Raw genomic sequence first — 288,358 nt, 5'->3', positions numbered from 1 at the left:
TATGTGTTATGGAGAGGGTATTCTTATAGTGTTACTGGGTTATTCTTTCTTTTAGTGTAATGGTTGAATTTTCAAGTTTTATTGGATGTTATTGCTTATCATAGAGGTTTAAATTCACCTTCAAATCGAATCATTTTTCCCTCAATAGCTGTGAATGATTGTTTGTGCAGGGTCATCGTTCATGGTGGGCCGCTTTCTATTTTCAGTGGTATGGGGAGTTGCTGCAGATCGATATGGCCGCAAGCCCGTTATAGTCATTGGTGCCATCTCCATGTCAGTACAATGATATACACCATTACTCCTATTAGTAAAAGTAACAAATTAGTGCCTCTTTAAAGTTTAATCTATTGGTTTGAACTTTGTACATCGATGATTGTCTTTGAGACTAAAAGTATTAACATGATTAATTATACTTTCTATAGTGCGTCATGTTTAAGAGCTTTCTTGACTAATTATGATTTGGTGATTATGAATGCAGAATAGTATTCAATACCTTGTTTGGGATAAGTGTGAACTATTGGATGGCCATTTCGACCAGATTTTTGCTTGGTTCTTTTAATGGATTGATTGGTACGATTAAAGTAAGTGGGCATTTTGTGTCTCTTATATTCTAATCTTTGATATACACTTGACATATCTATCTCTCTACACTGATCAATTGTTACAAGCGTACCAAGTTTGAAAGCTATTTTCCTTGTGTAATGTAATTTTATTTATGAATTTAACTGTATAATTTTTTTAATATTAATTTCCCAATGAATAAATATCTGAATATGACTGAACTGCAGGCATATGCGACGGAAGTCTCTAGACCGGAACATCATGCCATAGGCTTGTCAATTGTATGTACAGCGAACTACTGCCTTGTCACTTCAACTCATTTTAGGTCCTTAATTATATTCTAATTGTTATTATTTATGAGTTAGACTGTTTAATAGTTTCTTCTATTTTTATTATTATTCTATGATAAATGGTAGAGTATGATGAGAAATGGTAGATAGAGTTTTTCTAAAACTAATTTTAAAACAAATAAAATATTTGCTGCAAATAGCAGAAGTCAGATATCATTAACTTTGGCTGAAATGTATTCATTGCCCTGTGGTCAAATTGAATTTTAATTTTGATTCAAAATATGATGCGCTTGCATTCAAAGTAAAGTACTGAATAGACAATAGACAATCAATTACTGACAGTACTGGCGATTCAAGCTCTGCAAATAAATACTGTTCAAAAAACTTGCGCCCTGTAAAATAATAAAACATTGTGCTGGCTGACTGGATTTATTTTCATTTATCAGGTGACAACTACATGGGGAATTGGTTTGATTATTGGTCCGGCAATTGGAGGATTTTTGGCACAGGTAATTTTTTTTTTTTAACTGTTCTCTTAATATCTGAAATAACATTTTCTTATCACTTAATTTTCAATCTATTTATTATTATTTTTCTATTTTGACGATTGAATTGGGCATATTCGACATATTTTCAAGTTTTGATGATTGAATTGGACATATTTGACATATTTTCAAGCTTTCATTTCATTTCGTGAGATGATTGAATATGACATTAAAAAGAATATATAATTAGAATAGAAAACAATTCACTTCTTAATAGCCCCTCACCAAAAAAAATACTTTCAATAATCAAATAAGTTAAAAAATGACAACTCTTTAGTATTAGTACATGTGTAACTAGCATTTTTTTAAGCTTCTTGTAAACAATAATTGAGGATCTATAATAGTAAAATATAATGGTCATTGGAAGGTCAGGCATAAGGATTTTAGTGATTGACTAAAAACTATGTTTTAAAATAAATCATGGACCCAACCCAAAAAAATGTTTTTAATAATAAAAGCAATCAAAACAAGGGGCTGACCCTTACAAAAGACAAACTGGTCAACAACCAAAGGAGCATAATAATAAAGTCTACTAGACATGCTACTAAGATTGTGCACTACATAAAAATAAAGTTTTTAAACAAAGGCACAACAGCTAAAGTAGCCTATGGGACCCACGATAACCCCTTCAATGCAGGAACATAACTAATCTAGTTGCAAAGTTTTTGTTAATTTGTCTCTCCTTCTCTGAAGTTCGATAATTAGAGATTCGCTGTTCTCTTCACTTGATCTTCATCGAATAAGTAGTTGAAGTCTTTGTTCCGTACTGGATATGATGTCATTGTATGCCAAGCAATCCTTCACAAAGTGCTGCTCCGTCTCTGTTGCTCCCATATTACAGAATATACACATTCTGTCCGCCTGCTAGTCCTTTAGAACTTGCTATCTACCAGTTTCACATCGCAGCAAGTATGAACTAAGTCCATCTACCAGTTTTAAACCAACCAAGTCTTTAAACCAACAAACCATTAAACACAGAACCATAGAGTAGCAAACCCTAATTGTTGCCCTGAGAAAGGCGCGTAACAGAAACCTTCCATTTCTGTTAAGAAATGAGTATAACAAAAGAGGACAAATGGGGAGCCAGTCCAAATGATGGGTGTGTGTAAATGAGGGACATGCCCGGTTTAAAAGTAATAATGGGCACCTCCAACCCCACACTCCACTAGACGTACACAGCGTTATGAATTGACAACCGGCTAAATGTAATGTGATGTATGACAAATTACAAACATGTCCTTTTAAACATTTGGTCCTTATGTCCGACTCCGCTCCACGTGTCTAATTTTAGCCTATTTCTTATGTAAGTGGTACGTCTCTATATACTTATATGTATTTATTGCAATTGTAGTGTAATATAGATCTCCGTGCATAGGAATTAATGTTCAACGGCCTATCTTTAAATATAACATTTCCAAGTGTTCATTTTGAAGCATTTGTTAGGAAAGTTAATAAATAATTAATAAAAATTAATTATGCATTAAATAATATGAATTGTAAAGAAATTATATATGTTGTCTTATTGATAGTTTAATTTTAATTATAAATATGGGTCAAAATAAAAAAATTGAAGTGTGGCTTAGTATCTTATATGATATATTGAGGTTAATTAAATATAAGTCTTTTTATTTAGATAAACTAGCCTTTGCACTCTTTTGTGTGTCATAAAGATAAGCGTAAATAATTATTTCTAAAAATAAAAATTCCAAAAATTTTAAAGCTTAAAAATTAAATCATTTAAAAAAAAAATTAGAATCAAGTTTCCATTTCTAAAAAGAACATATACTAACTTCTTATTTTTGAAAATATAAAAAATACTTTAATGTATTGTTCGAAAAACACAACTTTTCAGAAGAGGGCTCACAATTTGGAATAAAAAGTTATTTCTAGGAATGGAGTTATATGTGTGTGTGTGTGTGTGTGTGTGTGTGTGTGTGTGTGTGTGTACACACACATATATGTATGTATGTATGCACTTGCATCTCTTTTATGGAGAATGTTAGAAGGTTCACCCATTTTGACTTGTCAACTATGAAGATAATATAAGATTCTAACATTTTATCAATCTCCTCTTAAATTCTTGAGTGATGATTTGGATTCAATATATAAAGGATATTTTTTTAATTGAAATGATGCTAACTTTAGTTTGATTACATGTTCCTCATTCAACCCTTTTATTTCACATTCGATTCATCCTTGGGAAAATTAACTTATATAGCTGCACAAATTGCATTATCTTTTTACTAACACATCAGTTCTCTAATAATCATCAACATGCACCATAATGAAGGATTCTTCTATTATGATATTGAATAAAATATACTTAAGGGTCTCATTATATAAGTTAAGTTCTCTTTTTAGCTTAAGTGCCCTTAAACAATGTTCTCGTATAGTTGTAGGGACTTATATTTTATATAATATGAATTATCTTCAAAAGATTGTGTTGAGCTCTCTTCTGGAAATGGACGCTCTCATGGATTTCTTCCCACAAAATAATTACACTTGGGACAATAGTTTTCTCAAGCTACCAACTTTTAATAATGTTCATATACTTAGTTAATAAACAATTCCTCTTGTATGTTCTCAAATGTCTAGTTCACTTGTGGCTACAATTAATAAAATTCAAAGTATGCTTAAAGTTTCTCTTTAATTGACCCCAAGAAAATATCTCCTTAAACAATTTTTTTTGGTACAAAAGAATGCAAGATTAATCAAGATATTAAAAAAATGCACACCCAAGTATTACATGAAGAGTTTGTGATTACAAAACCCCAAGTACCTTCACACATTGCAGCATATATTCTAGAAAGCTTATAACTAGTAAAACATAAAGGTTGTGGCTCTCTAAGTATAAAAAAATAACACAAAAGGATTATGCAACCTTATAATCAAATTGGGATGATTGATCATCATCTTACTTGGATAAGCTATAGAGTGTAGGGAATGGTGGAAACATTCAAGCTTCATAGAAATTCCCATTGCTTTGAGTCATAAAACTCAACAAGATATCTAGCTCCATCAAAGAGCTATACAACCTTAATATGATAAGAGTGTATAGATATGTAGAACTTTTAAGTTAGTCACAATATTATTGCTTGAATACTCAATACTTTATTTTATTATGAATATGTTAGATTCATGAGTAGATTCCAAGTGCACATTATGTCAAACTTTCATGTAGGACATTCCCTTCATCTCCTTGTTAGTCAACTTAAAAGATCGAATAAAGAACCTCCATTAGAGTTAATCAAGACTTGATTAAGTAAGTTGATTTTTATATGAAACAAAACACTTGTGCTTTAACTATGAATCTAAAATAGAACAAATATCTAATATTTAAAAATGAATATATATTTTATGATATCAATTTTTATGTAAATATATTTTATTTTATAAAATAATGTAAATAAAGATGAGAGTTTCATTTTATTATTATTTGGTCTATACAAATCTCATTATTTTAGTTTTTAAATAAAATTCAAATTATCTTTATTCTTTCTATATGAAAATTATTTAAATTGATATTATGTATTAATTTTCTTATTATTATTTTTAAACAATGTTCTATTTGTCTTTGTTTCCTTCTATATATAAAAGTTATAAATTTAAATTGATATAATAATTTTTATTATTTCATCTTAATATTTCTTATTAATGGTTATTTTTTCATGTTGAATGTAGCCTGCACAAAAATATCCATATATTTTCTCATTGGATTCAATTTGGGGAAGGTAATTTTTCTCTTTTGTATTTTAATAATTATTTAGTTTTGATTGAGATTTGTGTATATGATTTGACAATCATTTTTATAAAGTTTACTTTGTTAATTGTGATTTTGTAGATTTCCATATCTTTTGCCATGTGTTGTCATATCAATATTTGCAGTGCCAGTTCTAGTACTTTCATTTTTACTTCCGGTGAGTTTATTTCATCTACATGTTTTATTTATTTAGAATGGCTTATATGTCTAATTCAAGTTTAATTCAAGTTTGTTTTCAACTAACAATTATGGCTAGATATGTATTTAGAATTCAAAAAATGGTAATACAAATACATGTAGAGTGCAAGAATTGTTTATATGGGAAATGTTTTAGTTTTATTGTGATGATATTAAAATCTTGAAGGAGACATGATTATATCTAATTGATTTTGGTAGACTAAATAAAATGTTAATTGACTAATTTGCTAAGAAAGAAGTGTGTTGAATTTTAGCTAAACTTACATTACGTAACAACTTCAAATCCAAAAACATAAAAATGTCCATGTAATTGAAGTGATTTACTATTTGATGGAACTTTTTACTCATTTATTACATATAATAAGTGTACCATGTTTTAAAAATTCATCTTGTAAGTATATGTGACTTGGCAAATAAATTTTGAATATCCCTTCAGTAGGTGAGTTCATATAGATGCTCTTTAAGGACTTCTCAATTCCTCATCTTCATCTAAAATATTTTCTTGCTAATATGTGCATACTTTCTTTGACCTTATAAAACAACAATGTTAACATCACACCATTGCATTTTTCTTCGAGTAATAAATGTGTTGATCTCATTTCGTATATTGTCATATAATAATCAGTTTGAAAAATAAGATTGTTCTTGAAGTATTTATTTTAATAAATAGGAGATATTTTTCATAGCAAGTCCAATTTTGACATTACTATTAGGATGCAACTTCGTAGTTTTTAAGTCAAACTCATTAACCTATGTTTGATGAGTGGTAGTTCACATGAATCCATCTGTCATGAGAACGAATGAAATACTTAATACTCATTGCATCTCACAAATATTTATTTTAAACATAGAAAAATGTCATACAAACTCATTTTTCTTAAGGGAGACATCAAAAGCCATTTCTTTAATTTGCAAAAGAAAACATGATTAACAAATTTGGTCTCACTTTCCCATGTATAATTTGTACCTAACTATATACGTATTTATGCAACTTTGAAGTTAAAAATGAACATTAGTGAACAGATTGTATATGATTTTTTATCATCAATGTTTCATATCACACTCTGTGATCCATCATCTGGATGCTAGAAAGAGATGCATGAAATCATATGAGTTGTAGACAAGCCATTCTCCAAGGATATAAGAAGGAGAAGGGAAAGAGCACACAATTTGAGAAAGAACAAGACTGTAGGTTTGGAATGGATGAATTATAATCTAAAACAAAAAAATAGCCTTAACTTTCTTATGAATATTTGATTTTAAACTCTTTGTTATGCATTGTGAATTTATCATTAAAATCAATTTTTAATATATTTAAATATCTTTAAATAATATCAGTAGACATATTTTAAATAACTTTTGTACACACACAATGATTATATGAATAAAAAAGATGTTATCATGGGGATCATCACTTAGCATGTTGGTTAAGCAGTGGTGGTGTTATTGTTGTCGTCCTTGTCTAGTCTCAAACTTCCGTTGGGTCATTGTAGTTGTAATGAACGAGATGGAGCCTCCCATCTGTGGCTCATTGGTTCATAGCTCTAGTTAGATTGTCTTGCATAGGATTTTGATGCTACAAACCATGAATTTGCTAGATCAACTTGTCCTCTTCAAATAAAAACACCTTTGGTATAAATATAGAACTTAAACCAATAAATCAATCATTCGTCTAATATGTTTTCATAAAATAGTTTAAATTTTAATTAAATTATTATTTTTGATTTGAGATTTTAAGAAAAATAACATAAATTAGAAATTAGAAATTATGATTCATGTTCTAGAAGGGCATAAATTTTGATTGTGAGATAAGCAGTTCATCTCGTAGTCCATCACACACAATTACCTGCTAGTTGGAGAGTTGACTAAAATGGTCGAATTGTCTAGTAGTGCTACTTTTTTCTCACTACAAAGTGTCAATCTACTAGATCAACTTGTCTTCTTCAAATAAAGAATGCCTTCAATGTTAATATAAAACTTGAACTAATAAATCAACCATTATTCTAATATGCTATTCACAAAATAGTTTAGATTTTTTATTAAATTATTAAACAAAAATTGTTTAAATTTTTATTAAATTATTAAATTAAGATTATATGGTTCAGAAGAAGATAGGTCATTCTACATGAAGGGCCTTAGCATTATGATAAACATACACTACTGGCAAGACCCAGCTAAGCCCAGGCAGAATCATTCTTTGTAATGCCAATTTGGGTGAACCTCCCAAACTTGCCTCTGCAATATTTTCTAGATGCTTATTTTCATAGCAAATGAAAATATGTTAGGGAGGTTTGTGTCTTTAGATCTTGAAATTGATGGCCTTATGCATCCTAATTCAAGAATAATTTTAAGTTCAATGATAGGCTGATATTTTACTGTGTTTAAGAAGATTGATTTATATATATATAGTTTACGAAGATTGATTTATGCAAGTATTTGGTCCTATTAAATTGATATAAGATATTGTTAATAGGAAACATTACATAAACACCGTCATGAGGAAGAGGAAAAATGTGATCCCAATGGAGTTGACATTGATGTTGAGAAAGAAGAGCCACAAAATGATAAGGCCTGCACAAAAGAAAAGAAGGAAGGAAAGATGACAACTTTGAAGTCAATCCTAAACAGCTGGCCAGTGATGTCAACAATTATAATAAACTGCATTTATTCTCTTCATGACATTGCATATTCAGAGGTAAAGTTGATAGAATTGTCTTTGAAATTATTATCTTTAAATAATACTTTTGTCTTTGTTTTATATAATGGAACGAGTTTAAATCTTGTAGATATTTTCTCTTTGGGCTGTAAGTCCGAAAAGACAAGGAGGATTGGGTTTTACTACGAGTCAGGTTGGTGCGGTCCTTGCAATCTCTGGTATGTTACATTATCCAGTTCAACCATCTACAAAATAAATTGAAGGTTATCTTGAAAGATAGTTTAGGTACTTTTCAGTGTTTAAGAATGATTTTGTAATCAATTATTTTCTTAGCTAATGAGAAATCTCAATTAATGAGAATAATGAGAACAATCTTTTTGTGGAAATGTGAAGGTTTTGGACTATTAATATTCCAACTTACAACCTTCTCACCATTGGCTAAGCTCTTTGGACCTATCCATGTTACTCGTACATCAGCGGTATGTCAAAAGAGTTCCATCAAGATTTCAGTATAACAGGGTTCAATACTGCATATTATATTTTGAGTTAGGATTGATTCTATGCGTTAATTTTGATGTCTTTCTTAAAAAGAAAGATTGGCTTTACAATGGGTCTTATGATGCTGTTTTGTCTATTTCAGATATTATCTATACCATTACTGGCAGCATACCCATTTATAGCTCTACTAAGAGATCAAGCATTATGGATTATCATTAATTGTGCATCATTACTGAAAAACATCTTATCTGTAAGTATTTTATTGTTTTCTATTTGTCTTCGGTTCAATATGATACAATAGATTGTTTATTAGCAATTGTAATATTTATCTATAATTGGTAAGAAATATTTCCTGGTAAAAGATATCATATAATGTATAAAATGTGTTTAGTAGTTAAAAGAGCACTCAAATTTTATATCTCAGTATGACTATATTGATGGGAATTTTATCACTGTATTGATGAATTGTATACTTTAAGGCTTAAAGTTCAGAACTTTGTTTCCCTATTTCTGAGGGTACTGATAGGCTTTTCAAAGCTCAAGTAAATTGCTTGTTTGGAAATTCTTTCCTGGTGACATTTTTATGGTCAATAATAACAGACAAGAATTTTTTTTTCTCAAAATTAATTTTAGATATTCTACAGGTGATGACTATTACAGGGACTTTCCTCCTCCTAAACAATGCTGCGGTATGATCACTCTTCTAATGTGCTATACATTCAGACAGCTTTTGATTTATTTCTTTACCTGAACCTGTATAGTTCTTCACTTTTACAGGCTCAAGAACAAAGAGCAGCAGCAAATGGTCTCCAAATGAGTGGAATGTCACTTTTTAAAGCAATAGGACCAGCAGCAGCGGGCATTCTGTAAGTACCTGAGAGAGCTGGCACTGCTTTTCATTTCCAGTTATCAACAAATGTCCTGAAGTTCTACCATAAGTTTATTATGTCATATGTATAATTTGCTATTAATTTCTACGAAAATTTGTCATTGATTTGAATTTGTGATTATAACCTGAAAACCAGAAAACAACTTTTATATCTTAAGCTTTGATTTGAATTTGATATTCTATTGTTCAATAATATTTCATACATTTATAAAAGAACTCACAATGGATCCTACCTGATCTAACCTTAGCTTCTTCAAGGCTGTAATTATGTGAATTCGTTTGTGTTAGATTTTTCCATTTTAAAAGATTGAATCAGTCTTTAATACTAATTAGATTGTAAAAATTGAATTGAGTAAGAAGATTCTTCTAAATAGAAATTAAAGCAATTTTCTTAGGGTCAGTTTGGTTCCTGGAATTTTAAAAACCCGGATTTCTACAAATCTTGGTTTAGCCAAATCAAGGTTTTGCATATCTTCATTCCGATTTTTGGAATTTTACTGAAAGTGTTTGTTTCACTCGGAAGATGTGTGTGAAGTGCGTAAGCTTGGAGTTGAAGGCAAATTAAAAAAAGTAGTCCAATCTATTGTTTCTACACTCCTTAAAAAACAAAATCAGGTTTTGATTTTCAATTCCTGCTTGCTGGGAGGAATTTGGAAAACCTGGTTTTGAGGCAAAATTGAAAGTCACCTATGCTAATTCCATTTTGCAAATTTTGAAACAAACCCACTAATTTTCAAATCCGAATTTTGTAAAAGCCAATTCCTATCATCTTCCACGAACCAAACGGACCCTTAGTGAATAGAGATATCTATGAAAAGTTGACTTTCTCTGATTCTTTTCACTTATACTTAATTTATTCTTCGTGTTGAAATGCAATTTATGTATTTTTTGATGTATCTGCAGATTTTCATGGGGACAGAGGAGTCAAAATGCGGATTTCCTTCCAGGTATGCATGTGAATCTACGCTATGCTGTCGAATTTTAAATGGGGATTTATACGACCATTTATTTTGGCAAGACCTCAACTATATATAAGTTATCTTTACACAAAGTGAACATTTGCATGAATTATTGAAAAAGGGAATGGATCTGAGAATCCGATGCATGAAACAAGTTCTCAGTCAACAAAGAGCACTGCTCAAAATGCTTAATTAAAATGCCACCAGCTTCATCTAGGTGTACAGGTTTTTGGATTGGCCATTTTGCATAATACAATGTAATTTCTTGATATGCTTATAATAATTAATTAAATAAATTTAAATTAGAAAAAAATTGTGAACATCGAGCATGTAAGTGTAAAAAATGATAGTAAACAACTAAAAATAGATCCGTAAACTTTTTATTTTTTTACCAAAAAAAGACTCAAAAAAATTCTTTACAAAGTTGAAAATATTTCAAGGGTTTTTCAAATTTGCCGATTCATGGGCGATTCGATTCGGATCCACAGCCAATTCATGATTCGATTCGGCCTTGCCAATTCATGGGCGATTCGATTCCGATTCATGATTCAATTCGGCCTTACCGATTCCAACCCGATTCCAATTCTTGTTACTTTGATTATAATGCATCATTAGCAGTTGACTAACATGAAATATGTTAGTTGCAAGTTTAGAATTAGCAGGGGCCAAGACGAGTAGTGGCCTGCTTATCTAGAGTAAGCTGTAGGGGTGTGGCAAGGGCTAAAAGCACCTTCCCTGTCTTACCAGTTCTAAATAATTCAAAAAAATAAATTGAAGTATAGCTATATCCAGGTATATGATATGTTATTTTACATTAGTTTCGACCACAAGGAAGAAATATTCTTTATTGCAATTTTCCTATAAGGACAGTCATGTGCATGAATGCTTCATAGAATCTGATCTCAATGATTGATATGCCATGCGATATGCAATTTTTCTTTTCCTTGCTTTATCAGGTCAAGAGAACAAAATGGATTATGGTACATGGTTCTAAGTAAATTGCGGTTTTATGTCCACTACATTTTTTTTCATGGCAGTCTAACCGAATGTTTCATCTTTTCCCTTGTTGGTTGCAGGATTCAACAGGGTCTGTCTGATTTTAAATGTTGTTGTTATTATTTTCGTTATTATGACATTTGATCCCATCTTACCTCATTCAACCAACAGACCTCTAGCAGAGGATGGTAGTGACTCCGTTCCTGAAAAGAAAGGACACATTGATCAAGAACATGATTCATTATCATGATTTTCACTTATACTTCTCAATACTGTATGTAGATTATTCCAAGAAATCTTCTACCCTTAGAAGCTCCTTGAATGACCATGGTGAAAAAATTCCATGAGGTGCCATGCTAGATCAGTCTGATAATCTTTTCATACTTTTATCAAATTCTCAATTGTAGGTTTTGGTGAGCCAACCTGTAGAAATGGGAGGCAATTGTTGTCTAAAAGATTGAACAATGTATCCACTGCCAAGGTTCTATTTTCCTTATATTGGCACGCCATATATATTTTTTGTAGGCTGGAATATTGGATTTTGATTTGTATTTCATGGTACAGCAGGATAGTATGCAAGGCTACATAACTTGTATTTCATTCAAGTTAATGCCAAATATTCTGAGAAGATAAATCTCAACGAATAATACATGAAAAATTGTTCACGCGAGAAAGAAGGATCTACAAATTTGTCTTTGTATCCTTGTCAACATATTATAAACATTTACAAAAATTCCATTTGTTATCTTTGCCTCCTATATAATTTTCTACCATGGTGTACTCTGCCATAGGTGTCCATGTTGATGTTGATGTTGCCGAGAATCCTTGAGAGAGACGTTTCAAATCTATCAAACTGGTCAGTACTGTTATCTACAATTTTTAAGAGGTAAACAGAGTGGCATTTTAAGATGTTAATGCTAGTAGTTGATGTAAACAACAAAGGCTCCAGCAGCAGATTTTGCAACATTTTGAAGAGCAGCACTGGCAAAAACAACTTCACGACAATATCGTCAAAAAATACTTCAATGACAACTTTCCCAAGAATTGGGATTTAAAGAGATTTGGTGAGATAAACTAAAAAGGCTCCAACTTTTTGTATAATGGATCACACGTGTATGGGCATGTGAGGAAGAGTTTGGGATAGATTCATAATTATGCCTGTAATTAGGAAAATATAAGGTGTCATGACAATTATCTTTTTATTACTAGACGTAAAAGTTCCTCTATTATTTTTTGGTATATCTTTTTCTGCCTTCTAAAGAATTTCACCATGGGAGGTGGTAAACTTAGGATTGAACCCAACAAAATTGAGGAAGGGTTACAAAATAAACTTGTAGTTATGCAGGTCTACGAGGAGGGATACATTTTACTCTTAATGGAAAGTATGTTGGGAGGGCATGACGAAATTGTGTCTTGTCAGTTGGTCTCTACTTGGAATGACATATAGTGACTATCAATGACATCAACATTGAAATCAATGAGGACTTCATTGCCAAAGCTATGGGTATATCTTTTTATTACTATACATAAGGTGTCATGACAATTATCTTTTTATTACTATACATAAGGTGTCATGACAATTATCTTTTTATATAAGGTGTCATGACAGTTATCTTTTTATTACTAGACATACAAGTTCCTCTATTATTTTTTGGTATATCTTTTTCTGCCTTCTAAAGAATTTCACCATGGGAGGTGGTAAACTTAGGATTGAACCCAACAAAATTGAGGAAGGATTACAAAATAAACTTGTAGTTATGCAGGTCTACGAGGAGGGATACATTTTACTCTTAATGGGAAGTATGGTGGGAGGGCATGACGAAATTGTGTCTTGTCAGTTGGTCTCTACTTGGAATGACATAATAGTGACTATCAATGACATCAACATTGAAATCAATGAGGACTTCATTGCCAAAGCTATGGGTATTTCCATCGAGGGTTGGAAATGGAGAAAATGAGCAAGACCTCCAACCACCAGGACATCAACCAATTTTTCAAAGGACCCAAAGAGCAGCTGGTGCAAAAACAAGGTGGCTATAACTGAGAGGATCTCCAGGGAATTTGGAAGTATGTTTGCTACATTATTATGAAGTATTTCACATTGGAGGGTAAATTTACTATCATTTACTTCTACCACCTTTCATTTGTGATTCACTTAAGGAACAATCACTTCATTTTCATTCCTTTCTTTCTTCTGCATTCATTTGAGAGTAATGTTGAGTTTGTTAGGGAATGTAAAGAAATTGAAAAATACTATGTCTTTTTACACCAAGGTTTAATTACATGCTTTACAATTTCTATCTTTCTTTATGCCCTCTTGTCAATGTGTTCAATCAACTTTTGCCCTAGATTGAGGCCTCCCTGACTGAGTCTATCGATGATACTAGCATTCCCCAAAGACTAGTAAGAAAAAACACCCTATAAGCCTCTATAAAGGTGAGACCTCCTCCCCTCCTAAGTCCATGGATAACAAGAAAAAGTGTGCTAAGAGCTCCCTTACTGTGTTCAGGACTCCAAAAAGGGAAAACCCATGTGTTCAATGTTGACTTTGATGATTGCATAGAACCCTTGGTTCCTGTAGTTCTAACAAGTTGACCAAGGAAAGATGTAAACATACTTTTAAAATTGACAATTCTTCTCGCACTGAAGACTCTAGGGGTCACTCCATGAAGGATTCCTCCCAACACTCTTCTGACCAAAAGGATGACCCCCCCACCTCCCCTCTTGTTATTAAAGATCTCCCCCTTCCCTACCCCTATCCCCTACTATCAACCCCTCCCAAACCTCGACCCCAAATCCCACCCCCAACCCTTCCCAATAGGTTGATGACAAGAGATGCCTAAACTAGACATTGTTGAGTTGAAGTATGGGGGCTTGGTGGGAAATTTCAGCAAACATCTGGCGGAATTGCATGCTAGTGTGGGAAGTCTAAAAAAGGATGTTGTTCCAGGGTTAACAACCATAAGCATGACAATAGAAAATTTTCCATCAAGGTGATTTATGCTTGCTCGGTGGCTCTACTTGTTGTAGAAGCAGATTCTTGGAGGAAGGCTTGACACATAGGAAGGTTACAAGGAACTCTTCAAGTTCTTAAACAAAGAATGGGCCTCCACTCTCCTCTCTAAAAGGTTGGGTGGGAATGTAAAAGTTTAGTTGCTTGGGCATCTCATTTTTGTGGTTAAGGTTCCATGTTGGCCCTTGGGGTTTTGAAAACTACTTATTTCTTAATATTGGTCATGACCCTACACAACCTAGTTGCTATCTGAACAATGCTATTAAGTACCTTGACTTAGCTAGTTTTTATGCTTTAAAATACTCTTGCTTGTATTATGTTTTTGATAGAGGCAAGCAATGGTGTATTTATATCCAATGACCATGTCCAAGTTGCTCTTGATGTACACTCATTGTGCCATTAATACTCTAGTTCCTTATGTTCCGTGAGCCATCACCCTCTTGTTTTTATCTAAAACAAACATAAAAGTGATTAATTTGGTTGGTGATATCTATCTCAATATACAAAAAATGCAATATGATTATTTAATAATATTGAAATATTAAGTATGTAGGTCACTTCATTGGTCTTACAATAACCAAGGTGCAAACCTAATTGGGCTATTGTGCTTGCTAGACCAATGTACTTACGGGTTTGAACAAGTGATGTGACTATTGTGGTTTCACAACACACACCCCATTTCAAGCACTTGCTTGAAATAGGGACCCCCTTTTTGCTTTTGGAGTCCATTAGCTTTCTTCAAGTTTGGTTGCCTTTACTTCCTTGATAAGTCATATTGTATTCATTTTTGAGTGGTCCCAATAGTTGTGTATAGTCTCAAGTGACAACTATCAGTCCTTTTGGATATTTTAGTCTCTTGGGTTTCATATTATGTCTTTTTCTTCTTAAATGCTTTGTCTAATTTTGTTTATTTTTGAGACTTTTAGAGTTATCAACTTACAAAGATTTGAATGTTTGATAATCCCCAATTAGTCTTTTGGTTTCTAGTCAGAGTTTAGACTTTTCAGACTTGTTAGACGTTCGACATTTGACATATAAAAAAGTCCAAAAAGTCCTTTAGTCTTCAAAGTATTTAGACTTGTCAAACTTCAACAAGTCTGATATCTTTGGAATTTTGATAGCCTTACAAGTTCAGTCTTTAATCTAGGTTTTAGGTTTTGTCTACTTCAGTCTAGGTTATGGAGTGTTTGGAAGACTCTGACATACCTGCCATCTTTGGAATTTTGGTCCTCCCTTGTCTTTGTATCTAGGTTTTGGAGTTTGTGGACCTCGCATCTCCAATTTTAGGGTTTGTGTATGTTGTTGACATCTTCTCCATTTTTTACCCTATTTAAGAGTGATTTGGGCCTTTTTGTGTTCACTTGAAATGCTTTTATGTTTTGGTGTTTCTCACATTTTTTAGCCTTTGAGCTTTGTGACTTTGTCTTCGAGCTTCCACATTAAGAGTATTTGTGCCTTATTACATAACGTTGGTCTTTCTCCATTGTTGCAAGGTACTAAATTCGTTCTACTGTCTACTCGTGAGTCTTTCTTCGTGTCAATAGGGTTTAGTAGGATTACGAGTAGGGAAATTGTGGCCTAGTGTGCTTTTGGCTTCCATCACTTTGTGGTTAGCTGTAGGTTGCATTTTGGTGCCTAGTTGGATTTTTCCTAGTGTGTTGTATGTTCTAGTCCACTTAAGTGGTGTTGTAACACCCCACTTAGGAACCCAAGAGAAATAAACCTAACATGTTATAATGTGTACTGAACTATTATTTTTAAAAGTTTGTACAACATAAGATAATAATGTGGAAGAAATATACACACACACATCAAACACATACGTGCAAATACAATATGAATTTGATTCCTCAAGGGTTCCTTTATGTTGAATCACATTTTAAGAAGTCATATTAATTGGTTTAAGTCTCCAGTACAATGTTCATGCACATATAGGCACAACAGATACATCATATCATAAGAAAAAACATGAATACAACATATACAATGAAATACATCTAATACACATCCACTAAACATGTTGCATGATATGTGAGAATAAGTACAAGTACATCAAAATATGAGATACACGATCATAACATATATATACATCAATTGAATAGAAATCTCCATGATAGGAATACACGTGATAATGGTACAATGACATAAACGAGCATCTAACATCTACAAATCTGAGGGGTACCCAAGTGGTAAGAAGTCATTACTGTTAGAAAGAATAAATACTAAGAGAGAGGAGGGGTGTGAATCAACATTTCACAAACTTTTTCCCAAAACTAGATATCTTTAACAAGTTATAACTTGCATATGAAAGTAAACTAATTATGTTGAACAGTAAAGACAACCATAAAGTAAGGCAACTCATAACACCATATTTGTTAACTAGGGAAAACCCTAGTGGGGATGGCACCCAATCTCACATCCCCCTTTTATTAAATATAGCATTTAATAATTCTATCCTAAACCCCTTAGTATCCCTAAACCTTATCATTACCTTAATACAACCCATTCACTCATACTAACCTCACTTAGCCAAATAACTAACCTACCTCATTAAGCCCAACCCACTTGCCTCCTAATCCCCTCCTAAGTCAAGTCTAATCCCCCTCCTAAACGTGTGCACAACTTTAAGCAAGGGTTAAGACTTTCTAACCCAAGCCAAAGTCAAAAATCTCCCCTATCCTCTCACATTCCTATCCAAGAGTATTAATGGCTCTTACATGCCATAAATTCTCTTAAATACCTCTTACATCCTCCTTCCACACTCCTCCCTCATAATTCCCTTTGATCCTCTATTTTGACCACCCAATCCCCTTGTGACACTTGTCAGAAGGCTAGGGCTTTGAAGAAGCATAATCCATGTGCTCTCCCTTCCTTGCATCCTAGCTCTTCCTCACCTTTTCTCCATCCTCACATCCCAACCCTCCATGTCATCACCCATTAGACTATAAATTGAGCCCTTCCCCTCTCACAATTCATTCAATTTTCATGCAAACTTATAATGCCCCATTAACCATCATAGCACAACTATTTTACATCCTCACCATGTCAAAATCCATACACCTCCAATGTTGAGTCCTTCATCCACCTCCATGCCTAACCACAAACTCACCACTTGAAGCTTAAAGCATGCTTGAGCACACATCCATCCATATTTAGACACATCAACGTCATCATAGGTTACACGTTGGTTTTCTTGCCTCAACAATTTTTCCTTCTTTTCATCATAAGTGTAGCTAATAGTTTGTGAATGTTAATCTAATTAGTAATGTTCTTTGCACACTAGTTTAATAGCTCTACAATTCCTTAATATAAAATATTTGATTCCATATCATTCACCCTGTTCCATCGACTCAACACTATCATTGTAAAACTAAAATATCTCTGTCTGTACTAATTGTATAGTCCTACTCTCATGCATAGGTCATCCTTACATGTACTACTTCCATGTAAGTGTGCACATGTTGATCTTCTCTTAGTGAAGCTTGTCAATCAAATCTATACCTCTATTAACAAGATAATTGTGTAACACTTAGACAATTTTCTAAGTTTATCTGCTAGAACTGTATCCTCACATCTTGCTCACTTTATACTAAATATATGTTGTCATAAATGACAACATCACACTATCTAACTTAGCCAAATTCTCAAAAATCTCCTTGTTGGCCTAAATTTTCACTTTCCTTCAATCTTGTTAGAATTTGTGAAAATCAGGAAGAACAGTGTCTAAAATGCTTAGTGTTTTTGAAAGTTATGTTATCCCTCATGAAAAAACCCTAGGTCAATTTTTTGTCTTGTTATGTCATTTGAGTTCATTCAAAATACATTTACCTTTTAAAAGGAGATATGTGGAAAATCTTATTATACCTTTATATCCCAAAGTTTTAAGCTAATGTTTTATGTTTGTATTTCATGATCTCTTATCCTTTTAAGTCATGATGTTGCGAAGTCTCTATAATCACAACATTGCTCTACTTTTCTTACTAACCATTTTCATGGTGGAGAAAGGGCGAAATGATCTATTCTAAGCTTAGCATAGCTTCACAGCGGTAAGTGATAACATCAAGGTTTGAGATGTGAATGAGAAAAACAAGGAAGAGTGCATGATCACAAGTCATTTTGGCTTAAGTCAATTCAAGTTGCGATTGTGCAAACAAAAAGATGTAGTTAGCAGAGATGTTAGCACAACATCGCAGGGGATCAAATAAAATGTTAAGGTTAAGCTACAAGGATGTGAAAAGGCATTGATGGTTAAGAATTATAAGCAAGCACACCTTCACAAGTGGGTTAGAGAAACCTTGGGTTAATGGAGTGAGGCTATGAAAGCTTATGATTGTGCATTTGCAAGGTTTAACTGTAGTTGCCAAATTGATGTTGCAAATGTTCGATGATAAGTTTAGAATGGATAAGGTTAAAGACTAGCACAAGTTCAAAGTTAAAATTCAAGTCGCAAAGTTGTGAGAAGAAGATAACAATCAAACAAAATAGTGAGTGCATCTTTGCAAGTCAAGAGTAAAGGTAAACAAATAATGATGCAAAGTTGTGAAAAAAGGAATTGTCATAGCTAAGAATTGTCATGCCCAAACTATGAGGGCAAGAACACAACAATTTTTTTTTGATTTAAAATTAAACATGCTCTAAGTTTGATATGATAGAGATAGAAGCTTTAGTACAGGTTCTTTACATTTCAATCCTAAGGTTTTAAACATGAGGATGATAACATCATTAAAATTTTAAAACTTTCGTTATTAGGTTAATCTCTATAAAATTATGATATTATATTAACTTATAATGATATGCAATAAAACTTACATAGATAACAATGTGCATGAATTCGGATCTCAAATTTCTTGCAATAACAAATGAGTCAAACCTACATTAAGACTTATTTAAATAGCTAGTTAATCGATAAATTTAAACTATTTAATGGTTAAAACAGTAAGAGTGCATTTAAAATTAAAACTAACTAAATTAGTACTTATAAAATTAACCCATAACTAAGTAACTAAAAATTATTAACGATTGACACAAGGAGTCTTTAATCAAACATAGAATAACCTTAAAACTTTATTAAATAACTAATTATACTTTAACAATTTAAAGTTTTATTGAAACTAACTATTAAAATAACAACATATAGAAAAGAAACTAGACTAAACTAATAAGTTAAAACAAAATTCAAATAACAAAAAAAAAACAAGGGTAACTATACTAATTAAACAACCAACTAAAAAAAATACTAAACTATCTAAATTAATACTAATCATATTCTAATTTCTAACTACACTTAAACTGAAAAACAATTAAATCAAACACTACTAACTAAGCCTACCTACTTACTAGCACCTAACCACTAACCCTCCTGCCCTAAGATCTTACCTACACCCTAGCCCCTAACATCCACTTGGCTACAAGCCAAGTGGATCTGACCCATCCCTACATCTCTCCCTAGGCCCCACGCAATCCCAAACCTGCACATCAAGGGGAAGGTACATAGGGGAGGGGTAAAAGCATAGATCTGTGTCACCATTTGTGATACAAAAACCTGTTTTGGTCAAATCTCATTTCTCTATCAAAACTCAATTTAAAAAAAAAATTAAAAATACCCTTTTATAGATTTCAGATTCAATATCATCATTATATAAATTTTTGAGTGTTTTGATTAGTTATAATATGTTATAATCTCAAAATATTATAAGTCGATATTTCAACATTTCAGAAGATGCTCTCTCAAAAAATGAAAAAAAATAGTAAATCATATCAAAAAAATAAAAAAATATATATTTATCACTAGAGGAGAGAATCCTCTTCACGAATATGTAATTTATTTTCAAGAAGGTATAGATTTGATAGGGAAGTTTTTACGGGAGGAAAAAATTGTTGGACTTTGACATACCTGCCATCTCTGGAATTTTGGTCCTCCCTTGTCTTTGTATCTAGGTTTTGGAGTTTGTGGACCTCACATCTCCAACTTTAGGGTTTGTGTATCTTGTTGACGTCTTCTCCATTTTTTACCCTATTTAAGAGTGATTTGGGCCTTTTTGTGTTCACTTGAAATGCTTTTATGTTTAGGTGTTTCTCACATTTTTTAGCCTTTGAGCTTTGTGACTTTGTCTTCGAGCTTCCACATTAAGAGTATTTGTGCCTTATTACATAACGTTGGTCTTTCTCCATTGTTGCAAGGTACTAAATTCGTTCTACTGTCTACTCGTGAGTCTTTCTTCGTGTCAATAGGGTTTAGTAGGATTACGAGTAGGGAAATTGTGGCCTAGTGTGCTTTTGGCTTCCATCACTTTGTGGTTAGCTGTAGGTTGCATTTTGGTGCCTAGTTGGATTTTTCCTAGTGTGTTGTATGTTCTAGTCCACTTAAGTGGTGTTGTAACACCCCACTTAGGAACCCAAGAGAAATAAACCTAACATGTTATAATGTTTACTGAACTATTATTTTTAAAAGTTTGTACAACATAAGATAATAATGTGGAAGAAATATACACACACACATCAAACACATATGTGCAAATACAATATGAATTTGATTCCTCAAGGGTTCCTTTATGTTGAATCACATTTTAAGAAGTCATATTAATTGGTTTAAGTCTCCAGTACAATGTTCATGAACATATAGGCACAACAGATACATCATATCATAAGAAAAAACATGAATACAACATATACAATGAAATACATCTAATACACATCCACTAAACATGTTGCATGATATGTGAGAATAAGTACAAGTACATCAAAATATGAGATACACGATCATAACATATATATACATCAATTGAATAGAAATCTCCAAGATAGGAATACATGTGATAATGGTACAATGACATAAACGAGCATCTAACATCTACAAATCTGAGGGGGACCCAAATGGTAAGAAGTCATTACTGTTAGAAAGAATAAATACTAAGAGAGAGGAGGGGTGCGAATCAACATTTCACAAACTTTTTCCCAAAACTAGATATCGTTTACAAGTTATAACTTGCATATGAAAGTAAACTAATTATGTTGAACAGTAAACACAACCACAAAGTAAGGTAACTCATAACACCATATTTGTTAACTAGGGAAACCTTGGCCAAGGGAAAGCCCTAGTGGGGATGGCACCCAATCTCACATCCCCCTTTTATTAAATTATATCATTTAATAATTCTATCCTAAACCCCTTAGTATCCCTAAACCTTATCATTACCTTAATACAACCCATTCACTCATACTAACCTCACTTAGCCAACTAACTAACCTACCTCATTAAGCCCAACCCACTTGCCTCCTAATCCCCTCTTAAGTCAAGTCTAATCCCCCTCCTAAACATGTGCACAACTTTAAGCAAGGGTTAAGACTTTCTAACCCAAGCCAAAGTCAAAAATCTCCCCTATCGTCTCACATTCCTATGCAAAAGTATTAATGGCTCTTACATGCCATAAATTCCCTTAAATACCTCTTACATCCTCCTTCCACACTCCTCCTCCCTCATAATTCCCTTTGATCCTCTATTTTGACCACCCAATCCCCTTGTGACACTTGTCAGAAGGCTAGGGCTTTGAAGAAGCATAATCCATGTGCTCTCCCTTCCTTGCATCCTAGCCCTTCCTCACCTTTTCTCCATCCTCACATCCCAACCCTCCATGTCATCACCCCTTAGACTATAAATTGAGCCCTTCCCCTCTCACAATTCATTCAACTTTCATGCAAACTTATAATGCCCCATTAACCATCATAGCACAACTATTTTACATCCTCACCATGTCAAAATCCATACACCTCCAATGTTGAGTCCTTCATCCACCTCCATGCCTAACCACAAACTCACCACTTGAAGCTTAAAGCATGCTTGAGCACACATCCATCCATATTTAGACACATCAACGTCATCACAGGTTACACGTGAGGAGTTTACCATTCTTGGTTTTCTTGCCTCAACAATTTTTCCTTCTTTTCATCATAAGTGTAGCTAATAGTTTGTGAATGTTAATCTAATTAGTAATGTTCTTTGCACACTAGTTTAATAGCTCTACAATTCCTTAATATAAAATATTTGATTCCATATCATTCACCCTGTTCCATCGGCTCAACACTATCACTGTAAAACTAAAATATCTCTGTCTGTACTAATTGTATAGTCCTACTCTCATGCATAGGTCATCCTTACATGTACTACTTCCATGTAAGTGTGCACATGTTGATCTTCTCTTAGTGAAGCTTGTCAATCAAATCTATACCTCTATTGACAAGATAATTATGTAACACTTAGACAATTTTCTAAGTTTATTTGCTAGAATTGTATCCTCACATCTTGCTCACTTTATACTAAATATATGTTGCCATAAATGACAACATCACACTATCTAACTTAGCCAAATTCTCAACAATCTCCCTATTGGCCTGAATTTTCACTTTCCTTCAGTCTTGTTAGAATTTGTGAAAATCAGGAAGAACTGTGTCTAAAATGCTTAGGGTTTTTGAAAGTTATGTTATCCCTCATGAAAAAACCCTAGGTCAATTTTTTGTCTTGTTATGTCATTTGAGTTCATTCAAAATACATTTACCTTTTAAAAGGAGATATGTGGAAAATCTTATTATACCTTTATATCCCAAAGTTTTAAGCTAATGTTTTATGTTTGTATTTCATGATCTCTTATCCTTTTAAGTCATGATGTTGCAAAGTCTCTATAATCGCAACATTGCTCTACTTTTCTTACTAACCATTTTCATGGTGGAGAAAGGGCGAAATGATCTATTTTAAGCTTAGCATAGCTTCACAACAGTCAATGATAACATCAAGGTTTGAGATGTGAATGAGCAAAACAAGGAAGAGAGCATGATCACAAGTCATTTTGGCTTAAGGCAATTCAAGTTGCGATTGTGCAAACAAAAAGATGTAGTTAGCAGAGATGTTAGCACAACATTGCAGGGGATCAAATAAAATGTTAAGGTTAAGCTACAAGGATGTGAAAAGGCATTGATGGTTAAGAATTATAAGGAAGCACACCTTCACAAGTGGGTTAGAGAAACCTTGGGTTAATGGAGTGAGGCTATGAAAGCTTATAATTGTGCCTTTGCAAGGTTTAACTGTAGTTGCCAAATTGATGTTGCAAATGTTTGATGATAAGTTTAGAATGGATAAGGTTAAAGCCTAGCACAAGTTCACAGTTAAAATTCAAGTCGCAAAGTTGTGAGAAGAAGATAACAGTCAAACAAAATAGTGAGTGCATCTTTGGAAGTCAAGAGTAAAGGTACACAAATAATGATGCAAAGTTGTGAAAAAAGGAATTGTCATAGCTAAGAATGTTTTTGCACTCTTGCACGGTTCCACATATAGTCAAGATATTAAGTTGTGATGTTGTGAGATAAGAAACGTGTTAAATAAAAATGCGTAGCGCAACATCACATGGTTATAATGAACATCTTGTTTGATGATTGCAAGGGAGAGATAAGGTAATAATATAAAGTAGTGCATCATCACAAAGATACAAGATGTTAGTGTATAAACAACCACGAAAGTATGAAATGGTAAATAAAGTATTCATCGTCAGATCTTAGCAGTCTAAAGGGTAAAGTAAAATAGAGTTGTGAAGGAGTGAACAAAGGAATTCACAACATCACAAGCTAGATTCAATAGTTGAAGAAATAAGGTGTGAGGTTGCGAAGCATAAAAAAGGTAACCTTGTTCACATAGGCGTAGCTGTCAGTTTTAAGGCATGAAAGTAGTTTTAACGACCATGTTTGAGTTGGATAAAAAGAACATGAGATGGAAGTATGAAAAGTGAAAAAGTGTAGATTTTTCCAGCTTTTCGAGAATTGATAGGTTTTCTGATCTTAAATACCATTAATGCCATGCTCCCATTGCAGAGACAAATAAAGTCTAAAAGATAGGGAATTTTTCATTACCATTTTCATAATTGCTTAAGTTTCCTGAGTGAATTTTCAATTGTAGATTGATTTTTAGTGACTCTTCAACATCTAGTATACAAATTTGATAGAATTCCTTATAGAAATGGCTCAGAGAGAAGGAGAACTAATTGAACAAGTAGTGATTGAAGACCCAACTACACTGCGAAAAGTTCCCAACACATTTGTAGAAGAATGGATACATATTTTGCCTGGTTCCACCAATTCCCAAAATGCAAATAATCTTTCTTTCAAAGACCCATATGCATTATGTAGAGACATAGAGCCCCTTGATAGAAATGGGTATGAGTTGTTCTAGTATTTCTCAAGAATAGAGCAGCAAAGGTTCCAATATGTAACCCTTGGGTAAGAAACTTGGGCAAGTTAATTATCCCAGAAGTATTTATAGACGTGGACTTGGTGAAAGCATTGATCAAATGCTACAATCCTATTAACAAGTAACTCCACAGAAAGGATATAATTATTTTCTTATCTCTGGATTAAAAAACATTTATAGAAGCATTCGACTTGGTAGGACCTATGTCACAACCAATTGAGATAGAGAAATTGAATGAAAATTTTAAGAATCATAAGAGTTTCTACATGGGTAGGAATATTACCAAACACATTCCTTCATTAAAGAAGAATGTGGGAGACATTCCAAAGAAGAAAGATACTAAAAAGATTATGCCCTTGGAATTTCTAAAGATACTTTCAAAATGCTATGTTTGGAATCAATGAAGCCCTAGGTTCATATGGAACCATGAATGCTTGCTTTAGGAGCACATTATGTCATGGATTTAAATATCCAATACCCAAATCATAATGTTGGGTATGATTTTCTGGAATATATCATTGATAGTATCCATAAGGATATCACCACTACCTAGCGAGGATAATTGAAGGATTTTGATTTCCATCACTATTCCCTAATCATGCATCTAATTCTGTTCAAAATTTTTGATACATTTGATTAGAGTTTCTTCAAATCTACACAAGAATGGGGAGAAAGGATGCTAGTACAAAGATGGACAAGGGTATGGAAAATGTTCTACCCATATTCTAATGTCATTTCTTTTTATAATGATATTGTTTATCCAGTTTTGGAAATGATAGGATTGTTCATTGAGAGAATCCTTAGTAGTGTCAGAAAGGTTGTTAAACCTAAAATGTGCTTTGATGCTGGAAATCAATTAACACATGATTGGGGAAGTGTTTTCTTGTTTGAAGAGTATACTATTATCAGGATCTTTGGATACCCTTAGCCACTCTATATCCTACCCAAGTATGTCCTTGAAAGATTAGGGTTTGTATAAGTATTTTGGCAACTAATTTCTTTGAATAGAGAATACATGGGCAAAGGTGTCAAGAAAGGAACCTTTTTGTGTAGATGCACTAAGGTAGGAGATTTTGAAATAGGTAAAAATTCCATTGAGGAAATCAATGCATTTTTGAGAAATTTTAAGCTGCCAACTGGGCCAGCTAGAACTTATGATCCATTCAATGTAGTCAGATATACCCCGAAGAACATGAGAGGGAACAATTTGCCTCACACAAAACTTATGTGGGAAGAAGATGTTATTGTTGATAGGTTAAATGAGGATATTTCAAGGAAAAGATGGTGAATTATAGGGACATTATTAGTTTTGTATATGAAATGAGAAAAGCAAATCCATTATTCAAAGGTTGTTATCCTGATGAAGACTACTAGTCCAAATTGGAGAAATGTGTGGTGAATTTTGTTGAATTAGTATCTCAAGTCCTTGAGGTAATTAGAAAAAAGATCGACCCTGAGTATTTAGATGATGAAATTATGGTTGAGGTCTCTAATGATGAGGACCAAACTAAAGAAAATCAACCTGAAGAGGATATCCTTGAGAGTTCTGAGTGGGCAAAACAAAGAAACATAAGGGAAAAAATGGTAGAATTGCCCAAAAAGGTTCAACAAAAGGCCCTCTAGATTCTGCCAAGGGGCCCAGTAAATACTTTAATGACATTAGAAGGAGGTTCCTGATATCTCAAGCATCAGAAGATGAGTAGAGAATGAAGAAACTATAGCTGGAGGCTCAAATGGTTGATGCTAGGATTATTTAAGCTCATGATTTTATGAGTAATGATAATTTCATCAAATTTGACAAAAATAAAAAATTTCTTGTTTAAAATAAAGAAAAATGAACTAGCTCTGCAAATGAAGCCAGTAGATTTCATTGAAGTAGTTGTTGGATTAGTGCAGAACTTACAAGAATATGACCCTGCCAGTGAAACCCTCACTATTGAAGAGGCAAGATATTTGGTGACAAGGAGTGGTACGATTATTTTCCTAGGATGGGATATCAAATCATATTTTTTGTTGGATCGAATGAGGAGCCATGAGAGATCAATTTCATTCAAAGATGAAAATTCGTGTGGAGAGCTAAGAGGGTCAGGATATAACATAGATGCTCAAATGATGGCAATATGGAGTTTAGATCCAAAGCATGATAAGCCTACCCTCATGGAGATGAAAGAATCCCATAGGGGGAATGCTATTTTCTAGCATGCACAATCTACCTCTAGTGATCAAATATATGGGATGCAAACTTCAATAGCATTAATGGGCAAGAATAAGATGGATACTCTTCAGGCTTAACTAGAAAGAACATATGAAAGATTTATCAAGGCAAAAAGAAGCTATGAAAAGGAAATAAAGAAAACATATGTCTTACAACAAAAGACTATTAAGTTGGAAATGCAAGTGGCATCATTAAAGAAAATTGTTAGAATTGCTACATAACTCTATGACAAAGGTGTGCAGATAGAAGGCCAAACACCTAAAACAGGGGAGACATCAGACCATGCATTGGAAGTTGATGAAGGAGTCTTAGAAGCAAGCAAGGATACAAAAATTAGAACAATGAAAAACTTGCTGATTCATAAGATAAATGCACTAAAGACAATCTCTCAAAATGTGCATAGCAGTTACCTTTCATTAGAGGGAGCATAATATAGGCATTTAGAGGCTATTGCTTTGTTATCTCCACTTTTTAGTACATGGGGCCCTTACATACATTTTTTTGATTGTTTAGTTCCTTTTCTACCTTAGAAGAAAGACTTGCCAAAAGTGACCATTGTAAACACCAGGAAAATGATCCATTAATTAAAAGATTTGAATGGTTTGTTTGGTGGCAAGATGCAACTGATCCAAAATAAGATGAAGACACTTGTTGTAGGTACACCTAATTTTATACCCACAATTTTGGATAGTGAGGGCAAGATGAAAGATTGGATAGAATGGTCATCTTCTCTTGATGAAATTATTGACCATCCCAGATTTTTGTCTTATTGCAATAATGAAGCAAGTGCTACAATAGTATATGATATGATCGATATGATTTACAAAATAGAAGCTGAAATGTCTAAAGTAGCTATTGAAGTCAAAGCAATAACAAATGCCAAGCAGACCAAATGCTTAGATGATTTGGGGATAGTCAGAGATGCCACTTGGTTGGATGTGGATACAAATATTAATATATGGGAACTTATTGCAGACATCAAAGCCCTACCATCTGGTGATAGTGACTAATGTAGCAAAATGGCACAGTTAGGATGCAGTTAAAGGCACAGATGGTGGTAAGAGCTGAAGACAAACCAAATTTGCTAAGGAGATATCTACTGACAAATGCCACTTGCCAATTTTTGCAACTACATCCAAAGTTTTGATCTAAGTATAGAGAATATTTTGTATTGTAACAAAATAGAAATATCTTTGCATTTGTTTTCAAATATTTTTTTGACAAGTGTCCTCCCATCTGAAGCTTGCAATCCTTTCATAAAAGGATTTCCAAGATGTGGAGTTAGGGTCTAAAATCTATGTAATTTTCAGTGTTATGCTATTTGCATTTAGTCTAGTTAGTCTTTGTGCCAATTTTTTGATGTATTCATTTGCATATATAAGAATGCAAGTGAACATTGAATGAGAAGTTGTCATGTTTTTAAAGTATTTCTAAGTTTACATCAGTATTGTATAATTTTATGAGAAAAATTAATAAAAAATAGTGTTCTGCCATTTTTTTTCCAAATTTTGTCTCCATTGTTATGTGTTGGTTATGTTGGGATTGTATGAGCAAGGTTTATAAAATTTAATGTAACTAGGATAGGCTATATATTAGTTTTCTATTGCTTTTAGTTCAAGGAATTAAGTAAATGCTTCAATAAATTGGTAGGATTTCCATTCATGTAGCAAGGATATTCATAAGAATGGGGTTTAGGGTTAATTGTTGATATAATTGATTATAAGGCAATTAATTAGGTCAATTTTTTTTAGGTAGACTTTGAATGCCAATGGATAGGGCACTGATCATTTATTCAGTTGCATGTTAAAGAAATCATAGGGCTGCATGAAGCACAATTTTAAAATCAATTCAAATTTTACTTTGTTGTATGAAGAATTTAATTGCTAGTCAACACTTGTTTGCAATAAATCTCTGTCTGCTATAATTAGCTGTTGTAACCAAGAATTATCTATAAAACCAAGAAGAAATGTGACGAATATCTGCTATAAGGGATGAGCATGATGAAATAATATCAATGAATGAATGGTGTTTGGAGATAATTGTTGGAATTAAAAAATGAGTAACCGAAGGGGGGGGGGTTGAATCAGTTACTAACAAAATTAATTCCATTTCCCTTAGATGTCTTAAAAATCTAGTTACTGCTTTTACTTGGTAAACAAATGCTGTAACTCGGTAAGATTAAACTATTGCTTTTTCAAGCTTTCATGCATGTAACTGAAAATAAAGTGAACACAAGAGACACCGGATTTAACGTGGAAACCCAATATGGGAAAAACCACCAAGTAACTAGTCACCAATTTTTCACTCTTCTGAAGTGAGCCCTGTTAGGAGCCAACCCTGTTAAAGGTTACAATACACACTGTTAGGTGTGACCCTGTTAGAGGATTTAATCACCTTGTTAGGAGTGGCCTTGCTAGAGGTCTTTAGAACAATTAAATTAAATTGTCACCTTGTTAGAGGATTTACAAAATGGCTGTTAAACCAACTTTGTTAAGAGATTTGAAATTACTGTTACAATGGTTAGAAAGCAACAATGAATTGACCTGAACAAGATGCAATTGAATTTGCTGGTTACAGGTCTCTGTTTAGCATTATTAGATCCTCCTTGATCAAATATGGCTCTACTGCTCCTCAATGATATCTAATCATCCTTCAAATTCGCTTCCACAATAATCAGTTTTCATATCATATTAACTTTTCATACCTCCACACCATACCATTTTGAATTCGCAACTTGACCTCTTACTTATACCATTTAGATTGTCAAGTCGGCCCATTTACATGTTACATTTACCAATAAACCATTCATCAGTTAGCTACAGATATTACTCTTAAACAAATAAACATTATTTCATAAGACAATGAAATCCTTTACTGGCTGACCCTGCTCGGTAAATACTGCTTCCAAGAATTTCCTGAGTTAACCATCTTGACTTAGTTAACATTGCAATATCCTTAAAATCCTTTGGCTGCCGAGTTTTCTCGGTAAGAACCGCTTCGTCCAAATTACCTTAGATGACCGAGTGAGCTCGGTAAGAACTACTTCTTCCAAATTACCTTTGATGACCGAGTGAACTCGATACGAATTGTTTCTTCCAAATTACCTTTGGTGACCGAGTGAACTCGGTAAGAACTGTTTCTGTCACATTTTTTTTGATTACTGAGTGAACTCGGTAAGAACTAAATTTCTTTGATTACCTTGAAATCTCGATAAACATTGTCCTTTGTCTAGCCGACCTTCTGAGCTCAGTAGACACTATCCTTTGCTTTGCTGACCTTCTGAGCTCGGTAGACACTATCCTTTGCCTTGCTGACCTTTTGAGCTCGGTAGACACTGTCCGATGACTGATATGACATTTGTGTGATATCAAAGACAACACATAATTGAACAATTGTATCCAACAGATAATATCAAATATCATAGCCCTGTTATCCCTAAGGTGTACCCGCCTAAGCCCTATAGAGCTTAAAGAGTAGAGAATCCTTGAGATTCTGTTCATGTTGGGTCTAGATCTAAAGAAGTGCATTCTGATCATAGGAAGTAGCTAACACTTAGGCTTGAATTTTTCTTTTGAACCCTAGTGTCATGTATTGTATTGCCTAGTAGTTTTGAAACACCAACACTCCCCCTTTGGCATTGATGATAACATATGGGAAAATTGGCCAAGTCCCAAAAATAAAACTTCAAAACTTGTAACATTAGTTACATGGCCATTACAATTTTTTCAAAATTTGTGGATCATCATTTATTTATACTCTCTTTTTCTTATATTTCCTAGTTACAATATAATTCCTCTTTTGATTATAATCCTTCGCTCTATTACAATTTCTACACTACTTTCCCTTACATGTATATACATACAATTTTCCTCGCTTACTCCCCCTTTGATATCAATGACAAAGGTGTCAAAAAATATATACAAGTCAAAATTGTATTGACGCTTTTACTTTCATGGATGTTGACTAGATATCTATGAGATGTAATCAACAAATTTGGTCTTCAAAATGGAAAAATCCATATCCCAAATATGTCCTTTATTGCATTTGAAGTGCTAAGTACTACACTTAGTGCATATGAAGCAATCTCTACTGCCTCGAAGTTAGTATAAGAAAACTTCTCATAAGATGCCTTAGCTAATAGGAATTCCTCTAGCTATCTCTGTACAAGGACAATTTTCAAAGTAAGGTGCTCCCTTAATGATGAAAATGTTTTCAAAGTCCTTTCCATCTATAGCTCTAAACTCCCAATTTCATCATGTGTCTTTCTTATTCTGTTCTCCAAGTCCGCAATAGGATTTTTCTTATTCTATTCTCCAAGTCCGCATTAGGATTTTTCAAATTATTTGCAAGAGTCTTTAACTCTTTCAACATTAAGTTTATCTGAAATATCCTTGATAAATGTGCGTAAAAGGTCACATTTACCATATACTTCCTTTCCTTCTGCCAAACATTTCCTCAACTTGATCTTTTCATCAAGATTTTTTCATATCTCCTTTGATGTTATCACAGACTTTTCTAAACGTTTTTGCATCATGCAAGGTTTGTGCCTTAGTAGTTGCCACTTTTGATAAATGGGTAAATTCAATGTCAAAAGCCTTGATCACTACTTTTATTCTATCCTGGAGTTCATATTCAGTCAATTTCTCTTATGATGCTCTGTAACTTCTCTTCCACTTCTATCAATGAGGTTTGAAGTTTCTTCACCTTTTTGTTTTTCTTAGTGATCTTACTCAGTGATGAGATCAAGTCAACCCGATCATCATCATCTGACTCATTTCCTAACAAGATTTCTAATGTAGACTTACATGGTGACCTAGAAGAACTAGGCTCACTTGCCTTTGTTTACTCACTAGCCTTTCCTTCAGTTTCTTTATTTTCTTTTATTCTTCTTCCTTGTTTCTCTTCTTTTCTTCCTCTTCTTTCTCCTTTCTTTCTTCTTTTCTTCTTCTTCTTTCTTCTTCATTCCTCTTTTCTCTTCTATTTTCCTTCTTTCTTCTTCCTTTTTCTTCTCTTCTATTATTTTTATTCTTTCTTCTTCCCTCTTTTATTCTTCCCCTTCATTCTACTCCACCTCTTCTTCTTCATCAGAGATTGCGTATTGTACCAAATTGTCAACAATGATAGGACCATAGGCCTTGAATAGGTCTTCAGTTGTATCCATTGTTATGCTGATGTTGTTCACTTGCATAGAAGTCATGCCAACTATTCTTTGTGGCATATCTTTCATTTTTGTATCTACTGTAGATGGTATTATTGCTGATGGTATGGGGATTGGTGTTGCTGATAATTCTATTGCTGATTTAAGTTTCATCATCACTTTTAGAATTTTTGTTTATGTTTCTTTGTTCACCTCCTCATAGTTTCCTCCCATGATTAGAATATCCCTTGTCTTTTTCCTTAGGTAGGGTTCACGAATTCTTACTAAACTTTTCAAGTGCTCTTCACTACTAACTTTGCAAATCTTCCTTATTTGATTTTCTCTTATTTTTTGGTCTTCTCATGCTACTCTTTTCTTCTTGTTAATAAGCCTCTCATACAAATCTTTTGGAATAATACTTTGTATATCCAAAAGCTTCTTGCCACTTAGTATTAAGTGCCTTACTACTGTATTCTCAATCTCAAACTTCTCAAAATTACAATACAAATCATAGAACTTGTTTAATTGCATAAAGTTACTATTGTTTATAATTGCGCTATTTAATGTCTCAACCTTTGGCTTCCATGGTTTTCTTCCTCTACTTGCACAAAATTATTTTCTCTTTTCTTTCTTTTCCTATAATATGACCTTAGGGATGTCAACTTGTCCTTTCATTTTCTTCTTTCCTTCAAAAATCACCAACACTTTAGGTCTCTTACCAAATCTACCCATCATTTCTTTTATTCTCTTTTTCCTTAGAGCCTGTGCAAGTTCTTGTTTTACTTCTGCCAAACTTGCAGACTTTCTTTTCACCTCTACTACCTAAACTTCTTCTTCTTCCTCATTGGATCGAGAAGGTGAATAATTGGGTCACACTTGTGCAACTATTGTATATGGTGCCATAGGAGTTTGCACATATGACACTGCTACAACCACTCTTTCTGCTAATGCTAGGGGTGATGGTGATGGTTTTTCTACTACTAATGGCATCACAAACATTATGTCTTCTTGTCAAATTTTCTTCATCCCAGACATTGGCTTTCTTACTACACATACCTCTTGCGAAGTCATTTGGGATTCCTCCATACTCTTCTTTATCGAATTATCAATGTTTCTTTTAGCATATTTTTTCAATTTTGGCTTGATAAGACATCTAGATGATTTTGTCATGGGTTCCAACTCTATCAAATTCTTCATCTTTTTTTAATTTTAGGATTTCTTTTAAATATCCTTCAACTTCATCCTCTATTATCTCATATACTAGAGGGTCTACATATAATATATTTGGTTCTACTACTTCAATATATGTGAATTTTGTATCAATCATAAAACACCTATCTTCTTTGTACATGCTCACAATAGATGGTAGGATCCTAAACCTTTGCTTCATCTCATTCTAAAATTTTGTCACAATTAGGTTTGTACAACTATGAATCTTATCAATTGGGTGTCTCTTGTGTAAATTGGTTATCTTTTCTATTGTACACTTATCACTTCTAGTCAATTTAGAAATAGACACGAATGGGAATCATTTCAACAAGTGAGAGAACATGTGGGTAATTAAGGATTGAAACTTGAATAGCTTGTTTCTCACTTTCTTAATCTTCACCAAGTTCCCAATTAACTGCACTCTCAACATTTCACAAAGATTCACCTTGGCTCTTTCAACACAAAGTTTATATGTTGCATGTACAAAGCATGCTACCATGTCATCTTCCATGGAGCTTGAACATATCTTTGATTCCATTATTCTACTCACATATCTCACATCATCTTACTTAATCTCATTGATTAAAATTCCTCTTCCATTGTAGGCTAACTGGGTGTTTTCAAGCACAACCTTCTTTACATTCTTTTCATTTAAGGGAATAGAGCCCTCATTGCTCAAAATAGTAACTTCATGTATCAAATTGGCTGACATTTCCACAAAGTTTTCTCCCATCAAGAGTTTATCATCAAGAATCCTACTCAAAATAATATTGGTCCATTATTTGTTCTCAAATTCATAGTAAAGCATAAAATTTACTAGCTAATTCTGTTTTAAGTATTCACAACCTAAGTTAAAAGTCATGTCTTGATTGTAGATAATGTCAAATTCCTTTGCAATGTTTCCATCTCCTACCATTTCAAGTTTTCATCTAGTGTAACTACTAGTATCCTCTAAGTAAAGAACTCCATTAGGGTTTGGGAAAATGTGGTCAAGGGATCATCTTCCAAGGGTCAAATTGGATTTAACTTCAACTTAGGTATAGGAATATATATCTTCAACATTATGAATCATAGACTTATCCATTTTCACTGTAAATTCTAAACACAATTTCACAAATTTAACCTTCACAAATTTATAAAATACCTCAATTGTAATGGAAATAAGGTTTGCTGATGAACACTCTTCAATTTCACCTTTAAATCCTTTAATTCATTCTGAATTTACTTCTTAACTCTTCACACATTCAAATCGTACACTTAAATCATATCTAGATCCCGAAATCCTCTTCTTTTACCTACTTCATTAATTGTGCAAGTATGCAATCAACAAAATGTTATTTCAGTTTACTAGTGAACTTCTCTTGCTTTGTGCACTCATATGTGACCTCCAAATCTTATGCACACTTAACCATGGCTTCATTACATCTTTTTATATCTCATATTAACTGCACAAGACTCCAAACTTCTCCTAAGGTTTTAACTTAATTCCTAAATGTTTTGCATATAGAATAAGTTTGTCAAACAGATAATAATTGATTAACAACTATCACTGGCTTCAAGCTATTATTAGATGCTTTACTTGACTAACTTTCCAACATGGCATATGAAATTTTTGGTTCCTTAGCTTTAACAAATGATTCATCAAGGCCTCCTGCACGATCTTTTACGTTTTCTCTTTGATTTCCACTGCCATTCTCATTCCTTCTATTGTTGTTCATATTCCTTCTAAGATTGGGTTTCTCACGCTGTTAGGCATCTTCATATTGTTCATCCTATAATATCTTTCTGTGTGTCCCATGCTATTACAAATTTGACAAGCTATAACATTATTCAAATATCTAGGTCCCGACTAACCAATCTGTGCTCTGCAGTCTCTAGCAATATGTCCAAAATTGTTGCATCTATAACACATAATGCCATTCCTTATAACATTGGTTCCTCCAATGGGTCTATTTTCTATAGGGTTAGTACCTCTAAACATTCTACTATTATTACTATTATCAAATTTAGGCTTCCTACAATTATCAACTCTATGACCAAAACCATAAAAATTATAACAATAACCAGAAACAAGTTTAAATGACTTAACTATATAGTCCCTTTTCATACGACCAAATTCATTGCAAGCATAACATCTTCTAATACCTCGCCAAGGAACCCAAGAGAAATTAACCTAAAGTTTCACTAAGTTTTCCTAACTTTTTTTTTGAAAGATTATAAAAATAAGAGATAATATAGTGGAAGCAATAACTCAAATACACACAAACAATCCATAAACAAATTACATCTATTAAGGGTTCCATGACATTGAATTACATATATAGGTTTTTATTAATACTAAATTTGATACATAACAAATCCACATCATAGATTAACCACAAATACAAATCCAATAATATACAATTACATAAGATGCCACTTGGCATAATCAGAATGCATAATCATCCACTGTACATGTCATAGGGTATGAAAAAATTAGAGAATATAGATCATGAATAAATACAATCATCTCATAAGATCTCTTATAATCAAGTATAGTATAACAACATATAACCATCCAATCAAAACACAAGATCAAGATGAAAGGAACAACTACACAAGTACATCCAACTGTTGGATCTCAAGGGTATAAGAAACACTGCCACCTAACCTCATGGAATCGAAATGGCCCACTCCCACCATGCTAAGGAGATATTCTAAAGTCCCATATAGATATCAATCCATAAGTCATAACCAACATCTAGCTCAAGAAAAACTTGATAGCAATCTATCTCAAAGGTACCAAGATACAAGTATCATCTAATCCCAGAGGCAACAAAGACATGTAGGAAATCTACTATGTAAGTGGGAAAGTGTCATTACATGAACCAACTCTAGGGTTACCCTAGCAACTTCTCTAGACTCTAACCTCCTAGTGTCTCTATGCGTCATCAGTATCCTTTCGTATAGACAAGGCATACTAATGAAGTAAGATCGCAACCAAGCATCCTCTCTATTCCCATCCTAGCTTGTAATAGCACTCAAGGCATGGGCAAGGAAAAACACACTCTTATTAATTTATTTTTAACCTATTTAATGAAATTTCATCACTTATTAAAACAAATTACAATGGGTTACCCAAGAAACCTCTTTAGGGATCCAACCTCCATTACAAGCCACTTCCCAACATACACATAGATAATCTACCCTAAGCTCATAAAAAATACAACTCATAAAATCACAATTTTCACTTCAGTTCTATACAAGCAACTGGAAAGCACCTAAAGATAAATGAAAATTTTCAATTTAGTCCTATACAAGCAATTGGAAAGCACCTAAAGATAAACCACAATATTCAACTCAGTCCTATACAAAAAACTAGAAAGCACCAAAAGATAACCGATCAAAACTCAAAGGTTACAATAAGAAAATCACAATAATCACCTCAGTCCTATACAAGTAACTGGAAAGTATCAAAATATAATTGATTGAAACTCAAAGGTTACACCAGAAAAATCACACCATTCACCTCAGTTCCATAGAATCAACTGGAAAGGACTAACAAGTAACTAATCAAAGCTCATCATAGAAATACGTGAATATATCACAATGCTCAGGTGTAAAAGATTGTGACCAAATAATAAACATTGATCCATATATCAAAGATCAAACCATAAGCCATGACATCTCATATAACATCATAAAACAAGAACTTCGAAGCCTTTGGTAAACATCCTGACTGGTCAATGTACTAAGTCTACCCCAAACCCAACACAAAGTAAAACATACATTCCAACAAGTGTAGTTTCGTAATTTGTTTGGTTTTGAAAACATAAAATTTTGATTTAAAAACAAGGTTCTAGATTTCCACTTCCAAAGTGTCATAATTAATAAGGTTTTTGAGTTCACAAATATTCCAAAATCCCTTAGTATTAGAAAACATTTTCATATAAAACTGAACCATCTAAGAAAAACCCAAGTTTATTAAAAATAATCAATTTTTCCAATTGAATTACAATTATCAATTTACTTCATAAAAAACATGTTAATAATAAATTAATTAATAAAAGATTCATCTAAATTCTAGTATTAATCTTTTTTATGTAATGAAATATTATTATCATAATTTAATAATTATTATCAATTACTAATAATAATATTTATTAATTTATTAATAAAATAAAATATTCATATTAAATTATTATTAATAATAACCATTAAATTACATAATATAATAATTATATATTAAAGAATTTTAATATGATAAAAAAACCAAATCATAATTTTCGCATGCATTTAAGGCCTATCCATTAGCTTGGTAAGTCGCGACAACATTGCAACAACAACAACAATAACACATTGCCCTATGGTAGTACCTACTGCTACAACAATAACAGGCTACCACGTGACCTGTAAATGTAGCCTCAGGGTGGGGTGGGAATTTGGTGACCCCCACCCCCCTTCAAACCATTCCAATTTTATTTATTTTTCTTAATAAAAACAAATTTAAATAATGCCCTCCAAAATTAAATTGCCATTTATATATAATATAATTATCGTAGTAATTATTAATTACTGTGGTAATTATATATATATATAATAGATCTGATAGGAAAAATAATCACAACCATTCAAATTTGTTTAAAGCTAAATTCTGGGTTTCTTTTTTATTTTCAAACCCCATCCGAATTTCAATCAATCCAATTACTAATCACTGAATTTCTTAAACAAGGCTTTCCAATTTTAAATTCATTTATACACATTTTCGAAGATCATTAAATTTTAACACAAGGGTTTCAACCTGAATAAATTCTAAAAAAAAATCCATACAAGCACATAGAAGACAGAGAGATTTCAAAGGGAAATTAATGTGCAAAACTCTAACAAAATGCTACTTTGATTTGATGCTAACTAGATGAAAACTCAGAGCTCGCAAGAATTTTCCATCTTCTTGAAAACCCTCTTTCTTGAAATTTGCTCCTCCAAACCTCCATGTGAAGAAACGAACTCTAATTTCTTAATAAAGAGCTTTCTCCCTTTAGGCTTTCAATTTTACAATCATGCAAACCCTTTTCTTTATTATTTTATTTTATTTTATTTTGATGCAACTTTTTGCATTTTTAACTAAAATAAACTTTATATAATATTATCTCTCTTTTATTAAATCATAGGATGTCTTTACTAATATATTTATTAATTTAACTAATAATATTATTTAGATTTTATTATTAAAATAAAACTTCTAAATAAATGATTATTTAATTACACCAAATTTAGAACTTTAATTAAATCTTTTAAATTTAATTCTTCTCTTTAATTGATTTCTCAATTAATTAAATATAATTAAAATTTAATTTTTTTAATATGATTTTTCATTTAATTAATTCATTTAATAATCCTTTTTATTTGATTTGATTATAACGAAAAATCACAATAGACCCACAAAACTAAATAAGAAAACTCATTTTAAAGACAAAGTGCTAAATCTAACTCATGGGTCAAAATCTCAAATTCACATCACTTGACAAATTCATAAGGGTAAATAACTTAGAAGCTTGTCCTATTTTCTAGGACAATTGGCTTAGGGTTAGGATTTGGACTCAAGAACTATCTCCCTTTTTTACCATTGAGATACTGCGATAAGGCAAACTCATCTTGGCAATTCAAGAAAGTTGATGTCCAGTACCTGCAATCTACATAAACTGAGCATGTACATATATATGTATATATCTCAACTAAATAGGCAATGGTGGGGAGTGATGCATCGTGTAGATCCCGACTAGTAGGTTACTACGACTCCCTCCCTCAACTACATTAGAAACGTCAAACATAAAGTAAAACACACAAGTACACCATACACATGCAAGTATGGGGTAAGTAACCATAGAAATTGCATATAAATCATCCATCTAACTATCATCATGAAATAACTGAAATCACTATATGAACATACATGTATCATCATCAAAAGAATAATCATGAACACATGGAATAATTGAGTATCAAATAGCTCATCAAATATATGAACTGAGTATGAAATAACATCCAATAAAATCAAGTAACCAAGTACCAATAATCATCAAACATAACCACAAAATTGGCCTAAAAGAATTTGACAATATAACATGAGAAGTAAACTAGGGGTAGGCATTACACATCTACCTTTAAATTTGTTCCTCACTTCTTTTAGTGATTCAACTTGCTCAAGTTGCTTGGTTACATCAATTTTCTAATGTTGATTAACTTTCTCAACTTACTTAGGTACATCTTCAGATTGATTTGACTCATTCTTGTTATGATTATCTTCCTTATGTTTAGGTCATTAAATCACAAGATCTGGTTCTTTTCTAGCTTCAAACTTCTTAGTCGACTTTTCTCCTTATCTTATCATAAGAGGGTCTCTATATAAAGATATATTCATCAAGCTTTTCACTGCTAGAATATAGCTTCTCAAGATGTAGCGTAGACTGAGTTAGTTCTCCTTTCACAATTGTATTGTACTTCTCAAGTTCTACATATTGCAACTTTGTAGACTCAAGCTCATATGTCACTTTGGTAAGGTTAGATCTCATATCTCAAATCTAAATCAATCTTACTGTCATCATCCTTTAGGATCAATGTTAGATTTGTAATCTTTAGTTCATGCTTTAGGATCTCATTTTCTTTCTTTAGTCTTGAAACTTCATCACTATCTTTGATCTGATCTTTAGGCTCTTTCTTGGACTTAAGATAATGTATGTTATCTTTTAGCTCCTCAATGTAATATTTTTCTTCTTCATACGTGTCTTTCAAAGTATCTCTTTCTTCAAAATAATATCAATCTACTCAAGAGCTTTTTCTAGGTTCTTTTGTAATTGATCCATATTCATAGGGACCTTACTCAAGTTGTCAGGCCTTCTCTGAATAACTTTTCTCTGATACCAATTGCTTGAAATAGGATATACTAAGAGGAGAGGGGTGGGGGTGAATTAGTATTTCATAATTTTTTTCCCAAAACTGGATATCTTTAACAAACTTATAACTTGAATATGAAACTAAACCAATAATTTTGAATAGTAAACACAACCATAAAGTAAGGAAACTCATGACACCATATTTTGTTAACTAGGGAAACCCTAGCCAAGGGAAAACCTTAGTGGAGATGGAACCCACAAAATAATCCACTAATAAAAAGTATCTTGTGAAAGGTATTAACCCTGTTAGGAGTCTATTACATCCTTATAGTGTCTCAATCCTTGTTAGAGGACTAGGCCTTGTTAGAAGCCTCAACCCTATCAGGAGTTGTTATTACAATATACAAAGTACGTAAGATGAACCCACTACCCAAACATGCAATATACAATGAAATTCTTCAATACAAGAGATCAATATAAAAACCTCTTCACTGCTACTGATATTTTCAATATTTGATTTTGCCTTTTGCTTCTCTTTACAAAACTTTATCACAAATTTGCATTTCTCAGATCTTGCATTAGAATTTGTATCTCAATCATATAGTATACTTAATACAAAAGCCACACTTAACAAATTTTCCTTTATTCCTTATTTCTTTGATTGTCATCCTTCATACCTTCACACACTTGTGAAATCACAAAATTAACTTTTTCTCACTTAGGGTTAACATCTAGGATGTCGTCCTTAATTGGTTAAGTAATTATTTGATAAACAAAATAATTCCTTAGTACAAAATATTTGATTATCATTCACCATAATCTTGTCAACTTAACACTGTCATTGTAAAACTAAAATATCTTTGCCCGTACTCACCATTTAGTCTTGCACTCATTCATAAATCATCCTTACATGTTGTACTACCTCCATGTAAGTGTGCAATTTCTTATATTCTCTCAGTGAATCTCACCAATCAAACTTGCACCTCTGTAGATAGAAAAATTCAGTAACACTTAGATAATTTTCTAAGTTTATCTACCAAAACTATATCCTCACATCTTTCTCACTTTATACTAGATATATGTTGCCACAAATGACAACATCACATGTCTAACTTAGCCAAATTGTCAACAACTACCTCCCGACCGCGTGGTCACCAAATTAGGCTCCTACTCCCAGTGTGTAGGGAGGATAATGAATGATCAATATATAGATAGTTGAACCATAAAATAATCATAGGCAAGGAATCCTAAAGCCAAATCTACCTCAAGGGTAACAAACTACCAAAGAAGTAAATATAATCCAAATAAAAAAGATGCTCATTGCAATACCAACACCATATACTAAGTCAACATACTGACACCATGTACAAAATGAGAATAAAAATCAAGAGATAAAGATAATGAAAGATACCCACTTCAAGAAAAAAGCCACATGTCAAAAGTACAATAACCAACTAAATAGCAACTGTCATCAATAAAAATAAATCATCATCCATAAATACACCACTAGAGGCAAACACAAAATCTACATAGTTGAATTAGGCTACATAATAGGGAGTGTTATCATATGGTCAAACTACTTGAGTTACCTTGGACTGGTCTATCATTAGACATAGGATCGTCAAACGTTGAGTTATCCTGGACTGGTCACTCTAGACCCAAGACCCTCAATGTGACACATATGGAACTAGAATAGCCTCTCATGAAGATGAGGAAAACTAGTCATACCTCTCAAGGTAGTATCACATTCCCACCTTTAGCTTAAATAGACACTCAAGGCATGGGTGAGGCAAAATATCTAACTTATCTTTGTAATGTATCTCAAGGAAAGGGCTAGGCAAGATATTTTAATTACTATGTTATCAATTGTTACACAACTTACAATGAGTTACCTTGGCAATTACTTTGGGCTCTGGCCCCCATTGCAAACCACTCCCATATGATGCACTTAAACCACTTTCCCAAAAACTCACAAACCACAATTGTGTCTCATATCACAAAAGTAATATTGATCGAATTTGATTCCTTAATAGGCAACCTGAAAAATGCCATTGGTTCTCAAAACCCAAGTTCTCATAAATGTTCATCAACATAAAACTCATAAATACAAATCTCAATTTTAATCATAAAAGATACACCATGACATCTAGTGAAATAGTCATCATAAAACAAATCTTAAAAAAGAAGCCTTTGGTGCACATCCTATTTCAACCAACTATACAAGTCACATAAAACCATCATGATCACAAGACGTTAAACAAATAATCACAAACATATGGTTTTTAGTCATATAGTTTAACTCCATAATTTTCTATATTTAGATCGAGCCATAAGGATGTGCTTATAAGCAATAAAGTAAGAATAGACATGTTTACAAAAATTGTTAAGCTAATATACTTACTAAAATGAATAAGTATCTAAATGTCAAGTCTCTTTGTGCATATTAAATATCATGCAATATTATCATGTTAGTAATCTTAAATGAAAATGCATATTATTCGATTAAATATTAATATAATTTCATTTCTAAAATTATTAAGTTGACTTCTATTCAAGTCTAATATTAATATTTACTTTTTCTGTAATTCATAATGCAACTAGAGATCTAGCTCAAACTTGAAATTATTAAATTATCTACAATTTCTCTCATAATATTAAATATTCATAACTAGATGATTATATAGTTAACTCCATTATAACTCTTCTTAAAATATAATTAAATCGTAAGTATATAATTATTAACTTGTAACTCCACTTATATTAATAAATATATAATTAGTTATATCCCACCAAGAGTTTTAAAAAACATTAATATTATAAATCCACTTATAGGAAAATAATTAGTATTTATTTATTTAATTTTCAAAATAAATAAATAATTTAAAATTTATTTTTCTTTTCAATTTTTGAAAACTTGTAAGTCTCTCATGTGGGAGGTCTTGGGTTCGAATTCATTTAACACCTAAAAATAAATAATTAAAATAAATAACAAAAAATAATCTAGGTTTCGACCATTTATTGATCCAAAATAATAATAATAATAAAAAATTAGGGACAACAAAAAAAATTTTAAAAAATAAAAATTATAAATCCAATTTTTTTTTTTTATAAAATAAAAATAAACATGCAATTAGCATTTTTGCATGCCTTTAATTTCTCAAATCATGCAAGCATAATATACTTAGTTTTCTATCTTTAGTATATCTATTTTCACATGCACACATAAGTTAAGTTACAACATCCTTTCCTCTCAAATAATCTTTTGGTCTTACAATAAATTTTGTAATTAAATTATTTATAGATATAAGAAGAAAATTTATCTTTATTTAGAAAACTCATGATAATAATATGGTTCTAATGACAAATTTAGAGTTGAAACCATAGCTATTCAATTTGTTGTTATCTTCCAATTTTTTCTCATTGAATTTTCCCTATATTAGAAAGGGTTTTAAAATCATACAATCATAATAATTTCCTAAATGTTTCTACAGTTTTCATCAGTCAAGTTTTCTTGATCAATAAGTTTTCCTTTTCAAAATCTACAACATAATTCTTTATCCAAAAATCAATACAATAAATTAATAAGCATTATGCAAGCACTCAAGAAGACACATAGTAGATAGATCTTTTAGTAAAATTCTACAATCGGTTTTCAAACCCTTTCTCAAAATAACAAGTAAAATATGAGTCAATCTATATTGAATGCATGCAAATCCAAACCCTTCGAAACTTTTAACAATTCTTTTGCTCCAATTCCAAATTTTGTTCCCCAAAACTTATGTGTAAGAATTTTATTTATTTTATTATATATAATAATTTTATTTATTTAATCTGTTCATACAATTTTAACTCTGTTTTTAATTAAATAAACTCTTTTATTTTATTTTCCCACTTTATTATATAATGTATGCATGTTAAAAGTAATTATTTATTATTTTAACCAATAAAGATAATTTAGAGTTCATTATTTAAATGCAACACTAATTTTAATAAATATTAATTAAATATTTATATATAATAATATTAATTATTTAATATTTAAATTAATTTTATTTAGTTTTCTAATTTAGAACTTTAAATTAAATCTTTAAAATTAAGCATATATTCAAATAATTCCAAAGAATTAAATATCATCTTATTTTAATGTTTTTTCCTTTTTAAACAAAAACACATTTAATAATTCAAGTATCAATGATTAATCCAAAAATCATAAATAAACATTCTACCAAGAAAATCCCAGAGTCAAAACCACATAAAAAGCATAAGAAAAATTGAGCAAAGTGAAAGTCAAGCAACATATGCAAAGAAAGACTCATAGGTTTAAAATGGGTAGACAATGAGATATGAGTCCTCCTTGCAGGACAAGTATTTAGGCTATGGATGGGATTAGATCTAATCATTAACTTCTCATTCTCACTAGTGAATTATTGTGATAGGACACACTCATCCTAAAAATTTAGAGAAGTCGATGCCCGATACTTGCAACTTGCATAAAAGACAAGTATATATATATATATATATATATATATATATATATATATATATATATATATATATATATATATATATATATATATATATATATAAGCTAAATAGGCAATGATAGGGAGTGGTACATCATGTAGATCCTAACTAGGTAGGTGACTATGACTCCCTCCCTTAACCACATCAAACACGCCAAACAAAAAGTAAGACAAACACACACACCATACACATGAAGTGTGGGGTAAGTACCATAATAAATCTTGTGTATACATCATAACATATTCAAACATAACAACTCATCCTCATGAATATAAAATAATCATCATTAGAGACCTATCATATGATATCATAATGAGAGAAACCACCTTTACTAACTAGAAATAATTACAGGATCATTGATATATAAGTAATCATAATCATCAAATAACACGTGAACTATAATCGGTTAAGAAATTCTTTACCGATATATATATATATATATATATATATATATATATATATATATATATATATATATATATATAATCCAAGTCATGCAACAATATCATATAACTATAAATCAAATATCTCTAAAACTAACACATACATGAAATGGGCCTAAAAGAGTTTGACAGATAAATCAACTACGGGTGGGAACTACACCTGTGTTATTGCTACTTCTAGGGTTCTTATTTGAATCTCTAGTTATTTGTGCATTTTTGTGTCTCCAAATCTTTGGATTCTTTAGACCCTGAAAGTCCATAAACCCTAAAGGTTATCCCTTCTTTCTTGTTTTTTATATGTCTTTGGGTTCCTCAAACTTTTCAAAGTTTTCACACTCTGAAATCCTGAGAAATTTGAAGTTGTCCTTGTGTTGTGTTTAATACTTGAGGTCTTTGGACATTCAAAGTTGGTGAAGTCTTCCAACCCCAACACCCTTATCACCTCGGAAATCCACTCTTCACTCGCTAGTGTGCCCTCAAAATTGACCAAGTTCACTTATGTTTCAGACTTGTTGGACTTTGGTGTCCAATAAGTTTACAAACTCTTCCATCTCGAAACTCACCTTCTTATGCAAATAAAACATGCCAAGTAAACAGATCCTTTGGACTTTTTGACATGTCAAACTATGAAAAATATAATGTCTCTAAAAGTTCAAAATTCAACTAGAACTCAAAACTTGCATTTTTAAAAATCTTCACACTTTTGACCTTTTTGTACTTTGAATGTTTCTCCACACTCTACAAGTTTGACAGGTTGAAAGTTTGTTTTCATGGTCTTTTGAGTTAGTTTGGTCAATCACATCTAGTGTTTTAGGGTCCTTAAGGTCAGTTTTGATCAACTTCTTAGTATTTGTATTGTATAATTTGATGATTTCAATAAAAAGTTGATTATAAATCTCTATCATGCAAGTTATAAACATGACTCTCCTAAACATGTCAAGTACAACTACTAAGGAACCAAGGTTGCTTCAAGGTCAGGAAACAATTTTTTTGAGATCCATGACACTGCAGTTGGGAACCTTGATTGGGATGAATTTCTACAATAGTGTATTAGGCCATGAAACAAATATAAAATATTTACAATAATGGTCCCAGTAGGTTTGGTGTATGTACAAATTATCATGACACTTGTAGATCATTATGTCCTTGATGAGAAGGTTGTGAATAACTCAATTGAATATGTATTAGACCTTAGGCTAAATATCATAGAAGACGTGTTCTATATCTCAAAAGGAGACACCTTCTATAAGATCACATTAGATAGTACAAATAGGTGGTTCTTATTAGTAACCAAATTCCACACCTCACAACTAAGAGAAGGGGGTGGGGGAAAAATTGTGAGTAAGAACTATGAAATTGTGAGTAAGAACTATGAAATTCAAACTTCTTAAACTGGTCAGCAATGAAGACTATAATAATGTATAACAATAAAAAAGAAAACATCATAACATAATGATTTTTGTTCTTGAAGAAAACTCTATCAAGGGAAAAACCCCAGTGGGGATGATATGCACAAGACTGTGTACTAATATATAAATATCCTTGTTAAAGGATTTGACCCTACTAGGAGTCAATACAATGCATTTAGTACACTAGTCCATGTTAGAGCACAAGTCTTTATTAAACGACTAGACCCTTGTTAAAATTTCACAACCCTTTAAGGAGTTGATGAGAACAAAATGACCACTTCCTGAGTTTGCTACCCAAAGAATAAGGTTAAACCTACCTTCAAGAGACTCACTATCTAATAAATTAAATGTTCAATCCACCTTTGTTGAACGGATTGATCAACAACTTGATTTCCTTTATAGTTCCATTCAAGTCCACTAGGGATGATAATAGATTTCATTCACACTTCTTCTCAAAGAAGATGACAATGCTTCAACTATGCTCTAATATCCATCATCAAGGTTCACAAATATATATACCAGTCATTCCATACATTACAAATAGGGAAATTGCTTTCCTTTATAAAAGTTGCAAACACACAATTAGGCCAGTCTATTAGGACCTCTCTAATGTTCAAAGAAAATAATATATAGAATAATTATAATTCATAAGATACATGCCAAGATCCATAATTAAGGCTTTCCATATTAATTAACATGCTACACCATCCTATAATTACTAAAAGGATATTCCACATGCTACATACTAGCAATAAATCTAGCATGAACCAAATGACCAACAAATATGAAGATTCACAATCAACCGAGTCTTCTAACATCCCATAGGCTCACAAACCTTAAGTCCAACTTAGAATCAGGTTATACCCAAAATTCTACAACTTCCTCTAGCATAATTTTTTATCAATGGCACGCAACTAGTCTTCGCTAAATCAAATGTAACTCACCCAAATAAATACATAAGAAGATGAAACCATATACATAAGATCTACACTCATCCTATAATAGAAATATATTCTCATGTATTTAGGACTATTGTACACTATTCATAATGTATCAATCAATAGCCTTCAACATACATAATCTAAGTTTGTCTAGCAACTACAAAACATATACATTGACATCAATGAAAAAAACTTCGATCATATCATCATGTCACAAAAAATTCCAACTCTATGATTACCAAAAGTATCTCCAAATTTAAAAGTTCAAAGAGAATATAGGTGCAACCGTCAAACAAGTTACAAAGAAGCATTTGATTGAGCCAACTTCATGGGCTCGATTAGATAAGGTAGATATGAGAAAATGTTGCATGGTTGAATATATTGGATATACTATATTACTTATTGAGAAGAGTGATGGATTTTTCATTGGCAAGGGAATTGGAAACTTTTACAACTCATTTCACAGAGAAGACAAGGAGCTATAGGAATACGATTGACTAGGCTACCATCATAAATGATTGCATCCATGATCACTTGTATGTAGTGAAATATGAACCTAAATTCTATATGGCATTATATGTTGTTTACCTACTAGTTCTAAGGAAAGAATATCCAAGTTCAGCCAAACAAGAGTCTATTTAGGACAATCAGTCATAGTCCCATGTGGTGTTCCCATAGCTTGTTAAGAAAAAAATAAAGGAGGGGAGTCTTGAATTTAGAATATTGAATGATGCCTTTAGCTTCACATCCATCCATCACATTATGGTGATTATGCTGGAATTTTATCAGTTGAATTTGTTTCTTGGGTGAGCCAAATTAATTCGTATTATATTCAATTCTTCACCTATACATATATCCAAGTGTCAGGGTGTACCATTTACCCAAAGAAGTTACCAAGGTACCCTTGTGATAAGTTGGTGCTTCTAGAGATTGGGTGATAGTTGGAGAGTTCCTATGCCAACATAAAGGGGAAGAAAAATTAGTGTTGGGAGTTTCCCATCTCCTTTGGTATCTATTGTGTGAGAAAAATGTGGACACACTTCTATAAACCATTATAATCAAGAATACCTATGAAAGAGGTCATCTCAAGAGGAGGCTTATAGCTCTCTATCTATGATGTGAAAAGGTGCAAATAGTGAAATGGTGGGTCTCAAATGAACCAAGATATGCAACCCTTGCAAGGTGCACCATAGAATGAGAGATTCAAAAAGTAGAGGGAATGAGTGCCAATATATGAGAATCTAGAATAAAATACAATGCAAATACAAGATATTCTAAATGAAATACAAGCTAACAAAGAGAGTTACAAAACCTCCAACTTAAGCTATGTAATCCAAAGTAGAGCATAAAAGAAAGATAAGAAAATAATGCCATAATGCAAGTAGAATGAGAGCTAAGCTAAAAATGCAAGAGTGCAAGAATGATCCAAGTCCTTCAAAGCTCCAAAGTCACCAAAAAAACTTGCAACATAATGTTAGCATGAGAGACTAAGATTTTTTTGTAGAATGAGGAGAGAGCCTTCCTTTTTAAAGAAAAATGGACGGTAGGGATTAAGAGGCAAAAGAGGCACAATCAAGGGAGGAGAATGCATCTTGAGTGATACATATGCACAAACATCTCCACCAATCACAATCAATAGTTGACTTTTCAGAGGGAAAGAAATGTGGGGAGGAGAATTAAAGTTATTTTAAAAATAAAATATTCCTCACATAGAAAATTGTGCATTCATGTGTAGACAACAATGTCTTTTATTTTATTTTTAAAATAGGAATAATGTTTTATGTCTGCACACTTAGGATAAGTGGGAAGTGGGGCTTTTTATTTAATTTAAAGGGAGTATGTTCATTTAATTAAATAAAAGAGTTAGGATAAAGTGGTCAAACCATAGGTTATAATCAAATAAATATTTTTTTGAGAATTTGATCAAAGATAAACAATGAATAAATTAAGCAAAAATGTTAGAAAGGGGGTCCATATTCTAGATGCCCATTTTTGGGTGATTAAATTTTTATTATTACTAATATTAAGGTAATCATGACCCTTGGTAATTGTTAGTAAATAGAATTGTCTTCTTTCGAAATCCTTCACAAATAACTCTCGAATGTCCAATTTAAAAGTCAAACCCAAAAATCAACAGTTAAATCACTTGTATTTATAATGTCAAGTGCTCTCTACGTTTTGAAGGGAAGGTATGACTCCATTCTTTGTATTTTCAATAAATTAAAATGTTGATTATGCCTTTCAGAAGAAGGCAAGCAAGGCACACCAACATTCACCCATAGACATATAATGAATGTGATGACTATTTGGAATAATTTAGGAAGGAAATTAAATATATGACACACAAACCATTTAAACAATCTCTCATTTATAGAGAAATAAAATGAAGATATAATACACCTTGCATATTTGGTGCATAAAACCACAATATTTTATGACACAAAACCCTTGATACATGAGAGTGAGATAATATTTCAAATATGATTAGAATAAGCACAAGATCACTTAAAATTAGAGAAATATAAATTCAAACCAGTTATATATCTAAAAAATATTTCTCTTCATTCCAAATATATAAGTAAAATAACCATATGATCATTTTTTCCTTACACCGTAAACAAGTTGCAAGGTAAATCCAATCTCCATCCTTCACTTCTCTATTACAAATTTGAAAACTAAAAATATCTTCCCTTTCCTTCAGAAGTGTACAAGGATGTGAAAATTAGAGAAGAACCTGGTTACAATAAATTTTCACCTTTTTAAACAATTTCAACCCGAGTAGTTCCTAACTACCAATAACTCCCTTTTATTAAAATTAATTTTCCAAGAGTTTCTCCCCGTATAAATTTTCCTCAAATACCTCATATTACAATAATTACTAATTCTCTTAAAGAATTAATCATTTAAAATTCTCTTTCCACTTTACCCTACCCCCATCAACTTACCTAATTTACCATTTTCACTTTCGTGTTCATAGTAATAATTAATTCTTTTAGAATTAATTATGTGAAAATTCATATTACCTTAAAATAGTTTGATATTTAATTATTTTGCATGTACCAATATTTGATTATTTAAATAATTAAATATAATGCAAAATAAACCATAATGATTTTACTTTGAAAGCATCTCTTTTATTTTTGGCTTTTTGAGACGGGGAATACTTAGGGTTTTAAATCCCTAGGTAATAGTGGCTCTAATTGGGGGCTACATTCTGTGTGTTTTAGAATGTAGAGAACTCTAGAATCTCTGAGTGCTTCAGTACTTTACTCTTTGGACAAAGAGTCACCACTTAAAAAATTCCCATTTTTCTAATAAAATCTTGTCTACATAGTTTCTCATATTTAATGTATCAACTATATGGCATTCTAGTTGCACTACAAACATCCTTATGCTTGAACTATCCATATGAAGAATGCATGGGGCTTCTGTTGCTATCTAAATTTTTACTTTCTCAAAATAATATTTCCAAATGCCATTGTATGCTCCATCATTTGCTCAAAATTCTTCTTAACTTGCTTACAGGTATCCTTGTGGTCGATCTGTGCCTTTCAGGTGAGGAAGGATATGCTTTTTAGGAGAATGTGACTTGCATGAAAACAAGGCATTGAATTTGTAGGAGAATGTATTTGATGCCTATTAGATGAAGAAAAATGTAGTGTGTTGGTGAAACCAATCTAGATGGCGATCTGGGCACATGAAGACAAATTGGATCATATAGGAGGTGGGAACCTTTGTATGCCATGACAAATATGGGAATAAACTACATCTAAAATCTCTTTCATGCATTAGATGCAAGCATCTAACAACAATGCCCATCAAAGGATTTTTCAAAATTATTTCTTGTGCATTTCGAGTGTCCAGCTAAAATACAAATCAAAATTTGAATTTCCCTTAATTATAATTCATCTCATGGAAACTCATCATCTCTGCATCTTGAAAAATCATTTTTGAAGAGCCGAATCATAGTCACACCATATTTAGACCCTTCTCATCACCATGATTTTCCCTTCTCATCATGGAAAGAAGAAAAAAATGTCCTAGCATATTGGCTTTGATTATAAATCTTTGGTAGTTTTGTCTGATTCCAACTCCGCTCCCATCCTGCAATCATTGAAGAAAAACCAATAGATATGTTGGGGACTTCTATCATTGAGCACCCTCTTTGGACATTGCAGTCTAGAAACACAACTTGAAATTTTAGATTAAAAAAATGAATATCACAACTAACATGCACAATGTGTGGCTCGATGACTGTCTAAGACAAGTCAATGCATTTATGTTATTTAGAACTGCACTCTAGCTGTTGTTCAAGATTCAATTCAATCACCCAAGAATTAATGGTAGACTTCTATGAAGAATATTCTAATCTTGCCCGCACTCTGATTCCATAAATCAACCTCCAAAATATGGTTTATATTGAATCTATATATGCTAAATTGTAACATATCTGCCAATGAATCAATTTATGAACTCATGAATCTATGATATTTACAAGGCATTCCCAAAGCCTCTTCTACAAGCACAAGCACATCATATTCATATTCATAATATTAGATCTTATCATTTTGAACCACTGTCATTGGCAATTCCATTTCCACAAACCTTCCTTACATGTTTCAAAACATGAGTCTCCTAATGGTATCAATTCCACATTTAGGCTTATTATCAATTTTTCAAAATATGACATGAGTTTTTATGCCCTATGTTTGTAGATTAGGGAATATAACAACATCAATGTATTGCATAAAGGAGAGAGGATAGAGAAAATGGTAAACATCTAAATTAGAGACCTCCCAATTTGGGTTTTTTGCAATATTCTTGAACTGAGCTGTATAAAAGATCATGTACATTATTACCAGATTGGGCCTTTTAGTAACCAAGGTAGTACATCTGAATCTTTTTGAAGTCATGGACCTGTTGGAAACCTCTACCATCAAGCACCTTCAAAATTTTCAACTATAGCTTGACCATATAGCATCACACAATTCTCTTCAGCTCTAAGAATCCATCTTCAATATCTCTCTCCAAATAACTTTAGTTATGAATGCTCAATATTTCTGTTGATATCCAAAATAGATTATTATTTTTTGAATACTGACCACCATAAAACCATGTTTAACAATTTTCACATGCCCTACAACGTGTTTGAAGTCTAGGTGTCCATCTCTGATTTAATACCATTTACCCTCAAATGAAAAGGTGTGATTATAACCAATTGTAGGTAAAATCTAACCCATGATTTAATACAATATGCTTCCAAGTCTCCAATTAATAGAAATACACTCTATTCCAAGTAATTTTTTTTTGACCATAGTCTAGCACCAAATATTTGTCCGCACATTTAGTCTTGTAGGGGAGTCAAACTATTATGTGTTCAAAATATTGAACAAGAACCTTGAATATTAATAAAGGATCTATATATTCACTAACTTCAAAAAGATAAATGTAACTCCACCATATAAACCGTCCACCATGAATCATTTTTTGAAAACCCTAACTTCTTGAAAAATAAAAAATTAGAAAAGTTCAGAGCCTGTGGGCATCAACTTTTGAAAAATTTCCTTGGAAAAATATGTTTGCTCCTTTAGTGAAAAGAGTCACCGACTATTGGCAACTTTAGATAGTGAAAATAGATGAGCGCATGATGTTTCTTATCAATAAAGAGGACCTTAATTTCTTGAAATTTTTAGAATATAGGTTGACTTAAGGAAGGGACAAGGTTCAAAACTAAGATAACCTTTACTGAAGGGAAACAACAAACTAAACAAAACATAAACAAAGCAAGCCTAAAATGCAAAAAGTGGTAGTTATTTACAATGGTGAGGACAAAAACCCGGAAAACTAAATGTGACCATTTATAGGTTGGAAAAAGTGTGAGCCTTTTTGAACCATTTTTTGGTAAAATGGAGGAAGGTTTTGTACATGAGTAAGTAGCATGCCCAATGTGTACACTAATTCTTCCAAAGGAAGAGAGTGGAAAAGATTTGTAAGAGGTTGAAAAATGCATGAATCTTTTTCTACCTCTTGGTTGTCACCTGATTTCTCTTCAAGATCATTTTCTTGTTCATTGGTCATTCCTCCAATTTCTTTTACTTCACACATTTCTTCTACTTTTTCTAGCTCTTGCATAAGAGATTTCTTCTTAATGATAGTACCATAAAAAGATTTGAGAAATCCGACTTGTTTATATGGATATCTATGAAATACCTTTTGGTATTCATCTGCAATAGAGCTACCAACCTCCATCCTAGGGAGGTACCTCTAAATTTTACAAATCAACTACACAAGGCACTCTTATTTCTCCAGTAGAGTGGCCAAAAATTTGTTAGTAAATAGATTTGTCTTCTTCTGAAATCCTTCACAAATAACTCTTGAATGCCCAATTTAAAAGACAAACCCTGAAACCAGTAGTTGAGTCACTTGTAGTTATTATGTCAAGCGCTCTCTAAATTTTGAAAGGAAGGTACAACTCGCTTCTTTGTATTTTCAATGAATTAAAATATTGATTATGACTTCAACCAAAAGGCAAGCAAGGCACACTAACATTCACCCATAGACATAGAATGAATGTGGTGACTATTTGAAATGATATAGGAAGGAAATTAAATATATGGCACACAAACCATGTAAACAATCTCCCATTTACACAGAAATAAAATGGAGATATAATACACCTTGCATATTTGGTGTATAAAACCACAAGATTTTATGACACAAAACCCTTGATACATGAGAGAAAGATAATACTTCAAATATGATTAGAATAACCACAATATCACTTCCAATCAGAGAAATGTAAATTAAAACCAACAAAAATAAAAAATATCTCTTCATTGCGAATATAAGTACAATAGATTTTCCCGGTTTTAAAGAATTTCAACCAGAGTAGTTCCTAACTACCCATAACTCCCTTTTATTAAAATCCATTTTCCAAGAGTTTTTCCTCGTACAAATTTTTGACAAGTACCTCATAGTACAATAATAATTAATTCTCTTAAAGAAATAATCATTTCAAATTCTCTTACCAATTTACCCTACCCCTATTAACTTACCTAATTTACCATTTTTATTTTTGTGTTCACATTACAATAGTAATAATTAATTCTTTTAGAAATAATTATGTGAAAAATCATATTAGTTTGATATTTAATTATTTTGCATGTAGTAACATTTAGTTATTTAAATAATTAAGTATAATGCAAAATAATTTATAATAATTTTACTTGGAAAGTATCTCTTTTATTTTTGGCTTTTTGAGAGGGGGAATATTTAGGGTTTTAAAATCCTAGGTAACAATAATAAATGGGAAGACTATCCACTGGGGGACTTCAAGATCATTTTTCCTTTGTATGGTCCTATTGGACTTTTCCACAAGTTTAAAGGAAATGGATATGTACATGAACCTTATCTCGAGGATCATTTGATCAATTTTGTAGATAATTATGAAGTCCATATTACAAATTATCATTGCATGTATCTAGATCTAGAGAAATGTGCTTTGCAAATTAACAATCCCACACATGCCTAGGATAGGGATTAAGAAATTTTCCTTGATACCTTGTATAAAAAAGATGGGGTATAAAACAACAAGTAAATAAGGAATAGGCTCATTAGGAGAACAATAAAATCCATCATCGAGTGAGGCATGTCTAAGATCTTACCCTCAGGTAGATATCCAAGCCTCTCAAGTTGGATCCACTGTTCGAGAGGCCCCAACTTACAACAATACCAAAGATTGAGAAGGGTAAAGAAAGAAAGATAAATATCCCTAGATAGAAGCCAATTTCATCTTTGAGATGAGGAATAGTATACTGAAATAAAAGGCATGTATTGTATTAGGTTAGCACTGAGGATAGAAAGGGAAATTGAATCAATCATAAGATTTGTGTCGAAGAAGAGGTGCAAGAAGAAGAGGATAAATGCCCCATAATTCCAAAGAAGTCCATGGTGCTAAAGTGGAAAATGACTCTTACTTCTAAATATAGATCTACCTTGGGTACAAGCATTGAAGAACATGGGCATGAGGAGATGAAGAAAGGCAAGGTGTAAAAATGGAAGAGATCTATTATAATCTCTTCACCATGTATAGGTGCCTTCCTAGAAGAGGAAGAGGAAGAGGTCAAAGAGGAGACCCCTCCATTTAGAAGAATACAAAAAGATGGTACCACAAAGTTCACTAACAGGAAGAAGCAATAGGTTATGACTCTCCCTTAAAGGCCAGGGAAAACTATCTAGGTGGATGAGTTAACATAAGTAGAAAAGGAGGTTGGAGAGGAATTGGGTTTCAATATGTTTGACATTGCATATTTTGATTTCATTCCTCCACCTCCCAATGTATTCCATAAACCTAGCTTTTTTTGAACCACCAAGGAAGCTACATGAGGTACTCAAAAACTAGTGGAATAAAAAGTGTGGATAAAACTAAAAAAATAATGATAACATTGTAGGTAACTTAGGAAGAAATGTCAGTAGATCCTTTGTAGGGAATTAGAATTTGAGTTCCACAAGATCTTGAGAAGTAGGTTATCGAAGAGAGACAACAAGATCAAGGTGAAGACCTTGACGAAGGAGGGCTAGTGAAAGAGAATGTAATGGAGGAGCCTAAGGGAAATTATTCCCAATAGAAAACTAAGGATAAACCTCAAGAAATTATTCCTCCTACTATGATGTCTTAAGTATAGTCAATAGTGGTTTCCCTAATGATTAAATTTACTTAATAATATATATGGAAAGGGGTGAGACCTAAGAAGAAGAAGAAAGATGCATCAACTGATGATCAACAACAAGCTCCAAAAATTCCAATGGACAAAGCTCTATCATATCCACTAAGGAAAGATAAAAAAGTAACCGAGGAAAGTGAAGAGGAACAAGTAGAGATCACAAAGGAAAATCAAAAAAGATAAGCTCCCTCTACTAGTACGGACCTATTAATATTCTACAAGCCTCTAAGTACATTGATAAAGCTCATTTGGTTATCTAAGGAAATCTAGTTGAGGAAGAGGATGTATACAACTGATAAGGATGTGGATATGCTCAAAGTAGGGAAACCCTTCCAATAGAGAAAGTATAGTAAAGAAGTGCACATAATATCTTATGTCACACAAGACATTATTGGTAAATGGAGGGCTCAGGTTGAAATTCCTCTAGCACATGAGAGCATTCAAGACCTAATGTTAGATTATTACGCGATTGAAGATGTAGATTTGGGATAGTCAAACTGAGAAGGTAAGAAGACATTAACATCTATGGGTTTAAAACATCCTTTCACTTGTGTACACCCAAGTGAAACCAAAATACAATAATTGAGGAAGTAGAAGGAGAGTTTGAGAGATTTTGTTACTGACCCTAATAATATAGAGGCCATATTATAGGCCATGCTAAAAGAGAGAACTAGATTCGATATTATTTTTTATTCTTTTTCTCATACCTATGTACAATGGAAGACCAATTTTATAACCATTAGAGAAGAGTAGGTTATGGAAATTTTTCATTTTTACCATTCTATCATACAATATAAAATGGTGTTGGATGCCATGGTGGAAGGAGGGGACAATATACTAGATCAAGCACACACCTAGGAGATAGCTAGATCCAACTAGAAGAAAATAAGGAAGCAAAGACCCCTGAAGTTATTTACCTTATATCAGAGTGCTAAGCTTAATAAGTTTGATGGGTACCTTATGACTATACAAGACATAATAGTTAAGGTTTTCTTAGATGTTTAGTGATATAAAAGAGGAGAGATAAGAGGTAGGAAAATGGATAACTGAGGGAGATAACATTTTCAACAAATTTAATTTTGAAATATGTCAAGATGATCAAAAGACTTAGAATACTCAATAGAGACAGTGATCCAATAGTTCATGGGGACACTTAAATTTGTGAACAATGAGAATGACCTCTAATGGATGTTCAAGAATATAGAATTTATTCAAAATCCTATGGAGGACAATGATGAGGTGAGGTATATAAGAAGGTTTTGAAAGAGAAAAAAGGAGGATCAAATATCTACCAATTCCATACATCCAAGAGGTTACCTAGATTATTGATAGGTTTTGTGCCAAAAATCTTGACATCCTCCCAAAAGAATAAGGACAAAAATTCAGATATCAAGAATTCAATTTTGTGGACTTGGTAAATTTTTCAATTTATAATGTTCAATTTTATGGACATCCAACAACTCTAAAAGGCGATCAATACTTAAGGACTTTTGACACCCATAATTTCAGAGTAGGAGTTTGGCTCTAACAATTTTGACCAGTAATACATTTTCACATTTCTTGATACTAGTTCTAAAATTGGATGACTTATATGTGTATTATTGGATAATACTATATATCTTGGGAGCATCTATCAGTTTCGTACCATGAGAGACTACCATGGAGACAAATTCAAAAACAAAAATACAAGTGAAGATTAGTGCTAGGTCAATATAGATGGATACAAATATGTGCATAATACTTAACAACTTTTTAGGAGTACCGTGCATAGAAATCATGGTATTCAAGCTTTGTAAATTTAAATTTATGCATGGTCAAAACCCTAGCTATATGTTTCATAGTTTGGGAGTTGAAGCAAAATTGTATAATGTACTTAAGGTCGACAATTTTAATAATAAAGATTATACAATTGGTGCTTCACCTGTGATGTGATATTTCTATTGTTGTACAAATTTATAAATTATGCCTTGTTGGTTTATGGGTTCAAATAGATTTTTTTTGTTATGATTCATGTATATGATCATTAGATTTTATGGAGGTTTTTCTTGTGATAAATCATAGGTAAGTGGTGACCCATAATGACAATAATCAACATTATTTTACCTTTTTGAAAAATTACCAATAAAATGCTATTCTAAAGAAATAACTTGCCCCTCCTAGGAAGTATGCACAATAGATTTCTCTTGACCCCTTAAAGGAAAAAGCCAAAAACTATTAAAAAAATACACCTTTGAATCATAATAGGCCTCTCCTTGAACCCATAGATTACATGGAAGGGGATAAAAACAATAAGAAGATTTTCCTTGTTGAAAAGAATCTACACATTAGCAATGAGGTAGATTCATTGAAGTGGTCAGTAAAATCCTAGAAAAGAAAATAAAAATAGTTAAACATAGGTCCATTGATTTGATCTCTGAGTCCAAAAACTCAAAATTTCTAGATTGCTTCAAAATACTTTATAAGAATAAAAAACCTTCTTAGAACTAATAATTATGATGAAATTGCAAATTAGAATGTGAGAGGGCTTGAAATTCCCAACATAAAGTGTGTTTCTAGAAATTGGTGCAGTAAGGTGAATAGTAAAGATAGCATCTTCCTCCAAGAGATTCAAGTCACTTGATTTCATGAATATACTCATAAAATTCATTTGGGATAAAGCCACTCATTTTACCACCAATAATACCGAAGGTAAAGGTGGAACTATAATTTTTATTGGACCTAATTGGGTTGATCTTATACTTGATCATAGGTCTTCCCCTTGCAAAAGAAAATGTGGGTTGAATTCAAATGGAAGAATTAAGGTATTGGAATTTGAAATATGTATGCTTTCAATTACTACAAGGACATATCTCTAGATTATGGGATTATCTTTGCACATCTCTTCCCAATACCCATTGATTTTTCTCTGGGGATTTTAACATGATAGAAAATGGGGAGGATAAAAGAGGTAGTGTAAAGAATCCATTGAAAGGAAATGAGATTTTATTTCGATATAAAATAAAAATGAGGCTAAATCTCTTAGATCCCTCGGAAAGGAACACAAACTTCTTTTCAAACATTTGGTTCACCTGGTGCAATAACAAAGAAGGTTCTCAAAGTGTGTTTTTCAAATTAGAAAAGGTATATATAATTATTCTTTTTTCTCTCTCCCTCTGAAGGCATGCCTTCATTCCAAGTCACCATTTCTTCCATTTTTTATCATTACCCTATTTTTTTCTTTGTTCTTTTTTATTCTAGCTATTCTTTGCTAGTTAGACCCATGTCTAAAAATGATTTCAAGCTTAACACTTCCCTCCTAGATGATCAAGATTCTTTTTACATAACCAAGATGGACACTTGTCTTTCTAAGATGTGTAATGAAGGCCTTGATTGTACATCCAGATGAGATTCTCTCACTATTGTGAAAAATAATTTATTTCAAGTTATTCAAGAAAAAAGACAATTTTTTTTTAAAATTGGAAAATGTCTATAGGTCATGCTAAAGTAGATTGAAAGGGAGATTAATATGCATAGATCTAACCAATCCTTTAGATAGAGGTCAATGTTACTAAATTAGATATAAGGAAAATATAGAACTATAGATCTCGAGGGTAGAGAATAAGAGCTAGAATAAATTGGATTAATGAAGGGTTTAGAGGTAATAAACATTTTTTTGATGTGATCATAACCAAAATAAAAGTGATAAATGATTGAAGGAATTCAAGGAGATTTAGGGCTCACTAGGAACTCTAAACCTTTGTTAATTGTTTACAAAGATGAAATTCCACTGAGCATGATGTTCTCAATTAAATGCTCTAAGAAAGTGTCTAGCATTAATCCTTAAAATGGTCTCTAGAAAGGATGTAAATTAACTTAATAATTAGAACATGAACCTAGAGGAAATTGAAGTCCTATTAGAGATATGGATAATAATAAATCTTTAGGATTTTTGGACTTCCAGTATAATTCTTCAAGCGCAATATTGATTGGATCAATCATGAACTTTTGGGAGTTTACAATGAAGCCTATGAACATGGAACTATGGGTCCAAATGTCAACAAAGGTGTCATTTAAATAATCCCCAAAGAAAATGATAAGAATCAAAAGATTGAGACCAATTACTTTACTTAACCTCTCTTATAAAATCATTTCCAAGTTGTTGGCCAAAATAATTTCTAGTTTCCTAAGGAGGTAATCTCAATAACCCTGCTAGATTCATCATTGGTATGTCTATCCTTGAGAACCTCATAACTAGTTGGGAGAATCTCCACTAGTCCAAGAAATATGGACAAAGTCCATCTATAATTTTTCTAGATTTAAAAAAAAATCTATGATTGAACAAAGTGTCCTTTTTTTCATAGGTATGCTTAATGTGATTGGTTTTCCCCTTAGTTTTGCAGATAATTTGATATTATTTTCAAGGACTCTTCTGTAGTCATTGATCCCAATGGTAAATTATTTGAATCCAGCTCCCTTCAAATATTTATGGGACATAGTTTCCCTATAGAACTAACCATACTTGCGATTATAGCTAATTTCATGTTCTATATCTTAAGAGCCTCCTCCTTGGGTCCCCTTGTCAAAGTCTTTATGTTTCCTAATTGTGAATAACTCGTTAAATCTTGATTTTGATACTTCCTTATTTGTGTAACTTGAAGAAAATAATTTTGGTAATGTTATTGATACACTTCAATTCATTTTTTGGGTCTCTGGTACCAAAATTTTGCCCCAAAATTTTTTAGTTCTTGGGTGGTAAGAGTGTCCCCCTCAATGGTTAAGTACTAAACATTGGATGTGCACTAGACCATCTACTATTGTAAGGTATCATGGAATCCCATTTTTTATTTCTCCCTCCCTGTAAGAGATGTGGTCTTGGATCTATTCAAAGAGAAAAACAATTAGAAGTGGCAAACCCACTTGTTGTCTCTAGCATGTAGAGTTCAAGTGGTTCAAAAAATCCTTTCTTCCCATTCTATATATTTTCCTCTTCCTATATTTTTTCAAACTACCAGATTTAAAATATTGATAGAATTATGAGATAATTTTTGTCGTTAGATAGCATGGGAGTAAGAAAAAGGCACTCAGTTAAGTGATAATGGTTTTATATGCCTAGGAACCTAGGTGGTCTTGATCTAAGAGACCTGAAAGTGCATGGCTTTTCTTTGACATCCAAATGTATCCTTAATTCTATTTTTGGTAATAGGATCTAGAAAATCCTTATAAGAAATAATATTATGAGTGATATAGGAACACCCTGGGTGTAAGGTCAATCTTGCATCAACCAAAAATATTTCTATTTCTAGTTTTCATATTTTTGTATTTTTAATAAGGGTTATTCCTATATGGAGTTACTGTTTATGGGAGGTTGCTAATTTTAATAAGTTGGTATTATGTTCTTAGATTATTCTAATCTCATATATGGAGGATCATATTTGACATATCAGTCAGCTAGATGAGTTTTATTGTTACATCATATGTATTAGTGTAGTTATTGTAGATTTTTGGTATGAATTTTGGCTATCCAAACTTTAGGTCCAACAATGAAGGCCTAAATGGCTCTAAAATAAGGCAAAAACTTAGTAGATGGTCACTTTTACAATCAACCATTGTAGATTGCTAGCTAAGGATTTTGGAATGGGGTTAAATAGCCCATCGAGTCAATGGTTTTTTAGTTTATGGTCTCCAAAAGTGGACCCCAAAAATGTAATTTGTAAATTGTCTTGAGTTGATCTTATGTAATATAGTAAAATGAAATAATATAATATGATTTTGGTCAACCTCTAGGGCTTAGTGTAAATAACCTTCTTGGGTGGTTAAAAGTCCTATATAAGTAAGGCTCATAGGTTGTCTAAGGTAGTTCTAGGTGATAGTTGTATCTTTGTCTTACAAACTATTGTAAGGAAAGTGCCCATGTGGCTTTGCATATTATAATTCTATAATTTGGCATTTGCAGTAATAATAAGAAGCCCATATTTTTTCTCTTAATTTATGTTGTTTGTTGCAGTATTAAGGTGAGTACCATTCATTAAGTGGTATTAGAGAGGGAATTCATAAATATGTAAATAAATTGCCGATTGGGAGGTAGTTTATACCAAGAGTGTGGTTTGGGCTAAGTGTGTGGATAGATCATTGATTGTGAGGTAGTTTGCACTAGGGTTTCAACAGAAGTATGAAAATGCCTCCACAAAGAGAGCATGTGAAAGATTTGTAGGTGTTATGTCTTAGGGTTTTAGAGCCCTATAGAGACATATGCAAGAATTGGAAGAACAAATGTGTAGAGGAATAAATATTTTTGTAAGAGATAAAAGTGAGCAAGAAGAAGAAGAAGAAGAAGAAAATGTTGAAGAAGAGGTCATTTTGAACCTAGAAAAAGAGATCCCTTTTAGGGCCATTGCCAAGATTGGAAAAAGACCTAAGTTTGGAGTTCCCACATTTTTACAAAATATTAACCCAGAGAAATTGATCAATTGGATCAATGAATTGGAGGAATAATTTGAGTATGAAGATATTAAAGATCTGGATAGGGTCAATTTTACAAAGGCCAAACTGAAGGGTCATGCAAAGATTCGGTGGCAAGATATTCAATTGGAGAAAAATAGAAGAGAGAAGGACATGATCACAAGAAGGGACTAGGTGATAGTTAAATTGAAGTGGTGGATCATTCTCATGGGTTATGAGCTTGATCCATTAATGAACATGTAAGGGTTGAAGCAAGTGGGAAGCTTTGTTCATGAGTATACCGAAGTGTCTTACCGAGTTCTCATCAAAATAGGTCATGCAACAGTTGACAAGGAGAAAGTTTCTCATTATCTCAATGGGTTGAAACCAATCCTTTAGAAAGAATTGAGTTTGGTTTGAATAAAGAGTATTGAAGAGGCATACCAATTTTTCCTAAGAGTTAAGGAAAATTTGAACAAGAAGTTTGATAAAAAAAATGGTGGAAGAGGTCATGGTTGGAGATGAGGTAGATGGTCTTATGGAGGCAAAAATGATTATGAGAAGAAAAAGGATGATGATGGTAGTAGTAGTCAAGACCATAGATGAAACACCTCCAATAATTTCCATGATAAAAAAAATAGAGATTAGAGAGGAAGATGCAGAGGGAAAGGATCTGGAAGAGAAGTTTTTTCTAGATAATGTTTTCAATACTAAGGAAGGAATGATAGAAGACCTAAAGGCCAAGATAGAGTAGCTCATGTTGATAAAGATACCAAATCATCACATACAAAAGATGGTGAAAGTAGAAGTCCTAGTCAATAGAAGAGTCTTATTAAGCGGTGAGAATGAACCTGATCAAAGGATGGGGGGTTTTCAGACAAGATGAAAATGTGAAGATAATTTTTGTGATGTGATCATTGATGGTGGAAGTACTAACAATTTGATGTCAGAAAATTTGGTCACAAAGTTAAGTCTCAAGAGGTAGAAACACATGTGCCCATATTGTATTTCTTGGGTGTTGGATGAACAAAAGGTCATGGTCAATGAGAAATGCTTACTAAAGTTCAGGATTGGAAGCTGCCATGGTGAGGTGTTGTGTGATATCATGCGTATGGACATATGTCATATGTTATTGGGTAGTCCATGATATTTGTATAGGCATGTTGTACATGATGGGTATGCAAATACATATACTATAACAAAGGATGGAGTGAAAGATAAGTTGAATCCATTGAAGGAGAAAGAATAAAAAGGTATGTAGTGCTAGGAGTTTCTCACGGATATGAGGCATGAACATATGTATTTTTTTTGTAATCTGAAAAGATGATAAAGAAGAAGTAGAGGAGGTACCTATTGAAGTTGTAGATTTGTTGGGATATTTTCATGACAAATTGTCATATAATGTACCGAGTGGATTTCCCCTACTGATGAAGACCAGCCACCTAATGTACTTGATTCTAGGAGCTAGTTTTCTAAATAAGGTAGTGCATAGTCGAATGACACCAGTAGAAAGTGAATAGTTGAATAGAGAATTACATGAGTTGTTGCATAAGGGATTGATTTGAGAGAATCTAAGTCCATGTGTTGTACCAAAAATATTAGCACCTAAGAATAATGAAGAATGAAGGATGTGTATAAATTCTTGAACTATCAACAAGATCACAATCAAGTAAAGAATTATGTTGCCACAAATGGATGATATTATGGACTAGTTGAGTGGAGCTGTATATTTCACAAAGATAGATCTTAAGAGTGGGTACCACCAAATTTTCATTAAAGAAGGAAATGAGTCGAAGAATACTTTCAAGACAAGGGAAGGATTGTACTAGTGGTTATTCATGCCTTTTGGGCTAACCAATGCACCAAACACTTTCATGAGGCTCATGAATGAGGTACTAAAGGATTTTCTGGGTAAGTTTCTCATTGTTTACCTAGATGATATTTTGAATTTTACCAAGAAATTGGAGGAGAATTTGATGCAAATTCATAAGGTGTTTGATAACTTGAGGGAAGAAAAGTTGCTGATAAATCTAAAGAAGTGTAGTTTTACAAAGGAGTTGGTGTACCTAGAATTTGTAGTTTTAGTGAAAGGTCTGAAAATAGACCCTGAGAAAGTGAAAGCTATCCTCAAATGGCCTACTCCAAGGAGTGTGACTAAGGTAATATTTTTTTATGGATTGGCTAATTTTTACAAAATAATTATCAAAGGTTTGGGCAACATTTGTGGGCCATTGACTAAAATAGTGAGAGGAGATAGAAAATAATTTAAGTTGAATATAGGAGTGGATAAAAGTTTTAACCTATTGAAATATAAAGTTATAGAGAAACCTATTTAGCACTTCTAGATTATACTAAAGTGTTTCATGTCAATTGTGATACTAGTGGTACTGCAATAGGAGTTATTTTGAGCCAAGAAGGTAGATACGTTCCTTATTTCAGTGAGAAGTTGAATGATGCTTGAATAAAATATTATGTTTATGATTAGAAATTTTATGCTATAGTTTAGGCATTGAAGAAGTGAAGACAATATCTTATTCCGAAGAGGTTTATTTTTTATAGTAATCATCAATCTTTGCAATATTTAAATAGTCAAGGAAAATTGAACCAAAGGCATTTGAAATGGGTTGAGTTTTTGCAAAGTTATACATTTGTTTTGAAACATAGGAGTGGAAACTCTAAAAGAGTTGTAGATGGTCTTAGTAGAAGACAAATCTTGCTAGCATAAATGTAGATTTTGGTGAGGCTTGGAAAGCTTGTACAAAACTTGTTACACTTGATTAGACAAAGTGGTTGGATTTCATAATCCAAGATGGTATGTTGTTTAGGAGAAATCAGTTGTGCATTCCCATAAGTTTTATGAGGGAGAATCTCATCAAGGAGAAATATAGTGGAGGGTTAGCTAGACACTTTGGTAGACATAAGACCATTATGTTGGTTTTTGAGAATTATTACAAGCCATAGTTGCAAAATGATGTGAAGAAGTTGTGCAATGTTGTAGAGTACGTCAGATGGAAAAAGGAGAGAAGTGGAGTACAAGGTTGTATCAACCATTACCTGTACCTGAGAAACAATGGGAAGATGTCAGCATGGATTTCATTCTTGGTTTACTAAAGACATAATGAGGGCATGATTCCTATTTTTGGTGGTTGATATATTTTTAAAAATGGCACTTTTCATTCCCTGCAAGAAGACAAGTGATGTTATTCATGTAACAAAGTTGTTTTTTAAAGAAGTGGTGAGACTACATGGTCTGCCAAAGAGGGTAGTTTCTAATTGAGATACCTAGTTTTTTGGGTTATTTTGGCATAAATTATGGAATTATTTGAAGACATATTTGAAGTTTAGTTCATCTCATGATCCACCAATCGATGGGCAAATAAAAGTTGTGAACCTGAGTTTGGGGAGTTTGTTGCAATGCTTGGTTGGAGATAAACCAAAAGGTTGGGATCTAATTTTACCACATGAAAAATTTGCATACAATAATTTTGTCAACAATGGTACTAGTAAATCACCATTCCAGATTGTATATGGGAGCAGTCCTAGAAATGCTTTTGAATTATGATAGTTGGATAATAGAGAAATAAGTAGTGTTGAAGAAGAATATTTTGCTAAACATTTGAAGAATATTTGTGAGGAGGTGAGGAAGCACATTACAAAGATGAATACATATATAAGGCTAAGGATAATGTGAAAAGGAGGTATAAATTAAGAATTTCAGATTGGTAATGAAGTCATGGTTCCTTTGTGAAGGAGAGATTTCTAGTGGGTGTCTATAATAAGCTAAAAATGAAGAAGTTTGGATTGTGCAAGATAGTGAAAAAGCATTATTCTAGAAATGCTTATGAAGTAGAGTTTCTTGCTGATTCATAATTTTTTAACATTTTAGATTTGATAGAATATTATGAAGGAGGCGATGAAGATAAAGTAGTTGAAGCACTAAGGATTTTCTTAGCATCTACTTCAACCAAAAAGGAGATTGAGTCCAGGGATTGAACAATTATGTGGGGAGAAGCACATGAAATAGAATATATGAAGAGTATCTAGTCAAATAGAAAGTGAGCCCGTAGAGGATTCAACATGGCTAGCATTGGAGGAGGTTGATCATATTGGTTTTCCTTTGACTACCTTTAATGTGATAACATCACTTCTCAAATAATATTGGGTGTCTAATGTAGGAATGTCCTAGGTGTAAGGGTAATCTTACATCACCCAAAAATATATCTATTTCAAATTTTCTAATTTTTGTGTTTTAAATTAGGGTTATTCCTATATAGAGTTGTTGTTCGTGGGAGCTTGTTGATTTTAGTAAGTTGGTATTATGTGCTCAGATTGTTCTAATCCCATATATGGATGTTCATCTTTGACATATCAGCCTGCCAGATGAGTTTTATTATCATATAATATGTATTGGTGTAGTTATTGTAGATTTTTGGCATGAAATTTGGCTATCCAAACTTTAGGTCTGGTGATGAAGGCCTAAATGGCTTTGAAATGAGATGAAACCTTGACTAGTTAACACTTGTGTGACCAATTATTGTAGATCACTAGATGAGGATTCCAGGATGGGGCTATAATACCCATCAGGTCAACAGTTTGTAAGTTATGGTTTCCAGAAGTGGACCCATCCAAATATGTAATATGTAAATTTTCTTTGTTGGTGTAAATAAGTATTTACTTGTTACACTTTACTTAAGTTTACTTAGGTCAATGCATTATTTTATTATTTCTTAGGTGAGATACTTAGGAGTTTGCATACACTTATGAGTTGTCATGTTGACAACACTGCAGTAAGCAACTCTAATTCAACACATGGTGTCTACAACACTGGAGTTTGCATAATTATCTAAGTTTTCATGTAGACAACATAGTTATTTGCACTCTTAATTAAGCACATGGTGTCTACAACATTATTTTTTGTGCCACATCTTTGTAGGCTTATTCTCTCATCATCAAACTCACTCCTATGCTTAATGGAGGATAATCCACTCCTAGTGGACATATGCTTGCTTGTAAGACTTATTAGTATGTTGATTCTTGGGCATTCTAGAAGCATTCTAGGGGCCTTTATATACAGACACTCCTAGTGTTCTTGACAATGGAATTGAATACTATATTGTTATTTTGATCATACTCATTTTGGTCTATTGTTGTGCTTGTGCTTGAGTTCCTTGATCTTGGGTGAATTTTTCCCTAAGGCAAATTCTTACATGGTATCAAAGTTAAGGGAGATTCTCTTCACTAGCCGTTCGAGACCATTCTTGCTTCAGCACCTTGACCTAGATTAAGAGAATCCACAAATATTGGGAGTGTCTAGAGCCAAAGTGAACCTCGTCATTGCATCTAAAATGTTGATTCAGTGAAAATCAACTATAAATTTGCCTATATTGGTCCAAAGTCAAATTTGAGATTTTTTTTTGCAAATTGGCACTCGAAGGTCCGATTTGCAATTTTGGTATGATCATCTGTTAGATATACAATTTATTTTATTTTAGATAGAATTTATTTTCTTTGCAATATTTCATCTACAATTATTTGAAAAAAAATTTGGCCAGTGGGGCCTGCAGAGAATTTTTTTTTGCAAGAACTAGGTAGTGACAACTTGATCCTACGTGGAATATTTCATTCTGATCCATAGAATATCCAATTAATTATCAGCTCTGTAACATCTAACAATTCAAATTCTAGATGGTACACAATATTAGGCACTGACCTTAATGGTAGTCTAGCTGTGACACTCCACATTCCAACTTGGACACTGATGACTTGGTTTTATTTGCTAACCGTGAGCTGTTTCATTTAAAAACCTACAAAGGACTACCCATAATGAATGTGGGACTAAATAAGTCCCCACCACCATCAAAGACCAAAATCTTGACCGATAATCCCAATCACTGGCAAGTGAAACTCTAATCATAGGTCATGCACAAGTCTTCGAGCGTCGGTAAAGGGAAGTTTGACACCGTTGCTTGAACCCCCACCTTGTTGTCTTGGAATCTCAATGCTACATTCATACTCTAGCCACCACTACCACGATCTCTAGTGCTACCACAATTTTTGCCACATTCATAGCCCATAGGGACAGTAGCTGCCAACTCTACCCATTGACAGACTACCACATGGACACTACTCCATGTCAGCAATTGGTGACTATAATATGCCACATCATCTTCTTACACATGTTAGAAAATTTCTATCAGCAAGCATGTGTGTCAAAGCCATACATGTCCATACAACCACCACGTCAGCCATGGGGCTCATTTTTTACTGACATCAACAGTTTACTGCATTAAATTTGATGGTCATCTGACCATTATTTCCAAGTCAAATTGAACTATTGCGATGGCCATTTGACCATCAAATTTAACCTCATCTTTTTATGATTAGACTCCTCTCTAGATTTAGTTTTGATTTGACAGTTTGATTTTGGGAGGCCATATCTCAGTCATCCAGGCTCCAAATCAGCTGGAATTTATTTTTTTTTGGCTAGAATTTTCTAAATTTTTTAGTGGTGTAGTTCTTTTTTGGTTTTGGTGCATGGATATGTCAGAAATTGTGTCTTTTGGTGATTGTACCTATCTAATCCTACATTTTGCAACTTCAATTGCTTTGTTTGGGCTCATCTGGACTCAAAATCAGGTTATATGTTTTTTGAAAGTGGATTATTTTTTGTCTACATTCTGGATCTACAATCAGATTATAGAGTTGTGTGTACAAAAGTATCACTTTCAAAAACAAGTCCTTTCTTTGCTTTGTATTGCTTCAAAATTGTTGTATATTGTAAAGTTCTAGATTTTTACTATATAAGGAGGTTGTAAAAAGGCAAAATCAGAAGTCCACTAAGGCCAAAATTGGGAAGTGGCTATTGTAAATGCACTACATATAAAGTGCCAAAATCAACTTCAATTGCTCTGTTTGGGCTCATCTGGACTCAAAATCAGGTTATATTTTTTTTGAAAGTGGATTATTTTTTGTCTACTTTCTAGATCTATAATCAAATTATAGGGTTGTGTGGAAAAAAGTATCACTTTCATAAACAGGTCCTTTCTTTTCTTTGTATTGCTTCAAAATTGTTGTACATTGTAAAGTTCCAAATTTGTACTCTATAAGGAGGTTGTAAAAAAGCAAAATCAGAAGTCCACTAAGGCCAAAACTGGGAAGTGGCTATTGTAAATGCACTACATATAAAATGCCAAAATCATCTTTTCTTTTGGTGGGGGGGGGGGGGGGGGGGGGGGGGGGGCGAAGGGGGTTTCTTGATTGAGTGAAAAGGGGGGGTGTTTCTTGGTGTTGTGTTCCTCTTTCCTACTCTTCTTTTTCATTTCTTGCATCATTGGAAATTTTAACTTTCCAAAATTAACACCACATAACTATGCTACATGGTCCATTAAAATGTGGTGTCAATTAATGCATAATGAAATTTCTCAATATGTAGATGGTACCCTTCCTAAACCAACAGGTGATCAAGTATCTAAAAGTGATATTAATGCTTGGGAATGTGTGGATAGGAAATCCCTAGGTGATATTCTGTTGGGGGTTGAAGAAAAAATCCTCTATCAGATCAAAGAGTATAAGACATCCAAGGATGCTTGGGATGCCCTCAAAAACTTGAATGGTAAAGTGTCTGAGGAGGATGTTTACAAATTAGAAGATGAGCTTGTCTCCCTAGATCCTAAGACATTTGATTCTATACAGGATTTCATCGTTAAGGTGAATGAATTAAGAATGAAGCTTAATGATAGTAGTAGTCCTATTAAAGATGATAGGTTAATCTATCTCATTCATAATAAGTTTCCATCTAAGTACTCCATGCTTGTTTCTTCTTACAACACCACAAAGACTACATTAGGGGCTGCTTATCAAAAAGTCAATTTTGATCATTATGCTCAACTATTGGATGATGAAGAAAAGAAGTTGCAATCAATGGGGATTCTCAATTCACCCAAGTCAAAGGCATTGGTGGCTAATAATGAGGGTTCTCAAAATTAGCTACTCAAACTTCAAATAAAGGAAAGGGCATGAAGAAGAAGTGTAAATATAACACACAAGAGGATACAGAAAAGACAACACCACCATCAAATCAATAAGGAAAGCCTTCCTCAAATTCAAACAAGAAGGGGGGCACTAATAAGGAGAATAAAAAGTGTGCTTTTGCAAGAACTTGGGTCATGAATAATATGAGTGTTATCATAAAAAGATTGATGAGTTGATGACCATCATGAAGAAACACAATGTTTCACTGCCTAATGCTTATCAGGAGAAAGGATCTTCATCTTCAAATTCAAAGGGCAAGCACTTATGGAAAACTCAAGTTCTTGAGTGGAATGGATTCTTGGCTCAGGTGCCTCATATCATATGGGTTCTTCAAAAGGAGACTTTTCTTCATTGAAGAAGTGCAAGGTACCACACATCTTTGTAGGAGATAATACAAAAATGGAAGTTGAAGGGAAAGGACATGTGCAGATGGAAAATGGAGAGTTCAAAGACATTCTCTATGCTCCTAACCCAAGCTCTAATATCCTCTTAATTTACTAAATCAATCACTATGGAGATGGCAATAAAGTTGAGTTCCTTCCAAATTCAGTAATGGTGTACACTCTCAAAGATGACTCATTGGTTGCAATGGGGAAAGTTAATCATAACATAAGGTTGTATTCTTTCTCCCACTTTGTGCCTAAGTCTCCTTCACATGCCTTGTTGACTCAATCTCATCCACAAACCAAATTATGGCATGAGTGGTGTGGCCATATTGCCTTCCGCTATCTTCATCAACTTTACTCAAACAATATTGTCAAAGGTCTAACTATGATAAACTTTTCTAAGGGTGAATGTTCAACATGTTTAGTGGATATGCATCTCGAGGAGAATTTTGATAAAAGGAAGTCTTCAAGAGCACCAATTATTCTTCAGTTGGTTCACATGGTACTAGTAGGCCCTTTTATAGTGACATCAGTCAGCCAGAGTCGCTACATCCTCTCTTTCATTGATGACTTTTCATGCTACACATGGGTCTACTTTCTTGATCATAAGAATGAAGTGTTGGAAAAATTTCTAGCCTTCAAGACTCATGTTGAAAAGCAATCAGGGAATGCCATCAAATTTCTTTAGATGGACAATGAAAGTAGATGTGTGAACACAAGACTTAAAGAATTTTGTAAACTTGAGGGTATCAATCTTCAGAATCCACTAGCATTCAGTCTACACAAGACATATGTTGCAGCACTAAGGATACACACTCTTAAGTCTATGGCAAGTTGCATGATACAAGCCAAGTTCCTTGATCCATCACATAAAGTTGAAGCTATAAGTAGTGCCAATCACATACTTAATAGGTCTCCTCATAAAGCATTAGATGGAAAGACTCCTTTTGAGGCATGGTGCTACACAAAACTAGTTGTGAAACACTTCAGAATCTTTAGTTGTCTAGCATGGGAAAACATATCTTCTAGGGGATGCAAGGCACAACCACCTAGGCCTTCTACTTTCATCAAATATGAAGATAGGGTTAAGGCATATAGACTTATGGATCCTGAGACTCATGAGATTTTCATAGAGAGGAATTTTCACTTTGAGGAAAATTCACCCAACTTATCTTCTACTCCTCTCCGCACTTCATACATTGTGGAAACTGATAGTGACACCAGCGATAGTGATTCAATAGATTCAGATATGTGGGATCCTATTGACAGTTGCAATCCGTGGTTACATCATTAGCACATTCCACATGCATATATAGCCATAGTGATAGGTCTAGCATAGTAGGGTACACCTAGTCTTCCAGCTTTAGCATAAGTGGATGACTTCTTAACACATATTTTAGGTTTGTTTGTGGAGTCACACATAACAGATTTGGGAGACATCATTGATGATATACATCTTCTCTTTTATGAAAAAGAATCTTCTTCAGTTGTCATGAGGGCTCACTCTGACCCTCTTGTCCATTCTCTACACGATTGGTCTTCATAGGATGATATGATTGTGGATCCTTATGTATGGTAGTTGTAGGAGGTCTCTTTATCATTTGAGGAGATATTTGGTTCTTTGGGATAGGTTCTACATCCATCCTTGCTAGATCCGATTTTGTTCTTTTCAGCTACATTGGAAGGGGTGACAGTTAGTATCAACACAGGGGCAATTGAGCAGGTTTCAAAGGCATCATTGATCATCGAGATTCTTTCTACACATAGGGAAAGCATCTCATGTGTAACTATGATATTGTTTCTTCCAAAGGGGAGGAACATTATTCAACAATCATGGATCAAATTCTATGTCAGAGAAACTATCACTGATTGACACTCTACATTAAGGGGGGGCTACCTTCTCTCCTTTCTTCTTCTCTTTTATGGGGGGGAATTTTTCCTCTTATGTGGTTTTGTCCTTCTCATACTTCTCTTTTGTATATACTTGATGTATGTCGTAATGGGGGGGTCTTGATTACTCCATCCATCCATGCATCTTATTTTTTCATGTCTCTTTTTGGGGTAGGGTTTTTCCCATGAGGTTTTCCCTCTTTATTTGTGTTATGAGAGATTGCATTGTACTTTTGTACATGGGTACCTAACATGGCCTAGTAGTCAGGACCCATCTCACATTTCATCCTAGCTTTCATAAGCTTAAGTGCATTCCCCTAAGTTGCACTTAAGGGGGGGTGTTGGTGTAAATAAGTATTTAATTATTACACTTTACTTAGGTTTAATTAGGTCAATGCATTATTTTATTATTTCTAAGGTGAGACACTTAGGAGTTTGTGTATTCTTATGAGTTGTCATGTTGACAACATTGGAGTAAGCAACTCTAATTCAACACATGGTGTCTACAACACTGGAGTTTGCATAATTAACTGAGTTGTCATGTAGATAACATCGTTATTTTCACTCTTAATTAAGCACATGGTGTCTACAACATTACTTTTTGCGCTACACCTTTGTAGGCTTATCCTCTCATCATCACACTTACACCTATTCTTAATGGAGGATAATCCACTCTTGATGGACATGTTCTTGGTTGTAAGACTTATTAGTATGTTGATTCCTAGGAATTCTAGAAGCATTCCAGAGGCCTTTATATATATGCACTCCTAGTGTACTTGACAATAGAATTGAATACTATATTGTTATTTTGATCATACTCTTTTTGGTCTACTGTTGTGCTTGTGCTAGAGTTCCTTGATCTTGGGTGAATTTTTCCCTAAGGCAATTTCTTATAGTCTTGAGTAGATCTTATGTAATAAATTGTAATGAATAATATAATATGAGGTTGGTTAGCCTCAAGGGTTAGGGATTAATGTCTAGAACCTTTTAGGGTGGTTAAAAGTGCCTATAAAGGAAGGCCTGTAGGTTTTCTAAGGAAGTTCTAGGTGATAGTTATTGCTCTATCTTATAGAGTGTTGTAAGGAAGGCACCCATGTGGGTTTGCATATTGTAATTATGTAATTTTGCATTTATGATGATAATAAGACCATATATTTTTCTCTTAATTTGTGTTGTTGTCTATTTATGTTGCATGTTGCAGAATTAATGGGAGCTCCCTTCATCAATGAGATATACTATTAAAAAAGGCAAGTCTTGAAAGGACTTATCTTTTTGTGATATGATATTTAGTGACTTTGAACTCAATGTTTTTGCTCAAATGTATTTGATTCTATTTGGAAAGCTTGGTCTCAAGTGAGAGATATATTGTGTTCCAAAGGTGCTAATAAAGGTCCTCTCTTATACTCTATAGTGGAAAAATATATTGGGGTGGGTGGGGGGATTAATTTGAATAATAAGCCATTGACACTCACACAAAGTTATCCTACAAGGCTTTGGAAATGTAAAGGTATATCACAGGTTAAAATTGTTTAGATTGGAAGACTAGAAACATGGGATGAAATAAGGATTAAGTTTAACACTCTAAATTCTCACAAGAAAACTTATACTCCATTGGTTAGGGTGGTCGAAAAATTCTTTCTAGTTGACAAAGTGATGTCCAAAATAATTTCTTAAAATTTAAAATGGAAGGATGGCTCCCCTTTAGTGGATATTTCTACTAAACAAATTATAAGATTATCAAAGATGAATCCTTACTTACAAACACCTTAAATCATTTTTTGGGCCTTAAATGGCCTCAATCCAAATGGTACTTCAAACCTTATCTCTTTTGCCATTAACTTGTTGAACTAGAAAAAAGTATTCTTTAGGTGGATTATCTTACTTATAAAGATTTTTGTGGATCCACGCTTGTCTGTTGTGGGTATCACCCTTCCTTGTTGTTCTATTAGCCAACTCCCATAAAAATTTCCTCTTTGATTTGGTCATTATTTTTTGGTTGTCCACTTTCTTGGGATTCTCAACTTGGCATCTCCTAGATTGAAATTTTAGCTAGTTTTGTGGATTTATTTGATGCTAAATGTAAAAAATTGTATACATTATTCACAATTGAATTTTTATGTTTTGTCTAGAAGTATATATAAATGAGGACATTTTATAAGGTAAAAGGTGGGATCTTGAGTTTAAAATTAAACTCACAAACTATTTTATTATGTCACAAGTCTTATCTTTCTTAAATAGATTCCAAAAAATAGATTCATGATACCAATCTTTGAGGGAGAACTCTTAATTTACAAGGTTGATATCCAGTCTTCTCATTACTTTCATTTAGATACTGAAATGCTTGACAAAAAAGGGTTAGAGTTTCTAAAGTAGGTGGCCAATGATAAAGTAATAGACATCAAACACAATAACAAAGATAGAATAGATATCCATGGACAATATTCTCTAAGATAGGAAGTTATTTATGAGATCCTACAAGTTGTAGATACTCCTTTGGGAGCTTATGAGATTGATTGTGTGGAGTAAATCAACAATATCATTGGCCTATGGGATTAATATTTTCTATTATTCTCATATATCTTTTGTATATTGAGAAGAGTTTTAATATCTATGATCATGTAGTAGCTACTAGTGGCTAACCATAGTTCACTATATCAATAGTTTATCACTATATTTTTTTGGATGTTTAATTTTGTATAATTATCTATCTATAAAAATTAATTTTAATTTTTTATTAGATACATACATGTGGGATTCATGAAATCATGTAAAAGGAGGCTATGGGAATTGATAGGGAGGTCCCAACAACTGAGTTTCTTTAACTCTATACTAAGGCCACTTCTAGGACCTTCTAGGGTTCTTCTCTACTCAACCCTACACCCATAGGAAAAATCAATCTCCTTCCTATACTCCTTAGAACCTCACTATCAATTCAATCAATCAAAACTTCTTGAAATAACTAAGTCTACACTAGTCTAGTAAACACCTAGTACACCCACCATGTTCTTTCAGGGGTCATGAGCCTTCAATGTAACTATTTCAACCAAAAATGGGTCCATTTTGTTAGGGATTGTGATCTTTTTCCTAGAAATTTCAAGAATTTTTAGTTTAGGCCTTGTATCCCTACTAACCCTCAATTAGGTGCCCTATTGTGGTTTTTGGCCAAAAACTACAAAAACTTCCAAACAAGATACCAAATCAATTACCATTTTAGATACCCTTTTGGGTGAGCAAAAACATTTTTTTAGGGTTTTAATTGTCAAACCTATCTATACAATGGTAAACCCTCATATGGATCATTTACAAAGGAATATGCAATGAACTTGGATTCTTTATGAGTAAACCCCCAAAATGAATTCAAGTCATTTTGATTTCTTATTTAGGGCTCTATCAAGTCTCCCTCTATTCTTCCACATCATTAGATTGACTTTCCCAATCCACCCCTGCAATTTGAATTAAACTCATTACTTGACCTCCTACAAAAGGATTCAGTATGTGCATATACCCTACTTAAAGCCCTTAAGGAATTGTGAGAATCACATGATGATATTTCAATCTAGGGTCTTTTATGGTTCCTACTCTATTTAGATTGATAGACTGGCTATTAGAGAAATAATTTTATTTACTTAAGAAAAAATGAACACTGACTTCTACCAAAGCTCAAAATGTAAGAAAATAAGATTCTTTAACTACTTAAAATAAAAATATTTAAGTGTTAATCTATAGAACACTAATTACACCACTTGCACAGGTGACTATGATATTGATTCAATAAAGTTGAGAACTATTCTCTATTACTTCCACAAGAAAACTTCAACCAACCTATTTACAAGAATTTGTGAGGGCTTATATATGTCTTCCTCTTGACTTTCCATAATTTTTTTATCAACTAACTCATGTTATATGAAATGAAACTTTTGGGAAAAAGTTGTTATGCAACTTTGCAACATTGCAAAAGTCATTGTGACAACTTTTTGACAACATTGTCAACTTTATGTTTCCTTTAAACACCATGACTCCTATAGGTGAAAAATGATTTCAAGTCATGTCCTGGACATGTATAGCCTCTCTTCTTTATTCCATGCATTTTGGATCCATTTTTCTCATTATGCCGTATTCAACCAAATTGACAATGTTTTGCCACATTTTGACAACTTTTTTCCCAAACTAACTTTGACTCACATTTTGATTACCCAAACTTATCAAAATCCACCTAGTATACCCTCATATGGTCTTTATTCCATTCATGACTTGGCTAAGGTCATTAATAGACAAAATTTTAAGGGTTAATGTTCAAAACCTGGGTGCTCCTACATCAAGGACACTAACACTATTACCTTGAGCTTTGTTCATAATAATTTGATGCTTTATTTACAAATTCAAATATAATCGGATGAATTAATTGAAATTAGAAGTATATACCTATATATCATTCATAAAATCATTTGCATCATTCCAACATCATCTTCTTATGTATCAACACTAATAAATGTGCATATGGCTCCATGTGACTAAAGGATGTGTCTCCTTTAAGGCTGACCATAATCACCCTCCAATAAAGGAGTGGCACAATGTGTGGGAGTTTGTGCTAGAGTTGTGATCATTCCTAGTGTGCCAGTATCTACATGTTCCTTCACAATGTAAAGAAGAGTAATATGCTCAATTTGTGGCTTGTCAATGCTCACCCAATGTGCATTAGGGTCTTGATATCCCCCTATCTATAAAATGGTGAAGCCCCACCTCAACCTTGAGATTCTAGAAATTCAAAATAATTGGGGATATTCTTGAGTACAAACTCAAAATATAGTTTCCTTGAGAAATATATTAGAGCTTCATGATTTTTACAAGGAGGGATTTTGAAAATAATCTGTCATCTATCACAATTTTATTTTAATTTCTCCATGCACACACTAATGGATCAGAAGTATCCTACAAATATCCTTTTATTTCCTCATTTTTTGGAATTAATAAATAGCTTGCAAATATGACCTTTTGATATTATTTTCTTTTTTATGTCCTTATATGATAACTTATTCACATAATATTGATTTTTCTCTTTCTTTTGTTTAACCATAAGTTAATTCATCCACTAACTAATATAATGTGAAACAATGTTAATTATAATTAATTGGCAAGTATTTCCCTTCCACGATTCATATAAATCAAATATTTCACCCCCCCAATCAAAGATTGTAATTTTGTTTTTCCACTTTCTATTTAGTTCATCAAAGTTTGTTTTGTTTCAGGTGGAGGTATTTTGATTGACAGAAGAGGTCGGGGCTCATTTTCTTCATTGATATCTTCATTTGTTTCTTTATAGGGAGAAGGTGGAGGGCTTTTTTTAGGGTTTGGTTCACATAAATCATTCTTAATTAGAAATTAGAAAAAAAAGTTATCTAATTAAACTTAAATTTTAATAACTTGGTACAAATAAAAATATATATAATTTGAAACCTGAATTTAAAAAAGAATGAAGCATATGCTATAAATTAACTTACCTCTTCTAACTCTTTGACCACCCTATACTTCTTTGACCTCCTCTACATGATTGAGATATTTTTGATCTGATTCAATGAAGGCACCAAGAGAGACTAGGTCCAACAATGGAATTCACACTTATGTAATTGATCTAAGAACCTAGATCGAGGCTAGGTGGGAAAAAAATATGAAGTTTTCCACATTTTTATTTTATTTATATGATTTAAAGTAGAGTGTTCACCCTATGGAAAAAGGGGGGATCAAAATGATTTTTGGCACCTTTTTGGTTGCCCATGATTTTTGTGTATAGCTAAGAGTAACCATTGGAAGGAAGGTTAATATAAAAGTGAATTTTATTTGGGAAAATCTCTTGTTCTAGAATTGGATAAATGCAATCATCAAAGTTAAGGATAAAGTTGATATGTCAATAATTTTAGGGAGGCATTGTGGATATACTAGTAACACATTTAATATATACTCTATTGAGGTGTTGAGGTGGATGTTTCAATCATGACAAAGGATGTAAAGAATTTTTCATGGCATCAAGATATCTTATTGCTGGTTTTCTTTTTTTCACTCAAAAAATCATTAATGAAAGATATTTTACAAAACAAGCTTCATATTCATTTGGATTTTTCAAGGAAGGATAAAGGATTTCTTTGTCATTATTTATCTCTATAAGATGTTTAATTAAGGTAATTTTATATGTATTGGTAGATGAATTATTTTTATTTGCATCTCTCTCTCACCCAATTGAAGGAAGGATTGAGTATGGACTCCCCAATCAAGCTAACATCTCTCAATAGATAGATGGCATTTGATATATCCATCATAGATTTCAAAATTAAAGACCTATCCAAGTATAATCATTGTTCTTTAGTTCATGTGATAAGAAGAATTCTATGTTTTAAAAAACTTCACATAAATCATCAACATAGGGTTGAATCAAATATATGATTTAGTTTCCTTGCATCAATTTTGGTGGTGGGAGAAGATAAAGTTGCAGAAGAAATTTCTAACATATTACATAATGTTCCCTTAATATGACTTGTCCTAGTTTTGTGTTATAAACATGAATTGGATAATAGATGCATTGTACATGGTCTAAATAGATTATGTTTGTCCACTTATATAATTGAAATGTCACACCTCTTCATCATGTTCAGAAATTGTGACCATTCACAATTGACCCTCTTTCCAATAGTCTCAACTCTTCATAATCATTGTCCTTTTGAAAAGTCAATGGCCTTCATAATACAATCCTTTTGAACAATAAAAAAACTTCATAATTAAAACCCTTAAAAAATCATAACACTTCATGATTAAAACCCTTTCAAAAATCACAACTCTTCATAGTCATAATCCTTTCAAAAAGTTAAAACACTTAATAATTATAACTTTTTGAAGAGTCACAACTCTTTAAAATTAAAATATTGTAGAGGAGTCACATATTTTCATCCTTGCTACCTTTTAGTAAAATCACTTCATTATTTTATATGCATTACTTTCCTGTTTCATTAATCCTTATTTATCTCTTCTCTTTTCCACTTCATCCTTTTTTTTCTCCAAATGAACTCTCCTCTATTTTATATCTTATTTTGAACAAGGCACATTTCTTTATTATATAACTCTTGACCTTTAATTAAATTTAGTTATTTTAAATATATTATTTATTTACTTATTTGGTTTTTGTTTATTCTCATTTATTATGAAATCATATTTAGAAAAGTAATATAATTCCTACAATATTATCTCTTGTAGTTAATTTTATTTATTTAGTCATTCATTCTAATTCTATTATTATTTAATTATTATTTATTTTTAAATCTTACTTATGGGTAATAAATTATATGTAATGCCCCACTCAAAGATCCTTGCAACAAGGATAAATAAAAGCCATTATATATATAAAAGAATAGAATCAAACACATCAATAAGCAATCGATCAAAAGATCACAATGGAAGAATTGACCAGAAAATCTAAGAAACCAACAAATCTCCAAGCATGAAACTACTAATGTGTCCAAAACCAACTATGAAAGTTCATGAAAACAAAGTAACAATGATCTCTGACATGTTTGGACCTAAGAAGGGGCACATCCAAAGAAGGTACCCAAAACACCCTTCAACTCTTGACCAACAAGTCTGGAGATACCTGCTATTTTCTCAAGAAGGTTTTTGCAAGAAAGTCAGGTCATACTTTTCTAGTACCATAAGGAATTTCATAGTACTACTGGGCAATACATTCCTAGTATTATATGATACTTCTTAAAACTATCAGGTAACACTTTCAGGGATCACGTGGTTTACCTTACTACTACCATGCGATACTTTACCAATGTTGCATGATAGAACTTATACTATAGTGCAATACTTTCCAGTATCACACAATATTTCTCCTTAAGGCATGTGATACTTTTCTAGCATCACCCAATGTTGAACTTCTATCACCAAATATTGCAAGGAAACAACCTAAAGAAAAATCAAAATGGAAAAAGAGTTAGAACCTCCACACTGAGGAGTATCAGATCCATAATAATCAAGGCTCAAACACTTGAATGAATGTAAAACAACTAAGCATGCTAAAAGGGATGAATAAAACATCTAATCATCTAATCCATATCATCTAGTAATAATGTAGAAAGGTAACATTGCAATAACATACATTAGCATAAATCAACTATCTCTAAAATTGAAATAACATAAATCACATGGAAACATACTCCAAGAGGAAGAATGAACCATGTGAGCATCCAGCTCCAAAACTGAACATGGAGAAAGGCCAACTCTGTATGATGGTCCCCAATAGTGGTAAAGGTAACACACCTCCTAGCCATGTGGAACCCATAGGCCCCCTCCTATTGTGTTGATGGAGATAGTGATTTGACCTCAAACACACATAAGATAATCATCCATGGCTAACATTCATGCCAAATAATGTAGAGGACTAAAACCATGATCATGAGATAGTACAATACAACAGGTCCTAGTCAAACACTTCATGGATCTACTATATAGGGAATCTACTGGAGTGTAGATCGCTTGGCATTATAGAGCCGAAGCTAAGAACCTAATGGACACACTCCCTCAAGAAGCCATATTGCAATGTTGTCGACATAGTGCTATGTCATCAGGTGTACCATGCAGACATTTGGCCCTCAAATAAACTGATGACTAAATACCTTTAGAACAGTTGTATAGGTACATAGAATTTTCTTATCTTAATTAATTACCCATAAGCTTATTTAGTTATCACTTATTAGAAAATTCTACATGTACACCTTGTTGGGAACAAGACCCAAGGTTATGAGAGAAGCCCCTCCACTAACCTTACCCTAAAAACCCAAAGTTGATGAAAGATCAACCCCACAGCTCCCAAGAATCACTTGAATGCAAACACCTATTACAAAACAAAGAAGCAAAAAGCTATGGAGGCAGAAATTGCCATATCCATAGATGAGACAGTCTTGATGAGAAAAATAAAATAGATTGTTATTATAAAAAATGAATTAATTTTAAGTCTCAATTTTTACAAGAAGAGATCATCCTTGTAAAGGAGATCAAAACCCTAAAAAGGTTTAACTTAGGTTGAGTCATAACAATTAATAAAAGAATTAATTATTAGATGCCTAAAGTTTAACTTAAGCAAACTAGAGTTAATTAGGAAATATCTAATTACTTTAACGCCCACCCCCCCGCCCCACACTCCCCTTTAAGATAAACTTAGGGAGTAGCTAAAAACCTAGAAACTACTACTAAAAGTAGATTTGGGTCTCGAAAAACAAGGCTTGATGAAGTACCCAAGAACAACCAAATCTCTAAAAAGAGGAGAAATAGAGAAAACCATGTGGGAAAAACCGTACTCCAAAAAGAAATGGAAAATATGCTGAAAGAAATTAGTGAAGGACTAAAGCAGGCTCCAAACTAGGGAATGTGCCAGAAGATAGGAAAAAAAGATGATCATGAAGAACACCACTAAAGCATGTAGAAGCTACAAAGATCTGTCAAAAGTAATTGCTGATATGAAGAACCTCTACTAAAATAGAACTTGACAAGGTAGAGAAGACTACAATCTACATTGAACCAAGAGGCAGACAAAGGAAAACAAATGAACTTGAAGATATAGATGGCATGAAACACCAAAGCCTAAAGAGTTGATCAATCAAACCAAGGAAGCATGATAAACAAAAGAAGAAAACCCCCTTGTAAACAAGGATGAGGTGTCTGGCAACTAGAAAAGTGGGCCAAAAGAAATGCATGTCAAGGAACCACTATCAAGATGCACAAAAGAGTACATATGTGTGTATTGAGGTGATCAATCTCAAACACATCATGAGGTTAACGTCATGAAAGGGACACTCACTAGACAAAGGAAGATGAAAAAAAAAGCAAAACATCAACCCCCCATGGCACTTTATCAAAGTAGTGAATGTACAATAAGGCACAAGATAGGATGAATCCCAAGAATACAATAATCTGCATGAGTTTCCTCAGATGACACTACTCGAATCAGAAGGCAAACACAAGGCAAACAACTAAAACAAAAATATAAATGTAGTATGGCACTTTATCTTAGTGGGTTTGCAAGAATGTATACAAATAATGTCTAAATAGACCATAAGAGACATAAGACCAATACAATAGATAGTACAAGTCACGATGAACCATCTAAAGCAATGAAATTGATCCTCAGACCTGAAACAACCAAATTATCCACCACAATGCAAAAATTCAAAAGTGATGTCTATTTTTTCTCAAAGTGCTTTGAAAAATAGTGAACCCCCCATATCTAATAAAAATACACTAAAAGCTTAGATCTGAAAATTAATGCCAAATCTCTCAAGAATAGAATAGGGGCATGAAGATCTGGAGCTCTGATACCATGTTCGAGTTTATGAAAGATCAACCCCATAGTTTCCAAGAATCACTTGTGTGCAAACACCTATTACAAAAGAGAGAAGCAAAAAGCTATGGAGGCCAAAATTGCCAGATCCATAGATGAGATAGTCTTGATGAGCAAAAAAAGTAGATTGCTATTAGGTATGTGCAAGATCATGGTGTACGAAAAAGTGGTGATGTGAAAAAGATAGAGTTTGAAAACTTCTAAAAGTATTTCAAAATCCTCTTTGACTTTTTTTCACCCATCTTGATACCAAAGCTAAAAAAATAGGCCCCAAGCCTTATTGGGTATCCAATTTGATATCGAATACCCGATATTATCAGATATCTGATATAAAATTGGATATCTGATAATATCAGGTATCCAATATAAAATCAGATACCTGATAATTGTGTTGTTATTTAAAAAAAAAAAAAACCCAAGGATTGTTGTTTCGATAGTGTTTTCACGTTTTTAGCTCTGATATCCAATTGCAAAATAGATACGTGATAAGATAAGTGACTTTAGGTTTTTTTATTATGTTTTCAATCAATTTTATTATAAATTTATTAAATTTTATTATAAATTTGTTAGTTTTAATTGAATTTGTTAAAATTTAGATTTTTTTTAATACAAATTATTAAAATTTAGGTTTCTTTTAATATAAATTATGTTTTGCAAATTAATATGTATGGCTAACCAAAATGATGATACTGAGGCAAGGAATACTGTTCCTCATAACCCCCACCAAGTGATCCAGTGATCCCTCAAAATTGTCCACCAAATGATCCTTACCCCCTAAAAACCCTCCTGAAATTGAGGATTTGATATTTGAAAATCTCCCCAAATTGAGGGCTTTGTGAACAACATATAATACTATATCTACATTGGCTCCTATGTTATCCACGTTAAACACCATAGTGGATAACATTGAAACACTTATTGAGGAACAAAATGATCCTCTTTGTTGGTGTGATGAAATGCATGAGATGTTTGATGATGGGTTGGACTATGATGAGGTTGTGGCCCTCAATATAAGTAAAGATGATTTGGTTGCCCTTTTTGTGAAACCAAAAGTTGGTTTACCAGTTGACTACAAAAACTCAAACTATCGATTAAATGGTGCACAAATGATGCTATATGTACAAAATTTTGGGATCATTGGTGGATTGTTTTTGACATCCCTCCACATAAAAATTTAGATATGCCATTTTATTTCCTTAGAAAATTGTATGCAGAATTTGTGTTGGGCCTCAAGGTGAACTATTAGAGCATAAAGCCCAACATGGGTGTAGGATTAGGAGCTCCTTAGGATAGACCCTCTTCCCAACAGAAGAAAGTTGACACTTTTGTCCCTCGTACTAATGTCTTCCCCCCTCCTTGAGTGCATCATCTTGTTATCATTGCAGAGGCTAGTTCTCAAACTATTAGAACCATCCATAGATTGAGTAGCCTATTGATATCCTAGGCTAGGTTAGTGCTGCCTCCCCATGTTGATGATGTTGGTGCAAGTTTGTCATCGGTGAGCTCATCACATGTTTATGCGCCCCATACTTGCATAACCTGCAAGAATATTTGTCTAGGTCTCGTAGGTGATCATTTTGAGCATCATTTTGTATTTGATGAGGATGCACCAGATGCATGTGCATAGGCTATAGAGCCTAATGCGAGAGAGGAGGGGCATGCAGAGGCATGGACTCCTTTTTTGTCAATACATGTATACATTTTTTTGTTATGACATGAAATTTAAATTTATTCTTTATAATAGAGTAATTTTAATTTTTAAGCCATACTGACTTATACATGTATGCGATCTTCATTCATGTTTAGTTGATGATTGAGGAGGAGCTGAGATAGGTTGATGATGCCACACTCTTGACTATTTCATTTGGCCTCAAGACATCTATGATACATTATGTTGTGTTCTTATTATTTTTCCTATTTGATATTGTAGCATATATGGTTTCTAATCTTTCTTTTATCTTGTAGGTACCACCTGTCCCTGGGGGACAAAGTGCAGGGGATGAGCTAGGACCCATTGACAAAGGAAAGGTAATTAGGTTCTTTCTATTTGATTAAATATCGATGCATTCTTGTAAAATGTTTGTGGTAATAAAATTTAATTACATTCTTTATTGTAGAGGGCGTGGCTACTGGCAATGAGCCCATGTAGATTCTGCGTTGTAGACGCTCAAACATTTCTATTCACACTGAGAGCCCCATTGTATGTATAAGTATCATTTATTTTTTATTTTCCTTATTTTAATAAATAAATTCAAAACTGAATTTTGTGATATTAACAACTAGTATTTTGTATCTCATAAGAAACTCCTAGTGCACACGAGGTTGGAAAGGAGAGTTTTGTATCTTCAATGATGTAGCCACTATATCCTAAGGAGGAGCCTACACTAGTAAGTTTTAGGTTTAATTCTTGATTATATGTTATAAATTTAGCATGCTATGAATTATAATGTTATAGTTTAAGTTGTAGATTCATTTGACAAACATATTTGAACATATACAAACCACAATCAACGAGGTACAAGCATTATCGAGGGCATACGAGAGGACTCCTAACTGGTGTAGGAGGTTGACAAGAGAGGTATTTATGATGAAAGTTTAATAGTATAAATCTTCATTAAAAAAATTTTATTATGCATTTGAGTAATTCAATGTTAGATATAAAGAATCATATAAATTTAGTAGTCTAACTTTGGGTTTTCCTTTTTTGTTTATGTAGGAGGCATCTGATCCATCTAGTGTAGTGAAGAGGTTTCATTTTGATCATCCACCAATAGCCTAGGATAGTACAGTTGTCATAGGATGCATCATGATATATTTTGAGATGGTATATGCCAAATTGTTTACAAAAACATTGATATTATACACATTCTAATGGCATGATCAGCCACATTTTGTATATGGATCTATGTATTTTGGTATATATTTGTGTAATTTGTCTATGGATACATGAACTTTGATATATATTTGTGTAATTTGTCTATGGATACATGTATTTTGATATATATATATTTTCATTTATGTGCACAATGATATACATATCAATTTAGTGTATATTATTGTTCAATTTATCGTGGATCATGTATATTGTTCATGTTTATGGAATATCATTAATTTTGATCATGTTTGTTATATTTGATTCAAATGCAATAATTTGTGAATAAAATTTTAACAACATTTATTATCAAATTTGGATGCAATGTTTAATTTGAAGTACTATCATGACATAAACACACTTGTTAACCTCCTACACAAGGTTCACACAATCCCAAATCTGATTTAAAACTCCACCTTCAACCTTGAAAACAACTCTTGGCTTCAAATATAATCTCAACACACTTAAGGACTCCACTTCTCAACCATGGATTCTATTCCCAACCAAAAACTCATTCCTAGACTCATAATCTTTGATAACGAGCCCTTCACTTTATTACTATCCTCATACTACAACTTTTCAATTTCAACATGACCTCAAAATATCCCAACTTAAGAGACTTGATTGGATCAAACCTTTTTAACTTGGTTCCCAAATACCATATCCATAAGAATAAAATCTATACATTTCTTACATTGATCATATTACCCATACTAATCCACTTAACAAAACTTAGGAACCAAATCATCCAAAACATGCCTTCTTGTTGTCCTTTGTATAGACCCAAACACAATCATTCATAACTTTTGAACCATACTTCATTTACTCAATCCAACCATTGAGTAATGCATTCTATCATTATTTAAACTGGCTTCATTAATTCATTCTATCATTTCACACCTTATATAGGTGTTTCCAACCTTGTATGGTTGTACTCAAACCCTTAACTAACTCTTTGCACTCATTTTCACTTTGCGAGAAAAAGTTGCAAAATTGTAATTTTGAACAATTTTTGTTGTAGCTTTAAATTCTTAATTAGATGAGTTCACCAAACTTGGTAAAGAGTTATCGATAGCCCTCACGAGCTCTGAGTTATGACCCTCGAAAGATTGACCTCGATACTCACTTAGAAGGTGTTGGAGACTCCTCAGTACAGGGTGGCTGCAGATGATTGAGGCTCTCTATAGTTAGAACAAGGGTGTCACTAGGGTTCACTTACCCATCCAGAGCTAATGGCACTGACAATTCAATGCCAAGATCAGCAGTTTCAAAGTTGCACTATGGTGTACCTATGAACTAAGGCATACTAGGAGTTTTGGTATCAAGTGAAATCACTATGTCGAATCCAAACAGAATGTGATCTCTCAACAATGAGATAGGTTATTTTAGGCTTTGACATGACTTTCCTATAGCATTCAACATTTCATCGATAGCCTCACAAGCTTTGAGTTACAACCCTTGGAAGATTTACCTTGAAACACACTTAGAGCACCTTGGAGACTCCTCAGTACGGGATGGCTGTAGATGATCGAGGCTCTACATAGCCAGAACAAGGGTGTCACTAGTATTCACTCATCAATCCAGAGCTAGTGGTGTTGACAATTTATTGACAAGATCAACGGTTTCAAAGTTACGCTGTGGTGCACCTATGAAATAAAGCACACTACGAGTTTTGGCATTGAGTGAGATCATTGTGCCAAATCCAAATGGAATGTGATTTCTCAAAAATGAGATAGGTTATTTTAGGCCTCAACATGAGTGTCCTATAGCATTTGATGTTTCATTGATAGCCCTCATGAGCTCTGAGTTATGACCCTCAAAAGATTGACTTTGATACACACTTAGAGCTCCTTAGAGACTCCACAGTATAGGGTGGCCGTAGATGATGGAGGCTCTCCACAGCTGGAACAAGGGTCTCACTAGGGTTCACCTACCCATCTAGAGCTAATGGCACTAACAATTTGATGCTCAGATCAACAGTTTCAAAGTTACGTTGTGGTGCACTTATGAATTGAAGCACACTGTGAGTTTTGGCATCGAGCGAGATCACAGTGCCAAATCCAAACATAATATGATCTCTCAAAAATGAGATAGGTTATTTTAGGCCTTGGCATAACCATCTTGTAGCATTTGATGTTTCATTGATAGCCCTCATGAGCTCTGAGTTATGACCCTCAGAATATTGACCTCGAAACACACTTAGAGCACCTTGGAGACTCCTTAGTACAAGGTGGCCACGGATGATGGATGCTCTCCATGGCTGGAATAAGGGCGTCACTAGGGTTCTCCCACCCATCTAGAGCTAATGGCACTGATGATTCAATACCAAGATCAATGATTTCAAAGTTACATTGTGGTGCACCTTTGAACTAAGGCATACTGCGAGTTTTGGCATTGAGCAAGCTCACTGTACCGAATCCAAACAAAAGGTGATATTTCAAAAATGAGATAGGTTGTTTTAGGCCTCGGCATGATTATCTTATAACATTTGATGTTTCATCAATAGTCCTTACAAGCTCCGAGTTATGACCCTCAGAAGATCAACCTTGAAATGCACTTGGAGCACCTTGGAGACTCCTTAGTATGGGGTGGTTGTGGATGATAAATGTTGTTTGTAGCTAGAACAAGGGTGTCGTTAGGGTTCACCCACCCATATGGAGCTAATGGAGCTGATGATTCGATGCCAAGATCAATAGTTTCAAAGTTATGCTATGGTGCACCTATAAACTAAGGCACACTGGGAGTTTTGGCATCTAGCAAAATCATTGTGCCAAATCCAAATAGAATGTGATATCTCAAAAATAAGATACATCATTTATGCCTTGGCATAACTATCCTATAGTATTTGACATTTCATTTATAACCCTCATGAGCTCTGAGTTATGACCTTCAAAAGATCAACCTCAAAATGCACTTAGAGCACCTTGGAGACTCCTTAGTACCAGTGGCCGCGGACAGTGGAGGCTCTCTGTGGTTAGAACAAGGGTTTCACTAGGGTTCACCTAGCCATCTAGAGCTAATGGAACTGATGATTCAATGCTAAGATCAGCGGTTTCAAAGTTATGCTATGGTGCACCTATGAATTGAGGCACACTACGAGTTTTGGCATCGAGTGAGATTGCTTTGCCAAATCCAAATGGAATATGATCTCTTTAAAAATGAGATAGGATATTTTAGGCCTCCATATGAGCGTCCTATAGCATTTGATGTTTCATTAATAGCCCTCACGAGCTCTGAGTTACAACCCTTAAAAGATCAACCTCAAAACACACTTAGAGCACCTTGGAGATTCCTAGGTACAGGGTGGCAGTAGATGATGGAGGCTCTTTGTGGCCAGAACAAGGGTGTCACTAGGGTTAGTATTAAAAGTGAAAACATTATTTTTTACCTCTCTCAAGTTTTTGGCATTTGGCACAATGCAAGTTTGGTGTTAGTATGTATTAAAATCATCATTTTTTAGGTCCCACCGCATAAATTGTATTAAGTAAAATCATCTTTGTTTCTTACATTAAATCAACAAGTTTACATTTACAATATATCAAGTGTTTCATTATTATTACATCAATACACAACTACCAATAAAAGTATTGTCAAAAATCATAGTGTCAATAAAAGTATTGTCAAAAATCATAGTGTCAAAAATAGAATATATTTTCCTTCATTATGCTCCTTATTTAGATTTTTATCTTCATGCATGGCTACTCTTCATGATGTACCTACATTCCAATATCATAAAAAATATTAGTAACTTATTGTATTAAACAAGATAATCATCAGTTCATTGAATCATTATGAAGAAAAAAATAAGAAGTAAATATACCTAGTCGAGTATTCCAGTAGGGTCCTCTCTCTATTTTAGGGTCTCCAACAGGGCTTCATGATTAGCATTAGTAATAGTAAAAACTTATTTTACTTTTGGTCTTCCTTGATGCTTCAACAACTTTACATTTGTTTCTATAATAAGATGCAAATATATGAGGATTATTTTGTGGTTCTTATAGTCTTCGAACCTAGAAATTCCATTCCTTCTAAGCATGTATCTTCGCAGCCATGTTCCAGTGACAACCACTGAACCAGTAGGATATGTGAATCCATCATCATTTGTGATTGGTTGTGCATGATTTTTTTTTACCTCTTACACAATGTGCTAACCAATAATCTAATTTCTCATCATTCCCCTGTGGTGCAACCAATGCAAAGACATGTCCTAGCTCAAGAAGATCTAATAGATGGTTATGCTCAAGTGAACTTTTCATGTCATCATTTCTGATAGAGGGTATGATAGACAATGGTGTAAGATAATGTGGAGCCCATGTGTCCCCCCAGTCACTCGACTCACAGTGATCCCAATCACACTAAAAACAACTAGGACAAAAGCAAGCTAGTTGTCATGTCCAAATGGTTCATGTACTAGAATCAAAGCTCTTGAATGAATGCATTTTTGATGAGTCTCTCACTGTAGCACAATCTGATCTATTACGTATGGACCCTTCCTCAACCAACCAAAAAAACCCACATACTACAGAATCAAGAGTCCCCCTCGTGATAATGCTGAACTAAACCAATCAACAATGCTATGACCATCAAGAAGCTCTGCTCTTGAAATCTTCAATTGCTCCTTAACTAGAGTTCTCTTCACACATGCCCTTACTCCATCATGTTCCCCTTTCCCATGGCCAAACTCAAAAAAACTCCAAATATGAGGCACCCCACTCTATACGTGCATCCTACACAACCAATAAAATATGCAATCATTCTTGAATTGACCTGTACAATTATCTTCTGCACTATCAGGGGCATGTTTATATGTTATGTGGACAAAAATAGCAATCTGAATGGAGTTGTAATACTGATATTGTGTCTCATTTTGAGGTTGCAATGTGTAATTCTCAGTAATGTCAACAACTAATATAATAGTGCCAATGAGAAAAATCTCCTTACACATTCTAAATTGTTGATCCAACCACTGAGACCTGTGATTATGTCTTGCATACTTGAAAAGATTTTTCTTGAAATCTGAAATAAAACTAGCCACACTAATTTCTTTTACAACCAATTCACATCTAGAGCCTTCACCCCCACTCTTCAATTTGTATTTCACCATTTAATATATCTTTTTTTTTTACTATTGTCTTTCCAAGATCTTGTTCACACCCCTCATGGAAACATGTGTCAAACTTGGATAAGCCACTGTATTTTGAAAACTTCTCATTTAAGCAAGCATTTCTATAAAAGAAACAACCATCAACTCTACTAAATAAAAATTGATCTAGTGAGTCTCATAATGATTTTGGAAGCCCACTAGCACCACAATTCTCCAACACTTCTTTATTATGCAAAGTAGAATGGATGGAGCGTAATAGTTCATGGTCCATAGAAAACTCAACATGATATTTGCAACATGTATTTTGAATTTTATGTGGCACACAATAAAATGGCTTTAAATATTCAAAAGCCCTTTGTGATATATGAAGACTTGGATGGCTCTCTCTAAATTGTTTGAACAACATAATTTGACTTACCTCCAAATAATGTTTAGGATGTGGCGTGTGGTCTCTGATGCCAATTCTCAACTTTAACATATCTTTAACATTGGGTGATACTCTTGAGCTAGAGTGCCAAAATTTTGTAATTTCTTCCTTCACATCATAAGGTAGCTTCTTATCAAAATGTGGAAGTCTACCACCAAAAGACCATGTTTCATTTTGAAGAGGATCATCAATTCTCTCTCATCTACTAAGTGCTCTTCTCAAAGTAGTACGATTTGAGTTCAAGTCAATACAAGTTTGTCTCATATATCTACCCTTTCTCAAATGATGACTTACCAAAGAGGTTGTAATAACCCCTTGAGTAGCTCTCTTATCCTTCTCCCTACTATTTTTCTCAATGCTATTGAGAGCACTAAAAAGATTTTTCACAATAATGACATTTCTTTCCAATTTTTTATTGACATGAATCTTCAATTTGGAAAGCATAGGTCTCATCTTTTGCATCTTTAACAAGTGCATAAAAAGTTGACATTGCTCCACCACTATCTTGTTGCCAAAAAATATCTTATATAGTCTTGAAGCCCATAACCAAATGGTTCTTTCTGATTTTTTCCCTTCCAAATAGGTAATAATTGTTTCATCAATTTCAATTATCCATTTTGGTATTCTAAAACCATCATGTAAATTATAATTAGGAGATATATAAGGTTTCTATGCATTTTTCATGTTCGGCATGGTCAACCATGCAATTTACATTATGACTTGGTAGCATTTCATCCTCCAAATTTTCATTCTCTAAATTTTCAATCTCGACATTATCATTATCAATTAGTACATTTTCATTTCCCAATTGCACATATTCATTATTTGACTCTATGATTTCACGTTCGACCAATACATCATCAACTTGACTCACATTTAACATACCTTGTCTTTTCCTTTGGTGATTTACCTTGTTCCTTTTTCTATATGCTGCAACGTCTTCATTGGATACCTTCCTTTGTTGTTTAGCCTTTCGATGACAACTCCTCCCCCATTCAGATGACAATATCAGACACCTAATGATATATTATCCAATTTTTTTGATCATTTGGGCCCAAAAAAGTTAGTTTTTCCAAAACCCGTGAAAATGGCCCACAAAAAGAGATGTTGTCGAGTCTATAGTGATAGGGAATATGTTGGGAAAATCATACCAATTTAATTGGGTATGCGATTTAAGATTGGATACCCGATAATAAATCCTAAATTTTGGAAGGAATTATGGGCAATATATGATGATTAATATATATAGGATTATTATTATTATATATGATTGATTTACGATTATTATTATATATGATTATTATATTATATTAAATTATGATTATTATATTGTATTATTATTAAATATTATAATATATGTTGTTATTATTATAATCTATAAATATAATATATATTAATATATATATATATGTGATTATTATATTATATTATTATTATTTTTACTATTATTATTCAATATAATAATGTAATATATGTTATTATTATGACCTATAAATATTATATATATATATGATTATAATATTATATTATTTTGATTTTTACTATAATTATGAAATATATTATAGAAAACATATATTATTATTATTATTATTATTATTATTATTATTATGACTTATGATCCATTCGGTTGGTTCCAATGTGTCGAGAGGGGTCATAGGTTAACCTATGACCTCTATCAACACATTTCATGACAACATATGTCCCTAGGGACCCTAGGACCCCTAGGGACACATTTGGTTGGTTCTAATGCATTAACCTATGACCCCTATCAATGCATTAACCTATGACCCCTATCAATGCATTTCATGACAACGTATGTCCCTAGGGGCCCTAGGACCCCTAGGGACACACTTGGTTGGTTCTGATGTATCGAGAGGGATCATAAGTTAACCTATGACCCCTCTCAATATATTTCATGACAATGTATTGTTGGAATGTTCAAAATGGGAAGAGTACTTTTGAGAGGGGGGAGGGGTGAGTCAGAAGTACCACACTTTTCTACCTTTTTCAATCCTTTTAAACATATAACTAAAACACAATTTGCATGCATGTAAACATATAAACAAACATGAAATGAAAGCATGCATCAACACATAACACTAGAATCGATAACCCAGAAACCCTCCAAGAATAAGAAAGTAAAACTGGGGTGGGGATGACACCCACAAAAATCACTGCAACAATCAATGTTCAACCACTTTTGATGGTCTGCCTTGTGAAAGGCCTGCCCTGTTAAAGGCTTTAAATTGTGTTAATAGTGACCTGGTTAGAGAATTTACAAACACTTACATGAAGTGTCACCCTGTTAAAGGATTTACAATATGTTGTTAAACCCACCTAATACATAGGATTTTCAAGACCTTCTCCAAAGGTTCTCCTACCAAGCGATTAAGCTAACCTATCAACATAGGATTTCAATCTCTAATACAATTGTTAGAAAGTATTAGAATATTTGATCTAATTGAATTCAATCTCAAATTGTTGGGTTCAAGTACTAGATCTACTCTTCTCATTCTAATCCTTGCTTGATCTAATCTCTATATGTGTTCCTTGTCCCTTGTGCTATTCTGATCAACTAGATATGAAATTATTGCTCTATTCTTCTAAGTCTTTCCTTCTTCTCACTGAAATTTTGCTATAATATTCCCATACATTGTTCTCATCCACACATGCAATGGGTTTTAGACCTCCTTTTAAAGAATGTGAAGACTTAGGGTTAGGTATGGATCTATGATCCACATTGAATCTCAAATTCCCACTCAAATCCTTGGATTTTCTTCATTGGTTGCATGCCTTCTCCATTTTTCTAATTGGTTGCAAGCAGATTGCATAGGGAATGCAAATGATTTGTCCTTATCCTTTTTCTCCTTCAAAATCTCTCTAAGTTGGCTCCAAAAATGGTTTACACCTTAGTTTGTGATGGCACAAACTCTTATGCTAATCTTGAGTTACTCGACACTCATTACATTACTGATGCTCGACATGAACTGATTCTTGGATTGCTCGGCATCTATTACTTTCTTGGTTTGTTCGGCACTTGTTAGACATTGTATTGCTCGGCACATGTATATTCTATATTTCTTGACACATGTATGTTCTATATTGCTCGACACATGAAGTTTTTGGATTACTCGACACATACTACATTTTTGCTTGCTCAACACCAACTATGGCTCAACATACATTGTTTACTTGGTGTATATAGTGAAAATAGTTAAGTGTGTTGACACTCAATTGTCAAGACTATTCTTTTGACCAAAAATCTCCCCCGTTGACATGAGTGTCAAAAACACTTAACTAAGAATTTATGAGCTTAACCTTATTTAGTACATCCTTTATTTGCCTAGCATTCATTCAAAATTTCAAAAATATTGTAAGTAAAAATATACCTTATGAATCCCCCTGAGTTGATTATGCCTTGTCCATTCTTGAGACTGAAATTCTATGCTAATGTGCCTGATTCTCTCTATTGTTTGTCATGTTTCTGCATTCCAAGCCTGTGTGCTGTATTTGATCTGTTTAAAGTATTCTGAGCTTGTGTGTTGTATCTGATTTGTGTGAAGTTCAAAATTTTGCATCTCCCCCTTTTTCCTTATTACTTGACTCCCCCCTCTTTTTTTTGGCTATTTACAAACTTTCCTCTTTATTCTCAAAATGAAAGAATGTAATCAAGAATGATTTAAAATTTTGGTATTCTCCCACAGTATCTACATATATACATATCTCCCCTTATACATATATCTCCTCTTACTTTATCTCCCCCTTTTTTTGACATTGATGTCAAAGGGTTCTATGGAGTAATACCAAGCTTAGCCAAAAATGTGTTATTTACCTCCAAGAGTATTTTCAGAGCTGCATCCCAATTTGCTAGTGCAATGTCCAATGACTTATACTGGATGACAATCTCTTCTGCTAGATGTATAAGTTTATCAGAGGTAGAAATATTTGAATCTCTCTTGAGGAATATTTTTGCATACATTTGCTCCTTATGGAGTACCTCCAAGTGAGGGGTTATATAGGACTGAATTTGCATCAACTTAGCTTTTGTATTTGCTTTCTCTGCTGTTAATACAACTAATTCTCTTTGTGTGTGAAGTGTTTGAGCAAAATGCTTCTCACTCTAAGCTAGATTAGAGGGGAGTTGCATACTAGAAATCTTTAGATTTCCTATATGAAGTTGGAAAAATCACACAACTTGTTGTACAAGGAGAATATATTCCCAAGTACAATTTTTGCTCTATCCAATTTCTTAGCCAACTCAACTTGAGATAGTGCTATATCACTAGATATTTTCTCATTTACCTTTCTTTGGAACTTCCTTTTTGACTATTCCATTAACTTTGCATTTGTATCTTGGTCTTCATTTGTCACCTGGTCAACTATGTCAGATAGTTGCTCTAATATTGGCCTTGATTCATCAGGTGTTTGCAAGCTGAAGGCATCCATAAAGATGTCATTTATCTCATTCAGTGCTTGCCTATATTTATATTCTTTTCCCAATACCTCTTGTCTTCTTCTTCTATCCAGTCCACTCTATATTTCATTAATCTTCTCCTCAACGAGAGTGCTAGATTCATAGTAAGGTATTGTGATTTCCTCATCAAGCTCAAGAATTTCATACTGAAGTTTCCTGGCTATTTTTGTTGAGCTTGAGCCTGGTGTTCTAACTTGCAATGCTATCATTTCAGTGCTTGGCTTCTGAAGAGTTTGAGTGGGAGTACCTATTTTTGTAATTCAACCAAAGTTTGTATTGCAGATTCCTCCTCATCTCTTGTCTCTTCCTTCTCTTTAGGTTGTTTCTCCTTTTCACTATCAATGGCTAGGGGTGTGTTTGTTGGCTGATCTATTTTTCTTGTGTCTACCCCTACTATTGTACTAAGCACTTGAAGTGCATCTATTATTATTTTTGGTGGAGATGGATGTGGAAGCAATAAGAGTCCAGTAGTTTGAGTGGTTGAAGGTGGTTCTTGTGATTGCACCTTGACTTTTTTAGATTTCACTACTAACTTTTGCAACTCATCAACATTGACCAGTATTGGGTTTGAACATAATCTAGCTACTTGTGTTGATTGGTCAAGGATTTTTGCTAGATCCTCTACAATTAATGGATTGGTGATTTGGTAAGAGGTGTCAATAACATCCTTTATTTTGATAATCTATGTAGGTGTGATGGTGGCATGAGGAGGGCTAGAAGGTGATAGTTGTGTGCCTTGCACACTTTTTTCTTGTTGCTTATATGTACCCTTTTCTTCCTCTTTCTCCTTTTTATTCTCCTCTTCATTTTTCTTTTCTTCTTCCACTCTCTTCCCTATTTCTTTCATTTCCCTTTTCTTGGCACTTGCTTCTGCCTTGCATTCTTCATCAAACACATCATCAATTTTCTTATATATTATTTTCCACAATCTTGTGGATTTGCTGACTACATATTCAATATTATTTTGCAAAATAAAAAATTCTCTATATGTACGAGTAAATCTACTATTGTGCCTCTTGCTTGCATTAGTTATTTGACCCTTAGTCAAATCAGACAACAATCTAGCTAAAGTAGATTCCCTTATTTCATTTTCCATTTGTAGACAAAAATGCCATTTATCTTCAATAATTTTGTACAACTGCTTGGGCATTGAGCCATCTAGTTCTAGAGGTTTGTGCTTGTACTTGGCCATCATAACATACACATATTCCTCTATTTTATTTTTCTCTTCCTTAGTGAGCTTATTAAAATCTAAATTCTTTAAATCTTTCAAGTCATCATTTCTAATCTTTGTACACAATTTATCTATTGAAGACTTGGGTGGACTACTTACCACTTTGAACCGGCTATTATCTTCTAATTCTATCTTTTCTTCATCTAAGTCAGGTTGAGGCACATATTTTCTTCTCTTCCTTGTTTCTTCATCAGTCTCCTTGGTAGTTTTCTTCCTCTTTTTTGCCTCTTCTTTGGCCTTTTGTGTTGTAGCTCTGGTGATGGCTCTGGTAGTAGGCTTCTTTGGTGCAGGTTTTGCAAATTTCTTTGCTTTGGGTTGAGGAGCAGGTGGAGTTATACCCTTCCTCTTGGTGACTTTAGTTCTAATAGGTGCTTCCTCGACTTCTTTTTCTTTTGCACCTTCCTCCTTGTCCTCACCTGGACCTTGTGTTAGTTGTAGAGGCTCATCTTCTTCATTGTCATCCTCTTCTTCATCTGCTTCGTCTTCTTTAGTAGTAACTACTTCTTCAACTCCAAATCTTTTCTTGATCTTCTTGATCTATTTGTTCTTTCTTTTCACTACTATGGTTGTCTTAAGATCTATTACCATCCTTGATTTGACAATGTCATAAGTACCAAAATGTTTTGTATCCTTGTCAATGTCTTCTACAAGTAGTCATGTTATTGCTGCCGAGGCTTGATCAAAATCAGGTTCATAACCTAGTGGCCTAAGCCATCTCACTCTAGGTATGACTGCTTGTATATAAGTGTAATAAATATCCACAAGAAAGAAAATTTCATTTTCATGTTGCTTAGCTAGTGAGACTAGTATCCTCATCCTCAAAATAGCTAGTCATTTGGGAATCAAAATTCTCACCCATTTGCTCAATGAATCCATTTATTTTCTCAACAATGGTCTTATTCTGATCCCATTTCACCTTGCCTATTGAAGGGAATTATTTCAAAATATAGAAAAACATACAAACCAAAATTGAGCCAAATTTGCATTGAGCTCCCTTAGACTTCCTTATAGCTCCCAGATTCTCATTGATCTATTGTAACATGAGCTCTGCAAGATCATATGTATGATCTTTCTTTACCAATTTATAGGAAACATCCACTGTTATACATGGTGCATGATTTAGTCTACTTGACTAGTAGAATTTTTGGGATATGATTCTCACAGCAAAATCTAGTAGGGGTTTTCAATGGTGTCTATTTTCATTGCCCTATTATTCCATTTGGCATCAGTGTTCTTCTCTATGGCCTCCTTTTTTTCGCTTCTTAGGGTCTTTGGCCGATCTAGGGTTGGAATACTAGTAACCCTATGGAAAGTTTTCTTTGTAAACTTTACTGGCCCTGTCTCTAACCAAAAAGCTCCATCGTGGATTTTGCTCAACACTATGCGTATCCATTCTACTTTGAAAACAATAGGGAAAACTAGGGCTTTGGTCAAACCCTTCTTCTCAACTATGGAGAATTCATCCTTAAGTTTTCCATTATCACACAGTTTATCAAATGCATTAAAAATCTCCAAATCTCCTATGGCTCCAACTTTACAGTTATAACACTTTCGAACATCTTGAACCATAACAACTTTATCAGGTATTATAGATAGGGCACCAGTGGGATCATTCTTATAAGTGACTTTAGGAATGGGCCTAAACTCTAGCTATTTGACTTCAATACTAACTAGTTGCATTTCAAGACTTTCCTTCTCCTTAGTGGTTTTTGACCCAGATGCCATCGTTCACCAAACTAGGGTTTAAAATTGAATAAGCTTTCAAACTCTGCGTAGCTCAACACTTGAATGAAATACCTATGAATTGATGAACTAGAGTTGAATCACTGTGGAATCATTGTAAATCACCATTTGATCATTGTAGAATTGCCTCTTCACTCTACAAAACATTTCTTTCTGTTCGAATGATTCAAAAATGAACGATTTTCAACTTTATTAGTTTCAAAACCCTAGTATTTATTGCATTTGTGATTACAACTGTACACTCAGCTTCCAAAGTTTTTATTAGCTTAGCTTCCACTAAAGTTTATCTACTTGGCAGCTAGTAACATCTCTTGCTCAGCATCCACTAGTCTATTCAACTTGGCATATACTGAAGTTTCACTCGGCAACCAAAGGTAGCTCGACATCATCTTCTAATTTTTAACCAGGCACCTTTTCTCATACATATTTCTTCTTTGCAGTACTTCTATGTTTTCTTGGGCTGATGTATGATGCATCTTTTATATGTATTAGCCCCATATATCTATCTTGTGCTTAATTGGATAAGGTGTGATAACTTGACCTCTTGGGTGAAGTGATCTCTCCATTTGATGTGTTGCATTCACCTTTCTCCTTCATGTCTTGTTCATTTGTCCTCTTATTTGTTCAATATCAATCTTCTATTTTCCTTTGTTGACTTCAATTTTTTGTGCTTTTGACTTTGTAGGACAGTTTCTACTTATATGACTAGTCTTCAAGCAACTAAAACATGTAGTTTCATTTAGCCACCTGTTGTAACTTCCCTTGAAATGTGTACTTATACAATTTTAAAGAATGTGTCCATACTTTTGACAATAGTGACAGCTGTACCTGGTATTGTAATCCCAATTGTAGTGATGTGCATGATTGATTCCTCTTGCAGGCTGATTAGGTGTCCACATAGGCTTTGGTCTGCATTCAAATGCTCTATGTCCATACTTTTTGCAGTTGTAGTAGTGAACCTCAAATCTTGGTGTCCTCAAGGTTTTGGTTCTGCAGTCTTGTGTTGAATGTCCTTGCTTTTTGCACTTGTGACAAAAGTTTGCATTTGTAGGCTTATCATGATGATAACTATTCTTACTTCTACACACATTAGATGTAGGTCCCTTTTTACAATAGAAATGACAAGTAGGTTTAGTGTTCTTACCTATGTTTATTCTTTCTTCTGCAACCTTGGATGATTCTCCTTGTTTAGTGCTCATGTATCCAAGTCCTAAAGTATCATTACTAGTCCTTGGTGATTTCAGAAATTGCTCAAGGTACTTGATGGCCTCATTAGGTTTGTTGTAACTTTTTTCTATTTCCTTTTCTCTCTTCAATTCATTCTAAAATTGTTCATTCTGCATCTTCAAGGTAGAGATCTCAATGTCCTTCATGTTTAGCTCATGATGAACATTCATCATCTGGCTTAAGGTGTCCAACTTCATGTTTGAGATCTTTTCAAATTCAATTGTCTTCTCTTCTAGCCTATTGATGAGATTTCTCTTGTCATCTTCTATCACGGCCTTGTCTTCAATAGCTCTTTTCTTTTGTTCAGTTACTTCACAAAGCATTATGGCTTGTGATTCTTGTTCAAGTTTGAGGAGTCTGATTTCTTCGGCTTGTGCTCCATTTTTCTCTATTAATTCTGTTATTGCTACATTAAATTCCTTCGAATCTCCATTGCAAAACACTTGTGTGGTGTCAATCTCTTTGTAATGTATGTCATTTTCAGCTATGGCTATCTCCTTCCTTCTTTTCAAGAATTATCTTAGTTCCTCCCTGGCTTCCTCTACTTTGTGTAGAGCTAGTTGCACATCAATCACCTGATTGTCAATGATCTTCCCAAGTTTGAAGACTTCCATCTTCTGACCTTTTTCTCCAAGCTATTAGGCTTCTCCTTCTAAGAACTAGTGCTCTGATACCAGTTCTTGGAATGTTCAAAATGGGAAGAGTACTTCTGAGAGGGGTGGGGGGTGAATTAGAAGTACCACACTTTTCTACCTTTTTCAATCCTTTTAAACATATAACTGAAAAAGAATTTGCATGCATGTAAACATATAAACAAACATGAAATGGAAGCATGCATCAACACATAACACTAGAATTGATAACCTAGAAACCCTCCAAGAATATAAGAAGGTAAAATTGAGGTAGGGATGACACCCACAAAAATCACTACAACAATCAATGTTCAACGACTTCTGATGGTCTGCCCTATTAAAGGCTTTACACTGTGTCAATAGTAACCTAGTTAAAGGGTTTACAAATACTTACATGAAGTGTCACCCTGTTAAAGGATTTACAATAGGTTGTTAAACCAACCTAATACATAGGATTTTCAAGACCTCCTCCAAGGGTTCTCCTACCTAGCAGTTAAGCTAACCTATCAACATAAGATTTCAACCTCTAATACAATTGTGAGAAAGTATTAGAATAGTTGACCTGATTGAATGCAATTTCAAATTACTAGGTTCAGGTACTAGATCTACTCTTCTCATTTTGATCCTTGCTTGATCTTATCTTTGTATGTGTTCCTTGTCCCTTGTGTTGTTCTGATCAACTGTATATGAAATTGCTATTGTGCTCCTCTATGTCTTTCCTTCTTCTCACTAAATTTTTTCAATAATCTTCCGATACATTGTTCTCATCTAGACATGCAATGTGTTTTTGACCTCCTTTTAAAGAATGTGAAGACCTAGGGTTAGGTATGGATCTACGATCCACATTAAATTCAAATTCCCACTCAAATATTTGGATTTTCTTTATTGGTTGCATGCCTTCTCCATTTTTTTGATTGATTGCATGCAGATTGCATAGGGAATGTAAATGATTCGTCCTTATCCTTTTTCTCCTTCAAAATCTCTCTAAGTCAACTCCAAAAATGGTTTACATCTTAGTTTGTGATGGTACAAACTCTTATGTTGATCCTAAGTTACTCGGCACTCATTACATTACTGATGCTCGGCATGAACTGATTCCTCGATTGCTTGGCATCTATTACTTTCTTGGTTTGCTTGGCACCTGTTAAACACTATATTGCTTAGCACATGTATGTTCTGTATTGCTCGACACATGTCTATTCTATATTGCTTGACACATGAACTTTTTTAGATTACTTGGTACATACTATGTTTTGGCTTGCTCAGCACCAACTGTGGCTTGACATACATTGTGTAATCGACATATATAGTGAAAATGGTTAAGTGTATTGACACTCAATTGTCAAGACTATTCTTTTGACCAACATGTATGTCCCTGGGGGCCTTAGGCCCCCTAGAGACACATTTGGTTCGTTCCAATGCATCAATAGGGGTCATAGGTTAACCTATGACCCGTCTTGACACATTGGAACTAACCAAATACATCCCTAAAATATATGTCATCATGAAATGCATTGATAGTGACGCATTGGAACCAACCAAATGCATCCCTAGGGGTCATAGGGCCCCTAGGGACATATGTTGTCATGAAATGCATCAAGAGTATGCATTTCATGACAACATATGTCCCTAGGGACCCTAGGACCCCTAGGGATGCATTTAGTTGGATTGAATGAGTAAACATATATCGCTATGGGCCCTAGGCTATGTCGAGAGGGGTCATAGGTTAACCTATGACCCCTCTCGACACATTCTAACCGACCAAAACCTATGACCTCTCTTGATGCATTCCAACTTACCAAATGCATCTCTAGGGGCCCTAAGGCCCCTAGGGACATATGTTGTCATGAAATGCATCGTTAGGTGTCATAGGTTAACCTATGACCCCTCTTGATGCATTAGAACCAAAAAAATGCATCCCTAGGGGCCCTAGGGCCTCTAAGAACTTATGTTGTCATGAGATATGTCAAGAGGAGTCATAGGTTAACCTCTGACCCCTCTCGATGCATTGGAACCAGCCAAATGCATTGTTATGAAATGCATCAATAGGGGTCATAAGTTAACCTATGACCCCTCTCGATGCATTAATCTATGACCCCTATCAAAGCATTTCATGATAATACATTTGGTTGGTTCCAATACATCAAGAGGGGTCATAGGTTAACCTATGACCCCTCTTGATGCATTTCATGGCAACGTATATCCCTGGGGGCCCCTAGAGCCCCTAGGGATGCATTTGGTTGGTTCTAATGCATTGAGAGGGGTCATAGGTTAACCTATGACTCCTCTCAATGCATTTCATGACAACATATGTTCCTAGGGGCCCTAGGGCCCCTAGGGAAGCATTTTGTTGGTTCTAATGCATCGAGAGGGGTCATAGGTTAACCTATGACCTCTATCGATGCATTTCATGACAACGTATGTCCCTAGGGGTCCTAAAGCCCCTTGAGATGCATTTGGTTGGTCCCAATGCATCGAAAGGGGCCATAGGTTAATCTATGACCCTTATCAATGCATTTCATGATGACATATGTCCCTAGGGGCCCTAGGGCCCCTAGGGACGCATTTGGTTCATTCCAATGCATTGAGAGGGGCCATTGGTTAACCTATGAGCCCTATCAACACATTTCATGATAGCATATGTCCCTAGGGGCCCTAGGGATGCATTTGGTTCATTCCAATGCATTGAGAGGGTTCATAAGTTAACCTATGACCCCTCTTGATGCTTTTCATGAAAACATTTGTCCCTAGGGCCCCTAGGACCCTTAGGGATGCATTTGGTTGGTTCTAATGCATCGAGAGGGGTCATATGTTAACCTATGACCCCTCTCAATACATTTCATTACAACGTATGCCCCTTGTGGATGTAGGGCCCCTTGGAAAACATTTGGTTGGCTCCAATGCATCAAGAGGGGCTGACACATTTCATGACAACGTATGTCCCTAGCGGCCCTAGGATCCTTAGGTATGCATTTGGCTAGTTCCAATACATCAAGAGGGGTCATAGGTTAACCTATGACACCTATCGATGTATCTCATTCCAACATATGTCCCTAGTGGGCCTAGGGCCCCTAAGGACACATTTGGTTCATTTCAATGCATCAATAGGGGTTATAGGTTAACCCATGACCCTTATTGATGCATTTCATGACAACATATGTTAGTCATAATTAGTCAAGAGGTCGATGCATTTCATGACAACATATGTCCCTACGGGCTCTAGGGCTTGTAGGGATGCTTTTGTTTGGTTCTAATGCATCAAGAGGGGTCATAGGTTAACCTATGACCCCTATTTACACATTTCATGACAACATATGTCCCTAAGGGCCCTAGGACCCCTAGAGACACATTTGGTTGGTTCTAATGTGTTGAGAGGGGTCATAGGTTAACCTATGACCCCTATTGATGCATTTCATGACAACATATGTTCCTAGGGGCCCTAAGACCCCTAGGCATGCATTTGGTTGGCTCTAATGTGTCGAGAGGGGTCATAAGTTAACCTATGACCCACAATGTATGTCCTTCTAGGGGTCTTAGGCCCCTTACAAATGCATTTGGTTGCTTCCAATGTGTCGAGGGGGGTCATAGGTTAACCTATGACTCGTATCGATGCATTTTATGACAACATATGTTCGTAGGGGCCCTAAAATCCCTAGGGATGCATTTGGTCAGTTCCAATGCATCAAGAGGGGTCATAGGTTTCATGACAACATATGTTCCTAGGGGTCCTAGGGCCCCTAGGGACACATTTGGTTGGTTCCAATGTTGAGAGGGGTGATAGGTTAACCTATTACCCCTATCGACACATTTCATGACATCGAATGTCCCTTAGGGTCTTAGGGCCCCTAGGGACGGATTTGGTTGGTTTCAATGCATCGAGAGGGGTCATAGGTTAACCTATAACCCCTATCAATGCATTTCATGACAACATATATCCCTAGGGGCCCTAGGACCCCTAAGGACGCATCTGGTTGGTTCCAATATGTCAAGAGGGGTTATAGGTTAACCTATGACCCCTATCAACTCATTTCATGACAACATATGTCCCTAGGGGCCCTATGACCCCTAGGGACACATTTGATTGGTTTCAATGCATCGATAGGGGTCATAGGTTAACCTATGACCTCTCTCGACACATTTCGTGACAACATATGTCCCTAGGGGCCCTAAAGCCCCTAGGAATGCATTTGGTTGGTTCCAATGCATCAAGAGGGGTCATAGGTTAACCTATGACCCCTATTGACATATTTCATGAAAATGTATGTCCCTAGGGACCCTAGGACCCCAAGGGACGTGTTTGGTTGGTTATAATGCATCGAGAGGGATCATAGATTAACCTATGACACTATCGACACATTTCATGACAACGTATGTTTCTAGGGGCCCTAGGGCCCATAGGGATGCATTTGGTTGGTTCCAAAGCATTTAACCTATGACTCCTATTGACGCATTTCATGACAATGTATGTCCCTAGGGGTCCTAGGGCCCATAGGGATGCATTTGGTTGGTTCCAAGGCATCGAGAGGAGTCATAGGTTAATCTATGACCCCTTTTGATGCATTTTATGACAACATATGTCTCTAGGGGCCCTAGAACCCCTTGGGACACATTTGGTTGTTTCGAATGCATTGAGAGGTGTCATAGGTTAACCTATGACCCCTCTTGATGCATTTCATGACAACATATGTCCCTAGGGGCCCTAGGACCCCTAGGGACCCATTGGGAATGCATCAAAAGTGGTCACTAGGGGCCCTAGGGACATATGTTGTCATGAAATGCATCGATAGGGGTCATAGTTGAACCTATGACCCCTTTCAATGCATTTCATGATAATATTATATGTAATAATAATATAATACTATATATTTTAATATAATAATAATATATTATTAGATTATATAACAATAATAATCATATATAGTACTAGATTATATATTCAATAATAATAATATTTATAATATATATTACTATATTGTATTTAGTTATAATAATTATTATTATATTTATAACTATATTATATTTAATAATAATAGTCATACATATTACTATATATAATAATATTTATAATCATATATAATAATAATTGTTAATAATAATAATCATAATCATATGTAATAATAATATTAATGCCCACACTTCTTGAAAAAAATTTTCCCTCTAAAACCCTCCAAAGCTTCCCTCTAAAACTTTCCTCTCAAATTTCCCTCCAAAATTTCCAATTCCCTCCCAATTGAAAAACTCACAGTAATCAGATACCCAATTTCATATTGGGTATTTGATTTCAAATGAGATACTCGATTTGACTTTGGGTATTTGATTAGGCTTGGTAGTATTTACCAAGCCTACTTGGTCAACCCAAAAAACATGTTTGAGAAGGGTTTCACTGACACTCAGACTTTGGGTAGCCATCTATTAATGTTATTTTCATCGAAATTGAATGAAACAAAAAGAATTTTTTTATAACACTCTCGAGATTCCATCAATATAATTGCTGTCAAATTTTGAGTTTGATAAGTATTTATTAGTTAATTTTCAAAGAAGATGATTGTAAAGTGTTGATTGACATACTGATTGAAAAACAACTATAACTTTCAAACGGTGTAACATTTTTTAAATCCAAAAGTTGTGTCACATTCTATGCTTCACCTAGTATAAAAAAAAAAAAAAAAAAAACGTAAAATTTTCAATTAGTTAAGGTGGTCAGAAATGGGAGTTTTCTTTTTCAAAAAAGTTTTAGTAGAAAATTCATATTTAATTATTTATTTGGAATAAAAATATCCAAAAATATGTGTCACATCTGGGCATGAGTCTACTTTTTATATCTATAATTATATTTAAAAATATTATCATTTAATTTTGATTAAGGTGGTCAGACATAGACCTACTTTTTATTTTTACCCTGAAATTTTCGTATTACTGCATTAAAATCCAAATTTTTGACCAATCAAATAGTTTTTTCTCTAGATAAGGCTTAGTAATTTAGAAACAACATTCAATTTCAGACAAAATATTTTCTTACAAATTTTCAATATAAAGTCCAGAACCACTTTAAAATTGTGTGTCAAGTTGACATAACCCTAATTTGTTGGTTTTTCACTACCGCTTAAGGCAATAGTTTGGTTGATCATGATCCTGCACATGCCCTATTATCAACAATGAATTAATCTCAATTCTCAATTTTTACAATGAGGGATCATCCTTATAAAGGAGATTGAAACCCTAAAAAGGTTTAACCTAGGTTGCATCATAATAATTAATAAACGAACTAATTATTAGATGCCTAAAGTTTAGCTTAAGCAAATAAGAATTAATTAGGAAATATCTAACTACTTTAACAATGAGTTCCCATAGGCAATACATTTTCCCAACCTGACCCCAATGAAAATAACTCAATGGATAACTGATTAGGATTCCTATCGAATTTGTACTCCTAGATATAGGTTGGTTGAGTGATTTGTAACTTGTGTCTTTTGTTTCTCATCTAGCCCTTGTCATTTATGATCATCGTGTAGTTGGTATGCCCATACACAAGCACACGAGCCTATATCAGGGAGTACAAATTTGATAGGAATCCCAATGCAATAAAATAAATCAAGGTTCAAAAAGATATCCCTATGGATAATCTAGATCCAGAACCAACTATAGTGCCAAGAGAACCTAAGAAATTAGGTAGCACACAAATCAAAGTGAAAACACAAAAAAGTTAAAATGTTTGAAATTAAAACCCATTTTTCCTTTGAGTAAAAATACCCCAAATATCAAATAAAATCTAGGATTGGAGTTCATATGTGAAAATGACTAGCATAACCATGCAAAATCCCAAACCCTTATCCCCAAAAATAGGGAAATGCTCATACCCATTTAAATAGGTTAGCCCTACTTGACAACCAAAATGGAAAATACAGGAACCTGAATAATAAAATAAAAACCTAGCAAAAACCATCAAAATTCATGATAATCCAAGGTCTCCTCAAGCTGGATCCAATGAGACCAACTTCACAAAGATCCCATGCTCATAGGTCCTACAATGAACATAATAGTATTTCCTCTTGAAGAGGATTTAGAATTTGCTCTCAAAATTCTATTTCAAAAAGTGAGAAGTGAGGAATACAATTCCTTTTTTGATATATATTCACTTTTCAAGTGAATAAAAGGATTAGGGTAATTAACTAGAACACTTATTAAAACCCTTCATCAACCCAAACAAAAATAGGTTATTCCAAGTAATTAGAATTCAACTATGAAAAAGCTACTAGGAATTAAATAAAATAAGATAAAGCCCAAAATTTCCCTTTAATCAATAAATCTCAATGTTCCAAAATAACTTCTACAAAAATTGTGAACCTCTGAATGCAAAGACAGGCTCATTGGTCTAATTACATAATGCAAATGAGTCCAGATTTATTAAATTGTCAGAGGGTTTAATTAATAAATAAACATGATACATCAACCATATAGGGACGACATTGGCTAGGTAAGAACATTCAAATCACTAACTCCATATGCCACTACTAGGGATATAAATCTTGCACACTGGAAAACACAATCAAGTGTGATTGCAAATAATAATATAGCCAAAGTGATAAATGTGTTAAATCACATTAAAATCATCCATTTAAATCACTCACTACATCATAAAATATCTCAAAGAAAGAATGAAGTAAATAGCCATAGCAACAAATTGAAGTATCCATAATCTAATAAGTCCATCATATAATCATAAACAATGTATACATCTGAAGACAAAATAACTAGATATCATCATAAAGAATCATGTCACATCAATAAGAATCATCATGTAGATATGATCAAACCAAAAAACATAGCATCTAACATCTATGATATTGGTAAAAATAAATAAATTATTTGACCATCAAGCCATCTCAAGTGCCCTCAAACATGAGTATCAAAGTATCTCTCAAAACAAAACATAACAAGGTATAGAATGCAAACATGGGAGGCACTACATCCTCCCCCACTAGGCATAGGCTTACTCCTAGAAGCCAACAAAAAGATAAGGGTACAATCCTCTCAACCATGTACCATCTTCCCAAATTGTAGAAGTCTCATCACTCAGATCCCACTAGACCCTGACCTACTCTATGTCTTGACCTCTAAGGTTGACCTCTAATGTTGAAGGTCATAGATGGGCTCTAAAGAAATTTGTTTGTCCTCCACTTGTAAAGCATCCCAATCAAGTACATGGGTCACATTCGGAATATACTACCTCAAAACATAAACATGGAAAACATCATTGATGTGCGATAGGCTAGGTGGCAATGCTAGTCAATAAGAAACAAGACCAATCCTCTTGAGGATCTCAAATGGCCTAACAAAACATGGTGCCAACTTAGACCCTTTCTCATAACAGATGGGGCTCTTCCTTACACGCGCTATCAAAAACACCCTATCACCGACTAAAAAGTGATGATACAACCTATTGGCATTTGCATACTTCTTCTGTCTGTCCTAGGTAGTAACCAAATGATCCCTAATATGAGAAACTTGTTGCTCCATAGCCTGAAGCATTTTTGGACCTAAAATCACTTTGTCCTCTAAACGATCCCAACTCAAGGGGGTAGGAAATGGTCTACCATACAAGGCTAGAAAAGGTGACATGCCAAGAGAGATATGGTACTCATTGTTATAGGAAAACTCAACAAGGTAGAAATAGTCATCCCACTTCACCTGTCTATCCATCGCATACATGCAAAGCATGTCTTCCAAAACTTGGTTCACTCTTTGTTTGATCATCGGCCTCTAGGTGGTATGTTGAACTAAAATTGAGTTGCATGCCCAAAGCATGCTAGAAAGATGTCCACAATGATGAAGAAAACACTGGATCTCTATCCAATATAATACATCAAGGGAATCCATGCAAATTAACAATGTCTTCCAAGATAGTATGCGCTACCAAAGAGGCTATGCAAAATTCTCTCATGGGTGAAAAATGTGCTACTTTGGACAACTTGTCCACTGCCACCATGATAAAATTGTTTCATCATGATGACATAGGAAACCCTATGATAAAATCAAGGGATATAATATCCCACTTCCACTCTGGAATGGTATGCGGCTACAAAAGGCCCATCAGATGTTGATGCTCTACCTTCACTCTCTAGCACTCAAGACATCGAGAAAAAAAATTAGCAACATAAAATCTCATCCCTACCCAAAAGTACAACTATCTAAAGTTAGCATGCATCTTCTTGATGCCAGGATGTGCAGAATATGGTGCATGATGCGCTTCTAAGAAAACCAAGGTATGAAGATCACCAAACACTAGCACATAAATGTGCCCTAAGTGTCCCAACAATCCATTAGACTCTAGAAAATAACTTGTAAACCTCCCCTTAAGGGTAGGTTTACTATATTGGCACATAATTGTAACCCAAGATATGACCTCACAAATCCACTACTAATGACAAAACTAATATCTCATGTCACCTCCTACTTAAGTCATCTGTAATGAAATTTTATTTCCCTTTGATGTAGTGAACATCAAAATTATATTCACATGGGAACACCATCTAGTGACATTGTTATTCATTCAGGTTTGGCTAAGTAAAGGCATACTGCAAAGCTACAATGATCACTATGTAGCTCAAACCTATGTCCCAAAAGAAATGTCTCTAGTGCACAAGCACATGTACAATTGTAGCAAGTTCCAAATCATGAGTGGGATAGTTAAGCTCATGGTCCTTGAGTTTTCTAGACTCATATTCAATCACACAACCATCCTGCATTAGTATTGCACCCACACCCTTTAACGAAGCATCTATGCAAACCATAAAATTGCCCAGATGATTAGACATTGCAGGGACTGGTGCACTAGTCAATTTCTCCTTTAGAGAATCAAATCCTAACTCACACTGGTCTGACCAAGCATACTTCTTCCCTTTCCACTGAAGAGAAGTGATAGGATAAGCCACTCATGAGAAGTCCTTCATGAATAGATGGTAGTAAATTTCCAGTCCCATGAAACTATGAACCTTCAAAACATTGGTGGGTGCCATCCAATCCATGATAGCTCATATATTCTCTAGGTCCATTGCAATACCATCACCTATGATGATATGCCCCAAATACTTCACCTTAGACTGGAATAATCCACATTTACCCAAGTTGCCATATAAGTGATGGTCTCATAAGCATTGCAACACCTGGTGTAAATGGATCTTGTGCTCCTCAATAGCCTTAGAATGGATCAATATATCATCTATAAAAAAAGGACACATTGATCAAGGTATATGCAAAATATTCCATTCATCAAACGTGTAAATATTGATAGTGTTCTTGTCAACCCAAAGGGTATAACCATAAACTCATAATACCCATAGCACATATGAAAAGTTTTCCAATGAATGTCAACCTCATGAATCTAAAGCTGATGGTATCCTAATTTCAAATCAATCTTTGAGAACACTCTTGCTCCCATAACCTGATAAAAAAATTCATCAATCCTTGGCAAAGGATACCATTTTTCACTTTCACCTTATTCAATTTCTTGTAGTCAATGCACAACTGCAAAGATCCATCTTTCTTCTTCACAAATAATATTGGTGCACCCGACGAGGATACACTAGGATGGATGTGGCCCTTGGCCAATGATTCCTCCAATTGAAATTTGAGCTCACTCAACTCTTGAGTAGTTATACGATAAGGAGCTCGTGAAATAGGCTTTGCTCCTGCAATGAGATTTATACAAAATTCAATGTTGTGTTCTGGCAGAATTCTTGATATCTCATTGGGGAACATGTCCACATACTCACATAGAAGTGGGTGATCATCAAGCATCACCTCATGACTCTTATTCTCTTCAAGGTCATTGATAGAAACCACAAACATTTGACATTCATGTTGCACATTGCTCTTCAGCTACTTAGCTAAGATCATCTAAAGTGAGACTAGTCTCTAGACTCTTAGAAGTTCCACTTGCCCACCTATTTCATCCATACAATGTACCAACTTATGTCAGTAGTCTATATTCACCTGATGGGTGGCTAACTAGTCTATATCCAACATAATGTCATAAGACCCTAAGGATAGGATGCAAAGATTAATTATGGTGGTGAAAGTGTCCAAGTCCAACACACAACCACTAATTATGGAATCCACAGCCACCCTGGAACTTGTAGCTAACTCAACCTACCACCTATCAACCTATTGTGAAGCCACTAGCCCACATTGGTGAATAAAGGATGGTGAAATAAAAGAATTTGATGTACCAAAATTCATTAAAATAACAAAATAATTACCATGCAATGTACCTATAGCCTCAATTATGGTACCCTGGTGCTCAACTTGATGGTTTTCGGATATCACAAATACCCTATAGGATCTACCTACATCACCCATGGTAGGTTCTAACATGGCTACACCTCTACTAGGTCCTGAAGATGTCTTCATAGGACACTGCACTGATTTATGGTGGAGCTGACCACATGAGAAACACACTACTCCAAAACTAGATCCAGATCCATGTCCACCCTAGGAAGCACTAAAGTATGGTGCACTCCCTTGGCTAGAGTCCTATTGGTTTCCTTGAGTTGGATAACTCTATTGGGATGGTTGACCTTGACTTTTGCCACACCCCTTTCCTCTTGTGGTACCAAAACTATGTCCACCTTTTTGTGGGTGATGTTGGTGTTGTCAATCTTGACCTCTATGACCACCTTGTGAGGGTGTTGACTAGGATTGACCTTTCCTTGTGACTTGTGTCTAAGGGGGTGGTACACATTTTCCAGTGGATCATGTACTATGGCTCTAAGAGCCTGATCTACCATTGAACCCCCTAGCCACATTGCTCTCGACAATTCTCGCATTCTTAGGGGCAAGTGCAAGTGTGTTGGGCTGATGAAGATGAACATCCCCAATAATAGTCTTAAAAACCCCTAAAAAAATGGTGTGTGAGGAGTACCTCATTGTAATGGTAATTGGATTATTCTCTCAACCCAAAGAACCACCTCTCATACTAATCCAATATCATATTCCCCTATTTGAGGTTGTGGAACTCATTAGTATGAGCCTTACAGTATTGTGGAGATAGGAATTTCTCCCTAAACCTCTGCTCAAAGATCTCCTAAGTGAGATTTTTTATCTGGAGCTTCTCACTCTCCATATTTCACTACATAGACCCATGTTCTCTCAGCTAATAAATGACACAATAGGCCTTCACATTTCTTTCATATGGATGCAAGGAGAAGAAATGCTCGATATCCAATAATCATGTCTCATCCTTAAGACCTCCTCCTAGGCCATTAAACAATGGTGGTTTAGACCTTTAAAGGTCTTTCATCATGTCTATTCAGATGGAATCTCCATCATCCTGACCATGCCCTCTCCTACAATTATCCCAACCACTAGATGGTGTGCGAGAATGCTTATGTTTATGACCATGCTCTTCTTCATCTCCATGCTCTAAAATGTGGGAGTCTCCATGGTGTGATCCATCTTCCTATCCATGGTCCTATTGATTTTCCTCAACTCAAGCTCTCAAAAAGTGTACAATTTCCTATAAAAAAGGCAATAGTGCCCTAACATCTCCCTAATTGTTATCACCTTGCCCTCCTCCAACTCCCTAATGTTCTTCCCCATGGTGTTTTTCCTCATTGTTATTTTATTGGTTGTTACCTCGATCACAAGGTCTACATGCAAGAGGCATCACTAAAGGAGCAACAAGATAAGGGTTAGAGTCATACGTAACAATCATAAGTGTCACAAGAATTGGCTAAAATAGGATATCAATGTATGCAATAAAAATAATATAATAGTGAGAGCATAACATAGAGATCCCAATGTTACAACATGGGATATGATACCAAATGTAATACCTAGCCCGAAGATCCTTGGAACAAGGATAAATAAAAGCCAATTTTATTTTTTAAAGAATGTAATCAAACACATCAACATCCAATCGATCAAAAGATCACAACAGAAGAATTAACCATGAAATCTAGGCAACCAATGAATCTTGAAGTGTCACTACTACTATTGCATCCAAAACCAACTATGAAAGTTCATGAAAACAAAGTACCAATGATCTTTGACACGTCAGGACCTAAGAAGGGGTGCATCCCAAGAGGGTACCCAAAACACCCTTTGACTCTCGACCACCAAGTTTGGAGATACTAGCTATTTTCCAAAGCAAGTCTTTGCAAGGAAGTGAGGCAATAAATTTCTAGTATCATACAACATTTCATAGTACTACCAAGTGATACTTTTCCAGGATCGTTGGATACTTCTTAAAACTATGGGGCAACACCTTCAAGGATCATGCGATAGACCTTACTACTACCATCTGATACTTTACCAGTGTCACATGATAGAACTTATAATTGTCATGTGATACTTTCTTAGAATTGCACTATATTTTTCCTTAAGGCATGCAATACTTTTCCAATATTGCCCAATGCTAAAGATATGTCACCCAAGATTGCAAGAAAATAACTCGACAAACAATCAGAAGGGAAAAAGAGTTAGAATGTCCACATCGAGGAGTACCAAATCCATAATAATCAAGGCTTGAACAATCAAATGAATGTAAAACAACTAAGAATGCTAAAAGGGATGAATCAAACATCTAATCATGTAATCCATAGCATCTAGTAACAATGCAGAAAGGTAACATCGCAATAGCATACATGAGCATAAATTAACTATCTCTGAAACTAAAATAACATAAATCACATGGAAACATACTTCAGAAGGAATGGAGAACCATGTGAGCATCCAACTCAAGAACTAAACATGGAGAAAAGCCAACTCTATATGTCACTCCCCAAAAATGGTAAAGGTATCTACGTCTCCCAACCACATGAAACCCATAGGTTGGCTCTTGTCATGCTAATGGAGATAGTGATCTAACCTCAAACTAATAGGTCCTCTCAAGACACTCTATGGGTCTACTATATGGGGACTCTAGTGGAGAGTAGGTCGCTTGACAATTTGGAGTCCATGCTAATTGCCTAATGGAAATAGTCCCTCAAGAGGCGATAGTTCTATGTCACTGGGTGTACTATGTAGACATTTGGCCCTAAGATAACGTAATGAGTACATACCTTTGAAAGAGTCATACAGGTACATAACATTTTCTTATTTTAATAAATTATCCATAAATTTATTTAGTTATCACTTATTAGAAGCTTCTACATGTACACCTTATTAGAAACATGACACATGGTTATGAGAGAAGCTGTTCCATCAACCTTACCTTACATACCCATGCTCTTTACATGATGAGTGCCCATAGGCAATGTAGTTTCCCAACCCAACCCCAATGAACATGACTCAATCAAAAACTGACTGGGAGCTCAAGTCTTGCAAGAACTTCACAAGTGCATGCTCACATGCTCATGTGTTGGTACACTAACTACATGATGATCATAAATAACAAGGGTTGGATGAGAAACAAAAGACACAAGTAACAAATAACTCAACTAGTCTATATTTGGGAGTAAGGATTCAACATGAATCCCAATGCAATAAAATACAACAAGGGTTAAAAAGATATCCCTACAGATAATTTGGATCCACAACTAACTACAGTACCAAGAAAACTTGAGAAATCACATGGCACACATATCAAGGAAAAAACCCAAAAAGTCAAAAAGTTTGAAATTAAAACCCATTTTGCCTTTGGGTACAAAAACCACTGATATCAAATGAAATCCAAGATTGGAGTTTGTATGTGAAAATTGCTAGTATAATGGTGCAAAACCCCAAATCCTCATCCCAAAAAAAAGGGAAATGCTCATACCTGCCCAATTGGGTAGAGCTAGCAACCAGAAATATAGGGTAACACTAGTTCTCAACCTCCTAAAAAATAGATACCAAAAATAGAAGCTGAAATGAAGTTGAAACAATAAAATAGGAGAGCCCTACCTTATAGACAAAAGGGAAAATACATGAATCTGAATAGTAAAATAAAAACACTGTAGAAACTATTAAAAGTCACGACAATCCAAGGTTTCCCTAAGCTGGATCCAATGAGACCAACCTCACAAGGATCCTACACCTGTAGCTCCTACAAAAAACATAACATATTTCCTCTTGAAGAGGATTTGGAATTTTCTCACAAAATTCTATTTCAAAAAATGAGAAGTGAGGAGTAAAATTCCTTTTTCGATATATATTCACTTTTCAAGTGAATAAAAGGATTAGGGTAAAGTTAAACCCTTAATCAACCCAAACAAAAATTGATTATTCCAAGTACTTGGAATTCAACTATGGTAAAGCTGGTGGGAATTAAATTAAATAAGATAAAGCCCAAAATTTCCCTTTAAAAAATAAATCCCAATGTTCTAAAATGACTTCCATGATAATTGAAAACCTCTAAATGTACAGACAGGCTCACTGGTCTAATCACATAATGCAAGTGAGTCTGGATTTATTAAATCGCTAAAGGGTTTAATTAATTAATGAAATACAATACATCAACCATACAAGGATAACATTGGCTAGGTAAGAACAACCAAATCACTAACTCCATCTGTCACTATCAGGGATATAAATCATGCACATTGAACAACACGATCAAGTGTAATTGCATATAATAATATAGCCAAAGTGATAAATGCTTTAAATTACATTAAAATCATCCATTTAAATCACTCACTACATCATAAAACATTTCAAATAAAGAATGAAGTAAATAGTTGTAGCAACAAATTGAAGTATCCAAGAATCCAATAAGTCCATCATATAATCATAAATATAGGATATATACCACTACAAAATAATGAGATATTATCATAAAGCACAATGTCACATCAATAAGCATCATCATGCAGATATGATCAAATTGGACAACAAAGCATCTAATATCTATGATACTAGTAAATCAAAATAAAGTATCTAACCATCAAGTCATCTCGAGTGTCCTCAAACATGAGTATCAAAGTATCTATTGAAACAAAATATAGCAAAGTACAGAATGCAAACATGGGAAGCACTAAATTATATCAATTATTAATATTTATTTTTTATAATTTATTTAATTATTATTTATATTATAATAATAATATTTTACTATTACTTCTTATTTTTCATATTTTAATATCAATAGTACTAGGTAATTTTAGTATCATTTTTTATTTAATAATATTTTATTATTATTAAAATTCTATCTTAAAATGGGGGTATGATAGTCTTCCCTTCCTCAAATTTTTGTCCTTAATGAATGATTGTTTTACATAAACCTTTTCAAATGAGTAGCTTTCGTCACATAGCTTCAATTTTCTCACTAAATTCTATTTCAAAAAATGAGAAGTGAGGAGTAAAATTCCTTTTTCGATATATATTCACTTTTCAAGTGAATAAAAGGATTAGGGTAAAGTTAAACCCTTAATCAACCCAAACAAAAATTGATTATTCCAAGTACTTGGAATTCAACTATGGTAAAGCTGGTGGGAATTAAATTAAATAAGATAAAGCCCAAAATTTCCCTTTAAAAAAAAAATCCCAATGTTCTAAAATGACTTCCATGATAATTGCAAACCTCTAAATGCATAGACATGCTCACTGGTCTAATCACATAATGCAAGTGAGTGTGGATTTATTAAATCACTAAAGGGTTTAATTAATCAATGAAATATGATACGTCAACCATACAAGGACAACATTGGCTAGGTAAGAACAACCAAATCACTAACTCCATCTGTCACTATCAGGGATATAAATCATGCACATTGAACAACATGATCAAGTGTAATTGCATATAATAATATAGCCAAAGTGATAAATGCTTTAAATTACATTAAAATCATCCATTTAAATCACTCACTACATCATAAAACATTTCAAATAAAGAATGAAGTAAATAGTTGTAGCAACAAATTGAAGTATCCAAGAATTCAATAAGTCCATCATATAATCATAAATATAGGATATATCCCACTAAAAAATAATGAGATATTATCATAAAGCACAATGTCACATCAATAAGCATCATCATGCAGATATGATCAAATTGGACAACAAAGCATCTAATATCTATGATACTAGTAAATCAAAATAAAGTATCTAACCATCAGGTCATCTCGAGTGTCCTCAAACATGAGTATCAAAGTATCTATTGAAACAAAACATAGCAAGGTACATAATGCAAACATGGGAGGCACTAAATTATATCAATTATTAATATTTATTTTTTATAATTTATTTAATTATTATTTATATTATAATAATAATATTTTATTATTACTTCTTATTTTTCATATTTTAATATCAATAGTACTAGGTAATTTTAGTATCATTTTTTATTTAATAATATTTTATTACTATTAAAATTCTATCTTAAAATGGGGGTATGATAGTCTTCCCTTCCTCAAATTTTTGTCCTCAAGGAATGATTGTTTTACATAAACCTTTTCAAATGAGTAGCTTTCGTCACATAGCTTCAATATAGTTTGTTTCACTTTATGATTTCTAGTGTAGATTTATACCTTTGATTCAATTAAACATGTAGAACTCATGGTACATATACTTGAAAAAATGAGACCTACAAAAATGAATATATGAATTTAAAATGCATTAAGACATGAAGGATACATAAAGTAGTGCATGATGCATGAAGACACAAAGACTACATGATGTATACATAGTAATGCATGAATACATGAAGAAGACACATAGTATACACATGATAAAATTTTTGCTTGAATTCCTCCTTACAATTAAAATTTGAGATATTTTGGCTTGATTTGTCTAAGAACAAAAATGTAATGTGCCCCTCTTTCTTTACTAATAAGCCCTAAAATCGTATTCATAGTGGGTTCCTTTGGATTTATTTTCCTAATCCCTAGAGTGGAATGTAGCCCTCTTACTTTAGTGATCAACCCTACACCCTCTTCTATAGTAGGGTTGTTTTTTTTGGATTGATTTTTCCAAGCCCAATAGTTGAATGTATCCCTATTGCCTTAGCAATCAATCCTACACTCTCTTTTGTAGTGGGATCCTTTGGCTTTATTTATTCAAGCCCAAGAGTAGAAGGTATCCCTCTTGCCTTATGCTCAACCTTATAACCTCTTTTGTAGTGGGGTTCTTTGGTTTGATTTTTCTAAGCCCAAGAGTGGAATGTATCCCTCTTGCTCAGCAATCAACTTTATACCTTCTTTATAGTGGAGTACTTTGGCTTGATTTTTCAAAGCCCAAGAGTGTAACGCATCACTCTTGCCTTAGAGATAAACTCTATAACCTATATGTAGTGAGGATCCTTTTTATTTATTTGTCAAAAGCCAAGAGTGTAATGTGTCCCTCTTTCCTTAGTGACCAACCTTGTATCATCTTTGGTAGAAATATCCTTGGTTTAATTTATCTAAGCCTAAGAGTGGAATGCATCCCTCTTGGCTTAGTGATCAACCTTCTACCCTCTTACCTACCTAGTTATCTCTTCATCTATGATGGGGTGATTGATTTGATAATTCATTATGTGATAATATTCATGAAATATGTCATCTTTACTAACATTAATCATTCATATATCTATTTTGTATTGATAGATAAGTTTCTTCAAATAATGTATGAATGATAAATTATCATAATCATTATATCAATCAGATGTACCTATTTCTTGATTCTTTACCTCATCCTTGTGATGTGGATCATTATTTTATCTTTACCTTGTGTGATGGAAGGATCATGCGATGATACCACTACAATGTCTCTTTCATATCACTTATCATAGTTTTCTATTATAACCATGTATTGGTTAATCCCAAGAATATATGCATTGCACATGGTCTTAATAGATTACATTTTTTGACCTATTTAATTGAAAGGTCACAACTCTTCATCATGTTTAGGAGGAATTGTGACCCTTCATAATGGACCCTCTTTCCAATAGTCACAACCCTTCATAATCTTAATCCTTTTGAAAATTCACAACCCTTCATAATTTTAATCCTTTTAAAAAGTCACAACCCTTCATGATTAAAACCCTTTAAAATAGTCATAACCCAACACAATCATATTTCTTTTGAAAAGTCACAACACTTAATAATTGCATCTTTTTGAAGAGTCGACCATTTATAATTACAATACTTTCAAACCGTCACATCCGTTTATCATTGCTACTTTTTAACATATGAACACTTATTTTCTTCATATTCCTTTCCTCTTATATTAACCATTCTTTAACTCCTCTCTTCTCCTCTTCTTCTTTTCTTTTTTTCCCAAATGAACTCTGCATTTTATATCTTATTTTGAAGGAGTCACATCCCTTTATTACATTACTCTTGACCTTTCATTAGATTTAGTTAATTTAAGCCTTTTTTATATTATCTTATAATTAATTTTACATTTATTGTAATTTATTATTAAATCATATTTAGAAGGTGGTATACTTTCTATAATATTGTCTCTTGTAGTTAATTTTAATCATTCATTGTAATTTTATTAGTATTTAATTGTTATTTATTTCTAAACATGATTTTATGATAATAGATTATATCATATTATTAATATTTATTTTTTATATTTCATTTAATCAACAGTCCCAACTGGTATTGGAGGGTGAATTAGTATGAATTCTCTAGCCAGTCTATTAAACTATTATTTCAAGTAAACTAAGAAATAACCACTTAACCGATACAACAATAATAAATATAGTAAGGTAAAAGCATATAATCTCACATGCAAAAGAATTCATCAAGTAACATAGATATTTATATGTGGAAATCCTTGATAAGAGGATGAAAACCACAATGGGGATAATAAATCCACTAGCCTTTTACTACATATAAAAGATTGTCTGGTTATTAAAGGCTACAACTATTCCTTCTAAGAACATGTCTAATTGTGAATGTCAAAAACCTATTAGGATTCCATGATATTGTTAAAGATATCTTGTTAAAGGATTTAGACTCTCCTTTTGGGAGGTACCTTGTTAGAGGATTTACAATATGCTTGCTACTGAAGCATGCCTAGTTAAGAAATTACAAAGGATTAGAATCATAAGAAAGAAATCAAAGTTGATCTAAACTACATGGCACACCTTTCCTTGTAGATCTTCAATTTGTACCGTGAAGATCTCTTTATCTTCTTTCATAGTGTTTTCTTCCTCTGTGATGTCTTCTATATCACCTCTTCCATTTTTTGTTATGACTTGTCTCTAGTGCATCATTCTACATTAAATTATCTATTCCATTTCATTTGGTTTCTATGCAACAAATTCTTTCACTCCAATCTCTCATTTCTTATCACAAATGTCTATTTTCTCTATTGGATGTTGAAACCCTAAAACATCTATCCCAAAGTCAATGCATTCAAAATTTGAATCATACATCTAAGTAGGTCATGGAAAAATTGTGAGCCCTACTAGTCCTATAGTAGGCCTAGGTATAGCCTCTTTGTCCTTCCTTCTTTTTATATTCTATCTAAACTTCAATAGCATCATAGTGTAGACCATGTATTCACAATGATCTAGACTCACTATGTTGACTAGGGCTCACTTCTTTTCTTTGTCTTCATCTTTACACTCAATCTAACTAGTGTAGATGTTTACTAGTGGCCATGAGATGGCATACCTTCTTATTTACTACTGTCCAATCAATGAAAACACTGTGGTATGCTAAGTGTTAGCATCACCAATTATGTTTGTGAATTTCATTGAGACTTGTACTTGTAGGATCAACAATCTCCCCCATTGGCATTGATGGAAAAAATCTTTTTCATCTTGATTTTCTCTCCATCCTTACTTTCTCCAAACCTTTGACAATACTAGTAGACTCTTCACTATGTATGGAATTAGTCAAAAAAATGCATTTTGGTACCTTATTTTCTCCTCTACCATTCTTTGTTATGTCTCATAGGGTGTCTTCCCTTATCTCCTTTACTTTGTTTACGTTTCTCTCCTAGTATGATTTTGTCCACATGCCTCCCCTATCTCCTTCTTATTATATATATATTTTCCCTTAATCTTATATTTCTTGTTAATCATTATCTTCTACCCCTTTCATCCTTATTCTTTATCTTCTCCCTTTAGTCCTTATTTTATACCCCTTTTTGTCATCAATGAAAAAGGCTCACAATAGGTTCAGGTACTAGGCCTTAGCACTATTCATTTTTGCTTTCCATGATGTTTAGAGTTTCCTTAGAGTAAGGGTTGTGATCATTATTTCTGCTAACTTGTGCTTCATCTCTTCCAATGTAGCCACAAGACTAGTGGCCATTAGTGCATTTGCCTCTCTTACATTCCCTTGTATAATTCCTACAAGTGGGGATAAGAAGAAATGTAGTTCTAAAATCATAAATGTGCATTTGACCTAATCTTCCTTGAGCCTACTAATCATATGGATATTTCCTATATCTAGCATGTGTACTTTTTTGTAGAACTTATCACAACATCAAAATGTTTTTGTGTTTTCTTTATCTCCTCGTGAGCTTTCTTCAAAAATTTCTCTAGGTTGACCATGTAGCTTTGGGGATTTGATACTATCTATAAGACTAGTGAAATACCTCTTAGTATTTAATCCATAGTATCCTTTTCTTCTACAAGTTCATTTCTTTGTTGCTTGGTTAGGTTGTTGATATTTTCTTTCTATTTTTCTTCAACTATTCTATTGTTAACATTGTCAATATCAACAGTCTCAATTATTTGTTCTAGTTGGCTTAAGAGATCTATGTTTGTATCATACTGAGCATCAATAGACAATCACATGATTACATCTCTTGACTTTATCAATGTATGAGCTTAATTATTTCACTTGTTGGATTTCTTTAATTTGTAATATTTTAACCAACATATGGTAGTTGTTGAGTTCCCTTTTTCACATCTCTTCTAGTTTCCCAACACTTTTATGAATTTCTTCTTTGACCTTGGTAAGGTCTTCTATTTCTTCTACATCTTTCTCAAATAATGCTCCTTCAAATTTAGAGCTTGAAGATGAAAAGGATGAGGATGGAAATATTCATCCTTTCCTCCTTTTATTCTTCATATGTTTTGTGTCTCCCTTATCCAAACTAATTTTTCTCTTTGTGGATTAGGACTACATTATGCTTTGGGGTTATTGAATTGTACCTTTAGTCATTTTAGAAGAGTTTATTTGGCATGTTTGAATTGTGTTTCATTTCTATCATTTTTTTGTGTTCTCCCTTATGCAGGTGCATTGTGCTTAGTTTGAGCCATATCTCTTTCCGGTCTTTTCTTGTTCATAGAGATAGTGTCTCCCTAGGATGTCATCACAATTGGTGCACTCTTATCTTCTTTTGTAGAAATTGTTTCTACTGGTAGCATCATAATATCTACTTGTTAGTTTTCAGCCATGAATGGTGTGGTGTTTCCAGTTGATGCCTCATTTTGTATAACTCTTTGTTTACTCTCTTTATGTATTTCACATCCTTTGGGCATGTTATCTAAGAGTTCTTTATCTACCTATATACATAGGTCTTTTTTGTACATCTTTGTGCTTCTCTTCAACATTTTAGCTCTAGGATTGGTTATCTATGCTTGTTGAGTTTCTTTGACAAGTGATCTCTTGGGAGGGATAGACACTATGTTGTCTTTTTTCCTCTCACTAATCAAAGTATAGTACCTTTCAGGAAAAAAATTCATCCATTTTAGTCTAAATTTTCTCTAGTAGTAAATCCCTTCGTGGATTTATCTTCTTTGGGGATTTCTCTTTCTTTGGTACTTCCACACTATAAGTAGTAGGGCATGCCTCTCTCCATGCTAATTTGAGGGGATTATAGTTAATAGGTATTTCTTGTAGCTCTTCAACATATCCTTCTTCCTTAGCAATTATACTAGATCTAATTGGTTTGATTTTCACTTGTCTTTCTTTTTGCACAATAATTTTCCCTTTGGGATCAATGACTTCAGGTGCTTGATGTTTAGCTTTCTCTTCCTTCTTTTGTAGATAATATTTCTCTAGTTGTGCAATTATGGTTTCCTAACAATTTATTTCCTTTTCAAAAGTATATTTTTTCTACTTTTTATCACTAGAGAAATGTTTCTTCCAAGATAAAATCATCTTTCTATGCTTCCACAAATGTCCTTCTTACTAGTGGTGTGAATTTTGGTCTTTCTTTTTCTAGCACATCATCTAGCATTTCTTTGAATTTGTCAATTCCACCTTGCCATTTCCTTTGAGTGATTGAAATCATTTCTTTTGGTAGATTGTCTTTTATCTTTTCTTGAGTTCTTCTAGTTGTTCCCAAACTAAGTAGAACATCACTTATTACTTTGGTTTTCTCTTCTTTGCTAAAGATTGTGTATCTACTCCTTATTGTCTTGGAGTTACCATTGTGAATGGTATCATTTAAAACATCTTCAATTCAAAGTGGAGGAGGTAGATTCTAACCTTTTTTTATTGGACTAGTTTCTTATACTGTTGGTGCCCTAGTAGATGGTTTTTCCTTTTCAAGAGTTGGAGAGGATGATTTTCCTTTTTATTTTTTTAATTTATTCTTCTTTATTTTGCAGGTCTCAACCTTTATTGTTTGAGAAATGTTGGTTTCTCCTTTAAATGTATCCTTTTCACTTTTCTTTGGTTTGGGTGAGGAATCTCTACCTAAATCAATGATATTTCAACATTTACATGTTGTTGTGGACTCAATGATGCTTCACCAGTCATTATCAACTCTTCTCCCATATTTATTTCCTCACTCATGCTAGTTTGTTCCTTCTTTGTGTTTTTATTCTTACTAGACTTTGTTGCATTTTTCTTTGCCAGTTCTTTGTCCTTTCATCCAATGAGGGTGCTTCTTCTCATCATTCTCGTGTCAAGCTTTGGAAACTTTGGGTCTACTAGCATTGCCAATAGCAGGTCAATGAGATCTCTTGACTCTTCTTCTATCACTTCATACTTAAATGTTGTTAACCAATGTGTTCACAGATCAATAGCATGTATCATATAGTAATATATGTATGCCAGGAAACATAGTTCATTCTTATATTTCTCAACTAGAGTAAAGGGTATTCTTTCCCTTTGATGCATGTCCCTTTGGATTTATTGAAATTATGACCTAAGCAGACTGTCTCTTTTGTCTCCCAATTGCATACATACATTTTAAAAACTTTCTCTAGAATGGGAATGCCTTTGACCAATTGTAGGATGGATGTCCTAGGAATTATCTCTTGAAATAGAAAAATATTCATAGCAATATGGATTTGTATTTCAATGGATGTATCTTGTAGTTCTCCTTGATTTTATGCATGTTGATCATCAGTTGCTTGTATAGCCACCCACTTAGGTCAAGTGCATAATCTTCGTGGATGATTTGATATGAGCCATATTTTATTGCACTTGGTACACTATTCTCCCTATTGGAGTGATAGATTATATGCATGATCACCATCACACCAAATATCATTTATGGGTTAGGAATGTCATTGATGACACATGTTCATCCATATATCCTTGCTCTGGTTAATCTTGTAGACTTGACCACTGTGATTTTTCCTATTGTCATTTTTCTCTAGTGCCATTGAATTTAGTTACCCTCATAATAATCTCTTTCACAATTCTATAGGGCTTATCCATCCAAATATACTATTCATGTACCCTATTTAGTAAAAATCTTACCCATCTTGGAAAAAGTCAAAAATATCCACAAAGTGGTGCAAGGTGATTTTAATCCAACGACTCTAATCTTGCCTCAAAACCCCATTTTCATAGAATGGTTCAAATAGACTACAAATTTTATCATCACAAAATTTCATATTTTTTACCTTTAGATACACAACCACATTCTTTGTGAATAGTACATTAGTTGGTAGCAATGAAAGTGCTCCATTCATGCTTCTGACCCCTCCCTTCATTGGAATAATCTCATATTTTGGGTGTTCAAATTCCTTAGTACTAACCAGCTCTATTTTATGAATTTATTGTCCCAATGTGATTTCTAACTAGTGGATAGTAGTGTAAATTGTAACAACAAACACTTGTTCTATCTCCCTGATTTTGTCTCTTCTATTTTAAGATATATCTCTCTTCGCAAGATAATGGTGCACAATATGGCAAGATAATGGTGCTTAATATGATAACTTGGTTTTTGCAAATGAAAACTCATGAGTTTGAATTTGAAAAGTGTTAAGTAGCTCTTTGATAGCCTATTTATAGCTTGCAATTAGTAATATTAGGTTAACATTAATATGCAATAGTAAACAAAATTCTTACCTACCACTTAATCCATAACTAATATCTATGATCCATGTGACAACAGTTATATTCTCTTCACACTCTTGTCTTGTCATAGTTTTAGATTAAGGAAAAAATAGGTTTGAGGGGACCAAAAACCCCTTACAGCAACAAGAAAAATAAACATTAAAGAACCCCAAGTTTTACAAGGACCTAAAACCTAAGTTCAGAAAAACAATAGAAAACCAAGTTTTATAGGGACCTGGAACCAGCATACTAAACAAAAAAATGAACACAACAATTTTTTACAAGGACTTGGAACCTAAAGTAAACAACAATACAAAGCTAGAAGTGAGACAAAAAAAAGATAAACCAGGACCAACTACCTCGCCAGAGACCAAAAATAGAAACTAGATAAGTTTTTTAATAACCTTTGCTAATTCCTTGTCGTCTTCCATTTTACTCTATAGGATGTATTCTATGGTAGAGCTAAGAGCCTCACTACCAGCTTTCTTCATGCTTTTTCTTGTTCTTTTACTAGAGCCACCCAGAATCTTGACAACAATAACATCAGGGGACATAATCTCCTCATGCTGCTTTTACCTAAACTAGTAGCAACTACACATAAACTGGAAGTCACCATCTCATTTCTTTGCCCACTATCTTTTAATAGTTGGTGAAGTTCCATTTCATAGGCCTTCAACTTTTCTGGGATGTTCCCAACTTGATTTTCCAGCTTGGCTATCTTCATTTTTTCATCATTTAGTTCTTTCTAGATTTCTCTCATCTTTTTCTTGAGAACAATAATTTCATTGTAGAGCCATGAGTCAACCTAGAGAGATGCATCAACTTTTAACGTAGCCTTGTGGAGAAATGAGAGCTTCATTATATTGTTTTCATCTACAATCTCATTATCTAACCTTTTCTTACAAATAGTAGTCACTTCCTAGGTCACCTTGAGATGTAACGAATTCTCTTTTTTTAAACCCTCTTGACCCATCATTTCCTTCTAGTTCTTATTTGGATTTTGATCATTTATGACAAGGGCTTTTACCGCTTCGTTCTTCTCCTTGTTAGAATCCACTAGGGTCTTGATATTAGTACTTTCCTTTTTAGATTGAGAAGAGAAAGCACTTTGGCTCAAAGTATTCTCATTCTGCCTCAAAGGTTATGAAGTCAAATTTGAAACCAAATTCCCTTTTTTTCTATCTATCCCATCATTTTTAACCATGTATATACCCTGACTATTAGAATACCTTTCTAGGTTAGAACTAAGATCCCTAGTTTCCATTGCCTCCTCTTCTTTAGCACTTTTCTTAGAATCTAGGTCTTAATCTTTTACTTTCTTCTTTTTCTCCATCTTGACCTCCTTCTTTTTACCCTCACTATCACTATAACCTTCCTCGATTTTGATAGTCTTTAACAAAAAAAATTCTTAGCACTCATCTTATCATGAGGCTCATTGTTGGAATACTTTAGAATAACTAGTTGGGGTGTGGGGTGAATCAGTTATTCAAGGTCCAGACACATAAATAAGACTTCTCACAGCTTAGTGAATCCATAAAAAATTTATACTCATGCATGCATCCATAAGATTATGCAATCACTAAAAACTTGTAGGTTACTATCAAATCAACTTGCAAAAACTTAAAGCATGTAACATAGCAAATTCATAAACACACTTGACATAGTGATTTATGTGGAAACCCAATTTGGGAAAAACCACTAGTAACATGTTACTCTTTTTACTCTTCATAAGTGGTGCCCTATGAAAGGCCAACCTTGTTAAAGGTTACAATATATGCTATTAAATGTGACCCTATTAAAGGATTTCAATCACCTTGTTAGGTGCAAGCCTTGTTAGAGGACTTTAGACCATTCACTTGGAATGTCACCTGGTTAAAGGATTTACAAATGACTATTAGGTCAACCTTAATCCAAACGATTTACCCTAGATTGATACAACTGTTAGAGAGTAACAGTAAGGCTTTGATATGATAGAACTTACAACTTCACTTGTAGATTATAGATCTATGTTCAGTCCTCAATTTTTCTTGGCCTTCATACTTTTCATCTCTAATAACATGTTCATCCTTCAAGCATTCATCTCCTTAAGCCTTCTTTCTTAACACACCATTGTAGACTCTTCTCTTAGGTTACTTGATGAAGCAAAACCCTTGACTCCTTACCTCCCTTAAGTTCTCACACATGACAACCTTGCTTTATGACCATCCATTCCTATAAATAGGAAATTAAGATATTTTTCCACTCATTCTCCATTGTCCAATTAGGGTTTGGATGGATTAGGTAGGATACAATGTATCTACCCCATATCTCATATCCTAGAATCCACTTTGAATTCACCTAAAAATGGTTTACCTTGAATTTTGTGCCACTAGCTCATCAACCTTATCTTCCACTTGGTTCACAAAATCTAAGAAAACAAACTTGTTAGCTCAGATTCATTGAATCCATGATCTTTTAAATAGTGCAATAGCTCGACATTATCAAGCTTATAACGCTTGACACATACTACATTTCTTGGCATCTATTTTGAAATCACTCGACACCTACTAAAGTTTACTCATGCTTGAAATTAACTAAACTTTACTTGAAATCCATTTTTCTACTTGACATAAACTAGAATGAACTCTTACTCAGCTCCAACCAATTTTTTTCTTGGCTTGTATTGACTTTTCTCAACACCTACTATCCACTCGATCAAGCTTGGCAGACAAACTTTCTATAAATTTTTCTTCTAATCTTTCTAATTGTAACCAACCTTTGTAATCTTAAGTAGATCATCAATACCTCATGTCATCATTGTCTTAACTAATCCTTGTACTTCATTACATAAAATTAACTCAACCTTTCCTCTAGGTTTTATTGTTACACCTTTTGATCAAATCCTCTTCATCAATCAAATAAGTGATAGTACTTAAATCTTATAAGTAATTGTCATCAGTGACAAAACAATGATTGAAACACATAGTCTTCTTCAGTAATCTCCCTTTTTCAAACAATCTCTCTCAATAATGATATTTTCAATTTATTTTTAACAATCTCCCTCTTTGGCATTGATGGAAAACCAAACTGATCAACCAAATGGTAAACACCTTTGTTTAACCAAAATGACTAGATTAAAATAGTAAGACAATACCAAAAAGAAAACTTGTATTGAAATCTCTCCATCTATCAACAACTTCCATCTTCTGATTAGATTACAAAATTCTCTCTTATAACTCCATCTTACTATATCTTCCTCTAACTAGGTAGATTAGGAATTCTCCCTCTTTATTAGTAATCATACTATTGATCAGTAATATCATCTCCCTCTATGATTATAGATACTAGATTGATCAGAAGAATGTCTCCCTCTTTGACAACAATGCCAAAAACTTGTCATCTTAAACACACAAATATAAGCTTTTCAGTTTCTTTAGCTTCTCCCTCTGTCACCTTGCTTGTGGTTGATTTGAAGTTTCAGCTCTTTGATTACTTTAGGTAGCTCCTAAAGTAAGATCCTCTACATCAATGTGTAACATATGAACATCAACTTGTTTGATGTAAGGCACTCCTCTTGTTACTTAAATAGCCTTTGATAGGGGTATCACCCCTAGTTTACCTCTTAGATACTCATTAGCATTGTTAGATAATGCTTTTGTGAATATATCAATAATTTGTTCCTTTGTGTTAACATATTCCATTGTCACCTCTTTATCTTGAACTAACTCTCTCAAGTAATGATACTTGATTGCAATGTGCTTAATTTTTGTGTGCATCACTGGATTCTTTGATATATTGATAGCACTTGTATTATTACAATAAAATATCATTGGTTCTATGATTTCTTCCTTCATTCCTTTGAATAGATATTTGATCCATACAATGTTTGTGCAATTTACAGCAACAACAACATATTCAGCTTCAACAATAGATTGTGAAGTACAATTTTGTTTCTTGCTAGTCCATGTAACTAGTCTCTTTCCTAAGAAAAATGCTCCTCCACTAGTGCTCTTTCTATCATCAATCTTTCTAGCGCAATCAACATCAGTGTAGGCTCTCAATTCAATTTTTTCATTCTTCTTGTAGTATAGACCAAACTCTTATGTTCCCTTCATATATCTCATTATTCTCTTCATAGCCATTAAATGATTTTCCTTGGGATTAGCAAAGAATCTTGAACCTATCCCTATAAATAATGCAATATCAAGTCTACTATGTACTACATATTGCAATTTGTTAATCATAGACCTATACACTATTTGATTCACCTCAGTAGAATCATCATTCTCTGACAACTTGTGTCCTATCACCATAGGTGCACTTACTGCTTTGGAATCCTCTAATCCAAAAGTTTTCCATATTTCCTTGACATACTTAGATTGAGTGATGTATATGCCATATTTCATCTAATATACTTGCAAACCCACAAAAGATTTGATCTCTCCAAACATAGACATTTCAAATTCTTGCTTCATCTAATTTGCAAAATCCTTACATAAAACATCTTGACCTCCAAATATGATATCATCAACAAAAATTTTAGAGAACAAAATACCTTTCCTTTATTTGTCTTCATGTAGAAATTATTGTTATCATTAGTCCTTTCAAATCCAATCTTCACAAGATAATTATGAAGTCTATCATACCATGCTCTTGGTGCTTGTTTCAAACCATATAGAGCTTTGTGTAGTTTACATACCATGTTCTTATTGTTAACATCAACAAAACCTTCTAGCTATTCTATGTAAACTTCTTCCTCTAATATGCCATTTAGAAATGTAGATTTAACATCCATCTGATAAACTTTGAAACCTTTGTATGCAAAATAAGCAAGTAGAGTTCTTACTTCTTCCAATCTAGCTACAAGGGAAAATGTCTATCCATAGTCAATTCCTTCTTGTGCATATCCCTTGTAAACTAATTTTTCTTTATTCCTTGTGACTTCACCATTTTCATCCACATTTTTGCCTTCTAGTCTAGGAACTAGACTCCATGTTTTGTTCTTCTCAATTTGTTCAATCCCTTCTTCCATGGCTTTGTACTAGTCAACATCTTCTAATGCATCTCTTACCGATTTGGGTTCCTTCATGCTCAAAAAACATGTTACACTTCTCAATCTATTTCTTGTCATTGGTCTAGCATATTTATCTCCAATGATTTAAGTAGCAGGATGATGTCTTTTAACATGCTTGGACAATCTTGGTTCAACTCTAGTTTCTTCATTTTGTCTTTCAACTTCAGAACCATTGTGCATATCTCTGTCAGGTAGTTCAACATCTCTTTCATGTACACTAATCTTAGAATCGGAATACACTCCCACTTCATTCTGTAACTCAACATTTGAATGTAGCTCAGTTCCTGAATGCAACTTAGCATTCATAGGGTGTGACTCAATAGTCACTAAAACTTTCTATTGATTTGTAACTTGATTAGGAGCATCTTCTTCAGCAGGAATACCTTCATAAAAGTATACAAATGATTTTTATTCTTCTAGTTCCTTCATAGGTTCAACCTCATACACTTCTATATATTCATCAAAATTCACATTTGCACTTTCTACAATTTTGTTAGTGTTAGTGTTCAAACACTTATAAGCTTTACTTCTTGTGGAGTATTTTAGGAATATACCTTCTTCACTTTTTGCATCAAGTTTACCATTCCTAACATCTTTAAGAATGTAACACTTACTTCCAAATACATTAAAATATTTTACATTGGATGAGTATCCATAGTTCAAAAGGTGTTGAATGAGTATCTTTCTTGATTTGCACACAGTTCAAGGTATAGACAGTTGGACTTACAGCTTCTCTCTAGTATATCAAAGAAACATTCTTCTCCATCATGAGTGTTCTAGCACAATCCATTATAGATATGTTCCTCCTTTCAGCTATTCCATTTGTGGAGGGGTTCTAGGGGCAGATGTATGTCTTTTGATTCCTTTTTCATTACAGAACATCTCAAACTCATTTGATGTGAATTCTCCTCCTTTGTCAGATCTCAAACACTTCAAACTTTTACCTATTTCCTTTTTTACTCTTTCTAAGTACCACTTAAACATTTGGAAAGCATCAGATTTCTATTTCAGAAACATAACTATCATCATCCTAGAATAGTCATCAAAAAATATTATAATGTACTTATCTCCCTTGTAGATTTGAACATCAATTGGTCCATACAAGTCAGTATGAACAATCTCTAGTATTCCTTTAGAGGTATAAGTTTTACTCTTAAAACTTAACTTTGTCATTTTACCTAACTGAAATTGTTTGCACATTACATTATGAGGCTTCTTCAACTTAGGAAAACCTCTAACTTTCTTCATGTTACTGATACTAACCAAGTTATCAAAATTAACATGACATAACCTCTTGTGACATAGCCATACATCATCAAACTTTACAACAAGATAATTAGCATCCTCTATGTCAAGATAGAATAGATTACTTCTAGTTTGATCACCCTTTCCAATCAGTTTCCCATTGTGTCATATATCTTAGCAATCTTGTTTTCAAATTCAACCTTACATCCCAAATTATTCAGTTGTGACACACTAAAAAAATTATAGTTATTTCCTTCAACATAGTAAGCACTATCACATAGAATCTTGTCTATGAGTTTGATAGAACCTTTTCCTTTTATTTAATATGGTCCATCATAACAATTCAGGGTAATGAACTTACTTTTGTCTCTAGTCATGTGATGTGAATGTCCACTGTCAATGATCCATCTATAATTCTTGTCCACACAAGTCACAAGTATAGTTGCCTCATCTTCATTAGATTCGTCCTTCATTACAACATACACCACCTCATCATCATGTTCATTAGAATCATCCTTTGTTTCCTCTTCAACAATGTAGCAAGACTTCTTTCCTTTGTCTTCCTAATCTTTGGTGTCTTCATCTCTTCTACCCTTGTACTTGTCACCACCTCTGTAGTTCTTCTTCTCTGGACATCTAGCAGCAATATGACCAACCTCATTGCAGTTGAAGCAAATGATGGGCAACTTACCTTTGAAGTTGCTTTTACCTTTATGGAATCTTCTTGCAAGTAGTGCTTCAAGTTGTTCAACATCCTCCTCATCTATATCACTGTCACTGGGTACATATTTCTTCTTCTTCTTCTTCTCATTAGGCTCCTTTAATGATATTTTAGCTTTGCAAGTAGATTCAATTTTTTTAGGCTTGTAATTATCAAAGTTAGATAGCTCAAAAGTAGTGAGTCTGCCTACCAAACCTTCAAGTGATAGCTTATTCCCTAAAATACATCTAAGTTTTTGAATTGCAAAAAATCTAATAGCATAAATAGGCAATAATGTCCTTAAAACTTTGCTTAGTATAGTATCATCATCTATATTACCAGTAGCTCCTCTTATTGCATTGACTACTTCTTTTATCCTTTCAACATATTGAGTAATATTCTCACCTTCTCCTATTCTTATATCATCAAACTTACCTATGAGACTTTCAACTTTGGCTCTAAGAACATTTGCATCTCCTCCATAATCAATGGTTAGGGCTTCTCACATTTTCTTGGCACTATTAAGATCTTTGATATCATCAAATTTTACATAACTTAGGGCAGAGGCAATCTCCAACATTCCCTGGTTGTGTTCTTTCTGCTTCTTCATATCTGCAGCAGTTGGGGCACCAACATGATTAACATGCTCCACAAAAATGGTAGATTGTGCATGATCTCTAAGTCCTACAAGGTGTATCTCCATCAAAATTTCCCATGCAAGAAAGTTATCTCTATTGAACTTGGGTACTTCTCTTTTAGACATCTTGATCTATGTGCTTCTAGTACCTTTAAACAAGTTTTCTTAAGAAGATGGCTCTAATACCAATTGTTGGAATACTTAAGAATAACTAAGAGTGCGGGGGGGGGGGGGGGGGGGGGGGTTCACGTGAATTAGTTATTCAAGGTCTAGATGTATAAATAAAAATTCTCACAACTTAGTGAATCCATAAAATATTTATACTAATGCATGCATCCATAATATTATGCAACCATTGAAAACTTGTAGGTTGTTGTCAAATCAACTTGCAAAAATGTAAAGCGTGTAACATAATAGATTCATCAACACACTTGACACAATGATTTATGTGGAAACCCAATTTGGGAAAAACCATCAGTAACATGCTACTCTTCTCACTCTTCTAAAGTGATGCCCTGTGAAAGGCCAACCCTATTAAAGGTTACAATACACATTGTTAAATGTGACCCTGTTAAAGGATTTCAATCAACATGTTAGGAGTGAACCTTGTTAGAGGACTACATAGCATTCACTAGGAATGTCACCTAGTTAAAGGATTTACAAATGACTATTAGGGAAACCTTAATCCAAAGGATTTACCCTAGATTGATACAATTGTTAGAGAGTAACAATAAGGTTTTGATCTAATACAACTTACAACTTCACTTGCAGATTATAGATCTTTTTTCAGTCCTCAATTCTACTTGGCCTTCATACTTTTTAGCTCTGATAGCTTGTTCATCCTTCAAGCATTCATCTCCTTAAGCTTTCTTTCTTAACACGCCATTGCAGACTCTTCTCCTAGGTCACTTGATGAAGCAAAACCCTTGACTCCTTATCTCCCTTAGGTTCTCACACATGACAACCTTGCTTCATGACCAACCATTCTTATAAATAGGAAATTAAGATATTTTTACATTCATTCTCCATCATCCAATTTAGGGTTCGAATGGATTAGGTAGGATACAATGTATCTACCCCAAATATCATATTTCTTCTAGAAACTTCTCCTAGAATCCACTTTGAATTTGCCTAAAAATGGCTTACCTTGAATTTTGTGCCATTAGCTCATCAACCTTATCTTCCACATGGTTCACAAAATCCAAGAAAATAAACTTTTCGGTCAGATTCATCAAATCCATGATCATATAAATAATGCAACACTCAACATTATAGAGCTTCTGATGCTTGGCACATACTGCATTGCTTGGCATCTATTGTAAAATCACTTGGCACCTACTAAAGTTTACTGGTGCTTGGCATCAACTAAACTTTACTTAGCATCCACTGTTATGCTCGACATACACTAGAATGAACTTTTGCTTGGCTTCAACTAATTTTTTGCTCGGCTTGTATTGACTTTGCTTAGCATCTACTATCCACTCAGTCAAGCTTAGTAGACAAACTTTGTGTAACTTGTTCTTCTAATATTTCTAAGTGTAACCAACCTTTGTAACCTTACATAGATAATCAATACATCATTTCATCATTGTCTTAACTGGTCCTTGTCCTTCATTACATAAGCATAACTCAACCTTTCCTCCAGGTGTTATTGTTTCATCTTTTGATCAGTTTGACATCAATGACAAAACAATGATTGAAACACATAGTCTTCTTCAATAATCTCCCTTTTTCAAACAATCTCTCTCAACAATGATCTTTTCAATCTATTTTCAACAATCAGTACCAACTGGTTTTCTCTTTTTCTCCACTACTGGTGAGAGCTTCACGAAAATTTTACTAATATAATTTGTTATCATCAAAATAAGCCCTTTGGGGAGTATGAGCCTAGTTTCCTTCTTCCTATGGGCCTAGAGGCTATTCAGAAGAGAAAATTTCAAGTAGAAAGGGAATAATTAACCTATTCTTATACTATAAACGGTTCAAAAACAAAAAATAGAATTTATGAACCCTTTTCAATCCACCATTCAAAATAAAATACTCATGAACACATGATAAAACATCTTGCCAAATTACCTTGATTTGTTCAAGGTCGTAGAAGTCCACAATCTTCACAAGCCTTTATTCCTCCTTTTTATTTTTGGGAAATTTTTTGAAGGCGACATTTGAAATACTAGTTTCCTTTCTGAATTTTAAGCCCGCCATTAGAAGCCCAATTATCTCTACTATGAACACCTTTTTAAACTCCACAATAACCCCATGAAGAGTGACCCTTTCCTCAGACCAATTCTTAAAGAAGTAATCAATAATGTTGGGTTTGTAACCATGCAACTTCTCAATATATGCTATCACTTTTCCCTTTTGGAGAATCTCCCACACCACACTTTTCACTTTCCAATTTTTGCAGCTTAATGACTCTTGCTTCCTTGGCTCCCCATCTATAGTTCTAACTATTCTATAAATTTGATGAAAAATGGTAACTCTCGTAAAAGAAAAAGTATGATTAACTTCAAAAAGGCTTTTCACCTAGAAAAAGATGCCAAGTCCTTTTGATGATGACACAAAAGTACCTCCTTGAAATATGATTACAATCTTTAATAAAAACACCACTTGTCTTAATAAACCACAAAATCTAATGTAATCTTTCCTTCAATTGTATTATTCATGTTATAATTAATGATTTACCTCAACTTGCTTTCCTTGGTGAGGGAATCACTCTAGGTCAACTTTTCATCCTTTTAGACAACTTTGTTGGCTATCTAGTTAGCCCCTTTATTGCCTTCATAAAAATTATGAGTTATGATGACTTTATCAAAAAAATTAATCAAATTTTTAATTTCCATAATATTAGCATCAATATTCCAAGTAATCATATTTTTATTATTAAGCATGTTAACTATGTTTAAATAATCCTCTTCCAACTAGAAGTTCCCATAACTAGATTCCACTATCAGTTTAACAGTATAAAGGGCAACAATGGCCTCAGCTTTATGGTTGGTCTAGTGACCTATAGTAATAGCCGCAACATCCACTACTCTACTATTATGATCTCTCAGAATCTGACCACACCCAGCTCTTCCAAGTTTTCCTTTACCCGAACCATCAAAATTAGCTTTCACCCAGCCCATAGGAGGGGATCTCCAAATTACACCATGTCTCTATTCATTTTGTTTTGTTCCAATTCTTATCATTTTCATTGGATTTCTTATCTACACTTCACTAATTTTTCTCTAAGAGATAGCATTGCCTTTAATAGCCCTAATGATATTTTGACCCACTATACATTCAAGTATTTATTTATTTCTAAAAATTCTATTATTCATTTCTTTCCAAAGACTCCAACAAAAATTGGGGAGAGATAATATTCTAGAGAAATTCAATTTTAGAGCTTCTAATAAGACATTTCCAATTCTAAAAGCATTCTACAATATTTCTAGGCTAAACCCACAAGGTATTCCAATATTGAAGGATGGAACCCCAAACATTTTGACTATATTTACAGTTGATGAAAAGGTGGTTCATGTCTTCAATTTCCATCTTACATAGGGAACACCTGTTCACTATACAAATTCCTCTTTTTTTCAAATTATCCAAAGTTAAAATTTTGTTTTGCACCATAGTCCAAAAGAAGATATTAATCTTGGGTATTAGACCCTTTATCCATGCTTTAGCCCAAAGAGGGGGGTTGACCTTCTCCTCAAATCTAAAGATAGAAGCAACCTTGAAATAGCCACAAGGTTCAATCCCCCACAAAAGTATCCTCCTTATTAGGATAAAGGCTACAAGAATTTAGGGAAAATTGAATACTAGAAAAGCTTTGGCAATTCTCATCTATATTAACCCACCCAATTATAGTCTAGTAATTCCACATTAATTTTCCAAAAATCTATTTTCATTTTACTATAGGAGTGATACCCTATACTTCGTCAGTCTATTTATTTCTATGTAGCACATGATTTACCACATTTGACTAGGGGATCCATTTAAGATTTTTTTAAACCACTTTAAGCTTGTCTCAACTTAATTAGTTTCATAAGTCTTTCCTTCAATTGGTGAGATCACAACCTCTACAACTTTATTAGACTTCTTAGTCAAAAATTTGTCAAGGTCTATTCTAGCTTCCTCTTTGTCCATTATCTTGTTCTTTCCTTTATAATTAGAGTTCTTCTTTTCAAATATTTTTCTTCGATCTAGATTCTCTAGCAAGATGGCCCATCTTGCTGTAGTATTAGTAGGTCATGAATGTTCCGCTTTAGGTTCCTAAATGGTTCCTTACATAGATCATTAAATTATAGTATTCTATTGTGTGTCTATCATTTCCCTAGGTTGAACATACTAGTGTGAGAAACCTATTATTCTAGGAAGGATTTGATGTTTCCTATGATGACTAGTTTGATCTTTCCTTTGATCTACAAACCTCAGCCTTGTGACTATACTTGTTACAAAATGAATAGTATCCATCAAATCTTCTCTCATTTGGATGAGATCAACACTCATGTGCAGTGTGACTATACTAGTGGAAATTGTGTCGATACCCATTACAGGTATTCTAAATGAGAGGTGAAACCATTTTGCAAACATACATTTGAAGTGTATCCTACTCTACCACAATAATGATAGGTTGGTTTCTTAGGTTTCTTACCTTTAGATGATGTTTTCCCTTGTCTTTTGTGATTCTAGTCCTTGCTTCTAGATGACTTGCCTACTTCAGTCTTGTTGTCACTTTCATAGCCAAGACCAGTTGAACTTTTGGTTTTTCTCTGATATTTGCGTATCTTGTCTATCCTCTCAGAGTTTTCATTGAAATTCTTCAGCTTTTCATTTCTCTCATTTGTTTTGTTTAGTTCTTTAGTTTTTGGATTTGTTCGTCTTTTTGTCTTTCATCCTCCTCATTCATTCTCTTTTCTTCTAATGCATCCTCAGCCTTATCTATTTCTAGTGCAACACTAACTTTCTCATTTTGTGTTTGACTTATCTTTACTGAAGTTCCTTCTAGTTCTCTCTTCAAACGTGAGATGGTTTTGATTAGCTTCTACTTTTCAATCATTAGATCAATGATAGTTTCCCCATATTCATTCACTCCACTATGTTCTTCCATTATCTTGGTAATTCAATGACTCTCATTGAGTTTCTTCATGATTTTCTTTCTCTTAGATAGTGATACTCTTAATGTTTCTTCTATATCCTTAATATTGGCATTAAGTGTCTTCTTCATTCTAATGGCTACCACTTTATCTTGCTTCAAACTATCAGGCTTGTCGCTACTAAGGTCTAAACTCTAATACTAATTATTTGTCCCAACCAAAAGTGGGGGTGGTTGGGTAAACCAATATGAATTCTCCAACCAATTTGTTGAACTATACAATAATGTAAAATCATGTAATCTCCCACACAAAAATATTCATCAAGTTACATGAAGATTTATATGTGGAAACCCTTGATGAGAGGATGAAAACCATAGTGGGGATAATATACCCATTAGCCTTTTACTAAAGATAAAAGATTTCTTGGGTAAAGGTTGGAGTCGTTCCTTTCAAGAATGCATCTAGTTATGATTGTCTACAACTTGTTAGGATTACATGAGCTTGTCAAAACTACACTATTAAAGGATTTAAACTCTCCTTCTAGGAGGTTCTTTGTTAGAGGATTTACAATATCCTTGGTACTAAAGTATGCAAGGTTAAGAGCTTACAAATGATTACATGGTAAGAAATAAATCAAAGTTGATCTAAACTATATGGCACACCTTGCCTTGTAGATCTCTAGTGTATACCATGAAGACATCTTGATCTTCTTTCATAGTTATGGCTTCCTCTGTGATCTCTATTATATCACCTATTATGTGCTTCTTTATGCCATGTCTACAATGCATCAATCTGCATTAGCTTCTTTGTTCCATTTCATTCTATTTCTACTCAACAACTTCTTTCAATCGAATCTCTCTCTTCTTATCACAAACACCCTTTTTTACAAAAAATACACTCATTCACATACTGATAATAAATTTTTAAAAGTACATGTGTGTGTGTGTGTTGTAAGTCCTCTAGATGTCAAAACCCTAAAACATCTTGCCCAATGTTGATTTGATCAAAATATGAATTGCATGTCTAAGAAGTTCATGGAAAAACCATCACACCTACTTTGTGGGGTCTATATTAGTAGCCCTACCGATCCTATAGTAGGCCTAGGTACAGCCACTTTTTCCTCCCTTCTTTTCATCATTCCATCTAAACTTCAATAGTGTCATAGTGTAGACCATGTATTCTCTGTTGTGTCACATCGATGGAGACTTACTGTGTTGACTATGGCTCATCGCTCTTCCTTGTCCTTATCTTCACACTTGATCCAAATAGTGTAGATGTCTACTAGTGGTCATGAGATGGTATACCTTCTTCTTCTTTACCGGTTGTAAATCAATGACAACACCTTGGTATGCTAAGTGTTCGCATCACCAGTTACCTTTCTTAATGCTATTGAGACTTGTAGGATCAATGATAATTATGATTTATAATAATATTTATTATTATTTTACCTATCAAAAAAATTGTTATTTCTTTTTTATATTTCAATATTAATTGTATTATATAATTTTATTATGATTATTTATTTAGGAAAAGTGGGCTAGACCACGTATATTAGTAGGTGAGAGTGGAACATAAGACCTTATATATGGAGGTCACCCCTATTTAATATTTTATTATATTAACATTTTATCTTAAAATGGGGAGATGATAGATTACTTGAGAATAAGTATTTACTTAGCCTTCATGATATAATTATCAACATTAATATAAAATTAACAATTCCTCTCCCCTATGACTATGTAATTGCAATGAAAGTGAGTGACAAGATGTCAAACAAGATCAAGTTTGAAGGAGAAACTATGGCAACTGTATGAGAATATATTTTGTATTAACTCGATGGGAATGAAAATTCAAGGAATCAAGAATTAGTGTCATGAGGAGTGTAAGATTTTTGAAAATGATCCTTGGCGCTACTAGCATTTTTATGCAAGCCAATTAGTAACAACATCAATGAGGATGAGGCACAGATCTACAAATATAAGTATGATGAAAAGCTCAATTGACTTGGGACTAGAGATTTCTTAGATAAATTGGAGGAAGAAGAAGGTACACAAGTAGAATGAGACATAAAAGAACTAAAAAAAAGTGGTGGTAGGACAAAGCATGAGAATGAGGTCCATATCCCCACTCTGTGAACAATCATTCAAGTTTGAAGAAGGAACATCGTTAGTGATGGAGGTAGAATAATTTGGTCATGATGCAACCCATAATTGACCACAAATACAATTGTCTAAAAATGCATGCTCATTTATTATTTTAAATTGATAAGATTTTAGCTTTCTTTGTTAAAAAAGACTTCTTTCACATAGTCGTTTTAGTTTGTTTTATTCAACAATTGCATAATTAGCATGTTTGATTTTGTGTAGACTCTTCCTAGAAAACCAATAAGCATTTAACAGAGATTTGGTTAGTATCTCATGCTTGGAAATCAAATTTGGTTATGGTGTAGTATTTTTTGTTTAGTTTGTATGTATAGTTTAGAATTGTCTGTAAAATTCTCTTGAACGATTTATTTTGTTTTTGTCTGATATTTAATATTAATTTTTGGCTTCAATACCTTTTCTATAAAAAAATCAATTAATTCAAAGTAATATAAATTGACATTTCAAACACCTACAATACCTATTTACTATAAAGTCTTTTATGAGAGCTTCTTAGACTTGATTAGGCATTGAAAACCTTAAGTTTCAAGACTCTTTCTAATGTTCTCAACTTAGCAATGAAGAGAGAATTAACATTCAATGGCAATTTCATTTATGCAATATTTTTGTTATCTAATGTTTGTTTCTTATATTCATGTTTTCACTAACTAGTGATTTTTTCATTTTCCTATCATGTATTTAATTATGGATTATTCTAATGTCCCCAACTAGGACTCTACTTAATTTTCCCTAAAATTACCAACTAGGGCTTGTATTGCACTTGGATACTAAAATTTACTTAGTCTATGTAATGTTACCTACTAAAAGATTAGCAATTCCCAATGATTAATATATATCACCATGCATTTAAATTGAACTAAAGTAAGAAACAATAATGAATGATTCATAATACGTGAAACAATTAACATGCTCGAGCCTCAATTCCTTAATTCTCTCCTAATCATGAACCATAAGGGGATGGGGAGTTACTTGTCATAGGGTACTTGGACACCAATTTACAAGAGGCTCCCTTAAGGCATTCACAATGTATTCTCCTACCCATCTTGGGACTTTTCCTTGAAGGAACTAGATATATGTCCTTGTCATCTTGGAATTCACTTACCATGTGAGGATTTTCTCCATCTCTCCCTACAAAACACCAACCTATCCTCTTAAGTGGATATAGCGAGTGATTAAGAGTCAGGTTATGAATTTCTAATGTCTCTTGTATTATAGAATGTTTAATATTCTATTTCTTGACAAATGAGAAACTAATCATAATTAGCCAAATAATTAAGAATTAGAATTCTCTTCTTATTAAATATTTTAATCTTTACGGATTGAGAGAAGAGATAAGTTTTTTATTCCATTATTTATTAACTCTTCCTCCCCTTTATATCTTCCCATGTGAGATAGAGAGAGATCACAATTCTTCATCGCATGTTTTCTTTTCAAGAGTTACAAGCCTTCATAATTACAACCCATTTAAAGATTCACAATCATTTATAATTATAACCCTTTCAAAGAGTCCCAACCTTTCATGTTGACAACCCTTTTGAAGAGTCACAAACCTTCATAATTACAACCATTTTCAAGATTCACAACCTTTTTGAGGACTCACAACCCATCATAACTACTTGATTTTGAAGAGTAAACCTATCATAATCATAACGCTTTGAAATAATTACATCCTTTTCCACCTTTTGAAAGAGTCACAACCCATCATAACTACTTGATTTTGAAGAGTAAACCCTTCATAATCATAACCCTTTGAAATAGTTACAACCTTTTCCACCTTTTGAAAGAGTCACTTCTTTATTTACTTTAAATTTCTTTATTCTTTAATTATTCCTTCTTTAATTCCTATATCTCTTCCTCCTTATCTCCTTTCAAATGATCTCTCCTCCTTTTTATATTGTATTTTAAGGGAGTCACTTCTTTTCATTACATATCTCTTGACCTTTTAGTGTATTGCATTTAATTATTTTTATATTATTAAATTCTATTTTAGAGAGGGGACATTACAATTATCAAGATTATTGAATATTATGTAGATATCTAAAAATTGACACATTACCTTAGAATTACTTAGATTGTTAATGCTTCTTTTAAATTGTATCTTAAATAAAAATTTGTGCGAGCTAGATACAAATGAATTTTATCAGGATGACACTCTTAATAATTGCAAATACATGCTTAGCAACAATTTCACCTTGGTTTGGGTCTCATTTTTTGGTAGAAGAAGTAGTGTTCTATCATTATCTATTCAATCGAAGGTAAGCATGAAGGGGCTATTGACACTACCACTAAGATCGCCAATCATTTTCTACAACAATAAATGTTATCTAGACCTTAAAGAATCTAATCCATCATTAATAGACCAAACAAAAATAAATGGTGATTGAAGGTAAGCATTAAGGGGCTATTGATGGTACCACTAAGACTACCAATCATTTTCTACAAAACTAAATGTCATCTAGACCTTTAAAGAACTTTATCCATCATTACTAGACCAAAAACATTAAGATTTACATTCATTTTATCACAAGCCAATATAGGATTAGACCATTAGTTTATACCACTATTTGATAGTAAAATATATTGCAAAAAGCTTCATTGAGACCTTCACCAAGAGAAAGTACATATGTCTTCAAATTTTGTTAGATGTATAAGTAATTTCTTTAAAGGGGCTAGTTAGCCATTCGTGCATTTTCTTCTTATGGGAGAGATTTTTGTTTTTCATTAGGTTGTCTCTTGTTTTATTTTGAGACAATCTTTATACATGGTACCCCATCAATATTTTTTCATAGAGACACTTTTTTGGACATCTTTTAGTTGTGTTCCCCCCTTAGGAGATTATACAATATATGAAAACACTCATACACACAATTGTAAACATTTAGAGATTCATACTCCTGATTCTTTACATTATAAATAAAGGTCAAAATTGGTTTACTTTAGGCATGTAAATTTTGTGGTAGACAAACATTCAATACACGATAATAAAAATGATCCATTTTTAGTGATGGCAAGTGGAGTGAAGCAAGGTGGATTTTTGAATTGGAAGCTAGGCGGGAACATGGAGAAGACAGGAATTTGTGATCAGATTGCAAGGTCAGAGTAGGACAAGGATGGGAAAGATGTTGATGCTACAGAGGATGAGGACCCACATGATTTGTAGCTACATCTAGGCAAAAAAAAAATCTTTCATCTTTTTCCTAGGTCTTCAGGAGGAGGGGCCCCTAGGGCTTTGTGTCGGTGGACGAATCTCTTTAGGGTCAAACCTTCAAGTAAGTCGATCTTCCCCAAAATCATTGATAAATTTGATAGGGAAAAGGGGATCTTTTCTCTAGAAGTACCCACTAAAATTATCGACTATAACATCCTAAGCATGGCGACTACCCTAGTGGGTAAATTTATTGGCTCTAGACCAAATTTTGATTTGGTAAGGATTTGTGCAAGGAACAAGTGGGAGCTAAAAGGGTAGGTTGAAGTAATAGCCATGGCTAAAGGTTTTATGTCTTTTGAGTTCTCTTGCCCAGAGGACTACTCTAGAATTATGTGTGCAAGAAATTGGTTGATGCATAAGTTTACTCTCATTCTTCAAAAGTGGACTTCCAACCTTGACTTGAACAACGAATTTCTAACCGAGGTCCTGGTTTGGATAAGGTTGTTGGAGCTGCCCTTAGAATATTAGCACGAGGATGTTTTTGATGGCATATTCAAATCCTTTGGAGAACTTCTTTCAATTGATCTTGTTACTGCAACCAAGAAAAGACTTATGTATGCCACAATATGTGTTGGGGTGGATGAGAGTTAGGATATGCCCCAAGTGATTGAAGTTTAGTCTTGTCTAGGAAGAAGGGTTCAACAGATTGACTATGAAAATGTTCCTTTTGCCTACTTCCATTGCAAAAATGTAGGACATAAAGTGAAGACTTTCCCAATCTTCAAAGAGAAGGTAATGTTTGGTAAAGCCCAAAACAAACTAGGTAAGAACAAAGCAAGTGAACCCATAAAGGTATGGAATGAAAAAGCCTTAGAAGGAAAGAACCCAGGGAGTGAAGAAGGTAATGATAAGAGGGATCTACCAAATGATAGGAACAGTCTGGTAGATGTCAAAGAACCTGAGAAGTTGGATCACTTTACAAACAAAAATGACTTGACTATTGTTCTTGAATCAATTAACCTTATGGTTGGGAAGGGTGGGATTTCCTCTCCTGAGAAGGGTGGGAAGTGCTCTGCTTCAGATACCAAAGAGAAGGAGATGGATATCTCTTTTGTTCTGGATTCTTAGGTAGGGCCTATTGGAGAGTTGTAGGATCATCCTCTCTTGCAGGAATCAAACACCAACCCTAATAAAGGGGTATCCCCTACAACTGTGAACATAATCCTTGAAAGGTTTTTGACTACCACCCCTGGGCACCTCTCCCAGTTAGAGGCTCTCTTTAATAGTTGTAAGGAGGTAAAGGAGGCCCCTTGGATTTTTGTCAAGAAGTAAAAGTAGAATAGCAGGGATCCTTCCCCAGTCACCCCAGGAAGAAAAAGAAAGAACCAAATAAAAAAGGATAGGATGCAAAGAACCATCTAGGAATCACGCACTTCAATCAAAGCATGAAAATCATTTCCTGGAACATTCATTAGTTGAATGTAATCCACAAATAGAAAATAGTTAGGAATATGGTAAGGGACCATAGACCAGATTTTTTTCAATCTAGGAAACCAAAATGAAGAAGGAAAAGACTGAGAAGATTTCCTTTGGGAAAGGCATGAAAAATGTGGCTACAGACTCAGAGGGTGCTTCGAGGGTGTTGCTAACCATATGGAATGACTCTCTAGAGGCTAATATCTTATTTAATGAAGGTAATATTTTTCTTTTGAATTTTTTTTATCCCAAAGATCAGATGAGGTGGTTTTTGTTGAATCTCTATGCTCCCAATACCAAGAATAGCAGAGGGATTTTTTGGATCAAAATTCACGAATTGGTTATAAATTTAGGAGACTCCAAATGCATTATTGTGGGGGATTTTAACACTGCTCTCTTAGCTTTTGATAAGTTAGGAGGGCTTCTGCCTGATGTTGAAAGAAACACTTGGCTAACTTGTTTAGGGATCTGGCTCTTCTGGATGTGGATCTTGGGGTCTACAAGTTCACCTGGCCCAACAGGAGAATTGGCTAGGATTGCATTCAAGTAAGGTTAGATAGAGCACTTGTTTCTTTGGATTGGTTGGGCAACTTTCACTGTAAGCTTTCTGCTCTTGTGAGGCTTGGTTCAGACCATTCTCCTATTTCTCTTACTCTAGATAAAATCAATAAAAAGAAGGCCTTCCCCTTTAGATTTGAAAAAATGTGGTTGACTCACCTTGGGTTTTATAACAAAATCAAAGAGTGGTGGGATATTGAGGTGGATGGGACTGCCATGTATAAGGTTGCAAAGGAACTTAGGTTCATAAAATCAAAGATACACAAATGAAAAAAATTGAACTTCGGTAATATTTTTCAGGACAAGGAGAGGATTTTGGGGAACCTAGCTAATGTGTAGAATAATATCCCTACTTGCAGTTATGATGATAACTTTCTTAACTCTGAGAAGGAAATCCCAGTTGAGCTTCACAACACTATTGGGAAAGAGTAAATGTTCTAGAGGTAGAGGTTGAGGTTGGTATGGCTCAAGGAAGGGGTAAAAAATTCCATATTTTTCTGCATGTCCACCATGAAACACCAGGCATCAAATAGAATTAGTGAGATCAAAAAGGGTAATGATACTTTAAAAGAAGATAATGAGATAGCAAAGGAGGCTATCAGGTATTTCTCATCGATTCTTATGAAATATATCAACTTAGATGTTGAGGACTAGAATGAGGTTGCTAACTCCATTCCCAAAATCATTGGCAATGCTCAAAACTGGGCCTTACTGGCTATCCCTAAGTATGATGAAATTAAAAAGGTAGTTTTTGATTTACCAACTGAGAAGGCCACTGGCCCTGACAGTTACCCCACTTTCCTATTTCATTTGTACAAGGATATTATTCAAGCCGATATTGTTAAAGTTGTCCAAGAATTCTTCAATGCTAGAGACCTACTAAAAGAAGTTAATGCTACTTTTCTAGTTCTGATTCCTAAATTTATTGGGATGGATACCTTTGGTTCTTTCAGGCCTATCAGTCTTTGCAATTCTTTTTATAAGATCTTTTTGAAAGTTCTTGCTAACAGACTTATCAATTTTCTTCTAGAGATCATCTCACCCCAATAGTCGGGTTTTGTTCCTAGCATGAAAATTTTGGATTCCATTATGGAAATCCATGAAGTTATCCATTCTTTGAAAGTGGGGAAGTATGAAGGATTTCTTCTCAAGCTAGATCTTTCTAAGGCTTACGACAGGGTGGACTAGGGTTTTTTGGATAGAATTCTTGAAGCTTTTGGTTTCAATGCTAAAGTGAGGAAGTTGTTTTTCCAACTAGTTTCGACTCCCACCTTTGTCGTCCTTGTGAATGGATCCCCCTCTAATTTTTTAAAATCATCTAGGGGTCTTCGCCAGGGTCACCCTTTATCCCCTATCCTCTTCATCATTTTGGCCGAAGGCCTGGGTAGGCTCATTTACTCCAGTAGAGGTAGGGGGGCTTTGGTGGGTTTGAAACTATCTTCTGGTCCTTTTGTGTTTACTCACCAGTAGTTTTTTGATGATACTATTATGGGGGGTGAATCCTTGATGAGGGAAGCTAGATCTGTTAAAAAAAATTGAACACTTACTCCAGGGCCTCTGGGCAACTCATTAACTAAGACAAGAGCTCGATATTTTTCTTCAATACCCTACTTAGAAAAGAGAAGAAAATAGCAGATATTTTGGGGTGTAAGGTTGGATCTCTTCCTTCCACTTACTTAGGGCTTCCCTTAGGGTTTAAACCTCCAGACGCTTTCTGGGATAATCTTGTGGATAGATTGAACAAGAAGCTTGCTGGTTGGAAAGGTATTACTTTGAGCGAGGTAGGTAAAGTGATACTAATTAAATCTACTTTACAAAATTTACCTACTTATGCTCTTAGCCTTTTTTCTATTCCTTACAAGGTGTCTGACCACCCTGAAGCCATCCAAAGGAACTTTACCTGGTCAGGCACTGATGAGAGCAAGAAATACCCATTGGTGCCTTGGGATTCCATTTACAAATCTAACAAGCAAGGGGGTTTGGGGATACGTAAGCTAAAACAGTTCAAGTTAGCTCTTCAAGCGAAACAAATTTGGAGAATTTTCAACAACAAAGGTGAATGGAGAGATATTTGATGTCCAAATATGCTAATGATTTCAATCTTAAATAGTTCATTAATAGGGATTCTGACCCCAGTGGTTCTTCCAACTGGAATGGTCTTATGAGAACCAAGAGTCTAGCCTTTGAGAAAGCCAAATGGCATGTGGGTAATGGGGAGGATATTAACTTTTGGCTTGATGACTAGCTCAGTTCACGTCCTCTTTGGGAAAATGAGGCTTTCAATAGATGGGCTAATGCTTGCATTAAAAGATTTGGGAGTAGGGTGAGTGATTACAGAATTCACAATGGGTGGATTGACCTGGTAGAGGTGTCTGAGGAGCTGAAGCCACTGATGAATATGGTTAAACATATTCCTTTATCCCACAGTAAAGATGCCATTTTTTGGGGGGAGACTGTCCATGGTCTTTATACTGTGGCCTCTAGCTATGAGACTCTACAAGTACAGGACAAGGCCCCTGTGTGGGCCAAAGCCTGGTATTCGGGCCTCATTCCAAAGATCAACATATTCTTCTAGATCTTGCTCCATAATCATATTCTCACTATGGATAACCTGACCAAAAGAGGTAACATGATGCCCAATAGATGTATCTTATGCAAAAATAACAATGAGAGTGTTGACCATATGTTTATACACCATCATTTTATTAATTATATTTGGTCTCTTGTCTTGACTTTTTTCAACCTCTCTTGGTGTGTTCCATCCAATATTTAGGAGCTCTTTGTTCAATGGAAATTTGGGATGGTTGATAAGGAATCCAAGACTTTATGGATATGGGCTTTACCTCATGTGTGTTGGGGGGTCTAGAAAGAGCAGAACAACTAAATCGTCAAGGACAAGGAGTCTACTGCCAAAGTTTTTTTTCACAAATGTCTCAATGCTTTGATAGAAAATTACGCCAACACTAAAGACCCCATCCCCCCTCTTAATACAAGGGTCAAAGACAAAAGAGAGGGTTGTAGTTGGCCTAAGGCCAATTTTGATGGGGCAACCAAAGGCAACTTGGAAAAGGCCGATGTTGGTGGCATCACAAGAAATGCATATGGGAAAGGGATTGTTGCATTCACCGCTCCCCTTGGGATTCAAACTAATCATTATGTTGAGGCCATTGTGGCACACTAGACAATCAAGTTAGCAAAATAAATTAGAGTGAAATTCCTTTGGCTAGAAGGAGACTCTAAAAACATTATTGATTGCCTTAATGGGAGGAACAAGCCTACTTGGACTACTACAAATATTATTGATGAATGCTTCCAAAACCTTCAAACTTTTGAAAAAACCTATGTGGCATATGAGTACTATGAGGCCAACAATGTGGCAAATAGGTTGGCAAATTGGGCAGTCAAGTATAATGAGGTGGCTAAGTGGATGGATGGACATGATATCCCATCAGAGTTTAATGAGGTCATTGAAAGGGATCATATCCCAAGTAGATTGGGTATAAATAAATGCCATAATGAAAGTTAGTAAGTTGCAGGGTGTAGTCAGTAATAACATGTGTGGATTTATTATGATAATCAATGATTTATGGGGAATATGAAGAGTTGTGAGGTGGAAGTACTATATTTCTCGTACTTCCCATATCTACAATATCCATCAATCTATGTCAAGTACCACTTATGGGAAGCAAATTCACAAGGCAAAAAAAAGGTGTAAGAAAATGAGGAGAGTCGAAGGCTTGGAGGTTTTGAAGGGTTCTGATACTAACTACAAAGACTACATTGAGACGAACACCATGGTTGGGGAAAGACATAGGAGGGAACGAAAGGATGAAGCCCATAAGTGGAGAAGAAGATCCAAGGTGTGGAACATCCTAAAGAAAGGAGAAATTATGAATTATATTGAACACCTCCACCGATGGAAACCCTCTATAACCAAAAGTATGGTTAGAAATTGGAATGAGGGCATGGTCAAAATTGATGGGGTGGAGTTCTCTGTTACGAAGGAAATTATCTCCCTGATTATTGGCATCCCTATTATTGGCAAGAAATGTTACAGAGACTGGAAAGTATCAGGGCAAGCGGTGGTGGAGTTTACTAAGAACCAAGAGGAGAAATAGGTGATGGTGAAGAGAGGTACCCATTATCTCCCGAGCTCCATCAAGTCTCTGTGGAGAATCATGCTCCGTACCATCATCAAATATATTACTCTCGATACTAGGTTTGATCACATATGCTCTTACCACTTTGTGTTACTCAACCATTTTAGGTATGGGGAAAAAATTTGTATCCCCTTCTACCTTTACTCTTCCATGAATGATAATCTTAATGAGTATCAAGAAAAGAAAACTAGGAATCTAGCACTCCATGAGGGGTTGCTGTTGTTAATCTATGAGTACTTCAAAGCTAGGACTATTAGTAAACAAATCAAAGACAGGAAAGAGGGCAAGAAAATAAAAGGGGATTTTGATGAATCTGAGGAGATTTATTCACCTTCGAATACAGAGGAAAGTCTTGAGATGCACACGGATTCAGAAGACTCTGAGACCCTGCAATGCGGCTCAAGGAAAAAAAGCCCTCAAAACTGAAAGCAAGGAGAAAAATATGCTCCCTAATCCCACACAAGACATTGACACTTCTTCGAATAGAGGTTACAATGAATGGGCTGAAGGGATGGAAATGGGAGAAGATAGTGCAAAGGTAGAGAAGAAAATCAGGGAAGGGGAAGGTAAGGAATGAAAGAAGAGTAAGAGAACCATCACTATCAAAGTACCGACAAGAAAAGAGAAGGAGACCATGATGTTAGGGATTCAGAAAAGGAAAACCCTGATTGACAACAAGGACAAATACGGGGAGGAGAGTGAGAAGGTGGAAGGGGATCCCATCGATAGGGAGGGACTCAAACAAGGTTTTGAAGATTTTGGCACTAGCACTTATAGATGCTTGGTCATGGGGAAGGATAGGAAGGTGGTGTGAAGGAACTTTGACACTGCTTCGGCTATATGGGCATTAAATGGGAGCTAACTAGAACTCAAGTCAAAGAAAATGAAGAGGGAAGAATCCGGCTAGAGGAGTTGATCAATCCTACTCTAGTCATCCTCAGTGGCATTACTAAGGAGAACCCAGACATGGATGTCCTTAACAATGTGAAAAATAGCATGGTGGATAGCTTCTGTACCACTAAGTGGCTTTTCCATGAAATCCTTGATCTCAAACATAGAATGAGCACTCTAGAAAGGGAGACCTATAGCTTAAAGAACAAGGTCAATGAGGATGAACAAAGTATGGATAGAAGAGTGGAGGAAGTCAACAACAAAACTCATGCGATGGATAGGACAATGCAAGGTATAGTTGAGCAGGTCTCTAGCATCTTCAAGGACAATGAGAAAATCAAGAAGTTCATTCATTATGCGAACAATCAGAGCATTGGCAAGGAGCAGGACCCTGACACGCACAACTTAAAGGACATGAATTTGGATGAAGGTGCAAGGAAGTGAACTAGATCCAGCACTAGGAAAAAAGATACCCTGGCCCTAGACCAGGTGCTTTCTGAGATCAAGGAGGCAACAGGCAAGTTGTCGAAGTTGGAGATCAACACAGCTGAAATGCAGAGAGACATCATTTGAGTGCCCCGACTTTTTGTGGGTTGCCCTAGTTTTTTGATGTCCCTCCCTGACTTTACTTCTATTTGTATCTTTGTTTAGGGAGATGTTCTTTCTTTTTTCTTTCTGGCTCTGTTTGTAGCCTTCTGTGTTTTGTTGTAGACTGATCTTTTTATGTTCAGGTTTCAGTGCCCTTTTAGAACCTGTTTTCCTTAATCAAGAACTTTGTGGTAGACAAGAAGTGTGCATTAGCTTTAAATCTTCACTCACTCTTAAAATTTATTGACCCATGAACCTAACTTTGATAAACTTGATCTTAATGATCCAACACATTATTGAAAGACATTACCAAACAAAATTAAGGCTCGTTGACTATTAAATATCAAAGCAAATACTTTGCATAAATCTTATTTTTGGTAGTTAAGATTCTTTCATAAACCAATACCTACAACGATCGAATTCAAATTAACAATGTTAGGAGTCAACTTTCATAAATTTACATACCCTTTCAAACTTACATGCATTCAATCAATTTAATTAATTATAAGTACTATTTTTGTTAGCATGACCTCATAATTTAATCTAAGTCAACACACACACACACACACACACACACACACACACACACACACACACACACACACACACACACACACACACATATATGTATATATGTATGTATGTATATATATACATATACATACATACATCACACACACACACACACACACACACATATATGTATATATGTATGTATGTATATATACATATACATACATACATGTGTGTGTGTGTGTGTGTGTGTTCTATTCTACAACGTGTTACATATTCTTTATTTATAACCATAAGTTGACTTCATTTAGATGGTTTTATCAAAGATTTTATAATTTACCTCAAGAAAAATCAATAAGAGCTCCACCAATCTAAATACTAAATTAGATAATTCCTCAGGATAAATTCACTTTTAGAAAGTGGTTATATAAAATTTTAATTTTTTAACTATTATTTAAACTTAATAAGCAAATAAAGATAGTGGATATTTTTTGCATAGTATTTAGGAAGAAAATATAGACAATTTTATGTATATATTGAATAATGATTAATTGAGAGTAATATAAATTGGCATTTCAAAAAACTATATATCATATAGTTAATTTTAATAATTTTTATTAAAAAATAAATTGTTGTTTAAATTAAAAAATTCACCAAATATTATATCTATATTTTTAAAATTTATTAGATCAATGATAGTTTCCCTATATTCATGAAATTCATTCCACTATGTTCTTCCATTATCTCAATAATTTCATGACTCTCATTGAGTTTCTTCATGAGTTTCTTTCTCTTAGATAGTAATACTCTTAACTGTTCTTCTAGATCCTTAGTATTGTTGTCAAGTTTCTTCTTCATTCTAATGGCTACCACTTGATCTTCCTTCAAGCTATCAAGCTTGTCACTACTAAGGTCTAAGCTCTAATACCAATTTTTTGTCCCAACCGCTACAGGGGTTGGGTGGGGGGGGGGGGGGGGGGCGGGGGCGGGGTTGGGTAAATTAGTATGAATTCTCCAACCAATTTGTTGAACTATTATTTGAAGTGAACTGAGCAATAACCACTTAACTAATATATCAATGATAAATAAAATAAGGAAAAATCATATAATCTCACACACAAAAATGCTCATCAAGTTACATGAAGATTTATATGTGGAAACCATTGATGAGAGGATGAAAACCACAGTGGCGATAATATACCCATTATCCTTTCATTGAAGATAAAAAGTTTCTCTATTAAAGGGTTGGAGTTGTTCCTTCCAAGAATGCATCTAGTTATAATTGTCTGCAACTTGTTAGGATTACATGAGCTGGTCAAAGCTACACTGTTAAAGGATTAAAGGTCTCCTTCTAGGAGGTTCTTTGTTAGAGGATTTACAATATGTTTGGTACTGAAGCATGTCAGGTTAAGAGCTTAGAAATGATTACAATGGTAAGAAAGACATCAAAGTTGATCTAAACTATATGGCACGCCTTGCCTTGTAGATCTCTAGTGTATACCATGAAGACATCTTGATCTTCTTTCATAGTTGTGGCTTCCTCTATGATCTCTATTATATCACCTCTTTTGTGCTTCTTTATACCATGTCTGCAATGCATCAATCTGCATTAGTTTCTCTGTTCCATTTCTACGCAACAACTTCTTTCAATATAATCTCTCTCTTCTTATCACAAAAACCCTTATTTACTACACACACTCCTTCACATACTGATAATAAAGTTTTAAAACTATGTGTCTATTTTTTTTGTCAATCCTCTAGATGTCAAAACCCTAAAACATCCAGCCTAATGTCGATTTGATCAAAATATGAATCGCATGTCTGAGAAGTTCATGGAAAACCCATCACACCTACTTTGTAGAGTCTATCTTGGTAACCCTATCGATCTTGCAGTAGGCCTAGGTATAGCCTCTTTATCCTTCCTTCTTTTCATCATTCCATCTGAACTTCAATAGCATCATAGTGTAGACCATGTATTCTCAGTTGTGTCACATCAATGGAGACTTGTTGTGCTGATTGTGCTTCATCGCTCTTCCTTGTCCTCGTCTTCACACTCTATCCAAATAGTGTAGATGTCTACCAATGGTCATGAGATGGTATACCTTCTTCTTCTTTATCGGTTGTCAATCAAAGACAACACCTTGGTATGCTAAGTGTTTGCTTTATTAATGCTATTGAGACTCGTAGGATCAATGATAATTATGATTTATATTATTATAATAATATTTGTTGTTATTTTACCTATCAAATAAATATTATTATTATTTTTTATATTTCAATATTAATTGTACTATATAATTTTATTATCATTATTTATTTAGGCAAAGTGGCTAGACCACATATATTAGTAGGTGAGAGTGGAACATAAGACCTCATATATGGAGGTCACCCCTATTTAATATTTTATTATTATCAAAATTCTATCTTAAAATGGGAAGATGACAAATTACTTGAGAATAAGTATTTACTTGGTCTTCATGATATAATTATCAACTTTAATATAAAATTAACAATTCCTCTTCCCTTTGACTATGTAATTGCAATGAAAGTGAGTGGTAAGATGTCAAACAAGCTCAAGTTTGAAGGAAAAACTATGGCAATTGTATAAGAATATATTTTGTATTAACTGGATGGGAATGCAAATTGAAGGAATCAAGAATTAGCATCATGAAAAGGAGTGTAAGATTTTTGAAAATGGTCCTTGGCATTACTAATATTTTTATGCAAGCCAATCAGTAACAACATCAATGAGGATGAGGCACAAGTCTACAAATATAAATATGCTGAGAAGCTTGATGGACTTGGATTGGAGATTTCTTAGATAAATTGGAGGAGTAAGAAGGTACTCAAGTAGAACAAGACATAAAAGCACTACAAAAAGTGGTGGTAGGACAAAGCACAAGAATGAGGTCCATCCTTACTCTATGAACCATTATTCAATTTTGAAGAAGAAACATCCTTAGTGATGGAGGTAGAGTAATTTGGTCATGACACAACCCATAATTGACCACAAATACAATTGTTTACAAATGCATGCTCATTTAAAAAAAAAAATTGATAGCTTTCTTTGTTAAAAATGACTTCTTTCACATAGGCTATTTAGTTTTTTTAATTTAGCAATTGCATAATTAGCATGTTTGATTTTGTGTAGACTCTTCCTATAAAACCAATAAGCATTTACCAGAGATTTGGTTAGTATCTATTTCTTGGCAAGCAAATTTGGTTATGGTGTAGTATTTTTTGTTTGGTTTGTATGTATAGTTTAGATCTGTCTATAAACTTCTCTTGAACAATTTGTTTCATTTTTGCTTGATATTTAATATTAATGTTTGGCTTCAATCCCTTTTCTATAAAAAAAAAACCAATTAATTCTACGTGATATAAATTGACATTTCAAACACCTACAATACTTTTCTATTTTATTGTAAAGTCCTTTATGAGAGCTTCTTAGACTTCATTGGATATTGAAAACCTTAACTTTCATGTCTCTTTCTAATGTTCTCAACTTAACAATGAAGAGAGAATTAACATTCAATGGAAATTTTGTTTATGCAATATTTTGGTTATCTGATGTTTGTTTCTTATATTCATGTTTTCACTAACTAGTGATTTTTTCATTTTCCTATCATGTACTTAATTATGGATTATTCTAATGTCCCCAACTAGGACTCTACTTGATTTTCCCTAAAATTACCAACTAGGGTTTGTATTGCACTTGGATACTACAATTTACTTAGTCTATGTAGTGTTCCCTACTAAAAGATTAGCAATTCCCAATGATTAACATATACCACCATGCATTTAAATTGAACTAAAGTAAGAAACAATAATGAATGATTCATAATACGTGAAATAGTTAACATGCTTGAGCCTCAATTCCTTACTAATCTCCTAATCATGAGCCATAAGGGGATGGGGAGTTAATTCTCATAGGGTACTTGGACACCAATTTACAAGAGGCTCCCTTAAGGCATTCAATATGTATTCTCATACCCATCTTGGGACTTTTCCTTGAAGGAACTAGATATATGTCCTTATCATCTTGGAATTCACTTACCATGTGAGGATTTACTTTATCTCTCCCTAGAAAACACCAACCTATCCTCTTAAGTGGGTATAGCAATGATTAAGGATTAGGTTATGAATTTCGAATGTCTCTTGTATTAGAGAATGTTTAATATTCTACTTCTTAACAAATGAGAAACTAATCATAATTAGCCAAATAATTAAGAATTAGAATTCTCTTCTTATTAAATATTTCAATCTTTATGGACTGAGAGAAGAGATAAGTTTTTAATTCCATTATTTATTAACTCTTCCTCCCCTTTATATCTTCCCATGTGAGAGAGAGAGGTCACACCTCTTCATCGTATGTTTTCTTTTTCGAAAGAGTCACAATCCTTCGTATTGGTCCCTCTTTTCAAGAGTTACAAGCCTCCATAATTACAACCCTTTAAAGAGTCACAATCCTTTATAATTATAACCCTTTCAAAGTCCCAACTTTTTGTGTTCATAACCCTTTTGAAGAGTCACAAACCTTCATAATTACAACCATTTTCAAGAGGCACAACCCTCTTGAAGAGTCACAACCCATCATAACCACTTGATTTTGAAGAGTAAACCCATCATAATCATAACCCTTTGAAATAATTACAACCTTTTCCACCTTTTGAAAGAGTCACTTCTTTATTTACTTTAAATTTCTTTATTCTTTAATTAATCCTTCTTTAATTCATATTCTCTCTTCCTCCTTATCTCCTTTCAAATGATTTCTCCTCCTTTTTATATTGTATTTTGAGGCAGTCACTTCTTTTCATTACATATCTCTTGACCTTTTATTGTATTGCATTTAATTACTTTTATATTATTAAATTCTATTTTAGAGAGGGGACATTACAATTATCAAGATTGTTGAATATTATGTACATGTCTAAAAATTGACACATTAACTTAGAACTACTTAGATTGTTAATGCTTCTTTTGAATTGTATCTTAAATAAAAATTTGTGCGAGTTGGATACAAATGAATTTTATCAAGATGACACTCTTAATAATTGCAAATACATGCCTAGCAACAATTTCAACTTGGTTTGGGTCTCATTTGTTGGTAGAAGAATCAATGTTCCATCGTTATCTATTCAATTGAAGGTAAGCATCAAGGGGCTATTGTCACTACCACTAAGATCGCCAGTCATTTTCCACAACAATAAATGTTATCTAGACCTTAAAGAATCTAATCCATCATTAATAGACCAAACAACAATAAATGTCAATTGAAGGTAAGCATTGAGGGGCTATTGATGCTACTACTAAGACCACCAATCATTTTCTACAAAACTAAATGTCATCTAGACTTTAAAGAACCTAATTCATCAATAGTAGACCAAACACATTAAGATTTACATTCATTTTATCACAAGCCAATTTAGGATTAGACCATTGGTTTATACCACTATTTGATAGTAAAATAGATTGCAAAAGGTTCATTGAGACCTTCACCAAGAGAAAGTACATCTATCTTCAAACTTTGTTGGATGTATAAGTAATTTCTTCAAAGGGGCTAATTAGCCATTCATGCATTTTCCTCTTATGGGAGAGATTTTTGTTTTCCATTGGGTTCTCTTCTCTTTTATTTTGAGACAATCTTTGTACATGGGTACCCCATCAATATTTTTTCATTGAGACCCTTGTTTGGGCATCTCGTAGTTGTGTTCCCACCTTAGGAGGTTATACAATATATGCAAACACTCATACAATCGTAAACATTTAGAGATTCATACTTGTGATTCTTTATGTTATAAATAAAGGTCAAAATTGGTTTACTTTAGGTATGTAAACTTTGTGGTAGACAAGAAGTGTGCATTAGCTTTAAATCTTCACTCACTCTTAAAATTTATTGATCCATGAGCCTAACTTTGAAGAACTTGATCTTAATGATCCAACACATTATTGAAAGACACTACTAAAAAAAATTAAGGCTCATTGACTATTAAATATCAAAGCAAATACTTTGCATAAATCTTATTTTTGGTAGTTAAGATTCCTTCATAAACTAAGACCTACAACAATCAAATTCAAATTTAACAATTTCAAGAGTCAACTTTCATAAATTTGCATACCCTTTCAAACTTATATGCATTCAAGAAATTTAATTAATTAAAAGTACTATTTTTATTATCACGACTTCATAATTTAATCTAAGTCAATATCAATATATATATTTATGTTCTATTCTACAATGTGTTACATATTCTTTACTTTATTTATAATCATAAGTTGATTTCATTTAGATGGTTTTATCAAAGATTTTATTATCTATCATAAGAAAAATCAATAAGCATAGCTGCACCAATCTAAATAATTTAATCTAAGTCAATATCAATATATATATTTATGTTCTATTCTACAATGTGTTACATATTCTTTATTTATAATCATAAGTTGATTTCATTTAGATGGTTTTATCAAAGATTTTATTATCTATCATAAGAAAAATCAATAAGCATAGCTGCACCAATCTAAATACTAAATTAATTCTTAAGGATAAATTCACTTCTAGAAAGCAGTTATATAAAATTTTAATTTTTTAACTATTATTTAAACTTAATAAACAAATAAAGATTATGGATATTTTTGCATAGTATTTAGGAAGAAAATATAGACAATTTTGTGTATATGTTGAAAAATGATTAATTGAGAGTAATATAAATTGGCATTTCAAAAAACTCCATATCATAAAATAATTTTTATTTATTATTTAAATTTAAAAATTCCACCAAATATTCTATCTATATTTTTAAAAATTTAAAAAAAAAATCTTTTGAAAAAAATTAAATGGTAGCACTCAGTAGATTCATAGATTTCAAAGTGTTAGTCTCTCTCAATATTCTTGATCAATAGAATCTCCCTTAATAAACAGCATCAACATGTACACAATACAGGTGGCCTAATCATTTAAATGATGAAGAAAACAAATAAGAATTTCTGGAAATGTTGATCAATTGGTTCTCACAAGGTCAATGCTTGGCCTACTCCCTCATTTAGATTTGCCAACTGAAAGAACTGCCAGTGACTTGAGTGGGCAGCATTTTGTCTTGATGTTACCTTGCGTAACCTTTGTTGTTCTGTAAATACATCAATACTCTCCAGCCTACAACAATTAGTATACATGGCATGCCATATATAGAAAGAACCTTAATGTTAGATAATACATACCATTTAATCAGATAACTCAATTTTTTAGACAATAACTACCTCGCATTTCTACTGGTTGGCTAACTGAAGTCTATTGATTTGAACGTTTCAGAAACATATGAACTCGTCGAAAATCATGAAATTGGAACATCTTCTTGCTCAATTTTCCGTTGCTTTTCAGACTCTAAGTCACTTCCATCCTTTGTTATAGGTTTGTTGGTTGAACGAGGTAAGATAGGATCAAATGTCATAATAGTAAAAATAATAACAATAATGTTTAAAATGAAACAGACCATGTGAAAACCTGCAATCACAAGGAAATGGGACAGAAACATTTAGTAATAAAACTAAGATGATGAACAACGTATGAAGGCATAACTTCCCCAAAGCAATTAATTCTACAGCATACCCAAAATCACAATATATAACACAATCCTATTTATTCTCCTCTTGGCAACATCACAAAATAAGGAGAAGAAAAACACAAATTTCACATATCATCTCCCTCGTTGACGTCAGATTCTTTGAAGCATTCATGCCCACTGCTGACCATATAATTAAACTGCAATAAAAAGCATTTCTTCTTTTACTAGAAATTATTGCTTAATCACTTGTAATTTGTCTCCCTAAAACTGCCCCAGATTTTTTTTAAATTATCTGTAACAGGCTAACAGCTAAGGCAGGCAAGGTTGTCCTAACCCTTAAATCATACCCTTACCAGTTAACGTAGATAAGCATAAGCAATCCACTGGTGACAACTCAGAATTATTTTGTTTTTTGCTTTTTAATCAGAATTTTGCGAATTTTTATTTTGGTTCGCGTCAGGTGAGGTTACAAATAGAATACTTTATTTCTGGCATGAACATATAAAATTAATGCGAATAGTTTGAACCCATCTTCAAAGTAGCCTGGCTAAAAATTTTAACTGGTTATAGTCAGCGTAATGAACCATAATTTGTGACTATTTTATAACCTTGAAACAATCTCATTTTTTGAGCTCATAAGCTAAACACAAACTTACAACTAACATAACTTATATCAATCATTTTCTAATGGTGCATTATGATAGAATCCCCTAGAGTATTAAATCCCCAAAATCATTTTCAAACCAAGAAAAAAACTCATGTCGTAAGGGTTATAAACTTAAACAGGTGCCATTTGATATCAAAGTATTTAAGTAAGAACCTTTCTCGAATTAAACATGTATGCAAAATATCAAACTATCAACAGAGCCCACGAACTGTTTAACAAAATGCCTGAAACAAATCTAGTGTCACCCCACCATGACTCGTAAAATCTGCACACAATGGATTTGTGAAAAGGCTTTAGACATATTTTAAGGAAATATGAATGAGGACTGGTCATTACCCAATCATCACACAATGCCACCTCCATGTGAATGAAAATATATGCGTAAGTCTGAATGCTAAATTAGAGTCAGCTATTGTGTGCAATGGAGTGAATGTGATCAAATTCACTAGCTCATGACAGAACCTTACTGTAGTTAAGTGTTTACCTGTTCGATTACAAATAAAAACAAATGTCCCCTGGCAGACTGGAAGCGTCTTGTCATCATACCCAAAACCACAATATATTACACTAAATCCTTTTTATTCTCTTCTAGGCAACATCACAAAACAAGGAGAACTAAAACACAAATTTCACATATCATCTTCCTCATTGAGGTCAGATTCTTTGAAGCATTCCTGCCCACTGCTGTCCATATAAATATACTGTTTAACAAAATGCCTAAGACAAATCCAAACTTACAACTAACATAAGCAAAACCCAGAATCTTTAACAAAATGCCCAAATTTTATGTTTCAGTGAGTTTTGAGGGTAGGGATGGCATACACGTTTTCAGTACTGGGGTACTTTTGAGCTTTTCCAGGGGGAGATAGCAGAAAACGGCTGTTGAAAAAAATAGATACCAGTTTCCAGTATCATATACCAATGCTAAATAACACTGCATTAAAAAGTAGCAGATACTCAGTTTGGTCCCCAAATGTTTCAAGATGCAAGTATGTGTCTTCTTAGTTATACTTCAAAGTTTAGGAAACGTCCAAACAGAAAACTAAGACACACAATTTCTCAAGGGAAACACTTAGTTTTCTTTTTCATAATTGCTTTTATAAGAGTTATAGGAGTTACATTTTAGTTTTCAATTTAGCCAGTACCCAAATTTTATGTCACAGTGAGCTTTGAGGATAGGGATAGCTGTACATGTTTCCAGTACTGGAGTGCACTTTTGAGCCATTTTTTAGGAGATAGCAGAGAACAGCTGTTAAGAAAAATATATACCAGTTTCCATCATCATATAAAAATGCTAAAAAAAATACTGCATTAAAAAGTAGCAGATACTCAGTTTTGTCCCCAAAAGTTTCAAGATGCAAATGTCTCTTTGAAGAGACGTGAAGGGAAATTCTGATTAACAAACAAATCCGATAGTTTGTGGATTAACCATTGTGCCTTTTTTCAAATGCACCCAATGGTTATCGGGCATGATTACATGCTAAACAATTCATTCATATCCTCTGATAGTAGTGGATCATTTCACACAATCCATCCTGATGCACATATGATCGATATAGATCAGGGATGTACATCCCGATTGTTGATGTATATTTTGTACCACTACATAACATATAGCAATTGAATACTTGATATGGAATATCAAACACTCAATCCCTCTCTTGAAAAGTAAATACTCATGAAGACATGAGAAAAACAATGTTCCTTACACCTGTGGATACTAACTCAGTTATATTAATGTGATTTGCTGGTTAATCATGTAGGCGGGCTTATGTTATTCATTCAAGGATGTTGGACTTTGCTGTGATGATGATGAAATCTAGCTTTGTAAAGTATATGAGTGCCAAATGATGTTGATGGTGATGATGATGGAGGGTATGTCAGCCAATGATGTTTCTCCTTTTTTTACTTTCTTCTTAAATGAACTCCAACTACTGAACTACTTGCTGCTTTACTTCTAGTCCGATGAATGGAGAGATTAGCAAATGGATAGGGATCAAATCTGATGAAAGCTTACCAGTGGCTCTACCTCCATAGATGCAATGTTTCAAGGGAAAAAGACTAGATTACCACGCAAGGCTTCCTAACCAGCCATTAGGATGCTAGTGGCCTAGTTTATAGATACCTATCAAACATCCACTAATATCACTATGCAACTATCCATCTGCTCTTACTCTTACTTAACAACTTTCTTGAAATGAAATCTACTTTAACAACTTTAATGGAATTTAACTCTAACTATTGGAAATAGAAACCATGCAATAACACCAAATGTTCTTATCACTATGCAAGTCACGACAATTATAAGAGAAGTAATTTTGGAATTATCTTAAGCAACAATTTTCTTCAACCCTTTACAAATGAGAGCAAATGGCCTTATATAGGGGCCAAAATTACAACCAACGACAGAGATTAAGAGGTAAAATCAAAGATCTAGATTGAATCCTAGAAACCCTAATTAGGGTTGCCACTCCATCGGCCAATGAGAAGACGCCACCTCATCAATGGACCAATGAAAAAAAATGTGGCAACTAATGAAAAGGCACCAAAATGGTAGCCAATCAAAATCGGACACCTATCCTACCCAAGAAGAAGGAGAATTTGCCACTTGGGCTTACATCAAATGATCTAATATAATTCTACCCTTTTCTTTCATCTTCTTACCTAAAGAAATGAACTTGGCTAGCTTGTCGTTGACTTCCTTCATGGGAGGGCAAGGCGTGTGCTTCATCTTGAGCTCAACTGAATTCATCATGTTCCTTGCTGCTTGCAGTGTCTTCTCATGATCCTTCTCATATTCTTTCGCATATTCGATAAAGGCATTGAGGGAGGCAAGGGTGCTTAATAGCTTCTTCTTAATGGCAACCTTCCCCAACTCATCCAATCTTGATCCAAATCCTGTCTCATTGACGTTCTCCTCTTTGATATCTTCAAAATCAAGTGCAGTCCCAACATCGCTCATCATGGTTGAAATGGAAGTGTGAACGCCTGGGCTATGCTGTGCAATCTCATTTTGTATCTCTTCAAGTATCCTCAATCTGATAGTCAAGGCAACAAACCAAGACTCCACCGTACTCATTCCTCCATCCATCCACTTGGTTCTTTCCAAATATCTCTCTGGTAGCCCAATAAATGTCTGCAGCTTGGGAATGGCTAAGTCCTTGACTGGAAGGAAATCCTTCCACTCCCCTTCAAATGTTCTAAATTTGTCTCTAATAGCCACCAATGACCTAAATTTCGAGATAAAGAAAGGCAAGAAATTTCGCCCATCTTGAATTATATCACTGGTCCAATCTTTGACTTCGCGCAGTTGAGCCAATATCTCTTCTATGTTGCTCTTGTTGTCTTGCTTTAGGGCTGCCTGGTGCAATTGTTGGATAGGCTGGCAATCTCTCCAATACTTGTTTTCGGCCTCCAACTTTACAATCCTCTCATTCGCCTTCCTTAACCTCTCTCTAATTGAAGCCATGCCTTCCTGGATCTCCTCACATTCCATGTCATCCGTAATTCTTCCCAAGTTATGCTCTACTATCTCATACTCCTGGGCTACAATCTCTTCCACTGCCTTGCTAACCTTTGGTATAGCAATCTGAACTTTTCGGTGACCATCATCATCGCTCCTGATTACCTTTGCCACCACTTTTGCAATTTTTTTATGTTTCTCACTATCTTCCTTTTCCACTAACCCTTGAATATCTTCAACTGTTCAGACAATCACCACCTCACCTCTTGGCATAAGCATTTTCCTTAACCATAGTGGTGTAGTGCATCTCCCCAAATTTGGATTTGGTTTGACTAGCAAAGCATCACCAACAGCCTCAGGCACTTGGCTTATTTCCTCAATATCAATTGGCCTATCCTCTTCTTCACTAGTAACTATCACACCATCTCCGTGTTGGTTCTCTAGGAGATGAGAGTACTCAGTACTATTATTGTAACCACTTGATTCTGAATTAGAGCTTACCTCTACTGAGACCCTTTGTCCACTTTTATTAACCCCTTGGCTCTTAGCCTCAATTATGCTCTCCCTTGACAGTGTTGCATTATGTTTCTTTGTTGGAGGCTCCTGGTGTTCTTTACTTTTCTCAACCTCCAAATTTCTCTTCTTGTCCTTAACTACTCTTGGTTGCTGGCTATTGCCCCCACCTTTCTGTCCGACTAACTCCACTGGACCTTCTTCCTCCGGTTTCACCTTCTCATAAGTAAGGCATACCTTCTGACTTTATAATTGCCTTAACTTCTCACTATACCACAACTCTGTGTGTAGATCAATTGTCCTTGTAATTCCCTCTAAGGAAGGATCCTAATGATCATCCCAATCCACTAGACCTAATTCCGTTCCATCCAATATATCATAATCTTCCCTTAGCACCTTCTCATCACCTTCTAGCTGATTGGGAATATCAAGGTCTCTCCATCTGATTGCCCTCATCATGTCCACTGACAATCTTGAGAAATCTAGCTTTCTCAAATGAAAGTCATCCTGTGCATTGGCCCAAAAATATTCTATAGTAGGAATATGTTTGAATGCCCCTTCATGAGATGCCTTGATAAGACCATAAGGATCGAATCCCTATCTTGCTCTACACCATTCTAGATGATACCATTCTAACTCTTCCACAGCTACAAAGGCAACAGGATTGGGGCAAGTATCATTGCCTATTCCAAATGAGAAGGTAATCCCTATCTCACCTTTAAGTTTCATCATTTTGTCATAATGCTCAAGTTGCCTAGCCAACTCCATCAAAACTATCTTGTCGGGTGGGTACCTTGGAAGTCTCTTGGGACAAACGGTACTTCTTGCCACTCTAATATATGTGAATTGTGAAAATTGGATGGACCAACTCCCATACTTTTGAACTTTTGCTTCCACTTCCAATGAGAGCCTCTTAGCAGGTTTCCCTTGTAATATCCTTACCGTCTTCATGGAAAAGGCGTCATAAAACATCTTATAATCTTTGGTGTTGTGCAAATGAAGTTGTGGATAACACTCATGCACCAAACATTACCTAGGCCCATTGCCAATCACTCCTAAGGACTTAAGTCCAAGATTTTCATATAGTCTCGCAATCAGATGGAAAAGATAAGATCCCATTTAGAATTGTTTTTGATTTTGCACTATCCTAAGTTGAAACTCTAAGTTTTCACTTATAATTCTAGCCCAATCAAATTTTCTCTTTCCATATTCAATTTCATCAATAAAATAGTACATCCAGCTCTCAAATTGCATACCTTGAGCCAACCCATGATTTGGCTAAGAAGCACAATAAGGTCATCATATTTTGATTTGAAATCTGACCTGGTGAGCCTTGATGGCTTGGTAACTCCCTTCTTGTCTTCGTGTAACCATTTTTACTTTAAATGAATGAAGTAGGCCTCCTGATTATCTTGAGATAACTTGGCTACCTGATCCATTATTACCAGTGTCATGCCTTTATGCTGGGGAATATTGAATACTTCTTTGACCACTTGTCCATTGATGTTAGCCAACACTTTCTTCCCTTCATAAAAAACGATGGACTTGGTAACAATATCAAACCAGGATGCACACTCCATTACCAATTCCGGACAAGGCAAGGTAGGAGGGAAAGCCGCCATGTGTACAATTCCGCTCTTGCAGATCTTCTTTGCCATGGGGAATAGTCCTTCAATCTATCCTTCAACTTGTTGGTAATCAAAATCACTGGTTAGAAACCTACGAGCCTTGCCTGCTCGATGCTGGGTATCTAACTGATTTTGGCCAACTTGACAGGATTGACTTCAATCCTCTGCGCTTTTGGTTCTGCTGGACCAAGGCCTGTTTACCTAAATCCTGGATGGCAAAACTCAATTCGAAGATGATTTATAGCAGATTATTGAAATCAAATAGACTCCTCAATTGGCAAGCATCAAGGAAGACTTCTAATTGCGATTAATAACTTCAGACTTTGATTATTTATGAGAGTTGTATGCTGAAAATAGAAAAGTTAAAACAAATTACTATATGAAATCAGATCTTCAAAGAAAAAGGATAGAGATACGCCAGCATTAGATTCAAAATTAATGAGCAAGTTTATGATCAGTGCTGAATTCTAATTGGGTGATAGAGTCAAACATATATTACTTACATACAACTTTATAGTATTGATGATAAAGTATTTGTCAATAACTTAATCAACTTAATGCCACAAATTGTCACACTGTAACGTATTCAGACTAGTCTATTATGGTTTAACCATTATGCGGACACAATAGCTACAAACAATGGGATTGAAATTATATCCTGCACTATTTGTATTGATCAAATCTGAATAACAGCAAACAATTTAATGTACTTATCAAATTGATAAATTAGAAACAAATGGACAATAAAACCATAAAGGACGAGTTCTATATATTTTCAACTCTAAAATAAATAGAATTTCTTACTGATTTAATTGCTGGACAAATCGTGCTGAAGACACTCAACTTTCTGATGCTCTATTCAGCACAGTTCGAACCACACAATGCTTGAATTAATGCTCAGAAAATTTACAATTCTCTCTGCTTAGTTCGTAACTCTAATTTCTCCTTTAGAAGATAAAAATTTCAATACATTTTTGCTGAATAATGACCAATTCCTCCCTTTTTATGATATCTTACTTGATTTACATTTCACATATATATAGACTACGAAGAGTCATACTTTGAAAGGTTACGTCTCTTTGAAAAGTCATGTTTTAATAACATAGCTATTCAAAACTAACGACTAACCGCCCATTGTAATAAATTTTTATTAAAACACTAATATTTCACAACTGCCTGCCTGCTAATTAAATCATCAAAATTCGAATATGGACATTTCCATCCATGCCGATAAACTCCAACGCTTGCCTCTGCCATTGATATTCGCACTGCATTCTGAATCGCTCAACATTATGTGAGCACTTTCACCATTATCTGCACAGATGGCATCCTTCACCCAAACGTGCATACATTCTGCTCATGCCTCAAAACCCCTCATGTGCGACCAGAACTATGACGTTTCTCATACGCAAGGAGGCCTTCATCCCTTTTCAAACAATTGCGATCAAACTGAAGCTGCCGGCAATTAGTTCCAATCGCAATCTGCTGTTGCCCTTGCAGCACACAGACCTGCGATCAAACAACACATAAATAAGCACGCAAAATATTAATCAAAATTCCTCAATCTTCAATAAAGATCTCCCCTCAACCATATGTTTTCAGACTCGGGTGTCTTTCTATCGCAGATATATCTGATGCTGTCAATGCTTAAGTTTCTGACTTTGCAGTCATTCACCATTTATAATCACTGTGCGATTCTAAAAACACATATTGGCACCCCTCTCGATGATAGCTCCTTAAATATTGTTAATCTCAATCTTTAACGGTACTGTATATAACTATTTTCTGGGCAGTAGTTCCAGGCTTTTTAGCAAAACAGTAATCATCTTTTCCCGACTCTTGTTAGCAATGTTACGCATGGTCCTTTAACTTTCAGGAAAGAAGAATACCTCTTCCACTGCTGCTGGCGCATAAAACCACCAAAGTGGGAAAGTAGATCTATTTCATAATTGAAACTTGAGATAAGAAACTGGGATTTTGCACACATTTTCTCTGTTTTCATTAACTCCGTAGTGCCATCTTGTACTGAACTACAATTACAAAGTGCTCTCTCAGACCATGGATAATTCTGTACGTGCTATATTACCTTCTAAGATGAACTTTATCAACAATAAGAGGCCTAGCCAGACTATTCCTTTGACCAATCGAAATCTAGTCAACCCAGCATCAACATGCTAACTTAATCATAAATAATCCAGTGTATTAATTGACTGATGATTCCTAACTCCTGCAGGTTCTTGTATGAGAGTATCTTTACATCCTTTCAAGGTGATTCAGATTTGACCCAACTTTTGCAACAACAGATTTGAAAGCTGAGAAGAAGCTTCTTCATGATTATTCTTTAACTGAATATTTCCTTTGAAGAGAAATATATGAACAATACACTTAAAACCTCTCAGACTAATAATGTAGGTGCCCCTGCTGCAAACTGAATTAAGTAATGCCCATTTAAGTGGGTGACCAAATATCATAGCGTGCTTCTTCTACACATCATTTCCTCATCAAAATATAAGAAAGAAACCTCTCCACAACATTCGTTCACATGAATAGAATAACGAATTTCTGGGTTCCATCACAACTGTACCATGTTCAGTGTGTTGATATTGGTATCACTTATTTGCCTCACTTTCGAGAAGAAGGTGGTCTTAGGCATCATGTCTTTTTTGTCTTTTTTAGCATTTGTTCCCTTTGGGTTCTTGCTTGCACTAACATCTACCATCCTAAACACTTATTTCTACCCCTTTGTTCTAAATGATATGGACTACATTTATCAATTTCCAAACTTCTTTCTATCGATAGAATCTAGCTTATTTCTGCCTCTCCAAATCCTATCCCTACACTTATCAATCTCCAAACTTCAATCCTTAGAGTGGGACTACCACTTATTTTTGCCTCTTCGTTACCTTAGGATGGACTACACTTATATCTCCCAACTTCAATCCTAGGGTAGTCTAGCTTATTTCTGCCTCTGCAAGTGTCCTATCATGAAATCTACACATATATCTCTCAACTTCAGCCTATCAATGGAAATGATGAAGTGGTGGATGAAAAGTGCAAGAAGAAGATAAGGGAAACAAACCAAGCAAGAACAAGAAATAAAATTCGCCTTTAAAACCAATCTTCACCTCTAAAAATGAATAGAATTATACCTTAAATCTGCCTTCACTAATAATTGGGCCTCTTCAAGTTCAGATCTGATCTCCAAATTTCAGTCCCTCCACAAAATATGACACCCTAGTCAATGAATTGCTTGCAAAATCTGCCCTAAATCAGAATTTCAACTTCCCAAACTCGCCTTCAAATGCAAAAAAAAATAAAATCAGACCTTAAATCGCTTTGCCTCTTCACTAAATAAAATTGCCATAGCTGAAAAAGAAAATCGCAGCCAAGGAGGAAAAATCAAACTTCAAAATTTCTGCCAATCTCGCAAACATTAGGCTTTCCCTCACAAATTTGACCTAGGGCAGAAATTGCCCAACTTGCAAAAATCAGATCTGCTCCTTCAAATTTTCCCTAGGGCAGAAATTGCCCATCCAAGGAAGAAGAAAACACTGCCAAAATGCAAAATCAGATCACCAAAAATCGCCTTAGCTGGAAATTTGCCTCCTTAGAAGAAAATCGCTCAATCTTGCAAGAGAAGATGAAATGAATGAGGAAATAAGAGGGGGGAAGCCCTTTCTTATATCCTCCAGTTGATCTCCAAAGTGGGCCGACTTGCCTGGAGGGAAACAAAAAATTAAGTAAAACCTCCAAAGATGGCCCAATTTTAAATAAAACATGAAAATAACTAAGCTGCTTTGTGAAATTGATCCATTAATTGCCAGTTTGATCCATAATTGAAAGATAGAAATAAGGTAAGCCTAGTAGATGTCAAAAATTTTATTTAACAACGTTTTGGCAATTAAAATATCATTAAAATCGAATCTAGCAAGCCAAAATCAATTTTCAATTCCAAATTACCAATTTCCTTTAGCATTTCTAAAATCTTCTAAGCAAAACTTCAACAAAATTAATGAGATTTTGCAATTTAATCCAATTTCAATTTTGCAATACGCTTTCAAGTTTTTAACAAAATAAATCCTCTTTCCTGGGAATCGAAATTCAAACTCTAAATTCAATTTCACCATCAAAATTTCTTTTCACTGAAAAAATTCACGATTTTCCAAAACGACTAAATCTAAAATTTATTTTGAAAATGCTCAAGCTTGTTCAATTAAATCAAATTTTCAAAAAACCATCTAAGTCCAAAATTTGCAATTTTATCCTACCAGATATCATTTTAAACATCAAAAAATGTTGTTGTTGAAACATGTTTGGCCTAAAGATCAAATTACATGTTCCAGAAAATCAAGTTTCACACTGGGTGAGAACAAATCAAATCAACTCCTGGCCTGAATGCGTTCAAGGTGTAAAATCATCAATTCAAAAAACTTTGGACAACTCCAAATTTTGCTAAGGCAACTGAAAAAAATTACAACACCTACGAAAATTGCCAAGGCCTACCCAAAAAAGGGGGTGCCCAAAGTTTTGGGGCGATGGTGTGAAAACCTCACAACACCGATCTAAGAGATAACAATAATCTAATAGCTTAGATTTTCATACTTAGGTTGATCAGTTAATACAAGGATAGTCTTGATATATTTTATTGCAAGATAATTAAGTATAAGTGTATTTATGCATGTAGACTAGTTCATATGATGAACTAGTTTACACACATATGCATACAATTCGCCAATTTATCCTTGAATTCTGATTGACGCTATCATGTGTTAACATTCCCTCTTAGCAAGAGAAGATAACTAAGTACGAACTAGTTTAGATATCATCATATCACTCAACTCGTGATATCAAGGAGTATACAAAACATCAAGTCACGTGACATTCATATATTCCTAGTTATGGTATGTGCATTGACATCACATCGCATGATGTCTACCATAACATATCATGGCATGTCCATCGATATTAGGTCACATAATATCCACCATGATTATCTCATTAAGGACATATTGATACACAACTGATATCAAGTCAGCATGATGTCTATCAATAGGTCCAAGAGATATTAAATATCAAGACATTTCCATGAATATCAAGGCAGCATGGTATTCGTCATGATAGTGAACATTTTAAAAGTCGTCACCTTACAATGTTGAATACAAGTGTTCATTCTTTGAAAGATCTTCACCTTTTAGTAATGTACACAGGGGGCCCATGAAGTCATATAGTCACACATAAAAAAGGAGTTTACATGGAGTCACCACAGATTCTCTCACGTGGTGGTGTCATGGCGTCACACACATGACATCCACCATGAACCATATCAGAGGGTGGATCCATCACAACTACTCCTAGAGAGTGGAACACGAGTTTTGCATTAAGCTTCTCTCTTCCAGAGAAGAATCCAATTAGGTGTATTTCAAGAAATCATTAAGGTTAAGACTCCCTCTCAACAATGGCTTCATTCTTCATAACTCCAATCTAGTCTCCAAATGCACAAACTTTACTTTGGTAAGAGGCTTGGTGAGAATAGTAGCCGTTTGTTCTTTAGTGGTAATGTACCTTGTCTAAAAATAACGTCTTCATTGTCTACTCCCTCTGAATCACTATGATCAAAGATCCATTTGGCAGATCTTCTAGAAACTCTATGTGTTTTGATCACAATAGTATTTGTAGGAGTAGTTTCTCATATTCAAACATTCTTGTCTGATTTCATAGCAACACGAGTGAATGTAATAAACTACGGATATATCCCCAGATTTGGCTACATCAGACATTCATGCTAATGTGGCTTCCTTCTAAAGGTCAAGTACATTCCTCAACCTCTTGTCTTCCTTATCCAAGGTTGCTTCTGATGCAATGTCAGAGTCCCTCTAAATGCTATTTTCCTCTTCTTCGAAAATATTTCAGCCATCAACTTAGTCCCATGATTGTAAGCATTTCAAGTATCCATCTATCCTCGAAGATCAATTGAATTAGATCCTCTAGCTGCTCCCTCTTGTTATAGAAAGATATCCTTCATACATAATTCCAATCATAGAAGATAATAGATTCACATCTTCTAACATGATCAACATATGACCAAGATACAAAAACACTTCGGAGCTACAGTCCTAAGATTGAGTCCTCTATACTTTGGAGCTCTTATAGTGTCTATAGGAATGCAAATAAAAGTAGTACTAAAAATTATCTCATTACTCGAGAGATTGCTCATCAACATTCAGTATTTTTGAGAGCAAGCCTTCTATATAATGCATCACACCATGCCTCTTGCAAACTTAGAGGCATTCCCATGTGCCTTCACACTGCCTGGACATTGTCTTCTATAGGTGGTTGTTTGTGACAATATTTGTTTCACATTTGCTAACATTTTTCAAATGTATTTCTGCATTTATATTCACTCAAGATATTTTGTCCAGCAGTTCATGCATGTGGTCTGTGAGTCCACATTGCATGTACATTCTCTATGCTTCATATATGCATACCTACTACCAAAGGAGGGGGAGATGAAAGTTTGTTTTTTGGAGCTTGGCTTTATCCTTGCGAAGTATATCTATTTAAAGAAACTTTAACTGAATCGGTTTTACATACTGTTTACTGCTAGGATGCCATTCAGAGGCACGTAGTCAAACAATTAACACATCATTCCATTGCCTATACATCTTGCATGCAATCGGTTCTATCCCCACCAATTTCATTTATAGCATGAGCCTGCTGCAGTTCATGTGTCATCATAATTTTGAGATGGTCTGACTCATTATGCACCCTTTTGATGTGTTATGTGTTATTCGTGACCCAAATTCTGAATAAATCCCCCAAACAAAATAAATACATCCACATGAATATATATGTATTGGCAATTATTTTTAGGCTTACAACTGGTTAACAGAAAATGCTACTTCTCACGCCAAGAATCAGCAGATCAAATAATAAGCAGTAACTTATATTATAGTCACGACTCTTATAAAAGCATTTCAGGGGAGGATAAACATCACAGGCATTAATGATTCTCAGATGTCTTCTTTCATCCTGTAACCTTAATCGCTAAAATTTTGATTGATATCTTATTAATTTCCTTTATGTATTCATCGATGCTTGCTAATCATTCACTGACTAATTAGATATCTTGTCAAATTAATCTTCAGCATCCAATTGAGAGGCTCCCCCCCAAAAAAACATCTCACTGTATGGTTTAGAAGAGTATACAATCTATTATTAGTCATGGCCCTGTATAACAAATTATGTCTTGCAAAATATATATCTACCGTAGGTAGCATCTTCAATTCAGCCCTAGCAATAGCCAACAATCACCCCATTCACATAATTGTGAGCAATGTCATTTGGTTTGCGATAATAGTTTATAATCACACCATTCAGTATATTGCAACGCAAATATATTCACAGGGATGTCAAGGAGGATATTCCCTTAACCTTCTCATATTGGATATTTCCTACAAACTCACCCAGTATTCTTTCAATGATAGAAAATACAAATCTAGTCTGAGTTTCCAATGCCAAAAGTATTGATTGATGGTTTCCCCATTATTATATTATATTATTTATGCCAATCAAAAGACATGAGGAGGAATGGATCTGACTGTTAAGCCAAATGTCTCTTTGAAGAGACACAAAGGCAAATTCTAATTAACAACCAATAGTTTGTGGATTAACCATTGTGCCTTTTTTCAAATGCACCTGATGGTTATCAGGCATGATTAGATGCTAAACAATTCATTCATATCCTCCAATGGTAGTGGATCATTTCACACGATCCGACCTAATGCACATATGATTGATATAGATCAGGGATGTACAACCAGATCCAAGAGATAACAATAATCTGATAGCTCAGATTTTCATACTTCAGTTGATCAGTTAGTGCAAGGATGTCCTGATATATTATTTGGAAAGATAATTCAGTATGAGTGTGTGTGTGTGTGCATGTATACCAGTTCATATGATGAACTGATATACACACATCTGCATACAGTTTGCCAGTTTATCCTTGAATTCTGACCAACGCTATCATGTTTTAACACTTATCTTCTACTGTATGTCATGAATATTGCAGCCAACCTCATGACCATCATTTATTATGCAATGGGCTATAAATTGAATAGATTGAGGCTGTATTCCTTCGGCTGGGGTCCCATGGAAGGGGGCTTCCTATAAAATATAGTGGAAGCTGCTTTTTATTTTTTAGGGAATTTTTTTAAGCTAGCAGTCCCATGACTTATTTCATAGATTCAAGCTGACAATTTTAGCTCCAAAATTTAAGGAAAATAAATTTAAAATAAGTTAACAAAATTAATTCCCCTCTAAAACTATTTTTTAACTAAAAATTTAAATTTCAAATGTTTGACAAGTGGCAAAAAGCATTCCTAAGCTAGTGGGGCTATTTCTAGGTCCACCTCTTTTTCACCCGCTTCCTACAAATTAGGGCCTTTTAATTTTTAGGCGAAGATTCGGAATAAACCCGTAGCAAAATAAAATTTTGCTCATGAGACAACCTGCTTCCTAAAAAATAGAACTTAAGCCCCCCTCACGGGACCCCTGCCTTAGTGCTACTTTGTGAGTATCTCCTCGGATTCATGTTTTAACATGGTATCAGAGCCAACGGTAAAAGATCCTCAAGAGCTTGTGGGGGCTAATGAATCTGGAATGTTGGTCTGATTCTGAACAGCCTGTGGATAATATTGATGTCTAGAATTATGAGGTAAAGTTCTATACATATGCCAGTGGAGTTTTGCACAATCTGATCTGCTAAAGTTTGCTCTATGTTTCGGGGCTCTGTCATAGATTGAGTTTCAGCCAAGTATGCTCTTTGCATAGTAGAAATGAGAATGTTGTTCAAATCCTTCCCAAATTATAGGGTGTGTTGAAACTGATGTTTGTGAATAAAGGTCTGAGAATAAAGTTCAGAGGAGTCAATATTGCTGCAGCAGGAGAGATGCTATCCAATTTGAAGAAGATAACTGAAGTAGCCACCAAAGAAATTGGATCTGAGAAAAAGAGTTTTGCCACTGTCCAAGGCGAGATGGAGTCACAGCAAAGAAGTTATTAGTTGGTGTAAAAGGAGATGCCCAAGATTGAAGCTTTTGTGTTGAGATTGGTTATGCTGCTAGGTCAAGCATAAAGAGGGGAGTTGTAAATTAGAAGACAGTAATCACAAAGTGGTCAGTCAACAGTGAATAAAGATCTCTACCTAGGTATATTTGCCAATTCCTTTTTTAAGATTAGTTTATTTAAGATCTGTACAACTGAGTACGGAAGTCGAACACCTAAGTGCCTTGGCTCCCATACCCTGCAATCTAGCACCTTTTCTTTTCTCTTTTTCTTCCTTGTGCTTTTTGTTTGCATTGGTTTTGATGCTTTTTCTTTCATTTCGGCTTGTGTAATTTATTGTCAATCTTTCTTGTGTTGCCTGTATATGTCACTTGGGCTTCATCTTTGTGTGTAAAGAAACCCTACCCCGCCATTATTTCCTCACCCCGGATCACTCATGGGAGAACAAAGGGATACAATCATGAATAATAGTGGAGGAGGAGTTAACTCTACTGAAATGATGAAGAAGATGAGGGTATAACCAGTATTCATGACCAAGGAATTTTGCAGAATAAGGAAAAGGACTTGCATGAGAAATCATCTTACAAGGCAATTGTTTCTGAAGAACTTGCGGCATCTTGCCCACCATCAGCTTGTTTTTGTGGGAAAGTTAGCAAAGTTTCTGCAGATGGAAACCAAAACGATCCCCACCCAATGGAGATAGACTCGGCAAGGGAGGAAATACCGCATTTGGTAATTGTGGAGGAGAGGAGGAAGGTAAGGCTTCGTCCCTTGAACTAAGGACCCTTTCTCTCTCACCAAATGAGGATATGGTAAAAGCTATTAGGGCAAAGAAAGCTCGGTTAAAAAATATTACAGTTTTCTTTGCTTTCTTGGATAAAGATTTCTTACCTTCCCGTAAGTTTTTGGATGAATGGATTGTTAATGTATGGGGTAAGAAACTTGGAATTCATGTTTCATTTTGTAAAATGATTCAAAAAGGACTTTTTGTTCTATTTGTCAAAATCCACAATATGCAAGAAAGAATCCTTAGCAAAAGAATTTGGAGTGTGGGTAAATCCCCCTTTCGAGCCTTCCCATGGTTTCCGAATGGAAATGTTGAAGAAGTCTCTACTAGGGCTTTACCTAATTGGGTAGAAATTAAGAATTTGAATGTTGAGTTTTGGCCATTTATTCATTACTTATTGAAACCTATTGCCTCGGTTTTGTAGATTGAACAGTCTAAAACTACCTTTCCACATTTGAATGCTAGGATTTTGGTTGCTCTTGAACCGGAAGTTGTATTCCTTGATAATATTTCTCTTACTATTGATTCTGAAGTTTTTTCATGGAAAGTCTACCAACTTGGTAACTTAGGTGCTTGTTTTCATTGTAAAAGAAATGGGCATGCAAGAAAAGATTGTTTGGATCTATCTAGAGTACAAACAGCCAATTTCGAGATTTCTAAAGATGATGGTAGTAAAGTGCCTAGTTTTGAAAAAGGAAAATCTAAAGAGCCATCTTTTGGTGACTTTGAAATTAATCCAAGGTCTCTTAAACCTACCGAGGTTGATAAAAATAAGAGTGTTCATTCCCTCCTCGAGAAAGAATTTCATACCGTTGCCAACTCTTTATTCAAACCTGAGGATGATCCTATTAATGGTGACATCCCTAGCTCTAAGGTCATCCCAGTTGCTCCTAACTAGTTAAAATCCATCATTTGTCAAAAGGAAAATGTAGACCCAATGCCTTTGGTTGAAACCCCCACCTAACTAAATGTCCAACAACTAGCCCTTATACTCTGGCTGAGAGGGCTGAGATGGTTAAGATTGCCAATCAGTCACTGACTGGTAAGAATATGCAGTTGAATGGATCAAAGCCTACAAGGATGTAGATATCTCCTGAGAAAAAAATAGAGTCCTCTTTTGTTGAAGTCACCAACAAAAGAAGCAAGAAAAGTGTAATGTCCCTTGTATAATTTCTTCAGACTATTGAACAAAATGCTATCATCTCTTTGGACTAGAGATTTTATTCAACTCAAAGTGTTTTGAAATGACTATTGATATGTCAAGACTCACTATAATAACTAGTTGTATATAGAAGCTGGAATATATCTTTTCTTGTTAGACCCTTGTAGATATTGTAGTGATCGAGTGCTGACTTGTCCATGGGAAAAGAAATGATACGATTGCTATAATGCTCTAATGAATATAACTTTCTCTTTATAATTCTGATGTATTGGTATGTTGCTTCAGCCTTTCTTCGATGATTCATCTGTTTGGAATGTATATCCCATAATCTTTGATTTGATGTCATTGATTACATTACTTTTTAGCCCTTTTGTATCTCTTTGACTACCATTAGTGGTGAATTTTGTATTTATTATATTCGTTGGTTTAGTACTTGGTGACTTTTCATATTCACATTACATGTATGTCTACTAAAACTAGATGTAATATAATCAATTCTACTGTATATCTAATCAAGACCTTTCCCTGACTCATTCTCTACTTGTTATTTTATGTCTCCTTTCATTCACTTGTTTGATAGGTAATGTATTCGATATGCAATTAAATACAGATAAAATATTTATGCCAATCACACCCTTGCTGAATCACACAGATCAAAATATACATTTATACCCTCCACATTCACTGATTGTGTGTGATCACCGGCTAAATTTTATCCAGTGATAGAATTTACACCAGACCAATACGTACAGGTAGATCGATTTAGAAACAAATCATTCAGATTTATTGATATAAGACTCAGCATCAAATGGGAAGCGATCATCATATATAAGAGATTGAAGATGTCTGGGGAAGAGGATATGCACAACCTGCAATAGAGAGAGGGCAAGGGCAATAAGAGTTGACATGCAATGTTTAAGGAACAGTCCAGTCAGCAGCAACCTAAGACTATTGAAGAGAATCATTCATGTACAGGATATAGACAAACGTTAAGGAATCTTGCATGTGCCGTTGACACACAAACATTGATTTTTTTGTTTGTATCCTGTACATGAATGATTCTCTTTGATAGTCTTAGGTTGCTGCTGACTGGACTGTTCCTTAAACATTGCGTGTCAACTCTTATTGCCCTTGCCTCTCTCTATCGCAGGTTGTGCATATCCTCTTCCCCGAACATCTTCAATCTCTTATATATGATGATCATTTCCCATTTGATGCTGAGTCTTATATCAACAAATCTATTATTTGTTTCTATCAAATCGATCTACCTGTACATATTGATCTGCTGTTGAATGATACAGCCCATACTGCCAATCAATATCGTCGCTATTGGCTTGTAATAGATGTCATGTTTATAATAATTCTGGCATCAACTTCTCCTCTTTAACACTGGTTATAATGTAACTTGTCTGCCACAATGATCCTTCAGCTGACTGCATTTTTATCTCCCCTTTCTCTATGCCCCCCCCGCCGCCCCCCTTCGTATATATATTTGTGTGACTGGGAAGAGCCACGACTCCTCATGGGTGGTGACTTTAGTTCATTTAAATATGCATTTGTTATTATTTATTTTTCATATTATCATACTTTGATACGTATATTTTATGTATTCAAATTATATTTATACTTTAGAATATATGAAATATATATGATTATTTATTTAATATTTTATTGTATCATACCTATGATAGTTGTTTATCAACTATTTAGTTAAGTTGTAGAATATAATTGCTCATTCTATATATTTTAGTTAACTATTATTTTATTTATTGATAATACTAAATTATAACTATTAACATATATTATATAGATAAGTAGGAGATAATTTTCACGGCAAGTCAAATTGTGATATTGCTATCAGGATTTAATTGTGTGATTTTGAGTCAAACTCATTGACCCATGTTTCATGAGTAGTGATTCAACATGAATCCATCTCTTATGAGAATAAATGAAACACTTAGCACTCATTGGATCTAGGTGATGCTCACACGGGTGAAGCACCGAGACTTCTCGGGAGGTCACCCATCCCAGTACTACTCCATAGTTCATAAGGCACAACACTTAGGGAAGGTTTTGCAAATGGGGTTGCAAACTTTGGGTTTAACCATGAAGGAAACTCCGTAGTTAAGCACGCCTAGGCTGGAGTAGTACTAGGATGGGTGACCTCCGGGGAAGTCTTGGTGGCTCACCCCTGTGAGCATCACCTAGATCCAATGAGTGCTAAGTGTTCCATTTATTCTGATGAGAGATGGATTCATGTTGAATCACTACTCATGAAACATGGGTCAATGAGTTCAACTCAAAATCACACAGTTAAATCCTAATAGCAATATCACAATTTGACTTGCTGTGGAATTTATCTCTTACTTATCAATTGATGAGCTTAAGGGGCTTTCTAATGAATGGTTCATAAGGCACAACCCTTGGTGAAAGTTTTGCAAATGGGGTTGCAAGCTTTGGGTTTAACCATGGAGGAAACTCCGTAGTCAAGCGTGCTCAGGCTGGAGTAGTACTGGGATGGGTGACCTCCCGAGAAGTCCCAGTGCTTCACCCCTGTGAGCATCACCTAGATCCAATGAGTGCTAAGTATTCCATTTATTCTCATGAGAGATGGATTCATGTTGAATCACTACTCATGAAACATGGCTCAATGAGTTTGACTCAAAATCACACAATTAAGTCCTGATAGCAATATCACAATTTGACTTGCTATGGAAATTATCTCCTACTTATCAATTGATGAGCTTAAGGGGCTTTCTAATGAATGGTTCATAAGGCACAACGCTTGGTGAAGGTTTTACAAATGGGGTTGCAAGCTTTGGGTTTAATCATGGAGGAAACTCCTTAGTTAAGTGCGCTAAGGCTGGAGTAGTACTGGGATGGGTGACCTCCTAGGAAGTCTGGGTGCTTCACCCCTGTGAGCATCATCTAGATCCAATGAGTGCTAAGTGTTCCATTTATTCTCATGAGAGATGGATTCATGTTGAAACACTACTCATGAAACATGGGTCAATGAGTTTGACTCAAAATCACGGTTAAATCCTAATAGCAATATCACAATATATTATATAATATATTATAATTTATTATTTTTTCATATTATGATATTCATCATATTAATCACATTATAACCATATGATTATATAGTATGATTATATCAATCAATATATATTATATGTTATTAATTTTCTATTATATTTTTAATAATAAATTATATATTATTTATTATTCATTCTATTATTAAGATTTATTTATTATTAAATCTTATAAATATGGGGACATGACAAAAAGAAAAGAAAATGATAATCAGAGTTTAACCAACTCTAATGGATATAAAAGTAAGCAGGGGGATATCTCTGATTGCTTTAACAGATTGTATAATAATGATAAAAAACACGTCCAAAAACCATGAACAAGATCAACATCCATAGCTGGAATGTTAAAGGTCTGGAGATGAATGATAGTAAAGGCATTGTAATAAGATGGTGTGTAAGATTATTCAAAAGGATTCATGTATCTGCAAGAGATTAAAGTAGTTGGATTTCAGGCCCACACTATTTTGAAAATGCCTTGGGATCAAGCCACTGCATTCTACTCCAATCATGAAAGAGGGAGAGGGGAAGTTGCTATCCTTGTGGGACCTAATTGAGCTGATTATATTGTAAACAGAGGGGTCTCTCCTTGTCATAGGGCTTTGTGGATTATGTTTAGTAAGGATGGTTAGAACTTTGGTATTTGCAACTTCTATGCACCCAATGATTATAGAGATAGAGCAGCACTATGGGAATGGGCCACATCTAATCTGCCTAGTATCTTGGAGACTTTAATATGGTTGAATATAGAGAGGACAAAGTAGGAGGCAATTCTTTTAGCTGGAAAGGAAATGAACTATTCTTCTGGCACAAACTCAAGAGAAAGTTTAATGTGCTAGATCCTATAGAAAGAAGAAAATCTGAATTTCAAGACATTTGGTACACTTGTTGTAATAATCAAAAAGGCCCTCAAAGGGTCTATTGTAGACTTGACAGAGATTATGCAGACTCTACCTTCTTTTGTTTTCAAGCCGAACCTGGCCACTCACCTATATCAGTTAATCCTGCTTCTCTTTCAGATCATTCCCCAATCTCTGCAAAGATTGGTTTTCAAGATCAGGAACAAGTTCCTAGGAAGACTACTAATAAGCCCTTTAAGTTAAATCTTTCCCTCCTCAAAGATCCAGACAAAATTGATGCACTTCAGCAGGTGACTTTTCTGTCTAAGATGGTTAGTGGTAATATTCAACCAAGAGAAGTATAGGAAGGACTGGTTGAATCCTGGCAAAAACTCTTTCAGATTCTTGGAAAAAAAAGAAGCATGGATATGAATGTGGAAGGGACTAGGGAACACGCTAACCTTAATTTGCTAGAGAAGAAACTTCAGGTCAAAATCCAAGATTTAGAGCTAGAAACTGCTCTGATTAAGAGTAAAAACTCTTTAAGGAAGATTCAAAATTATTAGATCCAAGGACAGAGAACTAGATCCAAACTGAATTGGATTCTTGAAGGAGATAGAGGATCTAAGTATTTTTAAATATTATCAGGGCTAAAAATAAAAGGGAGCTCATTGAGAATATTCGTATCAATGATGAACATTCTTCAGATCCAGACATAACGAAATCAGCTTTCTTTGAATACTATTCTCAACTTCTTTCTTCTGAGATGAATGATGTTAAGTATGAGGCTCTTGATAAGTGTCTTCAATTGATTCTAAAAAAGTTCCGGATGAAGATAGCATTAGACTCAATAATCCTATCACTCTAGATGAAATTAAGTAGGCTATTAACTCTTTAGCCAATAAAAAATCTCTAGGAATTGATGGTCTTCCTGCTGAGTTTTACAAAATCAATATAGAATGGATTTCCAATGATTTGTTGGCATTCTATGAGGACTCATTCAGTAGAGGATCTCTAGGTGGGAACATCAACAAAGGCATGATCAAGTTGATCCCAAAGAATGGTGATAAATTGGAAATCAAGAACCTGAGACCAATAACATTATTGAATATTTTCTATACCAATGATTTGTTGGCATTCTATGAGGACTCATTCAGTAGAGGATCTCTAGGTGGAAACATCAATAAAGGCATGATCAAGTTGATCCCAAAGAATGGTGATAAATTGGAAATCAAGAGCTGGAGACCAATAACATTATTGAATATTTTCTATAAGATCATTGCAAAGTTGTTAGCTAAAATAATTGAGGACATCCTTGATAGGTTTATCTTTGTCACACAAACAGGTTTCATTAAGGGAAGATATATATTGGAGAATTTAATAACAAGTTGGGAAGCAATGCACCAGGCCAAGAATTACAATCAAAATGTGGCTATGATCCTACTTGATTTTGAAAAGGCCTATGATAGAATTGAGTAGTCTTTTGCATGGTTACCTAGAGATCTGTCTCCCCCCTAAAAGATACATCTCAGAGATGGAGACACATTTCGGAGACTTTTCGCATCTCTAGAGAACTCAAAAAAGGTTGGAGACTTCATGACAAAGTCTCCTGGTCTCCTAATCCAAAAGATGAAGTACCCCCGAAGTCCCCTGATAAAAAAATAAATGTAAAATATAATATTAAATTATTTTATGTATTTTAGCCCTCATTTTAATGTTTTTCCAATGCAAAAATTAAGACCAATGACAATTTAAATTAATTTGAGAGCATGATAGCTAAAGACCTTGAGATGGATGATCACAACCATGTGTAGTAGATTATAGTACCATCAACATACTAGTACTAGATGGATTTCTGGTTTTCGTTTACTGTACTAAGTTTGTTCATTTTTATTTGCATATCAGCAATTTAGCATCAAACTATACTTTTTTGAGTTTAAATTTTGAATATGTAATGATAATCTGAGCGATTATCAATCTGATAAAAATGATCATATGCAATATTCGAAAACAAGTATGACTATGAGATACAGTAATGTGATTATGTGAGTTTTGAAATATTTAACTCTGTATAAATGTGACACTATTATTATTTACTTTAGTCTTTTAGTTTTATAGTATTACTATTTTGTATTTAGTATTGACTCTTTAAATTATTAAAAAAAAATTGCCGTCTCCAAGTACCCCCATCTCCTATTTTTGAAAAATCACCGTACTGGTACCAATACCAATACCGGCAACCTCCAAGTGTCCCCGTCTCCCAGTGACCTTGGTCTTTTGTCATTGGAATGCTCAAGCCTTTTGGATTTCCTGAATACCTTTGCAGATGGATAGAGGTGTTGTTTAAAGATTCTTCCACAGTCATAGAGGTGTTGTTTAAAGATTCTTCCACAGTCATAGATGTTTATGGCAATCTTACCAGCCCTATTCCCCTTGGGAGATCAATTAGACAAGGTTGTCCCATCGCCCCTTCCCTCTTTGTGATAGCAACTAATGCCTTATTTTATATACTTAGAGCTCCCTCCCTTGGTCCTCCTATTAAAGGTCTCATCCTTCCTAATGAAGGCACCTTATTGAACTCCCAATTTGTTGATGACACTGCATTGTTCTTGGAACTTGAGGAAAGGAATTTTCTTAATACCTTGGATAGACTTGAATTCTTCTACTTAGCCTCAGGTGCCAAAGTTTCTCCACAAAAATCTTTAGTTCTAGGTTGGTTTGACTCTCCCCCTAACTGGATAGAGTCAATGTGTTGGCAATGGAAAGGCCCTATGAGATTATCAAGTACCTTGGTATCCCCTTTGTTGTCAATCCTTCCATGAAAGATTTGTGGTAGTGGGTATTTGATATAATACAAAAGAAACATATTAAATGGCAAATCCACTCTCTCTTTAGCTAGGAGGGTTCCAGTGGTGCAGAAAATCCTATCTTCCCATCATCTTTATTTTGCTTCTACTTGGTTGATGAAAAATCATCAAATAGATAAGATTGAAAAGATATTGAGAGATTTTTTGGGGTTTGATGGGATGGGTAACAAAAAAAGACATTGTGTGAATTGGTAGTGGTGTTGTAAACCCAAACAATATGGTGGGTTGGGATTGAAAGATCTTAAAAAACATGCTATTGCTCTTACTTCTAAGTGGATTCTAAAGGCTATATATGGAAATGAACCTTGGAAAGTTCTAATTAGACATAACATTCAATGCTTTACCATCTCCAAAGATAAAAACTAGAGAAATATTCCATTTTGTGACTTGCTATTAGGTGACTTTAAAATCAAGATTTATGGATATAATGTATTTGCTACCCTATAGAAGGCTTGGACCTATTCACAAATATTCCTACCAATCAAAACTGTTGTTGGTTCTTCTCTATCTTATATTGTTTCAAATAGATCAATTTGGTGGGGATTATATTTAAATGGAAAACCTTTGGCACTTACACAAAGTTGCTCAACAAAACATTGGAATGTACTACGTATTTCATTAATCAATGATCCAATGATAGATAACCGGTTGGGCACATGGGATGAAGTTAGAACTAAGTATGGCATCCCACAAACTTAGAAAAAAACATATACACTAATTAGCAAGGCAATTGACAACTGTATTCTTTCAAAGGTTATTGATTCTGACAGCTTCCTCAAACAATTGATTTGGTGTGATGGAACCGTGATTAATGAGGCATCTTCAAAGCAAATATACAATATGCTTGTATCAGATCCAAATATCTACAAAAGAGTGATCCAAGGGTGCGGCTTGTGCTCCCCCTGTTCAGATTGGTGTTCCTTTATTCATTACTTTTGGCAATCAAGAGTGGAACCCAAAAAACTATGTTTTAGACAGTGTAACCCCAGTACTAGGGCACGTTGGGACGGTGAGACGAGTTTCTAGGACGTGGGGAAAATAGACCTCATTTGCACGATAGTAGGGGGACGGCTAGGGGACGAGAACAAGGGGAGGACAAGGCAGGAAGGGGTGTTGTATAGTATACATAGAACTTGAAATGCTAGTTATGAGATGATGTTTTAGTACAACATACCAAATTAAAATACTTCAACATAGCAAAATTGCAACATGAAATACAATTATTGAACATTCAACAAAGTAACATATTACATACCCTATAGTAACATTCAAAAATCAAAATTCATATAGAAATTTAAATACCCATCCTAGTAGTGGCATAGTTATTGGATGGTGGAGGTGGGGTACTTGGGTAATCAAGTACCTGGTGCGGGGACGTCTCGAGGACGAGTACTTCAAGGTTTGGAAGGGGGTTGCGAGTCCCCGAGTTACACTAGTTTTAGATGGTTACTGTTACTTAAAAAACTTACTCTAGGATCTAATATGGAGTCCTTGGGTTTTACTCCTGGGCATCACAAGATTTGTGATTCAATTGAATCTTTTGAGCATGTTTTTTTTTACTATGATTTTGCTATCATGATTTGGTCCATTTTTTTAGGTAACCCCATTGTGTGGAATTCAAAACCAAGTATTTCATGGAGTGAAATTTTAGCTAGATATGTTGAAGCTTTTGACTCTAAACTTAGTTCTTTCTGATTTGTTCTTACCTATAAGATTCTATGGTTCCTTTGGAGGGTGAGAAACGAAGAGGTTTTTCAGTAGAAAGATAGAAGGCTTACTGGGTTTACTTGTAAACTCACACATTTTTTCATTATGTCTTCGGTGCCACTCTCTGGAAATCCCTATGGCTCAGTTTATGATACTAGTCCGAGATGGTATATCGCTTACTCATAAAGATAAGGTCAAGGCCTTCCAGTATCTCGAACAGTTCAAAGATATGATGGACCCGAGTGATATAAGGCAACTTGAAAGAACGATGGAGGATCTATACATCTCCACTAATACTCAACAATCTACTCTTGTTATCAGTGCTGGTAAAGAGAATAAGCTGAATAATGATTATAATTCTAATGAGTATGTTCTAGTAGGGTGGAATGATGAACTATTTGATACAGCTTTCCTACAAGCATTGGACTCCAATGATGGATGGGGCCCGACTAGAAAGGAATAGCATGTCTTGAAATTGATCATCAGTCATACTTTTTTGAGAGCTTTGTAAATATTATGTCTCTCCAGCTAACTTTCCCAGCTTGGTTAAATGGGATACCTTCTTTTGCTGCCTTGTAAGTAATGTTTAGTGCTGCTCCTAGACTTTAAAATACTTGATTCAGAAAGTCACTCTATGCTGAACAGTTTCATCTGAACTTATTGTAATCAACTTTTAATACTACTCTAATATCAATAAGTTTGTTTAAAAATATCATTGGATGAGTTTGTTGTTTGAAATATATTAGTAGAAAGAGGAGTTGAAGGTGTTGAAAAGATTGTCGGGTTAAAATATGTCCTCTAAAGGCAAGGAAATGTACAAGCACAAAAATAATTGACTAATGTGTCAGATCCTTATCGATAATGTCACGAAAAATCTTGATCTAATTGAGATCGTTGAAGCGTTTGAATCAGAGATAGAAAAAAATTAATGAGTTGTAGCTGAAGTCAAAGATAACGTGAAAAACATCAAATTGTGCAGATCTATTCTACATCTGTCCTAAATCGCCAAAGTATTGTACTGCGGCAAAAAGAGAAGAGGTAAAACAAAGATTCCCCATAGCATTGAGATGTAAATGGGCTAAATGAATAGAATTGTATTATTATGCAAACAAATAAGAAGTGATATCTTGACTGATGTAGCATTCTGTTTCTGAACATGTGCAAATAACATATGATGCTGATAGAGCCCACAAAATCTAGGATCCTTGACCACTAGTAATGAGTCTCAATGGGAAGATGTTTTACCCAACACCCCATAGTGTTTTTGATTAATATATTGATAAACCATGTAGGTGAAAAATATTGCTATAGAATTAGCAAGTAAAGTGGCTGGGTACCCATGTATCTCGGTAGATGGAACACTATTTATATGGACTCGATAAGTAATGTAGGTATGAAAGAAGCATAAAAATCAGTGAAAAAGCCCAGAGTGATGAGGTTAGGAATAACAATCCACACAACACAACTTAAAGGGGCAAGGGTATGAATCATTGCATGCTATATTTATAAATTTACACTTTTCAACCAAATCACCAATGAAAGATATGGCAGTGCAAAACAAAATGAACAAGATATAAACTAACACCATAAGACACAAAAAAATTGTTCTTGAGGAAAATCCTATAAAGGGAAAATCTCTGGTAGAGATGATACCCACAAGATCATGCACTCTTATAATAATGTCCCTATTAGGAGACTTGACTCTGTTAAGAGTTGATACAATGCATCTAGTACATCAGTCCATGTTAAAGGACAAGTCCTTGTTAAAGAACAGAACCTCTGTTAAAAGATTTCACAACCCTGTGAGGATTTGATGATCACAAAAGGCTCATTGCCTGAGCACACTGCTCAAAGGGTGAAGGATAAAGCCACCTTCAATAGGACTCATTGTCCAAAAGAGAAGGTTAAATTCACCTTACAAAATAGACTGATGACAACTCAATTGCCTTTACAGTTCCATTGAAGTACATAAGGATTAATCATAGATTCCAGTCATGCCTCTATCAAAGCATCTAACTAAACCTTCAACACAACTCTGATATCCAACAACATCAACGCTCGCATTGGTATTATCCATATACCATACATTACAACAAAGGAATTACTTTCCTTTAAATAAGTTACAAGAAGCAATTAGGTCGTCCTATTAGGGGTACGTCAATGCACAAATAATTATATCAACCAATGCAAAGGTATACACAGTACGTATTGCAAATGTATAATAATTACAAACATCAAAACGTACATCATGATCCATAATAAATGCTTGTCAAATTTTAATACACGCTACAACATCCAGTAGGCTCCCAAAAGAAATTATCCAAATGCATTGCCCTAGCGACCAACTTAGCATGACTCAAATGAGTTGTAAATCTCATAACATACTCCAATATAAGTCTTCTACCATGTATGATGCTCGCATACCAAGACTCAAGCATGCCATCAACTTAACCTCAAAACACAGTAACCATCTTTGACATCATTCCTTGTCACTAGCCTACAACCAATCTTCACTGAAACAACTATAACTCTCACAAATCGACATATAAAGCTCTGCGGTCGTAGACATAAGGTCTCGCTTTGAAACATATATCCAATCTCGCATATTTAGGAATGTCGTACATTGTTTGTACTACGCTATCCAACTACTTGTAACATTCAAAATTACAACTCATCACTGAACCATATAAACATCTATTGACATCAATGACAAAAGCTGAATGTCAACATCCCAAACAAAAACAATATCAATCTCGCCAATATCAAACAATCTTACACTTTGGTGTTGATGGCAACATATGTGTGAAAAACCATCAATCCAAAAGTAGCATCTCAATACAACTTTCTAAATATCCTAAAAAATGCTCCCCTTAGACATAGCTTTCCCCCATTAGGAAATACTTCCCTCGAGTGGAGGATTTCTCATGCTCTCTCCCCCTTTGATATCAATGGCAGAGGGTGCCAAAAATGTCAATCTTTGAAGCAATTTTCTCCCTATGAGATCAAAAATCCAAGCAGCATACTTGCTATCAAGTGCATCCAAAGGAAAATCAAGTGCCACATGACATACTAGGTGCTATGTTCAACAATTTTTCTTACCTTAAACTGATCCAAAGAGCTCATAAGCTTAGCTTTGACCACTACAACTACTCCCTCCAAGGAGTCATACCAAGCATCAAGTCTAGATTCGTGATAATGCTCTAATAACTTATAGACTGATGCATACCTACACCATTTAGTTCTTGCAAGGTGGAGCCATCGACCCAAGCATACCTCTGAGATACTCAAAGGTTTCTTTATGCAAAGTCTTTGGGAAAATGTCCACTATCTAATCCTTTGACCTTATGTATTCCAACTTCACTTTTTTTTCTGCAACTCTCTCTCAAAAAGTGATATTTGATTGATATATGTTTTGTTTTTTAATGTAACATTGGATTGTTTGACAAGTTAAGTGTAATTGTGTTATCACAGTGAATAACAATAGGATTTTCAATAATAATCCCAATATCCTACAACATCTATTTCATCCATACTAACTAAGTGGAATTAATTGCAATATTTTGATTTAGCAATAGCCTGAGATATGCAATCCTTCTTGCTCAACCAAGAAGCAAGTCTCCTTCCAAGAGAGAAGGCTCCTCCACTAGTACTTTTTCTACCATCCACACTACCTGCCCAATCTGCATTAATAAAAGCATGCAAAGCGAAATCACCAAATCTATCATACCACAAACCATAATCCAATGTTCCTTTCAAATATCTAAAGATTCTCTTTACAACTAACAAATGAGTCTCTTAAGGTTATGCTTGAAATCTTGCGAAACATTGCAACTACATTAGATATATCTAGCCTTATATGAGTTAGACATTGCAATTCACCAATCATTGACCTGTACCTTGTCTGAAATGCATCTTGTCAATCATCAGTAGAAGATACCTCGCAATCTGTAACCATAGGGGTTCCTACCAGCTTACGATTCTCCATTCCAAACTTTTTCAATAAATCCTTAAGATACTTGGCTTGAGATATAAAAATTTCATCTTTACTTTGAGTGATTTTCAAATCTATGAAAAATTTCATTTCCCCCATCATTGACATTTCAAATTCATATTTCATTTAATCAACAAACGTGTTACTCATTTTATCATTTCCACCAAATATAATATTGTCAACAATACTTCAATAATCAGGATACCATTAGAGTTAGTCCTTAAGTACAAATTAGTGTTTGCACTACCTTTCTTGAAATCAAGATGTAGAAGACACTTGTCCAATCTAGGAAAACAAGCCCTTGTTGCTTGTTTTAATTCATACAATGTTTTCTTCAGTTTGCATACCATACCTTCTTGATTAGTCAATGGAAATCCATCAGTTTGTTCTCTATAAACTTCCCCTTCAAGCTTTCCATTCAACAATGCAGATTTAACATCCATCTAATACACTTTGAAGTCTTAATGAACAGCATAAGCAAGAAACAATCTAGCTGCCTCAAGTCTGGCCATAAGAGCAAAAGTTTTAGCAAAATCAATACATTCCTATTGTGAATAACCTTTATAAACAAGTTTTCTTTTTCCCTTACAACTTCAACTTGCTCATTCATTTTATTCCTGAAACCCCTTTAGTTCCTATAACATTTGGTTTATTACATCTAGGAACCAATTCCCAAGTGTTATTCCTTTCAATCTGATCTAGTTCTTCCTTCATTGCCTTAACCATCTTTACACAATTCATTAGTAGTCTTAGGCTCTACTTGTGAAATCAAACATAATTCATTTCTCATCTTAGCTCATGTCATCACACCTTTGTTTGCATCACCAATGATTTGGTATTCAGAATGATTCAATGATACATACCTCAGAGTTCTAGGAGTTTCCCTTGGCTCTTTAACACATACTTGAATTCCATTATCAATCTCATCATCTCTGATACTGACTCCTATTCCTATTCTGGTTCCTATTCCTAATCCTGATTCTGATACTGACTTAGACTTGTAGTTGCCTGATTACCTTCATTATCTGAATCATAATCATATACTCTTTCCTGTATCTCAAATCTCTCATCAATCTTCACATTAGCACTCTCAATTATCTATCTCACTCTAAGATTATAACATCTATATGCCTTGCTCTTAGTAGGGTAACCAAGAAATATCCCTTCATCACTTCTTGGATCAAATTTGCCCATCTCATCATCTCTTTTCATATAACATTTAATACCAAATATTCTGATATACTTAACTGAAGGTATATGACCAAACCACAACTCATATGTAGTCTTACCAGTGTCATTCTGACCTGAACTCTATTCAATGTGTAGAATTTTGTAGTGACTGCTTCCCTCCAATGCATCTGTGGTACGTTTTGTTCAAGCATCATTGTCCTTGTAATATCTAAAATTGTTCAATTCCTTCACTCTACTACTTCATTCTGTTGTTAGTCCTAAGTGCATATATCTTCCTGTAAATAACAAGCTCTTCACAATATGCACTAAATCCGTATGATATAAATTCTCCTCCACTGTCTGATCTTAAACATTTAATCTTCAATCCTGATTCATTCTCAACTTTTTCCTTGTAAATCTTGAACTTATCAAAAGCTTCAGATTTCTTTTTAAGAAAGGCAACCCGCATCATTCTAGAATAATCATCAACAAAGAGTATGGAGTATTTCTCACCCTAGTATGACATTGTCTTTGTAGGACCACAAAGATCTGTATGAACCAGATCCAACCTGCCTTTAGATATATAAGTCTTGCTCTAAAAGCTACTTCTGGTCTGCTTTTCCATAAGCATTCTCATACCACTTTTGCTCAAATTTCCATGGAAATGGAATTAGGTAAAATATTTTCTAAGGAAAGCATTTTGAAAATGGATGGCACACTGTATTACAAGACAATTGGATATAGGCTTTTTTGGATGTGACTTCTGAAACCATGGATCATTCTTCATATTTTCCAAATTTGTGTGGAAATGGAATTAGGTAAAAGGTTGTGTAAAGAAATCATTATGAAAAATGATTGTAATTTCTGGGTGGAAAAATTAGACTACGTTAACATTTCATTTCACTGCCGCTCCTATTATGAGTATGGCTGGTTGCTTGCCTTCTCATTGTCCAAACAAAAGTTATGTTTTTACCATGGACTTTACAAAGAGGACCTAATAGCTATTCTCACCCTACTTGGTGCAAAGGGGTTAAGCCCAACAGCTTACTATCTTTGAGGCAAGAGATCAGATCCTCGAAGAAGGCAAAGCAGATTTCAGACAGTCAGAAGGTGTTGGAGGAAACTCCAAGAAATGACTTTAAAGGTTTGGTTTCTGTACCAACAGGGCTACATGCATCCAAGTTCTATATCATTCTGAGTCGAGTGATGCTTCTCCTCCTCTAGAGACAAAATATTCCAAGGATCAGACAATCATTGCCATTGTTTTAGATATTTTTGAACTTGCAAGAAGTTCATTCGTATGAAAATTGTACAAAGCTAGAAAAAAGAAAGAAAACTAAGAGGGAAAGATCAACTATCAAATGATCCTAAAATCTTGAAACCAAATGTAGAAAAAGCACTACAAAGGCAGGACATCTCTTGAGACTGCTTAGTTTGTGATAATTATAACCATTCTTGTTTAGAGTGGATTTGGTTATACAGGAAAACATTAATGCCCTATTAGTTAACTGCAGCTAGATTAATGCATATATGCACACTCAGTACTCATCAAATGAACATTTTCTAGTACAGAAATTGAAGTTCCTACCAAAAGGCAATAGGGTAAATAAAATGCCAGAATACGATGTGTGCACTCATTTTATTATTATTATATAGTGATTTATCTTTGATTAATTATCAAAGATGCATTTTCTGATTTTGTTTCAGCATAACCAGAGTGCTGCTGAATCTTGTTGACACTCCTCTGGTAGTTATACCTAGAGCTGTTTTAGAGTGAGCCTTTTCAAAATAAAGATTAAAACTTACATACAAAGGTAAAATAAAAATAGTGTAAATAATGAGAAAATTAAAAGAATTCTTAATAAAAATAAAAGATTTATATATTCGTGTAGTAAATAAAAGAATTTTCATGTAAAATAAAACAACTCTTTGATTAAAAAAATAAAATTGCTCAAGCATTTCTTAGGTGGATGTACTCTAGAGATCTATACTAATCTATTCTCTATGGACAAGAGCCCATTGGACTTAGCTTGCAGAAGACAATCACATGGAAATTTATTGGTTTGAGTGAGCACCACGTATGGCATTTTTATAGTTGTATTGTTTCATCTCTACAGATTATGTTAAGCTTGCAACGTGGTAGCATGATGTTTATAATGGTCTATGTTTTGGTAGACCAAGTAGCACTTTTTACATGTTAACTTCTGATGATAGTAACATCTTCTGTATGACATAGAATAGGGGATGCTCTTTTTATGCAGATTTGCTAGAAAAACATGTATTAGCATGTCATATAATAGCATTTTCTCTATAGTTGGATAATTTTCCTTCTTAATTATACTAAATATTTGGCATTTGGTAGCAAGTAGCTCTGTGGTATTTTAAACAGATAATTTACACATAACCATGTGGTACTCTGTCAAAGGACTTGAGATTACTGTAGGAATACCGGAGGTAGATGGAGTTATTGCGATGCATGGATGCAAATTTACACATAGCCATGTGGTACTCTGTCAAATGACTTGAGATTACTGTAGGAATACTGGAGGTAGATGGAGTTATTGCGATGCATGGATGCAAGCTTGTAGCTCCTGGTATGGTACAGCACATTCTTGGAACTCTTATCAATCCTTTTTGCCTTTGACTTGGACCATGAAATGACTGTTGTAGAATCCTCACCTTCTCTGATATAATGCCTTAGTCTTGTTCTTGGTAACAATAGTACTTTGAATAAATTTTATCGACACCATTATAACTTCATGTCATGTATAACTATCATTAAATTATCTGTAGAAACTGTAAATCTGCATATGGATTAAATACCATAATGAAATAGTGTATGGCAATAGTTGTTATATTTTCTATGACAGAATGCTGAGTTACTCACAAAACTGTAGGGTCTTAATTTCTCTAAGATTATAAGGTCTAATGTTCCAGTCTTCCTATATGGCAAACCAGGACTATGGCATTAAGGAAAAAAAAGCTTTGTGACTGATGAAAACTTTAATCTATGTTTGCCACTTCTGAGCAACCTATCTCAACATTTAGACAAAAATTCCTACAAAACTAATCCCTTACACTGTTTAGTGGGACTTGAATGATTTTGGTTTGGGATAGGTCATCTCTGAAAATTGATAGATAATTAACAGTAATGAGTAGTGGCCTCACTATCTCATCCTCTCCTAGACTTCACAATTTTTGGTCTAAATTTAGAACCAGTTCAATGAAAGCTCCATTTTCCTAGTTAACTGATTGCATTTCTAACTATGAATTGATGTGAGACTCTCATTGTTTGTCTATTCAACAAAGAGAACCCTTTGCATAATAAATATTCTGGAATAAGAAGCATGTAACTGAGAGGTAGTTACTGGTAATGTAGAGTTAGTCTAGAGCTTAAGCCATATAATTTTTCATGAAACACTTAAAATTGAATAGGAAAATTTCGAGAGAATTCAATATTATTTTTCATAGAATCCTAGGGTGTAAAGTGCTATCTTAGGGTTGGTTGCTCAATTAAATTTGTGAGAAATGCATATATTTAAGATTGAAAAACACTAGTATGACCATTCAAGCTTCCCTTTGATGCAAATATGATTTTTATTGATATTAACAGCATAAAGGGGTTGTGATAGTCTTGACTTGTAAATATATGTGAGATGGAGGTCATTGATTAACACTACAATAAGAACCAAGTAGAACATTTTTTTTTTTTGAGAAGCCTAGGAAGGACAATTTTAGGAAAAAGTATCAATGAGAAGATTGTTGTCATTGAGAATGCCAAACTTGGGAAGGAATTTAAAACTTCATTGTGAAGACGCTAGGCAAGGCTTAGGACACTCCAAGATAAGATTGCATGTTCTAAGTTGGAACACACTTGAGTGTAAGGCTCTCAGAGGTGGATTGAATTTTGCATCCTTTCATTCACAATTTCCTAATCAGTACATAGAGACCCCTAACCAGCTGCATGATGCCCATGCGAGGCAAGAAAAGAATGAACTTAGTAACAAATATAAGATGACAGGGAGCATGTGATTGAGAAGTAATTTTGTGAATAAAAAGGAAATCTATCTGGAGATCTTAGTGACACAGAACATGTGATAATATGTAGCATGATATTGTTTCTTTACACAACCATGTTGTCCCCAACTATGGATGTAGATTTTTGTGGAGTCTGAACTCCATTAGGTACCACAATAGCAATCTAATTAGGAATCAGGTTTGTATCTGACCAAAACTCCTTTGGATAAACCCTATATAAAGAAGAAGAGAGCTTGTCAAAAAGAGACTAATGAGCAGGGTCTTTTGTATTGAGGACCTATTCCACTGAAGCAGTAGCAGGTAGAGACTAACCAAAGTTTGCAACAGGTGCAAAAAAAGGTAAAAGTGGAAATCAAAGAAAAAATGGGTTGTGTATAAGCCCTTCCCAAATCTCAGTGCTAACATAGCCCAGCTAATCTTATCCATCAACTTGAACTCTCTAGTTCACTGCTTGATGCTGTGGGGACTCGAGGAGGTTTTCCAGACATTCTTATAAGATCAATGAGGGTATTAAAAATCAATCTGAGATGATATATCAAAAGGTGATGTTTTCTACTACAAATGAGATAGCCAAAAAAGACACTAAAAGGGAACAAGAAGTGGTATTGGCAAATACAATTAAGAAAGAAAACAATTTAAGTGTTCTAGATATAAAACCCATTATACTCTGAATATGTCAATTCAAAAGCCTAAGCAGCTAGATGAAGTAGGTGATATTAAATAAGCACTTTAAGCTATGGTCCTTGTTTACTAAGAACTAGTTTCATGTTTGTGATCATTGGAGCTACTCCTTTAGGCTTTTCTCAAAACTTTTGGAAATGTTTAGTCTTTATCAAAATAATTTAGATTACTTGAGATCACGGCAAAACAGATGGCTGTATAGTTCCTCTATTTAGCATTCTAATATGATAGTGAAATTTTGAATGTGTACCTGGAAGGAAATCTGTGTTTTGTCTCCTTTGTCCCCAGGAAAAACTGCAAATATGTAATGAAACATAAATTGCATTCCATCTTGGAGATGAATAAAGTATCAATGAAACGAATCAGGAAGAAAAAAAAAACATACACTAATTTTTAAATTTTATGTAGGTATCCTATTTGCTAGAAAATATTCTTCGATCCTTATTTAGAAGAATGTTTTTAATAAATTCAGTTACATTAAAATTAGGTTTTAAAGTAAAATCTCGTATATCATTCTATAGGCTTAAAAAAATCCATTAAATATCATAAAGTATTATAAATTCATGGAATTACAACCTTGAATAAGATATGGTTGGTTCAGGTAGGATCTACTATGAATTTCTTTACAAGATTAAATTCTCATATATCATTCTGTAGACTTAGAAAATTCTAGAATATATCATAAAATATTATAAATTCATGGACTTACAGCCTTGAAGAAGCTATGTTTGGTTCAGGTGGGATTTACTGTGAGTTTCTTCACAAGTATTTAAAATATTATTAGGGTGCCTTGGTGGAAGCAGGTTTGGAATACATTTTCATAGCCCAAATGCAATTTTTTCTTGTGGCATGTGGCTCAGAACTGACTTCTTACTTGAGATAATCTTTGCAAGTAGGGTTGTCAAGGTTTGTAGTGCCTACCCCTAGTTTACTCTTCATGTTATATCGTCGAATTCTTTTAGGCCAGCTTTTATGGTTGTGCTATGATTTAGTGGTACTTGGTTACCTGATTTGATTGATGTTATTTCATACTTAGATGATATATTGGATGAGCTACTTGATACTTGGTTATTTCATGTGTTCATGGTTATTCTTTCGATGACGATGCTATGTATGTTTCATATAGTGATTTCAGTTGTTTCATGACGACAGTTAGATGGATGATGTATATATGGTTTTTATGGTTACTTACCCCATACTTTCATGTGTATGGTGTACATGTATGTTTTACTTTATGTTTGATGTTTCTAATGTGGTTGAGGGTGGGAGTCACAGTCACCTGCTAATTGGGATCTACACGATGTACCACCCACCACCATTACCTATTTAGTTTAGATATATATGCATATGTACATGTTCGACTTTTATGTAGATTGGAGGTACAGACATCGACTTCCCTGAATTGCCAGGATGAGTGTGCCCTATCGCAGTATCTCAATGGTAAAGAGGGTAGATAGTTCTCAAGTCCAGATCCTAACCGTGAGCCAATTGTCCTAGAATATTGGACAAGTATCTGAGTTATGTACCCTTCTGAATTCGTCATGTGATGTGAATTTGAGATTTTGACTCTAAGTTTGAATTAGTACTTTGTCTTATAGATGGGCTTTCTTATTTAGTTTAAGTTATAATTAAATCAAATAATGATATTATTAAATGATTTAATTTAATGAAAAATTTATAAAGAAAGAATAAAATTTTAATTATATTTAATTAATTGAGAAATTAATTAAATAGAGGAAATAAATTCAAAGATTAAATTAAATGTCCAAATTTGGCGTAATTATATTTATTTAATTTAATAATAATTAATTTAGAAGATTCATTTTAATAATGAACTCTAAATATTATTATTGGTTAAATTAATAAATATACTTCTAAATATGTCTTATTATTTAATAAAAAACAAAGGGAGAATAATTTAAATAAACTTTATTCTAATTAAAAAGCAAAAAGTATGCACATGGAATTAAATAAATTAAAATAATAAAAAAAAGAGCTTTTGCATGTTCGTGAAACCGAAACCCTAAGAGGAGAAAATTCTTTATTAGGAAATTAGAGCTCATTTCTCCACACATAGGTTTGGAGGAGCAAATTTTGTAAAAGGTTTTAGGAGACGGGAATTTTTGCATTCTTCGAGCATTTGTTAGGTTTAGCATTAGATCAAGGTAGGAATTCTATTGAGATTTTTACGATAAATCCCTTTGAATTACCTCTGTCTTCTTCATGTTTGTTTATGGGTCTTGTTTTAGAAATTATATTTGGATTGAAACCTTTGTTTGGAAATTATGATTATTCTTTGTTATTAAAACATCTGTTCGAGAAATCAAATTTAAAACTCTTGTTGGGAAATTAGATTTATAGAAAACAAAGATCAAGATAGGGTTTGAAAAACGAAAACCAAAAATTAATTGAATGAATTTGATTGTTTGCAATTACTTTTCCTATCAGATCTAAGAATGAGTAAACTTTTTTTTTTAAAATTATATACAACTAATTACCACAATAATTTTAAAAATTACTGTAGTAATTGTTTTGGGGAATTTATATTTTTAAAATTTTAAAAAAAATTTTTTTGGGGCTTTTGGGGAATCGGGCCATGAACCCCTATCCCCCCCTTCTCCTCCTCCCTGTCGGCAGCATGACTTACGCTGTACACAGTAGACATGAGTACTACCAAGCAACAACTCAGCTCACATTGCTTTGGCAACGGTGAGCATTGCTTAGTAGCCTCACACACCGATGTGAGTAGTGTATTGGGCTTAAAACAATGTTATTTTTTTAATATAATTTTTAATTAGTTTAAAATTAAATATTATAACTAATTAATATATTTTATTAATAAGTATTAATAAATATTTATATTATTTCATAAATTTTATTTTATTTTATTGTAAAAAAAAATTTTTAAATTGTATTTTAAAATTATTTAAGAGGAATGTAATGAGACTCTATTATGGTTTAATAGTATTAAACTTTGTTTTAATTTTTTTTTAAATGAAATTCATTATGTATTAAGGTAACTATTAATAGGTTGTTAAAAATTAGATCATTTGAAATATTAGCAAATAGGTTATTTTGGTGAAGTTCAATGTAAGAATTTTTTTTCACTTAGATTATTTTTTGTTGGATATAATTATATACTTATTTGGCAAACATAAAAGATTAAGATTTAAACACGAAGCTTTTATTTAGATCAATCCAACTTGGAAAACCTTATCACCTGGTTAGATTTGAAAGTGAAAACTAGAAACTTTGTCTCAAATTGAAACTTTAGAAAATTTACGATAGAAAATTGGAATGATTAACTACACTTGTTTTAAATATTTGATGAGATGTTACATTCCATGTTTGGGATTGGGGTAAACCTAGTACTTTGACCAGTTAGGTATGTTTACAAGAGGCTTGGGAAGTATTGTTTTATGAGGTTGTATGTGGTGTCGTGATTTATGTGATTTAACCTTTGAGGTATTGATCAATATTTATTGTGATTTCCAGTGGCTTGTATAGGACTGATGTGGTCATTGTGACTTTATGAGATTCTCTATTATGAGACTAGGGTAGGTTATCTTTACGCATGTTGGGAAGTGGCTTGCAATGGAGGTCAGAGCCCTAAAGAGGTTGCTTGGGTAACCCATTGTAAGTTGTATTAATAAGTGATAACATTTCATTAAATGGGTTTACAATGAATTAACAGGAGTCAGTGTATTACCTCACCATGCCTCGAGTGCTAGTACAAGCTAGGATGAGAGTAGAGAGGATGTTCGGTTGCGACCTTGCCTCGTTAGTATGCCTTGTCTATAAGAAAGGATAATAATGCTGCATAGAGTCACTAGGGGGCTAGAGTCCAGAGAGGCTGTCAGAATAACATTAGAGTTGGCTCATGCAATGACACTTGCCGACTTACATAGTAGGTTTCCTACATGTCTTTGTTGCCTCTGGGATTAGATGTTATTTGTGTAGGTACCTTTGAGATAGATTGCTATCAGGATTCCTTGACCTAGATTCTTGTTATGATTGTTGGATTGTTATCCGTATAAGACTTGAGATTATCTCCTTAGCACAATGGGAGTGGGTCATTTAGGTTCCACGAAGTTGGGTGGTAGTGTTTTTTATACCATTGAGATTTCGACAGCTAGATGTCATTGCTAGATGTACTTGTGCCATTGTTCCATTCTTCTGATCTTGTGATTTTGTTCTACGGTCATATGCTGATTTACTGTACTTTAATTATTGAAGATCTTATGATATGTTGCACCTTATCATGATGTATATTCTTTTAGCATTTCATACCCAATGATTTGTACGGAGGATGATAATGCATTCTAGTTATGCCATGCAGCATCTTGTGTACTTTTATATTATTTCATTTGATTCGTACTTATGGTTATCCTATGATGTGGACTTTGTTATGTATCAGATTTAATCTTAATAAAACTTTGTATGTGATTCAACATCATGGAACCCTTAAGAGATGTAACTGTTAATGTATTGCTTATGTTTGTATGTGAGTTATTGCTTCCACTTTGTTATCTCTTGTTGTTTTAATTATTATTTTTTAAATGTTTAGCAAACTTAGTGACATAATAGGTAAATTTCTTTTGGGTTCCCTAGCGGGGCATTACAAGGTCCCTCAATATGTGTTATGTGCTGCAATGGTGAGGAATTTGTTTGCCATTTGTTCTTTCAGTGCTCCTTTGCTAGGGAAATATGGCACTTTTAGTGGGATGTATGGGTCCCACTTTCTGCCAAGTCTCTTCTTTACCGGAGCTTTGGTCATGTTGGGGTAAGCCTCATGCTAAAACTTATTTTCTTCACATTGCTTGAGCTCTTGGCCCTTCTTTTATCATCTGGCATGTTTGGTTGGAAAGAAATAGGAGGATTTTTCAGGATGTAGGAATGGCCACTCTCCACTTGTGGTGGAAAATTATGCATTCTCTTCGCGAGACTGTAGTGGCTAGGTGTGATTTGACTGGGGGCATGGATCCCAGTGATGCTACTATTTGTACTCGTCTTAATTTCTCTCTTCAAGAAGGTGCTCCAGTGCTTGGTGGTCAGGGTAGAAGTAATAGCTGCAAACATCCTTTACAATGGGTCAATCGGGAGGGTCACTGGACTCCCCCTCCTCTTGGAGTTTTAAATATTAAGTTTGATGGCTCATCCCGGGGGAATCTAGGACATGCTGCTGTCGGTGGTGTTGGGCGGGACAACTCTGGTGCTGTTCAGTTTATTTTTTGTTCTATAAGGGCTTTCATGCCAATAATTTAATGAAAGCTCTTGCTATTTTTTTATGTTACTCAACATTGTTCTGCTCTTGGTTGGCGCAAAATTATCTGCGAATCTGATTCTCAGGTGGTTGTGGACCAGACAGAAGTATGGGATGTTAGTTGGTATTTATCCTTAGTTATCAGACATATTCTTCAGCTGTGCAACTCCTTGGATTCAGTTACTTTCACTCATAACTCTAGGGAGTGGAATGTTTTTGCAGATTATTTAGCCAAATGGGCCTCTAATCAATTGCAGGGTAGGAATATAGTAGATAAGGGGCAGCTGCCTTCAAATATGGCTCTGGTGCTTGATCAATTAGTGGAAAGTGATAAGGTTCTCTAGTGTTCTCTCTTCTGAGCACTCTGTTTGTATCTCTGTTGTGGTTGAATAAAGTTTTACCCCACTTTTAGTCAAAACAATAGAATAACTATCACATCCAAATCAGAGTTGAAAATATATAAGTTGTTTTTGGTTTTGCAAGTTACAAGTTCTTACAACCAGACCAAAATGTAAATTCACATATTTTACATATCTTGTTTGCCCCTGATATTTGACCCCGTCAAAAACTAATCGATAAACTTGACAAAGACAATTCACCTGCACCTAGAGTATATACTGCCATCGTATTTTATAAGGTTAAATGCATTACATATTATTGACCCTTATTTTGATGCCGAGTTATTATCTTGGATGGCTTGTTGTTGATGTTTCTAACTTTCTGGACTCTCTCTCCCCTTGTCTAAGAAATTTCGTTCGTTAGAAAGCAAACTTCTCAGAAAAACTAATAGACTTTTTCCCCAAAGGTTTGATTATTTATATTTACCGGCTGAAAATATTTTCTACCGTTGGATTGGTCATGTTTCCGTATATAGCATCATCTGTCCATTCAATGGTTAAGTGTTCGGGATTTTAAATACTAACATGAGCAGGAAGTGTTTTCTTTTAAAGTTACATTGACATGGCAGCAACCAATTTTTCGTTTCAACTAGCAGAATCCCTTCAATCCTATAATGAAAAATAAACAAAAAAGAAAAAGAGCTATCTTACAAGTAATAAAATTCCACCAACATCACAAACTCAAACCAACAACAAATTTACCCAGGAATCAATAGAAAGAAACAACAAATCTATGGTAGAGCTTCAAGGCATAAGTTGGCATATTAATATGAAAAGCGGTGTCAAATCTCTTAGGTGCTTACAGAACGCCTGCTGCTGCTGGCCCTATTGCTTTGAAAAAGGACATTCCACTCATCTGAAGCCCATTTGCCGCTGCTCTTTGTTCTTGTGCCTGTAAAAATCAATATCTAAATTGGTTCAGATTAAAAAAAAATAAAAATCAACAGCTGGTTTCATTCAACATTTTCAGAGAGCGATCATACCGCAGCATTGTTTAGGAGGAGGAAAGTTCCTGTAATTGTCATCACCTGGAGAATTCATAGAATTAATTCCGAAATTACTCTCTTCGCTAATGAACTTCTAAAATTCCAACAACTTTGAAATCACTATCAGTGCCCCGCGAACGAGGGAAGTAAAAGTTCACCCTTCAGGCCTACAGGTAGGCAATTATCATCGAAGTAGAAGAATGAGCTAAAAACATTGAGGGCTCTTGTAATTAGGATACTCTTAATGCATCATATGATTTATTCTTAATAGAAATATTATAATGTTTTTTAGCTAACCCTGGCGAATTTTGCAGTTATTGACACATGACTGTAGATACCTATTGTGTTGAATTGTGGGAAAATAGAAGACAAATCTATACTCACAGATAAGATATTCTTCAATAATGATGCACAGTTAATGGTAATCCACAATACTTCATCTCTTAGCAGGGCTATAAATGGGTATGCTGAAAGTAATGGTATAGACAGTAACTGCAATAGGCAAAACAGTATTTCGAGTGTTATAGAGCCAACCATAAAATCATATTTGCTTTTTAAGAAATGCTTGTGAAAATCAAGAGCATTGAATCATGAGAAAATGACGTGTTTTTTTTTTTTAACTTACTGCTGACATACGAGTTACATGTACAGGTCCAAAGAGCATAGCCAATGGTGAGAAAGTTGTGAGTTGAAAAATTAATAATCCAAAACCTTCACATTTCAGAAAAGAATTATTTTTTTAAGAAATATTGAGATTCCTTATAATGGGAAGAAAATAATTAATGAATAAATTGTAAAATCTTTGACTATTTAAAAATTAATATAAGAACAATATTATAATGGTGTTAAATTGAAATATTATCAACTAAATTGACTAGACATTTCTATATCATAATAAATATTATTATTTAGGTTTTAGTCTATTATTAAGTTGATCGAGCATCTCTTTATCATAATAAATAGTGTCAATTGAGTTTTTGTACGTTGGTATTTGAGGGTGCAATTCTACTAGTGTTACATTCTAGTTGAAGGTTGTGTTAGCATTATGAGTTCAATGTTGTCATTGACGTCAATGTGTTCTATGCATTGATGTCAACATGGTAAAGAAGTGTGTGACTTTAGTATTGTACATGTTATAGAGAAATATGAGAGAACAGTTTAGTTTTCTCATTGATGTCAACCGACTATGTGCATTAATGTCAATTTGATGAAGAGACGTGTCTTATACAAATGCAGAGTTATACATGTTTAGAAAATTATATGAGAAAATTGTTAGCATATAATGTCCATTGTTGTCATTAATAAGGACGAGTTGTATGAATATAGTATTGTAATTACTGCATAGAAGTTTGATATGCATATATGCAAGAAGGATTTATTATTGTCATAATTAACCACATATTGTATACATGTGTATGAGAATCTAAAATATGTAGGAACGAGTATATGAAGTTCGGGATTGGATGATCAAATGTTATTCCAATGATTGGTGATTATGAGAAGTCAGTATGGTGTGTATTCAGAAGGTGACAAGTATGAGAAAGTAACATATGGAAGAAAGAGTATTTGAAATCCTTATCGAAGAATGTTATGCATTGATCCACATAAGAGGTTGATGCCTTGTGGTTTTGGTTTTCTAAAGTATGGTCTACGAATAATTCACTATTATACTTTTAGGTGTACAAAAGTTCAAAATTTGGAGTTGTGTTTTGTTATTGCCTAATAGTAAGGTTAGCTCTCAAGAATAGTCAAGACAAATCAATGGAATGTTATGCATTGCCTATATTATGGTTTCAAGTATGTGGTTTGATGAACATGTTCCTAACGTATGCATGGTATTCTAGTTCAAATATATTATGTTGGTTTGCTCCACAAGTGAAGGTGTGTTGTTTTGTGTGTGACATGTATAATTGTTCATGTTAGTCTTTGGTTGACTCAGTTGATTGTGGTCATATGCTTTATGTTCTTCTAGTCTAGATATTCTTTGGCAAAATAGTTAAGAGGTTGATATATATATATATATATATATATATATATATATATATATATATATATATATATATATATATATATATATATATATATATATATATATATATATATATATATATATATATATATATTCTAAAATAGTTATGGTTAAATGTTTCTATGAACTATCTTCTAGTTTGCATTTTTTTTTTGGGTTCTTCCCTCTTGTTCTTGATCTATGGTATTGGTTGATATTAGAGGTTGTCACTTCTTAGATCTTATGATTTTATTTGACTCAAAGCAAGAGATATTATGTTCTCAGTTTTGTCTTGATAGATGCAATATGCCAAACTACTATAATGTTTTGCATTTCTTCACCATCAAGTGACTTGATGTTATAGATAGTTATTATTATATGATTGTGTCTAATAATGTTACATTGTGCTTCTATAGAGATCTTGGAGGTCCGTGCCACCTTTTGTGTTTTCTTGTTGACATGTATATACATTTTCATCCTTTGTGGCTAACTGAAGAGTTTTCGGTCCTTGTGGAGGCATGTTGTGATAGTGACTAAGATCATGGATCTAAGGGAGGTATGTCAACATGGTGCATGATACTTCACACACTTTATTTTTCTTATAGGTTCTTTGGATATTGTAGATGAAGTTTACAATCTATGTGTTACATGTTGCATCCTATTATGTTGACCTAATAGATGATATTATATCTTTCAATGGATATATAAAGGAAGTTATCCTTGAGAGATGAAGTGTGAATGATAGATGGATGAGTATGAGTTGTTGTGAGAAGCAAAAGAAAAAGTAGGAAGACAAGAAAATGCTATATGAGTCACATGTGTATGTCAAACAAAAAGTTATAATCAATATTTTAGTGAATATTCTTCAAGTCACTTCATTCCTTGTAATCATTATATCTTGGTCTATGGTTTCTTCCCTGATTTGAATAACTTTTTATCTTTCTTTAAGGTTGGTTCCTTAATTTGAATATATTTTTTAGTATCTTTAAGGTTGATTCCTTAGCTAGGGTTGATGCCCTAGAATGCAATATTTTTTTAGAGGCAACGTACTCCTTGGTTTGTGGCTTAAACTCTTGTATTTTGTTATTCATATAATGTGAGTTTGATTCTCATGTGATTTTTTCTTATTGGATTTTCCATGTAAAAATTTGATGTTCATGTGATTGTGTTTTAAATTGTAATATCTCTCATTAGAAATTGGTTGGATCAATTAAGTGTTTTATAAAATAACAAGTAAAGTCTTAGTGTGTATTGATTCACCTCCTCCACACACTCTCGCTCCCACCCCCCGCCTCCCCCACCCCTCAACCTTTGGTTATGTGTTAAATGATTGGTATTAGGGTGAGATTCTTGAAGAATTAGTTTAATAACTAAGATAAATCCAAGGGTTGAACACCATGTTTGAATGTGACAATTATTTGTATTCTATAGAGACATACAAATAAGGTATTGATGTTGTTGTAGATATTGAAAGAGAATTGAGATGTACATTTGATGAAATAGATATATCTCAAGGAAAATCAAATAAGGTAGAAGAAACTATTATTGAAATGAAAAAATATTGAAGAAGGAAAGATGTCTACTGACATTCTTGAAATAAAGTTGAATGTCCAACCAAATGAGTGTAATAAACTTGAAGAATTTTCTATATAAGATATCCAAATAACTTATCAAATATCTCTTTATAACTAAAGAAGAATTTGTGTTAGTTATAAAAGAGTTGGAAGTTGTGAAGATATAGATTGGAAAGAACCTAAAGCTCAAAGTCAATAGTAATTTGTTGGATGAAATGATTGGCTTTTAGAAGACCTCAAAGTATAAAGACAGGCTTGAAAGAGGAGAAAATACTTTCATCCTCAAACAAAGATGGCAAAAGAAAAGAAAAGATTAAGGGTGAAATTGGGAAGGATGGTAAAGAAAAAAGTTTTTTTTTTCTTGTTTAGAGCAAGAAGAACATGCGAATACTTTCCTTTTCTCTTTCTCAAATGAGGTAACCCATATCTTTTAGTGGTATTTTTCTTTTCATGTGATGGATTTGGACATAGGGCTAGTGAATGTAGAAGGAAAATTAGATCATGGTCATTTGTCAGTCAATGTTATTCCTATAAGAAGATTAGTCATAAGGAAAATGAGTATAAGAGTAGAATGAGGAGAAATAGAATTGGGAATGTAAACAATGGTAGAATATATGCATTCTTTCCATGGTTATTATTATGTGTGCAAAACATTTAGGAATCATTTTCTTAAGTGTGTATTTAATAAAAGAAGGAATGTGTGAGGTTTGCAACTAGCTCCCACTTGCTTCAATGACAATATTTATTATGACAAATTGTTAGATTATGTAGAGAAAAAGCTAAAAATGTCAATGTTATGTTGAAGAATAAAATTTATATCAATGTATATAAACAAAGAAAGTACATCAGACATTCATAAAAGAATACTAATGAAAGTATAGAAGACAAATCTAAGGATGGAACTATATCATTTGTTTTGACATTTCCTCCAAAAATTAGATATTTAGTTTGGTGTGAGGGGGTTTTGATTATAGATGATCTTTTATGTTTCACTTGCCAATTTAGTGTCAATAGTTCTTCAGTATGGTAGATTATTTGAAGATTTATTTTTGAATTTTCTATGAAGATACATTTGAAAATTTATTGAAGTTAGATAACTTGTTGAGGTTGTCTAGGATAAACAATTAGTGGAAAAATCTAGTTGAACAATGGTGGAATTTTTTGAAAATAAAGTTAATGATTCAAAGGAAATAAGGTTGTAGAAAAATAAAAAGGTTTATCTAAGAATAAATATTTCATGGGAATGGTTTCTACTAGGTAAAAAGGAAGCTCTATTATCCTATGGCTTGTGTGAGACATCAAAATATTAAATGAAATCAGGTTACCTAAGTGTTTGATGAAATAATCCAACCTCATTTTACAAAGGTGTGATGTTAATTTGAAAAGTTGTGGTATTGTGAAGAATCTCCACCTATGCAAGAAGGTGCAAAGGTTTGATAATTATTGTAAAAAAAATGCAACACAAGGTTGGGTTATGTAGAAATCACCTTGAGATGTTTTCCTAGCTCTAGTTTGGTATGTTGTTTGAATTAGGTTACAAAAACATAATTCTTGAAGATGAAAATGAAAAGGTTTGAAAATATTTAGTGTGTAGATTGTCTTTAATGCATAAAATTTGTCTAGAATTGGTTAACTAGTTCACAACCCAATCTATTAATGAATCAAACTTTTAATTGATATTGAAATTTTCTATTTTTGTCAATATACATATTGGATTCTTTCTCGACTAAGAGAAATTAAAAATTTGGTAGAGGAAATAAATAAATACAGAGAAAATAAAATAGAAGTGCTTGAAGTGTGGTATAGTATAGAGAAGGATAATGAATTTGTTAAATTATACTATGAAATACCAAATAAGGATATTGTGCACAAATGACAAAAAAATGAAAGGACAATAAAAAGGGTTAGTGTGGTGGATATTCATTTTTAATGATAATAATGCAGAACATTTTTATTTGATAAACTACATGATCAAACATTTGAAGATGTTGTCTTTCTAAAGAAGAGTGGGAGTCACATATTCATACAAATTGGTTGCAAGGTGATTTGTACTTTGAAAAATAAGGTTGATACATAAGAATATTTCTAACCTAAGATAGAACACATGTCAAATACAGAAGCGACTAGTATTTTGTGCTTAAAATTGATGCATAAACTTAAATTGATAAAGTTTATTTTAGAGGACTATAACTAGAGAATGATGGAGACTGTATTACATGTTCATATCACTAGAAGAAATAAATATTGATAAGGATGTTCCTATGGAGATGATGTTTCAACATGTGATGCTTTGGTTTAGTAAGGAATGATTATTTCTTTCATGTGTGTTTCTTGAGTGTTTGGTAAGAAGACAATTATAGTCCTAAATATACATGGGAAATCATGTATGTTGACATTTTCATTGGATAGATTCTCTAGGGGGGGATAATAGAATCAATAAAAGTGGTTGATGATAAATGTATTAAATGGTGCTATGAAGTTAGTGATTACGAGTTGATGTGACAAGGAGAGTATTTTTAATTAGCAAAGAGAGGGAGATTTAATGTCCATATTTAATCTCTTAGATTATTATGCTTTCTAATCTTAAGGGTGGCAATGAAGGGTACAACTTCTTAGTAACAAAAGGTGCTTTGGAGATTAACTGTCTTTGAAAAGGGGCATGTCTTTGCAGATAGTGTTGTGCCCTAAATAAGGAGAAATATTTGGTAATGTGACAATGATTTAAGAAGTAAAAAGACCTTAAAAGGGGGAGAAATATACAACTATAATATTCTTTAGTATTCCAAATTTTTTCCTTGATGTTAAAGGGAGAGACAATTATAAATAGTGTGACATTAAATTTTTGGTTTTATTACTAGTGTTAACATGAATGCTAAAGAGGGATATTGTTAGAATTGTGAGTATTGTTTCATTTATGTCAACATGTTATGTGCATTGATGTCAACCTGATAAATAAATTTTTGAGTTCAATATTTGTATTTGATATCATTGATGTAAACCTTCTACATATTATGCTCACATTTGATGTATCCACATTAATAATAATAGTTGCAACATAATCATGTCAATATAATATAGAGTGGGTTAATATCAAAGACATTATGTGAACATTTGATGTATCACATCAATATTATCCCTCCTATAGTTGATGTATTATGTTGGTGGCTACTAGAGGTTGCCACTCCTCAGACTTGATGCTATAATTTTATCAGAAACAAGAGATATGATGGTCTATGTTTCAAGGCTTGATAAAGATAGCACAAAAAATTGCAAGAATATTTTGCATTTATTTTCGATGAGGTGGTTAAACAATATAGATATAATTTTGATGGGTAGTGTAATGTTGTGCTTCTTTAGAGATCTTAGAATTTTGCATTATCTTTTGTGTTTTGTTTGCTTTACATGTATCTACTACTTCCTCCTTTGTTGTTGACTCAAGAGATTTTGGTGCTTATAATGGTTTGTGGTGATTAGTGGAAAAAATCATGGATCAATGGGAAGGTGTTATGATTCACATGCTTTATTAAATTCCTTTTGGGTGATGAAGCTAAGAGTTTATGTGTTACATGTTACTTCCTATTAGGATGACCTAATAGATTCAATATTTATGTTGTGGGGGACAAATAAAGTAGGTCATTTGTTAGAGATGAAGTGTGAGTCATGGAAGAATAAGTATGATTTGTTATAAAGAGTGGATGAAAAAATGGTAGACGAGAAAAGATGAAAAAGGTGAGATATATAAACAATGATTTGTAATCAACGTTTTAGTGAATGAACTTCAAGTTAGTTTATTCCTTGTACATAATCATCATATATTGATCTAAGGTTTGTGCCTTAGTTTGAAAATATTTTTATATTTCTTTAAGGTTTGTGCCTTATCTAGGTTTTGTGCCCTAGTCTATAGGATCGTTTGAGGATAGAGTGCTTCTTTTCCCATGATGGCCTAGACTCCCATAATCATTTACTCATATGGTGTGAGTTGGATTCTCACCATGTCTTTTGCCTCATTGGCTTTTTCATTTAAAAATCTTGTATTCATTTATTCATATTATCATTTCAATATCTCTCATTAGAATTTAATTAGATCAAATAATTAATATGCATTTGATGAAGTAAGTATTTAGTCTTGTGTATGCTAATTTATCCCACCACTCAACATTTGATGGTGTGTTCAATATGTTGAGCCCTTGATATATTCAAAATGAATACATTGTAAGACCTTTATAGTTTTGCATAAAAAATAGTCTTTTCCAAGGGGAATTATTTCACGACACTTTTAAAGAAGGGTAGGGAAGGTGATAGATAGTCATAGTTTGTAAATCTATAAAAATATTTGATCAAAGTGAATATAACTTGGGTTTAGATCTTAAAGCATAAATTGCTAATAGTTATCTCCAAACAAGGTTAGAATAAAAGATCATCATGAATTTGAAGCCTATCAAAGTAATGTTACACAACAAGGAAATGAGGAGAAGTGAGATACATTTCTTCATGAATATCATATGTTTTAAACCTTATTTTATGGTATTATATTTATGATTTCTTCCCTTGGGTATTGTCAAAATCCATTATAAGGGGAGTATAAATCTTGCATACACATTAAAATATAGTGTGAAGGATGGTAGTAACATACCAGAGATGGCAAGAATTGCACCAACTTGACTTGTCGTAAAACTCAATCCTCCTAGTCTTTTTGGGCTTACAGCCCAAAGAGAGAATATCTATAGATAAAAAATCACTCTATTATATACAAAAAAAGGATTAAAGATTATTTAACCATAGTAATTCTAGACAAAATATATGCAAAAATTACCTCTGAATATGCAATGTCGTGAAGGGAATAAATGCAATTTATTATGATGGTTGACATCACTGGCCAATTTCTTAAGATTGACTTCAAAATTGACATCTTTCCTTTTTCATTTACTTCTATGTATGCCTTTTCATTTTGTGGCTCTTCTTTCTCAACGTCAATGCTAGCTCCATTGGGCTCATAGTTTTTCACTTCTTGCCCATGAGGATGTTTATGTAATGTTTCCTATTAACAATAATACAATTATCATTTAAAATGAATTTTAAAAAAAAGGTCACAAAATTAATATCTAATGATTAATGACCTAAATACTATACTTTATGGACTTTACGTTTCTTCAATTGTTAAAAACAATTCTAATCTTTCAATTGAAAATGTTTTTGACTCAAAAACTGAATTTTGCAAGAAGTATTCTATTTTATCTATTTCAAAAATTATTGAGTCAAATATTTGAAATCTTATTTCAAAATATCAAGAAAAAAATTAATATTCATTTGCATTTTCATTGATCAATGTTTATGGTAATGAGTTCGTGTGATGTGCCCATTTTAAATAAGATTTAAAAGTAAATAATAAGTAAATAATAAAGTTTTAGATAATAGTATAAGAAATATTTTAATAAATAGAAAATAATAATAATGTATTATTTATATGATAAAAAATCATATTAAATATAAGATAAGAAATAATTATTAAATATTATTATAATAATATTCAAAATAATATTTTAAAATAAATAAAAATTAAATGATAAAATTACCATGAATGAATAAATAAATAAAATCAACTACAAAGAAATGATTTTTCTAACCAAGTGGGGGTCTCTTCTACCTGCCCAACAACCGATTTTGGGGGCGAGCATGGTGAAACTAGCTCTCCATGAGGCATGCACACATGCTTATAGCACACACACGCCATTCAAACCTAGGGCAGTCTCGAATTGGGGTCTATATGGATAACTCATGACCTCAAGCTCAACCATTACAAAGAAATAATATTATAAAAAAAAAGTATTTAACCATTCTAAATAGGATTTAATAATAAATTATAATAAATATTAAAAGTAAATAAATAATATAACATAAAATAATATAACTAACTAAATATAATGAAAGGTTAAGAGATATTTAATAAAGAGGTGTGATTCCTTCCAAATAAGATATAAAAGAGAAGAGAGTTTATTTCAAAGGGGGAGGAAGAAGAGGAAAAATAAAGGAGAAAAAGAAGGAATACAATAAGAGGAAAGTAATGTGAAGAAATTAAGGAAATTGATTTGTCAAAAGCTATCAATGATACTGAAAGGATGTGACTCTTCGAAACGTTATAATTATGAATGGCTATAGCTCTTCGAAAATCTTTTAGCTATAAAGTATTGTGGCTTTTTGAAAGGATTATGATAATGAAGGGTTGCAACCTTTTTTTGATAGAGGGACAATTACGAAGGGTCATGAATCCTCCCAAACATGATGAAGAGGTGTTACCTTTTACTTGTATAGGGAGACTAGCATAATCTATTAAGACCATATGCAATTTATCTATTCTTGGAATCGATCGATATGTTGTCATACCAAGATCCATGACAAGTGATTGAATAGGTACATTACAAGTGGTATCAAACCATAATCTTGTCATCGTGTGGATGACAGTGAATGCAAACCCATCATTAGTGAGAAGTCACAAATATGAAATGTTAAGAGGGAAGACCAGCCACTAGTATATTAAAATATTTGCAATCAGTAATGTCATAGCCCAAATATAGACAATTCTTCAATTCTTCATTTTATAATTTTTTTTTTAATATTTCAAATGAAATTTTTTACTGGAAAATAAACTTTTGCAAGAAGTATTCCATTTTATCTATTTCAAAAAAAATGAGTTAAATAATTGAAATCTTATTACAAAATATTAAAAAAAGATTTAATATTCATTTACATTTTTAGTAATCAATATTTATGGTAATGGGTTCCCAATAGATTATGCCAAAGGAATTCCAAGGTTATATTATATACTTGTGCTCTTGCTTCATTTTTTTCTTCTTCTACTTTTCCTAATATTTTTCAAGGGTTCTCAGAAGCATGGTAATAATTAGGGGCATAAGTTGCCCCCTTTATCTATTTATTAAAAGTGTCACTAGAATTGATAGGCATCCCTTTTCTAAGGAGGAGAGTCCAACTCAATTTTTTCATGCATGCAACCAATAACATCAAATTGAATGGAGATTTAGAAAGTGGTCTAAAACCAAATAGAAATTTGGAGGAAAGTGTGGATCAATAAATTTTGATGATAAATTGACTTCATTATAGTGATAAACTCTATCTAAGCATGTGTTGATATGAAAAATTATATGCATTTTGATTTCTCTACTTTCATCTAAGATTCATCTTGAAGGACTTTACAATCTAAAGGATATATGAAAATATTTAGAGCTACAAATGACTATTTTTTCTTATCTTCACAAGAATTCAAGATATTCCAATGAGATCTTTAAGGGTGGTTTGTATTTAAAAAATCAAGAAAATATGGGTTGATTTAGTGGAGGAGCTTCCTTTTAAAATTCTAGATTATGTCTACCTCCTTTGACTTTCCCTACATTTGTGGATAGTTTATTTCCTAAAATTTGTAGTGGTTTTTCATGGGAAGCCAATGGGAGATTCTCACCATACACTAAAAATAAAGTTCAAAACTTATGCATCTATTTTTGTTAAATAATCAACTTGCTAACTTATTACATAGTTTTGTCAAGATTAGAATGGGTAGCATGCAATAGATCTAACAAATAGATCATGAATCTCTCCCTTTTATATGTCATGCTCTTCATGCTTATTGATATTTATAAAGAAATTATTATAAGGAGGCTCCAAAGATCCTTAAGTCATCTAGAGGTGTTTGTCATGAAATCTCATTGATGCACAATACAAATAAAATCCTAAATATATGTAAAAATAAATACACGAACTCTTTATTTAAGAATTGATCAATAATTAATTGACTAGTTCCATATACTAACTCTATAATAACAAATATAAATCTATTGATGTATAAATATAAATATAATTGAAACAATCATTAATCTTAATATTGTATATATTGATAATAAATATATATTAGTATTAAATTATTAAGTATTATAATTTTAATGAAAAGTTTACAATTTATAATAAAAGATCATGAATATTCTATCTTAAAATGTTTATTAACTGAAGAGCTACATAAAAAGGGTTTTGATTGGCCATTACATTATAAATTTGGCTTCAAGATTATTCACACTAAAAAGAAAACATGGAAAAAAAGAAGCAATTATAATGAGAAGAATACTAATGAAAGAGTAAATTATTCAATGGGAAATCAAGAAAAGAAATATAAGAGATAATAGAGGAGAAAAAGAAACACGGAATGGAAGAGGAAATCAAGAAGAAATGTAGGAGATTATTAAAAGAAAAAATTAAGAAATAAAATTGAGGATAACATTAAGAAAGAGTAAGGGTAAGTAATCTAAATAGCTTCTAGAGGCAAAAGTCTACAATGCAATGGTAACTTGCGAGCCTCTCATGTGGGAGGGTCTTGGGTTCAAATCTACCTTCACTTAACATATAATAATAGTTAATTTCAACAAATAATAATAATTAATCTAGGCTTCAGTCATTTACTGATAAAAAAAAAAAATCTAAATAACTTCTATTACTAAAATGAATTAATATATAAGCATTTTCTAAATGAGTTTATATAAAAGTATGAGTAATAAGATGTATAATTAATTAATGAGAATAAATTATAAGATTAATTCAATTAATTATATTATTTGTAAGAGTATTAAATTAACAATGTACACACATATTGGATTTCCAAACATAGGATTACACTAAAATAATATTAAGAATATACTATAATTATAGAGAATAGGAATTCTACCTCTTGAATATTATTAAGGTGTCCTAGGGTAGGGAGTTTTTGGAAGGGAGAGGCAAAGTAATTTTGGGCACATGATCGTTATCCCAATACTAGAGTTATGCCTTGAGGGGCACTTCTTGTAGTTTTTTCAACACATCCTTCACACAATAATTCTACCACCTTAGGATAACACTATTAATGGGAAAAGAGATAGAATTTCATGGAATCTATATAAAAAAATCCTTATATGGTGATATTAAACTATGATTATTTACTCAACACTCTTTGATTTGTACTCTTTTACTAAAAATGAATAATGATGCTTAATATGAATTAATATGATTAGCTTGTGAGAATGATTCCTAAATTCAATAATCCTAACTTTAATTATTTGTGGTATATAGATCAAGGGGTAAAAATGGGTCATTGCAAGTGGTATCAAAGCATGATCTTGCCATCCTATGAGATAGAAAAAGATGAAATAAAGATATATTGTATACTTCATGTCTTTGTGTGTATAGTTCATGTCTTATATATTTTCAGGTGCATTGCCTCATGCTTTAAGTGTTTGATGTATATGTATTTCCTTATACACATTTGGATTCACACTCAATTTGTATTTATGCTTCATCTCTTATGTGTGGTACTTCATGCCTTATGTAAATTTTTAATATGTTGACGTTTTAGTGTAAATGTATATGGTTGCTTCTTGCTTAATACTTTGTATCCTACATGAATGCCTAATGTACATATTCTTTATGGTGTACTTCATAACTATACATGTCTATTTGAGCTCAATATATGCTCTTTTTTTTTTCCTTCATGAGTATTTATGTACAATTTCATGTCTTACATTTATGGTGTGTATCTGGATATTTCTTCATGCTTTGTGTGTATTAATTGAATTATGCTTGACATATACTGAAAATTTATGGCTTCATGCCTAAGATTTATGTGATTCATGTTTTAGGAGCACTCATTTGTAATCATTTATAATTCATTCCTTAAGTATATTCTTGCTCCATAATTTGAGTGAGCTCACAATTCATGCTCTATGTATACTCATGCATCTCTAACTCATGTGCAATCATGAGGATACCTCATACTTTTTTTGCCATGTGCATCCATATGTATGCTTAATGACTTAATCAAACTTATTTGTAGGCTTTATGTGTATTTAGTTAATTCATGCATTATTTTCTAGGTGTATTCTTTATGACTTGAGTGAATCGATGTGTACACACCATGTGTATCTATATGTCTTCGATAAATTCCTGTGTATACTTTATGTTCCTTGGGTGTTCACATAGGTGCTTAATTACATAGGTGAATTTGCATGTTTCATGAGCTATATGTAGTCATATCTATGTCATAGGTGTGACCAATACCTTACATATATTCATAGGTATGCTTAATGCTTCACTTTACATGTCTTTAGATTGTTGCTTCAAAAGTACATTTTACATACACACACACACACACACACACACACACACACGTATATATATGTATATATACATGGCTTATGTGTATACTTCATGTATCTATACTTCTTGCATGTTTTGTGTCTTCATGCACCAATGTGAATACTCTATGTATGCTTTATGTCTTCATGCATTAATGTATATACCTTTTGTCTTCATACATGCATTTCATATTTTCATATGTATAGAATTAATTTTAATATAGAATAACTTAGAGAAAAAAATCTTGTTATCATACAAATAGTGGTTATATTATATTTAGAAAAGTTCATAATTCCCTTTCTATCTAAAAAATTAATGATAGTAATTACTTGTGGGCAAGCAATTTTGGGAGGGGTGATAATGATGGTAAAAATGTTAACACAATCTAATCTAGGAACCAATTAGTGTTATTTTGGGAGGGGCAGCATGTCATGAGCACTCATTGATGCATAATATAAATAAAACCGTAAATGTATGTGCTCTATCTACTACTCTAAAATGAATACTTGAGCCATGCATTTAATAATTGATCCATAGTTAATTGACTAATAACATATACTTATTCTATAATAATAAATCTAAATGTATTAATATATAAATAGAAATATAATTTAAAAATCATTAATATTAATATTAGATATATTGATGGGCAAGAGCCTACAACACAATGGTAAATTGTGAGCCTCTTATATGGGAGGTCTTGGGTTCGAGTGTACTTGAGATAAATAAATAATAATAATAAAAAATTACAACACATATTAAAAACTAATCTTGGCTTCAGCCTCTTACTAATACACACACACACACACACACACACACACATTAGTACTAAATTACTAAGTATTATAATTTTAATGAAAATATTATAATTTATAATAAAAGATAATGAATATTATATCTTAAAATGTTTATTAACCGAATAACTACATAAAAAGGGTTGTGACTGTCTATTACATTATAAATATGGCTTCAAGATCATTCACTATAAAAAGAAAACATGGAAAAAAATTATAATGAAAATAATACTAATAAAAGAGTAAATTGTTCAATAGAAAATTGAAAGAAAATAAATATAAGATAAAATAGAGAATAAAATGAAGGAGGAAATCAAGGAGGAAATGTAGGTAAACATTAAAAGAAAAAAAAAAAAAAAAAATACACTTGAGGATAAAATTAAGAAAGAATAAGAGTTTTTGATTAAGGAAAATAGGCTTTAAAAGGGCTCTGAAACCTGAACATAAAAAGATTAGTCTACAATAGAGCGCAAAAGGCTACAAACAGAGCTTGAAAGAAAAAAGAAAGAACATCTCCTAAACAAAGAAACAAACAAAATTAAAGCTAGGGAGAGATGCCAAAAAACCATAGTATCCCAAAAAAGGCCTGGGCGCTCAAACGATGTCTCTCAGCATTTCAGCTACATTGATCTCTAGCTCTGATAGCTTTTCTGCTGCCTCCTTCATCTCAGAAAGCTCTTGATCTAGGGCTAGGGTATCCTTTTTCCTAGTGTTGGATCTAGTTCACTTCCTTGCACCTTCATCCAAAGTACTGTCCTTTAAGTTGTGGGTGTCAGGGTCCTGCTCCTTGCTAATGCTCTAATCGTTTGCATAGTGGATGAACTTCTTGATGTTCTCATTGTCCTTGAGGGTGCTAGAGCTCTGATCAACTATACCTTGCATTGTACTATCCATCACATGAGTTTTTTTATTGACTTCCTCCACTCTTTTGTCCATTCTTTATTCATCCTCATTGACCCTATTCTTTAAGCTATAGGTCTCCCTTTCCAAAGTGCTCATTCTATGTTTGAGGTCAAGGATTTCATGGAAAAGCCATGTAGTGGTATGGAAGTTGTCCACCATGATGTTCTTTGCATTGTTAAGGACATCCATGTCCAAGTTGTCCTTAGTAATATCACTGAGGATGACCAAAGCAGGATCGATCAACTCCTCCAGCTAGACTTTTCCCTCTTCATTTTCTTTGACTTGAGTTATGATTAGCTCCCATTTAATGCCCATATTGGTTGAAGCAGAGTCAAAGTTCCTCCACGCCACCTTCCTATCCTTCCCTAGGACTGAACATCTATAGGTACTAGTGCCAAAGTCTTCGTAGCCTTGTTCAAGTCCCTCCCTATCGATGGGGTCTGCTTCGACCTTCTCACTCTCCTCCCCCTATTTGTCCTTGTTGTCATCTGGGGTTTTCCTTTTTCGATTGCTTGACACTGTGGCCTCCTTCTCTTTGCTTTCCCACACTTTGATAGTGATGGTCCTCTTACTCTTCTTTTGTTCCTTACCATCCCCTTCCCTGATTTTCTCCTCTACCTCAACACTATCTTCACCCATGTCCATCCCTTCAGCCCATTCATCGTAACCCCTATCTAAAGAAGTGTCAATGTCATATGTGGGCTTGAGGTGCAAATTTTTCTCCTTGTTGCTAGTTTTGAGGGTTTTTTCCCTAAGCAACGTTGTGGGGTCTCAGAGTCCTTCGAATCCGTGTGCATCTCAAGACTTTCCTCCATATCCAAAGGTGAATAAATCTCCTCGGACTCATCATAATCCCCTTTTATTTTCTTGCCCTCTTTCATGTCTTTGATTTGTTTAATAATAGTCCTAGCTTTGAAGTGTTCATATATTAACAGTAGCAACCCCTCGTAGAGCACTAGATTTCTAGTTTTCTTTTCTTTATACTCATTAATAGTATCATTCATGGATGAGTAAAGGTAGAAGGGGATCGAGATTTTCACCCCATACCTGAAATGGTTGAGGAGCACGAAGTGGTAAGTGCATATGCGATCAAACCTAGTCTCGAGAGTAATATATTTGATGATGGCACAGAGCATGAATCTCCATAGAGGCTTGATGGAGCTTAGGAGATAATGGGTACCTCCCTTTACTAGCACATCTTTCTCCTCTTGGTTCTTAGTAAACTTGACCACCGCTTGCCCGAATACTTTTTTGGTCTTTGTAAAATTTCTTGCCAATAATAGGGATGCTAGTAAATTGGGAGATAATTTCTTCCATAATAGAGAACTCCACCCCATCGATTTTGACCATGCCCTCGTTCTAGTTTCTAACCATACTTTTGGTTATAGAGGGTTTCCATCTGTGGAGGGGTTCGATATAATTTGTTATTTCTCCTCTCTTTAGGATGTTCCACACCTTGGATCTTCTTCTCCACTTCTAGGCTTCATCCTCTAGTTCCCTCCTGTGTCTTTCCCCAACCATGGTGTTCTTCTCAATGCAATCTCTGTTGTCAGTATCAAAACCCTTCAAAACTTGCAAGCCTTTGGCTCTCCTTATTTTCTTACACCTTCTTTTTGCCTTGTGAATTCGCTTCCCACAAAAGGTACTTGACATAGGTTGATGGATATTGTAGATATGGGAAGTACAAGAAATATTGTACTTCCACCTCACAACTCTACATATTCCCCATAAATCATTGATTATCATAATAAGTCCACACATGTTATTACTAACCATAGCCCGCAACTTACCAACTTTCATTATGGCATTTAATTATACCCAATCTATCCATGATACAATCCCTTTTGATGACCTCATTAAACTCTAACGAGATATCATGTTCATCCATCCACTTACCCACCTCATTATACTTGACTGCCCAATTTTCCAACCTATCCACCACATTGTTGGCCTCATGGTGCTCATGTGCCACATAGGTTTTTTCAAAAGTTTGAAGGTTCTGGATGCATTCATCAATAATATTTGCAGTAGTCCAATTAGGCTTGTTCCTCCCATTAAGGCAATCAATAATGTTTTTAGAGTCTCCTTCCAGCCCAAGGAATTTCACTCCAATTTATTTTGCTAACTTGATTTTCTGGTGTGCTGTAATGGCCTCCGCATAATGATTAGTTTGAATCCCAAGGGGAGCAACAAAAGAAACAATCCCTTTTCCATGCACATTTCTTATGATGCCACCAACCCCAACCTTTCTCGAGTTTCCTTTTGGGCCGCCCCATCAAAATTGGCCTTAAGCCAAACCTCAGGCAAGAAAGACCAGCTACAACCCTCCCTTTTGTCTTTGACCATTGTATTAAGAGGGGGGATGGGGCCTTTAGTGTAGGTATAATTTTCCATCAAAGCATTAAGACATTTGTGAAGAACCACTTTGGCATTAGACTCCTTATCCCCGAAGATTCGATTGTTCCTCTCTTTCCAAACCCCTTGGCACACATGAGGTAAGGCCCATATCCATAAAGTCTTGGATTCCTTATCAGCCATCCCAAATTTCCATTGAACAAAGAGCTCTAGAATATTGGATGGAAAACACTAGGATAGGTTGAAAAAAGACAGCAAAAGAGACTAGATAGAATTAATAAAAGGACAACGTATAAACATATGGTCAACACTCTCACTGTTATTTTTGCATAAGATACATCTATTAGGCATCATGTTACCTCTTTTGGTGAGGTTATCCACTATGAGAATACAATTTTGGAGCAAGATCCAAAATAAAATGTTGATCTTTGGGATAAGGCCCGAATATCAGGCTTTGGCCCACACTGGGGCTTGGCCCTATAATTGTAGTGTCTCATAGCTAGAGGCCACGACATAAAGACCATGCACAGTCTCCACCCAAACAATGGTATCTTTGTTGTGGAATAGGGGAATATTTCTAACCATATCCATCAACGGCTTCAACTCCTTAAACACCTCTGTCAGGTCAATCCACCCATTGTGAATTTTGTATTCACTCACCCTGCTCCCAAATCTTTCAATGCAAACATTAGCCCATCTATTAAAAGCCTCATTTTCTTAGAGAAGACCTAAATTGAGCCAATCATCAAGCCAAAAGTTAATATCTTCCCCATTACCCACATGCCATTTGGCTTTCTCAAAGGCAAGATCCTTAGTTCTCATAAGACCATTCTAGATGGAAGATCCACTGGGGTCAAAATCCCTATTAATGAAGTATTTAAGATTGAGATCATTAGCATATTTGGACATCAAAGTATCTCTTCATTCACCTTTTTTGTTGAAAATTCTCCAAATTTGTTTCACTTGAAGGGCTAAGTTGAACTATTTTAGCTTTAAAATCCCTAAACCCCCTTGCTTCTTAGATTTGCAAATGGAATCCCATGCCACCAATGGGTATTTCTTGCTCTCATCAATGCCTGACCACATAAAGTTCCTTTGGATAGCTTCAAGGTGGTCAACCATCTTGGAGGGAATAGAAAAAAGGCTAAGAGCATAAGTAGGTAAATTTTGTAAAGTAGATTTAATCTGAGTCACTTTACCCACCTGGCTCAAAGTAATACCTTTCCAACCAGCAAGCTTCATGTTGAATCTATCCACCAAATTATCCTAGAAGGTGTCTGGAGGTTTAAGCCCCAAGGGAAGCCCTAAGTAAGTGGAAGGAAGGGATCCAACCTTGCACCCCAAAATATTTGCTATTTTCTTCTCTCTTCTAACTGGGGTATTGAAGAAAAACACCGAGCTCTTGTCCCAATTAATGAGCCGCCTAGAGGCCCTAGAGTAAGTGTTCAATTTTTTTTAACAAATCTAGCTTCCCTCACCGAGGACTCACCCCCCATAATAGTATCATCAACAAACTACTAGTGCGTAAACACCGAAGGACCAGAAGATAGTTTCAAACCCACCAAAGCCCCTTTTCCCCTACTAAAGTAAATGAGCCTACCTAGGCCTTCAGCTAGAATGATGAAGAGGATAGGGGATAAAGGGTCTCCCTAGTGAAAACCCCTAGAGGGTTTAAAAAATTCAGAGGGGTTCCCATTCACAAGGACTACAAAGGTGGGAGTGAAAACTAGTTGGGAGAACAACTTCCTCACTTTAGCATTGAAACCAAAAGCTTTGAGAATTTTATCCAAAAACCCCTAGTCCATCCTATCATAAGCCTTGGAAAGATCTAGCTTGAGAAGAAATCCTTCTTGCTTCCCCACCTCCAAAGAATGGATAACTTCATGGACTTTCATGATGGAATCCAAAATTTTCTTGCCAGGAACAAAGCCCGACTGTTGGGGTGAGATGATCTTTGGAAGAAGATTGATAAGTTTGTTAGCAATAACTTTTGCAAAGATTTTATAAAAAGAGTTGCAAAGACTAGTAGGCTTGAAAGAACCAAAGGTATCTACCCCGGTAAGTTTAGGAATCAAAACTAGATAAGTAGTATTAACTTCTTTCAACAGGTCTTTAGCACCGAAGAATTCCTGGACAACTTTGACAATATCAACATGAATAATATCCCAGTACAATGAAAAGAAGAAAGTGGAGAAACTGTCAAGGCCAGGGGCCTTCTCATCCAGAAGATAAAAATTTCCTTTCTAATTTCATCATACTTAGGGATAGCCAATAAAGCCCAATTTTGAGCCTTACCAATGATCTTGGGAATGGAGTTAACAACCTCATTTTGGTCCTCAACATCCAAGTTGAGATCTTTTGTAAGAATCGAAGAGAAATACCTGATAGCCTCCTCTGCTATTTCATTATCTTATTTTAAAGTATCATTACCCTTTTTGATCTCACTAATTTTGTTGGCTACCCAATGTTTCATAGTGGACAGGTGGAAAACCCTAGAATTTTTGTCCCCTTCCTTGAGCCATACCGACCTCAAACTCTACCTCTAGAAAATTTTCTCTTTCCAAACAATGTTGTGAAGCTTAGCCAAGATTTCCTTCTCAGAGTTAAGAAAGTTATCATCATAACCCCAAGTTTGGATATTATTCTACACCTCAGCTAGGTTCCCCAAGATCCTCTCCTTGTCCTGAAAAATATTACCAAAGTCTGATTTGTTCCATTTTTGAATCTTTGATTTAATGAACCTAAGTTTCTTAGCAACCTTATACATGGCAGTTCCATCCACCTCAATATCCCTTCACTATTTGATTTTGTTATGCAACCCAAGGTGAGTCGACCACATTTTTTCAAATCTAAAGGGGAACACCTTCTTTCTATTGATTTTATCAGAAGTAAGAGAAATAGGAGAATGGTCTGAACCAAGCCTCACAAGAACAAAACGCTTACAGTGGAAGTTGCCCAACCAATCCAAAGAAATAAGTGCTCTGTCTAACCTTACCTGAATAAAATCCTTGCCAATTCTCCTATTGGACCAATTGAACTTGTCGCCCTTGAGGTCCACATCCAGAAGAGCCAGATCCCTAATCAAATCAACCAAGTGTTGTCTACTTTCAACATCAGGCAGAAGCCCTCCTAACTTATTAGAAGCTAAGAGAGGAGTGTTAAAAAACCCCATAATAATGCTTTTGGTATCGCCTAAATTAACAACCAAATCAAGAATTTTGATCCAAAATATCCTTCTACTATTCTTGGTATTAGGAGCATAGAGATTTAATAAAAACCACCTCATCTGATCTTTAGGATTAAAAAAGTTCATGAGAAAAATATTACCTTCATTAAATAAGATAGTTGCCTCCAAAGAGTCCTTCCATATGGTAAGCAACCCCCCCCAAAGCACCCTCCGAGTCTGTAGCCACATTTTACATGCCTTTCACAAAGGAAATCTTCTCAGCCTTTTCCTTCTTCATTTTGGTTTCTTGGATTAAAAAAAAATCTGGTCTATGGTCCCTTACCATATTCCTAACTATTTCCTATTTGTGGGTTCCATTGAGCCCATGAATGTTCTAGGAAATGATCTTCATGCTTTGATTGAAGTGCATGATCCCTAGATGGTTCTTTGCATCCCATCCATTAGATTCCTTCTTGTTTCTTCCTTTCTGATTTGGTTCTTGCTTTTTCTTCCTAGGGTGTTGGATTTTTTTCCAAGATCAGCTTTCACCTTGCTCCTAGTGGTAGCTGGAGAGACTAGTGAAGGATCCCTACTATTCTTCTTTTTCTTCTTGATAGATATTGAAGGGGCCTCATTTACCTCCTTACAACTATCAAAGAGAGCATCTAACTAGGAGAGGTGCCCAGGTGTAGTAGCCAAAAACCTTTCAAGGATTCTATTCACAGTTGTAGGGGATATCCCTTTATTAGGGCCGGTGTTTGATTCTTGAGAGAGAGGATGATATTGCAGCTCTCCAATAGGCCCTACCTAAGAATCCAGAACAATAGAGATATCCATCTCCTTCTCTTTGGTATCTAAAGCAAAGCACTTCCCACCCTTCTTAGGAGAAGGAATCCCACCCTTCTCAACCAAATAATTAATTGATTTAGGAACAACAATCAAGTCATTTTTGTTCGTAGAGTGATCCAACTTCTCAGGTTCTTTGAAATTTGCTGGACTATTCCTATCCTTTGGTAAATCCCTCTTATCATTACCTTCTTCTCCCCCTGTGTTCTTTCCTTCTAAGGATTTTTCCTTCCACACTTTTTTGGGAGCACCTACTTTGTTCTTACCTAGTTTGTTCTGAGCTTTACTAGCCCTAACCTTCTCTTTGAAGATTGGGAAAGTCTTCACTTCATGTCCTACCATTTTGCAATGGAAGTAGGAAAAAGGTACATTTTCATAGTCAATCTGTTGAACCCTTCTTCCCAGATGAGACTGAAATTCAATCACTTGGGGGCATATCTTGACCCTTAGCCACCCCAACACATACTATGTCTTACTTAAGTCTTTTCTTGGCTGTAGCAACACGATCAATTGAAAGAAGTTCTCTAAAGGATCTAGCTATGCCATCAAAAACATCCTCATGCCAATATTCTAAGGGCAGCTCTAGCAACCTTATCCAAACTGGGGCTTGGGTCAGGAAGTCATTGTTTAGGTCAAGGTTGGAAGTCCACTTTCGAAGGACGAGTGTAGACTTACCCACCAACTAGTTTCCTACACATAGAATTTTGGAGTAGTCCTCTAGGCAAGAGAACTCAAAAGACATAAAACCTTGAGCCATGGCTATTACTTCAACCTACCCTTTCAGCTCCCATTTGTTCCTTGCAAAAATCTTTACCAGATCAATGTTTGGTCTAGGGCCAATAAATTTAACCACTAGGGTAGTTGCCATGCTCAGGATGTTGTGGTTGGTAATTTCGGTGGGTACTTCTAGAGCAAAGATCCTCTTTTCCGTATTGGATTTATCAATGACTTTGGGAAAGACTTACCTAAAGGTTTGACCCCAAAGAGATTCGTCCATCGACCCTAGGCCCCAGGAGCCCCTCCTCCTAAAGACCTAGGAAAAGGATGAAAATATTCTTTTTTCTTGGTTGCGGCTACAAATCACATGGGTCCTCATCCTCTATAGCATTAATATCTTTCCCATCCTTGTCCTGCTCTAACCTTGTAATCTGATCACCATTTCCTGTCTTCTCCGTGTTCCCTCCCAGCTTCCAATTCAAAATTCCACCTTGCTCCACTCCACTCACCATCACCTTATTGAGTTAGAGGAAGACGTTTACAAAGAACCAAGGAAGAAAAAGAGTTAATACTTTATAGAATTTTCATTACTTAAGGTGTGAAAATAAAAGCCCATGTAAAAACTCTGGTTATAAATAAAGGTATGTACACCATTTTCTAAATAAGTTTATTTATTTAGATGAATTGATATAAAGGTATGAGTAATAAGATTTTCACAAAGATGAAAACAAATGAAAGTGAAGGGCCCTATTTGATATCAAAAGAATTCTTAAAAAAACTTGTGCAAAGGTGTTGACAGCATGAGGGAAAATAACAGGAATAAGGGATGTTGTGGTCACCTACGAGGAAATATTTGAGGTCATTTGGGAAGATGGGATCTTGTGGTGGGAATGAAGGATTGGGAAATGTAGATGAAGGTATGATAACATCTTTAGGAAGATATAGGGAGATTTGGATCTTATGGTGGATATGAATGTGAAGGAAAGTTTTGATCTTAACTTTGAAGGGGTCATTGGATTCCATGTTAAAAGTATCCAGATAGAGCTTTGAATGAAACCATTTGGAAGGATGGAAAGGGTGTCATTATTTGTCTTTGGATGAAGAATTTCAATAAGACTTGGATAATCACTTTGTTCTTAAAATAGAAGGGGATTGTAGGATAATAGGAGTGGGGATCATGGTACAATCTAGGGAGATAAAATCATTACAAAAAAATAGATATGAATGGTCATTCTTGGTATCTTGATATTGATTTCTTTCAAGACTCATTTTTATTTTATTTAGACCATCCTCTCAACAGGGTGTGTAAACAAAGACGAGGGACCAAAAAGAGGGTATAACATGACTTTTTTTTCCCTCTAAAATCATCAAACTCCAATCTTTGATGACAAATTGAAGATGGTTAGGCTCAAATTTTAAGGATACAATAAGAAAAAGAGTTGTAATACTCAAAATCAAGTTTCTAAACAACTTTTTTTTTTGAAATTGGTGAAGTTAAAGGCCCTAAAAAAGGGGAGCACAAAAAGAGGTGTTTTTTTTTTGTGAATAACATAATATAGTGTCTAGTGTGCACCCCTAAATGTAATTTTTTTTTTTGAAAAATTTTAATCACTCTAGTGAGAAGTTATCTAACATCACATAATCCAACCCATATTTTTCTACTAATTGTTTTATGAATGTATGACATTTTATTAATTTCCTTAGTTGAAACATCCTAAAATGTGAAATTTGTGTGTGCTTCCCCTAGAAATAATTGAAAACTAATTAAAAATCAACATTTTTTTAAAAAAATGTGTAGAATGGAATTCAATTTCTAAAAATGTTGTTTCAAAATTTGACCAACACATGAAAATCTAAGCACAAAATACTACACATTGGTTTTTGACAAAAATAAGACATACAAACAAAATAAATTTGAGATGAAATGTCTAACATGTAATTAAAATTTAAAATAAATTATACTACTTGATAGCTAACAGAGATATCTACAATATCATATCATCTAATTTTATCATTATTGAATCATGTGCAAACCTAATAGGGAGCACAGAAGGAAACAATGTCAATTTTTGGTATGCTTGCTAGAAAAAAAATGTCTTGGATTGGTTAGAATCCTCCAAGAATTTGGGTTGGATCTCTAAGGAAACTCCAAGCCTTAGGGTTGGTGTATTCCAATTCTCTACAAAGTGTGCATGCACTATTCAAATTTAAATATTTCCCCAACTTTCATTTGGTAAAAAAGACTTTCCATAACACATATGCACTATAATGAGAATATCAAATAGATCGAGGGAGGGATGCCCTAATAGGTCAATTTTAGCACTAGGATCATACATAAAATGTAACATTTGAGTATAAATTATGTACTCTTCCCCTCTCATTCTAAAGCTACATTTTATGTATATACTTTTAAGATGTTTGACAATAGTTTCAGCTTCATAGGATTTAAGCTAAAGATTTTGGATTTTGAGGAATTTTAGGAAATTTTAGACTTAATGAAAATTTTAGGAATCAACACATTATATTTAACATGATTCTTAGTAGCCCATTAATTTTAACCTGAAGCCCTTGACTTTCTTACAATCATTTGAGGATCATTTCTTATTGTATTATTTATGATATGGTTAGTTTGGTAATTAACATGTTTGTTTAACCATGTTAGGGGAGAGAGAGAGAGAGAGAGAGAGAGAGAGAGAGTTACCATAGCAAAAACTTTAGGGTTTTAAGTGGTTCAAATTATCATAAAGGGGTCATAATGGGTCTTAAGAAGTTATAGGGCCCCTTAAAATCCATTAAGACCCCTTAGGACATGTCAAGGTCCCCTTAGGAAATATTAGGACCCCTTAGAGTACATTAATTGTCATATGTCATATGAAACTCTAATGGGTTCTAATGTGTCCTAATTTTCCCTTATGTTTCATAAAGGGTTTTAATGGGTCCTAATTGGTCCTATGAAACCTTAAGACCCATTACTACCCATTGGGACCCATTAAGTTCTATTAGGTCACATTATGACCCCCTAAGACCCCTTATAACACATCAATCATCACATGACACACTTTAGGGTTATAATTATCCAAATGGGTCCTACTTTTCCCTAAGGGGTTTTGATGGGTCCTAAAACTAATCCTCAGAATCCTTAGGATGTGTATGACCTCTTGGGACTCATTACAACCCATTAGGACACATTTGGACCCATTATGACCCCCTAAAATGCACTAACCATTATAGGGAACATTTTAGGGTCCTAATGTGTCCCAATGTGTCTTAGTGGAGTTTATTGGTTCCTAAGTGCCCCTAGGAACCCTAAGGACTCATTACAACTCCTTGGGACACATTGGGACTAGTTAGAATACATATAACCCTAAAGTGTGTCTACAACTATTAACATGTTCTAAGGGCTCCTAATGGGTCCTAAGGGGTTGTAATGGGCCCTAAGGGGTCCCAGGACCACTTAGGACCCATTAAAATGATTTAGAACATATTAGGTCCCATTAGGACATATGTGAACATATTAGTGTTTCATACACCCCTTCATGTGTTTTAAGGGGTATTAATGGGTTTTGTTGTGTCTAAATGGGTTCACTACAACATTTGGGGTCAAATTATGATGACAATTTGTGATAGCAGTGTAATTTGTCATCATTTTCATACTTTTTAAATAATTCTCCCTAATGTCATCGCAATACTAACATTGATATCATAATTGTGACACCCATGTGAGTATAAAAAAAAAATCACATAAACCATTCCCCATTTGTTTTGATTGTGGGAGTTGCACACAAAAGAGGGTGGAGAGCTCTGAACATTGTCATGCCCTTGTGATCGATGCATTTTATTGGTGTGCCCTTGTGATCTCTGCATTTTATTGTTATGCCCTTACTCTGTGATTTCATTGTCATGACATGCCCTTGTGATCTCCATGCCCTTGTTATGCAATTTTCTTCAAGGAGCTATGTAAATATTCTTTTTTTTTCCTTCTAAACATATATCTCTTTATATTTCCTTATAAACATGTATATCTTTATATATAGAGAAAGATCATTTTTAAGGTTCTTATTACATCTTAGCACAAAAAAAAAAATTGGTCCAACTGCATACATACTCTAGAATCCAAATAAAATAAAAATAAAACTCCATAAGTTGGCCCAACAATGATAGCCAAGGATATAAAGGCTCCATGTGATGTCCCAAAAATGGTAGCCAAGGATGTAACCATGCATGTATTGGCACACTCTCCCTATGAGGATCCCAAGTATCTACCATTGTTGTTGATTTGGGCATCACTATATGATCCAAAATGTTATGAAGTATTGAAGCTGATAGTAACTTATCCCATGCCTCTAGAAATCATAGCATAGGTTTAGGGTCCCTTGGCTCCCACAAATTTGTAGTAGCTATTCTCACTGTTTGAAGAATAACTTCAGTGAAGTGAGTGCAAGGAGTTGAAGAAGCAAGTTTTGCTTTTATGTAAATGTCATAATTATGAGGCTCATTCCCTTGCAAAAGCCTTTTTCGCAATGACATTACTCTAAACCATGCAAATATGTTGAAGTGGTTCCCAACCTTGAAACACTCTTATAAGCAATGGATACTTGGGATCATCACAAAGAGACTATGCCAATACTTGAAACACTCTTATAAGCAAATGCAAATGCAATACATGAAAAATTACACAACTTGTAGTCCTCCCAATATTTGGACTATAAATTCTCAAAGACACTTGCAAGTGATTCCAATGTTTTAGTACCTACCACAACACTTTCCTAGATCCTATCTAATGGATCCCATAATATCCTCTATGTTGTCTAGTTGTTTGTGCCATGCAGTCTCTTTCTAAAGCTGCTCCTTCTCCTTTTGGTATATTGCTACAAACTCTCTGTCATGCCTTAAATTTTGATTATCAAACTTCTAAATATTTGCCTCTACCATATCTAAAATCAACTTCACGTTGTGTTGTGACTCTAGCATAGGTGTTTGAACATTGATGACTTTCATTTCAGCATTCAAGTTTCCAAGATTGGTCAACACCCTCACTTTCAAACCTCTCATATCAAGCACTTTATGTATTGTTTCAACACCATGATCTTTGTTCTGAGCTAATAGTTCTTCAGGTGCATTTTCTTGTAAAACATTAATTTTGTTGAACAATTGTAAACTCTTAGAAATTGCATTGTTGTTTTCATATATATATATAATATATGTATATATGTATGTATGTATGTATGTATATATATATGTGTTTGTGTGTGTGTGTATACATACACACACATATTTATGTGTCTATGTATGTATACAGGGAGATCTTATGGATCTTTTTTTTTAAATGACGTTAATCATTCCCCATTTATTTTGATTGATTGTGGAGAGTTGTGTACGAAAGAGGGTGGAGAGCTCTAAATGTTGGTGTAGATCAATGGAGATCTAGGATTTCATTGTTGCTCCCTTGTGATTATTGCATTTTTTTGTAATGCCCTTGTGATCTTCGTGCCCTTACTTTGCAATTTCATTGCCATGTCATAACCTTGTGATCTTTGTGCCCTTGCTCTACAATTTCATTGTTGTGTCATGCCCTTGTGATCTTTGTGCCCTTGCTCTATGATTTTTTTCAAGGGGAGAAGAGGTACCTATGTAAATGCTCTTTTTTTTTTCCTTCTAAATATGTATCTCTTTATATTTCCCTCAGTAGGTGAATAGAGAAGCTTCTCTTTATGTATACACACACACACACACACACACACGTGTGTGCGCACCTATGTATGTATGTATGTATATATAGAGAAGCTTCTCTATATGTATATGTATGTGTATATATACATACATACACACACATATGTGTGTGTCTATGTATGTATGCATATATATAGAAAGATCTTTTTAATGTGCTTATTTTACTTCCACTGTGTTAACTCTGCAAGGTTAGTTGACTAGTAGGTGTGCCTTTGGGCCCTAGTTCTCTCATCTCCTTGTGTCAATGTATGCCTATGCTCAGATTAATTGAAAGTGAACATTAAATAAGATATTAAATACAAATAAAAAGGAGTCAGTTAAAATAAAAAATTAAAAGTAAAATAAAAATCTTAATCAAAATTCTAGCCTAGTTTCTAAGGGATTTGAACCTAGGGTCTCATAAGGACAAGGTTAGTAAATATCTATTAAAGTAATAAGATATTTCCTAATTAACTCTAGTTTTCTTAAGCTAAACTTTAGGCATCAAATAATTAATTCTTTTATTAATTATTATGATGCAACCTAGGTTAGACCTTTTTAGGGTATTGATCTCCTTTTACAAGGATTGAACTCTTTGTAATTTATTAATTCACTTTTGATAATAGCAATCTCTTTTTTTCTCATCAAGAATGTCTCATCTATTGATCTGAGAATTCCAACCTCCATAGATTTTTCTTCTCTTTCTATGACAAGTGTTTGCATGTAGGTGATTCTTGAAAGATGTGGGGTTGATCTTTCATTACGAATCAAGATAATTCTATACAAAATTGTCATGCTTCCCAAGGTATTTTTGGTGTTGGTGGGCATGCTTTGTGAGGTGTTTGGCATGGATCCTAAGGTGGTAATTTTTTAAAAAAAAATTCCCTTCCAGTGCTTTTTTGACCTACATGTGGTTTTTGGCCATAACTTGCTCATCCAGACTCTGTTTTTTGCAAACAAGATATCACCAGAAAGCTGGTTCTGAGCCCATTCTAGTGGCGTAGGTTATTTTTAGTTTCAGTGCTTTTTTGATAGCTATTTTTTCTATCAAATTTAGGGGTATAGTTTTTCACTTTGGGAGACATATCTTGAGCATCTGATCTCTGATTTGATAATTCTTTATATTGTTGGAAAGGTATTTCTAAGATCTTTTTAGTGATGCTAGTTGTTTTTCCAGATTCTTTTCCATGTACATTTTATTTAGTCTTTTTCACTTTTTCATTTTGGTGGATATCTTGGTTGTTCAATGTCTAGGGACCAATTTGAGTGCTTTAGATGATTCATCATGACTTGTACTATCTATTGTATTAGTCTTATGTCTCTTCTAGTCTATTTAGACATCATTTGTATGCATTCTTGCAAACACACTAAGATAAAGTACCATATTGCATCTATATTTTTGTTTTAGTAGCTTCACCTTTTTTTTCCTTCTAATTCGAGCAATGTCATCTGATGACACTAATGCAGATTATTTTATTCTTGGGATTCACCATATCTTGTGTCTTATTGTACATGCACTACTCTTTTTAAAGTGCCTTGGGGGGTTGATGTTTTTCCTTGGTTTGTCATCTTCCTTGTTCTGGTGAGTTTTCCTTCTATGACATTAGCCACATGATATGACTAAGATTGATCACCTAAGTACACACATATGTACTCTTTTGTGCATCTTGATTGTGATTCCTTGACATGCAGTTCTTTTGGCCCACTTTTCCAATTGCCTATCACCTCACCCTTGTTTGCATTAGGGGGTTCTTCTATTATTTCTCATGCTTTCTTGGTTTGATGGAGTGAGCTATGTATTCAATTTTTCTTCCTATGTACTAGGTAGATGCAATGGCTAGGTACCTATGCATTTCGATGAGATGGATCATTTACCATATAGACATTCTTCTTTTCATTCCTACTTTGGTTGCAACCTTCCATGTTTGATTGATCAACTCTTTAGGCTTTGGTGTTTCATGCCATTTGTATCTTCAAGTTTAGTTGTTTGCCTTTGTGTGCTTCCTAATTTGATGCAGATTATAGTCCTCTCTACCTAGTCAGGTTCTATTTTAGTGGAGGATCTTTAGATCAACAGTTACTTTTTGATACAGCTTTGTAGCTTCTATATACTTTAGTGATGTTCTTCATGATCATCTTTTGTTCCTATCTTCTGGGACATTCTCTAGTTTGGAGGCTTCTTCAATCCTTCACTAGTTTATTTTCAACATGTTTTCCATCTCCTTTTGGAGTAGGGTTTTTTCCATGTGGTTTTCTCTATTTCTCCTATTTTCATAGATTTGGTTGTACTTGGGTACCTCATCAGACCTTGTTGCCAAGACCCCAATCTAATTTCAACAGTAGTTTCTAGGGTTTTAGCTACACCCTAAGTTTATCTTGTGTGGGGGGGGGGGGGGGTGTTAGAGTAATTATATATTTCTTAATCTTTTATTAATTATTATGATGCAACCTAGGTTAGACCATTTTAGGGTTTTGATCTCCTTTTATAAGGATTGATCTTTTTGTAATTTATTAATTCACTTTTGATAATAACAATCTCTTTTTTTCTCATCAAAAATGTCTCAACTATTGATTTGGAAATTTTAGCCTCCATAACTTTTGCTTCTCGCTTTCTATGATAAGTGTTTACATGTAGGTGATTCTTGGGAGCTATGGGGTTGATCTTTCATCAACTGCAACAATATCAATTATGCCACCTGAATTAAAATTACATGATGTTTGATTGGGGATGTTATTGTCTTACACTTGTATCTCATAGGAAGATGAATGGACAATGAAATGAGTAATCAATAAATTATGGAAAGAAAATAAGTTATGAATGATCTTAGTAGAGATTAACATGGTTGACTTCATTGCATTGTTTGTACATGGGTTTATTTATAATACTAAGTGGAATCTTAAAGAAATAAATATTCATAGGGAACATGTAGGGACATAGTATAAAATTAAATAATAGAATTTTAAGAAGAGTATTTATTTGTATTCAACATTAGATTTTGAAAGGTATATAGTGATTTTAAGTTTTCTATTGGATTTCAAAATGAAGAATTTTTAATATGATAATAGATTTGATTTTTGGATTCTTCCAAGTTTACTCTCATATTGATTATTTATTATAGTTGATTGTGTAAAATTTTGGTTAAGTTAGTTAGGGTATTAAATTTTTCAAATGAATGTATTTGTGTTGTCAATGAAACTTGGACAGTACCTTCAGATTTTTGTGCTACATATTAATCCTATTTCAAATTGAAAATTATTTTTACATAATCTTATTGTTAAAGGCTTTTATTTGAAGATGTGATGGTTAAGTAGAATTTGATGTTATCCTCACTCAAAACCTAGAAAAGATCTATCTTGGTAATTGTCTCAGACTCTCAAGAGTAATCTAGAGCATCTATAGTTCTTTGAATGCCCTAATTTTGGTTTTATTAGGATTCTATAGTTTTTCATTAGTGAATTAAGCAATGATCTACTTTTATCTATCATTATCTTCTATTCTTTTACATCCATTCAACCGTCATTTTTTCTCCATGCATTTTAAATGTGTTTTTAATTTGTGCATTTCATTGAGGAATTTTTTGAAATAATAAATATGAAGGGTTCATAGGTATTTACCAAATTATTTCACACTTCTTATATATGTGTACATGATTGATTCCAACTACATTTTTACATTCCCATTTGTTGCTTAGAGATTCTAATGACCACCAGGAGGCTTTTGTCAATGTTTTTAGACTTTGTCCTCCACATGGTATTATCTATTTGCAACAAAGCCATTTTAGGTTTATCAAGTACAAACATAACTCATTAAGGATATATGCATGTACAAGTTTTCATTACTTTAAGAAAACTACTAAAACGGTTCAAATTCTAAAGCAGTTTTCCTTTCAACCATTTTGCTAGATAATCCAACTCCCTTGACTATGTTTCTACATGCATGTAAGAGCTCTACAATCTAATAATATACCTTCAATACACTTACACTGCTAGAAATTAGGGTGCAATAGATGTTGACAAGGTCTCTATTCCTATTTACTATATCTATTTGAAGTTTTTAAGCCTCTTCAAAATACAAACTCAAGTAAAAACCTTTTCTGTGCCATGATTCATGGCTTGATTTCAAGTGCACTCCTATAATTCACATCTACCTCCAAATCTCCTCATGAAAACTATAAAAAAATACATGGTATTAGAATAAAAGTCCAAGTGTTATCACTGAACCTATAAGTCCAACACTTATAGTTCATGTGCTTGACTATGGCAAAGCATGATGAATCCATTTTTTCCTTTAAAAACATAGATTCTTCACTGGGAAGCTCAAGATTGGCATGACTTGTATAATTTCTCGTTCTCAATTTGTTATATTTTAATTTTAAGAATTGTTTTTAGAGGGACCTCTATTATTCCTTCACTTACCTGATTTTTTAAAATAGTAGTTTTCAATGTACAATTATGCACTTTAGTTCTAAACATTTATTTTAAGATTAATTTTAGATAGGGTCTGTAATGTTTCTTCACTTCAATTCATCTTTTTTCCTTTGTAGGTTACAATTTTGAGACAAGACTAAAATATTTTTAAGTATTTATTCAAAGAGCAGTTTTCTGGCACTGTTATTGAATCCCCTACATAGGTCTTTGATCTCTACTCTTGTTTAAAAAAAAAAATTTTAAATTCAAATAGAAGTTTTTTTCACTGTTCTCAAAAGTTGCATTGGTTATTTAGGTTTTATTCATATGGGTATACTTGGAAAGTTGGGTGCTCATTGACCCTATAATCAGTGAGGCTAAAAACCACTTTCTTGTCCTAGGCCTAGTGTGTTATTCTAAACCTCCATTCTTAACTTCTTTCACTCAATATCTTGCAACTTATCCTTCTTAAATTTCCAACATACATTTTCTTTCTCATTTCATTCCTCCTTGTTTTATGTAGTACTCAAAATTGACAATGGTCAACATGGTTGTTGTTAGTGGTGTCTTCATTCATAATCAGTCAGAAAGAAGAGAATAGGAAATGGATAGAATGTAATATCACTCTTTCAAGAGAAGGTTATAATTTAAGATCAATGACATGTCATTCTCTCCACTTATGGTCTAATGTTGAACTTCTATAGTGGGAAGGAAATGCACACATTAGCAGTGATGAACATGATTTAAGCTGAATGTTACTATAACTATTTAATACCTCATATGCATAACTCCCTTAAACAAATCAAAATAAGCCCATCACTTTTTGAGGGTTGATCTTGTATAGGATCTAACATGTAATCTTCTTGTGGTATAGTTGATAGTTCTTTGTCTTCATAATGTAACAAAAATTAATGTACATAAAAATTACCTATTGAGGGTGACACCACATGAGGGGAAAAGAATAAAAATAAAGTCAAGACCACAGTTACATTAGTGCTTGCATCTATTATATGTTCTCTTTTGGTTCTGATTCATCTTTTTGGGAGAGTGGACCATGATAGTTTCATGTGGTTAGGTGGTAAAATATTTTTGAGGTATTTCTTGTGGTTCATGGATGATTCTATTTATATCCTTAATGGATAACTATTGAAGAATATCTATTGAATCTTGTACTCCAAGTTTTTTGTTACTATGAAAATAAATCTATCCTTTTAATTTAAATGTGACATATGATGTAAGACCAATTTAACCAATCCTAAACCTTTCTAAGAATCCTAAGGACCCAATTAACTCCAATATGCCATTATGCCCATATTTCACTATCAAAGATGCTAAGGTCCTTAATAGGCCCTTTAGGATTCATTACATTTTTATCATCTTTAAAGCCTTCTAAGGCCATGATTGGCTTCAACACATGTCAATTGATTGGTTTAAACTCCTCCTTCCCTCTGATCCATCTTATTTTGTCTTCTTTAGGGATCCTTGCATGTCCTAATGCTCCTATATCACATATGTTGGCCCAACAATGGAAGCCAGGGTTGTAACCATGCGTGTATTGGCACAATCCCCCTATGAGGATCCCAAGTATCTACTGATGTTGTTAATTTGGGCATCACTATATAATCCAGAATGTTATTAAGTATTAAAGTTAGTAGTAGCTTCTCCCATGTATCCATAAAATGTAGCATTGGTTTAGGGTCCCTTGGCTTCTAGGAATTTGTAGTAGCTATTCTCACTATTAGAAGAATAACTTCAATGAAGAGTTGAGTTTAAGGAGTTAAAGAAGTACGTTTTGCTTCTATGTAAATTCCATAATCATGAGGCTCATTCCCTTGTAGAAGCCTATGCCACAATGATGTTACCTCTAAACCATGTAAAGGATGTTGAAGTGGTTGTCAACCTTGAAACACTCTTATAAGCAACGGAAAAGAAAATGCAAATGCAATACATATATTACTAATATTTGTGTATATGTATGTATGTATATACATACATACATGTGTGTGTGTGTGTGTACATACACACACACGCGCACACACATGTGTGTATCTATGTATGTATGTATGTATTATATAGAGAGATCTTGGAACAATAGAACAATTGGTCTAGTTGCATACATATTCTAGAATCCAAATAATAAAATAGTAAAAATCACTCAAGCCATGCTAAGTGACTTACCTCAAGATCTTGCAAAAAAAATGCAAACTAGGAAAAATGGGCAGATTTCATAAGAAATTTTACAAAAACATATCATAGCAGATATTTTTTGAATGAAACAAGCCATAACCTAGTTAAATGGGTCTAGTTCTTGATTAGCTAGGTTGATTACAAATTCTTGTAGAACTACCATCACATTAGGTACAATAAAATAAACAATTAGCTATTCAGCTAGTAGGATCAAATATAGTTTTCCAAGGTGATAAAATTGCATATACAAATGCATCACTTACATGTTAGGCATGAAGCACATTCCCCAATTTATAATGAATGGTTGGATATAAAGTCTCCATACAATGGCCTAGTAATAGAAGTCAAGGATGTAACCATGCATGCATTGGCACAATCTCCTTGTGAGGATCCCAAGTATCTACTACTGCTATTAATTTGGGCATCAATATATGATCTAGAATGTTATTAAGTACTGAATCTAGTGGTAAATTCTCCCATGTCTCCAAAAAATGTAACATAGGTTGTTTTTGTGTATGTATGTATGCATAATATACATACATACATACATACATACACATACATACATACATACATACATATATATATACATACACACACACATATCTGTTGATATAAGATTGTTTTGAAGTGAAGAACCTATAATAGAACAATCATTATTTTGTCAATGATGTCAAACCCACTACCTTTTTTTTTGGTCTAAAAGGTATCATTTAGTTGATTGATGAAGAGGATTTGAAAAGAGGAGCTAACAATAATACCTAAAGAAAGGTTGATTTATTTGGAATGTAAAGAAGCACTAAGACCAAGTAAGACATTGATACTATAGTGTATTGTTTATCTACTTAAAGTCTAAAATGAAAGATTACTCAAGTTAAGACTGGAAGAAGATCAAGTAAGAAAAGTGTCTGCCAAGCCTTCTCGAGCAGTCAGTGCAAGCCAAGCAGAAATTAGTGGAAGCCAAGTAAAAATCAAGAGGTGTCAAGAAAAGATGGAAAATAGTGCAAGCTAAGTGATTGTTAGTATATGCCAAGTAAAGTTTAGTTGGTGTCGAGCATCAATAAACATTAGTATTTTCTGAGTGATCTAGTGTTGGCTGAGTAACATAACAGTTAAGATATTGAGTAATAGCAAACAGTGTTAAATCAAAGATTTGGCAAATCTGAGCTGACTATTTTGTTTTCTTGAATTATGTGAAGTGTGTGCAAGATAACTATGATGAGCTGGTGGTACAGAATTCAAGGTAAACCATTTTGAGGTGAATTCAAGGAAGATTGTAGAAGAAGTTTCTAGATGAACCAAATGGAAACATGGGTAGATTCATTGTATCCTACCTAATCCTACCTAACCCTAAAATGGATGATTTTGGTTAAGTGAAAAAATATTGAAACTCTCTATTTATAGAGATAGTTAGTCAGAAGCAAAGGTTGTCATGTGTGAGAACCTAAAGAAGACAAGGACTCTAGGGTATTGCTTTATTTAATGGCCAAACAGAAGTGACTACAACTAGCATGCAAAGAAAGAAGGCTTAAGAGTATGAATGCTTAAATGGTAAACAAGCTATCAGAGCTTAAGTGTGTGAATGCCAAGCCGAATGGAGGACTAAAAAAAAGATCTATAATCTACAAGTGAATTGTAATTTATTATTAGATCAAGCTTTACTATTACTTTGTAATCATTGTACTGGTCTAGGGTAAATCCTTTGGGTTGAGGTTGACCCAATAGTCATTTGTAAATCCTTTAACTGAGTGATATTCTAATGGAATGATCTAAAGTCCTCTAAAAAGGCTCACTCCTAATAGGCTGATTGAAATCCTCTAACTAGGTCACATTTACCAATGTGTATTGTAACCTTTAACAGGGTTGGCCTTTCACAAGCCATCACTTCAAAAGAGTGAGAATTAGTAGCATGTTACTAGCCATTTTCCCCAAATTGGGTTTCCATGTAAAATCCTTATGTCAAAATTGTGTGAATGTTCTTATGCTATTTCATGTTTACATTTCTACAAAGTTGTTTTGACCTAGGACAATAACCTACAAAGTTTAAGTATTTCTTGATCTAACAGATGCATGTGCGATAAGGTTTTATGGATATGGGCCTACTAAGCATTAAAATTTTTTATTTGTACATATCAACCTTGGATAACTAATTTACCCCCCCTTAGTTATTCTAAAGAATTCCAACAATTGGTATCAGAGCCATAGTGCTTAAGAGGACCAGTTTGAAGGTACTAGAAGCAAAAGATCAAGATGTACAAAAGAGAGGTACCCAAGCTTAGCAAGGAAAACTCCCCTGCATGAAAAAGTATGATTAAGTTACACCTAGGAGGTCTTGAAGACCATGCACAATCCACCATCACTACTAAGCATGTTGACCCTATTGGAGCCCTAACTATCAAGGATCTGAAAAAGAAGAAAGAACACAATCATGAAATGTTGGAGATTGCATCTACCCTACGCTACACCAAGTTTGATGACATCAAGGAATGTGATACTACTAAGAAGATGTGGGATGCTATAGAAATGATCTATGGAAGAGACAAAAATGTGCTGATAGCCAAATCTGAAACTCTAAGAGGTAAGTTTGATGATATGAGAATGCAAGAAGGTGAGAATATAGATCAATATTGTGCCAGAGTAAAATAAGTAGCTAATGTTATCAGAGGAGCAACTAGTGAGATTAAGGATGAGACTGTGATAAAAAAAGTACTGAGAACCCTGCTCCCATCTATGCTATTAGAATTTCTACCATACAATAACTAAGGTGTAGACCTAGTAATGATCTAACCCTTAAAGGATTGATAGGTAGACTCACTACTTTTGAACTCTCTAGTTTTGATAATTTCAAATTTGAGAATGTTGAATCTTCTTTCAAAGAAAAAATATCATTAAAGGAGCCTAAAGAGAAAAAGAAAAAGGTCAAATATGTTTCTAGTGATAGTTATATAGATGAGCAGGCTATAGAATAACTTGAAGCACTACTAGCAAGGAGATTTCATAGAGGCAAAGGAAAATTCAAAGGTAAGTTACCTATCATGTGTTTTAATTGCAACGAGGTTTGTCATATTGCTACTAGATGTCTAGAGAAGAAGAACAATAGAGGTGGAGACAAATACAAAAGTAAAAGAGATGAGGATAGGAAATATTACAAAGACAAAGGCAAGAAGTCTTTCTACATTGCTAAGGAGGAAACCAAAGATGGATACGATGAACATGATGATGAAGTGGTGTATATTGAAATGAAGGATGAGGCAACTACACTAATATCTTATGTGAACAAGAGTGATAGATGGATCATTGATAGGGGGTGTTCACATCACATGACTAGAGATAAAAGTAAGTTAATTACCCCTGATTATTATGATGGAAATAGTCTAAGGTTTGGTCATGATGCACCCTATTTGATAAAAGGTAAAGGACCAATCAAACTCATAGTGACAATGCTTATTATGTAGAAGGACTTAACTATAACTTGTTTTTGATTAGATAAACAAGTTTTATAGGGAACCTAAAACTCGAAAGTTAGTACATAAGAAGGCTGATAATAAGCGTGACAGCCCAACCAAAAAAGTAAAAGTTCAAAGGCTGAAAATAAGCATTAAGCCCAGCCAAAGAAAAGAGTATTGAGAAAAGACTAGGAAAAGGAAACAAACAAAGCCATGACCAAAAGCCAAAGGACTTAACTATAACTTGTTGAGTGTGTGATAATTGAATAATTAAGGTTGCAAAGTTGAGTTTGAGAACAAGATAGCAAAGATCTATGACACTAATGGAAAAATAATTAGGAAAGGTGATCAAACTAGAGGTAATCTATTTTATCTTGATATGAATGATGCTACTTGTCTTGTTGTAGAATTTGATGATGTGTGGTTATGGAACAAGAGGTTATGTCATGTTAACTTTGGTAACTTGGTAAGTATCAATAACATGAAAAGAGTCAGAGGTTTGTCTAAATTGAAGAAACTTGACAATATGATATGCAAACAATGTCAGTTAGGCAAAATGACAAAATCTAGTTTTAAAAGTAAGACTCACACCTCTAAATTTTTTTTGGAGATTGTTCAAACTGACTTGTGTAGACGAATTGATGTTCTAATCTACAAAGGTGACAAGTACATTATCCTATTTGTTTATGATTATTCTACAATGATGAAAATGATGTTTTTGAAATAGAAATCCAATGCTTTCCAAATGTTTAAGTGGTACTTAGCTAGAGTTGAAAAGGAGACAGACAAAAGCTTGAAATGACTGAGATCTAATAGAGGTGGAGAATTTACATCAAATGAGTTTGAGATGTTATGTAATGACTGAGGAATTAAAAGACAAACTTCTACACCTAGGATCCCTCCAAAAAATTGGATTGTTGAAAGGAGGAACAAATCTGTAATGGACTATGCTAGGACACTCATGATGGAGAAGAATATTTCTTTGAAATATTGGAGAGAGGTTGTAATTAATGTTGTCTATACCTTGAATTGTGTGCAAGTCAAGAAAGGTACTCATTTAACACCTTTTGAATTATGGTATGGATACTCACCCAATGTAAAATATTTCAAGGTGTTTGGAAGAAAGTGGTACATTTTTAAGGATTTCAAGAATGAAAAATTAGATGCTAAAAGTGAAGAAGGTATATTCCTTGGTTCTTCCACAAGAAGTAAAGCTTATAAGTGTTTAAATACTAACACTAATAAAGTTGTGGAAAATGCAAATGTGAAGTTTGATTAATATACAAAGGTAGATGAAGCCGAACCTATGAAGGAACGTGAAGAGTATAGATGTTTTGTATACTTTATGAAGGTATGCCCAATGATGAAGATGTAAACCAAGTTGTAAATCAACAAGTTTCAGTGACTACCAAGTCACATACAATGAATGTCATGTTGCATTTAGAAACCAAGCTATAGTCGGGAGCCAAGTTGTAGATAGAAGTTGAGGCCCATTCTAATTTTGAGATAAGTGTACATGAAAGAGATGTTGAATTACCTAATAGAGAAGTGCATAGTGATTTAAAAGTTGACAAACCTATTGAAGAAAGAAGAGCAGAACCAAGATTTCCAAAGTATGTCAAAAGGCATCGCCCTACTACACAAATTATTGGAGATAAAGATGCTAGACCAATGACAAGAAATAGGATGAGAAATGATACATGTTTGTTGAGCATGCATGAGCATAAGAAAGTGGAAGATGCCTTAGATAATGAGGACTGGAGTAAAGCCTTGAGAGAAGAGATTGATCAAATTGAAAGAACAAGACATAGACTCTAGTTCCTAGACTAGGGGACAAGAATGTGATTGGAACCAAGAGGGTATTAATGAGTTCTAATGTGTCTTAATGGGGCTCAATATATTCCATGGTACCATAGTGGGTCCTAAGGGGTCTTAGGACCACTTAGGACCAAGTATGACTCCTTATGATATGTTAGGGCCCCTTTGGACACATTAATGTACCCTACAACTGTTAATGTGTTCTAAAGGGTTGAAATGGGTTCAAATATATCCTAATGGGTCCTAATGTGACCTAAGGGGTAGTAAGACTACTTAGTACTCATTAAAATATTTTAGGACACATTAGGACCCATTAAGACACATTATAACTCTATTATTAAAAGCCATAAAGAGGTTTCAATGTCATTGGATATATCATTGGTTTAGATGGTGTTGATCACTCTTGTGAAACTTCAAGAGATGAAAGAATGGTAGGATATATGGTGGCCATGAGGGCTAATTTATTGATTCCATATGGGTGTGTAATTTATGTGATTATTTTGGAATTATCTATTTATAGACAAGAATAAATTATCTTTATTAAGTTTGGAAATATTTTCTTGTGTGCAACCTATTTCTCCAATCAAATTCTTGAGAAGAATGTGTTGGTTTCTTTTAATATTTTGGTGGATTTTTTTGTGATCCACATTGATATTTTGTGTCATAAGGAATTTTTTATTGAACCCATGGCATAACATGCATCATATTGACTATGCTTGGTTGATGTCAAAAGGGTGGTGTGCTTGTAATACTCTGTGTTTGTTTGGGTCATCCTTGGTGGTGTGTTTGAGGACCTAAGAAGAGGTAAAATAATATATGATAACATCTTTGTTAAAATTGTTTGTATAATTATATGTAAACTTAGTAAGGGTTGACATTTTTGGACATTTTTTTTAACCCACTAGTGGAATTTTTTTTTGGAAAAGTCACTTGTGATGCATGAGGGTGTATTGAAAGCAATTGTTTTCATGAAATTGTGTTTAACCCTATGAGTGGTAAAGGTAGATTCTTGTAGCTACATTTTATCCCACTAGAAATTAACTTTTTTTTACAATTACTTGTGATATTGGGGCTATTATGCCTACTTGGGACATTGAAAAAAGAACACATGATGGGTTAGGTATATATTTGTTTGCACAAAAGATCTTGTTTTTGTTAAGGGATGTACTTGATGTTGAGGTTTTGGATTTGGTTCAACAAGTTTTAATTGGGGTAATGATTGGATATAAGTTTTGATTTGGGTTTTGATTAAATATGGCTAAACAAGTCACTTCCTCAAAAATTGATTAGAAGGATGCATTGTGAAGTTATGAATAAAGATGAAGAAATTAATGAAAACATGGTGATCCTAATCAATTTAAGTGGAAAATTAATTCATAATAGTGAATATAAGAGTGTTAAGTGCTTAGTAGAGAATTGGTTTTAGCTTCAATATCATGAAATTGTGGACTTGCAGAGTGCAAAGAACATCCATGTTTCTTTCAAGAAGGGTCCTTGTAGTTACACATGGAAAATTTATAGAAGATGACTGAATTTGAAAAAAATGATCTACATGATATTAATTTTTAAATTAGAATCTCAATATTTTGAAGGGAGACATAATGGATGCCCTCAAGAACCTCTATTAGTAATTCTTAGGTTTTTTGTGTTTCTATGTTTTAGTGTTAATCTATGTTTTTGCTTGATAGCAGGTTGTTGATTAATTGTGTGCATCCTAATAACAAGGTGAGACTAAGAATCAACCCATAAATTCAATGAAAAATGTGTTTGCATTAGATATCAATGTTAATGATACATGTTTAATAAATTATGGATTTGTCTTTAATTATTTAAAAATGATTTTTTATGGAATAATTAACTTCTAAATAAGTTAACTATCAATCCACAAAATATCTCTGTTAAGCAATCTGCAATTTCTAAAGAGATCATTTCTATGATCATAAAGATGATGCCTATATTATTTGGTTAAGCATTTTGGTCAAGTCCATTTATCAATTGTGTGATTCATATTTTTCTTGTGGTAAATTTATCACCACATTACATGCTTGCAACCAATTTTTCTTGTTGCTAGCTTTTAATTCCCTTGTGATTTTCATTGTTAGTCCTCATTAGGCTTCTACATGAAGTTTATAACCTAATATGGGTAATCCAATTTTTTTTCCAATACCACTTAAGGTTTTTGGTTGGCTACTAATAATCTTTCCATGTAAACATATGCATTTCATAAAATATACGTGACTTACAAATTACCATTTTAAATTTAAAAAAATGTATAAACTTTGTTTGTAAATTTTCATAAAGAATATTATTATTGAGAAGTAAATTTTAGAGTAATTTTATATATCCTAATATGACATTTTGTTTTCTTCCAGTAGCATAAATAAATATCTATGCAAGTAGTATGGACATATGTTGGTAAGGCTAGGCTTTTTATTATTATGTTTCATTTGTATATTAAGAGTGTCTTTTGATATGATTTATTAGCAAAAAGAGAACTTATGAGACATTTTTTGAGGCAAATTTTGTGAAGATTGTTTGAATGTAAAGATGTATTATAGGGTAATCCATAAATTAGTAGATTGAAAAATCCATTACTGTGTATAATTGAATGTGTGTGCTACTAGCATTTGTCAATCTATATACTATTTTATAGATAAAAGTCAAATATTTTGGTGAGAGGATAATTTAAGATGAATAAGAACTAGTCACAAATAATTAGTATAGAACATAAATTACATAAAAATTCAAAATATCTCTTTGTTAAGGTTCATCTAGTTATATGAGACAATTCACAAACACATGGCACTTACTATATGTAATTAATTAAAAAAATTCAAAATATTATATCATTTAACAACATCTACCAATGAGATTGATTCATAGATATAAATTTATATTTTTAGATTTAAATAATATTATTTTAATTAAAAATTAATGTTAATCTCTTTCTAATTTAGCACATTATGCAATTAGTTTCATCTTTAATCTATTTGAATAATAAACCAAAATATTTCATATCTACTATATGCTTGTAATTTACATGTATTCATATAAGAGCTACTGCTGTACCCATTACAACTTCAACTATAATTGCTAGTTGGAAATTTAAAATTGAACTAAAACTTAATTAAGACATATAAGCTTAAGGATGAAATATACTTACTGGAAGTAAAAATGAAAGTACGAGAACTGGGACTGCAAAGGTTGATATAACAACACATGGCAAAAAGTAGGGGAATCTATAAACCACAGTTCACAAAATTTTGGTGAGAAAAATTTATAAATTTGAATGTTAATTCACACATATATAATTGTATAAAAATATCAAATTTAAATTAACAAAATTACCTCACCCAAAAAGAATCTTTTGGGAAAATATATGGATATTTTTGTGTTGGCTGTATTCAACATAAAAAAATCAATAAATAATATAAAATCAAATTTTACTAAATCATCAAAGAGACCTTTTTTTTGAAAAAAATATTATATAAGCTCAAACATAAGTGGTATGAACATCAATATTTTCAAATAATTTTTAAAAATTGATTAGTTGACACCAAAATCTAATGTTATATATATCATTTTAGTCAACATCTCTAGTTGAAGAAACTCAAAACTAGATCTTTTTTAGGTTCAAATAAATGTAACTATAACACATTTTTATGGAAAATAAATTTATTTATAAATAATCAAACTTTGGTGTACTAAAACTCTAGCATAAGGAAAACACAACTTTAAACTTTCACATGATATATTAGAATTCATGTGTCTCTACCATTGAATTTAAAGTTTATACACATTTAATAAAATTGTTTTAAAATAATTACTAATTTTAATTATCATTTCTTTATGAAATATTGGTTGTTACAAATTATATAATTTATTAGTATATTATTTTCTAAATTCATATATTATTATAATATTGAAATAATCATTAAAAAATCAATATAATTCTTTAAGATTTGAATTACATTCAATTTGTTTCCTAAATGTTCTTTAGATGTAACCATTTTTTATCTTAAGATTTTATGCTCTATATCTTGGATTAATACCATGACATTCAAGAAAATCAAAATTTAAAATTATCGTCTTTGCCATTTCCATTAGTTGTTGATGGTCCATTTGGTATACATTATTGCAACAATTTATTATATCAAGTATTTAAAGCTTAGAGTAGTTAGTTCACATCATCAACCAAGGAACATTTGTCTTAGGGATATTTTGTTCTAGGCTAAAAAGAACATGTTAGATTGTGGTGACTGATCAGGAAAGTACTGTACATACTTCATAAATAGTTTTTTTTTTTTTGGAAGTAGCTGACATGGTAGCCGACATATTATGGCCGACATATGGCCGACATGTTATAACCCTAAAGTGGTTTAATACTTGTATAAAAAGGGCTTAGGGTTGGGTATTTTTCATATGTGGTGATACAAAATTGGTTCTTGCGGCGGTATTGAGCTGTAAGGGATTACGGATTGTAATCAGGTTGTAATCACTGGATTGTAATAAGATCAGACTTGCTATTTGGTGGACGTAGCCCAGGGATTGGGTGAACCACGTTAAATCTTGGTGCCTTGTGTTCATTTCTGTGTGTTCTATTATTTTCTGTTATTGGTTATATTTGCATGTAGTTTTTATTTCTGTCCGTGGTTTATCCTAACAAGTGGTATCAGAGCAAGGTTGTCTTTCAGTTATCCTTTGCAGGAAAATCTCATGGTTAAGTGGGAGTCTCACAGTTGAGTGGGAGCGATGGCAGATGAGGGTAAGTTGAGGGTTGACAGGTTTAATGGGCAGAACTTCCAGTTATGGAAGATGCAAATGGAAGACTATTTATATCAGAAGGATTTATGGAAGCCGTTGGAAGGAAAAGCCAAGAATCAGGGAACTATGTCAGAGGCTGAATGGGATCTTTTGGACAGAAAGGCACTCGGAAGCATTCGGTTATGCTTGGCACCATCGGTGGCATTTAATATTACAAAAGCAAAGACGACAGAAGATTTGATGAAAACCCTAGCGACACTGTATGAAAAGCCCTCCGCTTCAAATAAGGTATTTCTCATGAAGCATTTATTTAATATGAAAATGGCAGAAGGTGGATCTATTGCAGATCATTTAAATGAGTTTAATACTATTACTAGTCAATTATCTTCTGTGGGTATCAATTTTGATGAAGAAATTAGGGCTCTCTTGATTTTGTGTTCTTTGCCTGAAAGCTGGAATGGCTTGGTAATGGCGGTGAGTAATTCTGTTCCTGGATCTAGTACCCTAAAATATGATGATGTGATCGGTGTTATTTTAAGTGAGGAAACTCGTAGAAAATCCTCAGGTGGATCTACATCAGGAAGTGCTTTAAATGCACAAAGTAGGGGCAGAACGACTGAAAGAGGAAGTAACTCTGGAAATCGTGGAAAATCAAGAGGAAAGTCAAAGGGAAGGAGGTCTCAATCGAGAGGACCAAATGATTGTTGGTACTGTGGGAAACCAGGGCACAAAAAGAAAGATTGCTGGACTCGAAAGAAAAATGAAGGAGATAAATCAGATGGAGACAAAGAGGCAAATGTGGTAAGTAAAAAATCCGAAGAGGATGCTTTGCTTCTGTCTTTAGAGAGTGTTGATGATTCATGGGTTTTAGATTCTGGTGCCTCTTTTCATGCTACACCTCATAGAGGTTATTTCGTTGATTATGTCCAAGGGGATTTTGGGCTTGTTTATTTGGGGGATAATGAACCCTGTCTGATTGTTGGAAAGGGAAAAATTAAGATTAAGTTGCAGAATGGGAATCATTGGCTACTACACGAGGTAAGACATGTTCCAAAACTAAGTAGAAATTAATTTCAACAGGGCAACTTGGTGATGAGGGTTGTGTAGTTACTTTTAATGATAAAAATTGGAAGGTTTCAAAAGGTTCCCTTGTAGTAGCAAAAGGTGTGAAAGTAGGCACCTTATATCTTTGTACAGGTCATATTGTTCCTTCTACTTTGATTGTTTCAGAGAAAAATGAATATTCAGGAACAGTTACTGCAATTGAGCAGGGAGAAAAAATAGCTGCTGTAGATTCTGATACAGCGTTGTGGCACAATAGACTTGGGCACATGAGTGAGAAAGGTATGAAAGTACTTCATTCAAGGAAAGTTTTACCAGGTCTAAAATGTGTGAATATGGATTTCTGTGAAAGTTGTGTGTATGGAAAACAAAAGAGAGTGAGTTTTGTAAAGACAGGGAAGGAAAACAAAAAGGATAAATTAGAGCTTGTGCATACAGATGTATGGGGACCGGCTCAGGTATCTTCCCTTGGTGGCTCTCATTATTATGTTACATTTATTGATGACGCAACTAGAAAAGTATGGGTTTATTTCCTTAGACAGAAATCTTATGTATTTCAAACTTTTAAGAAATGGAAATGCTTGGTTGAAAATGAGACTGGTAAGAAATTAAAATGTCTCAGATCTGATAATGGTGGTGAGTATTGCAGTCATGAATTTGAAGATTATTGCTCCACTAATGGTATTCGTAGACAAAAAACTATTCCAAGGACTCCATAGGAAAATGGAGTGGCTGAACGCATGAACATGACTATAATGGAGCGTGCAAGGAGCATGAGGTTGCATGCTGGGTTGCCCTTACACATGTGGGCGGAGGTTGTCAATACTGTAGTATATTTGATTAATAGAGGTACCTCTACTCCTTTGGGCTGTGGTATTCCAGAGGAAGCATGGACTGGTAAGAAGGTGAGTTATTCTTTTCTCAAGACCTTTGGTTGTGAAGCTTTTGCTCATATAGACTCTGAAAATAGAACCAAGCTAGAAGCTAAATCAAAGAAATGTGTCTTTGTTGGATATGGCATTAATGAATTTGGCTATAGGCTTTGGGATTTTGAAAATCATAAAATTATAAGAAGCCGAGATGTCATGTTCAATGAAAAAGTGTTGTACAAAGATATGTTGCAGCAACATGAGAAGAAAGAAGATGATTATGTAGTGCTGGATGATACTCCAAAAGCTGATGTTCCAGCCATTCCTCATGATGTGCAACAACTGTAACAACAAATACCACACACACCAGTGAATGTTAGATGGTCAACAAGGCCAATTAGACCTCCACAAAAGTTTTTTCCCTCTTTGTATTCTATTTTACTTACTGATGCTGGTGAACCTGAAAGTTATGATGAAGCTGTGCAGGTGGATACTAAGATTCAGTGGGAGTCTGCAATGAAAGATGAAATGGACTCTTTGCTAAAAAATAAGACATGGGATTTGTGCAAGTTGCTTGCAGGTAAAAAGGCTTTACAGAATAAATGGGTTTACAGGTTGAAAGAAGAGGAAGGAGGTAAGAAAATATTTAAGGCCAGGTTAGTTGTAAAAGGATTTGCACAAGAAAAGGGAATTGATTTTGATGAGATATTTTCTCCTGTTGTTAAAATGACTTCTATTCGTACTGTTTTAAGTCTTGTGGCTACTGAAGATTTGCATTTAGAGCAGATGGATGTTAAAACAACCTTTCTTCATGGTGATTTGGATGAAGAAATATATATGGCTCAGCCACAAGGTTTTGAGGTCAAAGGTAAGGAGAACTTAGTGTGCAAATTGAAGAAAAGTTTATATGGCTTGAAGCAAGCACCTCGGCAATGGTATCTGAAATTTGACAGTTTTATGCATGAGCATGGATATAATAGGCGTCATTCAGATTACTGTGTTTATTTTAAGAGGTTGGATGATGATAGCTACATTATTTTATGTTTATATGTTGATGATATGCTTATAGCTAGGTCTAACATGGATCATATTAAGGGGCTGAAATGCCAATTAGCACATGCATTTGCTATGAAGGATTTGGGGACAGCAAAAAAAATCCTTGGTATGAAGATTTGCAGAGATAGGAAGAACAGAACATTGATGCTATCTCAAGCTAATTATGTTGAGAAGGTGTTGCAACGTTTCTCTATGGAGAATGCTAAAGCTGTCAGCACACCTTTACCTGGTCATTTGAAATTGACTAAGGAGATGTGTCCCAAGACACAGGAAGAGGAGGATAAGATGTCCAAGGTACCCTATGCTTTAGCTGTAGGAAGTTTGATGTATGCTATGGTATGCACTAGGCTAGATATTTCACATGCAGTGGGAGTCATTAGCAGGTATATGAGTCATCTAGGATTTGAGCATTGGAAATTTGTCAAGTGGATTCTCAGATATTTGAGAGGAACATCCAATAAGTGTTTACACTTTGGGGGCTCTACTACTGATTTACAGGGCTATGTTGACTCAGATTTGGCTGGGGATATTGATACCAGGCGGAGTACTACAGGTTATGTCTTTACTGTTGGTGGGGCAGCCGTGAGCTGGGTTTCTAGGCTACAGAAGATTAATGCTCTCTCCACTACAGAGGCAGAGTATGTTGCTGCTACAGAGGCAGCCAAAGAGATGATATGGCTTCAGTTCTTCTTGGAAGAATTGGGACATCCTCAGAAGGATAATTATTTGTTCACAGATAGTCAGAGTGCCATTCATCTTGCTAAGAATTCAGCTCTGCATTCTAAGACCAAACACATACAGTTGCGGTACCATTTCATTCGGTCAGTTTTGGAGGATGGACAGTTAAAGCTAGAGAAGATACATACCAATGAAAATCCAGCAGATATGTTGACAAAGGTTGTAACAAGGGAGAAGCTGAACTCCTCTTCAGCTTCAGTTTGTCTTTTAGACTAAATGTGAATAAAAGAACAGCAGAGTCCAGGGTGGTTTGATCCAGTGGGAGCCCCATGCGGTAGTTGTATTGCTACAGGATCAGTCTCCAAGTGGGAGATTGTTGTTTAGTGTGGAGCCTGATCAGTCCCCAAGTGGGAGATTGTTAGATTGTGGTGACTGATCAGGAAAGTACTGTACATACTTCATAAATAGTGGGGTTCAGGGCATCGCCCCAAAATTTTTTTTTTTTTTGGAAGTAGCCGACATATTATGGCTGACATATGGCTGACATGTTATAACCCTAAAGAGGTTTAATACTTGTATAAAAAGGGCTTAGGGTTGGGTATTTTTCATATGTGGTGATACAAAATTGGTTCTTGCGGCGGTATTGAGCTGTAAGGGATTACGGATTGTAATCAGGTTGTAATCACTGGATTGTAATAAGATCGGACTTGCTGTTTGGTGGACGTAGCCCAGGGATTGGGTGAACCACGTTAAATCTTGGTGCCTTGTGTTCATTTCTGTGTGTTCTATTATTTTCTGTTATTGGTTATATTTGCATGTAGTTTTTATTTCTGTCCGTGGTTTATCCTAACAGAACATTCCTATATTGGAATCATAAAATCATTTTTTCCTAGAACACTAGCATGATGTCTTTCATTAACTCATCAGGCCATATGGTTTACCTATGAAAGAGAGTGATTGAGGAGAATTGACTTTCATAATATAGAAATTTCTTTAAGGTATTTTAAGACATAATTAATTCTTACATCATCAACCAATACAAATTGCAAAGGTAAAGTTGTAAAATTTTCTATTTGCATCTTATACGTTTTTTTATTGCTTGAGATGAATTTTTTAATGACTATAAATTTGATGTATTTTTGAGATTATAACCACATTAAAATAATTAATTTTGAACATTGACACTTCAATTATATATTATATATATTAGTAGTGCACCAACATCTTTCACAGGGATTTACAACATAGTTTAACAACCTCTTATGTCTTTTATAACTCTAGTCTAGTTGTATCAAACATATTTAACAAGTTGATCTTTTGGTGTTGTTGGCTCCTAATGTGAGAGGATTTCAAATACCTTGTGCATATGCAAATAATACCTAGGAATTAGCTAAAGACCATGATAGGTAATTCAAAACAAATTGCTAGGACCAACTATTAAGACTTTACAGTCTTCTTCCTTTTGAATTCTGCAAGATTCAGACAGGTATACCTTGGAATTTAACATTTCTTTCCTTAACAACAATATTCAACATAAATTCAAGCATAATAGACAATTTTCCTTTGGTTCTTCTAATTCAAGGATTGTAAAATGCGTGGAGAATGACTAATTCTTCAATCCCTAAGACTCTCTGAATCAAACACAAGCTGAATTTTCAAATCTATAAACAACACAAGATTTTAAAGATTTGATTTATGAAATTTACACCATATAGCTTATCCAGGTTCTATCAACTTCCACATATGACTAGTGTTTTATCCATTTGGGCTATTATGTCATCAAATTGACGCATGACACCAAATCTATACTCTTACTTTGTAAAAGGAAATCAATACTCAACTCAAAATCTCATTCTTATCAAAATATCTTTATGGAACCCTTAGTTCTCTTAGATCACATCAAGCATTTACACAATCAATTTGATTATCAACAATATATGTAAAAGATATCATTCTAAATGAACTACAACTGAAACTCAATAAACTTCGTTATCAATTCTCAAAAAATTGAAAGCAACACAAACAAGAGACAAGATCAAAATTGAGTCAATAATAGACACGCACTTTGTATTATCTTGCTTGAAAATATATAATTCAATATCAACACTTGTGGGAAAAAACTCAAAACAGATTCAACACTTGACTTTCAATTTTTCATTAAAAGAAAATTTGGAACAAAAATCACTATACAATAATGGACTAATTTAGAATATGAGAATACGTTCATTTCCTAAAAATTCATACCCATATATAGCCTTGGGAACTCACTTATATAGGTGAGTTGCAACAAAATTCAAACTTAGGAGAAGGAGGACACCTGTCTTCTAATAATAAAGAACAAAACATAGTTATATAAGGGACAAGATGTCATTATCAATAATTTCATAGGACAATTGCATCAAAAAGACATATCTAGCATTTTACATGATTTGAAGGCAATTCCATAATTTTTCATGTAGGTATAGCCATAGTGAATGAACCATAAAAGTAAGATATCCTATTTTCAATAATTGCTCCCTTCTCTTTTGATAATCATTACCCATATGTAGCCTAACTTTCCTTTGTCTCTAGTGGGGTAGAAGTTCCTTTAATTTTACCCTAATCAAACTAACCAATTGCTAGTTGTACCTTCTCCTCTTTTGTCTCTTCTATAGGTTGTGGGGCTATTTCTATTTCCTCTTGCTCTTGTACTTGTTCCTCCACCTCCACTTATAGGTCCTTTTCTATTGACCCACTCTTTATCATCCATTCATTAAATACAATATTGTTTGGTCAATCAAATTCAGTAATCTCTTTTTTCCTTATCATAGTACTCTTCCATATTTTCCTTAACTCCTTAATCTCAGGCCTAAAAGAATCAAAAAATATTTGGAAATTTGTGATTTCTTCAACTATTCTTGCAAACAAGATATTGTCCTCCTTTTTTATTACATCATTCATTCATGGGCTCAAGGCCTCCTTTAACCCATTTCCCCACATTTCTTTAGGCTTAATACAAATTGTGCTATTGATAACACAAGGAAAAAGACCAAAATTCTTACTGACAAACCTAGAGAAACATCCCTTCATCTTCCTCTACATTAGTTCTCTTTTTATATCAAATTCCATTAAGAAAATCACTAGAAGATGTGTCTTTTCTATCTTGTCCTTTAATTGTAGGTCTTCCTCAATGGTCAAGAAGATGTGATCAAATTTATGCTCTCTATGGACCTACTCATCTAGGACTTTCCCCAACATAACTTCATTTTTGTTTACTTTAACCCATATATTTACCAATTTAGACATTGTAAAATGAAAAAATACCTAATTAACTCAATCTGCTAAAAATAAAAGTGTATCTATGATTTTATCTTCATATCTTTGTAACATTTCTAATTGTGTAACCTTGAGCCTAGCTTTTTCTTCTTCTAGTCCTTCTTGAGTATTATCTCCTAGATGTAATGGGGTGTTTGGTATCTCAACAATTAGACTAGTCATAGGTGGAAGTGTAGGTGAGGATGCAATCATTTTCTGAGAAGACTCTGACCCCTATCTCCAAATGTTTAATTTGTTTCCTTTTGAGAATAGCAAGCCTACTTTCAACCTCCATTCTTTTCTTTCTCTCTTCATCATAGGCTGCCAAAAGTTCTTCTTACCTGACATGCAAATCATCAATCTTTTTCTTTTCCTTTCTTGTTGTGGCCAATGCAAAGTCTGTTGTCTCTCTATTCATGAAAGAAATTTCTTCATTTGAAGTTTCTTCTACCATTTTTATAATCAAGCTTCCCATTAGATCAATATCAGACTTCTTAAGGGACAAGGATTTATTTCTCCTTTGCAATGACCACAACACTAATGCAACATGGTATTCATTGTATTTCACTCCCTTGGATGATTTCTTAGCCTCTACTTTGGTTTTAAACATGGTATAGGTTTCTTTTGTAACTGCATCAAATACCATAGCATTTGCAATGTCCTAGTTTGGAAGAATAGGTACCCTAGCTTCTTTTATAATTATTCTTCCCTCCTCTAGAGTAATCTTACCAAACTCCTACATCATCTTTGCCTTAATCTTGAATTTGATCACAAAGTCCTCCTTATTGGGTTTCTCTCTATGTCTCTTCTTATATCTTTCTTCAAAATTGGTATACTTGATCTCCAAGAAAATTGAATAAAGGCTCTAGACTTAATGAAATTATCATTAGACAAAATTTTTTTACAAGCTTTTTGCACAATAGGATCTATCTCTTTCCCATTGAAACCACTCATAGTTAAATCCATAATTGTAATAGGGGGGTCTTCTAGCATCCCTTCTTCTAGCTCAGATGTAGTGACACAAATATCACCCTTGCTTCCCAAGTGCACCAGCTACTCTGTTGAAATCTATTTAGTTTCAAAATGGAGAGTGGACTGAGATGGTGTGTATTCAACACTTCTTGATGCAACATCTTCTTCAATCCTCTACTTTTAAAATGTAGGTTTAGAAGGATGACTTTCAAATGAAGGCCTCTTGTAGGTTGAAGAAGGAGATGCATTTACCTCACTGGGATAAGGGGAAACTATATCTTTTCCCTTTTTGACTAAATCTTCTTCTAACCTAATAATATCGTACCCTACTTTTCTTTGAATAAAATATTGACTAGGTTTTATGATAGGGGTGAAGGCTATTCTCTTCATTACTTCTCTAGATTGATCAAGATATGACTAGAATATAGTAACCTTCTTTTCATTCATTACCTCCATAACTGTAGTAAAGAACATGTCATTATTATTTTTATCTTGTCACCAATTATCTTAGAATATACTAAGGGATTATAACTTTTATAAAAAAATATTCACAAATTCAAGAACCTTGTTGTATACTCTACATTTTTCCTTTTTAACTTCTTGTTCTTGTAGATAGAACTCATTTTTGATAAAATCTTCAGGATAAAGAATTTATGGTCATGGGGTTTGGCTTTAGTTCTCCTCTTGAACATCTCATAAAAATCCTCAGGGTTAGAGAACCTAACATGATATGTTTCCATCTTATAAAAATTCATAAATTTATGAAGAAATATCCATACCCCTTTGGTGATCACAAATTGACAGGCAACAATAGATGAAGGAAAAATGGTTCCCCTAGATGTTCTTGCCCATTTGGCTTCCTCCAAACAACCAATTTTACAAAAAAATTCCACTACACCAACCTTAAGAGGAACTTGATAAGGAAAAACATGAGGGGTTCCTAGCTAATCATAAATTTTGAAAATAGAAGAAACATGGTAAGGAATAATATCACCCCAATTATGGGAAATCTTTAACCCTGTTGCAAAATCCTTTGGCCTAACAAATTCCAATAATGCCTTTGGAATCCTTGGGTTGTCATGAGACAACACCACTCTTAGCTTTGATGAAAAATATCTATCAAACCTAACAAAACTAACATCTTCTCTATCCAAGGACATATCTACACTCCATAATTGGATAGGTAATTTCTCATCAACTTGCTTTGTAGTCAAATGCATTTCTTCACCAAAATATGTGGCTCCTTTGAAAAGAAACATGTGCATCAACATCAAATACTAGCCAAAAGGTTTCTCAACCTCACCCTTCCCAATTCCAATCAATCCATTATGAATTTCTTCAATCAAGAAAGAAGCAAAATCAAAGATAGATCTAATTAGGATCTAGGACTATTATAGAGGAATGCTTAACATAATTACATAAAGTTAATTCAAAGCATTAATTAGCGAATTAACATAAATTAAATGTTTAAATGAAAAAACATAATAAGGTAATGACTAAAAGAAAGAGAATAGACAGATAGGAGACAAAACACAATTGATAATGGAGTTCATCTGTGGGTCAAACTATGTCTCCGGCTCTTGCTCCAATAGGGGGACCGAATCGATTAGCTCCAAAATCAATTACAAGTCTTTTGAAATAATTTCTTTCAAGCACAATTGCAACATTATTCTCTAATGTGCATGAATAATCACCAAGTCTCCAAAATCATAATCTCCTTATCATCACTTGGATGATTTTTGAAAGAGCTCCTACCTCCATTTTATACACGAAATTAGCCAAAAATGGGATAAAACAACCAAAACCATATGATCCCCTATTTTGATTACATATATTCAAATTTATCTTTTTTACCATTTCATGGTTGTGATTTTACTCCATTAATAGGGGTTTGGTTTTAACAAATATCCTTATTTACTTAAGGTTGGGAAGATTTTTTATGGATAGATAGAAACTCTTTCTATAATATCTATTAGTTTAAATAATTAATTATTATTACACTTTACTTAAGTTTACTTGGGTTGTGCATTATTATATTAGTTGTCATGTAGACACCTATGAGTGTGTGTAGTCATATGAGTTGTCTTATTGACAACACACAAGTTTTCATATTCATCTGAGCTGTCATGTAGACAACGAAGTTGTTTGCACTCCAATTGAGCACATGGTGTAGATACAACATCTCTTTACAAGATACACCTATGTAAGCTTATCCTCTCATCATCAGACAAACTCTTGTGCTCAATGGAGGATAATCCACTCTTAGTGGACATGTGCTTAGTTGTGAGGCTTATCACTTTGCTAACTCCTAGTCATTCGAGATGCCTTTATATACAGGCACTTCTAGTGTGTATTGATATGATATTCACTCTCATTATTGTTAGTATGATCATACATTATCAGTCCATATTGTGCTAAGTGTTTGAGCTTCTTGATCTTGGTGTCATTTTTCCCTAAGGAAAATTCTTACATGGTATCAGAGCTAAGTAAGATTCATTTCATAGCCATTGGAGATCATTTTTGCTTCACCTCTCATAGGGCCATGATTCAGATCTAGAGTATCTGCAGTTATTGGGAGTGTCTAGAGCCAAAGTGGACCTCACCATTGTGTTTGGAACGTTGATTTGGTGAATTTTAACTATAAATTTTCATACCCTAAGCCATAGTAAAATCCAAGGAATTTTTTTTTCACAAACCAGAACTTGAAGGCTCAATTTGCAAAATTGGTATGATATCTTAAGATCTGTGCAATTAATTGTTAGATCTGCATTTTTCATTTGCGTCTTTGCAATTTTTTCAGATTTGAATTATTTTTTAAAGAAAAACTTTTGCCTTTTAGGCTTGTAGGAGTGCAATTTTTATTGTAGGCAAACTAAGTGATCAAACCTTAGCAGCCGCGACTGACATATTCCTCAACTATGACAATCGACTTACACAATAATCCGACAACATCTTCCTCCAAATTGGGTTGGACATCACACAACACGATGATGACATTCAAAACACTGATGACTTCTAAGCCACTATGAACTCTATGGTCCTCAGCCTTTATTCACCTAGCCCCTTGCAAGCACAGTGCATGTGGGATTAAAAATCCCACACCACCGGCCAACTTTTCCTCCCATCGACACTTCTGCCTCTCTCGTCGGTGTCTAATCTTAACATCCTCCACTACTAATGATCTCCACCAAGGCCCAATGGTGCCACTCATTCACTCAGCATCACTGACTGATGCCACTAAAGCTCTGCCATTCCACATCATCTGCCACATGGCCATGTGCGACACCACCACATCAAAGCCCTCAGCCACATCAGTGTTCGATGCAGCAGTGCCACATAAGACTCCACTTTGGCCGCCATGCAAACACCACGTTAGCATCCCTATTATAGCCACATAATCACCATATCACCTACCATGATTGCTTCACCATGTCATCATTCTGTACTGCCATGTTAGCTAGATGGGTCATTTTTTGTTGACATCATCAACTCACATGCCTTAAATTGATAGTCATCTGACCATCATAAGAAGGCCATATTACACTATCATGATGGTCATTTGGACATCAAATTTAACCTAGCAGTTTCCTGACATCATCAGGGCAGATCCCTCACCATATGTTGTTTTGATTTGACACTCCAACTTCGGGAGGCCATATCTTAGTCATCCAGACTCCAAATTAGGTGTAATTTTTTTTGATTTGGGCTAGAATTTCCTAAAAAAATTATTGGTGCTATTATTTTCTAGTTTTAGAGCACAAATTTGTTAGAAAAGTCATTTTTTGGTGATTGTACCTATCCAATCTTGTATTTTGCAACTTTAAATGCTCCATACGTGCTCATTTGGACACATATTTAGGTTTCATTTTTTTTGAAAGTGCATAATTTTTTGTCTACTTTCTAGATCTATAATAAAATTATAGGCTTGTGTGGAAAAAAATACCACTTTTAGAAATAGGTCATTTTTTGCATTGTATTGCTTTCATCAAACTTCAAAATTGTTGTATATCTGAGCTACATTGCTAAGTATCAGATTTGAACTTCAAGAGGAGGTTGTAAATAGAAAAATTAGAACTCCACTTAGGCCCTAAATTGGCAAGTGGCTATTATAATCACAATAAGTATAAACTGCCTAAAGCATTCATTTGGGGGGGTTTTTGATTGAGTGAAAAGGGGGGGTGTCTCTTGGTGTTGTGTTCCTTTCTTCTTACTGTGATATTTCTTTCCTTACATTATGGGAAACATTAAGTTTCCAAAATTAACACCATATAATTATGCCACATGGTCAGTTAAAAAATGGTGTGAATTAATAAATGAAGAAGTCTCTCAATATGTCAATGGATCTCTTCCCAAACCCACAGGTGATCAAGTCACTCAAAGTGAGATTTGTGCTTGGTAATTGGCAGATAGAAAATCCCTAGGAATAATTAGGTTAGGGGTTGATGACAAGATCCTTTATCATATCATAAAATATGATACATCTAAGGAAACTTGGGACACCCTTAAAAAGCTATATGGGAAAGTGACTGAGGAGGATGTCTACAAGATTGAAGATGAACTTCTCTCCCTAGATCCTAAAAACTTTGATTCCATCTAGGATTTTATCATTAAGGTGAATGAGTTGAGAACAAAACTTAATGATTGTGGTAGTCCTATTAAGGATGACAGGTTGATTTAACTAATTTAGAATAAGCTGCCATTAGACTACTCCACATTTGTTTCTTCTTTCAAAACCTTAAAGACTACCTTAGGGGCTTCTTATAAGAAACTCACTTTTGATGACTATGCCCAGTTGTTAGAGGATGAACAAGCTAAGTTGATAACAATGAGGATTCTCAAGTCTTCAAAGTCTAAGGCATTGGTGGCTAAAAATGAGAGCTCTAAAAATCCAACTAGTGAAAGTTCAAACAAAGGCAAGGGAAAAAAGAAGAAGTGGAAAGATAACAAACAAGGGGACATGGAAAAATCACCACCTAAATCAAATAAAAAACAAGGAAAGTCTTCTCCTAATACCAACAAAAATGGGGACAATAATCAGGAAAAGAATTGTGCCTATTGTAAAAAAATTGGTCATGATGAACATCAGTGTTATTGCAAGCAGATTGATGAATTTTAAAACATCATGAAGAAACACAATGCTCCATTACCTAATTCTTATAAGGAAAAAGGGTCTTCATCTTTGGATTCTAAGAGAAAATGGCAAGCTTTACTCACAAACACTATTAGTCAGGGAGAATGGATTATTGACTTAGGTGCCACACATCACGTGGGTGCTTCAAAGAGAGATTTTTCTTTAGTGACACCTTCAGAGGTACCTCACATCTTTGTAGGGGATGATACTAAAGTGGAAGTTGAAGGAAAAGGTGAAGTTGAGATGGAAAGTAGAGTGTTTAAGGATGTTCTCTATGTTCCTAATCTGACCTCCAACCTTCTTTTAGTCTACCAAATCACTCACTATGGAGATGGAAACAAGGTTGAATTTCTTCTAGATTCAGTTGTTGTGAAAAGCATCAAAGATGATTCCATGGTTGCAATAGGTGAAGCTAAACATGATTCAAGGCTTCACACTTTCTCTTCCTTTGTGCCTAAATCTAATGCACAATCCTTGTTAATGCATTCAAATACAGAAAGAAAACTGTGGCATGAGAGGTTTGGACATCTCAACTATAGGTATCTTCAATAACTTAGCAGCAAGAACATGGTTCATGGTCTACCTCAAGTCCAGTTCTCAGATGGTGTTTGTTTAGGTTTTACACTTGGGAAGCATCCAAGAAATTTTTTTGACAAGAAGTCTTAGAGAGCACAAAGTGTTCTTGAACTAGTTCATAGTGATGTGGCAGGTCCATTTCCAATGTCATCATTTGGAAAGTCTCACTATACACTCACCTTCATTGATGACTACTCTTGCTATACTTGGGTATTCTTCATGGCTCATAAGAATGAAGTGTTTGAGTGATTTCTCACCTTCAAGGCTCAAGTAGAAAAGTAGTTAGAGAAAGCCATCAAAGTTCTTTGAACAGATAATGGAAGGGAGTATGTGAACTCAAGACTTATAGACTTTTGCACTCAAGAGGGAATTGACCTTCATCATTCAGTACCATACACTCCACAACAGAATGGTGTTGTCAAAAGGAAGAACAAAACACTCAAGGAGATGACCACTTGCATGCTACTACATTAGTCTCTTGATCAAGTTTTTTGGGCTGAAGTAATGAGTTGTGCAAATTACATCCAAAATAGGAGTCCTCATAAAGCTTTGGATGGTGTAACTCCTTTTGAAGCTTGGACTGGAAGGAAACCTTCTATAAAGCACTTTAGAGTCTTTGGTTGTCCAACATGGGCATGAATACCTCCATAGAAATGCAAGGCATTGGAACCTCAAAGTAAACCTTGCATTGATGGATCTAGAGACACATGACTTTTTTTATGAGAGGAGTGTACACTTTGAAGAAAGTTGTCCAAGCTTTACTTCTTCAACTCCTCCTTCTTCCTCCTTCATTGAAGAGAGTGACAATGATGACAATGACTTGGAAGATGTTCATCCATGACCCAAATAGAGGCAACAGATAGCTGAGGTTGAGGAAGTTCCTTCTACTTCTACATCTTCTTCCACTAGACCTAAATGGGCTTAGCCGACATTGGATGCAATAGGACCATTGACAGAGAATCCTTCAGATACTAAGAGGACAAGATCACAACACAACTCACTCCCTCATGCTTATATTTCAGTTGCTTTTGATCCTCAATCATTCAAAGAAGCTTCAAGAATTCTAGAATTGGATAAAGCAATGGAGGAAGAATATAATTCTCTTATGAGAAACAACACATGGGACTTAGTCTCTCTTCCTAAGGGAATGAAATTGGTTTGGTGTAAGTGGATCTATTGGACCAAGTTTGCAGTGGATGGAAGTGTGGATAAGTATAAGGCAAGACTTGTTGCAAAAGTTTTCTCTCAGGTGCCTGGTATTGACTACACTGAAACCTTTGCCCCAGTTGCAAAAATGAACTCCATTTGTTTGACACTAGCTATAATTGTAGCTTAGATATGGGTTGTTCATCAAATGGATGGGAAGAGTGTATTCTTTAATGGTGATCTTCATGAGGAGATTTATATGGAGCAACCACAAGGGTTGATTTAGGATTCTACTTTGGTTTGCAAGTTGAAAAAGTCTGTACAACTTTAAAAGGGAGAGAGCTTTCCCCCTCAAAGGATCCATCCATCTTTTGAATATTGTTATGCTGCAGGTTTTCTAATAGGTTTCTTTGGAGCTTTGTGGAGAACTTCTCATTTCTTGTCTCATTCTCTCATTCCATCATATTAGCATAAGATCATATGGCATTCTTAGCATAGTTGCATGTTAGTTTAGCTCTGATTCTTGCAATAATCTCACATAGTTTAAATAATGGTATTGTAACACTCTCATTCACATTCTAGCATAGCTACATCTTGCATTTCCATTCAAGTTTAGTCTTCCATCTTGCATTGCATCTTTGAGGAACTCATTGTAGACACCTGCATTCTTGCATCTTGTCTTTGGAACCTCCCCTTGCATGGTTTACTAGCAAGAAGAGTATCTCTAAGGCTCATCTGAGAGCCTTCTTATTCTTGAAATATACTCTCTTGCACTCCGTGGATAGGGAGCTCTAAGCCGGCATCCAAGCATTCCAAACTCATATAATTGTTTGGATAGAAGGGTTTAGAGTGTGACACACTTTCGAGTGTACATTTTTGGCACCCGTACATGAACTCTTATCCTCAATATATTCTTCCTACTACCATTTCTCTTTCATCACCCTATCAACATCTTTGAGCATACCTTTCTATGGTCTTGTCTTATCATGACTTATCTTTCCTATAGGAGAACTATCTACATTCAAAAAGGTTGAGCTCTTTCTAAAAATTCAAAAAAGAAAAATTAAAAAAAAAGAAAAAGAAAATGTGCCTTGGTGAAAACTACTTCTTGTGGCACCTTGGTAGCAAAAGTAAAGAGAAATAAATGCATCCTATGGTGAAAACTACATCTTGTGGTACCTTAGATAAGTACCATGATGAAAACCTGGCAAAGAGGCATCATGCGTAATTCTTCCATCATCCATCTATCCCTTCTTCTCTCTTTGATCTTGACAATGTTGAGCTATCTTTGCATATTGGCTATCTTATCCACCAGATTTTCTATTGTGCTCTCCCATTCACTCATAGCCTCTATCTTGAGCTTTATTCTTATTTCTCTATTCCATTGCTATACTATCTAGTTGACCCCTTGGTCTTGATCATAATAAATGAAACATGGTTCTCATAGGTCTCTTGACATGGCTACTCTTTTGGACTACACACTTAATGCTATCTCACTTGTTGGCTTCATTTCTTATTTCACATGCTATCTTGCTCATTACTTCCATTACTTATCCAAAACATGCTTCATATGACTATTTCACCTCTTTCCCTAGCTTGGGTACTCTTGAGGAGTCAGTCCTTGAGGATCACTTTTACTTGCTTCATGCTCCTTTTTCATCCATCTTTGCTTATCCACCGACTTGTTTCTCCATCGTGTCCTATACCTTGCTAGACATTGGGAGAAAATGATGTAATCTTGCTTGAGAACTAGTGATCTCTAAATTATTCTAAAAAATCCAAAAAATCATATATGATGCTGAAAAAATCCTAAAAATCAAAATGATATGATCTTACACTCATAGCTCCTTGCTCATTACTTCCATTGCTTATTCAAAACATGCTTCATATGACTATTTCACCTCTTTCCCTAGCTTGGGTACTCTTGAGGAGTCAGTCCTTAAGGATCACTTTTAATTGCTTCATGCTCCTTTTTCATCCATCTTTTCTTATCCACTGACTTGTTTCTCCATCATGTCCTACACCTTGCTAGACATTGGGATAAAATGATATGATCTTGCTTGACAACTAGTGATCTCTAAAACCTTCTAAAAAAATCCAAAAAAAAATCATATATGATCTTGAAAAAATCCTAAAAATTAGAAAATGTCCTGAAAAAAAGACCTTCTTAGTGAAAACTTAGCAATAGGCACTTTGATGTATTAGCAAAAAAATCAAAAATACAAAAATACAAAAAATTGAAAAAAGTCCTGAAAAAATCTGCCAAGTGGTGAAAATCTGGAAACAGGCGCTACTTGAAACCCTCACACCTATGTCTATCAGTCTCAATCATCCACTTCGCTACACATTTCCTGGCTTGGAATTGTTTCTTGTCCTCATCTCGGGGGCATAGCTACTTAGCCTATATAGGTATTCTTGTGCATTAGGGTTTCTTTGACAACTCGCAAAATAGTGTTTCTCAACACTACCCCCACCCACTTTGACATCAAGTGTTTTTCAACACTTTACAGATAGTTTACCTACAGTCTTCAATGTCGCGATATTTCTCACTATCAGAATCAAGTTTGGAAGAAATGGCCAAGTGACTTACACACATGGACTTTAACACTTAAATGACTGAGCTGTGCTGATCTTTATCTACTTTGTGTGGTGTCTATGATGATTTCTTTGCCATGTGTTCCCTCCCTAATAGTCTTTCGAGGATGTCATTGACTAGAAGACTGGGGGCATGGGACATATTTTCTTGATTTCCGCTTGTGGGTATACTTTTGTTTGTCTATAGTGTTGTAAGCATTTATGCTGGTCCTATTCAACACGTTGACTTACAAATGTGTCATCCTTGACTGTTTCGCAAGACCGCACTCGGGGTTTATCCTGGCACTTATGCCTTGATACAGATGTAATCTTGCTAAATTAAACTTAGGGAATCTAATCACGTAGTTGTCTTGACTTACATGTCTCTGATACTTAGATTGGATTTCCACATCCCTATCTGATATTGATCATATTCATATCCTCATAGTTATACTAGTGATGGTTGTATGATCTCATGATGTCCCTAATAAATGCTCAATGATGAAATTAAGAGTCTAAATGCTATACACTTCTTGTTGGTAAACCACTTTTCATATTAGCTTGCATTTTAGGTTCATTTTCTAGCTTAGTCTTGCATTCTTGCATATGGGGAGAGCTCTCTCTTCATCTTTTTGTGGACATATCAGCTAACTCCTTTCATATATTTCTTTGCTTTCTTCTTGTTCATGTCTTTTCACCTTCTTAATCTTTCACTTCATCTCTTTTCTATCTTATCATCACATTATATAAAGTTTTGACCTCTTAAATAATTTCAATGTCCTAGATTCATTTTCGGGATCGAAATCCAAATTCAAGTTCATCTTGATCGTCAAAATTGTCTTTTAAAATCTTACTTTCTTCTAAGCAGTTAGCTGACCTTTTGAGGTCTAATCTCTGAATCATCACTGGGGCATCTTCATTTCTTCACGTCTTCATCATTTCCATACTTCATATCTACTTCAATTCACTGTTTCATGTCTAAAATCACCTTTCTACTTGTTTTGACCTAATTTTTATGCTATATCCTTCAAGGTCAACTCTAGTCAAACTGGGGCATTTTATTAGTTTTTTTATAGTCATTCTTGGGTTCTAATCATCTATCTGTCATCTTGGACATTGCTATATTCTAATTTTCTCATGTCTAGCTAGTTTTTGCATCCCCTTACCTCATTTCAATTTCGATCCCGAGGGGGCATAAATACTTTATCACTGATTGCTACAACTATCTATTTCTTAGGAGCATTTGTTTGATCTTCTCACTTGCTCTCACTCTATCCGCTTTTCTAGGTGTTAACATTCTTCTTGAATTCTAACATTGTTCTCTTCCTAGTGTTTAGTACTACCACTATCAGGCTGTACATTCAGGACTTGCTATCTTTTTCTACATTTCATGTTTCAAAATTAGATATCTATGTCTATCACCGCCTACTTGGCTTTCTATTTTCTTTGACATAATGTGTTCCCAGTTGAAAAGGGGGCTAATAGTCTAGATGACCATTTTTAGGTGATTAGATAAAAAGTCTATCCATGGACTAAAACAAGCTCCAAGAGCTTGGTATGCCAAGATGGATTCTTTCCTTCTCTCAGCAGGGTTCACCAAATGTCATTCAGATTCGACTGTCTACATTCTTCAGTGGGATGATTCTCACTTGCTACTTGTGCTTTATGTTGATGACTTAATCATTATAGGGAGTACAAAATCCATCATTGATAGTGTCAAGTCTACTTTACAAGAGATATTTTCCATGACTGACTTAGGTCTACTTCATTACTTCCTTGGTATTGAGATACAATAGTCTCCATCAGGGATCACATTATCACAACCCAAGTATACTCTTGATCTACTTGCTCAATTTCACATGAATGACTGCAAGACTACATCTACTCCATTTCTTTCAAGTGTTAAGTTAGAATAAAAGTGTTCCACTCCACTTGTTGATGCTACTTTGTATAGATAGTTGGTTGGAAGTCTCATCTACTTGAGACATACATGCCCTGACATATCCTTTGTAGCTGGCATGGTTTCTCGCTTCATGCAAGAGCCACATGAACTTCATTGGAAGGTAGCCAAACACATCTTACACTATATCCAGGGCACACATACATATGGGATATGCTATGTAGTTGGTACTGGACTATAATTAGTGGGTTATACAAACTCAGACTATGTAGGCAATCTTGATTCTCACAAATGCACTTCAAGATACATGTTTCATCTTGGTTTCTGCCCCATTTGTTGGCAGAGTAAAAAGCATAACAGTATTGCTCTTTCATCTACTAAGGCTGAGTATCAAGGAGCTATCACAACAGCTACAGAAGCTATTTGGTTACAACATATTTTGAAGGAGTTTGGTTTTGACATACCTAGATCCATAGTCATACATTGTGATAATAAGAGTGCCATTGAAATCTCAAAATATCTAGTTCAACATCAACGAACCAAACATATTGAGCTTCATATGCACTACATCAGAGAGCTGATTCATGAGTAGGTAATTGCATTGTAGTATTGTCCTATAGAAAAATAGATTGCATATATCTTCACCAGGCCCTTCATTGAGGTCAAGTATCTTCTTTTGTGAGATCTCTTGGGGATTCGGGATATTTCACCAGGGGGGGTCACATGACTCTTCTCTTCTTTATTGTACTTATCTCTCTTTTTGGGGGAGGGTTTTTCCCATGAGGTTTTCCCTCTTTCTCCATTTTTAGAGAGATTACATTGCATTGCATCACAGAGCATTGCATTTGTACATGGGTACCTAACATGGCCTAGTAGCTAGGATCCATCATGCATTTCATCATAGCTTTTGTGAGCTTAAGTGCATTCCCCTAAGTTGCACTTGGGGGGGTGTTAGTGTAAATAATTAATTATTATTAAATTTTACTTAAGTTTACTTAAGTTAATGCATTATTATATTAGTTTTCATGTAGGCACCTAGGAGTATGCGTAGTCATATGAGTTGTCTTTGTTGACAACACAAGAGTTTGCATATTCATATGAGTTGTCATATAGACAACATAATTGTTCGCACTCCAATTGAACACATGGTGTCTACAACATCTCTTTATGAGATACACCTATGTAATCTTATCCTCTCATCAGTGCACAAGTTCCTATGCTCAATGGAGGGTAATCCACTCTTGGTGGACATGTGCTTAGTTGTGAGGCTTATCACTTTGCTAACTACTAGTCATTCTAGATGCCTTTATATACAGACACTTCTAGTGTGTATTAATATTATATTCACTCTCACTATTGTTATTATGATCATACATTATTGGTCCATATAGTGCTAAGTGCTTGAGCTTGTTGATCTTGGTGTCATTTTGCCTTAAGGCAAATTCTTACAATATCTCATATACTATAGATAACCCATTAGTTGGCCTTAATTTCAGGAGGGCAATGGTTGGGAGTTCAACTCCCATTATCTAATTCCTTTAATTTGAATTTGAATCTTTTCCCTTTCCATAAAATTTTATGATATCATCAAAATCCACACTTTTACCTGAACTCCAAACTGTCATAACTTTCACATCCAATCTCCATTTTTGACGAAATGAATGTCATTGGAAAGATTTTGACGAGCTCTTTCATTTGAAATCCATTGTTGACCACTTTTGAGATGATTTTTAAAACCATTTTATGACCTTTATTCCTAGTTTGACCAAACTTTGACCAACCATACCTTTTGCATCCAAACTCTGATTTCATCCGTTCAAGTTGTGTTGGAGTTAGAATTGTGAACACTTTGTAATGATGTTGATTCTTGGAGTATTGGGGACATTTTAATTTTCACTAATTTTTATTCCTCGAATCAAAGATGACATCGAATCCTTGGAAAAGAATCTAAATCATCATATACATGAAACTAATATGCGTGTGGATTTTTTTATCCTCACCAAAAGCCCTACATAGGGACATATATACTTCTAAGGTTCGAGAATTGAAAATTTCCTTTAAGGCTTTGAAGTTGAGGATGTCACTTGGGTTAAATTCCCAATAGCTACCAAATGTTCTCTCAAAGGTCCATTTCTTACGTGAACCTTCTCAGCTTCATAGGTTTTCTCTAACTTCTGAAACTCGATGATCTCACGATACTTAGAAAAGGTTACATCCCAAAGACTTCTCAAATTTCCTCAGGCATTATCTTAACTTTACAATTTCCACTCACATCTCTAACACACCAGGCAATGAGATCATACATTTTAGCAACTAAGATCAAAAGATTTGAATCCATAAAAATCATGGGCACAACCAATTTTCCTAAGTCAAAATTCCAAACATTTCCATTCAAGGAAAAAAAGGTTTCTCTATGAAAAATACTTCTTAAAAAGCTGCAACCCACTCTTGGAAGTTTGTGCATCTTGTGTCCAATTTCCCCTATCATATAAACCCTTAACAATCTTTAAACAAGGTGTAACTGGGACAAATTTCTTATCTTGTGTAGCATCATTGATTGACCCACCTAATTTTTCTAAAAGGTCATCATGGACATTCCTTTGTTGATAGTCTATTTTTCCTGTAAAATCCCTTCTAGGAGGCATCTTCTAACAATTATAAAAAATTTTGTGCATACAAATAATTTTCTCTACCTCTTTCTGTTCAATATAGAATTCAAAGTGGGAAAAGATACTTGTTGCTTCCTAAACATCCTCGATTCACCCTTCGTTATCCTTCTACAAATTTTTATAGTGTCATGTAACTCATACCTCATCCTTGCTTTGGAATTGATTGCCTTTACATAGTAAAATATGATGTATGTACACAATTTTATTAGATCATAATCCACACAAAACTAAATTAATTCTCTATTTTAATTTGTTGTAGACAATAGGCATGCACATCTCATGAAAAACTTCAAAAATATACCATTGATTTAAAAATAAATCTAAAAAACTCTGATTTAATTTTGTTGTCGAGTCACCTCCTTCCATACTAATGGGGCAATCAAAACAATTACATTGTGCCAGCTCTAAGCCATCCTTTCTTTGCGGGCTTTTATTGTACCATTGAAGACTTTGAGACACTTGGCACATTTTTGTTATGAATAAACACCATGCATCTCTCTATAACAACACATGGACCACCGTTGATTTTCTTTAGATCTTGCGGTGAACTTTTCCCATGACTTTTTTGTATGATCAACTTTACTGTGGACACATGTTACAATGTTGTGTTGTCACGATGGATAAAACACTCACAAGTTTTTGCTGCAACATAACAACAACTGTAGGTCCTTTTAGATCTTGCAGTTGTGTACCAACCATCATTCATTGGTTCAACTATTCAAGATGTATCCACATGGAAGAATTTGAACCAGGCACAAGAAAGGACTAGACCACATCTGTGCTCTAGGCCCATGTTGTACATGTGTTACAACATTGCATTGTCATGATAGAATCACTTAGGCTTGCATGTCCTTATAACAACAAGGTGACTGATGGTGATCTTCCTTTGATCCAACATCTTTGATATGAGGAAACCACTATGCACTAGGCGCACCACAAGACACATGTCGTGTGGTCATATTTTCATAATAGTTAAGAAGCTCACATCTTTTCCCAATGACGTAATGATGACCCTTGATCTTCTTTTGATTTGACAACCTAAAAAGATACTCCTTTTGATCACCATGAATGGCCCACGTGGGACACACATCAAATAGTCACATTGTCACAAAGGTTAAGGTGCTTGCACATTCATTCAATGGCATAGCGATAACTATGGATCTAACCAAGATCTGATAGTCATAAAAAACAACTTGGGTCCACATGCTTCACGGGTAACAAATAACATGGTGCTAGATGGAATAAAAAATAAAACTTGTCATATTTTTTGAAACTTATAATACCTAGGCCAATTATTGCATAAGCAAATGACACTTATCAGTGGAATAAGACTGCACAAGACATAGGAAGCACCTTTCTAAAAGGAGCCCTAATTTACCAAGTAGATGAAATACAAAACCCCTTCTCATGCTAGGATAACCTTTCTGAAAGATGAGCGAAAAAATTTGAAAAATAACAAGGGCAAGGGTTTTTGTTAAAATGCTTAGGGTTTCTACTGACACACCCTTTTGAGAAATTTCACCATAAAGGCTATTGAAATTAAATTAATTTAAGACCAAGACTACTATACAAGCTAATGTCTAAAAATAAGTCTAATAGGTGCAATGACAACTACTACTTGTAACAAGTGATATCATAGCTTGGACACAAGTTTGAATCAACATAGGCCATGCCAAGTAATGTTGGGAGGGAGATTATTAGTAGGTGTCATTGTCTCTTGTGAGAATTCACGACATGACTTAACATCATCTTGTGTCTTCTACAAGTTGGTGGAATCAATTATTCAATTGTATATTGTCATTGATCATTGATGTTTACAAAAATGTCAGTATTAACTAAGAAATATAGAGTTTGTAGTATTAACCTTGTACATCTTAGTATTGACTGAGCAATCGAGTAATGAAGACTTTCCAGTATTATCAAAATAGTTGGTTAATGAAAGGATTCTCGATTGCAGTATTGGCCATGTAGTTAGGCATTGAAAGAGTTCAGTATTGACAGAGTGATTGGGCAATGAAGAAGTCATAGTGTCAACCAAGTGTTCAGTTCCAGTGTTGATCGAGTGATAGTAGATTGAAATTACAAAATGTTTTATTAATTGAGGCTGACTACTTGGATGTTTATTGATGTTTTGAAGTATTTTCAAGCCAACTTTTCCTAACTTATGATGTATAAAAAAGGTCAAGTTGTGAGGACAAGATGTGTATAAAAAATGAATATGAAATAGATGGATATGTGAGTGAAGACAAGGCAGAGCATGAAAGTGTCAAAGTTAAGCTACAAAGAAACATCTGATCAAGAAGGATCCAGAGGTCAAGCCAAAATAAAGATCTAAATCAACAAAAAAAAAACTTCTTAAATTAAATCAAATTGATGTTCCTTTCTAACCATTGTAGCAGTAAAGAAATCTCTTAAAAGAGTTGACTTAATAGTCATTTTGTAAATCCTCTAACAAGGTGACATTTCTAGATTGAAGTGTTTAAAGACCTCTAACCAATCCACTCCTAATAGGGTGAACTAAATCCTCTAACAAGGTCATACTTAATAATATGTTTTGTAACCTTTAACAAGGTTGGCTCCTAATAAGGCTCACTTCAGAAGAGTGAAAATTATTATGACTAGTTGCTAGGTGGTTTTTCCTAAATTGGACTTCCACGTTAAATCTTGGTGCCATTTGTGTTCATGTTATTTATTTATGGTTAATATTTTGCAACTAAGTCACTAAAGGATAAAAAAAATTAATACATCTTAAGATTATTTTGTTAATCGAGCATTAGTTATATTCTAGTGTTAACCAACCTACTAAGTATTGTATGATAAGTGGAAGATTTCATTGACATCTAAGGGACAAGGTTTTGTTTTTTTGGTAACATATTCACCCCTCTCCTCTTAGTGACTCCTCTTACATTTCCAACATAAATCTAGTCATGACAATATTTTGGTACAATGACAACTGCTACTTATTACAATGTCTAGAATATTCTTCATCACAATTTCAAAAAATAAATACCCAATCCTCTCATATTTAATTTTAAAATAATATTTTTGTTTCATAAATTTTTAGTTAATTTTTTTTAATTAATATTTTTGTTTAAAAAGATATAGGGACTAAAATGAAATTCGTTGTTGCTACATATCATCACTGATGATATTTAATTTTGTATTAGTTTAATATCAATACTACTTGACTTGCATGATATCTAGCAGTTATATATTCCCAACACATATAATATGATAACCCTTACCATAAATTATGCGTTCTACCTAATTGAAAATTACCTATTCTATAAGACTAATATTTTAATATTAAAACATCTTAAGCATATAATTTAATTTAAATGTTCAATATACAAACAAATCATTTAGCCACACCCAAATCAATAATAATAAAAGTGGGCTAAATCTAACCTTAAAGTTTAATAATTAATTAAGCTCCATATAATAATAATAAAATTATAATTTTTAGGTATGTGTAATTTTGTCCACAATTTTCATCTATAATGAGATATTTACCACGATTTTATAAAATTCTCATACGATTAAAACAAATTGTTAAACTTGATTTTTTTCCTACCTAAAAATAAAAATAAAATTTTCGAATAGAAATTAACTTTTTTCAAAATTTGCCAATAGAAATTAACTTTTTTCCCCTGAACTAATGTTTGATTCGCCAAAATTTTATAATTTTTTTTTTTTTTTTCAACTGAGGGTTTCTTAGGTATCCCTAAAACATAAATCACTCCTTAAAAGCTAAGAGCTCTATACTTATTATATAATTTATAAATATTAAAATTATATATTTAGTTTATATAGTTATATTTAATATTATATATTTTAGTTTATTTTATTATATAATATAAATTTGAATATTTTAAATTTAAAATGATTTTTGTTATTGAATATTATATATACATTAATTTCATTTCTAATTATATTTATCATAAATTTCATATACTATAAATTATTTAATATAAATGATTCAATATAGCTATTATTTAGATAAATTAATTGTTTTACTGAAAAAGATATTATATAATTTTTATTTTTACATGACCATTAAACAACATCTAAAAAATAACTTGAGCACTAGTGAGGTGTTTGCTCATTTTGATGATGAATGAAAGCATTAAAAATGTTTTGATTTTTTGTATATATCTACTTTTCTTTCTCTCTAGCAACAACTTTATAATAAATCTTCCCAAGGGAGAATAGTGAAAGTCTATAATATAACAAGGTTGCATAACATTGGTTCCAAAAATTTGATAGAATTGGTTAATATTTTTGCATATTAATATTAGTATTAGAAAAATATTGAAATAAATAAAGTTAAATAATTTGATATTAATTATTATTATTTTATTTGTAAGTTTGAGTAAGTGAAAATCACCATGTTAATTTAATTATTTATTAAAAATAAAAGAGTTAAAGTTTATAGTTATATTATTTCAATTTTTTTGTATTGAATTATTTTATTATTTTATATTGTATAAAAATATAAATATGTTCAATATAAAATATAATATATATAATGTAATTTATGTAAATCATTTTTAATGAAGTTCTTTTTTGTACTTCTACCTATATATAATATAAAAATCTATAATATACTATAATAGTTTTAATGTAAAAAAAAGATACATATGTATGAGATAAAAAAATTTACCACTTTATTGTATTAATTCGATATTTGTAAAGTTTTCATATTTATTTATTAATTAAATCTATCAAATAATTTATTTGTTTCAAATATGATTGGTTCAATTCAATTTTCCCTATAGGAGCCCTTTTCTCTAAGGCTCCTCCATATTTCATTTTTTTTGGGCTGAATTTTAGTAACCTCTTAATTCCTTTTTAATCATATAGAATTTTTTTAATGATTTCCTTCAACAATTAAATTAATATAAAATAAAATAAAAACTAAATCTATTGTATAAAACTACAAAATTCCAGGAATGAAATAGTTTAGCATGCCAAACTCAATAGAAATCAGCAAAAATAAATAAAAATAAATTCAATTATTAAATTGAAACAAACTAAAATATTCTAATAATAATAATTAAAAACCTCAAAGACTATATAAGAATGGTTTTCTCTATTTGCAGGTGGTTTTAATTGTGTTCAAGGCAAGTAGGTGACTCATCTTCGACTTGGAAAATCTGAAGAACATCTCAGAAGAAGAAAACTTTCAATAAAGTTCATTAAACAGTCTCAGTATCAACAAATCAACATTTCAATTCCTAGATTTTCTTGAAGAGAAACAAAAACTCGCTAGATAATTGACATTGTACAGTTTCAATTTTTCTTTTAGGGTTTCTTTGGCTTCTTAACAATGTACTAATGTCTCACTTAAAAAACCAATGACATTGGTAGTAGTCTAGCAATGAAAAAAACCTTAAAAACAACATCATTGGTAGTAGTCCGTCAATCAAAAAAACCTAAGTCAAAGCATCCTGTTATCTACTCTTCGATGAAGAAGGCTACCCTACCGTAGCGTACAAAAAATCTAGTTATCAAACCCTTCAAAGGTAGAGTTTGGTTTTGTTGAATTTTTATTATCTTTTTCATTACAAGCTCACCTGTATTGGGGTTGGGGTTGTGTCATTTAAAAAAAAACTTTCTTATATATTTTTTTTGGTTCATACTGGCATGGTTCAAAAACTACCAAATTTCAAATCTAGAAGATTGAACTTAAACTATGTAACTAAAAAGACCAATTCCTTGTTAATTGAACTTCTTCAAATTGTCACTTTTGGCTCGTACTACAACAGATAACACCTGTGGAGTTTTTTTCCCTGCACTTCTTCAATTACAGAGAGTATCTTCTTATAATTTAAAGGCCAAGTTCTGATAAATTGATGTTATATTCAAGGATTGAAAATTCTTAAATCTAAGGTTTTTAAATCTTATTTTGTTTAGCTTTATTAAAAGTTTTAATTTTTTTAATGTTTGTTCTATGTTGAGAGTATGGCTGTATTGAATTGAATTTAGCTGTTATATCATTATGAGTCACAATAAATTGTAAATGCTACAACTACAAGATGTAAAGGGATATGTTGTTAAAATAGGGACCAGTTAACTTTTGGATTATTTTGTTTTAAAAATAGTCATTTGTAGAGATAGTTCATTGTGACATTGCGGCTTTTATATTTGAAGATTGATTTTAATTACAACATATTATGTTTTCATTAATTCAACACTCTCATTAATCTAAATATTCTACCATCATTAGTCTGACTCACATTCTCATCAAATCAAACTACCACTAATATTTTGTCTACATAAATCAAACTACAGTAAACAAATTCATGTGGTTTATTGTACAATGTTTTCAAATAGTTTTAAAGAAATGTGGTCCCTTTCAAATAGTTTGAAAGAAATGTGGTCCATTATTTTTATTCATTGTAGCTGAAACACAACTTTATTGTGTTATCAATCAAAACAAAAATACTTGTAACTATTTTTTGATTAATTAAATATTTTCTAAAGCTTTCATATTTATTTACTAATTTTATTTATTATACAATAATTATTTTATTTTATTTTTAATTAATTAAACTATTGTAACTTATGGCAAATACAAGCCACTATGTGGTACTTGTTTAACTTTGTTAAAGTTATAATCTTTGATTTTGAAATCTGCTCTTATGGCTAGCTCAAAGATAAATAATTTTATAAATTAGAAAACTTAAAAATTTTCTCCTTTACTTTATCATTATTAAAAATTGATATAAAGAAGAAAAATTGTGGAAAATTGTTGATTGATATTCTACAGCCTACGGCAAGATCTAATAATCACAAAAACTGTGATTGGAAAAATTATATATTAGTGAATTGCTCCACATTAAAAGTTGTGGACGAATCTATTTATCATGTCCAAAATCATATATCACCTACGTCAACATACTTTAGAATGTTGTAAATTCATTACGTCAATATTTTGGTCGGCCATATATATACGACCTCCAACAAAGGAATTTGATTTTTAATTTTTTTTTATTGTTTCGGAGGAGTTAATTTTGACCAACATTTATAACAAAAGAATCATAATCAACGGCCACTAAAAATGTCAAGAGTCTTTGTTGGATTCTTGAAAATAATTATTTGGTCTTATAAATGTTATTTATGCGATATCCTTATAACTTTATAATGTTCATTTTGTTTACGTGACAAGTAATAGAAACACTTCTGAAAGCATGGCAGGAAGCGAGAAAACCATTTAATTTCAGTTGATTGGGCGAAAATTTAAAAAGTTACGTACCTGGGCCAAAAAGCCTCCAATTGCTGGACCAATAATCAAACCGATTCCCCATGTTGTTGTCACCTTAAAACATAACACAAAAACCAGTTTAAATTATTTACTAATTATTATTATTATTTGTTTTTGTTATCAGAAAGCACCTTTTTTTAAAATTTGAAATCATTATGAATCGTGATTTAGGGCTTATTTGACGAGCGGAATAGGAATATGTATTTCAAAAATTTTGAATTCTTTGTTTGGATGCACCAAAACGAAATTGGAATACAAAGCAAAAAAAGGGTTTTGCAATTCCATCCAAATAGGTGTTATTGAAATACGTATTCCTATTCTATTTTTTTTAATTTTAGAAAACATAAATTTTGAGGTCCGCAAATTCCCTGTTGGCTGAACCAAACGGAGAACAGGAATACGTAGCCCCATTTTCTATTCCAAAATACGTATTCCAGAATACGTATTCTTATTCCTTCCTATTCCGCTCGCCAAACGAGCCCTTAGTGTTTTAATTATGGCTCATTGCATTTCATTTAGAAGGTTAATAATCTACTCCTGGTGCATGAAAAAAAAGTTAAAAAAATATAATTATGAAACTTTATTGGTCTTGAATTAATATCGTAATGGCTATTTTTTTAACTTTTGGACTAGTCTGAAATTGTATTAGATCGTATTATCGTATTATGGCTAAATTTTTATACCACATCAATATGACATTTTAATTTATTTGTAAATTGTAATAAATTATACATACAATTGACAAGCCTGCTGCATGATGTTCCTCTCTGGAGACTTCCGTTGCATACGCCTGCAATTCATGACTCATATTCACATGCCACACTTAATATAACAAAATAGCCTTTCAAACTTAAAACAGTGGCTAGGGTTTGTAGGATTTGTAGTGCTTGGATGAGAAAGACAGAATGCCAACTTACTTTAATTGTACCAATCAACCCATTGAAAGATCCAAGCAAAAATCTTGTAGAAATGGCCATCCAATAGTTTACACTCATTCCAAACAGAGTATTCAATACGATTCTGCATTCATAATAATCAGTAGTAAAATATAATAAAAGTAGTATAGTTAGTTTTTTAGTCATTCTTAAATATCATATTAAGGAAAAAATTAAGCTTAAAAAAAGTATATTTTGACTATTTAATACTTTAAGTTTAAAAATCAAGTTTTATTGTATGATGTTTAATCTATTAAAACTTTTGGTAGTGGTAATAGTGTATATTAATATACTGACATGGAGATGGCACCAATGATAATAACAGGCTTGCGGCCATATCGATCTGCAGCAACTCCCCATACCACTGAAAACAGAAAGCGTCCCACCATGAATGATGATCCTGCACAAACATTTATCCAAAACCATCAACATACTATCCAATAAAGACTATCAAGAAAAAAGTGATTTTACTGGATTTTTCAATTTTTAGTGGAAACATATCATTGCGTGGGGGTATGAAAGGGGGATAGTGGTGGGGGGCGGGGGTGGTTGTTTGTACTATACATATGGTACTTAAAATGCTAGTTATGAAAAGATGTATTCCAATATAAGATAAAGGTGTAAAAGAGTAAATATTTGAACATTGCATTGAATTGGAACATCGAACATTGAACATAAATACCAGGACGTTCCCCATCCTCAACAGAGGTGGCGGAGTCAAGTGGCACCGCTAGGGACGGTCCTAGTCTCCAAAACCTGGAGCGAAAAGGGAGAGACACGTCCCCATGTTACTATGATACTGACATCTTTGTCTTTATATAGTAGCAAATTATGATGATTTAGGTAAGCATACATCAAAATTACAAAGCCTTCTTTGACTAAACAGCCATGTGTAAAGGATTTAATCTGTCAGGTTTATTCTAAGGCTCAACTTGGCCTAAATGCACTTCAAAAGATTTGAACTTTAATAGATGCCTTTGTATGCTTCATATTGATTTTCTAAATATTCAAAAGTATATATATGGGGGGGATATATATTTTTTTAAACTGACGAGTCTATAGGTTTTTGGAGGAGATGACCATTGTTTCTGTAGGATAATTAAGAAAAATGAACTCGTTCAGTTGCTGGCCATTTTTCTGTTATGTTTTTGTTATATGACTTGATATTTTTTTTTTGGACTGAAATTCTTTCTCCATTGAGTTTAATCGGAACTAAGAACAATGAAAGTTAATACCAGAAAATTACTCACCAAGGATGCCAGCATACGTTGCTATATCTTCAGATTTTTCTGCTATGTTAAAATCTTTTACCTGCAAATTACAAAATAGTCATATATAAACTCAACTAAACTGAGATTTTAACTATTTGATAGTTACAAACTCAGATGGATGTTTTAGGACTGCTGTAGATTCTATAAAGCAATAGTTTCATCCCTTAATTACCACCTTTTTGCCCCTTACCATAAAATAGAGGAAGGGAAACAATGAAGATATGGGCAGAGCTGAAAACACACAATCCAAACAAATTTGTATTAGCATTAGATCTGAATATTAGGAAATCCTTCTAAAAGCTAAGCTTCTGTAATTTGATGACTATATTTTCTAAATTAGTCCGATAAAATCGTTTTCTAGATTAGCCTGATCAAAGTTAGGGAGATAACAGCAGTATAAAGTATAAAAAGTATAAAGATAAGAGATATTATATGAAATTGTTTTTTATACTCTTAAGAGGAACAGTATTTTTTTAGAAATTTGAATCTAACTTGCATCTGATTGAAATCAATTTGCCAACTCTTACAACCATACTCAAATAAACCATGAGAACTGAAACTGACACTGTCAGCAACATGTTTAAGTATCCATTCATTAATTTTAATGCTTCTTTTTAATAAAGTCTCTATGACTTCTAGCATATTCCTACATATTACAAGTCCTTTCTTTAACATCCACTAAACCATCAAATAGACATACCATCAACGTTTAGACCTCAAGCACCTCTCCTGAAACACCTAAATGAATAAATGTTTAGGAACCTTAATTTCCTCCAACACCCATTTTAACGTCTTTCATGATCATTTTAAAAACTTAGATGATTTGTCGTTAGCTTCATCAATACTACTACCACCATCTCTCTTTACACTCTCCCCCAAGAAAACATATAATCTAGTAGAAATGATTTCTTTTCTACAAAGCTATAAGACTAATATGTTGACACTCAAAAAATCTAGTCCTACGTTTTTAATTTAGTTTGAAACAGCAAAATCTTTACTTTTCCTTCAAATGTATACTTTCACATTGAAAGAAAAGAGTACTTCAGCATCTGCACTCTAAAGCATTTCTTTTCAATAACAGAAAATAATCACTCATTAGGAAGACGTTTTTTTTTTCCTTTGAAGATTTCAGTGTAGATTTTACATCACATCAAAAGTACGTATTGGTGGTGGAGAAGGATCTTATTGGAGATATAGTAATTAGGCGAACACCTCCTCACGCAATAGAGCTGGATACAACCATGCATAATGTGGAATTTGTACCCACTACATACTAAGTTGATATGTCAAGCATATGGGGAGGAAAGATCAAAAGACCTGTGCTCAGATACCATGTAGATTTTGCCATCACATGAAAAGCGAATACTAATAGTGGCCGAAAGAGATCTCATCGAAAATATAATCACTACTAGCTAATAAACCAGTCCACCACTCCTGTGGTGGCCACACTATAAGAGACTGTACCTTCGTTCTATGAGATTCAATTCTCAAAGTTTCTCTCATTTATCTGAGCATTCCTTTAGTGTAGTTACACCCAATTCAACTTTCGTACCATGATAAAGTCTAGAAAGATAACATAAATATAAAGAAAAAAATATTTTCCCATTCAACTCAACCAACAATCAAATCCATGACATAAGCAACCAGGCCTGCAGCCAAATATGAATATTAATCCTGCACAATTAAATTGGTACAAACCCAAAAACTGAAATTTAAAATTCAGGAATAGATTTGTATCGTAAATTTCAAACTCATACTGAGATCATGTGCTGCTCTTGTAGTGGTGAAAACAGAACAGAGTTATAAAAGCAAATATTGGAAATAAATAATATTGTCAATACCATTGACAAGCACGACCATTCCAACAAAGAAAAACTCTTTGAGCGGATATCCTCTCTGTTGCTCTTTTCGATGCTCTAACTTGCATGCTTCACAGCCTTCAAAATACACAGCATGATTTCCTCTTTTCAGCAGAGGCTCATGCTGAGCATTACTACTTGAAGAACCAGCCATTCTCTTCTCTTGAGGTTGTTAGGGAATTCTTTCACCCTCACAAACAAAAGGCTTGTTGATAATTTATTGGGTCTCAATCCATCAAAGCATATTTTAAATTGCATTCATGTGAATGCAAATATCTCCACGAGGAAAGCTCAGTTATAGTTTGGGAAACATATGGCCCCATTTTTCTTTTGGTTAAATTCGATTGGTATACATAGATTGGAGTAGATTATTACCTTTATTAGTACTTCAAAAATTAATTAAAGGGAACTATTTTATTAAAATTAGTTTTGTCATATATTTTGTTTTATGGTCAAAAGGATTTTCCTATTTTATCAAAGTTAATATCAGTTATTTGTTGTAATTAAATGATTGTTTCAACTTTTGAGAGTTTGGTATGCAAGCTATTTATTTTATGCATTGAAAATAATATGCATTTCATAAAATCACCATCAACTACATTTTCTTTCTAAATGATTCTTTCAACTTTTCATCATATCCAAGACACATCATTTATCTCATGCATTGACAAGAAGATCTATTCCACGGAAATCATCATCAGCTCCATATTCTACCCAACATGTCTCTTCAACTTTTAATCTGTACTTTGAAGATTCATTGCATCCAAAATATAATCAGCTTCATTACATCCAAAATATAATCAGCTACATGTTCTAAGTCCTAAATGGTCTCTTCAACTTTTCAATATCATGTTAAAAATTAATTCCTTTCAAATTATCATCAGCTACATATTTTACTACAAATTCAATTAAAAAAGATTAATTCCATAAAAAATCACCATAGACTAAATATTCTTCCTAAATGATCTTTTCAACTTTTAATTATACCCGATACACACCATTTATCTTGAAATTATAATCAGCTACATATTATGGCTGACTGGTCTCTTCAACTTTTAATCCACATTTAAAGATTCAATATTGTATCTAAATCTTAAAGTTTTCAATATCACTTCAAAAATCAATTTCATTCAAATTGTCACACACTACACATTCTATTGCAACACAAACACCATTGGTCTAGGAAAAAATCCACTCCATCAAATCATCTTCCGCCAACCATTTGAGTAAAAACTATTCCTGTCAACTTTTAAGTTCACACTATGCACCTAATTTGTCTCTGCATCCATTACTGTAATAGTTGAAGCAAGTGATGGCGACAGATCTCATCTATGACAATGCTTGTATTGTGTGAATGCTTACAAAAAAGATCACTGAGAATGATGAAAGACGACATTGTAATAATAACAGATTCCATTAAAGTAGTGGAGTTTGCTTTCATCACATTAATTTATCACGCTTGGTCTCTCTTTCGCAAGTCAAGAAAAAAAAGATATAATACAAGACATAAAGCATGGCTGGGCCACATTTGAAAAAAACAAAAAAAAATTGGCCACCATAAAAACAACGAGCATGTTGGGAAGGTAACTTTTTAAATTATTTAATATGATTTATGATTATTTAATATTTAATTATTTTAAAATGATAGAAAAAATCATGTACCTTTTATTTATTTATGTATTTATTTTTATCTTAAATTAAAAGTTCATCCTACTCATATTCATTATTAGGTGGTTGGAATCACCATTAAATCATTGGGTAGTTGTGTTTTAGATGTTGCATATTTTAATAATGATTTAAATATTCTTTACAATGATTATATGTATGTATGTACACACGATATATATATTGACATTAAGTCTAATTATTACATTTGTATGCTTTTGTATTGATTATGTTCATATAATAGATAGCTATGGTAGTTAACATTAATGGATTAGAGTAACAAGACCACCAACACATTGTAAATAAAATGAAAAATATAGTTTTTATTGTGCTTCTCATATAATTTTAACTTTTCTTTTATTAATATTTAAATTAGTCACTTAGGAAAAAGTTGGCTAATGTCATCTAGTTTATTGCAACATTTTGGCCTTTTTCTTATGAATATACGATTTCTTGTAAGTTCTCAAAGAGGGCACATCTTGAACACATGAAATTTGAGCATATTCCCCTAGAAATTATTGAAGACCAGTAAAATAAAGACTTATTTTTTAGGTGTGTATAATGTAGTTTAGTTTCTAAAAAAATAATTAGTTTCAAAATTTGATGAACAAGCCTTTGATTTTCATGCCTAAAATACTACACTTTGGTTTTCTGACAAATACTAGAGACACTTACACAAGAAAGTAGAGATAGAAACATTAGCATAATCATAACTTCAAAACAATATGGTTAGATAACTAATGAAGAGATTAACAACATCATATATTTCAATCGTGTCTATATAGAACTGTATGTGGACCCAACATGGAGCATAGAAAAAATATGAGGACTACATCCATATTTTTAATGTGCAAAACACTGAAACCCCCAACAAATTTAGAACTTACAATTTAAGTACAAATTTGAAGTGACTTCACAGTGGGAATGGATCATTGGAGTGTCAAAGGTCATAAACTCTCAAAACATAAAAGACAACCAATTGAACTATTTCAACTTACAATAAGTGAATAACTCCTAACCTAAAAACCCTACAAAAAAACCTATGAAAACTGACCCTGAGCTCAAAAAAAGAACTAAAACAAGAAATTAAAAATGCAAAAAAAATTAAAATCCTACCTTAAAGAAATAAAGGAGAGGACAAAAAAACTATGATGGGACAAGTTCACATTTGATAGCCAATCCTAGAGCAAGATTTGGAAAACTACAATGTGAATTGGATGATTGCTTGAACATCATTGGCTTGTTGTGTGGGAGTTGTTAGTTAGAGGTCATAAGTCTACGATTGCATAATTAAACAAAAATATTCCCCAAGTGCCATTATATATCCTACGAGTGTTGACATTAGCTAACATCAATGAACCTTCAAAGTTCCATCTTGTGAAAGTTCAAAAATGAAATTGTTGGCATCTTTAGGCCTTTGAGCTTTTGAGGTTTTGGAGGCCCAAGGACATCAGAAACACTGAAACTCCAAAAAGGGATAAAGTAGAAAATAACTCAAGGACAAAAAGACCAAACCAAAAGGACACAAAACTAAAAGACCCAAAAGGACACACAAAAACTACTAGATATCACCTAATCAATACTCGACTATCGGGAGCACCAGTAGGGGGACCACAATTTGATTCATTAGATAATCAGTTTGGTTGAACCTCCAAGACTTCATAATCACAAAGAAGGCCCCCCAAAAGGGGGTTTCTATTTCAGAAAAATGCTTGAAAATGGGGCATGTGAGCTATGGAACTGTAACATATTTGAAAGATAAAAAGAAAGATTAATCCCACCTATGACAAATTTGATAAATTTCAATGACTCTGTATCAAATAATGACTTGGTGAATTGTATCCTAGCTACTTGTCAATTTATTTAGACTGAAAAAAGAGCCGAGTCCATGCACATTATTAAGAGGATTGATAGATCTTTTCTTAACTTATAATGGATCTTAAAATATGATTTGTGCATCTCTTAGATCTATTAACATTCTCTAGGATCTTAAGACTAGAGTGACAATCTTAGAAGCCTTATGATCGATTCAAAGACAATTAAGAATGTCCAAATTGTTTGATCCTAGCTTTTTCTTTGTTGTTTTTTTTATTGTGTTTCAGAATTTTGACTAGTATCACTGGTGGATAGAGGCTAGGTTTACTATTATTACTCTGTTGGTTTACTAAAAAGGACTGTTGCTAATTAATTATATTTATGGTTATTTTCAACAATATTATGTATAACTTGTTAGACATTTTGTACATGTTTTTGTTAGTGTTACTAGTTTAGTTATTTTGGGGTAAAATCACAAACCTGTGTCACCCTTTTACAAAAGAAAAGACTAACAAAAATATAATTGTTCACCTTCAATGACATAAATCTTGTATTATTATTTAGAATTTGAAAATGAAGTAAACTAATGAAATGTGTAGAAATGGATGAAGTTTAGGATTATAATTTTTAATAATTATTTAGAAAAAGAAATGATATAATTTCCTATTTTTTTAAAGACAACTTTTTAGTTGCCAAAAAATGTTGGAAATTAGGGGTCTAGTTCCCACCACAAAATTACATGGAAATAAACTTATTTCCCTTTGATCTTAGATTATGTTATAGATAACATATGTAGCTAGAACAATCAAAAATAAAAATTGGCTTTAGACCTATATTTTCTCTTTTATAATGACTCAAATTTCAACTTATTCAAATCAATAGTTTTCATCTCCTACCACATTTTTCAAAGTAAATCTATTCCAACCAAAATAAAAATTATAGATTCTTGAAGGGGACTCTCTCCTCTAGAATGCCATATAATTTTATTTTTTTATATGATACAATATTTTTTTCTTTCTCAAAATTGATATCTTCTCGGGTGTCAAAATACGTATTTGTAGATTTTTTTTACTTATAATATAGTATATCTAATTAAAACACTGTGAAATCTATATGAGCATATTCTTGACTTTGAGCTCTATAAAATGGTGTTTATATGTTATTAAAAAATGGCATAAAAAATAGTAAGAGTTATTGAAACATCATTTTTCTGAAATAATTTTATTTCTTTAATAATTGGATACTGACTACTATAAACATGTATTTAATAGACATTCCCAATTGGAAAAGTGTAAGACCATTTATAACTTAGCTAGAATAAATTTATGAAGGTCATATGTTTGAACAAAACTAATTTTTAGATAAAAATACTCAAATTTTGTCGTTTTGATAAGTTAGCCTGAAAGGTGACACAACTTTGTACTTTTACCCTTTGAATATGGAAGTTTTTGATAAATTTTCCAAAAGGTTTGACATGAGGCTATAATAGCTGGTGTTGTCGTTGATTGGCTATAATGAGCCTTCATAGTGCTAGCTTGTGGTTTCTGTTTATTTGTTCTTTGAGTCTAGGGCCCTTTCCTTGCCTTCTTTACCAAAAACATTCTTTGGATATGATCACTGCCCTCTTTAGATTTATCTTATAGTAGTGATCCCTAGAAGAAACCAAAGGTTTTTTTTTTCATGTTTGAGAAAATGTGGTTTAGAGACCCCACTTTTCTCTCATTTTTAAGATTTGAGTGACTTTATTTCCCTTTCATTATATATATGAAACTTTGTCTCATCAAAGTTAAAAAAAAAAAAAAAAACTAGAACGAGAATGTGTTCAACAAATACATCTTCCTACAAGACTGACAATGCACTTTTTAAAGATTATATTAATAATGAAATGCTTCACTTGGGTATTAATTCTCACTCATACCATGAGAAAAAATACTATAATAGGAAAACAAATAAGCTTTAACTAGGGAAGGAATCTACTTAAAGCAGAAATTGATGAATCTTTGGTTGAAACATGGAAATAGAAACATCTATTTTTTCAATGTTTCAACAAAGGCCAAATATACTAAAAATGCAACATGCAAAATTCCAAATTCTATTAGCACATTGTTGACAAATCCTAGTGAGATACAAGATGAGGGGGTATAACATTTTTCTATATTACTTTTTATAGAATAACATGATAAAGATTTGGAGGTGTTGACCCACTTTGGCCCTCAATTTAAAATTTCAAATTCAAACTGCTATCAAATAATAATGGTAAGAAAATCAACTCTACACCTTTCCTTAGTAATCCCTTTCATATTCTTTCTATGAAAAGTGGAATTCATTTATGTGGTTGAGCCAATTCAATGTTCAATGTGTTTAGAAAGTTCAAGTTCAAAGGAACGACAAGTTCATAGTTGCATCAACTTCACAACTAAAAAATTTTACTTTGCACAAGAGGATGCCAAGTAACATTTTTTCTTGGCACAATAGGGTGCCAAGTGACAGGGAGATGGTGTCAATTTACTTGGAACATGAAGGATCTGAGTGAGCTCGATAGCAAAGGGGCAACTTGACATGGTGTATGATGAGTGAGCTCGACAAAGAGCTTGATATAGAGTATACTAAGTGAGCTCAGTCTCCAAAGGGACGTGGAGCTTGACAAACTCTACACACAACCAACACCTAGACCAAATGAACTCGGTCAATGAAGATAGATAGAAGCTTGGTTAAGGAGTGAACCAAGTGAGCTATTTAATAGACTTTTAGTTTGAGGATTTCTACCATTAAAACACAAAGAGCATAATAATAAAACTTGCAAGTATCAACTTCTCAAATACTAAGCATAAAAATAGCAAATAGAAAGGGGAGAAAAAAGACTTGTTTGCCAACTTTCTTGCTTTCTATTCAACTAGGTTAAAATATTACAAAATCTAGGAGCATTCGACTTCAACCAAAAAAACCCTAAATACTTCAAACTGATAATACTTAAACTCAAACTTACAACACTAATGGATACATACAATAATGCATGGAGAAATCATTGCTTCACAAGAGAAATTGATATGAACTTACAAAATGATAAGGAGATTCAACATGTGCTACTACAAATGCTGAAATTGAACGTTCTTCCAGTCCTCTGATCTTTGTTTTGAATATTCTTTCTCTGTTATGATCTATTGATCTTCTTCTTTTCTTTGCACTCTACTATGCTCTTCTCTCCTTCTCTCTAATCTAATTAAATGAATAATATTCATTCCTTTTGTCTTCCAAAACAAATGTTTTCCCTCTCATTTTTGGATTTGAACTCACCTATCTACATTTAATGTTTCCATTTTTTGTTCCTGTAGGATGTTAGAGTGGTATGTGGGTGTTTAGGTCAAGGGACAACCACTCACACATTAGATATTTCAATACCCCCCCTTTGTCCCGAGCCAAACAAAAGAAGGATCACACCTGATCCAAATCAACTACATCAAGACTTCTTCTTAGTTGCACAAAAGTTCCAATGCCTAAAGGCTTAGTGAATATGTCTACTAGTTGATGCTCAGACTTACAAAATTCTATCTTGATATCTCCATTCCCCACCAACTCTTTGATGAAGTGATATTTGATCTCTATGTGCTTGCTTCTCCTATGGAAGATTGGATTCTTAGATAGTACAATTAAGGAAATATTGTCACAAAAGATTGTGGTTCCATCCTCTTATCTTTCATTTAAATCTGTCAAGATTCTCCTTAACCAAATAGCCTAACATACTGGTGCATTCACTGCTATGTATTCAGCCTCTGCTATAGATTGAGAAATAATAGGTTACTTCTTGGATACCCATGAAATTGCACCCAAACCCATATCAAACATGTATCTGGAAGTGCTCTTCCTATCATTTAAACTTCCAGCCCAACCACTATCTATATAACCAACCAACTTAAAATCATTATCTATAGTATCCAAAATCCCAAATCCCTTAGTACCATTCACATACCTTAGGATCCTCTTTCCCACTTGCCAATGAGAATCCTTTGGTGTTTCCATAAATCTAGAAATCTAACTTACTGCATGCATCATGTCAGGTTGAATTGTTGTCAAATACATCAAGCTTCCAACTATACTTTTGTATAGAGTTGGATTCACACTTTTGCTACAATCTTCCTTGCTAAACTTTAGACCTACTATTGTTGGTGTTGGGGCTACCTTATTGTTCTATTTTTTCAATCTCTCCAAGATTTGCCTTGCATATTTTTCTTGAGAAATGAAGATGCTATCATGCATTTGTTTTATTTCTATGCCTAGAAAGTACTTCAATAACCTAAGTTTGTAATTTCAAATTCATTCTTTATGGCCTCTTTAAACTCACCAATTAGGAAATTATCATTTCCAGTGAAGATTAAATCATCTACAAATAAGACAACAATCAACACTTTACCATTTGCTGCCTTGATGTAGAGATTGGGCTCACCATTGCTTTTGCTAAAGCCATTGCTCATAAAATATGTGTCAATCCTATTGTACCATGCCTGTGGAGCTTTCTTGAGCCCATGAAGAGCTCTCTTCAATCTATACACTCTATGTTCTTCACTTGGAACTTCATAACCAGGTGGCTGCTCCACATAAACCTCTTCTTTCAATACACCATTCAAGAAGGTAGACTTCACATCCATTTGATATACCTTCCATTTGTGTTGGGCTAC

At 33.7% G+C, this 288,358-nt stretch overlaps 2 protein-coding genes across 8 annotated transcripts in view; one reads left to right on the top strand and one right to left on the bottom strand.

Annotated features, from left to right (window-relative positions):
- Positions 1-12,029, top strand: part of LOC149547849 (protein ZINC INDUCED FACILITATOR-LIKE 1-like) — a 12,823-nt gene extending 794 nt beyond the window's left edge. The window contains exons 4-17 of the mRNA XM_089791897.1: positions 171-273; positions 479-581; positions 789-842; positions 1,298-1,360; positions 5,078-5,127; positions 5,238-5,313; positions 7,828-8,049; positions 8,141-8,228; positions 8,404-8,489; positions 8,651-8,758; positions 9,153-9,197; positions 9,286-9,374; positions 10,301-10,344; positions 11,433-12,029. Coding sequence (XP_089648023.1) covers positions 171-273; positions 479-581; positions 789-842; positions 1,298-1,360; positions 5,078-5,127; positions 5,238-5,313; positions 7,828-8,049; positions 8,141-8,228; positions 8,404-8,489; positions 8,651-8,758; positions 9,153-9,197; positions 9,286-9,374; positions 10,301-10,344; positions 11,433-11,602 — 1,301 coding nt within the window. The 3' untranslated portion in view covers positions 11,603-12,029. The remainder of the gene's footprint in view (positions 1-170; positions 274-478; positions 582-788; positions 843-1,297; positions 1,361-5,077; positions 5,128-5,237; positions 5,314-7,827; positions 8,050-8,140; positions 8,229-8,403; positions 8,490-8,650; positions 8,759-9,152; positions 9,198-9,285; positions 9,375-10,300; positions 10,345-11,432) is intronic.
- Positions 12,030-159,026: 146,997 nt separating this feature from the next.
- Positions 159,027-280,397, bottom strand: LOC149547848 (protein ZINC INDUCED FACILITATOR-LIKE 1-like). 7 transcript variants are annotated; one of them, XR_016353928.1, is made up of 18 exons: positions 280,188-280,397; positions 278,537-278,577; positions 278,326-278,386; positions 277,373-277,475; positions 277,058-277,160; positions 276,877-276,930; positions 276,132-276,194; positions 245,531-245,580; positions 245,346-245,421; positions 210,481-210,705; positions 210,301-210,388; positions 202,711-202,796; positions 202,470-202,577; positions 202,083-202,127; positions 201,903-201,991; positions 195,689-195,732; positions 159,463-159,706; positions 159,027-159,358 (listed from the first exon to the last, which is right to left on the bottom strand). XR_016353928.1 is itself a non-coding variant. In XM_089791892.1 (17 exons), exons 1-17 carry the CDS (start codon positions 280,357-280,359, stop codon positions 159,537-159,539), a joined length of 1,578 nt encoding a protein of 525 aa, XP_089648018.1. In that variant the 5' UTR covers positions 280,360-280,397; the 3' UTR covers positions 159,027-159,536. The 7 variants fall into 7 exon arrangements, 5 of the variants coding, with proteins under 5 accessions (XP_089648018.1, XP_089648020.1, XP_089648022.1 ...); XR_016353929.1 differs by lacking the exon at positions 195,689-195,732; XM_089791892.1 differs by having other exon boundaries at positions 159,027-159,706.
- Between the last annotated feature and the right edge of the window lie 7,961 nt (positions 280,398-288,358).

The sequence above is a fragment of the Cupressus sempervirens genome, chromosome 7 (assembly GCF_028749045.1).
Source record: "Cupressus sempervirens isolate cs-2001-9-10 chromosome 7, ASM2874904v1, whole genome shotgun sequence".
Taxonomy (NCBI): Eukaryota; Viridiplantae; Streptophyta; class Pinopsida; order Cupressales; family Cupressaceae; genus Cupressus; species Cupressus sempervirens.
The sequence above is the reverse complement of the archived record's forward strand: the minus strand, read 5'-3'. Positions and strand labels throughout refer to the sequence as shown.

Coding starts and splice junctions, on each gene's coding strand:
- LOC149547848 (XM_089791892.1), bottom strand. CDS start 280,359: ATGGCTGGTTCTTCAAGTAGTAATGCTCAGCATGAGCCTCTGCTGAAA. Junction 202,797..210,300: donor TGCAATTCTTGCCATCTCTG/GTATGTTACTAC, acceptor TGAAATGTGAAG/GTTTTGGATTATTAATTTTT. Junction 201,992..202,082: donor TCCTCCTAAACAATGCTGCG/GTATGATCGCTC, acceptor TGATTTTTACAG/GCACAAGAACAAAGAGCAGC.